At 30.6% G+C, this 244,541-nt stretch overlaps 12 protein-coding genes across 15 annotated transcripts; 6 read left to right on the top strand and 6 right to left on the bottom strand.

Moving 5' to 3' along the window:
- Positions 1 to 31,570: 31,570 nt before the first annotated feature.
- Positions 31,571 to 69,873, top strand: Nt5b (5' nucleotidase B). The gene is made up of 18 exons (XM_067270471.1): positions 31,571 to 31,694; positions 41,815 to 41,947; positions 43,992 to 44,065; positions 44,154 to 44,271; positions 47,547 to 47,642; positions 52,449 to 52,537; positions 52,663 to 52,720; positions 52,801 to 52,894; positions 52,981 to 53,060; positions 53,381 to 53,441; positions 53,576 to 53,623; positions 53,704 to 53,796; positions 53,872 to 53,938; positions 64,281 to 64,503; positions 64,579 to 64,639; positions 68,622 to 68,679; positions 68,753 to 68,871; positions 69,250 to 69,873. The coding sequence occupies exons 1-18, from the start codon at positions 31,619 to 31,621 to the stop codon at positions 69,469 to 69,471; spliced, it is 1,770 nt and encodes a 589-aa protein (XP_067126572.1). The 5' UTR covers positions 31,571 to 31,618; the 3' UTR covers positions 69,472 to 69,873.
- Positions 69,874 to 69,923: 50 nt separating this feature from the next.
- On the bottom strand, positions 69,924 to 72,907 carry LOC136975422 (myosin regulatory light chain 12B-like). Its single transcript, XM_067270476.1, has 8 exons — positions 72,753 to 72,907; positions 71,594 to 71,863; positions 71,078 to 71,153; positions 70,903 to 71,004; positions 70,669 to 70,747; positions 70,546 to 70,594; positions 70,380 to 70,482; positions 69,924 to 70,063 (listed from the first exon to the last, which is right to left on the bottom strand). Exons 1-7 carry the CDS (start codon positions 72,753 to 72,755, stop codon positions 70,381 to 70,383), a joined length of 681 nt encoding a protein of 226 aa, XP_067126577.1. The 5' UTR covers positions 72,756 to 72,907; the 3' UTR covers positions 69,924 to 70,063; position 70,380.
- Positions 72,908 to 74,750: 1,843 nt separating this feature from the next.
- Positions 74,751 to 76,478, top strand: LOC136975423 (uncharacterized protein PF3D7_1120000-like). The gene is made up of 5 exons (XM_067270477.1): positions 74,751 to 74,831; positions 75,199 to 75,270; positions 75,350 to 75,555; positions 75,794 to 75,996; positions 76,071 to 76,478. Exons 2-5 carry the CDS (start codon positions 75,231 to 75,233, stop codon positions 76,447 to 76,449), a joined length of 828 nt encoding a protein of 275 aa, XP_067126578.1. The 5' UTR covers positions 74,751 to 74,831; positions 75,199 to 75,230; the 3' UTR covers positions 76,450 to 76,478.
- A 523-nt stretch (positions 76,479 to 77,001) lies between these two features.
- Positions 77,002 to 78,618, bottom strand: LOC136975498 (uncharacterized). Its single transcript, XM_067270558.1, has 3 exons — positions 78,556 to 78,618; positions 77,198 to 77,403; positions 77,002 to 77,130 (listed from the first exon to the last, which is right to left on the bottom strand). The coding sequence occupies exons 1-3, from the start codon at positions 78,562 to 78,564 to the stop codon at positions 77,031 to 77,033; spliced, it is 315 nt and encodes a 104-aa protein (XP_067126659.1). The 5' UTR covers positions 78,565 to 78,618; the 3' UTR covers positions 77,002 to 77,030.
- A 2,826-nt stretch (positions 78,619 to 81,444) lies between these two features.
- Positions 81,445 to 116,258, bottom strand: Uba2 (Ubiquitin-like activating enzyme 2). 2 transcript variants are annotated; one of them, XM_067270469.1, is made up of 20 exons: positions 116,099 to 116,258; positions 107,967 to 108,050; positions 105,916 to 105,986; positions 103,823 to 103,887; positions 102,494 to 102,594; positions 99,594 to 99,715; positions 99,460 to 99,527; positions 98,852 to 98,935; positions 95,253 to 95,371; positions 94,817 to 94,916; positions 94,553 to 94,704; positions 92,022 to 92,115; positions 89,924 to 90,036; positions 89,723 to 89,824; positions 87,320 to 87,373; positions 86,074 to 86,131; positions 84,054 to 84,092; positions 83,858 to 83,963; positions 83,519 to 83,637; positions 81,445 to 81,976 (listed from the first exon to the last, which is right to left on the bottom strand). In XM_067270469.1, exons 1-20 carry the CDS (start codon positions 116,240 to 116,242, stop codon positions 81,864 to 81,866), a joined length of 1,908 nt encoding a protein of 635 aa, XP_067126570.1. In that variant the 5' UTR covers positions 116,243 to 116,258; the 3' UTR covers positions 81,445 to 81,863. The 2 variants fall into 2 exon arrangements, with proteins under 2 accessions (XP_067126570.1, XP_067126571.1); XM_067270470.1 differs by lacking the exon at positions 98,852 to 98,935.
- Positions 116,259 to 119,104: 2,846 nt separating this feature from the next.
- On the top strand, positions 119,105 to 133,715 carry LOC136975421 (putative histone-lysine N-methyltransferase PRDM6). The gene is made up of 4 exons (XM_067270475.1): positions 119,105 to 119,152; positions 126,224 to 126,684; positions 126,844 to 127,087; positions 133,140 to 133,715. The coding sequence occupies exons 2-4, from the start codon at positions 126,520 to 126,522 to the stop codon at positions 133,679 to 133,681; spliced, it is 951 nt and encodes a 316-aa protein (XP_067126576.1). The 5' UTR covers positions 119,105 to 119,152; positions 126,224 to 126,519; the 3' UTR covers positions 133,682 to 133,715.
- Positions 133,716 to 133,960: 245 nt separating this feature from the next.
- On the top strand, positions 133,961 to 134,986 carry LOC136975497 (cilia- and flagella-associated protein 251-like). The gene is made up of 3 exons (XM_067270556.1): positions 133,961 to 134,052; positions 134,113 to 134,303; positions 134,365 to 134,986. Exons 1-3 carry the CDS (start codon positions 134,020 to 134,022, stop codon positions 134,933 to 134,935), a joined length of 795 nt encoding a protein of 264 aa, XP_067126657.1. The 5' UTR covers positions 133,961 to 134,019; the 3' UTR covers positions 134,936 to 134,986.
- Positions 134,987 to 137,238: 2,252 nt separating this feature from the next.
- On the bottom strand, positions 137,239 to 142,334 carry LOC136975464 (uncharacterized). The gene is made up of 6 exons (XM_067270525.1): positions 142,145 to 142,334; positions 140,721 to 140,790; positions 140,483 to 140,563; positions 140,087 to 140,287; positions 139,401 to 139,514; positions 137,239 to 139,323 (listed from the first exon to the last, which is right to left on the bottom strand). Exons 1-6 carry the CDS (start codon positions 142,220 to 142,222, stop codon positions 137,276 to 137,278), a joined length of 2,592 nt encoding a protein of 863 aa, XP_067126626.1. The 5' UTR covers positions 142,223 to 142,334; the 3' UTR covers positions 137,239 to 137,275.
- A 4,197-nt stretch (positions 142,335 to 146,531) lies between these two features.
- LOC136975416 (uncharacterized) lies at positions 146,532 to 159,630 on the bottom strand. Its single transcript, XM_067270468.1, has 6 exons — positions 159,474 to 159,630; positions 154,620 to 154,689; positions 154,379 to 154,459; positions 154,096 to 154,290; positions 149,302 to 149,415; positions 146,532 to 149,224 (listed from the first exon to the last, which is right to left on the bottom strand). The coding sequence occupies exons 1-6, from the start codon at positions 159,615 to 159,617 to the stop codon at positions 147,168 to 147,170; spliced, it is 2,661 nt and encodes an 886-aa protein (XP_067126569.1). The 5' UTR covers positions 159,618 to 159,630; the 3' UTR covers positions 146,532 to 147,167.
- Positions 159,631 to 160,601: 971 nt separating this feature from the next.
- On the bottom strand, positions 160,602 to 180,450 carry LOC136975496 (uncharacterized). Of its 2 annotated transcripts, XM_067270555.1 has the most exons (16): positions 180,133 to 180,450; positions 179,459 to 179,715; positions 178,981 to 179,095; positions 177,835 to 177,922; positions 174,768 to 174,865; positions 174,378 to 174,551; positions 174,142 to 174,235; positions 172,933 to 173,019; positions 172,301 to 172,466; positions 171,935 to 172,014; positions 170,946 to 171,071; positions 170,737 to 170,860; positions 170,074 to 170,260; positions 169,842 to 169,984; positions 169,101 to 169,296; positions 160,602 to 160,675 (listed from the first exon to the last, which is right to left on the bottom strand). In XM_067270555.1, the coding sequence occupies exons 1-15, from the start codon at positions 180,404 to 180,406 to the stop codon at positions 169,105 to 169,107; spliced, it is 2,205 nt and encodes a 734-aa protein (XP_067126656.1). In that variant the 5' UTR covers positions 180,407 to 180,450; the 3' UTR covers positions 160,602 to 160,675; positions 169,101 to 169,104. The 2 variants fall into 2 exon arrangements, with proteins under 2 accessions (XP_067126656.1, XP_067126655.1); XM_067270554.1 differs by lacking the exon at positions 160,602 to 160,675 and having other exon boundaries at positions 168,882 to 169,296.
- A 1,798-nt stretch (positions 180,451 to 182,248) lies between these two features.
- Positions 182,249 to 214,534, top strand: Scgalpha (sarcoglycan alpha). Of its 2 annotated transcripts, XM_067270473.1 has the most exons (11): positions 182,250 to 182,575; positions 182,689 to 182,781; positions 187,504 to 187,643; positions 187,742 to 187,814; positions 187,910 to 188,117; positions 198,835 to 199,012; positions 199,098 to 199,312; positions 199,539 to 199,565; positions 205,896 to 206,063; positions 206,139 to 206,207; positions 213,547 to 214,534. In XM_067270473.1, the coding sequence occupies exons 1-11, from the start codon at positions 182,524 to 182,526 to the stop codon at positions 213,575 to 213,577; spliced, it is 1,254 nt and encodes a 417-aa protein (XP_067126574.1). In that variant the 5' UTR covers positions 182,250 to 182,523; the 3' UTR covers positions 213,578 to 214,534. The 2 variants fall into 2 exon arrangements, with proteins under 2 accessions (XP_067126575.1, XP_067126574.1); XM_067270474.1 differs by lacking the exon at positions 199,539 to 199,565 and having other exon boundaries at positions 182,249 to 182,575.
- Positions 214,535 to 229,575: 15,041 nt separating this feature from the next.
- On the top strand, positions 229,576 to 240,139 carry LOC136975415 (DNA polymerase kappa-like). Its single transcript, XM_067270467.1, is given in 11 exon segments — positions 229,576 to 230,674; positions 230,740 to 230,954; positions 231,038 to 231,190; positions 231,306 to 231,312; positions 231,315 to 231,677; positions 234,122 to 234,246; positions 234,321 to 234,487; positions 234,557 to 234,686; positions 236,402 to 236,573; positions 236,854 to 237,466; positions 240,000 to 240,139. Coding segments are annotated over 11 exon segments (2,106 nt in total). The 5' UTR covers positions 229,576 to 230,610; the 3' UTR covers positions 240,097 to 240,139.
- Positions 240,140 to 244,541: the final 4,402 nt, after the last annotated feature.

Genomic DNA, 244,541 nt, shown 5'->3' with positions numbered 1-244,541 from the left:
ATTTCTCTACATCTTTTCTAACTTGATACTTGATTTAATAGGTGAGTCATTGGTGTGTGAATATATTTTCGTTCGAATTAGTTCTTGTTTCCACCAGAATTCAATTAGGTTTGTATTAAGTAAATCTAAAACCTGGTTCCCGCCAATCGGGCGTATACCAGTACTGCACGTGCATCTTGTAAATTTCATTGGAATCAATTACGCCAGTCACGTGTCCGTTACAAAAGACACGTGTTTGGCTTTTAATAAATTTTGTTATGTGGCAAATAATTGGTTAATCGAATTTTGAGAGCTTTGTAAACGTTTCTCTATATTATTTATGCCCGTAGCGTAGATTTAATTTCTAAATAAATGTTATTTTAAGAGAAAATAAGTTTAATAGATGTGTATTGTACGTAAAATTGCTATATAGAATTAATGATAATTTAATTAAAGTTAAAGTAGAATAGTATTAAAATTAATTTATTACTGTAAATAATTAGATCTTCTTGTTTTATTAAATTAAGTTTTTCTATAAAGCATAATTTATAATTATAAAAAAATTAAGTAAATTATAATATAATTTTAAGTTTAAAAAAGACTTGTAAATTATGTAGCCTATATTTTTCTTAGTATATTAAAGATTGTTATTAAATGATAGGATTTATAAGGATAATCATCCGTACCATACATCTCAAGTTATCATGCTAAAAATGTTGTTATAATGAAAAATTATAAATTTCTTATCGTTTGATCTATGCTTTATTAAAACCAATAGTAAATTGTTATTATTATTTCATTATAACGTAAGTTAAGAAAATGTTAAGGCTTATTAAACTAGCTTTTAAAGTAAAGTTTGCTTAAGTTAGGAGAAGGCAGACCTACAGGTAGATTTGGATGAATAATTTTAAAAAATATTTGAACAAGTAAAAAGTCATCTTATTTAACGAAAAATTAATCATATAACTTGTTTTAAGAATTATACTTCGTACCAAACAGAAATAAAGTTTTAAACTTGTAGGTCCTAATACGACTTATCCGTTGATATGCTCCTTGATGGAGTGTTTTCGAGTTAAATTAGGCCAATATTCAATGGTCTAATTATGCCCTTACATTTAAATTCGAAATAAGGATAATAAACCGTTTGAATCTTTACTGTAGACCAATAAATTATGAATGAATATAGGCCTATGGAGCGTAACAATTTCATTATTAACATTTAGCTTAAGTATTAAATTTCTATGTTGCTCATTTATAACAGCTCAATGATTAAGAATGGAATAACAACTTGAAATGTAATACTTTTTAAGTAAACCTGAACTTGATAGATTAAGAAGGGGAACACAACAAATTGTTATTCCAATATGGGGTGTAGATAAAAATAAAGCGGACCCGGCCCAGTTCGAGTCTATCGGATGAAGAAGGACAGGCCTCAGCTGTTACATCCTGCAAACGGCCTTGCGGGATTACGTCGGACCAATTGGCCATTTGAACGCCGTACGGTTCGCCCTGGTGTAAAATAACGTCAATCCAGATGTCACTACATCCGCTAAACCCGTAATCCGACAATAAAACCGCCATTGACTCCCCCTTTCTGTCGCCCCTCTTGGTCCCCGAGCTCGAAGCAGCACAGAATAAGAATGCTTCTTTACGGCTTTCGACGGCAATACATCTAATAAACCCTTATATTTTTTCACCTAAATATTCAATTCTAACTTTTATTTAAATTTTATTTGGGTTGTACCGTGCTTAATATTTTAGTAATGCATCTAAGCCGCATCATTTTGATGAAAATTAGTGTGACAGATAAACCAGTTTATGATGTTATTGTAACGTTAATTCAAACGTATTTTCCTAGGCCTAGAGATTTTATTAATTATAATTATTAGACTACTTTTCTTAGAAAAGAAAATGGTTGCATTTAAATTAATCCTATTTATGATATGAAAAAGTGGAATGAAGCAGCAACTTGATGTATCATTTCACTTAAGAGATTATGTTGGTTTATTAATTGGTACTTCATGTAATGAAGGCCTCAATAATTGAGAAAATGTGTTGACTTTATTTAATTAAATCCTCAGAAAAGTATGTAACTCAGGCCTTTCTCTACTTTTGAATATTATACGATACTGCATGAACTCTCAGAGGTCGAATTCTCTTATGCTCTAAAGATATTTATCAGAAAAAATTCTTTATAAGTCCTATATAATCAATTTTTATTGTATATATTACTAAATTTTATATATCTTTATAGGTATTCTATCAAATAAAATTAATTCGATTTATATTAATTTAATCTAATTTTAATAGGCTATAATAACTGGAGATAGAAAAAGTTAAATATCAAATAAAATATACTTTATAAATTAAAAAATATAAATTTAAGTTAAAATAGATTTTAATTGCATTTTTGAGTAAACTATAGATTAAAAATCAAATCTAAGTAAGAAAAGAACAGGATTTAAAGTTGGATTTAATGATTAAGTAAGCTTTTAAGGCATGGTTTTAGAGCTAAAAAAAAAAATGATTTAAGGTTTTGGGTTTAAATAAGGTTTAAATAGGCTTTGAAGTCTATCTAAATTTTATTCTAAGTTTATATTTAGGTTAAACAATTTAAATGACGATTTAAAGCCAAGAAACACAATTAGATTCGTATTTATAAGCATGTATTTTAAATAAAATAAAAATTAAATAATTATCTACATTCTTATTAAATTAATAAGAAAGTTAAATAATAATAATGGAATTCTACCAAAATATAATTATAATACACAGTTTATATCTAAATTTTTTATAAAATGAAAGAGAAAATAGGCCTAACTGTTGTTAAAATTCATTTAGTTTAGATTCATTTATTAGCTTTTCAGTCATTTGAACAAATTAGATCTGTCGTTACGACAATAATCGAGTTTATCTGAATAGTTTCAACGTGAAGATTGTCTCGAATCAATCTATCACACTTAAATTTAACGTTTAGTCTTTAAGTTACGTGACGGTCTTACTAACAAAATGAAAATTACGTCTTACACAAATTAATACTCTCGCCTTTGAATGACTTACTCAATTTAATCAATAAGATCTAAATATTTATCAGGGAGGGTATAATTCTTATGGGTAGCCACCCATAAGAATTATGGACTCACTAATAAATTTTGATCCCGAACGCTTATATCCTCTTGAAATGATTCTGCAAAGCCTTATATCTCATCCTCTAATTAACAAAATTGAGCATAGAACAAAAATTTTAGGATATGGAAACCAAATAAATGCAATAAAACATACCGGTAACGTATTAATCAGAAATTCGACTAGTTAGCATTAATATTTTTTATAGTTTTCCCAGAACCCCTTTATTGTAAGTCCGTACTCAAAACCCCTTTAGATTATGGGTGCTTCAACACATATCCCTTCCCTCTTTGAGTAGTATGAACCTAAACAGCATGCACTAATCAGTATTAGTACTAGGCTGTTAGTAGTTCCCTCAGCATCCCTCCACTATGAACCTTTATTAAGGGCCTCCCGAGATCACGGGCCTTTCTATACGTGTCTCCTGCTCTCTGTAGGTGGCCATGAACTATCTCATTTGTTTAATTTGTTTCAAGTGCATAATGTTTAAGATAAAAATTGTTCAGATTAAGACAATTATAAATTAATGAACTGTTTAAAAAATAAATAAATTATATTAAAAACGATTTAGTTTGATGTTTATACATTAAACTAAACCGTTTTTAATATACTGTAATTTATTTATTAGATAAGCGTTTTAGATAAAAGGGCATAAAAATGTATTTAATTTGAGTTATAATTTTAAAATCATACAGCTTATCGGATGCAAAATAGAGCAAAACTTGAAATTAATATCGAAAGACTAACTATTCTATCGGCCGTAAAGGCTCCTTATTGATAACCTCAAACCTATAAATGGTTTTGGACAGCTATAAAACCCACTAATAGAATGAGGATGGGAGAAACCGCAACGTAACCACCTTAAAGCTAGAAGATAACCGAGAGCATTAAGGAGTACGGTTAATAAAAAAGAGTAGAATTCATATTTTGACAAATGGTAGTTGGTTAGAATGGAACAATGTCCAGAGGAGAGGACAAGGCTCCTTTGAGCCTTTTAATTAAGAGCCGAACTGGGCACAAAGCGACCCCAATCGGTGACCGGTTGATGGATTGGTGCTCAATGACATCCCTTTAATTAAACTATTAGGGCGCCACTCCATTCACAAATCAATGAGCTAGTGGGGTGCACAAAAGCTAAACCTTTTCTCACATCCGAATTGACTGGAGAAAGATCTACATCAAATCTTCTGCTGTCGTCCGAACAATCGGATAGAACGAGATTTATTGGCCCAAAGTCCTTTCACATTGCCTGACGTCCGATTTTCCACTCGGAACCCGAAAAAAGTGAATTGGATAGAATTTTCCGTTTTAAAACGTTGCAAAATCCTCCCCAAAACTTAAACTTTGATCACGTTTCTTCCTCATTTCTATACTTTTCCTAATCCCTCATTATTTTTAAATTTAGTCACGAAACTCGTAACATTTACACAATATTTTACATAATACCCGTTTCATTCCCTAACATTTACTTTCCTCTTGAATTTCCTTATAAAATATATCATTCTATTGATGATTTTCTTCCGAAACAAGTCAACTTGCTGGCTGTTAAACTTGACAGTTTGCTTATCATTAAACCATACTACAGTACCTGTACTTAATAAAAATAAAGAATTTATATCTTAATTTTAGTAATTTTGGTCATTCTGTAACAGTTGAATATATTTAAACTGCAAATTAGGCTATGAAAATTCTATTCAAAGTATCATTTTCTGTTTAAAATTCATGAATAAACAATACGGATAACGTGTTTATGTACGATAAACACCTTAACAAAGTTGGTTTTTTCTTTAAAATTTAAAGAATTTAAGTCACAAATCGTTAATAAGTTAATTATAAATTAAATATAATTTAATTTTTTCTAATAATTTCTTATTTTGAAAGGAATTATTACTCATTTTCTTAGTTTAATATAAGCCAAATCTAATCTTAATCACCCTTATCCTTAATTAGATTTAGCATAAAATAAGCCAATATTTACTATTCAAAATAGTTTAAAAATGCAAAATATTTATTTTGCTATCAATTTATAAACGAACATTTAAGAAAACTTGAATTTATTTATTTATTTTTGAGGTTTTTTTCCGTTTAAATGGAGATGTGTTAAGGCAGAACAGATTATATATAGATCGTTGAAGCGTCGTCAAAAGTTCACCATAAAAACGAAAGAGTTTATGATTTTAATTTAACCCTCATAAAAATATCGTGTTTTACGACTCTTTACTATCAATATGGCGTCATTTGGTTCCATCTCCATTGGGTAGACTAAAAGTAATTGGATGAAGTTCTACCCTCCGTCTCTCTCTCTCTCTCTTCGAGAGAAGCTTTGCTTTCATGCTAACCCAATTAAAGTGTTACAAGTCACACCGTTTAACTGCTTCGCCCTAATTAAATGAAGAATTTTTCCCCCTCCCTTTAATAAAGATTGATCATCGGACGATTCTTCCCCATCGATTAATCGATTATGCCGATCGAATGTCGAATTTTGTGTTCTTGTTAAAAGCGTTTTTCGTTACTATCCCTCACATTTTTTTCTTCATAAAGTGTCACCTGATCGATGTTTTATCCCCGTGACGTGCCACTTTTTCTTTCCCCTCTCCGCATCAATTGCCTAAAAACGTTATTATTCACACTTTTAAATTCAAAAACTAAACGATCATATCAACGATTTTTCGACATTTCATTCGAATCGATTCATTCAATTTAATGACCTTTAGACTAAATTAATCGCGTGATTTTACATTAATTCTCATAGTCTCCTTAATGGTTTTCTGGTTAAGATATATTAAGAAAACCTGAACGAACCGAAACTAAATTAAAATGTTCAACAAACCAAATCATACGATTAGATTAAATTTTACCATATCAATTTAGAAAATTATCTCTTTTTAACATTATGTTTTTCTCGAATTTTACCTTACTTTGATAAATAGAAGGCTTGTAAATATTATAAAATTTAAGTTAAACTGTAATTTTTAATTATTATTTAAACTATTATCTAAAGATAATATTCTTACTCTCTCTTATTTAGTTAATGCGGGCATTACAAGTGGTAACAGGTTAAATACTTGTTTCAGTTAGTGCAGATATTACAAGAGATATAAATGTGCAAGTATCGAAACTATGTGAAGTACAAGAAAATTTTAAACCAAGCTTCGATAATTTTCTAAGTTTTTTCGATAGTAAAATTCGTCACTTTTCAAAAGAACCACCAAAAGTAGAAGTGAAGAAGAAGAAGAAGAAGAAGAAGAAGAAGAAGAAAATACCAAAACAGAATCGAATTCGTAGAAAATTGAAGAAAAAAATTCCATTTTTTTCGTTAAATTCTTTCATCAGAGTTGATGATCTTTTATTGATTGCAAGTCATTTGCTTAATGGACATCTTTTCACACCCTATGTCGAATCATTTTTTCTTTGAAAGCGCCCTTATCCTTAACTTCTGTTTCCCCCCCTTTAACACAGACTAAGAAAATACTTTTAAAAATTGATTTTTGTGGTAAAAATCGACACGAACGTGACAACTAAGACCACTTCCCCAGAACCTCTCCGGAGGTCGAAATAGGCCCTATTCGGTTACCTTTTATGACTTTTGTTTTCTTAACGCACAAAAAAGTGTAACGAAATGAATAATTTGTAACGAGAGTTTTTGAGGTCCTCCGAAAATAAAAGACTCGAGTCGAATGATCTGCTGATTCTGTCTGTATGTTTTATAGATAAGTGCAAGTCCTATCATAAATAAGGCCTGCATACTATGATAAGCACTCTTACAAGTGCTTTTGAGACTAGTTCAGAGGCTTCACCTGTCTAGGGTGTTTGTCTTACGAGTTACAGCACTTGCACTGTTCTAAGTTAGAGAACTTAAACCGTAAAATCTCTCTAACTCTAAGGTTAGAGCCTATGTAAATTCGTTTAATATACATTTTTCTCTCATATTTTTACTAAATTTTTCATCACATCAAGTAAAATAAAGTATAGTTATTAATTAAAAACTGTAGAAAGAATAATAATTTTCGAAAAAAGGCTTTTATAAGAGATCCATTTTTATACTTATGTTTTGAATTTTAGACCAGAGACGAAAGATTTTATATTTTGAACTGAAACCCGAATCACGTGTTTTTCGACAGGATGGGAAGCCATCAGAAAAGTGGAATGTGTTGATCCGCCCGAAATTACATTCGGAACATCCACGTGCCGAGAAAACAATGAGAGCGTTGGGAGACATAGGAACAGTGTCGACAAAATGATCGCGTGCGACATCTGCTTCCCACTGTTTAAGAAACAAGAAGTCTTCCCTTTCCTTTATTTTTTCCTCAAAGGAAAAAAAAAAAAACCAACGGGTCGATTATATTCGAATTCGAAACCCGAACGGAATCGATTCCTATTTGCAGGATATAAACCCTCACGTGACAGGATTGTTAGGACAATCTCCGTTAAACTTAAAGTTTTAGAATAAAAGATCATCCCGAAAGCGTAGTGAAAGAGTTAATTGAGAAAACTCTATTCAGGGATTGGGATGCAACTTGGTTGTCGCTATGGTAACGGGAGATGCGGCACATCTGGCGTCCACAAACACGACACAGCAGCCAATCAGGGGGCGAAATGGCAATTTGTAGCTTTTAGGAGCGAGCGTGATTGATGGAAAGCGTCCCTTTTTCTCTCAGCGCCAGCACGGCCATTATTATATCGTTACAAGAATAAAACAGCTTCTTCTCTCCATTTCCACTTTTTTCCTCGCTTGAAAAATCGCGTTGCAATTTCCAGATGTTTATAGACCCAAATTTATGGTATAAAAGCTTTCATAGTGACAGATTTTTACGAATTTCCGACGTTTCCTTTTCCCCTCTCAAATATACAACCTTTCATTGGTTCGTTACTAACGCACTGTATAATGAAGTGGTAAAGACGTGCCACTTCCAAAGAAACCGAGAGTTCGGACTCGAAAAGGAACGAGTTTTACGTGTTAAAAGACGGTTGAACTAATTGATCCATTTTGATTTATGGTTTCGAACCTTTCATTTAGGATCCCTCTCCCCGTCGGTGACGTCACGGAACCCCAAAGTTTCGGATGGCTAATTAGACTTTCGTATATTAATATTCTTCATTTAGCTTAATATTCCTTTAAGTAACATTGCCTGTGATTAATGGAGGTTTAAAACGTTAAAATTATCCCGGAGATCATTAAATTTCGGTCCAAATGGAAAAGAGCAATTAAAAAGCACGAGCGCAAAAAATTCTCTCTCATTTTTTTTAATTCGCTACGTCTAAAGTGGCTGGCGTTTATAAATAGCTGCTCCATTTTCGACCCTTCTGAGCGATCCTTTAAATACTCTCTACAGTGAAAACTGTCAGAGAGAAGGGGGAGGAAAAAAGTGTGATTTCGAGTTCGAGAACAAATATTAAGAACTTTCCTGTGATAATTGGGAATCTAATGTTAATTAAATTCGAAAATTCTATTAACTGATAGTCGTAGTCGCATCGTTAGAAATTTTTTAATTATAGAGAGATTACTTGGTTTACTTTATTTGCAAGTGGGTCCTACCGAAATTCTAAAGATTCAGAGACAAATATTACAGATCTCGCTAGCCTCTTCTCTTGCTTAAAGGAGTTCTTGTGACCGAATTAAAGACTGAAAGGGCCGCTTAACTCTTTAAGGCCTTAATTGTATTTTAAACATAATAAAACATAGGAGGCCTCAAAAATATGTTATGTTTAAATTGAGATCCGCACCAAATCCTCTGTTGGTTCCGTACGATAGGACCTGCTTGTAACTAATAGAATAATTTTACATAAGTTTAATAGAAATTTTTACTAAATCACTTAATTAAGTTCAATATACATTCTAATTTAATTATTTTTAAATCATATTTTTTAAAAATATGTCTATGAAAAGCTAATTTTCATAGTACAGGTATTTATCTTAAATTTCTAATTTATCTCATTAATTTGAATATAATAAGCATTAATAGAGATGTTTTCGCCTTGAAAATAACGTTAAAAATAATGTTTTATGTACCAAAACAACCACTTTTTATCTAGAATTTTGATAGAAGACCCAGAAGATGTATAAAATTAAGAGATTTATCTGTAATTCTAGTAAATAATTTTCTCATAGGAAGATAGAGTGGATGATAAACCTGTATCGGGTCTATCAACAATCCATCTATCAATACAATTAAGGAATATATATATAAAAGACTTAACAGTAATTAATTGTTATATTTTGAAATTGTTTACAGTAATTTTGAATTTAATCTTAAAGATAACTTAATTTTCACTCCGTTTTACAGCTGTGAAAACGTAAGCTGTAACTAGTGAAGTGACCTCCTCCTAACACGAATAAAGAAGTGAGAATTTATGAGGTAAACACATCGCCGATCCCTTATACGTGTTAGATGTAAAGCAAACATAATTGCTAGGATCTCTTCACGCTTCACTCGCTCCATCCTTTTTGAATAGGATTACAAAGGCTAGTAGGGTGCTATTAACTTTTTAAATACAGCCGAACCTCTTAAAAGATAGATGCTACTAAACTCAAGAGATTAAAAGCAATAGCAAGACGATAAGGTGAGGATCTCAATATGAAAGAATTATTTTAGATTTAAAAAAAAAAAACTATATGAGCCTCTCATTTTTGAATGTTAGAAGGCCTTATATATATTAGGCAGACAGTAAAATGCCATCCCAGTTTCTAGTCACGTGACAAAATGAAGGATCCTCTCGGCGGGGGATCCAGTGCGTCACCTTGCTGTGTGCCATCTGTCGTCTCCCTCGTCACGTCTCGTCCTAATGTCCGCACTCGGACTTAACAAGGTGGTGGAGTATAACCTTCGACTAATGCGCGTCGTCTACGACAACAATTATTAAAGCTCATATTGAGAGTTTTTGTCGCGCGATTCAATTAGAGTGACGGATCGTCCCCACTGCCAACAATGCGGCCATTACGTGCTATGTGTCGTCCATTAAGAGAAGTAAAGCGACTGCAATCTCTGCTATTGGATCCTAATTCGATTACTTAGGGAGATTTCCGGGACTGATCGATAGCTCGTGCTTGGCTTCGATCGCAACGTGCCAATTAGAATCGGAATATTTCAATGCCACGCGATTCTTGTCAAACGTCATATTGACATTTAGCTTTAGTGGGATACCGAAAGGTCGATGGGGAATCTATCTGTAAAAGGGGTTATCGAAAACTATTGATAAAGCTCTATGTAAACCGTCCATTCTGGGAATTACCGTGTAGGCCATACACGTCATTTAGACGGAATAATTTTCGCCTAGAGACTCTTTTAAAATAGTTAGGCGGGTCTTTTATGGTCACGTGATGAAGGAAGAGTAAGAGTGAAAAAAGAGAATAGGATCAGGTTGGTTTGTAGAAGAAAAAGGAATTCCCAAACTGTGAACCTGCGGGGATGCATTGACAGGAATATTACACGTATACTTCTATAAGTAGAGGAATAACAAGACCAACAAGCGTTTTATTGTCGGATAAGACCCCCAGAGGAATGAATAGAAAAAGAAAAGGCCCAGACCCACCTGGGACCCGGGGTAGCTGTAAACGACACACACAATAGTCGTTTTGGTGGCTAAAAGTCACGGGACAACAAAGGATAAGCGAAGCAGATAAAGGGCCTCTCGACAAAGGACAAGTGACATCCAGGTGTAGACGGACCATTGACACCTCCAGTAAATTCGCAGTCGATGATTGAGCGTGAAATACAGTCAATGGAAGAAAGGGGAGCTGTTGTGGCATTCTCAGCTTCCGTGCCGCAGCAGATGTTCCCGCATATATCGGTTTATGAAAAAATAAGCTTCTCCAAACAGATGACGCTTTGATGATGCTCCACTAGTGTGTTCGCACCCGATTTACATGCGGAAGAAAGACTTCTTCGGGTCCGATTCCCGGTCCGACACACGTGACTTCGGAATAAACAAATAGTGAAATGGAGTTGTCACGTGACGCGAGTTAGTAGCCGCCGGCTAAGGATGCGAATATAGCGACGTCGCTATCTTATCGGCCGAATAATTGAGCGCTTCTTAAACTGTATTAAATTTTGTCAGAAGGAAGGCGGTCGGCGGGCGATTCTTATCGCCAGTTTTTTGGTAGACGCCATTATCCCATCTGATGTATGGCCGAGAGGCGGCCTCATTGAATTGCTAATTGGACGGACGAAATTCGGGGGACGTTCAAAAATCGCAGATAATGACGCTTTAAACTCGACCGCACATTTTACAAACTTTCCTTATCTTAACCTCGACTCCGTTCAGGCCGTAAATCATCCGAATACGCTCGAACCCCCGAGAGATCGCTTCCGGATTTATGCCTAAAAGTCTACGAATTTAATTCGGCCTCTCCAATAACCTTCGAAAACACGTGATCCCGCAAATTGCATTATTACACAGTACCTAGCGATAACGAGAATCGCTATCAAAGATATTTCCACCACTCTATGCTTCATTTTGTCATTGTTAACCTAGTTAAATTTGCGAGCTTGATCGTCTCCGACTCAGGCGATCGCAGCAGTTATATTATTAGATAATACCTAGAAATAAGTAGGTCCTTCTAAGAAAGATACACATTATTATTTGCTAATGTTATAAGTGATTAGGCTATGTTAAGTTTGCGAATTTAACTTCGTCCTTCCTGAATATCCTCTGAACCACCTGACCATTACTGTGTTGGAAAGTGCAGCCGAACCGCCAACAAACGGCGGCATTTCACAGAAACGTTTCTTTTCGAAATGCATACAAAATAACCTCCAAATAACAGCAATTTTTAAAAATTTTCTCATTGTCCAGGGGGGTTTGACTGTAACTAGCGACAACGAGAAACACTACGAAAGATACGTCACTCTACGCGATTTTTTTAAAAAAATATTTTGTTCTTGTTAATCTGGTATAAGTGGCAGTTGGTCCCGGGACCATTAATTCTGTTTATTTTGGTTAAAGCTACTAGCGAGTCGTATATATAATTCTGTCGGGTTATTAGAAATAATCTGTCACGGGCCTCGTTTTATTTGACAGCCGAGCCCAGATGGATTTGCGACTCCAAATGACAATATTTCTGCCGTGTTAGCCTCACCTAACGGTCTTCTACCACACACGGAAAAAAAATTATATATATATATATATATTCCTGCCGTTCTGATTAATTACCGTCGAGTGGGTTTCCGCTGTCACGTGACTGACGCGTGACGAGTGTAGAGATACGTCTAAGAAAAGATTTAAAATTGCCGTTTTAATTATCGATCGGGCGAATGTCGAAATTTTAGCGAATTATAAATTGTGTAATCGCTCTTCGCAACTATCAATCAGCATTTCCTGCGTTTTGTAGATATTTGTTGGAAGTTTTCCAACAGAAAACCATAAGTACGAGAATTACTTTTAAGTTCTAATCAAATCTTTCGATCGTTTCACTTAAGTGTTCCCGATCGAAAGGTGTTAAATTCGAATTACTATACCGTTGTCAATTCATCGGTCTTCAATCAGAAACACATATTACTTACATTTATTCTATCTTCGGATATTACCTTTTGCTTATGGAACTTAGTTAAAGGTGTGTGATTAGATTGGTGCATGGAGTTTCGAAGTAGAGGGGTGCATAATTTTAAAGCGTAGAATGGTGCATAAAGTATACAATGCCTTAAAGTTTCAGAATAATTGAGTTTCGATAAGCGTATTAAATCACACATTTCGTGATTTAATCGATCAAAACTCAAACGATAAACTTTACAACGGAGTGATACCGCAATATATTCTTTAGAAATGGTTAGAAAATTTATATTAAAAAATCGTAGTAATATAATTAAAAAATATATACAAATAATAAACAATTAAAATGTTATTAACTGTAGTTATAAGCATTAATAATGAATGTAACTAAAGGCAATCGTAAAACGAAAGAGATAGGGATTCAGATTTTTTTTCTAAATTTAATAAAATATTACTTTACTTTATAAAAAATATATTCTATTTTATTCGAAGTTTTTAAACGATTAAGAATTCGAATAATATTTAAAGCCACTTCAAAATATTCTTACAACTTCTAAAGAATTTGATCCTATCCTAATTCGTATTTGGATTAAGCAATGTATCAGGAGTACGTAAGCACGTATGAACTCTTCAAAACATCCATAACACTCGAAAGTGACAGATAATATCGTCAAGGTTTGCTTTCCTCCATATTTCTTCTTCTCCCAAATAAGAAGGAATGGACAAGTTTAACTACTATTTGGAGGCCTTTCGCATGGAGTCAAGTGCCATTTAGCATCTAGAAGGCCTCTGATTACTAGTATCTGCCTTTATTTAATTTGAGAATTAAACGCTTTGATGTGCAAATTGATTTCTGTAACGAATTTCAATGTTATAAAAATTATTTATGAGTGTTAACTGTTCAAATAACAGTAATTTTTTTTAGGTATTTATGCATAAAACGTTTTCTTATTTTTTAAGCTATTTTTTAATATTAATATTGAATAAAAATAGATTTAAAATTTGGTAATTTTATTTAAAAAATGAATTTTTATTATTATAAAAGAGTTTATTATAATAGAAAACAAAACTTTGTTCTTTTTCAAACGGTAGATGGCAGGATTATCTTTACTTAAAAATAAATTATTTAAATATTTCATAAAATAATATATATTACTTCTTATAAAAATTTTAATAATTAAATAAATTTTATTTTATTAAATAAGACTAAATTTAATAATTTAAGGAAAATTTTATTGGAAAAAAGTTTTTATATGTTAAAGATAATCCCGCCATCTACCGATTATAAAAACAACTAAATTTTTTGCTATTATAAATAAAGAATTTTTTCTTATTTTGTGTACGAGAAGGAACATGTCTTCTTTACAGAAACATACAATAGACGGATGAAAAGCAATTTTCTGCAACGACACAAAAGAGAAGTCGACACGTCTTGATTTCGATAACATATTTTATAAAAAAAATCAACTTTCTTTCATACACGTCTTTATATATTGGCTTAAATAATAATAACAACTTTTATTATTTAACAAATATAAATTTAGAACTATAAAAGTATATTTAAACGTATAAAAAGTTTAGAAAAAATAAATATTTTTTTAAAAAAATTCAGTCGCCTTATGGCTTATTATATTCTTATATTTATATACGTAATAAAATCCAAAAATACCATAAAATGTTATTGTTTTTTGTTAAAATAATTATATTATATTTTTAAAAATATTATATATTTAACAGAGTTATAAAATAAAATAAGAATTATCATTATAATTGTCGACTTTTATGGAATTTTTCTTTGGCGTGGCGCCATCTGGTATCTGTTATCTCGTTTACTCGAATATTATTAACATTTTAAACATTTTTTATATGATTTAATCTTAATATTAATTATTTTATCACTTATAAGATTATTTATTTCTCTTAATAAATAAGATCACTTATTTATTAAGAGAATATTCACTTATAAAATAAATATATTTTTTTTTTATTTAACAGAGATTTATGCAAATATATATTAGCCTATATATATTAACTGACTTTTGGATCACTCTGTGTGTGTATATATACATATATTAATATAGTCTAGCATTTATCAAACACAGAAATCAAGTTGACATTGAAGTTTAAGGAAACGCCCAATCATATAATTTACATAAATTAGAAATTGCCCTTAATAATTTCATTAGATTTTTTCCCCTTAAAGAATATTAATACTTATACATCTGTTCATCAAATTATTTAAAATTAATTGAGATAATAATAATAAATTATTTCTAATGAATTATTATTATTTAATTTTAATTCTGTTAATAATTTTAATTGCCAAAATGTAAACTTCACTTCTGTTAGATACTTTTTCCTCTTTTAAATACATGAAAGAAGCGTTCTTCTCCAATAAAATAGATTAAAAATGTAAAATTATTTAATTCTTTCGACTACTTTCAAGAATAATTTTTTAATTGATAATTTAATTACCATCTATTTCGTTTATTATTATGTTATCATGTTTTTTTCGAAAATATATTATGAAGATTACTTGGAAATTTCTGTAGTTCTTAAATTGCTAATTATTTGGCCTTAATACATACAAACACAAGTTTGTACTAATATATGCATACATACAAATACATATAGCAATATAGCAATATAGGCTAGACGTTGGACGATCATACATTAGGAACACCTGCCTAATAATGGGTTGGTCCATCTTTCTGGCTGATCACGTCTTGCAAACATCGGGAATAGACTATACAAGATGCGAACATCATCTATTATTAACTCGACCTACCAGGTAAGCCTGTTCGAGCAGTTTCGTCAGTTGATCGCGGATGAGTGGAGTGACAACTTCACCACACGTTTCAGCATATCCCACCCAGTCACGTTCAATAGGGCTGCACTCTGGTGGAATTCATTGTCGTGTTCCTCCAACCATTTCCATGTGAGTCTCGCCTAATGACTTGTGCGTTATCATGTTGAAGTATGGCATTTTTACGAGAAAACATAGCCCGCAGATACGGGTGCGGATGATCACCTAACAGGTCGCTGTATCGTTCACCATTTAAGGATTTTGAGATGATGAGCAATGGCTCTAAGCATTATCAAGAGAACGCTCCCCAACCATGATATCAACATCATCAGCTTGTGGAATTGGAATTCCACAAGCTGGTGATCTGTGCAATCAGGGAATGCGACTTCATGCTGTTTAAGTCAGATTCAAACACGGCCATTAGCGTGGTTCAGCATGAAACAGGACTCATCCACCTTCTTCCACATGTCTAAAGTCCAATGACGGCTTTCCTTCGCCCACGCAAGGAGTTGTTTGCAATGACACGTGGAACCCGTGCAGATCGATGGCTATTGAACTCCAGCCGATGCAAGGTAATTCGCATGGTTATTGTCGAAACACATATGCCTTATCATTGTTGTACTGGTGAGTAGGCTGTTCCACTGCGGCACGTCTTTGTTCAGATGTCAGTCTTGACATGCGACACTCACCCCCCCCGGAATCAAACACGTGGCTGGTCACTATGTGATCTTCTGGAGAATGTTTGTGCATGATCCATTTACTCATGGCACACTCTGGGCACCGTGGTACGAGAACAACCAACTAATGCAGCTGTTTCAAAAATACTGGTACCCACCCTGCACCCCAACGATCTGTTTGTGATCAAAGTCGCTCAAGCCGTCCCGTTTGTCCTTGAGTGGCGACTATTGCCTCCTGCTATGTAAATAACAGGTTAAACGTCACAACTGCCAGGAATTGTGACATGACAATCACAGATACCACTTCCGAGATAGTGCTGACATGATGCTCCAATGCAGTGACTATTCAGTGTGTATAGGCCTATATAACTTGTACTAAATAGTGGTGTAGATAACAGGCCCTTTAAGATGTGCGGGCAGGCGGGTCTCCAACGTTAAATGCAACAAAATTCATGCGGGCCGACTTCCTAGACTACTTCTTAATTACACCACTGATATACATAAACATATACAAAATGTACAGTACATGTATACACTAACTTGTATATGCGGTAACAAAATCCCACTTCTTTCTAAGCATTTCTGTGAAAATCGCATCATCTTACTGTAAATAGTTTGTGAGTTATTAATTTTTAAAAATTTCTGTCTTTTGAATCACCCTGTACTACTTACTCATATTGAAATTTTGAATAGCATAGCAAGCTGATATGATTAGGATGATTTCTTATTACAGTATTAAGTATATAAATATGAGCGTGTTGCTCACTATAAACATATCAATTGCAATTCTATATACACTATATACAATAATGCAATACAAACGAGCAATTATTTATTGTGACATCGTCGCAGTGCCGGGCTGCAATTTTTAATCACATTTTAAATTTTTTTCCGTTTAAACTATATTCTCTCCACCTCAAATTAGTAGTGGCTTGCCCCATCATACTTTTCCTTTAATAATAGAGTCGTGCCGATCATCTATCTAACATCTTTCAGGGGAAAATCTTTGAATTGAAGCAACACGAGTTCCGGTTTTCATTGGACGTTCCTATACAGTTACTCAGGGTCTCCTGCTCCTAAGGTTTTCACATCTGGTCTCGTATTTAATCTATTTATTCTCAAGATTAAGGATAGAAAGACAGACAGACAACAGCGGAAATTTATAGGTCTACAATTTTTTCCAATTGCAAAAAATGACAGATGATTCCGATTTTGATATTTTAGGTAAGTTGCAAATATATAGACCTATGTGAAGATAATACAGTATCTATTTAAATTTGTTTAACTTCAAATATATAAATTATAAATTACGATTCATCGAAAATAATTCTGCCTTAATTCTAATGATTTCAATTTTATCAATCTTCATGCTGAAGGACGCAAAGTATTGTGGTCTACCAACAGAGATTAATGTAAAACATCTGTCGACTCTTCTCTCTAAACAAAAGAAAACGGAACTATGTCGCTAATAATGCGAGAAGTATTGTGCACTAAATGTATTTAGTGTCGTTATCTCTTTTCTTTTCCTTTCTCGCGAAGTATGAACAGGACCTTAATCATATACTGCACACAGTTTGTTTCGGTTAGCAGTCGGGTAGCGAGGAACAAGATACGACATATCTGATCTGCTTTCATAAAAACTCTAGGTGGAAGGACTCTAGTTTCGGTCACCCCTCGGAGGCATTGCTGTATCCTCCATCCAGCTTGTAAAATTAAAATATTTCTATATGTGTGGAGAAAGATAATAAAAGCATGAAAAGTTTGTTGTATCAGGGGAAACCAGGAGATCAAATTTGAATATTTACTACATTATTTACTTGTTCTATACGAGTTATAGAAATAATGTTACATTTTATTATTTGATTGTTTTTTACATGCAAAATAATATATATTTTAAATCAATTTAATGCAATTATTTCATAATTTACGAATACTGTATACAGTAAATTGCACTTTCAAACTTTTCATTGGAACCCTCGTTTAGCGTATCAAACGAAAATATCAAATGCGGATGAGGCAACTATCTGCATGGGATTATGCGTTGCGTGGAAGCTACTTAAGTCGATTGAAGAAATGCGACTGCCCGTGTGTATCCTTAGGTGGGTGGGATGCCGGACATGTCCACCTATTGCTCTGAACTGCTTGTCTACCAGGGCACAATAGGGTTTTCAGGCGTCATTGTCGAATGACTTCATCATAATCCTGAATTCTATTTAAATTTCTTCCGCGTTGACACGAAAAGAAATCGGGAAGGCAGAAATCTTTCGAGAGCATGAGCATGTCGTAAACTCGGATTTTTCTAAAAGCAATGAGACACGCTATTCGCATTTACTATACTATATATCTATAGCATTTATCTATCTATACTATACTATATATCTATACTATATATCTTTATATATCTATAGCATTTACTCAACTACGCCAGTTTAGACAATTTAAATTTTAATTAAATAGACCTGAAATGAAAGAAAAGAAACAAAACTTCAACGCGCATTACATAAAAATCCAGAAGGCTTCGGAAACAGATTCATCACCTTCCTGACCAGCCACCTCATTGCTCGCTTAGTCAAACCTCAGTGCAGAAAGAATTTTAAAAATTTACAAAATAAAATGTATGTATATATATAAATTAGCTGGTAAGCTGGGAGTTGCTCGGGCAAAAAATACAACCAAACGTTAAGGTTATTTCGTTTGTTTGTTTGATTAAATTACGGCAATCTGTCTAAAGGGATGCCTTCCGGGAGGTCTTTTATAAGGATAACTGGCCCCTATTCTGGAGTCACAGGCGTCGAGAAAACCCGGAAAACTTCACGTGGTCAGCCCGTCCTAGGGAGGCGCCAACACACTCTAACACATTTTAAAAATTCTTTAAATTGTGTACAGTAGAAGAAAATTTTTAAAATGTGTTAGATTGGTCATTCGGTGTGATAAACCCTTACATAAGATAACATGTATGGTTATATATATATATTATAATATATATGTATATATATATATATATATATATATATTTTAAAACTCTTTCCGCCCCGTGGGCACTAAGAATGCCTCTTTTTGGAAGCCCATCATGGGTTCGGCCACATCCACAATGGGGCGACCGGGTGATGAGGGATGAGGCCCGACATATTCGAACGGACCACCGCCCGGTAGGTCAACCTACGCCTTCGTGCCTCAAGTTGGCCTTACCCCAGTGAGTTATTGCAGGATGACAAGCAAATATTGACCGGACACGGGAGGTTTCCCTATTTCAAGTCCAAGTTCGGACAAGGAGATGGTTGCTGCTCCTGTGGATGTCCTCGCGGCGACGCGAGACACTATGTACTTAACTGTCCTCTAACAGAGGATTTTCGCCAAGGGGCTGGCCATGTCGACTGGTCCAAGCCGCCAGAACAAGTACTTAGAACGCTAGCAGCAAGTAAAGGAAACCTAATGAAACTAAAGAAATTGATGGCACGGGTCATAGATCTTCTTGATCTTTAGACCCTGACTTGGTGGACGCACTAAATGGGACTGCAAGCGGGGTCCCCTTCTTGTAGGAAAGGGGATCCCGCTGACCGATTATCTTATTGATAATGTTAGAGCTACAGTGAGCTGAAAAAGGGAACGAAGCTGTTATTAGTGCAGAACAGGTTGCACATTAAACAAAAGTTATGCCAAGTTAGTGAGGTGGGGCTAAGAGGACGGATGGGAGCCCAGGAGATATTCTCGGTGCCCCAACTAAAAGAAGAAAAGATTCAATGACTACCTTCGGGTGAGAGACCAAGGCTCATGATTAAGGCAGTCTCTACAACCCTGTAGTGCCTTGTGGCGGGACAGGGGAAAGAGTTACCTTATGAGGACCACCGCCCGAAAAATTCCTGGAGATTATTTGACCCGTCCGGATTCGATCCCGGATATAAAGAGTTTTATATAAAGCAAATACTATAATATATCAAACATTAAAATGAAAATCATATAAAGAGTTTGGTTATTTCAGCCTACAAATGTCACGTTTATCGCGATACTCGGATGGTACAAAATGGCCGAATTTCATTGGCCAAGTAAGTAGACACCAATTGAAAATATATTTTAAACTTATTAAGATATCATATTTTTTCCTAATGTTTTTTCTTAAGAAATTGTGCCATTCTCAGCCGAATACCAAATGGTAATCTGCCAACCAATCAAATTTCTCAAAAATACAGACCAAATATTGAAACTCGACACCCTCAAAAACCACTTAAATTAAATCATTTTTTGTGCTGGCTGGTAACCTTATATTCGAATGCCAACATACTGCTGGTCCGATGAAAGAAAGAAGGGACTGTTGCAGAAGAGGGTTGAAGTAATTCGACCAAAAGTAGTTGTTGACCTCCTACCGGAAGAGAGGATAGTTAATGACTACTAATTAATACTGGTCTAGTAGTAATATTTGAAAAGTGATCCGTGTTGAACTTCCGATTTGTACCGCAAGTCGCGTTATTTCAACACAAAAATTTTCCCCTGAACGGAGTTAGATACATAATCGGCACGACTGTATTGCTAACAGGAAAAGTATGATGTACAGGGCCAGAACACTACTACACTCCACGCAGGCAAATGCCACGTGCAGGCAAATCCTGTCGCAAAAGTGGCGTAATTGCGCATCTATTTCGCGCTACATCATTGTCGCAGTAATTCGGTGAATGTAATGTATATTTTTTAAAATCATATCCTTTTTTGTCAAAATTATACTTAGTTAATTATTTTGTTAACTTTTTGCCAACAGATAGCGCTATGTGTAACTCAGAAAATCGACTAAATAAAAAGTAATTGATTTATAGAAGTGCAATCGATAATTTGGGGTGGGATTACGGCATGATCTAAATTAGAAGTATTTGAACGTAACTACCGAGTTTTATAGCAATTGGACGAACGGCCTAGGAGTGTATAGCAAACAAACAAACTAACATCCTCCTTTATATATGCAGAGGATAAGCTCTTAGGAATTATCATTTTATATTGCAGTCAATAGCAATTAAACGTGGTTCATACATATCTTAGTATTATATATTTAGAAAAATGTGATGCAGATAGTACTGTAGATGCGTTGAAAACTGAATTAGAGAAAAAAAAATTAAACATTAAAAATCTGTTGGCTATAGGAACAGACAATGCTGGTGTAATGGTAAGAGTATATAATGGAGTCTTCAAAAGTTTAAAAGAGGAAGTTCCTTCATTACTTCTATCCAGATGTGTTTGTCACTACAATTAGCAATATCTCATACTTGTGCTGAATGCCTGCCAAGAAATCTGGAATTTTTATATTCTGAAATCTTTAAGTGGTTTCCACTCTTCATTTAGACAAATGGTTTACAAGATATCTTAAAAGTAAAGCCGACAAAGAGGGGCAAATGCCCGAAACGCCTATCGGCCCACAAGATATTACAGAATAAAGAATGATGCCAAAATGCCCAGTGTCTATCAATGCACCTAGATGTGACACAAAAAATAAATAAAAGAAGACACGGTTTCAAAATAGGCAATAATAATATCCATTTGTTTAAATGGACAAACACTACTAATACTGAAGACTTCTGGTCAGAAGTATTAAATTACAAAGATGCCTCCACTGATGCTAATCTTTGTAGGGATGTTGCAGCATTTGCTATTAGCCTTAATATTGCCGAATTCAAATGCAGACGTAGAAAGATTGTTTAGCACTATGAACATAATTAAGGTGACCAACCGTCCTCCTTTAGGGAGGACAGTCCTCCTTTTGTAAGTTCTGTCCTCCCTCGACACCCGACTGTGAAAAAATAAGTCGCGAAATATACCTTGACAACGCGCTTTAACATTAAGTCATGGAAAGTTCGACCGACCCAACAACCCATGACTAAAAAAAAAAAAGGTCAACGGATTCACGCTAGTCAATATAAACCTATGTGATGATATCGCTTATTCGATAAAGCGTTCAAGTTTGCTCGAGTGCGGGCATATTACAATTCAATAATCCGATACTGTTTTATAAAACAGTTAAGAAGGGTAACACCCACGGTATGACTTGGGGTGACACCACGATATCCGTCCCGGGTGTCACCCATGCTAGCTACGCCACTGCGCATGCAGTAGAGATTATTATAGTGTATTATTATTGCAATGAATAAAATGTTTCTTTTATTTACAATATTTTTTCCTTCAATTTATGTGTCCTCCTTTTCATTACAAAAAAGTTGGTCACCTTAACATAATCAAATCCGTCGGCCGTCCGAGGGTGGACTTTCTACGCGAAACTGGTCCCAATTTAGATGTTACAAACGTGAAGAAAACCCGAAAGAGTCCAAAAGTCCACTTGGCCAATCTGTCGGCGAGGCGCTAAACCTACGACCAATCGCCAGTGTTCAATGGTTTTATTCACTCAATCACTGGTGGGTACATTCCCATAATCATACACGACGTAATTGTGTCCCGTCCGGATTTGAACCTGGATCCCCAAAGTGATAGATTGCACACCTTGACCGCTCGGCCATGCGGCCGACGTAAATAATGTATCAGAATGGTCCGACCAGATATGTCGGCCCAGTACCTCACCACCCAACCGCTCCATTGTGGGCTTGGCAGAACCCATTCGGGCCCACAGGGCAGAAAGAGTTTAAAAAAAGTCCTTCCTCGGCAGATCTACGTGTCGCGTTGCCGTATACAAATAAAAAAAAGCAAATTACAATGGAAATGATTATTTTGTAAATAGTGGATCTATATTTTTAAAAATCTTTCTTTCCTGTGGGCATTAAGAGGGCCTCTTTTATCAAGTTTAGCAGTGGCGTGCTGTGACATGTGATGATAGGGAAGCTGTTTCTGTAAAAAGCCGACTTCCAGGGGCAATCGGTTAATTGCGGGTCAGTAATGGTCTAGGGTCCATTCGTACAGTACGTGCGTGGTGGCGAAAGAGACAAAGACAACAAGTTTCTGACAAAAACCGTTTATTGTAACATAAATAAACATTCACTATGTACGAAATAGTTTGCTTTAGGACAATCAACTGTTCGGACGTCTTGGGCGTCGATGTGGTTCTTCGATGGTCGATCGAAGGTGGCCCCGGGACAGTGGCGTCGACAAGTCTGTAAGGCACGGGGAGACTTCGTCGTTAGAGTCGGGGACACGGTCTAAGTCCAAAGTGGCACGGGTTACAAGTTGGCACAATAGACGAGAATTTTTTTTTTTTTTTTTTGCGCATTTACACACGGCGTTTTGGTTATTCGGAACGTTAACCGAGTGCCAGGTGTCCTCGATTGTCGGAGAGTATATCAATCTCCGTTCTTTCTTTCATCCATTTCAATTGGACGTTCTCCCTGAATCACGCTTCCCGAGTGGTTGGTCCCGAGTGGTGTTTTTTTAAACTAATAAATTTTTCTCTAAATTAACCGTTTTTTCGCGTCTTTCGTGACGGGTCAGACCTGTCCGGAACCTCACATTTCCATAAAAGTTTTAAACAAATACTGGAAATGACAAAAATAAACAATTTATGTATTTTAGTTCTAAAATACAAATAATACCTACATAATACAAATTGATACGATGCAAACAATGATAGAAAAACTTGTTTTATTAATTTTTTATAAACTAACTCTATTCGGCGATTTTTTCCGCAAAGTCGTTAATTACTTTGTCATAAAAGTCGCTGGTCGTCGATTCCATCAACGTATTTCAAAACTCTTTTCCATCGAAAGCAACGCTAGCGACCACAATCTTCCTCCGACCAAGTGTTCCTGGCCAATGTATGAATTTGCTTCGTGGTCGAAAAACTGCGCTCAACAGAGGCACTGATAGATGGTATCATAAAAATTAATGACATTAAATCATATAACTCTTTTAGTACGTCTTTGCTCGGATCGTCATTAATTATGATACTTTTTATGTCCAAGAGTTACTTGTCAATATAGTCCGGATACGAATATAAAATATTGCGATTCGCTACGTAATTTAGATAAATCAAAAAATTTCCCATAAAATTTACTTAATTTATAGAATTAAAACACGCTTAGAAAAATTGCTGTTCATAATATTAAAATTATTAACATCTAAAAGTGATAAAAATTCTAAAGATTTCGTCTGAAAATCTGTCAATATAATTACAGTATAATTAAAAGAAAATTATAATTAAATATAACTTTGCAAAGAAACGTACATAAAAATAACATTGAATACTCTTTACTTTTTAAATCTTAAACAATTCACTTAGTCAGATAGCTCCCTGCCAGTGGCTAAGAGATAGAATCGTTGGAAGCATTAAGGTTGGTTCACATCTACAGACACCGTCAGGGCCGGATTTACCAATCCAGGGGCCCTGGGCACAAATTCGGTGGGGGTCCCCCTTTTAAGAGTAGGCAAATTTGATGATTTAGAAAATTTACACAAAATACTGTACTTTCAACTAGATTTCAACTAGGAAGTCGTAAATTTCATTTAAAAATAAGGTTATTGTAAACATACATATATTTTATTGTGTAAAACTAATTATTTTAATTTAATTGAAAAATACCTATGTAAAATTTTTTCCCGAAATTTTCCGATGTCTCATAGGTTTTTTCCGGGTTTGGTTTTCTTTGTATGTGGCCTTCATGATTAAGCCACACTAGGCTGTCGCAGTAATAGGGGAAAAATTATGTTTAAACATAGTTTTGTGGGGGTCCTGGGCACCGGCCCCAAATGTCCCTATGTAAATCCGGCCCTGGTCACCGTACGTGGCATACACGGCAGAGACAATAGTTTTACACTAGGAAGTGTAATCATAAAGAAATGTATATTCCCGAACTAATTCAATTAATTTCTCTTTATTCATCATTTTAACCAAGCACTGTCTGTGCGTGTCGACGATGGCGTTCATACTAACCGCGCCGACTCCCACAGAGTTGTACAGACACGGGCCGGCACAGACAAAACAGTCTCGCAGACAATGCTGGCCGGTGAGGGCCCGTGTCTGTGCGGACACGATCCGCTCATGCGCGGTATATGTAAATATGCCCATTGAAAATGTATGTAATAATATTTTTATGTCTGTGCTGTTACGTGTCTGCCACGTACTGTGTCTGTAGATGTGAACCAACCTTTACACGTGTGTAGCTTCCACCAGCTAAACCGGCTGAGGTTGGTGCTCTGTAAAGCGCATGCGCCAATGCCCTCTGGCTGCTTCACACCATTCAGTTAGTCTGGCCGTGAAAGCTGTCTCGTAAGCGCTTCCATTCCGCCACTGACATTCGAATATACAATAGCAATCTTTTTTTTTTTTTTTTCACATGTAGTATAGAAATTTGTAATAAGATAGATAATGCAGTTATAATAAAATATTAATTTTAATTAATTCAAAGTACGTTAAAATATGAAAATTTATATTTTAGAAAATACAAGGGAAGCGGCGCTTCCATCGCTTCCAATGACGGCACGCCGCTGAAGTTTAGTATGGCTTTGGTCAGGCTCATAATGGGGCGGCCAGGTGGTGAGGAGTGGGGCCCGACATGTCCGGACAGACCATTCCCGAAAAATTCTTGGGGATAAATATATTAAATGTATTATTGTTTCATTAGGTCCACCAATGGCCAAGCGGTTCCGTTCCCTAAACACTGAGAGTGAACAAAAAACAAAAACACCGTGAAGAAACCAGTCGAGAAGAACAGGCAGGGTTTCGTCCTGGTCGTGGTTGCTGCGATCAAATCTTTGCCCTGCGTCAGCTTATTGAGGAAAGGACCAGATGCGGCAAACGGACTATTGTCCTGTTCATCGATTTTAAATCTGCATTCGACTGTGTGCACAGGCCAGCGCTATGGAGAGCACTTGAGAATGAGCATGTCCCACAAAAAGTTATCACACTACTTAAGGAAGCCTACAAAGATTCCACCAGTCAGCTGCGAATCCGGGGGGAACTGTCTGAGGAGTTTATCATCCAGACAGGGGTTCGCCAGGGAGACGTAATCTCTCCACTATTGTTTAATATTGTGGTGGATTCAATTATGAGGAAGACATTTGATGGGAAACGTGGGGTCCAGTTTGGGGATGGCCACTTTCTAACTGATCTAATGTTTGCCGACGACAGTGCCGTCTTCGCTGACAACGATGCAGTGGCCACAGACACGCTTTATGATATAGCTACTACCGCTCAGTCATATGGCCTTAAAATAAATGTGGACAAAACCAAAGTGCTTACAACGGATGGATCGCGGGCAACTGTTTACCTTTATGGAGTCCAAATCGAGCAGGTACAAGAGTTCAAATACCTTGGGTCACTGATCCAGGAAAAGAAAGTGGCATCGTCAAAAGAAACTCATGCCCGTATTGGACAGGCAGCCCATGCATTTGCCTCACTTAAATGGGGTGTATGGAAAAAGAATAACATCTCTTTGATGACCAAGATCCGCCTGTTCCGTACACTAGTCATACCGATCCTTCTCTATGGGTCAGAAACTTGGACCCTGCTTAAAGACAGACTTGGACAAACTTGAGACCTTTCAACTGAAATGCTTGAGACAGATTCTTGGTATCTCCCTTTGGGATCGTATCACCAACAATGCCGTACGGGCCAGATGCCAACAACAGCCATCTGTTAAGACACAAATTCAACAGCGACGGCTGAGATGGTTTGGCCATGTGTGCCGAATGGATATTAACCGAATTCCCCACCAATTGCTCTTCCGTCAGCGACCTACTCTGTGGAAAATCCAACACTCCGCACCTAAGAAAACGTGGACCAAACACGTTGAGGAGGACCTCAAGAACCAACGGCTTGATTTGAACCAGGCAAAAGCGGCGGCCATGGATCGGGGGCATTGGAGGGGCATTGTGGATAAAGCTCGACTTCCTGCGGCACCCACAGCAGCATACTGGTTGCGCGGACACCCGCGACCAAATGCCAGCTAGGGATAAAAGAAGAAGAAGAAGAAACACTGAGAGTTCGGTCGTGGATTCGCGCTTCGCCAGGACGGGACTGGCCACGTGGAGTTTTCCAGATTTTCTCCACGCCTGTGTAAGGACCCAGATGAGGTCCGAAATCGCAAAAATGCAGAATTCTGTTGTGAAAAAAATAACGATAAATTATATAAGAGAGAGAGAGAGAGAAAAAAAACTCATGATCAAAACAACGTAATGAAAAATGTTAACAACGAGTCTCGGGATGACGTCAACGCGTGTTAAACGACCTGTTAATGTTCAATCCAAAGGTAGAACTCTGACACACGCACTCATAAAGAGGTATAAGTTTGACACAAGTATTCAAAGGAAAAATTTGAACTAAGGAAAAACAATTTCAGAAAAGGGGAAAAATTGGAGAGATAGAAAATATCGCGTGATCGTTAGAATTCCAAAATGACATCAATTGCAAACAACGGATTAAATTATGAGTGCAGGTGTTGTGGACAATCAACAATCTTGGAGCATAGTCGACAAAGGGTGTCAAATAGACACCTCGAATCGGACCTTTCCCGCGGCCCGACATGGTCTCGTTTTCCGCTTGAAAACAAAGGGGAGACCAATCGGGAAGCGAGGAAAGGGACGAGGGACCAATCCGCAAGGTGGATTGTACGCGAGAAAAACGTATAAAAACTGGGACTTCAAGGTCAAAAAGGAGTTTTTTCGGAATGACGGACATGCCTCTTGTGGATTAAGACAGTGCGTGTAGTGTCGTCGCCCTGAACATCTAAGTGTAGCACCGCTCGTCTCATCGTCTAACAGCCCTTCTCGTCCGCCCGGGACTGGATAGATCAACCAGCCGAACTCTCTCGTTACTGAAGATCGCTGAGATTTGGAACAATCAAACCGATGTAAGCATGAATTCGTCCAAATAAACGGTTTTCCGCATGTAAACACTTGTCATCATTTGCCTCCTTCGCAACCGCCCACATACACGGGTTCCCTTAAGCTCATCCTGACGCGGAGTTAATTGTATCCCCCTTTAAAGTCGGCGAATCTTACACTGGTGTCAGTGAAGTGGGATGTTTGAGCCCAGTCTACACCAGTCCAAATCTTACACCTGTAACGCTTGAATAGGGGCCAGTTACCCTTAAAAAGACCTCCCGAAAGGCGTCCCTCCTAGGTAGATCGCCCAAGTACTGCATTGCCACAAACATTTGGTCATTGTAGGACCAAAACATTTTCTTATATAGAGACTGCCGAACGATCAAGGTAGCAGCTTACTGCTCTGGGAACCTGGGATCGAATCTATACAGATCGAAAAACCCGTACGGACAGGGCCGGATTTAACAATCAGAGGCCCACGGGCACAAATAAGGTGGGGCCCCCTTTAACAGTAGGCAAATTTGATGATTTAGAAAATTTATAAACTTGCGCGAACGTGTATAAATAATCGCGCGATATTTCAAGTATTTTAAAAATTGCGACGTTAGGAAGTTGTAAATTTCATTTAAAATAAGGTTATTGTAAACAATTAGTTTTACACAATAAAATATATGTATTTTAATTTAATTGAAAATGCTTATGTAAAATTTTTTTTCTACAAGTTAACTATTGCATGTATATAAGTTTCACTGGTGTAAAGTTAAGTATATAGTAAAAAAAAAATGTTTAAACATAGTTTTGTGGGGGCCCTGGGCACCGGCACCAAATGCCCTTATCCGGCCCTGCGTACGGATTCGATCCCAGAAATTTTTCGGAGGTGGTTGGTCCGGATATGTCGAGCCCAGTCTTTTATTACCTGACCGTCCACATTACGGGCTTGTCTGAACCAAAGATAAGTATGATTGAAAAGATCCTTTAAAAAAATAATCCTGAATTGCTGATGGCAGAACTTACCTGCAAGTACTTGAAATTCGTGAAATGGAAGTTATTGAATTGCTTTGTCAGCTTTTCAAGCATCGTTCAAAACTCTGACAAAGCTGAACGGGTTGTTTGGCAATCAATTCAGATTAGATCCATAAGCTTATAGAAACGTCTGTCTTACTTAGGATATGTTTGAACGATAAATGCAATTATTTCTATCGCTTACTGACTATTCAGAAAAATTGTAATTCATCATAAGCGACACGGGAATATGGATTGGATTGGATTGATGGAATAAGGAAATGCAACAAGTGGACGATTTTCCAAGCATGGACTGACTCCCGAAACACTTGAAGAAAACCTGGTAAACTGTACGTAGCAAGCCTGAGAAGGGACGAATTCGCTATCAATGTTTAGTGGTTTTATCAGTGGCGTAGAGAGGGGGGTGCAAGGGGGTCTATCATGCACCGGGCGCCACTCGCAGAGGGGCGCTCAAATGGTCTCTAAGACAAACTGTGTGTTTCAGGAGGGGAGGGGCGCAATAAAGTGTCGTGCCCTGGACGCCAGTTATGATCGCTACGCCACTGGGTTTTATCCACTCGACCAATAATGGGCCCACGAGAATGTGAATAAAGAAATGAGATAAACGCAGGTCACAATGCCATATATGACAATATGGGACTAAATGAACTGTCCATTTATAGAGCTGTTTTCGATCAGTTGCATCGATGTGATACATCTTAGTGCATTGAAAAATGTTTCTGCTAATCACGGTCGTGAGGTGCAAGTGCTTTCTACGGAGTGATGTTAACACAACTAACTAAGCAAACTTCTACAATGGACAAGTTAGCCAACAAAAGTTTTAGTGTCTTAATAAAAATATACAGTCGAATCGATTTTAAGAACGCGTCGGAAAAGGCAGTTTTTGAATCGATTTGACTGCAAACTCCATACAAGGGAATTTACTGTGTCCTTTAAGAGAGGTTTCATTGTAAATATAATTATTTAAATAAGTGATCTAATAATTCTTGTCTTCACTCCAAGATTACCTAATTTAAATTCTATTCAATGTAACGAAGACATTATTAGACTTTTTATTGTCACTTGACAGCAGTTTATTGATATTAATTGCGAAATTAACAATTTTAATCAATCATAATCAGAATGTTTCACGTATTTTAATCAGAGTAACATGAGATTGCATATTTTTCAATATTAATAGTAATTATATACAATTTTTCTATTGTAAAAGCTTACTTAGGACATATGTCTTAAGTATAGATTTTATGTAACGTATGTGTTACATCATATAAGCCGTACGTTTCTTACGTAAATTTTAAAACAGTGGAAAATTTTCATAAAATTTCCATATAAATAAGAATTATTAACTGGAAACATTAAGTAATTAATTTTTTTACTAATGATAAATCATGCAAAGTATAATATCATAAAACTAAATAATTTTTAAGTTTACTTGCTTTGATTTAGAATTAAAGCATGATATATATAACTTTAATTGCCTTGATATATTAATGTTATTCCAGAATTATCATCACTATAAATAGAAATATATGTATTTATAATTATATGAAAGTTAAGATGACAATGCTAAACAAATAATTATATAATGAGTTAATCATTGAATTGATTTTTAAATGATTTACAATAGTCTATACATCATGGTTAAATAAATGGCATAATAACTCAATGATGTGTAAAAAAATTATGAAAGTGTTTCTTTTATTTTAATACAGGAGAACAGATTACAAAATTCATATTCTCTGAACGTTTAAATTTTCAAATCGATACATTCACAAGCTCAATCGATAATCGGAAGTGCCGCCTTTCTCCAATCCAACGAAGATAATGCCACTGAGCTAACATTTCTCAAGGTATGTTTCATCATTTACAGATTACTAAAACATTAGCCTGTAAGTTAGTGTAATTATTATAATTATCACAGAGTGTAAAACTAAATCTCGAGCCGCAAATTGCTTACGATGCATATGACCATGACCACGAACGGCTGTTGAAAAACATTGTGAACTGTATTCGAAACAAAGAATTCCTCTCGATGTTTCGTTAATATGATTTCTCTGATAAAATACATACTTTATTTAATTACTTATCATCATCATTTTTTTTTATTTTACATGATATATTTATACAATGACTGTATTATTGCAAATGTCGTACGCGAAAATTCCCGGAATTCTGTCAATCCCCGAATAAGTTTATTGGTAGATTCAAGATCCATGAATCATTTATGATGTAAATTTTATTTATTTTATATTGATTGCAAATTTTGTGTGAATTTTTCGAAAATACAGGATATTACCCTATGCAATTGCTTAATTTATTAAGTAATACCTATTTACAATAAAGAATAAATGCTGTATATTACAGTTCATTTTGAACAAGCGAAATTTAAAGTAATAAAGTTAATTAGAAAATTACTCATAGCTAAAGCAATAACAAAATTTTTTAATATAAGATAACACAGAGGGAAGATAGGGAAATAATAATAATAATAATTTTTAAATGTCGAAAATAATGATAATAATAATAATAATAATAATAATAATCTGGTAATAAAGATTGCGGAAGCCATTACTAAAGCATAGAAATGCGATTAAATACATAACAATCTATTTAAAATGAGAAAAATGCATTTAATATCATTGTATTTAAATTCATTCATTAATCAATTTTTGAATAAATGAAACGGATTAATTTTCTATTTACTACAGATAAGTTTGTAATGAGTGTAAGAAATTAACATTTTTCTCAAGCTTTTAGAGTGATGTCATCCATTCGGTGAATGGTTTACTGCAATCAGCTGATTATCAGAAATGGTGGAAAGAAACGTCACTTTAAAGGAATCCAGAACGAAATAGGTCGGTTTGTGGTTTAATTTTATTATAAATTGTAACTAATTCAACATATGTTTCTCAAATAATCATTCATCAGTTCTATTCAGTCTTTACATGAATCACTATTTTTAGATTTTGTTTTCATTAAAAAAATTCTGTTTTTTGCTTTTTTAACCCAAATTTAATATTAGAAAATTTTTGAATTTTCAGTTTATCTCTCATAGTATGTATGTATGAAATTTCATCCAAGTATCTAATAAAGCTCAAGTTATTTTTTGTTATTTAAAAAATAAAAAACAGTTTTATGTTGAGATCTTTTTCCTAATATAATTACAGAATAGAAATCATATTTATATTTTCAGAGTAAATTGAAGATTAAGAATGTTAATAGGATTGCATTAATGTATGAACATACCTGGAGGTCTCACCTTCTAATGGGCCTCATCTCACTGTTTTTTTTTTTTATTAATATTTTTGTCTTCTATCTGTATCTATATAATGTTAAAAAAAATTGAGCTGAGGATGTCAAAAAATGCTTAAAATATTCCAGGTTAATGAGATAAAGTTTAATAATGACGAAGCGAATATAACTTTTTTAATGTCAAAGAATATTTTCTGAAACTTTAGAATTTTTTATTTTAGATTTTAAGAACATAAGTTTTACAATTTATTTATGGTCTAAAATGTTCTTATGCTAAGAAAATTTATGTGTAAATTAAAATTTTCTCAAATGATTAATTTTTCCAGAAATTTGGAAGTTTTAAACATATATATCAGGCATGGGCAAATGTGGCTCTTTTTGAGTTATATGCTGCTCTTGCTGAAAGTGTTAATTTCTGTTTTTTATTATCATTTTTACAATTTTATTTTTATAATTTTGTGAAAATATGTTTATTAAAAAAATTCAATATTTGTTTTATATTATATTTATATTATATAATAAAATCGCGCACCTTACAATACTATCCGCCACGACAGTACAGAACTGCGGCTCCCATGCATTTTGCAAAACCTACATTTTGGCTCCCACTGAGCTCTTGCTTGCCCACTCCTGATATATATATATAGGTATATATAATAATTATTTGGTTACTGCTGTGAATTTTACATCTTAATGTCTCAAATTAAATACAAACTAATCAATTTATTATAATCATTAATTGGAAAGTGTATACTGCAGATAGATAGAAATGATTTAGAATTAAAAATTATAGTTTAAATAATTTAATACTTATCTTTATAAAAAATTTTATCAGTATTGAATAAATTAATATATACATCTGATAACATACCAACATTTATCTTGACCTATCTAAGAAATTTATCAGAAATGAATAAGAATATATATATTTATGATAACTGATTACTTTCAAAAACGACATTATTCTCGAGATAATATTACTTTGGTTGCATAATAATTTAAGTGATAAATTTATAAGTGTATTACATTAACTAATAAAATATAGTCATTTTTTTCATTTTTAAATACTTGAAGGAAATTTTAATATAATTTTTTTTTTAATCTGGATTTTAACATTATACTTCAAACTATATATTATGATAGTCTTATATAATATATTTACATAGTAACTTTATATATGGTAACATATAATACTGATACAGTTTTATTTATAGATTGCTGACTTGCTTTCTTCAGATCAAAATGTAAAAATAATTAGAAATAAAAAAATCAGCTTCTTAGTAAATAACATAAACCATTCTGGTAATAATATATTAACAGAATCAATAAACTGATCCCTAGTAACTACCAGATAATATATATCTGGATATTTGTAGTTTGAGTTATAAGAAAAAGTGTGTATATAAAGTTACAACAGTAATTTCAATGTCATAAAAGTCGATTATAATAATGTTCTTTTTAATTAGATTTATTTTGACGTAATTTAAAATCAGTAAATGCTGTATGAAGCTAGCTTTATGTGTATAAAATGCTACAGAATATTATCCAGGAGGCTTTGTTATTTTGTATTGATTATGATAATCAATAGAATTTTGTTTTAATATGATCAAAAATTGAAAGTAAATAAGTTAATAGCTACAAAAAAGTGTTATTTTTTATCTATTTCTGGAAATATGTTTAAAATATATAAAATATTATATTTGAATAATAATATCTATATTTTTAATTATATAATTATTAAAATTTCATTTGGAAAAATCTAATATACATTAAAAATTAATATAATTGATTTTTGCCTTTTTATCTGTGTGAGAGCAGCTTTACAAGTGAATAGAATATGTCCCTGAAAAAACTGATATACTGCAGATAGAATAACATGATTTATATGATAAATATTCCTAAAATATCAGTTTTATAATTAAACAAATTTAACAAATCATAAATTTCAATTATAAAAATAAAATTATTGTTATTTTATTTTTTATGCAAAATATTCTTAAGGAGATAGTTTATTATGAAAAATAAATTGCAAATACTGCATTTTTTACCCTAAATCTTGTTCTGATAATGCCAATAGACAGTATTGCAAATACTTTTAAATTCTAATATATATAATATATATATTAGAATATATTAGTTATATAGACATATTTAATAATCCATATTTGATAAATATCGTAGATTATATTAACAAAATATCACGAACAACAACTTGCTCCTGTTCTAAATCTTATCTCTTAATTGCTGTTATCATATCAAAGAGGTCATAGTTTTGATTATACAGTTCCATTAGAGAATGTAAGTTGAGAAAGAGTTAAAGAAATCTTACAGTAAGTAATAGCTGTTAAACATGGATGAGCACATTTCTGTTGCAAACAAAGAGTCTGTATTAAACACTTGCAGAGAAAGATCCTTTTCTGCTCCTGATGGCAAGTATTTTTAAATTATACCATTAAAAAATCTTTTATTTCAATTAAATATGTTATAACATTATAAATTAAATGTGTAATTAAAATTTAAATATAAAACTAGTAGTAGTTTTATGTTTAAATTTTCTATTTCTGGTTTTATATTTTTTCAGTTAATTAGTTAAAACTGTAAGCTATATTTTACTTAGTATGACTTTTATAAATTACTGTGTATTAATTTTTATATGCAATGTAATACATAATTATTAATGTATTATTGATATAAAAATATCAAATTTTATTTAATGTGTAATTATAATACTTTAGAAAACAACAATATGATTACTAATAATTTCATTAAAAATTGTTTTTAATACAAATTTCTACATATTTTAATTTTTCTTGTACCAAAAATAAACTTGCATATTACTTACAAAACTGTATTTTTAGTAATTTTTGTAAAAGTTAGCAAATAGTTTACTTTTACTTAGATTTTCTCTTAAGATAATAGTTTCTATTAAAAGTGTTTATAGAAAATTAAACCTTATCTTTTTAAAAATTTTACATGGTTTTAATGATAATTTTATACATGATATCTCTTTAAACACAACTTAGAATATAGTATAATGTTCAAGTAAAAATTTTGTTTATCCAACTGTGTCCTTTAAATGACCTAAAGGTTATCCACTCCTGATACAACAACATTTTGGCACTTTTACCAAGTAATAGTGCATTGTTATATGACTGTATTTGTTGTTTTGTTACTAAACAGTCAAGACAATTGTAGTTAAGTTCTCAGAACAAAACAGTTTTGATAGATTGAAAAAAAATTCTGAAATATGATGATATACTCTATAAAAAATGTTTATCAATAGACCCATTTTTTTATAACAAAAGATTATTTTATAAACTTCAGATTTTTTTTTCATTGGAGTTAAGATTTATGAAGAAATGATGGAAATGTCAAAGATAATTAATTAACATGATATCATTAAACTTCTTATTTATTATAATAAATAATAATAATTATTTAATTAAATGTAAATATTTAAGAAAAAATATATATTACAATAATCCGGTCTACAAATCCGGTCAATTTTTTTAAGCTTCTTTCCAAGAGTTAAAAAAATAAACTTCTTACCCTTATTTAGTACTTTTAAGGAGGAGGATTTTTCTCATTTCTAGAATCTCTTAACCAAAAAATATTTCATAGAATTTTGTTTTTCTTTCAGCATTGAATTTAATTTTTAAAGATTGAGTTTAAATTCCAGAGTTTTAAACTGTTAAAAAATGTTCTATTTTTGGATTTGAGATTCTGAGGATGAGAAAAAATATTTCCTGGAAAGTATTAAATAAATTAGTTTAGTCTTTCTAACTTCTAGAAGTAAATTTAACCTGAAGAAGGACACGGAAGGCGTCCAGAAAACGTTCGTTAACTTGAATTAATTAATTTCACACTGGTCACAGGCACAAGTGAGTTCTAATTATGTAAATCTATAAATTTAGAAGTAACTTCTAGTATAGATTTTAGCATAATATGCAAACATTTTGAATTTTATTATGACCCTATATTTTATTTCATCAGGCCCTATCATAGGAGGAGACTAGTAGGGTTATTTGATCTAGGGCAAGGTTGCCAGACATCCTTTAAAATAAAGGACAGTCTTTTTATTTTAGCTAAACTGTCCTTGTCCTTTATTGAAATGAGACAGGACACAATTTGTCTTTTAGTTTCATTTTTACAGTGTTTGTATTTTGTAAAATGGTAGTGGTTAATTTCTGCTCAGGCATATGCATAACTTTATATATTGGTGCATATCTTTTCCTAAGCTATGGTTTACTTGTTTAAATATTTTAATTTCTAAATTAAATTAAAATTTGCAAATATTTATAGTCAATATGAAAAGTGTATTGAGAGCATCAAGTAGGTAAGTTGTCTGAGCATCTCTTGACCTCTGAGAGGCCCTGCATTTCATGTAGTAGGTACTTGTAGGATAGAATTAATTCAGTGGTATATTGAGGAAAATGAAATCATTTTTTTTGTTTATTATAGATTTACAACTTAAAAATAATCATTGTAATTAATGATCTATTAAAATCTTCTGAATATTAATCATTACACAGTTGGACCTGTCTGTCTTGAATCTCAAGGGAACAAGAAAAAATTAGAGATGACAGGTTTTGAGAAATAGAGGTTCCTCCACAGTAAACAGTAATAGATTTGACTGGAGATATGGTATTTTATTAATGCAATAGCAAGTAATGTACAGTACAACCTGTATTAGGTATAAATAAAACATTTTTGACATACCTTAATAGAAATAGTTTGTCAATAGTTCCCAATGCCTGACTTTCTTTAACCAATACGATGCAAGTCAAACTTGTAGCCAATCAGAGAAAAGCAGCATTAATTGAACTATGTATTGTATTGCAAGAGGTGTTTCTCAACTACAATTTATGCTATCAAAATGTAGTCATTGAGCTTTGAATTGTAATAGATAGTTCAGTCTGTAATTTGAGATAGAGGTTTTAGTTAAACATGGAAAATGTATTGAATTTAGGCTGAAAATGCAAGGAGAAAAATACATTTTGAGGATAAAGAGGTTTTTGAGATAAAGATATTTCAGATAAACAGGTTCAACTGTATATAGAACAATGTGCTTTTTGCAAATGAATTAATTTGTTCCAATACAGAAATTCCATTCAAATAACATTTCTAGAATAAATATGAGGATAAACTTGAAGAAAAACAACTGGTTATAGCATAATGAAAATAAATAAACTTTTTAAATTAGCAGTTTTATTTTAAAAATGACTTTAATACTTTCAACTGCCTTTAAATCAGTTTATTTTAAATAAAATTGGCTGGTTTAAAAGACTTCATAATTATTTATTTTTGTTATAAAAATATGAGGAAATTTGACACACATAATTCATATGAATTTTGCAAAATCTAAATTTTAAATTTTATTGTATGGTTAAAAAATCCTTTCTTAAACATTTTTTTCTTTCAATATGTAGATTTATTGTGAATATTTTCTGTTTGTATTTTTAACTTTTTATTCTTTCAAGTAGAATTTTTATCTAACTATATTTTTATTATTATTACTTATTTTTTATTAGTTATTATAATATTTGAAAGACAAATTACACAAATTGTATCTTATGATACATATAAATTTATTTGGCAATTTTTATGACAATTTATGTAATAATTTTCTGTAAGTTGTCTGAAAAATCTATGAGACATTTTATATAAAAACATATTTAAGGCATCCATAACAGAAAATTAACCATTATGTAAGTGCTAAATTAATTGTTTTAAATGAAATCAAAAACTGTGCCACAAAATGGTTAATGTGAGCCTAGGTATACAAAATGGCGGCTCTTCCGGTCGCCATCTTGATTACGAGTCGCGGTGGCAAATATTTATGCAAATTAGGCTTCGCGGAATATTAGTTACTAAAACCCAATTTAAAATTTTTGATATTTAAATAAATGTGTTTTTTCAAAATAATAATTATTTACTTATATTAACATTTTTCCCTTTTTCCGACGCTTGTTTTCTGCAAAAGTCGATTGTTTGACTTGTCGTTTTTCTTACTGTTTTTATCGCTTTTCTCCGCAACATCGCATTTCTTGCCTGTTACTTTTTTCTTATTAGTAGAAACAGGAGCGGCAGGAACAGTCTCAGGTTCTTTCCATTCGGGATTTCTTCCAGATCCAGGAAATATCTTTCTTAAATGTTTTAATATATAAAATCTTTCGGCAGGTTTTTTGGATGGCCAATTTAAAAACTTCTTGTACATAAATGCATACATGTAAGAGTCGGAAAGATCTTCAGTATAATGTTTTGGTAAGTTTTTTTATTTTTTAATTAACTCCACAGTCTTTCAATACTTCGTGCGTGATCGCCAGTTATTGGATTGACAAAGTTTTCTGAATGGTTAACAGTCCTGTGTTCACTTTCGATTCCATGCAGGTCGTCTATGTTGGTATATCCTTTCCACTCATCGGTCAGAACTGTACTCCCAGAATTTACAAATTTAGATGTAATCCAATTTAAAGTGACTTCTGATCGATCATTCATTTGACAAATAAAGCAGTTCTTGTCTTCTCTACATATTCCGCCAACAACCCATTTGGTGCTTTTCAATTTACGTCCTTTTTCATATTTGCGTTTGCATATGACTGTTTCGTCTACTTCTATAGTTTTGTTCGGTCCGCCAATTTTAAATGTAGGTAGATTGTGCATAGCCACCATCATTACGAAACGAATGTGGTTCGACCAGTCTATTCCAGCACTATTAGATATTTCTGAAGCTAAAGCTACAGTGGTAGTAGAGCAGTCTAATCCAATATAATGCCACATAAACGAGAGTATTCGAGTCCATGAAATTTTGCCGCATTTACCTTTGAATGCTCCTGCAAATGCTGAAGTTTGCTTTTGCATGTTTGGCATCGCATAACACATGATTCTCTGTCAATTCGATAATTATTTTACATAAATTAGAACACTTTTTACACACATCCTGTACATGCTGTATTCCTAAAGTCACTGCTAATTTAAAACCTTTATCAATTCTGGTATCAATACCTAATTCGGAAAAGTCAGATTCAAACAATTGGAAAAATGAATGAGAAGTGCATTCAGCTCAAAAATCTTCGGAATTAGCATTAAAAGATTCCATTTTTAACGAAATATTAATAAATAACTATAATTTAAAGTTATGGTTTTTAAATAACTCAAATCTAGTATTAACACAAAATTTACTATACAGTAAGACCCCGCTTAACGCGGGGGATGCGTTCCTAGATGACAGAGCGCTAAACGAAACTGCGTTAAACGGGGTCAAACATGTAAATAAGGGGGATACGTGAAACAGAACAGAGAATAAGAAAATTTATCAGTTTTTTAATGTTTTATTTTGTAACATTTATTGTTAAATACTTTTTTAATACATTAATTAATTATAGACTTATTTATTGCTAATATCGAAATTTATTCATAAAACATTCATGAAAATAACTTCTTTACTCGAACTTTTTTTTTATGTTTGTGATGAGGAAGGTTCTTCCTCATTTGACAACTTTTGTTTCTTTGTGAAGAAGTCATCTAACGTCCTTTGCCTTTTCCTGTTTCGTTCAGCAAGCAATTGTATCCATGACACTTCGTCTTGCCTTTGAACTTCTATCAAAATTGAAATCATTTTGTATAAACTCATCCATTATTTCCGTTATACTGGCTAAACTTTTTTTTAAGAAAATCTGTTGAAAGTTTCTTTTTTTCCTCATCTTCAGAAACGCTAATTTCTTCATCTTCATGCACCTGTTGTTCTACTAATTCTTTAAGATCGTCGTTGGAAAAGCTTTCTCCAGTTGTAACTTGCAATAATTCTTCAATAACCTGCACATTTATATTATCCAACCCTGTTTCATTAGCTAGCTTGACAATTTCGTCGACATCAACAATGGATTCTCTTGTGTCAACATCCTTGCTTAGCTGCGGCCATACATTCTTCCGTACTCCTTTCAAAACATTTCTCGGTCACCTCATTCCAGGAAAGATTGATGTTGTCTACAGCATCCATGATATTATAGTTTTTCCAAAAATCTCTAATGGATTGTTTATCTGTTCCATCTGTTTTATCAATCAGTTGTCGGAATGTCCGCCGCAGATAATAAGCTTTAAAATTTGATGTTACGCCTTGATCCCAACACTGCGTGCGATCTCGGGTAATTCCAATACTACCATGTAATACCGAAACAGCGTTAAGCGGGGTCTTACTGTACTCCTACCGTGTCAATTCATGAGGGGCGTTGCTATTATTAATTTGCATAACACAACACGATACTTCGCAGCGCCCTCTACTTCTTACGTCATTTGATCGTTACGTTCGAGATTGTCGGAAGTGCCGCGATTTTGTATACCTAGGTTCACATTAACCAAATATTTTAATATCTTTTAGCAAAAAGGAATTGAATGCAAATAGCACTACTACAAGTAATCTAACTTTTAGAAAATCCAAACATTAGGTGGAAATCATTAAAGTTTATTTGATTTTCAAGCATTTTATTAAATAGAAAATTTATTTTTCTTAAGATTGAAAATGTCTGCATTATTTGCATTCCTAATTGGATATTGCTGATCAATAATTGCCAGTACAAACTTGGCATCTGGAGCAATATAACTGATTGATTTTACAATTAATATGATGAAACTAATAATATAATAAGGAGATTATATTTGTTTTTCTAAAACTAAAATTCTAGAAGTAAAAATTGGTTTGAAGATTTTAATAGGATAACTATGACCAATTTATTAAAATTCTGGATATTCTTATATACCACTACAGTAAGTTAATAGTTTGGCAAAACTGATTCCTTTTTTAAAAAAATGTATCAGAATAATGTTTGATAGTGTCTTGAAATTTGTTTTTCCAAATAAATAAAGTATTAAATTAGTTAATTTTTCCATGTATATGTAAACAAGGCATATTATATTTTTCAGATATTGTTGCAGTAAGATTATTCAATTTTTGCAAGAAGAATCATAACGTACATTACTGAAACATATTTCAATAAAAATTTTAATCATAAAGACTTATTTTCAGGATTAAATTTTCATAATTTATTTTTAAATAAAATTTGATCAGGTATCATAGAAAAAAACTATAAGAAAAAATTATATTCTAATTTATCTTGAGTATTACATGCTGAAAGTTAATATACTGTATAATTTCCTGTTAAGAAAAGAAATACTTTATCAAAATTTGAACCTTTTATATATTATAATAAATGAGAGTTCTCAGTTTAAATATATATCTCTCATTGATAATCTTAGTTTATTACTTCAAGGTTAAATTTTATTATTTTAAAATTATTTTAAAAGTTTAAATTATGAATTTCTAAACAGATAAAATTGAAAAACTTTTTGTATTTATTAATATGCTTTATTCAAGAAATTTAACCTTTTAAGATGTTAAGAACTGTATATAGAGCAAGGGCTATAACATGCAGAGAAAAATAGGCCAAATGTCAATTTTTACATCAATCGCGTATTAAAATGCTCAAGGATAAGTTTTCACTTATTTGTAATTAACGGTCTAGGTCACCATTTTTTTCCTGTTTATTATGCAAACGGTGTGTAAAAGTATTTAAAAAAACAATAATAATAAATCGTGTAATTGACAAGTTTGTTAAACATGTGACATTTGACACGTATTTGTCAACAATATTTAACAAAATATGACTTTTAACGTGTTCTCGACTTTCTTATTGTTAATTAATTAAAGTAGAATTTTCTTGTTTACAGTTGGTGAAGTAAAACTATCGGTAAAAATGGAATCACAGTTTGTAAAAGACGAAAGCGTGGAGACAGAGGAATCTTTCATTTCGCCTCTGCATGGAATAAGTAGCCGAAAATACTACAGATCGACTCATCACAGGTAAGGGTAAAACCTTGGCACTTTCGATATTAAGAGAGGAAATGTCAAATTACAGTCGTTAATCATGACGTGAGGGTGGACATAAGAACTTCCTGTGTAGGCATTAAAGGACAGGCTAGGGACCAATGAAAGTCGTCTAAACTATTGCGTATAGAGGTGCGAGAACACGACAACAAACATGTGATAACCTCGGATGTTTTTGCCAACTGCGACTTTAAAGTTGGCTATAAAGTTGACTTTATGCGGGACAGGAAAACACTATTCGCTTTTTTCTTCAAACATGAAGTTGGAAAATCAAGTTTCTTCGCGAAATATCCCCGAAAGGTATCATTTTAAATAATCACAATTACGTTGGGCACTTGTAAAACTAATCATTTCTAGACTAATTTGACCCAATCATGTCCAAAATTCGTATAATTTGTTGGAAATTAGTGATATAAAATATGCTATAAACAAAATATTGTCGGAATACTTTCGAGTGTACCCTTTCGAATACGCCATTACTTAAGCTTGTTTTCGTTGCCTGTTAATTTAAGAGAAAAAAAAACGTGTGTTTAGAATAGATAAATTCCGGAAGATATATAACTTTTTTCCTCCTTATTACAATATGTCAAATGATGTAATCGTCATATTTGATTACGTTAGTCACTTCAGTTGTTTGTGTGAGTTGTTATCACAAATAATAATCTTATCTTATAAAATCGGCCTAAGCCACTTCGACAGAATTTTTTCTTTTTAAATTATATATTTTAACATTATATAATTCGAAAATATTCACTTTTTTTCAATAAAATTTCTTGAATGAGAAGTTTTAATTACATATATTCTCCAGTTTAAATGCGTTTTGACATTAGAATCATTCACTTGTTTACATTAAGAATGTCATAAGATTGTTTTTTTCAATAAAATCTGTATAAGAGAGTTTAAAATTATTAATTAATATAATTTTAATAGTTTTCTTTAAATAAAATCAGTGTTGTTGATTTAAATAAATAAACTGTTTTTTAAAAGATGTTTTTATCAAATGTCATGTTATTTGGCACAACATATCTCAGAATCTCTTTGCAGCTGTTGAAAGTAAAAACGTTTATCTATCATGCATTTGTCATAAATTTCAATCTTTTATTTATTTATTTATTAAATATAAAATTTAAATTATTTTTTATTATAAATATTATTCAGATATCTAAAGACATCATAAATAAATTTAGTTTATATAAAAATTTGTTTATTAATATTTATGCTGCTTTTTTGATATTTGTATTTTTAACTTTTGAAAAATATTTTAAAATTTTTTAATCGAGAAAATTATGATATAAACTTGTTAATTCGTAGTGCCAATACAAATTTTTTACATGCTTTATCTTACGCATATTTGAAGCTAGTAGTTTGGCAAGCATGTTGTTTATTTCAAGATCAACAAGTTCTTTCTGTTCTTGGCAGAGTTTACTTATAAATAATAATAATCTGTATATTATATGCAAATTTAATAATTGATTTTAAGTGCAAGATTAATGATATAGTACCTCCTTAAATGAAAATCAATAAATAAGGGAGAAAAATTATAATTCTGATCTTGTTTTTATACATATAAATTTTCAACAATACTTATTAATTTTTTTTTTAATATATTGTTTACTTATAGTATGGAGTTTTTTCTAAGTTTTACAACTTATTAAATAATTATTGTCATTATTAATAAATATAAAAAATAAAATAAAATACTTGCAAATATACTAACAAGAATAAAATGTGATCTAATGATTAATGGGGTCAAGAGCTTTTCCAGACACTATTTTGTGTTTACATAAATTTAGGGAAAAGTAAGTATAATTTTAAAATTCAGAAGTAGTGCCCTAAACACTATCAACTTATTTCTTTCTAATAACTAGCTCAAAATTAGTTATTTTAACTATTTAATTTGATTAAATTTAAGATTTAATAGGTCTGAAATTTCTGTACAGGTTTTGTAAAAATACTCCAAATTATTTTAAAAATATTTTAATTTATAATAATTTTTTTACTTGCATCTATTTTGTTTTAGGGTGTTTGTTAATAGAAGTTTGCACCTTGATAAGATAAAGTTCTTCGGTTTTGATATGGACTATACATTGGCACGTAAGTTTATAAGAATTTTATTAAAATACTCATTTTATTAATTTCATAATATATATTTTAATATTATTATATTTATTTATTCTTCAAGATTATAACAGTCCTGAATATGAAGCAATGGAATTTCATATACTCTTAGATCGTTTGGTCTCAATTGGTTATCCTAAAGAATTAAAAGATTTTGAATATGATCCAACATTCCCTATTAGGTTTGTATTATATTTTTCTACTGAGTTTCATTAACTGATATCTATTAAATTTCATTCTTTTACATTAAAAAAAAATGAAATTTTTGTAATATGTTTTTTTAGCTTATCTAGAATCACTTTATTATTGAATTTCTGTAAATCAATATAAAATTTCAATATATGCAATACGATAGAGAGGGAGAATAATAATTTTAGATGAATATAAAAAATACAGAAGACATTACTACTAATATTTATTACTACTTTTTAAAAGTTAATTTCCTAACATTAAAGAGAGTTTTAACTTATATAAATAGGGTGTATGAGTCAAGAGAATCGATATACAGTATTTACATATTGGCACTCAATATATAAAAGAAAGTTAATATATAAATAAGAATTGTGTTTGATATGTACTCTATAGTATAAAATATAAATCAATCATGGCATTAGAATGGTGTTTTATGGTTACAAACTGAAAACTCATATTTTATTTGTCATAAGATTAATCAAATTAATATGACAAACAATAGATATTTCACTTGTGTAGGTGAAGTAATTAGATAAGAACTTGATAAAAATTTATTATAAGGATAAATCATAAATTAAATTTGTTTTTAACAATATCTTTAAATGATCAATATTTCTATTTAAATATGAACAACAACAATAAAATTGAGGTATAATTAATATTTTCAGTTTATTTTTATATTTAATTGGTGGTTTTTTATTAAAATCTTTTTATTTTTTAAAATTAGGTTGATCTCAAATTTAATTACCTATGTATTAATTTGTAATTATGAAACTTTACATAAGAAATATAAGTAATTTAATTTTAAATATTTTTGGCATAAATATGTTCTTATAGAATGAAAAGCAAAAAATAAAAACAATATTTCAAGTGTTTAAATAAGTAAAGAAAACAAATTTTTAAAATCAAATTTAACTTGTTTGATTTATTCCAATTTTTTAAAGCAGTATTTTTTTTTACAAATAGTTCTTCATATAAAGAAAATACAGATTAAAAAAGGTTCTGAAAAGGTTGTCTTTCTGCTTAAATAGTTTTTATATTTACTGACAATGAAATGATTAAAATTTTTTAGGATAATTATAATAAAAGATTTCTACAAAAAAAAAAAATAAGAACTGCTTTCTAAACCAATTAAACTTTACTCTTTTCAGAACTTTTTCCTAGTAGCTAATCTAAACATCAGTCTTCTTTCTTTTCTGTTATCATCAGTTATTATTATTATTTTTCTTATCTTCAGCTATTCTTTAAGGCAATATTAAGATCCTTTTGGACTAGTTTTTTATACATTTCCAATTTACAGTTGTGCCTTTTAAGCATAGTGTGTTTGGAAAATGTAACATTTTATGTATTTGCTCCACATCTGAATGGATCTGTATTTAAGTTTTTCATTCTAAATTGGAAAAGTTGTCTTTAAAAAAACTGTTTTTTAATTTGATTTTACTCTATCTAAACTTAAATTTGAAAAATCTGTTTCTTGTATTTTTAAATGTTTTAATGATATGAATGATTTTTTTTAAAAATCTATTATTACTCTGATGATTGTTTTGAAAGCATTTTAATTATTTAAATTTATTTTATTTTTATAAAAATATCTCAGTTTATTGTATGTAATCTTTAAGAACAAAACCAATTTTTTATCAAAATTACTATTGGAAGGCCCCATGATATTTCTCTGTAAAAACAGTTTAAAACAGTAAAAAGAAAACATAATAATATGATATCAGTTTGGTTATTGAATTTGCTAACAGTTTCAAATATAAAATTAAACAAAGAAAAATTTTAAATAGACACCCACAACTGCCGTAAGTGATCAGGCTAAATTTGGATATAATGATTATAAATTAGAAATGAATTTGGCACTAGAGTGAGGCATTAGGCGTCATCTCATATTAAAATTAATAATTATAATATTTAATTAATTAATTTAGATTAAACTGGAAGAAAAGAATCGGCCTGAAGCGGGACTCAAACCCGCTACTCCCGCTTACTATGCGGATGCGTTGCCAGTTATGCTACCCAGGGTCTTCAGTCCGATCTCCTCTTCCAGTATATATAAGTCTAACACATAACCATTGATGGTTATTATGGTGCCAACTGGGGATGCAATCGAGCCCTTGGCCAGAAACATCCACTCAAGGCACTCAGTCGGCCATAACAACTATGGCAAGGTATAGATATACAAATATACACATCAAATGAAACCCGATATTAAGCAAATATACACCCACAATTGCATAAATGATTGGGTTAAATTTGGATATAAATTATAATATATTATAATAATTATATCCAAATTCAGCCCGATCATTTATGGCAATTGTGGGTGTATATTTGCTTAATATCAGGTTTCTTTGATGTGTATATTTGAAAAATTTTAACTTTTTCTTTATTAAAAAGTATACTTCAATTAAACAATTTTAAAGTAATTAAGGTTTTTAATTTGTAACTGTTTCTTCATAAAAATATCTTCTTAATAACTCAAAAAATGAAACTTTATAGTGTAATAAACAACTTTTGTATTACTAAAATATTAAGGTAGTTTGATCAAGTTTTTCCATTACTGACCTAGGCTAACTTCTTTAGCTATCTTTTTTTGAACAAATGAAATACATAAAATGTTTATTTATTGATAAAAAGTAGTATTAAAGATTTTACTTTCTTTTAGTGAAGATAACATTAAATTTTATAGAGGCATGAACAAGCCTCTGAAAAATCCCCATCTTTCCTCCCTTTTGACAGCCCTGTACACAGGTTATATGTAAAGAAAACAATGCTTTTCATGTAAATGATATTAGAAATCTTATAAAAAGGCATAATGATCTTAGTGGAAATTTTTTGAAAAAATCATATTTAATATGTGGTTCTTCAGTATATTCTATTCATATTAATTTGTTGTTAGAATTAAGCATAATAAATTTTATGATTTCAAATTAATTTGTTAAAGATAATTTATCAATAAAATAAACCTACATTAACTAATTAAGAGAGAGAAACTGGGTTGGATTAAGTAGAATTCGGATTAATATACCTGAACATTATGAGATCAGAATGTAGTGACGAGTAAATTATTTTAACAATAATTTTAAATATATTTGAATATTTTTTAAAATTTTCAATTATTATGTGGAGCACATAAATTACAGTTTGTATGCTCCACATACTTAATAATTTTTGTCATATGTGTAATATTGTTTTTTAAATATTTAAATTTTAATTTCTTATATATACAAAAATTAGAATAATTATTGAATATTTTTTTTGTCAGAGGACTTTGGTTTGACACCAGATTTGGGAATTTACTAAAAGTTGATGCATATGGGAATATCCTAGTTTGTGTTCATGGATTTACATTCCTGAAAACGTGAGATTTTTATAATTTTATTTTATATTAATATTTATATTAAAACTTTGCTTAAATTTATAGAATTATTTCTAAAAATTTTGAAACTATATTGAAGAATTATTTTAATTTTTAGAATAAATCAAATACTAAGAACAGTATAGGAATGAAATCTATTTACTTGATTAAATATTTTTCAGGACTTAATGGAGACGTAAAAAACAAAATTGATGATGTCTGCTATTAAAAACATAAATCAAACAGGTTCTGTTGTAATTTTTGATCTATCCAGAATGCTCAACAGATAATTAAGGATGTTCTCATTCAAATTTATGATTCTAACTTTCTAGTTTGATGATTGGATGGAAAAGTCCCAAAAGACATTTTAATCAAATAAAGATTTCACTCATATACTCTTCTTAGTATTTGATTTATCCTGAATTCATATGGCCTACTCTGAAACTAGCCTTTTAATTATTAACTCTGTTTTCATGAATTATTTTGTTTGAAAATCATATATATAATTTTGTTACATAGGAACCTTCCTTCTAAACATGAATATTACATATATAATTACAGTTTTATAAAAATTAATATTTATAATCAATTACAAAAAATAATCTTTTATTAAAAACTATAGAAATCAAGTTGGTTTTGATTAGTTAATATTGATTACTTTTTATTATATTACTAAGTTACAATTTGCATATTATGATCATAGATATTGTTATCAGTCATTTAACATTACTTGAATTAGCATATTCTAAAACATTATAAATTAAAATATACCTATAAAAAATTGGTTATTTTAATAACAATTTTATTATAATTATCATTATTATTCTTCAGGTAATTAGTCATTTTTAAGCTTTATTTTTACACCATTAGCCTCAACATATGGTTAATAATTACAATGATTTAATTATTGCATATCAGTCTTAATAATTAAAATTTATTTTATTTTTCTCGAAATTCTTACATCCACTATACACTATCTGTTAAAGATGGTATTAAACAACAACAGGTAATAATAGTGAATGAATTACTATTAATTCATAATAAATTTAAGAGTTATTAAAACTATTAAAAAATAATTATGAATAATATGTCCTTTTAAATGTCAGTCAATAAAATTAGAATTTTTTTATAATTGTAATATTTTATACTTAATTATTACTCTTACTTACTTTATCCTGTTTAATGTAATCTGCAGTTTTTATCAGTGTAGTAAAGTGCCAAAATAATTACATAAATCAGTTCTTTTGTATTGATGTTTGAATCTTTTGTGAACATTTGTAAAATATTGATTGAATCTTTGGAGAGAATGCAATGAATTTCATTTAAACTAATTCTTTTGAATGAAATTAAATTTTGAATTTCTTTTGATGTTCTTGATATGATCAGATAGATTCTTTTAGCTGTGCTATTGTTGTGTAGTATATATTCTAAACCAATAGTGGCCAAACTGTGGCTTGTGAACTGCATGTGGCTCTTGTAGACCTTTACTGCAGTTTCCATATACTTATACAATTTCTTTTTTATTAATTTAGTACATACACATACGTAATAATTTTTTAAGTAATAAGCTTTCTGGCTATTACATAGTGTAATATATACAGAGATTGTAAATGTAACTTGCAATTTGCAACTTAACCTTGAACAGACAATTGAAAGCTTAACTGAAACTTAGGGTATATTAATAAGTTGAAGGAGTTAAATGATTATTTAGTGATTGAAGGAATAAAGGTACATCAATATCACTATAGAACAGTGATAACTATATTATATATGCTCAACATATTAGAACATATTATGATGCTTAACATATAAGAAAACAGGGTTTCAAGAATATTTAAATTATAAATTTTCGTTATAGAAACGGCAAATTCCTATATTATATATAGTTAAAATACTGTAAATAGTTAATGTGGCTCTCCAATAGACATTTTAATAAAGGATGCAGCTCTCATTTATTTCCAATAGACAGTATATGGCTCCTGTTGTGACAAAATCTTAAAAATTTTGCAAGCTGTTGAAAGATAAGGATACAATTCATTATCGAATTTCTGTAAAATATCAAACACAAATAAATAGAATATAAATAAATTTAAATTTATTTTTAATTTTGTTTTTTATTAAATTTATTATATTCTTAATAATTAAAGAAGTACAATGTTAAGGATGACATAAGGTATGAGTACATATTATATGAATAATGCATTACATAAATAAATTGGAGTGCTTATTATATTACAAGACTTAGTGGCAAAACTTTTATATTTCAGATAAGGATTTTTAAAATCCTGATTTCAAAACTTGAAATCATAACAAGTGAATTGAAATGAAATTTTTATTATTGAAGATTGTAAACATTTTCAATCATTAGCTACCAGGACTGTATATTTGATCTGGAAAATTGCCAACTTTGATTCCAGCTTTCATATTTTAAATCTTATTCCTTTTATAAAACTCTATAATGGTAAACTTCCTAGAATAGTAAATAGTAAATTCTTATATGACATCACTACCTGTAAATCATCAGATTACTTTTTAGATGTGTAACCTGTGTTTATGATATAAGTTTATATCAAGGTTGGATGCATCACTACAACTACATGCATCAACTACAACTCCACCCAAAATTGTTTCAACTCTTCAACCCTGTTAATCCCTTCTCAGTCACTGTCACATTCTGTATGGTATATTTGTGTACAGTGATCACTTCTTTTGGCTTTGATGTATGTCATGTTTGATGAGAAAAGTGTCTAGAAATTTTTATTTTAATGTCTTTGATGCTTTCACTGTTGTTGTTTGCTTCATGTTTGTATGTTGTATGTTTATTTCACTGTTTCTTCAAAAGATGTCAATATGTTACAGAAATTATTTAGCTGTTTTTGTGGGATAATTAAGTTTTATTTTGGAATCTGAAAGTGTCTCTGTAACTTATTTCTGATAGTTTTTTTTCTTTCAAACAAACTACAGGTTTGTGAGAAGTTTAATTTCGGAAATTGTTGATTGATATTGATGACAAATTGACTTTTTTAGTGATTCTGAAGAAAAGTGAAGTTCACTTATCCAAATCAGGTGGTAAATCAGATATACACTGTATGTGACAGCATATACAATGTAAATACAGGAACAGGGAAGCTCAAAAAATATTATTTTACTCTTAGAAAAATGTGTAGGGGCTAATTCTTTGTATATTTTTTATCAAAATTAATCATATATCAAATATCAATGATAAAAACGTTGACACTTTTTGGATGTTCAGTCTGAAAAAATGAGACCGAGAAGGGAATTAGACAAGTTTTAGATATAGCTGTTCCTACACAATATTTACTTTGTAGTAACCTTTATATCTCCTGTGTAGTAATAGGTTTGAACAGAGGTATGGTATTTTATTAATACAATAGCAAGTAAAGTACAACCTGTATTAGGTATAAATAAAACATTGTCAATAGTTTCTGATGCTTGACTTTCTTCAACCAGTAAGACACAAGCCAAACTTATAGCCAATCAGAAGAAAACAGTGTTAATTGTTACTATGTACTGTATTGCAAAAGATATTTCTAAACCAGAATTTATGCTATCAAAATATGGAGCTTTGAAATTGTAATTGACACTTCAGTTCATAATTCAAAATAGAGGTATTGGGAGAAAATTATTTGAGATAAATATGGAAAATATGTTGAATTTAGGCTGAAAATGCAGAGAAAAATAAATTTTAAGATAGACAGGTTCATCTCAAAAACCTCTATCTCAAACTTGTTTAACTGTATATCTAGGATTACATCTTAGACCTACTTATTTATAGCTGATTATGGTATTGATCAGTCCTACAACAGTGTTGGAGGACTTGACTTCAATTTTGCAATGATGGCCCTGATTGAGGGTCATCCATCATGCAGGCTGAGAATCATGCATGTATCTTCATAAAATATGAATTCAAAGTTGTTTGCCACACCTTTCTTTCCTTCTCCTTGAGAATTCCATAAAATCGTGTTAAGGTTTTATTTAAACACCTTAAAAGTCACTTTCTCTCATTCAGGATCCATTTCACAATACAGAATTTGACATTTGGATTCAATAATTTCTTTTTTTGATATTACTGACTGTTGTTTTTCTAATTTTATTCTTACACAAAATTTCACATTAAAATGTTGAAATAGTGTGTGAACAATAAACACTAGCGGGCCACACAATTTAACATGACGGGCCCATCATGCTAAATTGTGTGGCCCGTTAAGCAATATTACATATCTATTAAAACTTTTGTTTCCCGTTAGGTGTATACTAAAACAATTAAATAAATGAAAATGTGCATGTGTTCATCGTTATAATGCGCAAGTACAAGTACGAACTCTTGGTATAACAATAAAATCTTATTCATTATGTATTTGTTTTACTTTTTTAAAAGCATGTTTGCCTAAATTGTGGCCCACCATAATGTTACACGTGATCAAAGTGGCCCGTGAAACAATTTGGGTTGGCCAGGCCTGCACTAGAATAATAAACACAGTTTGGACTTACTATTACAGTTAAGTTTTTTCACACCATATGGTATTAAAGTTAAGTTACTAATAGTAACTTAACTTTAATACCATATGGTGTAAAAACATATTTTCATTTAGCAGTTGCAAAAAATATTGTGTACACTGTGGAAAATTTTTTGTGACTTTTTTGGAGAAAATTTGGAACCAGCATTATATGTTAATCAGCAAAAATCAGACTGGCATGAAATGAAGCAGGATGTATTTTTTTAAAAATTTAAAAGTAATATATAATATGAAGTAAAATATATATTTTACTATTGTTTTTCAATTGTAGCTCTGATATCTACAGTATGTATCCAAATAAATTTATTCAGCTTGATGAATCACGTATATTTATTCTTAATACATTGTTTAATTTACCAGGTAAGTAATTTAATTAATTTCACACTAATGAATCTAAATTAAAGTACAAAATAAACTTTAATCACCTAGATATTTTGATTTTCACATTTCTTTATTGTATTTGTTTTTTTGTTTTTTGTTTACAGAAGCTTATCTCTTAGCTTGTGTTGTAGATTTCTTTTCAAACTCTCCAAAATATACTCCGTAAGTTATATATTTAAATATTGCTGATTTAAAATTAAAATGTTTATATATAAATTTTATTTATATAATTATTTTTATAGATCTCAGACTGGTGTTAAAAGTGGAAATGTTTTTATGTCATATAAATCCATATTTCGAGATTTACGGGATGCAATGGATTGGTTACATACAAATGTAATTATCTATGATATTATTATTTATATAATATTTCTAATTATTGTGTATTGATTTTATTTCAACAAAATATACATTTTTATTAGGGAGCTTTAAAAGAAGAAACATTAAATAATTTAGATAAATATGTGCACAGGGATGAACGTCTTCCAATGCTGTTTCACAGGTTGGTACTTGTTAATTTAAAATAAATTGGTTTAAATAGAAATTTTACATTATTGATAATTCTTAAGAAATTTATTATTCATGATTTTAAAGAATATTTGAAATTTGTAAACAAATTGGAATGTACAATTTATTAGAAAAAAAACACTATTTAGGAAATTAGTTATTAAAAATATTAATAATGAATTAAGATAAAATAAATTTTGAAAGTATTAATCAGTTTGATTTGTATCTAATTTTCTCAGAATTTTTATTTTAATCCCATTTAATTCATGTTTTTAAATGGAACAAATTAAATTTAGAGTTTTTCTTAAATTTCAGAATGCATGAGCATGGAAAAATAACATTCCTCCTTACAAACAGTGATTATTCATATACAGAGGTAAAATTTTTTGACATTTAAATATATGTTGTAATATTTTATATTAATTGTAAGTATAAAATATTACAACATAAAGGTAAATTTTAAGTATATAATATTTAAAACTTTTTATGATTAAAAATTTATATTTTCAGAAAATAATGTCATATTTATTTGATTTTCCTCATTTGAAAAGAGCAAATGTAAGTAATTTTTAAAGAAATGTATTTAATTTACTAAGTTTACAAATTTCTTTTTGTTAATGTTAAAAAAAAAATTACAGAAAGATTGGAAAACCTATTTTGATTACATTTTGGTGGATGCAAAGAAACCTTTATTTTTTGGTGAGGGAACAACACTTAGAGAAGTTGATATAGTGAGTAATTAAATTGATTTTGATGCTTTATTTTTTTCTGAGTTGATTAGTACTTATGGTTATTTTATTCTAAAGAGCACAGGAACTCTTCAAATTGGCACACATATGGGACCTTTACAACCTGGTCAAGTATATTCAGGAGGTAATTTTAGAATTTTGACTTTGAAGATTATTCTTGAATATCTATTTAATATATTATTAAAAATTATATATTAATTTTTAAAGACTTCAAAAATTAAAATTTAATAGCTTTTAATATGTAATTTTTGAAAGTTTTTTTTCATTTTTCAATTAAGAATATATGAGAAATTTATTAAAAGTTTTAATAAAATAGAAAGAGTAATAATTAAACTATTTAAATATAGAAAAATCAGAATTACTATATAAAATTTTTATAGATTTATTGAAGTAAAATAATATATAACTTTAAAATACATCTTATATAATACATCTAATATATAACTTACATGTAAATCAAGGATTATTTTTAGATTGTTGTGTAGAATCAAATTCATGTAAATTGAAACTAGCATTTTAAGACAAATGGAAGCAAAGGTTTCAAAGTTCCATTTTTCATTAACAATTATAAGATGAGCAAACATTAAAAATTGTTCTGTATCTTTCATTTGTTGATAGAGAAACATTTTTTCTCTTGTTTTTTAGTTGAAAATTTTACTTCTACTACTAATAGCTTCCTAGTGGCCAAGTGGATAAATCCACTGAACACTATAGCTGGTTGCATGTTTGTGTCTGACCAACAAACTAGCTGTGTGGCATTTTGATATGTCTAACACCTAAATATGTGTCAGTTTCCCCGCAGACAATCCTCCTGGGAGGCATCTCTCTGACAGATTGCCCATGTGTTTCTTTGCCTTGTCCTATCAATCCTTATTAACTTCTTTAATACTGTTTTTTCTAATTAATCTGTTGAGAATATTGATGGTTTTGTTTCAATAAAATCTGTTTTCTAGAATCTTATTTCTATTTAAATTTTTGATATCTAGCTATATTTAATGTATATGATGTAAAGCTATGACTGACTTGTTAGTACAAAATGTAGGATTCTATCCCTCTGAATGTGTATGTTGAAAGTAGTTGCAACATGATTTCAACATCACAATTGTTAGAGTAGACTTAACAATTAATTTTGTTAATAAAAATGCTTAATTTTAAAATAAATTGCCGAAGAATATTTCTAAATACTATGTTAAACTGAATTATCAAACAATCTACCAAATTTTTTGATTGGTCTTAGAATAGCCCGATAAAAAATTTGGTAGATATTGTTTAGTAATTCTAATATATTGATTAATGGATATTATTATTAAGTTTCATTGTTAATATATTATTTTTCTATATTAAACTGAAACATGAAAATTGAGTACTATGTTAATTAAGGGTTAATTATATTATTCACATATTTTATAAATCATTAAAACAATTTATATATGTTGTTTAATGATTTCAAAAAATACATAAAGTTAAACAAACAATTTAGTGTTTTTATAATGTCTCTTATGTTTTTTGACTACTTGTTAATCATTTTTTATTAAATTCACTTAAAAAAAAATTCATATACTTTATAAACAAAAATTTGTTGTTTTTATATACTTTAAACAGATGTCTTTTAATTGAATCTTTTATGCTTAGTCTTGTAGCTCTTATAAAATTAGTACGGATATCTTCAACCTATTGTAGCCTTGCACTTATTCTAATTTTCTAATAAATATTGCATCACTTGCTGTCTTACTCCATATATTTATAAAATGCATGAATAGTTTATTGCAAAGATGAGAAAACTTTTTCAGTGTGCATGCCAAAATTGCCAAGTTTATGATGCAAAATTTTTTCACATGCCAACCAAAATTTACGAGAACATAATTATTTGGAATCTTTTTAAGTATTGAGAAAACTTTTTCAAATAATCAAAAATCCACATATTTATATACTTTAGAAACCTGACAAATTCTTTACAAAACATGAAAAATATTTAAAAAGATGTATAATTTATTTTGTATGCTAGAAATGTCATTGGCATGTCAAGAATTGCTTATCCCTGGTTTAGTGAATCATTAAAGATGAAACAGAATGATTATGAATTCTTTACCCTCTCCCATATATAAATATAGCATATTATCTAGCTTGAAATATTAATGCCAACAATTTAAGTCAAAATGACAATTTTTTTTCAAGTTGCAATAAAAAACAAATATTTGTTTATAGCAAAAAAAATTGAATATCTTTTATTTGTATACTAATTGTAAATTTTAATTCTGAAAGTGTGTGAGAAGTTTTTCACTCATTATTTCACATTACTAGAAAACATATGCCACCAACATAACAATAGATAATGTTTTGATAATGTGCCATTGTTTATACTATTCTTATAGTAACAGAGCATTCAACATATTTTTAAATATATTCAGTAAGTAACATGCATATATTACTAGAGACATTTATCCGGTCTTCTGATGGGATGCAATTTTATTTCAGAAGCTATTTTTGTCATGTTTTATGTTTGAATAATAAATGAGAGGTGAATGTGTTTTTGTCTAGTTTTAGTATTTTTCTATCAGTGGAGATGAGTGGAATAATACAGTAGAATTTATATTTTGAATGTTGTTTGTTAAATATTTACAAAACCAATAAATGAATTTCATAATTTACTAATATGTACAGTTAACAAAAAATTAAAGGATAATTTAATTTATTTTATTCAATTTACAATGAATGAAACAAATTAATTATCAATCAATCAATCAATCACTTTATTGTAGTAAGGTTACCTTGTTACAGGGGGATCTAGTAGTTAATATTACAATTTAATTTTAAATTTGCTGAAGATTAGTTACATAGTTCTTGGATATACAAAGAATCTTTGAACGTTATCGCTTTAGTTACAGTTTGAACATCTTTTTATACGTAAACAACTTAAGTTATACAATACTTCTTATGATGCTATAATTGATTTTACAACATTTTATTTATATAGGAGAAAAAATTGTAGATCTTATACATACTAATTATCGATAAATTGTCAAGACAGGATCTAAAATTTCGTTCGTGAGTAGATGCAAAAATTTCTTTTATTTGAAATTTACGTTGAGCATCTTCAATAGCTATGCACGCTGTTAGTAAGTGATATAGAGAAAAAGGCCGAGATTTACACCAATAACATTCCCTAGCGAAGTCAATGTATACGTTGTCTATCAATATTGAACTATAATTAAGCCGCATCTGAAGTAGCGTACGCTTTACATTTAGGTTAGAATTTACCGTAGCAATGCACGATTGAGATGGAATATGTAACATATTCAGATACCAGTGGTGATAAGTTGAATTTAATATAGCGACTTGATCTTTAGCAATAGATTGTGACAAAGCATTGTTCATCATTAAGGAGTAAGCATATCTACAGTTGATTTCGTTTGAGTTAAGCAACAAGTATGAAATACCATAAGACTGAATTATCTCGTTGAATCTTTGATACCATGTACGATAATTATTGACTGAAATTTTACTTTGATTTGCCATTTCGAGAAACAGAAATTTTATATTATCATCTTCAGTGTTTAGTATCCGGAAGTAAAATTTTAGTAACCGATTAAGAAATAGAGGAAAAAGTTGATATCGGTTTATTTCTGATCTAATTGCATATCCAGGAACCGTCTGCTCAATATGAAGGAGTTTGCGTAAAAATATAATATGATATTTCTCCAAGTCTGAATAAAAATCCAAAGCCCAAATGGGACTAGCATAATAGAGTGCTGGAACTACAAATGAATGGAACATCTTCAAGTGAATTTTTAAATTCGAAATCCTTAATCTTGATGCTAGATATATAACATTATTAATGAGTTGGTTAATTTTGATATTGAGTTGGTCTAGATGTGGGTGGAATCCACCGTCCCAGTTGAAAGTAATTCCTAAGTATTTGATTTGGTTAACCACATCAATCGGTTGATTATTTAAATAGAAACTTTTTTCTTGGTTTGATATTTTTACATTTTTTCTAATTATGAGAATTTTAGATTTTTCAGTGTTAATAGTTAAACAGATGGTACTTAAGTAATCATTGACTAAATTGATTTTACGTTGCAAAGTAGATCGGGTTGGAGCTAGTAACACAAGATCGTCAGCATATAGGATGTAATGATAAGTGCGGCCATTAATGTAAATTCCTTCATTGTCGTTGGAAAATAGATGGTCAATTTCACTGATATATAAGTTAAATAAATAAGGTGACAGAGGTTCGCCTTGGAGTAATCCCCGGTGAATTTTTATATCCGGATAAATTTGATTATTATGAACTATATTAATAGTATAAGATGAAAATAAACAGTTAATTACATTACAGAATTTGGTACCGGCCCCTAACCTTCTTAGCCTATCAATCAGGATGGAAATATGCACAGAGTCATATGCTTTGGAAATGTCAATAAAGGCAGTAAAAATCTTTCTGCGCTTACGCTGGAGATAATTTTGAATTATTAACAATAATAGAAAAATAGCTGACTCGGTTCCTTTTGATTTAGTAAAAGCATACTGATATTGTGAATTTAAACCTAGTTTTATAGACCAGCTTTGAAATCGAGAGGCTAATATTGAAGTGAAACATTTTCTTAAAACGGATAATAAAGCAATAGGGCGGTAATTTTTGGGATCTGTTCGGGTTCCTTTTTTATAAATCATTAGAATTTTTGCTGTACTCCAAGACTTTGGGTATTTTGAGTGGTTATAAAAATGATTAAATAGGTCAAGAAGGACCTGCTTGCCAGATGGCGGAAGTAATTTAATGAATTTATTTGTGATTTGATCCGGTCCGGGGGATGATTTCGGTTTTAGCTTCCGGATCGACACTTCAATCTCCTCGGCAGTAACCTGTAAATCGAATATTTCGTTTACTGAATTTGTCAATTCGATCATTGGAGAAGTACTTTTTTCTGTAAATCTATTATAAAAAGTGATCCAGTCAGAAAATTCAATATGAACTGATTGTTCTATATTCGGCCGTCTAAATTTCTGTATCGTTGACCAGAATATGTCATTATTTTTATTTTCTATTATTTTTTGTTGTAACTTTTTGAAGTAATTTAGTTTTTTGGTTTTTAATAGGTTGAAATAAGTAATTTTAAATTGCCGGTATTGTTTAAAGGAATCGGTTGTAGATAGTCTTCTAAACTGGTGTAATGCTTTAGTTTTTTTATTTTTTAACTTGATACAATCAATGTCGTACCATGGGTTTTTTGGACCACGAATTTTCGGATTTTTGATCTTCCGAACTTGAATAAATTCTTTTAGAATGCCTTCGAATTTAGAATAATACTCTTCACCGTCTAGCAATCCTTTAGATATTAAAGTATTCATTTTACTGCTAATTTGAGCTTGAAAACATTCGTAATTATAAACAGTTGTCTGGTAGTATGTATTTACTTGCCTACTGTTGAAGTTGGCTTTTAGCTCGAATATAGATCTGACTGGAAAATGGTCCGATGAATCAGAGTTTAGAACTTGGAGTTCGGAACATAAGTCCACAAGCAGTTCTGAGCAGATTATTAGATCAATAGTTGACGTACCGGTAGTAGTAACACAAGTATATTCTGAGGGGAAATCCTTTTCAATTCTTCCATTGAGTATGAATAATTGTGTTTAAACAAATTAATTATTAAAATTTAATTATATGTAATTAAAAAACTATCAACCAAAGAAGAACATAAAAATATTTGCTCTTTAATTTTTTCAATTTTATATATATATTGATATAAGAAGAAAGCTCAGAAACTAAGATATTATTCATTTTATTTTAAATGTAATTAAGTTACAATGTGGGAACATAGACATACATTTAGTATTTTTTTCAATATATTTATCTATGCATTTATCATAGTGGTAGATCAAAGAATAAAAGGTTTGGTGCTAAAAACATATATTGCTTGCATTGTAAATATTGATTTCTTCTAAGAATTGATCTTGAAGACACTCTATTGTCTTTTCAATTTGGAGAATAGATGGAAGTCCAATAGTACCAAATCAGGATTACAGATAGACAACAGAAGAATTTTCCAGTGTCACATGTTCAAGAGATTTCCTATGACAACAATCTAGGTCTCTTAGATGAAATTTAAGCTAACATCAAATATTAGTAAATGTCTGTAGGCTATAACTAACATATCTAAAGATTCCAAACATTGTATAAAAAGATTCCAAACATATCTAAAGTTTGACTGGGGCTTTGATTTTTTGAGCACTCATTATGATAAGTGCTTCAACAGATAATGAAATTTTTGCACATTAGTAAATTATATTGGCTCTGAATCTTCCCATGCAATAAGGATATCATCTGCATAATGCAACTATTGTGAAGGATACCTATATATAACCTTAGGGACCATAAAAATTTTTTTCTAAATTTCTCATAAGAATCTTACCTAATATAGATGAGAAATAATCAAACAATGCTAACAATTCCAAAGCATTGGTTTTATTTAAAAAGAATACTTAAATTAATTTGCTAATTGTCACATCTTATTACAATATTTTCATTTTCAAAAATTTTTAAAATAAATTGTTATTAGTACTGTTGCAGCATTTAATTCCAACCATTATCATAGAAATTGTGTGCTTAATTATTTTTATATTCTTAATTTATGTTTTATTCTTTATTTATACAAGGAGCATCCAGAAAATAAATAAATTTGCACATAGCACTGCACAGGTAAATTACTGCCATCAATTCAAGGTCAGTTTGTTCTCTGATGTGTTAGCTTAGCATGTGTAGAGTTTTGATAACAGCAGGCTTATTGTTATTGTTTTGTCAATGGTTAAAATGTGTACAAAAATTGAAAACCCTGCCAAGTGCAAAGTATTATTTGTTTTCTAAATGTGAAGAAACTTTGTCATGTAGAAATTCATAAACAAATCTGGGAAGTGTATGGTGATCATACATTTGAAATATACAAGTTTCTACTTTGAATGTTTGTTTATCCATTGATATCACACCTGAAAAACTGGTTTCTGTTTACTGATATAAATCTAGTGTACACCTTTTTACAAAATCAATGCTTTACATCTATTCTTCATTATAACTTGTTTACATTCAAAATAAAGAATAGAAGACCTTGTTTCACAACTTTTCTGTGTATTAAAATAAAAAAAAGAACAAAGTTGTGTAATGTACTTAAGAATGCAAGCAGTTAACTTTACTTTTTACATTTTCATTTGTAGATTCCAACCATTTTTAATTCCAACCATTTTTAATTCCAACCATTATCATAGAAATTGTGTGCTTAATTATTTTTATATTCTTAATTGATGTTTTATTCTTTATTTATACAAGGAGCATCCAGAAAATAAATAAATTTGCACATAGCACTTATTGAAATAGATTAGTTAATTATTATTAAGCTATTTCTAGGGTTTTAAAAAATCATTTTGGAAATGTCAACTAACATTTTAAATAAAATTTAATAGATTTAAAAATTAAGATATATTATTTATTTATTAATAATACTTAAGTAAAAAGGTTTTTAATTAAAATAGACGAGTGAGAATGACTTTATTATTTGAATAATGCCTTCTAATTATTTTAAAATATATATTTTGTAGTACATATATTTTATTTTAAATACTAATTTATACTTGTATAAATCAGTCAAGAAATGATTATATGTAGTTTTTTTATATATTTAGTATTGTTTTATTTTTAAAAATATTTATCTGTTTTTTCTTCCCTGATAGTTTAATTATTATTATGTATATGAAAGTCATTTTGTGTGTTTGTTTAAAGTGAAATCTTTAATGATATGATTGTGTGAGTCAAGATGGGAAATTGGGAATTTTTGAGGGCTCATGTATAAAATTTGTTGTTTAGGTCATTGGACCATGATTCGGCAAGGAAGTGAAAAGTCAGAAGTAAGATTTATGTATCAAGAATTATCTGTAACTTCTATAAACCCATTATTACATTTTGTTAGAATAAAAAGTATCAATCTTGTCATATATTATGGATGAAGTTCAGATACAAAAAAGAGGGCACTGGGTTTTCAAACACACACACACACAGAGAGAGAGAGGGGAGAGCTGCTAGATGTCAGAAATTTTTACAACTATATACAAACTATATGCAGGATGACCAAAAAATCATTTAACCAAGACATTAATCAAAATCATCTTACATGATGGTGATGATTTAAGAGTAGTTAAAACTCATTTGGAACAACTGCATGTTGACATTTATGACAGCCAGTGAAGTGACTATCACAATAACAGCATTCAGCTGTTCAAAACTAGTTTTAACTGTTCATAAAATATATCTTGGTGAACTGACTTTGGGCCACACTATATATTTTTTTTTAACAAAATTCTTTAATTTTTAAATCAAAAATATATTTAATCTCAACTTTTTTACTTTTGTCCATAATATATGTATATTTATACACAAAACTAGCAATCAAAGAATAATTAACACATTTGTGTTGCTGTGTTACTAACAGTTATTTGAAATATTTCACATATAAACGCAAGTACTTTCAACATCTTATGGTTGTCATCTTCAGGCAAAATCGAATACTGTGATTTTCAAACAAATTAGCTTTTTTAACGGACTATTTAAATTACGTAAAGCATGTGCGTGCGTGGAATTCATTAAACATATTGAGATTTAATAGAATGTTATGGATGTAAAAACATGCTGTTATAATGTACTACTCCTAATATAAAATAAAGATAGAAGTGCCGTATTTGTGGTGTACCTAATGGAGACAATTTATAATCTAGATTGTTTAAATAATGTTACCCATAATTGCAGAATTTCTAATGTTGGTGCATTGCACGGTGTTAAAGTGGCTATGTAAAGGCTCTCGATCATTACAAGGTTTAAGCATTTTTGTATGTGCCCAAAGTGGAAGATAATCTTGATTTAGTACTTTTTTAGCTAACTCTGTTGTTGGCCTATTGTTTCTGATATCTTCTCGGTGTTCGAGAATGCGGGCATGTAGCATTCTTGTGGTTGCTCCTATGTAAGAAATTTCTTCCCCTGATAATGTGTGCTTTAGTAAGATTTCGTACACTCCCGATTTCTCATCTAACGTGAGAAAATCTCTATTGTTGCACAACATACGTCTTAAAATTGGTTGTGGGACTATGGGCAATAGAAAACCCTGTTTTTTTAAATATACATGCTATTTTTAGGGATAAATGGCCGAAAAACGGTATTGGAGGCTGTACTAGAGTGAGTTGTTCTTTGTTGCAGAGGAAGGATTTTGGAAATAATTTATTCTTGACCCGGTTAAGAAGATAAAGAAATCTGGAGGTAGAATACCCAGCATTACGTACCGCCTTGTTGATAAGTTGTAATTCTTTATCTATTAATGTTTGGGTGGATGGTAAGAGTAGCGCTCTCCGAATGAGAGAACAACAAAGAACCTTCCTCTGCAACAAAGAACAACTCACTCTAGTACAGCTTCCAATACCGTTTTTCGGCCATTTATCCCTAAAAATAGCATGTATATTTAAAAAAACAGGGTTTTCTATTGCCCATAGTCCCACAACCAATTTTAAGACGTATGTTGTGCAACAATAGAGATTTTCTCACGTTAGATGAGAAATCGGGAGTGTACGAAATCTTACTAAAGCACACATTATCAGGGGAAGAAATTTCTTACATAGGAGCAACCACAAGAATGCTACATGCCCGCATTCTCGAACACCGAGAAGATATCAGAAACAATAGGCCAACAACAGAGTTAGCTAAAAAAGTACTAAATCAAGATTATCTTCCACTTTGGGCACATACAAAAATGCTTAAACCTTGTAATGATCGAGAGCCTTTACATAGCCACTTTAACACCGTGCAATGCACCAACATTAGAAATTCTGCAATTATGGGTAACATTATTTAAACAATCTAGATTATAAATTGTCTCCATTAGGTACACCACAAATACGGCACTTCTATCTTTATTTTATATTAGGAGTAGTACATTATAACAGCATGTTTTTACATCCATAACATTCTATTACATCTCAATATGTTTAATGAATTCCACACACGCACATGCTTTATGTAATTTAAATAGTCCGTTAAAAAAGCTAATTTGTTTGAAAATCACAGTATTCGATTTTGCCTGAAGATGACAACCATAAGATGTTGAAAGTACTTGCGTTTATATGTGAAATATTTCAAATAACTGTTAGTAACGCAGCAACACAAATGTGTTAATTATTCTTTACTTTACCTTGGCTTGAAGTGTGTTAATATTATTTTATTATAAACTAGCAATCATCTGAACAAAATAATAATTCATTTATGATACAAACTGTTTAATAAAATAACTGTTAACATAAAGGAAATTCAATATTATAATGCCTTTAAATTAAATTCTTTTTTGTAAATGGTAATAAAAATTATAATTTATTAAATTATTTTTAAGTTTGTTTTGCATTACTTATAACTATAGTATTTTTTACATTCTTATTTATTTTAGGGAGCTGTGATGTTTTTACACAGTTGATAGGTGCCAAAGGAAGAGATGTACTGTATGTGGGTGATCACATTTATGGTGACATATTGAAGTCGAAGAAAACTCGTGGCTGGAGGACTTTTCTTATTGTACCTGAATTACAACGAGAACTCAATGTTTGGGTTAAGAAACAAGAATTATTCAATAGATTACAGGATTTAGATGTCCAACTCGGTGATACATATCGGTATTATTATTTTTGATTACAACTAGGACATATGTAGATTAAGTTTACTTAAATATTTGTGTATATTTTATATAGTGATTTGGATAGCAGCTGCAAAGAAGTACCAGATATTAGTGATATAAGATCCAAAATCAGAGTGAGTACATTTAATAAGTAAAAATTTTTTATTTTAATAAATTTTTGATAAAATATATCAAAGTCTCAAAAAGAAAACATTCTAAAAAAAGATGCTTTAGTAGAATTAAGATAAAATAATACAAAAACACTTGAAGAATGGTTTATTGAAAAACCCAACATTAGGAGTACAAGTCATATTCAGTTACTAAATAACCTGTTATATGGAACTCCATTCTCAAAGTTACAATATACTTCTATTTATAATTGCTAACTCCATGAAAGCATTTTTTTATGGCCTGGATGGCTAAGGTAGTTAAGGTGCCAGCTTACTGCTCTGGTCCTAGGTTCCAGAGCAGACCTGAGATCAAATCTATATGGTTAAAAAACACTAGAAATTTTATTTCTCCAGCTGTTATAGGAAATAACATAGGATTGGTGATCAGTCAAATTTTGATTCCCCCATGATTTTACATTTCTTGATGTTTTAACACTTAAGGACTTCAAAAATATATAAAAATTCCTTACAAAAATTGTGTGTATTTTGGCATCTATTTTGCATTATATCTCAGGACTGAATGAATCAAAAATGTATCTTTTTAAACTTGAATATTCTTTTAAATAGAGAAATTTCTCATTATTCAAAAAATTATTGCTTTTAAGCTTTTGTTGTTGTTTACATTTTATATCATATTATATTTGAAAGTTATTGTTCTTCCTTCCTGGTCCCTTAACTTCCTGTTTGAGTGTCAAGAAAGTTAAGCAAAAGCCCTTATCTGCTTTTTTATGGGCAATCCATCCTCCTACACTACTTGGTTGTCCTCATTGTAGGTGTGGCCAAACGCAAGATAGACCTTGAAAGAAAGGCCCTCTCAGTGTCCACAGGATGAAGAGAATTAAAAAAGACATTTAATTTATTGTAACAAAAAAAATTTTTTTTTTAATAGGATTGCTTTCACAATACAATACTTCAATTTATATTTATTTTCTTTATAAATATAAATTGAAGACATTTTTAAAAATTTTGTAACTTTCAATATTTTATAAGTGACATTTTAATGGAAAAATTATTCATAAAAACATGAAATGAAGCATTAATATTCATTATTCAAAATTACAATTCATTCGTAATTTATAATAATATAAAATAAGTTACATAATATTTTTCTACATATATTAATGTGGTAAAACAATGTTAAGTATAGTTTTTTTTGAGACAGGAAAGATAACAGCTCTCCACTGAGAACTGATTTGAGTCAGGTTAGTTTAGTAATTTCATGGTTTAACCCAAATATGTGACTTATCTTTTAGCACCTGACTAGACCTGCTTGAAAACCCATAATGGAAATGATATCTAGTTTTTTACAGGGAATACCATCTCTATCTTAAGAAATTTAATAATTATTGTTTTTGTTAACTCTCTTGGAATGAAACTCTTTAATACAAAATGAGACAAGCCTATTATAATGTACAGTAGCTTCAATTAATAAGCAGATTGGCACTGAAATTTATACATATACTATTCAAGGAATGAGAAAGATTTTTCAAAAGAAAATTTGTACCAAAATTTGCTAATGGAAGAAAATGTGGTGCTGTAAGGAAATACATGGAAAAGAGATAAGACAAAACTAAAATAAAAATTTTTATTTTTATCCTTTTGCAAAAATTGAGAAAGAAAGGTGATTGTCCCCAGCTGCCACCATGATTAACCATGCAAGGTTATTTCTAAATTCAAGTACATCTGGAAGTGAAGGCTTGCTCAGGGTCGTGGAGGTTGCAGGTTCAAGCTCTGCCCTGGGCCAGTTCTTTTCTTCCAGATGATTCTAAAATTATTTAATAAATTGTTAAAATTATATTTATTAATTTAGATAAGAGATGGTGCCTAATGTCTGCCTCTAGTAACAAATTACTTAATATATAATTATTAAATAGCAGATTTAGAGCCTAGATTCATTTGTCATTTATTTGCAATTTTTGACAATGTTGCTGACATTGAAGTTGAGTTGCAAGTGCTTGCTGTTATTTTGAGCCAAAAGTTGTGACTATGGAATGCAACAGCTCTGGAGAAATGTTCTGCATATGCTGTATTATGATGTCTTTTATAAAACAGCCTAGTTAAGGGCACTTCAACAACAGACATTGGCTTTGATTTATGGTGATCATGCCATGGGTGATCATGCCACTGAAAATACAAAGTAATTAGTTGCTTAAAGCAACTAATTACTTTGTATTTTCAGTGAAAAGCTGTTGTTAAAGCTGTTCACCTGACAAGAGACAGGTTTCTTTATCCTTCCAGCCTTAACAAGAAATGATCCAGTCTCCTCAAAATATTTAATCTGATTCCAGATATAGTCTGTATGAATATTATTAAAGCACAATCAAGTCAAGTGACATGTATTTTTTACAAAAATTTAAATACACGTGATAATCACTTTTATAGCTCTTCTTTGCTCTGACAAATGATGATTTTTTGGAATTTTTCTCTATGCTCTTGAAAGTCTATTTTTAAAATAGGATATGTAGAAATTTTGGTGTCATTTTGCATATTAGTTACAACTACAGAGTTATAAGCAAGGAAACTTTTTAATTATAACCATCTTGAATATAGCAAAATCTTTGAAACTAAATCATTTATTATATAGTATTGTCTATTGAGAATTCACTATATTAAAAATCCATTGTGAATTTAAAAATAGATTAAGAAGAAAGGGAAATGATAAAGAAATAAAAAGTATTATGAATTATTGAAATTTTCTTTTATAGAAAAATATTTTAATCAATACAGCAAATAGAAATACATTACATGCGTTGTGTTTGAGAAAAATTTACAAATTTTTTTGTTAGTCAATTTAAACAAATAGCTACAGTGCATTCTTGCAGATCAAAACTGGTTCTAAATTCTGAACTAGTTTTGTTGATTCAGAAGCAAAGTATCAAACCAGTCATTTTTTTTCTGCTAAATTTTTCAACTAAAGAAAATCATAAATTATTTTTAAAAATGTGATTAAATTTGTAAAATTAGCATGCACTACACATTTTAACATAAATATATTTACCAAATACAATATAAAAGTTTTTTAAATACAGTGAACACTCAATTTAATTGCCTAATTGAGGAAAAGATGTTTGCAATTGCCAAAAGGCCATTAAATGGAATGTTTTAAAAACATACACATTTTAAGTTCTTTTGTAATATGAGATGAGCTAAGATGATGATGATATAATGTATAAAGTTTAAATAAAATGATAATGTAGTGTACAGTACATTGAATAATTTATACTCATTGACTCATTGTTCCAACCTTTTCACATGCTCTATTCATGAACAAAAAAGTTTTGAAGTTTTTCTTGTAGGACAAATTTTTTTAGAGCTGAAGCCTGTTAAATCAAGGGTTTACTCTACAAGTATTTGTCTGTAGTCTTGATTTTCTTTTCTTTACATATGACTTGGGGATGTATAGTACTAACCTTCAGAATCATGTTTGAGGTAATTGAGTTTAAATGTTTGAAAAAAATCTTAAAATGATGAGATGACAGCTACATCTACAGGCAATATTTGGAGAGCAAAAATATTAACACACCCATATTCATACGATTTTAGAATGTTTTTCAAACATTCAAACTTAATTACCTCAGAAACGTGATTCTGAGGGTTAGTGCTATACGTTTCCAATGGCTTCATATAATCCAGCTAATCTGAACTTTTCACTAATTACAGGTTAGGAGGATTACAGTCAAAAATAAAATGTTTTATAACTTCCAATTGTAAAGCTTTAAATTTTTAATATATAAATTTGTATATCTTTAATGTACTGAGTATTGTTTAAAAAAAAACAATAAATCTTATTCTTTGTCAATTTGTGAACAACTTAGTCTATAACAATATAATAACAACTTCATGTTTTGAAATAAAAATGTTTACCATTATACTATATTATTTAAATATCAGATATAGAAACATGAATATTAAATTAAACTAATAATTTAACTACTTTTAACTTTAGGAAGTAGTACATGAATTAGATATGTCATATGGTATGCTTGGAAGTATATTTAGAAGTGGTAAGTTTTTATTTATTATTATAGGTGAATTATTATGGATTTTCCTTACACTAAAATATGATTATTTATTTAGGTTCAAGGCAGACATTTTTTGCAAATCAAATTTGTCACTATGCTGATATTTACTCAAGTAGTTTCATGAATTTGATATATTATCCTTTTAGTTACATGTTCAGGGCACCTCCTATGTTGGTATGTATAATAAAAATTTATGACATTTATTGTTACTAATATTAGATAATCTGACATCCCCATATTAGATAGCTCCCGGCTATCTAATATGGGGATGGTGTTGCAGGAATGCAAATATCTTAATAGAATTGCTTTGATTTCATGTTTTGATAAAACATTAATTTTAATCATGATAAATTATATAAATTATTATATATGTAATAAAAGTCTAGACATTTTTTGAGTTTAATTTTTCTTTGGGATTCTGTAGTGTTTATCCTGAGCTGCTGCTAGTTACTAAAAAGTTATCCTATATTTTTACATTAGTATATGCTTCCTTAATTTGGCATTAAAATCAGATTATGCTTTTTTTTTTTTTTTTTTTTTTGTGGTTTTTAGATGCCACACGAATCAACTGTAACACATCAAGGAACCAGTCTCACAAATGGTGAAGTGGAGGAACTGGAGGCTGAGCAAGTGGTACAATCCATCCAGAGACGCTCTAAAACAGAATGCGTGGAGAGTTTGGTGCCACATCTTTACGCAGAACCTCCCGAAGTCATCACTCATCACCATGACACAGATGAAGAAGAGGAATCTGACAAATCTGCAGAACAGTAGATGATGTGCAAAATTTAATTTATATACAAAGCATTCTCATTAAAAGGGGACTTAAAAGAATGCGAAAAGGGAGATCCTATTTTGACCAAATGTAAAAAAAAAAACTCTGCACAAAACAACAAACTTTGTAGATGTATAAAAAAAAACAAAATGAAGGAGATACCTTGTCTCAAATCAAGGCATTTACTAAAAACTTCTTTAATAATATCACTTATTTAAGATTTATAAAAATTCACTTTTTGGTAGTATTTAATATATTGATTAAAAAAGAGGCCAGTACCTTTTTAATGTCTCCAGCTATAGAGTAGATAAGTATTATTTCTGTGCACTTTTCATGTTTTAATTGCTGTTTATACTACTTTTGACAGATGTTAATACTTAATAAAAGTTCTATGTGATGCATGTGTGCAGTGTGGAATTTTAATTAAAAATTTACATTATATATGAAAACATCAATGTTAAAATATTTTATTTATTATTATTATTATAATTTGAATTTTTACAATTTTGTTTTCAATTTGCATTGATTTCTAAGTCTGTCAAGCTTACACATCCATTACCATTCCATGACAATTCAAATTGCTAACCAAAGCTGAAAGAAAAAAAAGTACTTATTATAAATTCTACAATATAATTTAATTTCTTAAAGAAAGAATAATGAACTGCCTATTAGGCTATAAGTCTAGCTCATTCACGTATAAATTCAAGATAAGAAAATTTCAATTTGCTGGCAGGTTATAAATCTCATTAATTTTTTTTTTACTTTCCACAGTTATATTTAATTAAAGGGTGTAGGCTACATTATTTATTATATACAACAGCGAAGGAGAGGTAAAGTGTGTCAAAAACTGGACAACCCCCTATTTAAAACTACAAATTTAATTTTCTATATTTTTAAGTATGCTCACCTTAACTTTCGTCATCTTCCCCTTTTGTGATGACTTTTGTAAACTTAATAATATCGATATATCCATCGTAATCGATAGGAGCTTCCCGAAGTACTTCGTCGGCCTTAAAATAATTATAAAATTACATTTAATCGTAATTATGATTTTATAGAAGAAGAAAACTTACTTCTTCTTCGTTAAATATCTCGCCCCACGACATTAATGCACGTCTTAAACTACAAAAAATGTTAGAAGAAAATAAATATTAGGCGATAATTATCGACGACAAATAGTTAGGATACATTCTTACATGGATTCTTTAATTTTTCCGATTTCTTCTTGATCCCATTTTCTGAATGCATTAACAATTATGTGTTCATCGTCGGTTCCTGAAAGTTTTTTTTTAAACATCAAAGCTAATTAGGTTCTGCGAATAGATTAATATAATCAAACCTCGATATAGCGACCCCCTATATAGCACACCCTCATAGAGAGGCAATAATGACAACGCTATACCGAAATTTTTAAGATTTACAACAATTACCTGCTATTCTTTCTCCAAATATAGTTAAAAACATGGTAAAATTAATGGGCCCTGGCGCTTCTTCTACCATCGAAATTAGATCGCTATCTTCTACTTGTTTCCCTAATTAAAATCATATTATATTAGCTGATAATTTCTAGTTATTATTTATAAAATATATTAAAATTTTATATACCTAAAGATTCGAAAGTCGCCTTCAGATCACTCTTAGAAATGAAGCCATCTTTATCTTGATCGATCAATTGGAAGGCCTAAAAATATATTAAATAAATTTAACATTATAAAAATAATTATTCGTACTTATTGTATATGTCTATAAATTCGTTCCTTTCGCATAAAAATGTGCTTTATTCTTATTAATGTGGAGAGCAACGTTCTACATTATGTAAATATAGAACGTTATGTTAGCATTTCTGTACAAGGTACCAGTGCATCCTTCTACAGACGTGCTAATTATTATTATGTATTACTTAAATATTTGCAATAGTTTGTGTATAAATCAATCCTCCTCTAAACTGCAGGCAATTTTTCAGGAACGTTTCTTTTTGAGATGCTTATAAAACCTCCAAACAACGGCCATTTTTTTGTTTAAGGATTTAACCGTATTTATGTATTTACGAGAAAAATACATTTGTATGCTGTAATTTAGTTAAAATTGGCATTTTATGGGGGAGGGAATTAAGTCTTTTACCTCTTTAAACTCTTGTACTTTATTTTGAGTAAACATGGCGAATATGTTGGATGTGGTTCTCTGTGCTCTTCTTTTAGTAGAAGTCGACTTATAAACGGAAGATTGAGGACTAGTTTCGGTCGGAGCTGGTGCTGGTGCGGGCGCGGGTGCTGATTCCTCCGCAGGTGGTGCAGGTTCTGCCGGAGCGGGAGCGGGTTCTGCAGCTGGTGGAGGAGCTTCCTCTTGTTTCTTCTTACTCTTCTTCTTCTTTTCCTTCTTTTCTTCGTCACCCTTGAATTATAGCAAAAAAAAAACATTAAATTAAAATACAGTATAAGTGACGTTCCAAATTCAATAGGGCCATCCCCCGATAGATTCGAAAATCATCTAAAACACTAATAAAACATTATTTAGCGCCACTATTTGTTCGCCTTTGAAACTGATACTAAAACTGATACTAAATGTAGCGCTATATCGAAGTTTGACATTACTTATCGGAAAGACGATCTTTATTCAATTTCCGTAGTAAAAGACAGGGAAAAATGACTTTTTAATGGATGATAATTATGAATGGAAGAAGAAAAAAAGGGAGGAGGATCTTGCCAATTTTGAAAGCTCAAAAGCGAAATCGTCTCCATCCCTTTCACAGTACATTAACTTGTCTTTTAGGGTGACGAATACGTTCGATCTAATCCAAAAACGGCAGCTTTGTAAGATAATATAGGAAGATGATGAAGCTATATTTACTTTCCGCTGCCGACATGTTCCTTATGATTGATGCTTTCAAGACATTTGCCAGAATATAGCTGAACCCCCCCCCCCAATAATATACAGAAAATTCTCCTTTAAAATATTAAAAGACCGTAATTTTTAAACGTTTTAATTAATAAATAACCCGATAAATAACTTTACATTTAAAATGTTTAATATATTATTTATTATAACAAAAGTTAAAAATGTTATACTGTTTTATTTAAATTACATTCTTCATAATTTAATATAAATGCGCTTTGAAATTTAACGGTTTTATATTGTAATTATAATATTATTAAGCGCTGTTAAAAAGTATAAATTAATTTTAAAGCAAAATATCTAATTAAAATGAAAATTAATTATGATAAAAGGACACATTTTGCAATTAAATAAGGAAACGTGAAAATACAGAGAAAAAGGCACTCACCATGGCTTCTTGTCTCACCGCAAGCTTGACTGACAGGAGAGCTCAGGTAAAAGTGGAATAATTAACTTTGATGGTGTGGATGACGTCAATTTCAGCGACCAGTCGTATCTTAGAAACTAATTTAGGATACTTTTACTTTGCCAGAGAATAAATGCGGCATTTTTGGAGCAGAAACCCGATTAAATGTGGAACACAACTATATAAGGTCCATTAAGCGATTTTTACAAGGAATTTTGGATATTTTGACGGAGCCAAACAGTACGAAAACTTCGAAATTCTGCTTTTTAATACTGTTTCTACTAACCTTCTTCTTCTCAAATGTATTTAAAGTCAGCAAAAAACAAAAAAAGAGCGCGATCAAGAACTTGATAAAGAATTGATTACATTTTTATGAAATTTTCGTAAAGATTTTTGAGTTTTTGCCAAATATTTTGCAGTTTCTTTATATCTTTTTTGATAGATTTAACGAATAAAAGATCATTCTTTAATCATTTTAACAAATGCTAATTGTTCTCGGAAGATAAAAGCTCAAACATCCTCCCCCATTTTTTTTTTTAACTTACAAGGCAATTAAAACTTATTTTTATTAGAATAAATAAGAGAAAAAAATGTATAAAATTAGATTCAGAGATAAACTAATTTTTAATATTTATTCATATAATAATTGCAAGTGTGATAATTAAAATTCAATATTTCCAATATCAAAGTGAGCTTTAAATTTAGTTCCTGACAGCGCTTGATACTTTCGTATCGTATTTAGGACTATATATATAAAGGACTAAATTTTGAAGACTCTTCTATATCGAAGCAATTTAGGTACAATGACCCCATAAAAATGAGTCTATTCATTTAAAAAAGCCTTTTTTTTAACCCTTCATATAAGCACAAAATGGAGCTTCCAAATGATAAGGGCTAAGTCAAGCTCTTCGGATCCACGAAAATCTTTAAATTTACGAGAAAAATTATATAAAAAAACAAATTATTTTCTTAAAAACGTTAACATAGTAGCAAAATTATCCAAAAAGTTATTTTTGAAGCCAATATTTAAGAATTTGATACTCTTCTAGTAGTGTTTTTTTTTTTTTTTGGTGAGAAGTAAATTTAATTTCTTTCTAACTGAGAATATTTTGTTATTGTAGATGTTGGCTACACTAATTTAACGTTTTTTTCGCAACGTTTATCGTCCGTAGAGCGAATAAAGAAATCTTTTATACAGATTAGTCATTTGGCCAAAATGTTTTTCATCCGTAAAAGTTAATTAATCATAAAGATATTTCTACTTCTTTAAATAAGTAAAAAAAAAATTTACATACGTAACCGTTAAGTCCAAAATTTAAACCTTGGTATATTCTAGCTTTTCCCGTAACTAAAAATAGCCGTTAATACGAATTTTTAACAGATTTTCTGTCAAAGAAAATACCATTTTGTGAAGGAAAGATGAAAAAGTTAAAGTTGGAAGAGCGACGTTTAAGAGAAACGAAGCGTAGCAACCCCCCGAAACTTGTGTTTTAAAACGGTGCAAGTGGGAGTTTATTCCTTTTTGAAAAGGTTCAATTAAAAAAAATCGATTTAAAGCTTGAAAAAATCAATTATTTTGTCATAAGCTCCTCTACATAGCGCTTGATCACATTTTTTTTTTTTTTTTAAATATAAAAACCTAAATTTTGAAGGCTCTTCTAAGTCATGGATGAATCAAATGCAAAACCATTAAGCATCCCTCTATACAGCATTGTTTAAATATAAAAAATAATAATTATTTTTTTTTTTCAAAATTTAAATATATCTTCTGTTACTCGAACCTATTAAAAGTGAATAAATTGAGAAGAAACTATCTTCACCACAAGAATTGAAACGAACAATAATAATGACGATCTTCTATTGTTTTTCTTAAAACGAATGGCAGAGGTAAGGAAATGTTTCTATTTATCCTACAGAAAAAAAAAATGTCTAAATAATAATGATGATGAATTTATTTTTTCAAATTCATATCTAGATTTTGGCAAAATATTAATAAATTTTTGAAAGATAATTTGGATAAAGAACAAAGAAAACATTTTCCAAAATTCCAATCTCACTTCCGTGAGTTAATAGCTTCTAGATTAAGAATAATTGGTGTTGTTCATAAAAAAAACCCCTTTAATAGTTGTTGGGAGGGGATTATAGTGACGTTTCTTTTCTATTTTTATCTTCTAAACTTCTAAGATTGCATTTTTGGCTCTAGATCGCCGCGATTTAGATAAACCCGAAGCTTTTAGTGCAATATTTTCGAAAAATGCACCATCGAAACTTTAAGTTATTCTCGAAAAACGATATTTTAAAGTTACATAACAATTTTTAAAATATTAGTTTACTGTATATTAATAAATAACTATTTTAAGATTTTATTATTGAATATCTTTTTTATAAAATTCTATAAAAATATCTTTTTGCCAAATAATATCTACAGTCTTATTGGATTTGCAAATTAAAAAGCGGACAATGATCGCAACTGACGATTACATTTTTGAGAATTTAAAAGGTAAAATATATACTTAATATCTTAAAATTGTTTATAATTTAGTTGCGTACTTAAAATGAATAATTTTACGCTCATTTAGCCGATACAGGAGCAAAACTTCTATGCGAAGCATTATTAACTTGGGATGCCGAAGCTCGACAAATTGTAGTGGATGCCATTAATGCTGCCATTCAGGAAGCCCTTGAAGGAATCAAAGTTGCCATTCGAGAAGCTTTAAAAAATGCCTCCGATGAAAATAATAAAGAAATTAATAACGTTGCCAAAAGGCATGATTACGAATTGCAGGTTTGAAATTTTGATAAATCCTTCCAATAGTTTTTAATGATATTCCTGGCTAAATTATTGTCGTTCTGAAAGGACTTGACCTCAATAGATTCAGCCATTATTATTGAAGAATAGGGAACAATATTCCTTTCCAAACTCATTACTCACGATAAATTTTGAAGTTCTGAATAGGGTCCCTCATCTTAGTAGGCACGATGCATAAACTTTCAAATCTCTCATTAAAAAAAATTAATTTTAGGAAAATTTGAAAAATGCCGAAGATCGTATTCGAAGAGAATTAGAAAGAGAAATAGAAGAAGAAAAGCAAAATTCTGAAGAAAGAGTTAAAGAAGCTGTTCAAGATGGATTGGAGCAATTCAAAGAACATCTTAAAATGGCCATCGAAGAGGCTCAAGCACAAGAAAAGAAGAATTCCAAAGACAAATGCAAAAGACTCAAACAGTAAGAAAGAAGTATATCGAGAAAATAAGATTCGTTATGAACATATTAATAAATATTTTACCGTATTTGAACAGTGAATATGACGAGAAATTAAGAGAAGCAAAACGAATTGCAATAGAAGATAAAGAGAAGTGTTTGATCGAAACTGAAAAGAAAATGCTAGACGACAAGCAGAAGACGATAGAAGAAATAAAAAAGGAAGGAATTGCCACAAGAAAAGAAAATTTGAAATTAGATAAAGAAAAATTCGAAGAAATATTAGAAAATCTAAAAATTAAATTGAGACAATACGAAGAGGAACGAGAAAAATTACAGCAGCAATTAATGGATATTTGTAAGAGCAAATCTGAAGCAGAGGAACAATTGTCGAATTTGAAACGACTTCTAAAACAATTTATCGAATTGGGAGGTAAAACCGAAGACACCACCTCTTTACGTTTTCGAAAATATTAAAATTCTTTTACATTTACACAATTTTTCTTGCTTGTAAATGAAATTTTCTCGTTACTTATTCATTCTAACAGCGATTAACCCCATCTAACTTCTATCAGTCCCCGTTACAGACAACTCTTTCTAAGATTTGCTATTTTCTTTTCTGTTAATCAAAGAAAGTAAGTAATAAACCCCATTAAATCTCGTATTTCATCGGTCGATTGTTCTCATTATTCTATTTTTAGTATTCGTAGAGAGAGCATCATGATCCTACCGACCACGATAAGTACTTTTTACAATGGATAGAATAGAAAAATAATAACGGACAACACGTATTAGAACTAATTGCTTTTGAGGAGCAATTAGCCTAATACGTGGAGAGAGACCCTCAAGTTGTAGTGTTGTACCTTGTTTAATTTATGTATAAATCAGGCCCTATCTTGAAATCGAACAAAGATACCTTCAGTTTAATTATTGGCGAATGTCAATTTTTATTTTTTCCTTAACATAAAATTTTATAAGCTTCCTCATCTTGCTGAGAGACTCAAATAATTTTTGTTAAAACATTCATCCAAAAATTGACAATTTCTTCTTCAAAAATTTCAATTTTGGCGAGTTCTTTGTAGATATTTAGAATATTCTTTAATTGTCTTCTTCGTATTGGCTCTATGGCATTTCTCTGATAATCTCAGCTCGTATTCTCTAACGTCAGAGGAAAAATATAAATTAGAAATTTGTTAAAAGACAAAATTGAAGAAAGAAAGAGAACCTTTGCAAGTCCATCAGTCTCATTTCTACATTTTTCGACTCGTTTAACCAATCAGTATCGACATTCTTGATTAGTTTGTTACGAAGGAAATTCTGTACTTCCTTCAGTGTAAATTTGATTCTTTCTTCGGTTTTCCGAAATTCATCCAATATCTTATCTTCTACTTCTTCTACCAATATTCCGGTTGCAGCAGCCACAGCCTTCTCCTACAAAAATTTAAGATCGTTACTTCAACCCGATTGTATCCACAATATTGAAGACGAACATGACCAAAAACTTCATCCATTGGTTCCGATTCCTCACAGTATTGGAATTAAGTTACGTTCGACACGTTACGTTTCGTCAAAGTCACGTCTCTCCCTTCCGGTTATAACCGGCGCGTTACAGTTAGCCAATCAAGTATAATCCTTTCCCTAAGATGGTATAAGATGGGCTATTTTTCTACTTCAATTATTACATTTTCCTATTTGCTCCCTCCGCTTTTCCCTCCTGTCATACACTAAATGATAGGATAGTTTTGATTGGCTGAATATAAGAGTTCTTCCTTTAAAATCGATCCAACCTAACCAGGTTGTTGCTCCTGAAATGGCTTCCTGGCATATAACAACGCCACGTTACGTTACTTGCATTGCGTTATGCTTGTCTGTCCGAACTTCAGGGCAAGTGGGTCACACATTTTTTCGCATTTCACAATATAACCTACTGTATTTTGATGAAGACGGATGACGTGAGAATCTCCCGCGAATTTATTGCGGTTGTTTAGAGTCTGTGTTACAATTACGGAATTATTTATTTTGTTGCGATCGATAATCCATCTTAACATCGAGACTTTGTTCTAAAACACTAAGAAAATCATGTTAAGACCATTTATATGATAATATCAGTAAATTTCAACGACTTCAATTTTTAAATGTTTATGTATCTGTAAATATATGGGGTACAAGAGATATTTGGGGAACGACGGACTTCGTCTATACGTTATTCGAAAACTTATATCATTTATATTGCATAAATGACTAGGATTAGGGAGCATAAGCCACTCGTAGCTACGGATCTGTACATAACTCATTGTGTATGAAGATACCTTTTCTCTCCTAAATAATGATACGTGTAAGAATGTGATGCCCTAATCTGCAGTTTGTTTAGCTCATGTGCAAATCCAGAACTGTATATCGTGACTATAGAACGTATGCTATATACGAATGCGACGTTATTTGGCATTGATGCAGGAGGAAACTTTTGGGATACGTTAGCTAAAGTCAGAGGAATAAAATTCATTCGAGTGTTCCCTAGAATTGGAAACTCGAGGCTATCTTTCACATTATCATAATAGCAAGAACTATATTTTTAGATATTACCTGGGCCATTTTGACTGATGGAAATCTTTAGCTGCAATCTTTAAGACTAACTTCCCATTATAAGTTAACAATAATAGCAATTGAAATAACGTTATTACGTATTAAAAAATGAAGAGTTTTGTTTCTTCGTTTGGCATTAAATTTTACGAAAAATCGATATTTAAATTCAGAAAATTTTATTTTATAAACAAACGGATCCTAGGAATAGATTTACATTTTCGCAACATCTTTTACTGGTAGATATTCTACTATATTTTACATTTATTATTTATTTATTCAATAATATTTTTTATAGAGGTAACTAGTTATAAATGGTAGCGCTTAAAGGATCTGCAAACAGGCAAAATAGGCTGGCTTTATCCCGAACCCCCATACAAGTTCTCGACGACCCTAGTTTAAGGAAAGAAAGGGTGAAGGATATTAAAGTTATTCTTCTCCAGAAGAGTGCTTTGTTGCATGAATTAGAAGATATAAAACTCGAGAACACTACCGATGATGTATATAATACACATTTGTTACTTATTATTCTTGACTTTTCTGTCTGTTTTTTGAGTTGATGTAACATAATCGTGTAATTTTTGGAGGCTTATCACTAAGCTATAGAAATCAACCAAACAACTTATTGAAATCATTGAATGCATTTTTTCTTATTATTATAATATCAAGAGTGAATAAATATTTAGAGAGACTTGCATATTAATTCAGATAATCCATTGAAATCTTTCTCTGGTTTCAATGATGCTAACAAAGAAAAATAAGAGAAAGCAGACTGAAAATATGTGCTATGTATATATTAATGTTAATGTGTGTATATAGAATTTTTTGTCAAGTTATATAATTCAGTTATATTAAATCATTCAATCAAGATGATAAAATTGTTATATTTTGTTAGAAACTTTAGTGTTTTCTTATACTTGTTGATAATGAAATTAATACACTACAATCAAACCTCTGTATTTCAGAAAGCTTCTTTGTAAAGTTTTTTTTTTATTTTATAGATAAAGATTCAGTCAATATTGAAGTGAAACATTAAAATATCTTAAAACAGATGCCTTAATTCGTTTTGTATAGTAAATGTCATTCTGCAAGATAGTAAATATATGTTATTTTTACAATCTCTACATCCACTTTTATAACAATTAATAGTACATTACTTCTACAGTTGTCAATTAGTTTCAATTGATTTACTGTTTCTACTGCCATGCAATAAACACATGGCACCCTTCATCAGACTCTGCATTAAGATCAAATAACATGAGTCTAAAACTTTAGTACAGATTTGTATATGTATATAATTATTACCAATAGCTATATTGCATGCTTTCTACAGTATATGCTTATCAAATTGTCTATTATTGAAATTATGATTTACTCAAGGCTCCAAAAATTTTTTCCTGCCTGATTTTCTGACAATACATAAGAATTTAGCATTTTAGCATCAATATGTATGCCTGAAAACTTTTGTATTATTATTTAGGCCATATTTTTAAATCTTCTATCTTCTTTACACCTATACAATTACCCCACTTAAGATAATGATTTTCCAATGTCCAGAATCCTATAAAAATTTAGAAAAAAGGTTTGTATATTTCTGTTTGTCATATATTTGGTATTTGTCAAAATACAGAAAATATTTTGTAATAACCTATTTTAATTTTTATATTAAATACAAACAGAAGTAATTTCTTAATCATATTAACTTCATAAACGAGTCTATAATTCCAAAATTAAAAGAACCAATTAATCCTGATGATGATGATGATAAAATTTATGTTGAAGTTCACATAATTATTGAAAACATTTTTAACATGTTTTGCCAAAAAATCTAGTTGCAGCTGTAAATTTACACTCCAAAATGATGCTATAAGTGGTAGATGAATCAGTCAACATAAATACATGAAGGTAATAATTCTTATCATTTTTCTCTTCTGTTAAAATGTAGTAAAATTTTGGAATAGAATGTATATATAAATATTTATTCTAAGTTTTCAATTAATGTTTTTAAAATACTTTATTAGGAATTTATATGGATTAAATTTTGTTATATTAATTATATTATTCTTATCTATAAGATCACTTTTCTCTTTACTGAAACTTATAGTTTTTGACATTTATCCAAGTTTTATTTTTATCAAATTTATAAAAAAATATTTGCGTTAACTTCAAAAAAATGAGGAAGTGAAAATAAATAATTTGATATGAAATACAAGACACTTTGAAACTTTAAGTTCTATATTATAAAATTTTCTAATTTAAGAACTTAAAATCATTAAAATAAATCACTGTAAACTACATTAAATACACATATACTGAATGGGTTTATGATGATTCTTCATCTACATTAATTTCTCTATATTTTATTGTTAAAAAAATAATACAAAAAATAAATTTTAATTAATTTTCATACACAAATCATTGTTTTCTTATAACCTTCTGAGGAAAATTATTGCATAGACATGGATCATTTCTATCTGATAGTTTGCATTAAATTACACACATTATAGTAAACAAAATATATCAATACATAAAGTGCCATCAGTTTATATGATAGGATTGCAAATGTAAAATATTTGTAATCTTAAATATTCTGATGTAAAGGAAAATTGTGTAAAATTCATCAGTTGAGTTTAAAAAATAAAGCTTATTTTTCTTTAAAATTTATTTAGAAATATACCCTAAACAATTTAAATCAATATTTATATGTATATAAATCAAAATTATAATTTTAAATGGTTACAATATATGCTTCCTAACAGGGCAGTAGGAAAGTTTCTATGGTTGTTCAATTTATCACTTTTTAATTTTCAAATTTTAATAATTATATGCATTTTAATGATAATGTATCATCATGTTATCTATAATAATTACAATTAAAGGACTATATTAAAGTACTTTCATTCTTACATACATTTCATTTTAATTTTCAAGTTTTTAAAGAGAAATTACATAAATTGGCACAATCATCATTAGTATCAGTTACTATTATAAATACAGTAAATATTTGGACTAAACAATTTCATGATTACAAAAAAAGTCACGAGGAGGTTCTTCAATAATGAGGTGCATTTATGTATTCGATTGTTCAAATCGGCACTTATAATCCAATACGACACTGACCGAATTGAGTGGGTGCTATAACAAAAGTCACGAATTTATCTTTGCATGGAAAGAATGCCACATCCACCATAAGTTAGAGCTACTCTTACAATTTTAAAAATATTTTTCTGTAATGATGATGTGATAAATACAAGATGTGTCTAGATGAAACAATAAAGGCACAAAATTTGAACACTTTCTTTAAAATCCATTCATGTTGGCTCCAAGAAAGGTTTCTTTGAATGGAACGAATCATCGATGTCGGTTGAAGCTTTTCTCTTCCCATTGTACTCAAAATTTTCAACTATCACCACTTCATCCATGTCTAAAAAGAATGAACAGAAAATGTTTATAATTAATCAATATAGCTTTGTAAACAAGAAATACACAAACAGCAAAAAATTATAATTTCTTACCATAATTCATAACAAAATTTTAAACAAATTTTCATTAATTTGTAAATAATTACGAGAATTTATTTACTGTGAGAGAAGTGATTGTGAATATATTTGTAAGAGCATTAGAGTACAGTTTTAAGAGTACTTGTTTAGAATATTGATGCACTTTTCAAAACAAAAAGTTTTGGTAAATAAACAAAGAGAAGTAATGTAAAAATTCTTTGTAGTTCAATTATTTTTCCATATGGTAAAAAATGTCTTTCCTGCTTTTATAATCTAACTAGTTTCTGAAAAACTATTGTCGAATAAGCTATCATATTTCCCCAAAAAGTCAGTATCATATATTGAAGGAAAAAGAGCAGGAACAATTGTTATTATATATTATATTCCAGGAAAAATAGTTTAAACTACATAATACGACACCAAGATAGTCATAAATAAATAAATGCCATGCTTAAATATGCAATAATGAGAGAAAATTCATGTGTCATAAAAACAGGACTGTAAAGCATATTATCATAAAGAAGTAATTTATTCTATTTTACCAAATATTTTATGTAAAATCTAAACCAAAAGATTAATAGGTGTTAACAAAAATTGGAAATATAAATAATAATTTCTATTTATCATCTTGAGAATGATTTAAGTCATTAATAAATAAATTGTTCTAACTGTCATAAAAAAATTATATTAATTATTATAATGTAATAAAATAGAGTTACACAAGAGTTATTTGAAAGCTTAATCAATTCATAATATTAAGCTACACAGTCAAAGCAGTCAAGGCATTGGCACAAAAGAGATCTTTCCAGCATAATCAAGCATAATTGACGATAATCGAAGTCAACGAAAACCGAAGTATTACTGTATTTAGTCTTTTCATTAGAATCCTTATTCATAATCAATTCAGAATTAATAAATTCAATTATTATTTCTGAATTGTTAATAACAGAAATAAAATAAATTTTTCATTCTTATTCTTTTCAAGTTGTTATACAAACAATATATATTTCATAATATAAGCATGTACAAGCATTATATTACATATTATATGCTGCTACAATAATCTGCTATTGAAATAATAACTAAATACATTTTCATTATTTGTTCTGGAAATAAGTAAGCACATTTAAAACTTCTAAAATAACTCATTAGTACAGTTAGCAGCAGTAAAACAGTATTCACAGACTGTAATTCAACAGATAAATACATATAAAGTTCAGAGTTAGGAAAACACTTCTATTTTATAAATAATTACTTATGTATATATTTACAATATTAAAAAAATTAAATAAAGCAAATCATATTAGAATTTACAAATGGAAATTTTTCTCATTTTAGAAGCACTGGATTATACAAAAACTGAATTGTGAACATGGATGTAGACCTGAATGTTGCTAACTGTACATTAATTATGATAATATCTGAAAAATTAGATTTATTTTTAGGAATTAAATAGTAATGCTTACCATCCACTTCAAAATGATTTTCTACACTTGTTTCATTTGTTTCCATTGAATCATTTTTAGGTTTTATGTCTGATATTTCTCCATGTAATTCAAATTCTTTATCATCATCTAATCTGTCACTTAAAACAATTTTAAGAGCACATCAGTTTATTTTATTCAAAAAATTAAATGTGCCAAAATTAATTAATAAAAAATGTATTTCTTATATAACAAATAATGTATACAGTATTATTTAAATTAATTTATAATGTAATATTCTTAATTATAAACATGAAGTGCTATGATTTTATTCTAGTTAATCAATAATACATAATATATTAATAATAAAAATTTACTTACACATGTAAAATGTTAAGCACAATTTCAAAATTTTGGAGAAAATCATCACATTTTAATCGAGTACCATGTCGAATGCCAAAATCACTAAGAACTTTTTCTTTGTTATCTAAATTTGGTTGAAATTTTAAAATCAGATATAATAAATAAAAATGAAATGCATTAAAATAGAAATACAAATTTTTAAATGAAGCTTTACCTTCAGTTTCCCCTTCTTCACTTGATATAAGAATAGTTCCTTAAAATATAAATATTATTATTTCATGTATTTAAACACACACTAAATAAATTTAAAATATAAATTTCTTATAACAAAATTATGATTAAAACTTTATACTTTGTAAAAATTTTATCCAAAGGAAAAATCAATTGTTTTTGTTTTTGTATATATAGATTTAATTTATAAAACAGTAAAAAATATTTTGTCATTGCATCAGTCATCTACATATACAAGTAATAAAAGCCATAAAGTGGCAATAAGCATCTACAGCAATTCAATTAGTACAATAACTAAAATTTTATTCATTGTAGTCATTAATGCAAATTTACTCAGTAATGATTTTACATTTAATAAATTTATACAGAAATAAAATCATATTCAAAAACTGCCAGCATAGTTTATGGAGTTGGTTACTTTCAAATGCAAATATTATTCATCAATATTTCACATACTTTCATACTCCAGTGAGAATACAAAAAGAATGGCAGAATACAAACAAAATATCAGAAATTAATTTTTTCTACAAGGTGTGTCTGAAAAGTTTGGTGAATGGTCCAATAAAATAAAGGAAACAAGAGATACAAACAAAATACCTTTACTGGCATTCAAAGTAATCGCCATTAGTGACAACACACATTTGACATCGGTTGTTCAGCTGCTGGAAGCTGTGAGCAAATGCTTCTTTCAGTATCGCACAAAGCACCGTTGTCACATATTGTTGGATCTGCGCAATGTCAGAAAAACGTAGGCCTTTCAGGACTCCTTTGAGGCAGGGAAACAAGAAGAAATCTGCAGGTGCCAGATCTGGAGAATATGGAGTGTGTTGAAGAACTGTCACCTGGCATTTAGCGAGGAAGTGCCGTATGTGGCTCGCAGTGTGCGGATGGGTGTTGTTGTGGAGCAGAGTCCACTGTCCACTCTGGTACAACTGTGGCCGAAGTCGCCAGATGCGTTTCAGCAGCCGTTTCAAAACTCCATCGTAGAATTCTGTGTTGATAGTTGTATCGTCAGGTAAAAATTCATGATGGATCAAGCCCTTACTGTCGAAAAAGGCAATCAACATTGTCTTAATCCTGGATTTGGTGAGACGACATTTTTCAAAAGGGGGACGACCATGAACACCATTCCATGAAACTGTCGCTTGGTCTCCGGATCGTACTGGTAGCACCACAACTCATCCCCTGTAATGATTGTTTCCAAGAACTGTGGATTCCGGTCACATGCGTCAATGAAATCTCCAGAGGTTTCCATCCGGTGTTGCTTTTCCTCATCTGACAGCGTGTGCGGTACAAACTGGGCACAAATCTTACGCTTTTGCAAATGTTTGTGAACAATGGTGCTCACACTGTCCTCGCTTATCTTCAAATCTTCTACTATCATTCTCAAAGACAGGCACCAATCATCTGCAAGCATCCGTCGCACTCGTTCAATGTTGTCTGGAGTTCTGCTTGCTGACAGTCAACCAGAACACGGCTCATCATCAACATCTTCCTTTCCATCTCTGAAGCATTTAAACCATTCAAAAAGACACTTTTTACTCACTGCTTCCACACCATACACTTTTACTAACATTTCATATGTCTCCGTCACCATTTTGCCTAATTTGAAGCAAAACTTGATGTTCACGCGTTGCTCCATTTTGCAGTGACACTCCTTCTCACACTGACTGCGTTGCATCTTTTGTTGCGCACACTTCTGTTTGACTGTTATGATTTCGACACTAGGGGGCACTAGTTGGCAAGTCTCTCACTAAGTCTGCGTGAGCGCAACATCCTAACTGGCATGATTATTCAACTATGGGACCATTCACTGAACTTTTCAGATGCACCTTGTATAATGATATAATGATAGTGTTAACAATATTCAATATAAATCAACAATTTTGTTTGTCTGTAAATGAAATTTCTTTTTACCAACTTCTCTTTCATTACCAATGCAACAATTTGTACTGACAAATATAATTGGTGAAAAATTTTTATTATTAAAAGTTTCAATTTACCTTTCCCATCGTCAATTTCAACATCTGGAGCTACCATGTGAAGTTGGCCTTTCAATATCTACAAACATTTTAAAATTTTATTTAATAATTTTTAAAAATAAAAGTTTTATCATTGTTGCAATTTAAGAAAGCTCATCAAATTTTACAAGAAAAAATTTTAATGTCTTTAAATAAATATTTAAAAAAATTAAGTTTCTAATACATTACATAAATCAAAAATATAATGCAACAAAATACATTTCTTAATTTAAATTTATTAAAGAAAATTTTTTATATGAATAACTCCTATCCTAAATTATTAAAAAAATCCTAAGTTTACTTTTGCTCAACATTTTTGGTTTTAATTTCTATTTTTGGAATAGTTAATACATATTACATTAAGTTTTACTTTATAAAATTAACAAAACTTTTCTTGAAAATTGTTAATTTATAATAGTAGTAAAATACAGATTTTATTTATATATTTAAAAAAGCTCACATTCACACATTCCAATACTATTAATAGTTTAAGTCAAGAGTTAATTTCAAGAAAAGTTTAGATTTAAATAAAGTCAAAAATTAAAAAATTCTTTATCAAAAGAAAACTGTCTTCTTAAATCATTATTTTGACTTTTCATTAGTCTTGTTCTATTAAATATTTTATTCACATAGTGCTGGCATTTTCTTTGTAATAATTGTAGATAAAAGCTTAATAGATTATTTATTTTTGAAATCAGTAAATTTTTTTTTTGTAAAATTTCCAACTTAACTTTCATTCAATCTTGCTTTGTATGAAAATAAATTGTCATTACATTTATGTAAAATTTCTGCTTAAAACACTGAATTAATATTACTAATATATGACAACAGTGCCTACATCATCCCAAAATATGCATAATAAATACTTATCATTTCATTCATAAAAAAATGCTACAAACAAATAAAAATATTGAAAAATAAGAAATTTTTCAAAAATTAAATATAATATTGTAAATTTCCCTTTCAAATTCAGCATTCAAAGATTTCAGAAATAGGAGAAAATGGTTTATCGACATAGTAATTGTAGGGCTTATTTTCCATAAATTATGACAACTGATGATTAAAAAAACAAATGCATTTTGTATGCAGAAATTATTTTTTGATAAGATTCATTTGCCGCGATTACAGGTATAAAAGTGTTGAAAACAATAATATTTATATTTTATATATCTATAGAATAAATGAAAACTTCAGATTTAATAAAACTTTTATATAACACAAAACTTACCTTCTCTTCCAAACTTTTCACTGATGTAGTTTTTATATTTAAGCTGACAGAGATCTAATAAAAAAATTAATAATTAATATTTTAAGAAATAAATAGTTTTTAATGTAAATTCTGCCAGAAAAATTAAAAAAAATATATATATATTAAAAATTAAAAAATATATTTTTTCAAAAGAGAAAAAAATTATTTTTTTCAGGTAAGTTTTATATTTTGATATAATTTAAAATATTCATTTAGCAATGTTTTAAAATATTCATTTAACAATGCAAATTTTACACTGCTTCAGCTGCAAATTTAAAACAATTTCATTATTAAATTTCCTAATATCAGTTATTATAAACATATATTTATACATTGATTATTTTTTAATTGACATTTTGAAAATATTACATTTTCATCTAAATCTTGTTTTGTTTGCCTTAAACTTTAATCAGTACACAATTTCACGCCCATACCAACAATTACAATTATCTGAGCTGGTTAGCAAATTATAATCACTCTCCTGTTGACAATCATAATTCAAGACAAGCATTTTTTTTTTAGTTGTAGAATGCTGATGTGTCAACTTAATGATAGTAGTTAGTGTAACTGATATCAAACCATACTGTAAAACATATGAGACATGTTTTTTAAGTAAGTACCATTTTGATATTAAAAAAACACAAGTGCAATTTTTTTAATAATTTTGTTCTTACATGAAAGACTGTACCTTAATCTACTTTTCAACATAATTTCCTCCAATATTAAGGCACTTATCATATTGTACAACCAGCTTTCAACCATCCTCATAGAAACCTGGTGCCTGATTTGCCAACCACTGTGGCATGGCAGTTTTGACATCTTCATCGTCATAGTGTTGACTGCCTAGATGCTTTTTCAAGTGGAGAAAGAAGTGGTAGTCACTAGGTGCTAGATCAGGGCTATACAGAGGGTGATTAAGTTGTTCCTACCCATATGATGTGATAAGGTCTTGGGTTTCTTGAGCCATGTGTGGACTGACATTGCCATGAAGCAAAACAATTCCCTTACTGAGCTTGCCAAGCTTTTTGTTTTGAATGACAAAATTGTAAAGCATCTGTTTTTTCAAACTTTTGCATCAACTTTCTGCACCAAGTCTTCAATAATGACAGACGGTCACCCATTATGCTCCTCATCAAGGACATTAGAATGGGCATCTTTAAATGCTCTAATCCATTTTCTTACCATTCCATCACTCATAATGTTTTTCCATACACCTCACTGATCTGCCGATGAATGTCATCTGCTTTCACATCTTTTGCATTAAAAAACGAATCACTGTGTTACTTCACAATCAGCAGGATTTTCAATTGTCTGAGGCATTTTAAACACATACAAACAACTGCTTCCATAATGGCATCGGTGGCTAGCCAACAGATGTAGGTACTCAGCACCCACCGATGATGCTGCAGTGCTGCAGTGGAACACCAGCAGTGGCCCTATTTTAAAACGGTACTTACTTAAAAAACATGTGTCATATGTTAATATCAAACATAGTTTTCATTTTTATTGGAAAAACTTAAATTATTGATTCCTGACATCGATTTTATAAATTGATTCTCAATTCACCAAGATTTTAGCTACAATTAGTGCTAATTTCTCTCTCTCTCTCTCTTTTTCTTAAACTTAAATATTAAAACTCTTGCTTTTGTCATAATTATTAATTTTTGAAAGTGAAACATTTTTTCACAATTAATGAACAATAATTGTTGCTGATTTTTCCGTCCAATGGTGAGATTATTATTAATCAAATTGAAGACAAGTCTGCCAAAGGGGACCACCATTTATTTTGCGTTCTAGACTAAAAACATACACATTCATGACGACAGGCCTTCCTTTTTAGGCTTCATGTCGCCAGAGGTAAAAAAGTCCTTCAGAAAAACAAAACAAAAAGAAATTTTAAAGTACCGTCGCCAGGGTGCAGCTTCAAAATTTGCATTTTCCAGCACCTGTTCCAGCAAATAAAAAGCGGAAACACCTTCACTGGCCGGATGGTTGAAGAGTAAGACATCTGTGTGTCACCGACTCCTTTTAGTTTTAATTGGATGTTTGTTTTGTTTTTCTGAAGGACTTTTTTACCTCTGGCAACATGAAGCCTAAAAAGGAAGGCCTGCCGCCATGAATGTGTATGTTGTTAGTCTGGAACGCAAAATAAATGGTGGTCTCCTTTGGGCAGACTTGTCTTCAATTTGATTAATAATTGTTGCTGTAATGTAAATAATTACTATCTTCATTTCATGTGAAGCAAACTATAAACATATTTGACAGGATGATCAATCAACAAACAAAAAGATTGCAGTGCAAGGACTGCTGGAAGTTTAACTGAAAAATGTAGCATAAAATATCATTTTTAAGGTTTACATGATAATAAAAACAACAACATACCTCAGGCTTTTCTGAACAAACATAACACTTTGGATTTGGTTTGTCCAAAATACAAGGAACTAATAATTTCTTTCTTTGATTTGGTTGTTTGTTTAAATAAATCTGAAATATTATTTAAAAACTGGAAATAAATATTTGATAACGCTTGAAAAATTACAAATGTCAATAAATGATTACTATTTTTCAAAGAGAATAACTTACTGTTCTGCATTCTTCTAATTTTCCAATTAATACTTTAAGTAATTGTAATACTATTAATCCAGCAATAATTGCATTTGTGGTGGCAATTGCAGGTATAATATTACCAGCCATAGCTATATAAAAATTAGTTGCTTTTAATAGTTTTACATATTATATTTTAACAATTATTTTATAACAATTTCAAGAAAAGATTTTATCTAATAATTTATATACAAGTAAAAACTTCAGATAAGGAACTGTTAAAGAAACTAAAAAATATTTTATTTCTGCAAATGCTTTTACGTAATTAATCAGACAGGCCTTTTTACTACCTTTGACACAACATCTTATCAACACTGAGCTAGAGGCCATTTGCACAGCGGTACACACGGCATCCTGCCAAATACAACCATGTCAAAAACAGCGTTAAACAGTCCCTCTTCACTGCTACCACTTACGCAAACCTTCACGCTACCACTGGACAACACTCTATCCTTCCCTCCCATTCTGCAGCAACCTTACAGCCTGGATTTTTAGGCAAAATGACTTTCGCTTACCCATAGCCCCACATCCAAGTCTGAGATGACTCTTATGTAATGATAGGAATGCCGTTTCCACCCTGGAAAAATCTGGTGTAAATTCCATTCCCCTGCAAAACCCAATATCAGGACTATACACCTATTATATAAGTGCAACCACCAGAACGATGGCCATTCGCATGTCTGAACACCAACCTTCGATTGCGGTAGGCAAGTGTGATACCAAACTATCCAAATTGGTGGTTCCGCATCACCACACAGCACTTTGGAATCAGATGGTGATACTCAGACATTGTGAAGAAGGAAACTTGATGTACATTTGGGAGGGCCTCCTCATTACGCTGCTCACCCCATGCAACTCCCCAACCCTCGAACTGCCCAATATTTGAATTAATTTATAAAAACGTTTAAAAAAAAGCATCAACAATAATTCTGCATTTATCTTCTGCACCTTTAATGTGAATTAAGACACATGTGTGCCAGTCTTTTACGTATATTTTAATATATGTTACATGTGTTTTACATGCGTTTTAAATTATGTTATGTGTATTTTATATCTATGTTTCAACTTAATATGCACTTAAAGTTGCTCTTCCAATCGACTTTTACCGTGTCATGTGTATGTTAAGGTGCATGTGCATCAATTTTATGTGTTTGTAAATTAATATTTTAAATTTACTTATTCTCAAAAGTTATGTTCCAAAATGGCTATGTCGTCACTGTTTAAATTTAAATATTCTATTCGAATTCTCTTTGTTATTCAAACTGCCTGAGGACAACGTGCATAATTACGTTGAAAGCACTTGCAGAAATAAAATATATTTTTTAGTTTCTTTAACACCTCCTTATCTAAAGTTCTTATTTGAGTTAATACAACTGTTAGCGTGACGTCCAATCTAAGTATTTAGTATACTTTATATACATGTAAACATCTGTAGAAATGTGAATTTACTACATGAGATAAAATACCTTATGCTTAGACTTTCATCTATTATTATTATACATTACAAATTATTGTTATGATATTTAAATTCAAAATGTATTAATAAAAAATCAATAATATTTCTAAAATTAATTTTACCAATATTTGAGAGTTTTATATATTGAACAATTTCATTTACATACTAAATTTAAAATATTAAAAATACTAAACATCAACCAAATGCCAAAATTCTATCGGGCTAGTTTAAGGCTAATAACTAAATAAATTACCTAAGCAATTTGGCTCTAAAGGCACCAATTTGCTTAGACACCATCTCATATTAACATTAATAATTATAATTTTTAATTAATTAATTTAAATAATTTAGAACCGCTGAGAGAAAAAAATCAGCCCGGAGTGGGGCTCGAACCCACAACTCCTGCTTGCTATGCAGCTGCGTTGCCAGTTACGCTATCCAAACCTCCAGTCTGATCTGCTCTTCCAGCATATATAAGCTAACGTTATAGCCATCAAATTTCAGCATTTGGTTGATGTTTAGCTTTAATATATCAGATCTAGAGATGTTTATATTAAAAATACTTTTTTGTATAGTATATAATCATTTCAAAAAATATTTGTTGATTATTAGTATACCTACATTTAACATCAAATCTATTTTTTTGGGGAATATTGAAACAGTATGCTCTTATATTTGCACAGGATGTAACAAAATCCATGCAATCATCATCATCCTATAATTAAAAAATTATTACATCATTAATAACTAATTAACTAACTAAATAAGAAATTTATGAACTAATTTATTAGAGGAATTTAAACTTTGATAAAACATTTACATACATACATACAAACACACACACACACACAGTTATAAAATTTTAATAAAGTATGAACAAAAATTTCTAGACAGGCTATATGTTGTATGTTAAGGAGTATTGACATTGTCAGTTTGACCCCACTGTACCTAAAAACAAATTCATGGACCCCATTTTTATTATATTTTTGAATTTCTCATCGCAATTAATGAAAAATGGCTAAATTTAATCAAAATGGATTGATCAAATTTTCAGAATGAATACAGTTCTGTAAGTGCACAGAAAAAGCTTTGCTAATGCTCCTCCTCTGTTGGCATACTAGTAATTTATGACTTATGTTAAAACCTAAAAATATAATTTTTTATTAGATCTCAATTCAAGAAATTGCTAAAAAAGAGTCAAAATTTTAATTTTATGCTTGAATATTTTAACTGAATGATAGTAGTTAGTGTAACTGATATCAAACCATACTGTAAAACATACGAGGCATGTTTTTTGTTTTGTACGTACCGTTTTGATATTAAAAAAAAACAAGTGCAATTTTTTAAAATAATTTTATTCTTACACGAAAGCCTGTACCTTAATCTCTTTTTCAACATAATTTCCTCCAATATTACGGCACACAATATTAATTTGGAGATCAGCAGTAGATTTGTTCTTTGTATAGTGACATTGTCCCAACAGTAAACTTATAAGGAAATTCTGTAAGATAAGAGTGTGTAAACAAAAAAATCTACACAACAATAAAGTTTCTTTATTTTTACAATATCCAGAAAAAATTGACAGAATTTGTTTGTCTCTAAATTTTGGAATCTGCTCAATAGTAAGTGGCTTTTCAAAATTTAATCTTGACGAATTAACCTATAGAGTTCAGACTTGATGTGTTGGTTCGGTTCTGCTTCATTTTTAGTAAACCCATTTTTATAACTTTCTGTTTCAGCTCAGAATTATTTCAGAATCATTCAATTGGGTACAGCTGAGGAACATTTGAAATGTTCTCTTTGTTGATGTAATAGCCTCCATATTCTGTTAGCACAGAAATTGTATCTGTTACATAATGAATTAAGCCAGAAGATATACACAGGCCATCTGAGAGGTGTTTAAAGAGGAGGATCCTCTTTAAACACCTCTTCTTAATATCCTCCTTTATGCACACTCTACTGATGCAGAGATAAAAGAGTGCTATGAATGCTTGAGATTTCCCTTTTAGACTGAATGCTATCCAAATCATTTTGAAGAACACTTCAAAGAACTTTTGCATGGCATTTAAATTTTACCTATGGATCAATATCAATCCAGTCCTAATAATAGTACATGTTGTTCCAGAGCATTCACTTCCATCAAAGGTAAAATACAACATATTGTCCATAACTGTTCAATGTCTAGTTTATTTAAAGCTTTGAAATCACCTTTGTGCATTTCTTTGCAGTGTGTCCTTTGCAATTTGAATTTTTTTTTGTTGTATATTTTGGAGCTCTTTCATTTCTGAAGGAAAACATTTTGCTCATCTAATATGTTATTTACATACTGATGAGATATTTGAACTTTCATACAAGTTTTCTTAGTGACTGTCCAACTTTTCTGACTGCCTTTCTTTTGATATCTGTCATTTCAATTCTCTTTTGCCCATTCCCTGGATATCTAGCAACAGTGTTACCACTTTCCAGATTTTCTATGGCTACAAAATGTATAACTGTGAAGCTTCTTCTTTCTTCATGTTGTCTGTAAAATTTGTCAACTATAATTCTTCTTTGTTCTTCATTAAGCTGCTACACTTTGTTTACTTTTAGAATACTGTTGGAATTGGAATAGATTGTTGCTCAGACTCCATGAATTTAAATTTGTGGAGTCTGAGCCACAATCTACACTAGCACATTTTCAAATTTATTTTAAAAAATACTACATATGCCTGCCAAACTGGTGCAGATTTTTAGTTTAAACATATATATTATTAGATATGAAAATTTTTAAAAAAATGTTTGTAAAAATTTTGCAAACTGTAACTCTCTTAAAGTAATGACATTGTTTTGAAATCATAAAATGTTGAAAAATGATGTCATTGCTGTATAAGATAATTGGAGAAAACTAAAATAACAAAGAATTAATATCTTTTATCTCATTATCAAAATTAAAAATAACATTAAAATGAAAAAATTTCAGGATAAATTATATCAGATAAATATATGAAAATATACAACACTTAAAAAATATTAATGCAGTTATTAGTAGTAATTAAATTAAGAGAAACAATGCTGAATAAATGTCATTATTTTTGTAATTTTTTCATTTTTCAGTACAGGAAAATTTTTTATCATACATGTTCAAATTGTATTTCAATAAAGAAAAAACTGACCTTGTCCCAAACTAAATTATCAGATGCATCTAAACTTTGCAATTTATTTTTTAATTTTGATAATGATTGTTGAAAAACACTTGCACAATCCTTAATGCTCCATAGCTGCTGATCTTTAATTCCTGCTTTTATTTGATTACTTGTTCCTGCAACTATTTGAAAAAAATCTTAAAAAATACTTCAAAGTAGTTTCTGATTTATAGTAACATATATGTATTACGATAAAAATAAATTCTTTAATACAAGATGGTAAAATATACAAACCTGCATCAGGTAAATTATTCCAATCTAAAGGTTTTGGAGGTGTTCTTTTTTGCCACAATTTATCCATAGATAGTAAATAAAGAATATCTTCATGGAAAAGCTATTATTTAGAAAGTAAACAAAATTGCAAATTAATTCAAAACAATTTTTTCCTTCCTGTGGAATCATGTAATTATAATCAATTTCTTTATAACAAATTATCCAACTATGTTTAAAAGATTAATTTTAAAATATAACAACTATATGAATAAATTAACTTGATAAAATTAATAAGTTTTATTTAAACAATTTATTAGAAATACTACATTTCATTTAGGAAATGAACTTTAAATTTCGTTATATATTTTATGTTAATGTAAAAATTTTGTTGACTTATTATTATTATTATTTAAAAAGCTGTACTAATACAAAATAACTTTGTATATATAGAAATTACTTTGTTAAATAACTTTAAAGGATCATAACCACATTTCATTGCCCAACTTCTAGTAGAAACTCTATTAACATCTCCCTTTTCAGAAACAATGTGGAATGCATTTTCACCAGCAGTCACACCTGAAAAATTTAAATTTATAACTTAAAAAAATCAAATTTTAAAAACAGTAAATAAAGTAATTAATGTTATTTTAAAATTTAACCATTCAACACAAAAATAATAATAATAATTACTACAGTAGTGCATCAATTATCCAACTTAATTGGGGACTGGGGTTGGTCAGATAACTGAAAAGTACGAAAAAATACATTATTAGTATAGTGTATTAGGCCTGGTTTAAATACTAGCCTCCCTTTCATGGTTGAGCCAGTGCTGCCAGCTAAAACATGCAAAAATTTAACAAAAATAATATTAAAGTAGCCAAGACATAACCAAATATTGTAGCGCCACATCACTAGCGGACATTTGAATTTGCCGACTAGAACGTGGTCAGTTAACCGATAAGTCAGTTAATCGATGCTCTACTGTATTATTATTTTGGGTTATACTCAGTTGACACTGGTTACTTTGTACTATGCCGGACCAGAGTCAAGGCATAGCAACCAAAATAAAACAAAAATTAAGTAAATGTGTCAGTGTGTGTCTGTATTCAGGAATTTCCTAACAATATGACATATATTCAATATAGTGACCTTCTGTAGTATGATGTATGTGTTTCTATTCAACTGTAATGTTCCCAGACTTTTGTGTAGTGTGTGTGGTAGTATGCTGTAGAGGAGAGACTGACAAGTACAATAAGCACCCTATCCATCCTCCACAGATGCCTTATTTCCTAAGCGAGTTCTGTGAACTTGCTGATTTTTTTAGTGCATGTATTTTGTGTATTGTGAGTGTTTGGAATGGATATGTCTATAATGTATGTGATTTTATTGTGTTTGTCAATAAGTGTGATGTCTGGTCTGGTCTGTTGTGGTAAATTATTTTATCTGTGATTATGGTTCTGTCATAGTACATTTTGTGCATGTGGTTCTCCAATACTGTCTGTGGAATGTATCTGTAGTATGGTTCATGGATGTCTAATAATTTGTGTTTGTTTGCCATCTCATGGTGTATTATATTTGCTACTTGATTATGTCTATGTAAATAATTTGTCTGTGCCAAGGGCTTGCAACCAGAAGTGATATGTTGTATAGTTTCTGGCATGATGTGACATTTTCTGCATGTGTCATTTGTGAGTGTTGTATCTCTGAGTATGTGTTTTCTGTAGTTTTTAGTATTTATGACTTGATCCTGTATGAAATCATGAACCCTTCTGTCTCCCCAAGAAGGAATCCTTGAGCTAACCAGCTGTTGATGCAGTTTTGTCAACAAAATCCTGGGCCAGGTTGTGGGGATGCCTGCCATGGAGTGCCTTTTGTATTGGTTATGTTGAATCCACTATAGAGTTACCTCAAAGAGAATCATTGAGTCCTATCCTTTTTATTTTGTTTTTGAATGATCTTCCTGATCTTCTAAGAGGTCACGGCTCTATGATAGCACTAGCACACTTCATGTTGAAATTAACAGTCTTCTTTAAGCTGATGATGTCTTTCTCTTGCCTAATTCAGCTTCTGCACTTAGGGAAAGATCAATCTTATTTGGAGAGATTGTCAAGACAATCAATTGACAATTAATTTGGAAAAGATAAAGCTTATGATATTTTGTAGAGGTGGTAAACTTAAAAAACAGACAGTTTCAGTTTAAAAAATTAGAAGCTAGAAATTCTGCCAAATTTTAAATATCTAAGTATTTATTTTTATTCACAGGACACTTTCGTACCACTTAAATAAAGGTTTACTTGATGCAAGAGCTAAAATCTTTCATCTTATCAAATTATTTATTAAAATTAAAGCATCTTCATTAAGTAATTATTTTAGAATATTTGATTCCTTGATTGGATCAAGTATTTTTTATGCTTTTCTGGTTTGGGGTGGTCTGTTAGTGGGCAGATTTGAGAGAATACAGTTGTTCTATTTTAAGCAGGTGTTCCATATTAATAGATCTCTCAGAACCTGCACATTAGAATGGAATTGGGAAGACCTCCACTCATTATTAATTTATCAATAAATTTATTTCAGTTTTAGGGAAACTTATTGACCTAATGGAAGACAATTATTGAAAGTTGATATATACAAGACTTTCAAAAATAAATAGTAATTCTTTTTTGAAGCCATGACCTATTATAGTTAGAGGACTATTAAATAATATTGGACTGTCCTCTAGTTATATACAGGTAACCCCCGTATAATATGGGAGTTATGTTCTAAAAAATTGCCATTGTGCGAATCCATGTTATACGAAACAAAGAACTAGTACGAAAAGGGGGATTAGGTTCCATAAATTAAAAAACATGCTATTATATTTTCATAATTAAAATAAATATCTTTATTAAAATTTTCTTAAGAAGTGATACATATTAATATAAATTAAACAATGTTTTCGTCGTCATCACTAAGCACTATTAACTGAAAACTTAATCTACATAGCCAAATAAGAGACAATTAAAGTCTTAAAGTATACTTGTAAAGGTGTGGATTGTCCCAATGGTTGGAGGTGAGATTCAATGCCTAAGAACCAGTGATAGAATAAAGCAAGTATGGAATAAGGGAAAAACATCTGGCAACACAAAACGAGATCTGGCAACACTGAAACAAGTTTCGAGAAGGACCATGTGTATCAACAGAAGGCTGGAACATTTACATACTGTATTTAAATACTAATAGTTCACAAAAATTATGCATGAAAATCTGATAGTATGTACGCACTCAAATGAAAAATATCAAATGAGGTATCTTTTGCACTTAAAAGCTTTATCGCATTTATTGAACTGTTGTACGGGGATTTCTCTAATTTCAAATTAGATAAAGTTCGTTTTTAATGGTTTTTATTACATTTCATGTGGTACAAGGGTTTAACCAATTCTTGAACCATGTTAGAGTGAATCCGTGCTATAGAAGTGCCATGTTATACGAGGGTTACCTGTATTTTTTAAGTGAAAGTTTGTTCCTTCTGAATTGTAAACAACAACTAATAGATTTCTATTAGTCACACGATGTTCATTATTTGAGTGAAAGGGGTTGAGACTCTGGAACTTTTCTTAATGGAATGTGAACTCCAGTGCTATATTTATTATCTAATTTGAGTTAGAAAATAAAGTCATTTGCTGCACAATTTAAATTAAATAAATTTTCGATAAACTTAAACAGATAAATAATTAATGTCTTGTGTGACAATGAGTGTTCTTTTTGTGGAATGACAATGATGAATATGAGAAAACACCTTCTTGGTTCTTGCAATATTCTTTCGCATATCCAAGCTGCTACCCTCACATCTGATGTTTGTTATCAAACTTTATTTGGTGACAGTTTCGTCATGTTAACATTATATAAATTATATAAACTTTTTGTTCATATATTAATTTTAAAAAAATAATGTTGTTATTAAAATGTTATTTTATGTTATTATTATTTGATTTTTGTGTATTTACTAAAATGCATCATTCTATTAAATATATTACAAAAAAAAAAAAAACAGAATTAATAACAAGAGACAGAATTTACAATTTCTAGCTGATAAATTTGAAATGTTGGCTTTTGGGAGACCAAATAAATGCTCTATCATCTGATGCAATTTAAAAGCAGTTTCTAATGAATTTGGTAATTTTAATTAATTTCATCAGCACAGTAATAGTACAATCAGTCTGATGCCTTTTTACAAAAGCACCTTATTTTATAGTTTTAATACAAAATTTTAAATTTTGAATGTGGGTTAGAAAGAACAATCCATAAGACATTTGGTAAAAATAATCTATATCACTTTAACTGTTATTATTTCATATTTATAATAGTTCTAAGGTTTCATTAATACAAGAAAATCCCAAATTAATTTCATAAACAAATTAATCTAGTGATATTTGAAAATTTTTGAATTTGGGCATTATTTAATTGATACAAAATTTTAAAATTTTAACAATACAGCCTGAAATTTTCATGTTTTTACTAGTAATTAACAATAATAATACAAGAACATTTATTCATAGTTTAATATTTAAATTATTAAAAAATATACTTTCCTAATAGTTGATTAAATATCTCATGTTTATATGAATATTGTTATTCACATGTGTTACAATGTATTCAATTTATAGAAAGCAATAAATTCTACTTACCTCCAAGTTCAGGATCTGCCATGTCTGGAGAGACATCTTCATCTATATCAGCTTCACCAAATAACTGACTACAAAATATTTAAATATATGTAAAATGTGACTTAATTTTCTTAATTTAAAATTTTTATACTTACTTGAAAAGGTGTTTTGCCCATATGATGCAGTGAATTGGTTCTGATGGAGTATTTCTTATTGTACATCCTGGATATGTTTTCTGTGTTGGTTTTGGTTGACATTCATAACATTCAGTTATATTCTTAGAAAAATATAAATAATAAAATGAAAAAGCTAACTACTAACTATTTTTTTTTAATATAATTAATTAACAATAATTTTATAAACAAAACAGGTCTAAATACTGAGTAAATAAATTAATTTAAAAAATACTGCAATATTTAAATAATTGGTTATTTACAAAGATATTATTTTATTTCATAGTAAAATATTAAAAAATTATAATTATAAATAAATTTTAAAAAATCTACATCAGATTTTTAATGATAATTTTTAATCTTCAAGAGTTTTTGGTCATTTTTTATTGACCTCCTTCAGGAAAATGATAACGATTGAAGGACTGCATTTTAAGGTTCTTCATGTTGTGGTTAGTTAATGCAAGTGCAGTAACAAAAAAGTAAAAGAATTACATCTTTAATAAATAATGTGATATAGAATATGAATGAAAGTAATATTCATTCATATATTATTTTCTTGAAATTGGCTCTTACTTTGATAAAGTAAAAACATTGATAATAGAGAAATTAAAACTTTATGCATAATAAAATAAGGTTTGACTAAATAAACACACTGTAAATCTTCAATATCCCTTTTCAATGATATCACGAAAATGAAAAGCAGGAATAGAACAATTACTTAGTTTCTAGGAATGATCCATTACTCTAATATTTCAAAGTATAAAATGATGTCTAACAATAAGTTCATTAATCTAGTTTTCCATATATTGAATTGTTGTGAGCATAAGTTTCTAAAATTAGATGCAAGTAAGGGCCTCTTCATGAATTAGCTTAAACATCTTAAATAATGAGTTCTTATTCTTCAAACTCTAGAAGGCTCATTACACTGTATTGTCTAAATGACACATTGTCACATACATGTCACATTTTATTATGGCAATTTTATTATTATTTAATTAAAAATTAATTTAATATTATATCATATTTTTATTTGAATTTTTCTAGAAGTAATTAACAATAGTAATTATTATAACAAACTGAAAAATATTTGAAAATGTTTTTACAGTCAGTGATAAAATGATAAGCTCATTTGATTTTTCCAAGTTTTTGTTTTATACAGTCATTTCACTTATATGACAAAGTATTATATGAGTACATTAATGTTAGCACAAAATATACATGAATGTAAAATTTTCAGACTTCTAATGTAAAGATATTTATTTTTCTTAAAAAAACTAAAAAGTAGCATGTGACAAAAAGATAAACTCATTTTCATATCTCTAAAATTCATGTAGTATAATTTGTCCCAACATTACCGAAGATATATTATTGATGACTATCTGCAATTTACAAAACAAGTTTTTGACAGTGTATATGGTCAGAAGAAAATATTTGTCAAAATTTGAAAAAGGACACATTATGGCTTTTAAATCCAAAGAAAAGTCAAATAGAAAAATTGTGCATTTAATTCATCATAGTCCTTGAGTAATTAATAGATTTTTGCAAGATCCTATAAATTATGGCCTAAAGAAAAATACAGAAAGGCCACATGCAATTAGTGATAGAAGTACATGTGCCATTTTTTCAATGTGCATCTAACTTCTAAAGATCTGCAAGGCAAATAACTGCTAAAGTAGGTATGGAAAACAATGTTAGAAATGTCCAAAGTCTATTGAGGTACAATTACTTTTGAGGTACAAAGGATTTTGCCATGTCATAAGGATGCATTTTTGGAATTTGCCAGACAACATGTCATGAGCCACTCAGTGGCAAATTATATTTAGTAATGAAAAAAAATTTAACCTAGATGGGCTAGATGGTTTTGCTTATTATTTTCATAACTTAAAGAAGGAAGAAAAAACTTAGAAGATAAATGGGAGGAAGATCAGTGATGATATGGGGAGCAATAGGATACAAGCAGTGTGATCTATAAATTATTGGTGGACAGTAGAATGCTTGAAGATACATTCAACTATTAAATAAGAATTAATAATGGTTTGGATGATTAATGGTAGGCCTAAATGGCAGTTTCAACATGAGAATGCTGCAAAACACACAGCAAAAATCATATTTGAGTGGTTCAATAAAAAGAAAATTAATTTTTTTTAGACTCCTGCATTGTCCTGATTTACATCCCACAGAAAATTTGTGCAAATTGTTTTCTTATAAAGTGTACAAGAGAAGGCAATTTACAACAACACAAGAACTACAATGGAAATTACAAATGCCTGGAAAAAAATACCTCAGGATTATATTAAAAAATTATATATAATTTAATGCCAATTTGCATCTTTGAATTAATTTGTGCATGAGACTCTTACACAAAATATTAAACTGACTTTTTTATTTGAATTTATAGTATAAGCTTATCTTTTTGTTGCATACTATTTTTTACTTTTGTTAAGAAAAAAAAATCTTTACGTTTGAGATCTGAAAATTTTAGTCTTGTATATTTTGTGATGATAATTATGTATCATACTTGTCATGTAAATGAAATGATTTTAAAAAACAAAAACTTGAAAAAATCATGCGAGCTTATCATTTTGTCATTGACAGTATGAAAGCTATTTTATTTTTTCATATTTTAATGAGTAATCATCAGTAATTTCATTTTAAGATTGAGTTAATTATCTTAACCAATAATTGTGTTTTAATATAATGGAATTTTACTATATATACAACTGTATATTTAATAAATTTGACTTTTTCTTTTCCTTTTGAAGTTAGAGACCAAGTTAATGGAGAAAAAATTAAACAACATGCATTGATGGTAAGCATTGTTCATCAGGATTGACTGTTTTTTTTCTATAAATAGTAAACTGTTATAATATATTAATGCATACCTTCTTAATAACTGTCACTTGTCCCAGGTAACCAGCAGTACCACTTTCAACTATTGGTACATTTGAGGCAAGACACAATCTATTTACATGACTTCGTGCAGCTAAAAAATTTTTTGTTTAAAATTTATAACAATTTATATAACATTTGATTATTATTTACAAAGAAGTGAATAGGATATATAAGTGATTTTTATTTAAATTTCTAACTGAAGATCAAATGAATTAAATAGCATCACTGTATTACAATATAAAAAATTTTAAATGTAATTATAATTGTATTTAAAATAATTTATTTACATTTTAATTGTAACATCAGATCAATGAAATTTTATGATTATTCTTTCATAAATAAATGTAATAAAAGATTTATACTATAAAATTTAATAAAAATGTATTATTGTTAATTACTTTCTAAATGCTCTGATTCTCAAAATTCGTGATAATTGATAATTTATTTATTTGTATACAAAATAAAAATTATTCTGAACAAACATTTTGGTATATGATCAGGTAAAAATAAACTTGATCATATATGTAAACAATATGTTCAAGTTTAATGATAATCAGAATCTTAACAAGTCTGAATTCTATACATGTTAGTCAGTTAAAAATACATGTAATACATAACATTTATATATCAACAAGTATTTAATTTATAAATAATATAGATTGTATTTCCAAACTTTATCAGTTATCTTTTTTATGTTACACCAATAAAAAATAATTTTAACTTTATTCAAACATTTTTGATTTTACATTGTAAATCAGACATAAAAATAACAATTATTATTTGTAACAATAATAATTTTAATTATGTTCAATAATTCTTATTAATTCATTGTGCAATATTAAATAATTATGTATTTTAATATTCACAAAAAATATTTTTTATGGATTTGTGTTAACTTTTCCTGAAAATATGGACTTTTATTGAGAATCATTAAAAAAGGGAACTTTTTTCAATTTTGGGAAGCCACTGTAAACCCTATATATGTAATTAAAGTTTAATAAATTTTGATTATAACATTAAAAAATTTTATAACAGTAACTGTAAAAAATCCAATGTCATGGATTCTCTTTTTTAGATCAAATGTCTAATAATCTACACTTGTCCTGTAATCATTTCATTTCATAAATGGTCATAAAACAGCCATAAAGAAAAAGCTAAAAATTAAATGTATAAAAATTTAATGAGAATTTCAAAATGCAAACAGTGATAGGAGAGATGAACAAATTAAATATCATCTTAATTTTTGAATCAGAAAAATGTAAACATAATTAACATTTTCAATATTTTAATATTAATATTCCATTATAAACAGAACTAACCTCTGTTGTCTAGAGCATTTAATACTGCAGAAAACTGTTTGAAAAATTCTATTCCATAATCTACACTGAAAGAAAAGAATGCATTAAACTTATGTCCTATATAAAATAAATAAAATATTTATTTCTATATTTCAATAATATTTAATAATTCTAATTTTTATGCATATTTACATATACACACACATATCTAATTAGCATGAAAAGGTCAGATAATTATCATATTCCCATGCATACAAGAGAATGCTCTTATCATCAAGCATAAGAATATGCTCTTATAACCAAAACAGAACATGTTTCCAAAATGTGAAAACAAGTCATTTTCACACATAAGAGCAAGCTCTTATTTGCAATTTTTTAAAATTCTCCATAATCTTACTTTTTATAAATTTGCTAGAAAAAGGAAAAATGATGAAAATAATAATAGTAACAACATAAATAATAAATAACACTAAATCTCTCTTATGGCAACACAGTACACAAGAAAAGCCCTTCCATCCATACATATCTACATTTTATTGGTTATGTACTACTGTGACCAAAACTATTGGGAATGGTTCATTTAAAACTGCATGCCTGCAAGAGGGTGTTTTCTTTATTTGGTACAACTTTCATTGACATCTAGCAGCAATCTGTATGTCATCATCTGCCTTCATTTGAAAATAAATACTTGTTTAGTGTGTAAAATTTTTTGCATTTCTGCAATTTTTCAAAACATCAAGTGTAATTGAGCAAAGAAAGTATATTAAATTTTGTTTTCACAATGGAATTACTGCTACAAAAATGTTGAAATGTTGCAAAAAGCATTTTGTGATGACAGTCTATCAAAAGCAAGAGTATTTGAATGGTACATATTCAAGAAGGCAAAGAATGCATCAAAGATAAACCACACTCTGGTAAACCATCCACTTCAACTGATGAATAACACATCACTCAAGTCAGAGATTTGGTGCTTAATGATTGTCATTTAACAACTAGAGACATTATTAAACATGTTCCAGTATCATTTGGTTCTTGTTGAACAATTTTAAAAAATCATTTGGCTTGTGGCATGTTGCTTCTCAAGTCATCCCAAAAAACATTAAACATTTTCCAAAAACAATGCATTCAAGTGGCTAAAAAAATGGTTTCTTGAAGCAAATCATTCTTAAAACACATCATTACAGGTAATGAAACATGAATCTACTTTTTGACAACAATCAAATGAATGGCACTCAAATGGCAAAGCAAGACCAAAAAGATCATGTCAAAGTCAGTCAAAAATCAAGGTCACATTGACTGTTTTTTCAATTGTCATTGTGTTGTGCATCACAAATTCCTTCTGATTGCCCAAATTGTCAACAAAGAATATTAATTGAGAGTTTTACATCATTTGCATGAAGCAATTCATAGAAAATAATCTGATTTGTGGTGTTTCTCACCATAAATACTCACCAATCTCACCATTCTATTTTTTTGTCATTTCATTTTCATTTGTAACAAAAAAAACCATTTGAGTTAATTTGTCTGATTAATATAATATAATATGGATATAATATACATAACCACTGTTTATGTAGTGTCAAAAAAGTTTCATACTCTGTGTTGTTCATGAAAAAACGTACCTAACTTCACCTAACACCTCACAAAATTAGAATATTCACCTAACTTTCAGTTAGGTGAATATTCTAATTTTTTGTCTAGGAGTTGTATATCAATTATTATATTATTAATATCAACTATTTTTTACTATATGATAAGTGCTCATTGTTAATGAAAAAGTATTAAAAATTTATGATAATTCAATTTTTGTGGGCCCTTGACACCTGAGGGCCCAGGGCTTAAGCCATATTAGTCCCTATGTAGATCTGCCCCTGCTTATGCCAATGAAGGATACAATACATGAATGCCTTTTTCAGATGACACCTTAACTCAATGTTACAGGAACAATAAATAGTCTATTCTGTTCTTGGAATTTGCATTATCCAAGTTATGCAGTCCTTAGAGAGGGTATTGTTATAGTCACACATTAAATTCTGTTATTTTTTTAAATGTTCTTTATGTTATTATCTATATTATTTATAAAACATTATCTATATATTTATAAACACACTTACTTTGTTACACTATCATGATGTGCTTCAATTTTGGCTTCTGGATTAAATTTTTGAACACTTTCTTTGGCAACCTTAAAAATAAAACTTAGTTTAATTTTTCAGATAGTTTTTTATTTTTAAATTTTATTATATTATAAATTTATTATAAACACATGTTTGTTTCCATATATACATTTTTTTTTATGAGTGTGTCGCTTTTATTTAATATTCTCTTTAAATAATTATGAGCTCTTTAGATCAATAAATAATGATGTCATCATTTATTAATTGTACACATCAAGAATCAAAAATATATATAAGAGAAACAGGAAAAAAAAAAAAAAAAGGAAAAAAGAATTAAAGAACATTTAACAGGAATTATTATAGTTTGAAGTATGTAAGTATGTAAATTTGCTATGGTTGAAATGTGTAAACGAGAAAAATTGTAATATAGATACTTCAGAAACTAAAATACAGGTATACCTCGTCTTACGTCGGTAATTGGTTCCAGGAGAGGCGACGTAAGTCGAATTTACTTGTGTAGTTACGACATAAGTCATAGTTTCGACTTACGTCGTAACTAAACGCCAATAATGGAGGAAACGCCAATAATGAGCACTTAAAGACCGCTAAATAAGCCGACAACACAGAAACACAGATGTTTTCATGGTTCGTTCCCTAGAATTTATGACGATTATAGTAACATTTACTGTAAATGTACATATTTTAATATGATTTTGTGCGCTTTCAACGCTTTTCTAGTGATATTACGACTTCAATATTTATGGCAGACGGATTTAAAGTTGAATAAACTGACTTAAACTTGATTTTTATTTTTCCATATACTTTTTTGACAAACGACGTATAATCGGGAACGACATAACTCGAGGTATACCTGTATTTAGAGAGAAAATAGATAAGAAAAAAAATATTTATAAAAGAAAATTTAAAGAATTTAATAATCATTAATACTAAAAATATATTGAATGTAAATGACAGTAGGCAAATTTTCACTGGTTGGTATGATATTATAAAAATGGCCACCAGCGCATGACTAAACTGTATCTCGGTACTCTTGTATACAAGAATTCATTGTGTTTTTATTATTATTGTGTATTTCTACTACTGAAGAGGAAATGTTAATTGATACAGTTCGAAATGCATATGGTGTAAGTACATCTCTTCAATAATGAAAAAAACTGTTGAAGGACTGTTCTAAACTAATGAAAAGGACTGTTGAAAAGATCAGAGTAATTTTTATTATATTCATTATTTTAAAGTGACTTCCCTTTTCACAAGTTTTTTTTAAAATTATATATATAAATATACCTTTTTAAATATATTTTAATTAATCTCCTGAATTTACAAATTAACTTTTTTTAACAAAAAGAAAATAAAAATTGGAATAAAATGTTATTATTTAAAAAACGAATTTCAGGTAATTTGGAAACAGCATTTTCAACTATATAACAATAATGGTCACATTAATTCTTGTTACAGAACTTTAGGGAAAAGTCATAGATTTAAAAATCAAATATTTTCAAATATTATATTAAAAGTTTTGAAAAGGCAAAGAAAAACCATGTATGAAAAATTTTACATATAAACAATTTTAAATAATTTCAATAGAAATGTACTTTAAAACAAAATTATAATAAAAATGCTGTAAACACTGTCTTTAAATGTGTAAAGTATTTTTAAATGAAAGCAAAAACTAAAAATAAAATTACAAAATAAACTTTTATTGTCAGCAATCACTTTCCTTTCAACAAAACTTCATCCTCATCAGGCAATCAAACAGAACAAAGAATTAAAAAATTTTTAAATCCTTTGTTCTGCTAATTGCCTAATGAATCTGTTTTATGAAATTCTGTAATTTTGAACAGTAATTTTAAAATAAATCTATTTACTTTTAATTAGTATAATTTTAAATATTAAATTTTCTACTAAACTTAATTTAAATTCTTTAAATACAAAAATTCAACTAGAGTAATCTTAATTAATTATCAACTTTTAATAATTATTAAAAATCATTGCTAACTTAATTCTTATATTAAAAAATTAATAATTACCATAGCCTTAGATTTTCCCACATGTTCCTTCCTGAATAAGAATTGCCTATTCAGATTGCTGACATCTATTGTGTCCAAATCAATCTATAAAAAATTTGAAATGTAAGAATGATAATAGAAAAACATTTTAGTAGTAAAATTCTTTTATTAAATAAAATCTAATAAGCACAAAATAAAATGTAACAAATTAATTTACAAGTTTTTTAAAATTTATATCAAAAATAAATGTAAGATAAAATTATCATCAATGATATATTAGGAAAAAAAAAATTTATTTATAGTTCTAGAAGTGTCATATAAAATTATTACTTGATTAAATGTTTTTGGTGTTATTCTATGTCATCTTATCTAAACAGAAATTAGAAAAATGTAAATATGCATAAAGTTCTAAAGAATACAAAATCTTTTAAATAAATATAAAATAAACAAATTTGACTTCTAAAAATATAAGTAAATTTTGCTCCTTTCTAATTTATTCATGATAGAGTTGAGGATTTCTGAAGAAATCTTCCATGATGTTTATCAAACAGAATTTTTTCAATTTATAAAAACTATAATTTTTATCATTATCCTTAAATTTACAAACAAATCTTTACTGGGCAGCAATTTAAAAAATTGTAGACCTGTAAATTCCCACTATCGTCCATCCGTCTTTCCTTATTCTCAAAATAGCGTTAGACGGATGTAAGACGAGACCAGATATGGTAACCTCAAGGACAGGAGGCCCTAATTAACTATATACAAACTTCCAATGCAAACTGGAAATCATGTTATTTCATTTAAAAAATTTTTCTCTGAAAAATGTTAGATAGATGACTAGCACAACTCTGTTGCTAACAGGAAAAGTATGATATACAGGGGCAAGACACTACAGTACTAATTTGAGGTGGAGAGAACATATTTTAAATTTAAAAATGATTTAAAATATAGTTAAAAATTGCAGTTCAACATTGTGACAATGTCACTATAAATAACTGTTCATATATAATATATATACATACCTATTTATATTCTAAATAACAAAATTTGACAATGAGTGTGGTGTTCCATCAAAATGATATTACTTATTTAAGTTTGTACAGTACATGCAATCATATACATTAAATAACATATTTGACAGTTTATTTGAGTCTTAGAACAAAAAAACTGTCTAATTACACAACTGATAAGTAACAGTTTATTTATTTTGAATTTACTTCAAATTTAATAAATATTACATTAAGTTTGTAGAAAATTGCACAAAATTTCATATATTCTTTTTAAAAAGATATATTAAATAACATTATCATGAAAACAATAAAGATTCAATGCTGTCTGAAATTTCTAAGAAAATGTGCCTAATTTCTTTAATTCTTTATGACAAGTAAAAAGTTAATAATTCATTTTTATTGTCACGACTAGGTGCATAGATAGACATTGGGCATTTCTGACATCATTTTTATTCAGAATATCCTATAGACCAGGGGTGGCCAACAAGTCGATTGCGAAGCCAATTTTGGTCGACCGCTCGCGATGTCTTTACTTTATGTGTTACACTTGTAACTGAACGCAACGCCTGAACGTAACAAGCAAACGCAACAGTATGCATGCAGTTATGACTCGACTCATAGAAAAACACAGCCATTTAGCTTGAATATTTGGTACTGTCATACGGTAGCTTCTTTTCTTTAGTACATGTATTAACAATGTTATTACTATTTCTCCCATTATTATTAAGGTAATAAAATAGATTCCAAATCTGTCTTTATCTGTAGCTAATTCGAATTAATAAATATTTTTTTTATAAAATGAAAAGACAGTCGCCTCCAAAAAAAACCAAATTTTAAAACCAAATTTTAAAATTAATAAATATTGTTAATAATTACTCATGTTGTTTTTTGTTTTTGTATAGTTGTTTTATTTAGATGTATGTATTTGTTTCTAGTTTTTGTGTGTGTGTTTGTGGGTGTCGTATGCTCTGTTTCAACTCTAATATTGGAATAGGGTATGTCGCTTCACCCGCTGTCCCTTCTTTGTACCATCATTTTATTCTCTTGTGTGTAACTATGCCTAAGCTTCCCTGGGCCTCTTAGTGCTCTCTGAGCGGAAAGAGGCCTTTTCTGCATTTAAAGAAAAAAAAAAACTCGTTTTAATTCCCCGGGATGTGAGTTTTTCGGCCCGTTAAATAATTATGTTATTTTTTACGTAGGTAGATATACAGAGTGTTTCAGTACGACGTGCACTCCCGCGATCGATAGATTAACAAAGAATAAATCTAAAAATCTTATATCATTCTTCCATGATAATCTTCATGATAATTATCATCCATACTGTACTTTTTCATATTTACGAACAAATAGTACCACAACTTATACATTGCAATTGATTTAAAAAAAATTAAATTATATTGTAAGTTACTTAAAATCTATCTTGAAAGATTTTTTTTAGGTACCGCCTGTATGGAATGAACTGGTAGCTGCAAATATCAAAAGTTGGGTCTGAAAATTTATTTTTTTATGAGCCTTATATCTCGAAAACTTAATAAGTAATTTAAAAAATAGAAAAATAGTTTTGAATATATTTTGCTTATCTACCCATAGCTCGCGGGAGTGTACCTCATACTGAAATACAGTGTATAAACATAGTATGTATTACACACCTCCCCCCTCTCCACTTAGACTATGCCTATGACAACAAGTCGATCGCAACACATTTTTAAGATAAAAAGTAGATCTTATGTACACAAAAGTTGGCCACCCCTGCTATAGACCAATACACGTTTTAGGCATAAGCCCCTCTTCTGTCGGCTACATAACAAAACATATCATGAATTTCTATATCTGTGCACCTGGTCATGATAATAAAAACAGATAAAAGAAGACATGGTTTCAGAATACACAAAGTTAATAATTCATTATTTTAGATATAATTATTTTTAAAATTATTTTCACGTTGACCATATTCCATCTAAAGTCTAAATGTCAGTACTAGACATGGGACAGTTAATCTAAAAGATAATTTACTATTTTATAAATGTGAACTCTTTTAGATAGAAGGAGTTTATTCTGAAATATGTTTTCTATTAGTATGTGAGTATGTGAATAGCTGTCCCAAGTTTTAGCTCAGAAATTTATAATTCTGTGTAATGATTTATGTCATTTCTAGATAAACATATAATCTTTAATCTGATGTGTAATTATATTGTAATACACAGAAAAAAAAAATTTTAAATAACAGAATAGAGGAGAGGCATGAGAAGAAATCTGAATCAGTGTCATAAATTCTTTCCTGCCATGTTCTCTAAACATAGAAGATTGAGTAGTTTGCAAAGAACAAAGATTAACCATAAGAAAGTTCTTTATTCACTGGTCAAATAAACTCTTCTCAGAATATCCATTAACAACTTATTGAAATCAAGATAAAATATGATTTCTGAATTAATATAAAATTCAAGCTTTTTTCACTTTCTATAAATGCTTTTAATTGAATTGCATTTCTATATAACCACATTCTTTCTTATTATCAATATTCACAAAAAAAAAAAAAAAAAAAAAAAAGACTAATTTTGTGAAAAAGTTAAGTCATAATTAGTTTCCATAGGATTTTGAAAGAGCTACAAACAAGAACAAAAAATTTAATTCTAGAATGGAATTCCAAAACAACATTTATGTAGAATATTTAAAATACTGTAAATTAGGAGTGGCAACCTTTTTAAAAGTTGGCCAAATAAAATGCAAAAAATTACATACATCTTTGAATTTTATTTGGTATGTATGGAGGCTAAATTTTATAGGTTTTTGTGACTTTCTAGCTCATCTGGTCAACAAGTTGATTGAAAAAAATGACTTATACAGAAAATAATACATTGGACAACACATGAAGAATTAGTGTATAATTAGAAGTTACAATAAACCTAATTATATGTTATTCTAAAGACTATTTACTATATATACTTTGAAAATGACAATAGGCCAGATTACATACACTTGGGTTGCTGGAGTTGGCCCATGAGCCATTTGCTCACTGCCCTGCAATATATGTTGTTATTTGTGATTCAGTCATTTCAACAGTTCAACATACACCTATTTCAAATCAGCTTTAACTGTTCTTAAAATCTTAAAATTATATCTTGGTTAACTGACTTTTAGGTTTGCATAGAAGTCATTGACTTTTTAACATTTGACTTACAAACAACTCACTCTTTCATATCTTTGTGTCCACAAGTCACTTTTTATAAACCAAATTCCTATTTTAGTACATTTTCTGCTGACAAAAAAATTTCATTATTATGCTAGGACACTTTAGTTTCAATAACAAAATTATTTCTGTTTAGTATTTAATTAATCTATGGTTTTAACATGTTAATTGTTTTATGTATTGTAATATATTCACTTTTCAGTGTAACAAACTAAAAATTCCCTCTTGATAAGATTTTATAATTTTCATTTCATTTTTCTGGAAACTGACATCACTTTATAACATGCAACTTTATTGTTCATAGATTTTTCAGAACACATTACATCTGAAAGTCAGAATTTTTCATAGTATGTAAATAAATTACTATTTAATTATGTGTATTTTCCAGTATTTTTGCTTTAAATACATTAACATTCTTCAAATCTGTCATTCTATTTCTCCAAGCTTACCTTATTTTCAATATTTGTTTTGCATAAAGATTATATTATTTATTTATTCCATAAGTTTTAAATGAATTATTAATTCTATAATTGATTTTGATGTGTTTAAGTTGTAACAGAATAAAAGATGAGAGAACAGTTTACTAAATCCTGCACAATCCAAAATCTTTTGATATACTTAAAAATTGATACAGAATAAAGTATTGCAATTGAAAATAACATATTATCTCTCTTAAAACTGACAGGTCTACTGATATGTAATCAAAATAACCATTTTAATCAATAAGTAATGATTCCATAATATGCTAATTGTATAAAGCATACTTAATTAAAAGACCAATACTTTTTATTACTAGAAATATTTTCAAACTATTCTGGTCATTATTAACTGATTTCAGAATAACAGCTTCCATTTCATATAAATTAAATGCAAGTTGTTACTATATTTTATTATATTAAAGCCAGCAAACAATGAATTGGGATGATCTGAAAAAGATTTCTGATGATAATACATATTGATTTTTATATATGAAGCTGAATATTGTCAATTTTAATCAAAATTATGTAACACATAGTACTGTTTATGACTTTTGTATACTGTAGGTGTCTAATGAATATCCTGATGAATGTCCTGTTTTTAACTAAGTAATAAATTTTAATACTTTATTTTCAGAAACATAGATCTCATAGGATAGGTCTAAAATGTTACTCATTCTTGTAAAATACAATTAAAACCTTTTGAAATCAAACATTTTTCTGTTAATTATAAATGGCTGAATGAATATTTAAGTATACTATCTGAAAAAAATAGAAATTTTCTAAGAAAGTGTTATCATTGAACTCCTATAAATGTGGAGTTTCAACTGTGTGCATATAATTAAATATAAACAATATGTATCCAAATTATGTTAATTTTATAACTTTAAAACATAATTATTTATTTAATCTTGTTAATAATCATTATAGATAAGAAAATAAATAAATACACTTAACAGATTTGGATAAGTTAAGATCAGATAAACATAAATTTATATTTCAGAGAATGCAATTCATAAATACATAGTCATCAACATAATTTATTTAAACAAAATAATTTAAGAAATTTTTTATAAATAAAATAATATAAAATTATACCTGAATTATAAGCTTCTCTTATAATCCAAGTAATAGTTTAAAATTGAATTATTACTTGTATTACATGTAAATAGAATGTGATCTCATTTTGTTTATTTCAAAATCAAGCAAAATAAAATCTTGTAAAGAACAATAATATAATATTCTTTGTAATAACAAACTTTATCATAGAAAATGTTAGTAGTTATACAACTCTCTCCAATTTCCATTTTATTTATTTTATATACAATAACCATAATAAACAAACCATATATAATAACCACAATAACCAATGACCAAACCATAATAACCAGCTTAATATATACATATAAATGTTTTACTTATAAATGAAAATGTAGTATTGGCTGATTCAACACTATACTATTTATAAAAGTTACATTTCTCATACATATAAAAAGTGTAGGTATACATGAAAGATATACTATTATCATGCTTGTCATTAAATCTGTATAAATTTCAATAAAATCAGTATTTTAATCAGTTTATTAAAATCTAAAAACTCAATTCAAATAGTAAAGTTTGCTTGAGTAACTGGCATCTAATTCAAATGGTTGAATTTGAAAAACAATCTAGTATTCAAATTTAGTATTACATCAAATCTGAGGAAGTCCTGGAGAACTTTGTGTATTCTATTTTATGTTCCACAAGAACTGTAGGCAATCTGGCTTTTTCCAGTATACTGTAGGATTAGTATTATAAACTTTTTAATGCTTTCAATACCTGATGACTGAAAGGCCTAAGAACAGTTGACAAAAAATCAAGGAAAATAGTCTAAAATGTCTCCAATAAAAGTAAACTTACTATGAGTGGGTTCAGTTAAAGTGATAATACATCCTGAATCAGTCAGTTTTTGATTCTTTATCTCAGCTTAGAAAAATGTCCCGGATTATCCCATTTTTATTTATAAGTTAATAGTTCCTGTTTTTATTTTCACCTGTTTAAACAAACTATCTTTATTTTTATCTGAAAATATTTTGTTTTGACTCTTCACTAAGACTTCCTCTCTTTGCTAGTCAGAAACTATACCAGTATAATAAGTCCTATTTATAAACAAGGTCTAAGTAAACAATATAGAAAGAAAAAAAGCCATAAAGCTCTAACTGCAACATCTATGAAACAATACCCCTTTTCAGATAACCCACTGTGTTGCATAATATATTGTCAAGATGTTCACAGAACAATTGTAAAGTTGTCAACAGCTAAGTGTACAGTTTTTAAACATTTTGATGGTTTTATAATTTTATCATTTTGTAAGTGTGAATCTTGTAATATATTAGATTTTATCCATTTGGAAGCACGATTCAATTTATGTTTCAGCTTCCTTAGTTTTACAGCTGAAACATAACTTGTAATATATTCTTTAGGATAATTTTTGCCTTATATTTAAAAGATGTTCACCTAACTGATGGTGGCAATTAACACCATGGACCGAAATGCACTTTAAGATATGTATTAACATCTAGTTTTAGTCATGTTTCTGAGTTTTTTTGTCATTATACAGGCGTAACTTTACTTTTAGTACTAAACGACATTTGGATAACTAAAATTATCTATTCTAAAACTACCATAGTTTTAGTTATGCTAGTATGTACTTTTAAATTTTATAATAATGAATTATTCATTATAAGCACATGTAAATGCAATTTTTGGATCTACACAATTTAGGAACCAGTCTTGCAAAAGTTTATGTCAGATCAGTCTATTAGAATAGACTTTAATCAAGTTGTTGCAGAAAGTGTATATTAAATGTTGTATTTATTTAATTTTCTCACAGAATTATTATTGTATACAGACAAAAACACTTGCTGGATGCACATGTATTAGTACAACCTGGTGGAAGCCCAAGCTCATTACTTAAATAAATAAATGAAAGAGACCAAACAAGTACAGTAAAAAGATTTAAACGTGATAAACGCACTTACACATATGTAAATACAATATCTAAGTTTACTCTTTATTCACAACGCTAGTGGCTGCATCTACAGGGATGAATGTAGGATTGCATGTTTCAATTAGACCATCCCCCTACAATCGTTTCTATTACTCTACCGTGCACGTGTTACATGTAAAAGTTCGTGTTTGGTTTCTATTTGCAGCGATTTTAAGAAAAGTCTTTCTTGGTATTTGTCTTGAAATTATATAGTTTATATATTTACAAAATCTGACGTTTATTAGCGTAAAAATATATTGCTAATATGTAAATGTCAACCTAAGTTACAGGATTTCTCTGTAATTTAACTGGGCTTTAAAAAATACTTCTATACAATAACAATTGTCAGAGTATACATCTATAGAATGTCACGATGCAGCAGTCTTTCTTCGGCTGAATGGCAATAGTTAGCTTTTGAATGAAAAGTAATAGCTTTATTAAAATTTACCTACCACGTCTATATTACTGAAGCCCGTTAAAACTAAATTTTTCAATAGTTCGCATCCAATGCCTCCAGCACCAACGACAAGAATTCGCGAATTGAGAACAGCTTTCCTTTCCTCTTCATCCAATATTCCGCTAATAGAAGCCGCCATTTTGTTATTCAGAAACGTTTTCCATCCAACAACAGATGGCGGTGTTGCAAATTTTCAAAAAAACTTTCCTTTTTTTTGAAAATTACGTTATTTTAGAAATATTTGAAATTTTTAAAAAATTTATTTTAAGGAATGAAATATTAAAATATAGCTAGGGAATTTAGTAAATATTCTACACATTTTCTGTTGACACTCTTGTGGGCAATAACGAGTAAGAGCAGGGCCTAATTTAGACCTTCGCGGGCCCCAGGCAAAATAATATTTACAGGCCCTTCTACATATTTTGTATTACTACAAATATAAATAAAATTGTAATATTTAAAATTAAAGTATTTTTATTTCAAAACAATTACAAACATAAAATAATCAATATATTAATACAAAAAATAACGATTCATGCATTAAAAAAAAAAGAAAAAATAAATCATACAATTCTTTCTGATTTTCTATTTTGTCAAAATATCAATCAAAGAATTTTAAAAAAAATCATATAATTCTTTTTCTGATTTTCGATTCTACAAAAATATTAATTTAGTTGTAATGCGTATTTTTATTTTTCCATTTGAATATCTTACTTGCATTGTATTTTTGGGGCTACAATAAAATTATGCAGCAATAAACATTATATTTTTCTCAACGAACACTGCTTTATTCTGAACTTCACCGAACAGATCTAATGCGCATATTCAAACATTATTTAATTCTCAGTGATGTTGTTAGATGTCGGAGCAGTAGGTAATGTCATTCTTAATTATTAACCCTTGAATATGGCACTAATAATATAGTAATTCGCAATACTAATACGCATGTTTAGAACCTATTACGGGCCCCAATTAATTACGGGCCCCGGGCAAGTGCCTTGCCTGCCTTGTGCCAAATTAGGCCCTGAGTAAGAGGGTCGTTTTATCAGACTCATCAGTGATTCGGGTAAATAGAACTCCCTGATTTTGTTTATTTTTAATATTTGGCTGTAGAATCAATCGTTAAATAGAGCAATTTTGTTAACACGCCATTATAATATCATCAATTTATAGATCAATAAATAAATAAATTTTAACAAATAATCAATTTTAGACCCCATTTTCACTAATTTTTTAACTTGTTCCCGGATGGATTGTAAAGGTTATGGTCAGCTTAGCCTGGATTCACAATGGAAAGGCCGACAGGGACAGACCACCCTAAAAAATTCCTGGGGTTATTTGACTCTCCTGGATTTGATTTCGGTCTCCCAGAGCAGTAGGCTGACGCCTTAATCACCTCGGTTATCTCTCCGGCTAATTTTCTGCATCTATCTATAGACGGTTGGATGGCTAAGACGGTTTGGGAATCCGGTATCTAATCCAAGCGAGCAATTGTAGACATTTTTCTGAAACATGTAGGCTGTGCATTTCTAATGAACACATTACAAGTTGCATATCCGAAGAAACTAAAAATTCAATTATTCTGAGTTTTGTCCAACACGAACGGCACTCTGTCCTACTGAATGGCTTCAAGAGTTGTACTGCTTGGGTTTCATGAGTGCTGGCGGTCTCAAGGATTCAACTACAGATGATGAGGCTAGTTCGTTAGAATCTGAATTTTGTGACGGCTATTGGACAAGCTACGATAGATTAGATTGGAGCTGAGAGTACTTCCATGAATTATCAAGTGGGTTGAAATATATTCGTTCTCTCTTCCACTTAACTCTATAGAATTGATTTTTCAGTCTTCCGTGCTAGGTGACTAATAGTTGGATGACCAGGGCAAAGCACCAACCTGTTGCTCTGAAGTCCGAGAGTGAGTATGAATAAGATGACTAACTTTTTTTATAATGAAAAGGAGGACACATAAATTGAAGGAAAAAATATTGTAAATAAAAGAAACATTTTATTCATTGCAATAATAATACACTATAATAATTTCTACTGCATGCGCAGTGGCGTAGCTAGCATGGGTGACACCCGGGACGGATATCGTGGTGTCATCCCAAGTCATACCGTGGGTGTCACCCTTCTTAACTGTTTTATAAAACAGTATCGGATTATTGAATTGTAATATTCCCGCACTCGAGCAAACTTGAACGCTATATCGAATAAGCGATATCATCACAGGTTTATATTGACTAGTGTGAATCCGTTGATCCTTTCCATTTTTTAGTCATGGGTTGTTGAGTCGGTCGAACTTTCCATGACTTAATTGTTAAAGCGCGTTGTCAAGGTTCATTTCGCGACTTATTTTTTCACAGTCGGGTGTCGAGGGAGGACAGAACTTACAAAAGGAGGACGGTTGGTCACCTTAAGTATGAACCATCTCGAGAATTTTCATGAGTTGATTGGGGTTGTCGGGCGTTGTACAGTACCTTACCATCCAATCATTGCACACCTGATCGAATACTTGATCAATAGCATTTAATCGAGAAAGTACGTTAATTTATGCTTTAGGATTATTTAAGAAATAGACCGCTGCTATCTTTAAAACATAACTAAATTTTCTAACTGACTGACTGACTGATCGACCTGCAAAAGTTCATGGAAGTATCATTAAAAATTTTCCGACTGAAATCACTATATTCGACTTTAAGAGGGGTGACCCACCCCTTCATAATCCTATATAACGGCGGCCTTGCCCTACTGGGCAATGGAAAAGACCTTAGGGACTACAAGACGAAAAGAGTAAAAAAAAAAAAAAAAATAGATATATATATATATAGAATATTTACAAGATAAAAATAATTACCGGTATTTAAAAACATCTTTAAAGAATATTATTCATTAGACTGGAAAAAATTTAAAGATGTTCAAAATTCTTTTGAAATATTTTGAAATTTATACTTCTTCAAAATTCAAAAATTCGAAAAGAATATAAATAAATGTTTTTTCATCTCACAATATGAAATTATCAAGAAATAATCACGACATTGATTATTCAGAAGTGAGTAATTAAAATTTTAAAATATTAATTTAATTAAATCATAAATATTCATAATTATATATTTATTTATTATATTTGTTAACCTGAATATCTAAACTAATTTGTATTGTGATGGAATTCTGGCCACCTATTAAACGTTTTTGACTGATTAATTAACGCGAATATATCAGCATAACTTACAGGCTACAGTGTGCTGGTATCTGGAGGGTTATAATAAACATACACTCTTGAACGTTACAACTTGCAACAGCATATAAATATATTACTATATATATCATTTTACATAAATTTGTTTGCATATATGTATTTACTGTACAAGAATATCAATATATTTTTAAATTTATAGAAATTAAATATATATTGTAACAAATTTTCAGACAAGATCTCGGCAATCTAAATCCAGATATAAGGAAGAAGACATAAAACAAGAGGCAAATAAGTTTTCACAGATTTGTAAAGAATCTTCAAATTTATATAATAATGAGAATCATCCAAAAAGATTTCAAGAAAGCAAGAGAGATGCTAAAAACAGAAAGATTCATTATACAGTAAGAAAAGTCCTTGCTGATATACTATTTAAGGAAGAATTAACAGAAACAGAGAGCCAATCAGACATGGAGAAACTAAACATAGAAACTAGAAAAAAACCACTTCCTTATTTAAATAAATCAATTATTGAAGATAGGACAAATGAGAATGAAATCAATTTTATAACTTCCAGTCATTCGTCAAGTGTTAAAAACGATCATTCAATTATTATTGATGAAGAAGAAGATATCAATAAATATGGATTTCCGAAAGAGTTTCAAAAAGTCATACAAGTAGAAACTGTAAATTTAGATGTTGGAGCTAAAAAGAAAAAAGGGCATCGAAAGCTTTCAAAAAAACCGAAAACAAGATCAAAACCAAAAATAAGCTCATTCTTTACGAGAAAAAAGGCAAGTAAGAAAAAAAAGATTAGAAAAGATGAAGCGGTCGTAAATTTCGGCACCTCTCACGACGAAACAAAGCTGATGCCATCTTACGCCGAAGACAAAAGAAATTGTGTCTCAATTACTATCGAAGAAGATCCTGTGAATGTTAATATAAAATCGGTTCAAGTATCCGTACCAGAATCTCATAAACTGAAAGGACCAGTTACAAAAACTAAATCCAGACATGCACCGGTACATCCAAAAAGAGTGGAATCAAATATAGAAATAAGCACTTCAGGAGGAAGTGTTGGAATCGCTGTTAAGAGAGTGGTGAAAAACGGTAAACTAAAGAAAAAAGTGGAGAAACCTTATATAGTAGTTCAGGCTCCAATAGCTGAAGAAGATGCAGATGAGGATGAAAGGAATAATCGATGTAAAGATCCAATCAATGATAATCTATGTGATTTAGAACAAGGCATGGTCGATACAATACTGGTTGGTATAGGAGAAAAGAAAGATTTTCTGAAACATTTTTACTGATTATTTACATGTACAGCTTATCAAATAAAATACTTTGATCTTATCATTCCTTGCTTGACTAATTCTGCAATAATTTTTATTGCATTATTGTAGTGTGTATAAAATTGCAATTGATATGTTTATAGTGAGCAACACGCTCATATTTATATACTTAATAATATGAAATCATCCTAAATAAGATCATCCTAATCATATCAGCTTGCTATGCTATTCAAAATTTCGATATGAGCAAGTAGTACTCACTAGTGTTGTTAAATTTAATCATTAGAAATAAATTAATTTAGAATACGATTAACGTTTATATTTGAATTTATACAACAATTTAATAAAATTTTATGGAATGTTTTTAGATATTTCTAAATGTATAATTTTATTTTATTGGATTTTTTAAACGCCACTCTGCGGGTGCTGAAAAAGAACTGTGGAAAACTAGAGTCAATTATTAGTTTTTTAAATTAAAATATATTAAGAAATATTTATATAATAGGTTTGTTATTTGATTTGTTTCTGTATTAAAAAAATGCATTTAAAGTATAAGAAAAACAGGTTAATGTGAGCCTAGGTATACAAAATGGCGGCGCTTCCGGTCGTCATCTTGTTTGCACACGCAAATGTGCAAACAAGATGGCGACCGTCGACAATAACATAAACGCGCCTATATTTAATCTTTTTTAAAACTAAAACATTTTTAAAACGTAAATTTGCTACTTACTTTTTCCCCTGCTTTTGGTTACTTTTCCTACTCTTGGACCAGAAACGAAAAATAAAAAAGTCATCATACTACCTATAAATTCAATCGATGCATGGACGAAGTGAATTACGAGATTCTATACATCAGTGGTTCGAACAAAATTTGCCTGTATTGTACATAAATTTTACTCCTCTTAAGAACTGCAGTCTTACGATTCACATCTCTCGACTTTTCATCTACGATAGGCAGTGTCTCCATAGAGGTTAGCACCTGCGATCCACGGCCACCTAGCCTTCCATGTGTCGTTCACGTTGTCTTTCGGAAATCACTATTACATATCCTTGGTTATGACAAATTTAACACGTTTAACACACATTTGCACACTATAAACGCACATTTAAACTAGGTTTAAACACATTTAACTCACACTTGCACATTTTTAAACACATTAAATTCACATTTGCACACTTTAATTAAAACACTTTTAACACACATTTACACACTATAAACGCACATTTAAACCACGTTTAAATGTGCGTTTAAACACATTTAGCTCACATTTGAGCACTTTAAACGCAAATTTGAACCACATATAAACCCTTTACAAAATTTTTACCTCACTTACACAATGTTAACACACCTTTAATACACTTTTATGACATTTAACACGCATTAAACACATTAAGGACACGTTTATCATGTTAATTACCATTGACAAACTTTCCTCCTCGATAACTTTAGACTTCGAGTAAATTGTACAAACTTTGAAAAAAACACAGACTTTTAAAAAATTAACAACGTACTGTACATAATCCGTCTACATCGTGACCAAAATTCGAAATTCACATTATTCCTCATGTTTCCCGATCGGAATTTTTTGATGGATATTTGCATACGAAGGCATCATTACTATCAGCGTCATCTACATTTCTTTTCTAAAAACACTTGCCATCGAGGTTACCGGAAGCGCCGCCATTTTGTATACCTAGGCTCACATTAACCGAAAAACAGCACTTTTAGTCTAACGATATCAAGAGAAACCGAAAGTTTATAGAGATTTATCGACCTAAATGTTATGAAAATAGCAAAATTAATAAAAGCATTGTTTTAAAGAATGTCTTCAGAACAAAATAAGAAAATGCTCAAAATCAGCGAGAGAGGGATAGAGAGGAACGTACGTCACAGTGATGCGCTCCTCTGTCTTCTCCCTCGCTATGACTCTAAAGGCCCTATAAACTTTCCTAATGGTAAATTGTTAAAAAACTGTCAACGAAAAGTTAGATGTTATGCTGTTGTTAATGTGAAAATGCTGAAAGAATCTTATTTTATTTATCATTATACATACTGTAAAAAAAATGCACAGCTTTACTATATATATAAATGCTGCCTCCGAACGACACAAATCTACGTTAAATCTCTAATAAAACTACTAATTAAACCAACAAAATAACCAATAAAATTGCAAAATAATCTGAAAATTATCTGATTAATGTAAAAGAGTTAGCTTTTCGAAAACAGAAAGCAACAAATTTATGTAGATAGCTATCATCCAGATACCTAAAAACACAAAGTGTGCATTAAAAGCATAAAAAATAAAATAAAATATAGCTCTAGTAAAATAATATGAGTGTTCGAGGAATAAATATTAATTAATTTATATATATATATATATAAAGTAGTCTTATATTTAAAAAATTCCTAAATAAATCGCTATTGAAAATGAAAACGATTCAAATGAATAAAGGATCCTGAAGTATAGACTTTCAAAGACTAAACAAAGGTAATTAAGTACACATTTTTTATGTAATAATTTATTGCACTTTATATTATTATTATTGGATTTATAATATAATTTACTTGAAATACAGTTTATTTATATATCAAATGAAGTTTTTAATCAATATACAAGATCAAAAATAATTTTAATTTTAAAATTTTTATGGATCTATTATGTAAGAGGTTTTAAAACTGAAATTCTGCTGAAATTATTCATTATATCTATATTAGAAGAAAATTAAAATAAAAATTTAAAATAGAATACGTGCTAGAAAAAAAAAGGAACAAAATATCCACTAATTCATAAATTATAACAGTTTTCATTTACGATTAATGTATTTGTTCAAGGACAATTGTTTTTGATGTAAGAGTTAAAATATATCGGTTTAAGAAAGCGCTAAATACCAGTAACTAACCACGGAGGGGCCCAGAGACCCGAGTCTACTTACCTTTCGTAAATAAATAAATTAAGAAAAAAGTCAGATAAGTACAGGGAAAAATAATCTAAGTATATATACACGTGTATACAATATATAAAACTATTCATCCAGAGGTGCAAAGCTACTGTACATTTCTTCCTGTAAGAAATAAATGTATGTTTTCACGTTATAACTAGAACCCCCTCCTAATATCGTTTATAGTTACACTAATGATATATGCATGATTCATTCTTGAAAAAAAAAAAGCGATTTTCAAGTAGTAATGAAATGTCTACTCAAAATAACACTATACCCTATGATAAAGTAAAGAAGCATGGAGAAAAATATGAAAAATTTAATTTAGTAGGAAACTGTTTTGATTTTAGTTTGGTTTAAAATGTGTAGAAAATGTTGAAAGAAGAGGTGAACTCTTCTTTTAACATTTTCTACATAAAATCAATCTGGAACCAGACATCTAAACAATAATAATAATTACAATTTACTTTTTATTTACGTATTTAATAACAACTATTTTATAGAATCTTATCCTCTGGCTAGGGCTAGGATTACAGAGTAACTCTATAAAAAACTTTTTATAGAGCTACTATATTATATAGAGAACTCAATTAGATACGTCCTTTTAATCTTAAACAGGTTGTTTAACCTCGGATATAGAATTAATTGTAGAAGCTTATGTATTGTACAGTACGTTTGGTTGTCAATACAATTTTATACTAGAGAACTTGTAGCAGTATTTTAGAATGTTTCGTAAACTTTGTCAGGAGAAATCTGATTTATAATAATATTTATAATTGTAGCATGCAGTAGGCTGTAAATAATTTTCTTTAATCTCAACATATTTATGTTTGTTGTCTTCTATAGCTAAATTTTAGCTTTGTACGTATTTGAAGTTAATATTTATATATTATTTCCTATAGTTTTGTATGAATATACTATAGTTTGTATGTAACTCTTGTCAAAAGATAAAGCTTTGTGTAGAAAATTATAGAGGATAAGGCGTTGTTATTATTAAATAAATAAAAAATTTAATATTAATTTATTATAAATTAATAGATTTTTTATTGGATTAATGAAAATAATTGACGTCTGTAGAGAATTATAATCCCATTATAAGAAAATAAACGTATAAGTTATTCGAACGACAGATTTGGACAGAAGTATTCCATTGAAAGGCTCCATGACATCACTTCCGTATCGGATATGATGTCATTGTGTATCGTTTCTCCCGTTCCCGAATCCAAACAATTTCTCCCTCGTTATCAATCCATTAATACGTTATGTTAGAGATTTAGAAGTCAACAACTCGTCAGCCAGAAACATCTGCATGATTCTCAGAAGGATCCTTTGTTCGCAATTTGGTAATCGGACACGCGTTGACGTCATCGACTTCTCTTTGCTTCAGTTAAATTCTTTTCGATGAATGGTTAAGGAAGTAACTTCTATCTGAGAAATGAATTTCATACTCAAATTACGTATATATATTTTAATATAATTACAAATTACAAAGTAAAATGTGATGTTATTTACAGTAGAAAACACAAGAAACCTTGTTTGCTGGAACTCCGACCTACGTTCAAGAAAGCAAAGCCGGATTTAAACCTTATTATGCTTTAAACTAAACAATATAAGTTCTAATATTAACATTCAACATTAAAACTATCAATTTGATCTGTTAATATTAATTTAATCAAATTGAAGCTTTTAGTTGAAGTAAACGTCTGTAAAATCGAAAAAATATATAGGAAGCTTCCACATTCGAAGAGCGCTTCGTATAATTTTACATTAATTCGCTGTAAAATTGTAGAATTATTCACCGAAAGAATAGAAAAAAGAAGGGAAATTAACAAATGAAAATTTTAATTCGATCAATTTAAGAAAGTAAAATTTGAAGCGACCGGTTCGGTAATTAGCGAGTATTAACTCTGATATCACCAGATTACGTCACTGAAAGCCGCAAAAGCCACTTTGCATCTTTTTAACATCTCGTTTAGTGACACCTGCGACAATGTGCGACACCCGCTGTCGAGACAGGTCCTCCCGACTACTATTGTGTTCTGTTGGTCTCCACGCTAATCCGACTCACGTGAAAAACCGCAGCTGAGAGGCTCGTGATCGCCCTTTATGAATCAGTGGTAACAAGTGGCACAAAAGCCACCATGAGGCACTAATTAAAAGTTTAAATTCCGTTTAAGATGCAGTTACGCTACTCTAACTTCAAATATATCATTTAAAAAAATTAGAAATTCCATTAAATTGTAAGAATTTACTATTGGAGTTAAATGTACTTCTACATATATAATCCTAGGACTAAATTTAGGATTAGGATTACGTTCTAGAATTATATACATGCAGTGCATTATATATATACGAGATTATCTTATAGTTGATTTTTTATTCTAGAATTTCTCTGTAAATTCTAGAATTTTTCTTTCTGATGAGAAAATTTAAAATACAACTATTTTATCAAAATAAGGAATTCTGTTCATTTTAATTAATAAAAAATTGTTTATATGTTGCTATAAATATAATTTTCTATTTTAATTGGTTAGATATAGTATAATTATTTTTATAATTATAGTATCTTGAATATACTTATTAGTTTCATTTAAAAGATATAATAGATCGACCAAGAGAAAGTAGAGATATTTAACAGTTATAATATTGAATCTGTAAGAAAAAAATAATTATAAAATAACCTTATTTATGATAGTAGCAAAGACATAAGTTAACTAAGTACAGTCAATAGACGTTAAAACAGAAAGCGCGTCAAAGTCACCTGTAGGCACCACGTTATATCATCAATTAAGAGTGTGGGGTACCACCAACCCTTGACCATCCTCCCATGCGAACCACAACAGATGTCGACAGATCACAGATGCCCATCTTCTCGTTGGTTCCTTCTCCTTCCGGTTTTAAAACTCCTCCCAATTTTGCTCACTTTTATTCGTTGTTAGACTCCAACTTTTCATTTACGGGTTTTAGCAACCGCTTAACGAGTGAACCTGGATGAGAAGTATCATTTACAGGGGTTTGAATTTGTATAAGAATATGGAAGCTACTTCAGTAGTAGCTGCTTGTAATATTTCTGCTGGGACGTGGTCTCCTGCAGGAGTTGGTACATTAGAACTGAAGAAATTATTAATGCCTTCCACTCCTAAGCATATTTGTAAGGTGGGTGTAATGTTTATTATTATTATTATTATTTCTTATTTTTATTTTATAGCTAAAGTAAGTACATATTTATATTAAAGTATAAATCCAGATTTATGTAAGAAAGCTTATCTTTATTTTAATAAATGAGTTAATAGATGAAATACATTCACGTTCTAGTTACTGGTTAAAGGAGGAATGTTGTACGTGTGCGAAGATTATTTTGTTTTGAATTGGGCAAGACTGTTTAGACTTTCCAGAGATTGCACTGAACAGAATATAGAACTTACTAGGAACAGCGAAGGAGGAATTTGTTTAAGAACAACATGTGAAATTTCAGTTGGAATGGAATTATTTGTTTGGTACGGATCCGATTTATTATCAGAATTAGAAGTGCCTTTCTTAACACCAGCTAATATTAAAGGTATGTAGCTTGTAAGTTAATGAATATCCTAATTGGAGTGGAGATATTCTAATAATTTTATAAAAATTTATTTAAAAAACTAAATATTTAATTGCTATTATATATTTACAATAGATATCGTACTAAATTCTCTAAAATCTTTGCGTTTTGTAGACTAAAGTATCGATTTTATAAAAATAATTAAGGATATAATAGAAAGTTTAATGTTAAAAATTTTTTATAATTTATTTCTCTTTTATTTGATATAATAATTTTCTTCTGATGAATTAAAAAAAAAAAAAACTAAATTTGGAAATATCTTTCTGTGCCTGGCGCCATAACAAATGACTATTCTCTATTTGAGTCTGTGGAAATTTGTTAAAATGAATAAACTGCATTTAAAATTGCAAGTAATACACAGAAAATATATTCTTACGGTCGCCACTTTCTTCGCTTTCACACGACAGAAACAACAGCCCAACAAGTTTACATAGCAAATTGTTCCGTTCCGAGATTTATTTTCTGTTTAGTCATTTTCAGTTTTGTGGAGGGTTCGTTTTAGACAGGTTTTATTACATATATGTTTCATAATTTAAATTTATTTTTATAAAATCGATATTTATAATTTTTAATTCATCTATCTGACTAAACAAAACATTATAATAATATACGGCATATTAATTAATTTTTTTTGATTACTCAAATATTTTAAACTAAATTATTACTTGTCTTGAAGTTCCTATAAGATCTGACAAACTATTACTTTAAACACATTATAGGAATGAACTAATAGCTTGTCCTCTTAATTTTTATAGACTTAGGTATTAAGTAATTTACCCTTGTATCTGGAGGCAGAACTGATCTTAGACTTATTTTGCCCTCAAGCTATAATGTGTAATAGACCATTTCCCTCTGCCAAATAATAATGTGAGGCCCTTAGCTATAGACCCGTAATACGAAGCCCTAAATTGCAGCCTAGAAATTTCAGTAATCAAACTCCTCCCTCAATTTCTAGTAATTTATTTAATACGAAAAAAACATAAATAATTTCTTTAAAAATCTCTTCGTTACATAATTATTGATCAGAAAATATATCGCATAACCTTTGCTTTCTTTTTATATAAAAAGTGTAGAGTATCTACTCTAAATAGTTATGCAAGTAATTTGCATAGTAGTCACTTATGAGTTAATAAATATTTATTTTGCGTTAATGATTGTTTTCTTGTATCAATAATGCTAGCATATTATATATTAACATAAATTTTTGTCATGACATACCAAGTTGTTTAGAACAACGTTAAAATGCACGTTACTAACTTACAATACGAAAAATTATTTAACAGTAGCTACAGGATAGTAAGAGGGTCTAGACAGAAGAAAAACTACCCACGTTATTTAGCTTGGCCCCTGATATAGACTAAGAACTTTGTCTATAAAATATTAATTCTAATATAAGAAAATATTAGAACTGCTTTCAGTAATGGGATGTTAAACTGTTAGTTATGCTTAGCTAATTTCTTTTGTAGTGATAAGTAATTCAGTGAAGAAGAAATAGGTTCAGTTCGGTTGACAAGAAACTGATAATGTAATTGGCTAAAGCTACTGTTACTTAATGTTTCGTTAATGAATGTGGACTTGATTTAATTAACCTGTAATAATTTGCACCGAATTACTTTAGAAAAATCCAGCTACTAATAGCTTTTTTATTATATTTAAATTACAAGAAAAGTAATAAATGTAGATTACAAATTAAAATTAAAACTCTATTAATGTAAGGAAAATCTTTAAAATAAGTTATAAATCAAATTAATTTAATTCTGATGTAAAAATTCTTAATCTTTTTACTCTCAACTTAATGTTTACACTACCTGACATACTAAAAATTTTTAGGGAGACATTTCGTTCTTTTCTTGTATTAATTATTTTTGGATTTTTTCTGTATAAAAAGTTAGAAACACACCATAGATTAAAAATAATTTGTTGACCATTCGTATATTTTCATGCACTTTCTGACCCTGTATCAAGAAAAGAAGCCCAAAACGAAAAAGGAACAGAATCATCATTTTAGTAGTCTGTGATAATGAATTACAAAATAATGTGTTTTTATACCCGATAAAATACACACGGCTGTTGAGAGGAAAGAGCAGGAAATTTTTCTCCGGGTCCGGAGAAAACTTAAAGGGTTCTTTTATAGTGGTTCTTCCTTTTGTAAATTAACTTTATTTTTACCAATTAAAAAGTAAAATCTTTAAGATTGTTTTTTATTGATAAAGCAACATCCTACGTATTTCATTTGATGGTAAAACGACCTGCTCTATTCCCGACCCGATATACGTTCTCGACAGCCTTGCAAACAACATACACGTTACTATCCATATACCTGTAGCCTATATAAAAACAGTTGAATCCATTGAAATCACGATATTGTTCTCAATAGTGCAATATTATAAGAATTAGCAATCTCAAAGCATAAAGAAAAAATACTTATAAAAAACTTGGCTTTAAATAATTACAGTTTAGGCTATAATTATCTTTATTAAATAGACAGTTTTAAGCTGTCTTTTCATGCCCTCAATCTTAACACGTGGCTGATAACAGGCAAGCATTATCAGTTTTAATCAAAGCCTTAAACGAAATGATAATCGTTTTAATCATTATCTCAGAGTCAAAAAGCCAGAATTTCGACTAATTGTAATCTTATTCACTTATCCTGTTTAGGTGTATCAATATAAGAGAATCCAAGAGATTACGACAAGCAGATTTTACTGCATGTATATAAATATGAATGTTTTAATGGCAATGGATGATGAGTAAAATGGGTAAACTGCTTATTTTTTAAAATAGGATAGCCACTATTCAAGAAATTCACCAGTGGCTGAGTTGGTAAAACCACTGAACACTGCTCGTTAGTCACGGGTTCTCTCCTAATCAACGGGCTGGCCACGTGCAGTTTGCCTGGTTTTCTTCACATTTATAATACATAAATAGGAATAAATTTTTATAGAAAGTCTCCCAAGACAGTCAGATGTGTCTTGTTGCAGTATACAAAAAAACACTATTAAAAAAAATATGAATATTTAATAACCACATTTTATTCACTTTTTGAAAATATTTTAATTCAGTCCAATTTAGAAATTCTTTTCATTCACTGATCGGCACGATTCTCTTGTTAACGGGAAAGGAGGATGTACTGTACAGGGGCAAGACACTACTAAAATCAAAAGCGTTGTGCATCGAAATGTAATAAATTTCAGCCTGGTATTGTGAGAATGTCATAATAAATAATTTCTTGTTTCGATTTTAGCATTTCAGAGATTGATTAATATGATATTCATCATCATCATCATTATTGTTATCAACAACAACAAACATTAGAAACAGCAGTTGTTGGTGTCTGATGACCTTTTTATTATTTTTATTCATATCTCTCTGCTCCATTTCAGTTATAATCAGGGCTGTGGAGTCGGAGTCGTGGGGTCTTGGTATTTTAGCCGGAGTCGGAGTCGGGGGGGATTTTTGACGACTCCGACTCCTTTTTACTTTCCCAACTTGTTATGTATATAAAAAACGAAAAAGTATTTCAATCGTATCACATTTGACTCTCCGAGTTTTTTGCAAATCTATACGTTTGGAGATCTCTGGAACCCAAAAAATGTCAAATAAAGGGAAAAATTCGCGCGTCCACGCGCGTATGTTGGCGTCTAATTTGTTTAATTTCTTTATTCTGTTCCGAACTATTAAACAATATCTCAGAATGAATAAAGATTAAGAAACAAAATTTGGCACAATAGCTTGTGTATAAAGGGCATTAATGCTATTAAATTTTGGTTCTTTATTAAAGGTCGACAGGGTAGAGGCATAGAAAGGCTCATGTGTCATATCTCCAGTGTGGTCGGACTTAATGAATATTTTACTCGTTATTAGCATTCACAATCTTATAATATAATCGAGATGGGTTAATAATAATAGTAATACTGTAATAGTAAATAATGATAAGCTCAGAGTTCAAACGGTTAAGAGTTGAAATTTGGTACACAGTTAGGATACATCACAAGAATGTACACTAAGAAGGGATTTTTCGAAATTCCTCTCGCGGGGGGAAGAGGGAGAGGGTTAAGGATTACCCCGAAGAACTCCGTTTCTACCGTACTATTTTAGATGCAGTATTTTGTGTTTTTGTGAAAAATCGAACATACTCTTAGACCCAGCTAAAAATTCTCTAATTAGTCTCGGAAGAGAGAGGACCTAATTCTTGCACCCAGTGGAAACGGGTAAAATCGACTATAATCTAAATATCTTAATCTTCGTTATTGTTACTTTTTGCGTGAGCAACGTCTGGCTCATTGCTAGTTTTTATTTTTTTAATTTTTCTATAAAACTCGTCCCTACTTTCAAAATTAAGCCTGAGTTCTAATATGAGAACAGACAGAAAAGGAAATCTTACAAAATTTGAAGATGATATTTATTATGCACTGCAAAAAATAAATCACATTGACCAATCTTTAAGTTTGGATGTTAAAACGGCAATACTGCACTATTCAGACACTATCCAAAATACAACATTGATTCTCACAGCATTGTTACCAATCATGTTTCAGTAGAGCGTTTATTTTCCGTTCTTAAAATTATTAAATATGATTTAAGAGTTTCAGTGAATGCTGACTTAATAGAAGTGATTTTGTTTTTGTAAAGAGTAATTCAGTTTATAACAGAGATGAAAAATAATAAATTAATCAACGTGGCAAAATAAGCAACCTCTTTTTTACCAGTCTAAATGTTATATTTCTCATTCTAGACTTAGTTTCATGTATCTGTATACTTATATATTACCCAATATACTCATATATTATGTACTGTACAACATTTTTATTAAACTAATTTGTTTGTATAAGAATGTATTTACTGTTTTTATTCATACACGCTTACCAAATACCAATGTCATCACGAAACAAGTCAATAAATGTGAACTTATATTCAGTAGATGTGTCAAATTTTAATGTTTAATTAATTTTTAAAAATCGTTTTATTTTGTATTTTTTAAAAAAATAATCAGAATCGTCGTCATTATTACTTTTCCGGCTGTTATTCAGTATAGGCTTATAACAAAGGAAAAGAATGACGATCGGTCAAAAAATGACTTTCTCAGATTTTTACGCTTTTGGACTCGGGAAGCCTCGAAACGTAGAGAAGTGCAAATGGATGTTAGAATGTGTACCAACCGATTTAGTTCAATCATTTTCAATCTTAATAATTCCTGTGTTAAACCATCCGACTCCGATTCAAAACCGTGCCTCCCATACAGTCTAACATTCGTACATACAGGAAAAAAAACCCAATCTTTTGCAAATCTCGACATTTCGAGGTGCCCTGAGTCCAAAAATGCAAAAATTTGGGGTGGGATCATTTTTTGAACGATCGCTACACTTTTCCTCTGTTATATATAACAACATAAAAGTAAAAATTATCGCATTGACTCATTACTTTGAAACATATTTTAGCTTTGAAATAAAAAAGTTTCTACGTTCTATCTTTATTAGAACTATATTTATTGATGCTAATATTCCGAGGTCACGTGATGACGTCAGAATTTTCGTGCCTACTTTGTTAACAAGTCCGCCCCTGGTCGGAGTCAAAGTCGAAGTCTGAGTCGAATCTTAAGAAAAGGTCGGAGTCGGAGTCGTGTAAAAATCTACCGACTCCACAGCCCTGGTTATAACTTGATTGTGTATCGTTTTCCGTTGTTTAAGCACACACCAGAGATCTTCCATTTATTTATTTTCTTTGGTTGTATCATTTATAATGCTAAATTTTGGGGTCTTAGTTTTTACTAATCATTCTCTCGACAGATATAGACGATCGATAGAGATATTATCTCAAAACAGTTATAATTGTTTTCTATAATCATTCTGTATCACCTGTTCTTTAATGATATTATTTTATATTAATAGTGTAGAGAAAAATGTAATTTAACAATTTTTAATCATAGTTTTTAATCATAGAAACTGTAATTGGTTGCACAATTTATTTAAATACAAACACACATATATAATATTTTTATTTTTATTTTTGCTAGGAGGTCAGTCTTATATGTGCCATCTCTGCCAAGCTACTTTTCTTCATCCAAATCCACTGAAAGCGCATCTTTTAATAGAGTGTCCCGGATATAAATCTGAAAGATATTCACAAACGGAAGACATGCAAAATCGTTCCGTATCACCGCCTCATATCAATTTGAGATTAAGAAATTATTATTTAGGACAGACAGAAGAATCTGTGTCTCTACCAGGACCCTCCGATTCTAAGAAAAATGGCCACGTATGTGTTTATTGTGGAAAGATCTATTCTAGAAGATACGGTTTAAAAATACATGTAAGAACTCATACCGGTTATAAACCATTGAAGTGTCAAGTTTGTTTGAGGCCTTTCAGCGATCCTAGTAACTTAAATAAGCACGTACGTCTTCATGGAGATTCGGATACGCCTTACAGATGCCATTTTTGCGGGAAAGTTTTGGTAAGAAGGAGAGATTTGCAGAGACATCTTAAATCTAGACACGCTGTAAATGAAGTTACTTCTTCGAATGAAGAAGCAAGAAGTTCTGTCGAAACTCTATGAGTTCGTGTTAAAAACTTTAGTATAAAATTAAACAAAATTAAGTATCCGGAAGATATATAAAACTGTAGGTAAAACGACTGAAAATAAAGTAAACCCCTACAAATTATATTCTTATAAGAATTTTGTAAAATTATATATTTTTTAATCTTGTTCCTACTCAGAGAATGCTTCAAAAATGAAATTTGTAAATCTCTACTCACATTTAAATTATGAAATAAAATGTAAATGTTTAATAAAATTATTGTATTATTATTTTTATGTAATAATAAATTAATAATAAAAAAACGAAATAATAATAGCTAATCTGAGCATCCAGTTTGTAAAGAATACTTCTAAGCATGTCTCTTAATAGCATCGATGTTGACGAATTGGTAAGAGATAATTATGATTTAAATAATTAAAAAAAAAGTTTTATATTTGTATATATTTAGACAGATCCGATCGACACTGCAGCTCAGATTTTAAAGAAGATGGAAGACATGATCATGGACGAAATCAAATTATTGATTCCTCGAGTGCATTCTGTAATTAACGAATGTCAAAACAGGTTTCACGTAAATTATAATCGAATTAGAAGAGAAAGAAGTCGTGAAAGCGAGAAAAAATTCATTATTCTGCAAAGGTTTCTGAATATTTTATTTGTAATTAAATTTTTTGTAATTTTAATAATCTTCCTTTCGTAGATCATTCGAACAGAAATTAAAGAATGCAAAATATGTTCATTCTAATAACATCGCAAGCTATATTGCTAGTTTGAGACGTGAAAAAGATGAGATTCTCAAATCCATTTCTGAAGAGATAGAAGAAGAAGAAAAACAAATTGATGAAGAAGGAAAAGATGAGGAAGATGAAAATGAAGAAGGAAAAGATGAGGAAAATGAAAATAAAAAAGGAAAAGATGAGGAAGATGAAAATAAAGAAGGAAAAGATGAGGAAGATGAAAATAAAGAAGGAAAAGATGAGGAAGATGAAAATAAAGAAGGAAAAGACGAGGAAGATGAAAATAAAGAAGGAAAAGATGAGGAAGATGAAAATAAAGAAGGAAAGGATGAGGAAGATGAAAATAAAGAAGGAAAAGATGAGGAAGATGAAAATAAAGAAGGAAAAGATGAGGAAGATGAAGGGGAAACATTAGTTGAGAATATCTTTGAAGAAGTAGCAGAAGAAATATCCCATAATGCTGAAATGGGAGATTATCAGGAAGAACTAGGAGAAGAGCAAATAGCAGAAATTTTAGAATATTTTGACGAATAAAGGGCCATAATATATTTTATGAATTAAAATTTTATTGAATTAGAAATTTAATATAATTAATTTCGAAACTACTGTCGAATTAAATTTATGTATATTTTAAGTATAAATACATAATTTAAATTTTTAAATAAGCCCGATTGACTCCATATACTCTGTCAATTCTTCCGATACTGCTACATTAATTAACATAATTTGGCAATAGTATTAAGTGTCAATTTAATACAGTAGTCCTTTGTTATATCCCGCTTGTCGGGAGACAAAGAAAAAGCGCGATATAACCGAGTACTAAAAATATATTAAACAGATTACGCATGATATGGAATCTCTATTCTGTATTCTTTCATCAGCAAGTGTTTATGATATAAAATAAGCTTAGGTTTGCAATACTGAATTTTATTTGCTGCGTAGCACCAAAATCGTCACTTGGCGATATTTTTATGAAAGTGGCGATAAAAATAGTGACGATAGCAAGGAGCGATAAAAATCCTAGTCTGCTTATTTACACATTCGTATTTCCACATTACAATTTAATTTCTTCTTTTATAAGCTTTAAACGTGAAGAATAATAATAGTAACGAACGATTATTTATTGTCACATTGTAACAATTTCGGGTTGCAATTTTTAATAATCTTTTTAATTTATTTAATTCAAAATATATGCTCTCCATCTCAAATTAGTAGTGTCTTGCTCCTGTACATCATACTTTTCCTGCTAGTAATAGAGTCGTGTCGGCCATCTATCAGATAGATAGATTAACTCCTTTCAGGGGAAAATTTGTGAATTGAAATAACGTGACTTCCAGTGAAAACAAGAAATTCGTATATATTTAATCTGGATTTCTTGCTCCTAAGCTTTAATCTATCTAATTCCGTTCTCGAGGTTAAGAAAGAACAGACAGCCGGCAGCTGGAATTTATAGGTATACATTTTTTTCAAATTGCAGCCCAATGGTCTGGTATTTAATTAAAATCGCAATCACTGCGAGTTAAGCAGCAATATTATCAAATATGGTTGTAGATTTCCTAAGCAGAATGCTTCGGCCGAATGACGACGGTAAAGACATTAACAAGTCTTGAGTGCTTACAAGATTTTATATATTAATCTTCGTGGAACTATATAATAAATTATATAATAAAGATTATTTACATTACAACGTTTACTTGAAGTAATTCAAGGTCTCTCAGTGATGATTCTATTATATAATTTTTACTATATTTCTGTATTCAGGAGCTATGTAAGAGAAATATACTGTAGTAAAATTCAACAGTGTAAATGTTTAATAAATTAAACCGCTGTTTTGAATTCAAAGATTGGTCAAAAATAATTTTAATGATAAGCCCATTTTCATTCGAAAACTTGGCCATTCTTGCATAAGCCACGTAATACGTTAATTTCTCCATACACATCCTGGAAAGCGATGTGGACAGTCATTATTTTTCCGGCTGTTATATATAACAGAAGGAAAGTATGGCGATCGATCAAAAAATGATCCCCAAGAGTTTTACATTTTTGAACTCAGGATCCCTTAAAACGTCGAGAAATGAAAAGAATGGATTTTTTTCTGTATGTGTAAATGCTAGTGTGTGTGTATGGGGAGGGTATGATTTTGTTCACCGACTTAAATTAAATAATTCCTGTGTCTTCTGTCGAAAATTTCTGAAATTTTGTATTAGGGGATTGATGCTATTAAATTTTCGTAGTAAAAAGTCAAGGGGTGAAAGATAGAGAAGGTCACGTGCCATATCTCGAGTGGGATGTACCTTAAAACTTAATCTTTTTACCATTTTATAATAATATACTGTATAATATAAAAACGTTTTAAAACCAACAAATGCTAATATCTTTAGACCTATTATTTTTCATTATCAGATTTGACATAAGCTACTCTCTCTATAGTAACAATACAATACACGTGTCTATTGATCACGTAGTATCAATGCTATGTGGTTCCTTTATTACTTGGACAAACTATGCGTCAATTCCTCATTAATAACTAAACAGATAACATCACTTACAAGTTAGACGTAAACGTGCCCTCCGATTCTAACAAACAAATTTGCGAATTGCAGTAGTGCACGTTTAAAATAACATTGAAAATGATTTAATGCATTAAAAAAAAACAATTTATGTAATTTCTGTGTGCATATTCATTAGTAATATAAATCTAGTCTGGCCAAATAGCTGAACAAATTTTGTTTTAAAACGTACAAAAGTATTTTAAATTAACAATTCATTTGTACTTATAACTTCAATTAATACTCAGATTACACGTATTTACTTCAATAATTCATTTCTAAATAACATTTGAAGTAAAAAAAAAAATTTATTTTAAAATAAAATTTACAAAATTGATACAATTCCACTATCATCACTTTGCAGTGTGTAATGTCTAGGCGGAAGAATATTCCAATAACAAGTGTTCATTAATAAATCCTCCCACAGTTTTATTTGATTATCAGATACGAAAAAAATAATTTCTCTTTCCTTTTCTAATTCGATTTTTGTTTTAAACTGCAATGTAATTTTATTAAATTTTAACGTAAATGGAGGATAGTTTATTTCATCTAAGGGAAAATAAACTAAACTAACAATTTTTTCTTCTCTATAAATATCTTCGGACAAAAAACTGCTGCTTATTTTTTTAAAATATTTAAACTTATTTACTATTCTTATCACAATAATCGATTCGATATTTATTGCAAAAATTGCAGCTTCTAATAAATTTCGCAAATCTATAAAAATGCGATTATATTCGTTGATGTAACAAGGACACGAATTTAATAGAAAACAAACATGTTTAAATGAGAGATTTGAATGTAGTAACAATTCAACATCCCTTTGTACTCTCTTCCACTTATTTTTATTAACAGGAATAATAATTGACAGAGCATCAAATTCATTTTGATTTAAAATTGTTCTTAGAGTTCTTAGAGTGGATACGGAAACCCAGTTTATATTATAAGTGATATCCGTTTGTGTCGTAAGGATTTTTGCAAGTCTCTCTTTTGAAATCTTATCTCTACATATCTGAAATATCTCCAAGTCTTGAACAGATTGAAACATATTAGAGTTTAACGTAATGAGTAGTTCTTTTGTATCTCTTAAACTTCCTTCCAACCAGTCAAAGTTCCAGAAGGCATGCATACCGTAAATAAATATGTAACGTAAAAAATTTAAAAAATATTTTTCCATTGCAGTAATTTCAAATTTATGTAAACTACACTTATTGCTTTTATATTCTAAATTGAATACATAGAAGGCCGCAAGAAATTCGATCAGCATCTGATGAAAAGTAGAAATTGCTATATCGTCTCCAAAATTTGTGACAGGAACGATATTTAACTGTGAAATAATTTCAAATTCCTGTTCGTTGGAAAATTCTTTTTTTAAATCTTTCTCGAGAACAAAATGTTTACCATTAATTAGATTTTCGAAGATTATTTTTCCCAACCGCAATAACAGTTTCTCGCCTTCTATGAATGATGATTTCTTCAGCAAGTAATTATAACCGTATTTTGACCAATATCCACGAATTAACATTTTAATTATTTTGATATATAAAGTCGTTATTGTTACATTAAATTCATCTTCATATTTATGAATACTGCATATAATATTCATCATTTGCGGGCATATTTTTAAATCTTCAAGAAAGACCAAGTTCTCTAAATATATTTCTTTCATTCTCTTCCCTTTCTTCACATCGTCAGCAAACACTTGTTCTACGTAACTTATCTGATCTTCTTGCATCAAGCCAGTCAAAGAAAAATGCCAATCGAATTTAATTCTGATTGCTTTTGAAACCTTTTCGTTGCTTGTTAAGATGACCGTCATTTTCGGTGAAGGATTATTTATTGATGACCGTAGAAAATCTAAGAAAAGTTGCTTTTTGACCATGTTATCATATCCATCTAACAGAATGAGAAAGTTTAATTTCGATTTCATGAAGGCGTTAATTGAGTTTTCATCTCTAGTTCCTAAAATGGTTTCTGTAATCGCTTCAGTAATCGTTCTGTTCCCTAATTCTCGTAACTGAATGACAATTAACATGTCGTATCGTGACAGATAATGAGGACTCTTTCTTGTAGACCAATCGTATGCCAGTCTTCTAACCAATGTTGTTTTACCAAAAAATGGTTTTCCAGTTACCAGTATAAATTGGTTTTTACTTAAGGAAATTCTTTTAATAGTAAATATGTCTTCTAATAGAAATATTTCATTTCTTAAAGAATTTTCTACCATTTTATCTTCGACTACTTTTAAATTAATAACATAGTTTTCGAAAGGAATATCGCAAGAACTGTCATACCAAAGATTATGATACTCAAACGAATTGATTTCTGCATATTTCTTTTTCAGCTTGCTTGTTTTTTTCAGAAGATCCCCATCTAAATAATAATATAAAAATAGAGTAATAAAAGTGAAAATAATGTATGTGTTAATATAGAAATTTTGGAATTCTTACCACTTATATATCCATTATAATAAATAAAAAATCCAAAACAAGAAGCGATAGCAATCGCTAGTAGTAGCAGGATGTCAATTGTATTTAGGCTGAAGGAAAATTGCCCAATTGTTTCTGAAATATTTGATATATTTATAAGACTAATTTAATTTTATTTACAATTACATAAATCCTAAACATTTCTACATTTCACTGTTTATATTTTATCAAAAGCATGGAATTAGTCGGGATTAAACCGAAAAAAAATAAAGACATACTTTGCAAGTATCGCGTACAACGACCTAATATGCGGAATAGAAGAACGAGTAAAGAAGATAAGACCAAATAGTACTGTTAGAAAGAATTGTGTCAAAGAGATTTTAAAAAACAGTACAATGTCAAATCTCCGCAGAAGTGAAGATAAAAGCACAACAGAGAAAGAATTGCAAAAGATTATTTCGAATCTAACTTATAATCTATCACTAATCTAACTTATTATTGATTTAGTAACTTATAAAAATGCATATGTTAAACATTATTTTTCATTTATTAACCTCTCATTATTGAAAAGTTTAGAACTTATCATAAAAATAATTATCAATTAATAATCAAAATAACAATATCTTATAACATCTCTATTACTTCTAGGCTATTTCTGTACTGTATAGTACATTCACATGACTATGTCTTTAGTAAATGTTTTATACCTTCATTATATAATCTTGTTTGAAATATCTTATTTATTATATTGTATATAACAGCAAATAAAGCTGATACAATAATAATAATAATATTATTATTATTATTTCTAGAAATAGATGGCTTAAATGGTGTAATTGAAATAGCTCGCTTTGAAATCTTTTCTTGCTTTCCGTCCTCTTCATTTTCACTATCAAGTTGTTTTCTCACTAATATTAATAGAAAACACTTAAAATTATGAATAATATGATTTAATTAGTAATTAGTATATAATAAATAAATAATTAATAATTAATACATAATAATATATTAATAATTATTATTTAATTATTAATTATACGGAATCGAGCTGTTAATAAGTTTCTTCTTTATTTGTTCTTCTAGAAGAAGACAATTACATTTACATTTTCTGGATTTTATCTTCTCTTCATCACTGAATATATAATATTGGTTTCCTATTTGTCCTTGTAAGTTTTTAACGACAACTAAATTCAAAAGAAATTTTTAATAAATTATTATTGAAATAAGTACAGTATATATAATTTCATTTATTAAAATATTATAAAACCAGAAAATAAATAGAAATCGAAATATATTTTGCATTAATAATAATTAAGTGTTTCATAAGTTTACAAAATTTACCTGGTTTTGAAAGATTTTCATTCGTTAAATCTAAGCTTTGACAAGGAGTAGACTTTAATATATTTTCCATCTGTTCGAGTTCATAAAAATAAATAAATTGAAATTATCTATAAAAATCTGAAAATGGACAACATAAAGAGACATATATATACATTATTTTTGTTTTGAAGCCAATGAAAACATAAGATACATACAGGGACAGATGTAGGTACAATCAAAGCAATCGTATTTACTTTCCCGTCTGTTATGTATACATAACAAGGGAAAGTAATGGAATAGTGTCAAATTTGACCCATTTTGAGACCCACGAACCCAAAAAAGTCAAAAAACGACAAAAAAAAAAATCCGTGGATATGTATGTATATGTGTGTTGGCGTATATTTCGCTTAATATCTCAGGACGGGGTGAAGATAAGGAAACGAAATTAGGCATTGTGGCTTGTATATGAGGGGGCATTAATGCTATTAAATTTTGGTGGTGAACAGTCGAGAGAGTGAGGAGATAGAGGGAAAGGTCATGTGTCTCGAGAGGGGTCGGACTTATTGAAGATGTTATTCATTATTAGCATTTACAATATTCTATAAAACTCATCCCTACCTTCAGAATTTAGCTCTTTGTCATTCGATAATAATTAAAAAAATAAAAAATATTTTTTTATAACAAAATCTCATAACAGATGCGCCACACACAATTTTATTAATTGTATTAATAATATAAAAGTTATTTTAAAATAGAACCGGGAGAGTTACGTAACTCGTTGCCTGATTTTTTTTTGTTTCTGAAAGTTAGTTTTTTTAAAACTGGCAAACGAAACCAATAAAAAATTTATTTTTGTTTTATTAACCCAATATAGAGTATAAAACAGCATTTTTAGATAAATTAGTGTAACACAGATCAGTTTATATCTATTAAATAATGCACAGTATCATAAAGGGTCAGCACTTATCTAACTTGTTACGCTAAAAAGTTCGTTTTATTTCACAAGATGCTTTCTAATTGCTGCTCGTATAAATATGTCAGATGCAAATAAGTATAATCGTGAATTAACGGTACGATTATTGGCGACTTACTGTATATGCACACTAATTATATCAAAACTAAATAATATTTTACAATAAAACTCGTTGTAATTCTATTAGCACATTTTTTTTTAAAGGAAAATAGACACATATTTCTAGATATTTCCTAAAAATTTCATAAATATTGTGGAATTAGTCTGTAGTTCTCTATAAGTCCCCGCACTCTACGTTCAAAAACTCTATCAGTTGATTTATCGAACACTATCATTAATTATCCCTTCAGCCTAGAACCAAGTTAAGGTTTTCTAACTCATTTGGGAATGATACCTTCAAACAAGTTTTTAAACAAAATGTCTATTTTTAATAATAGTAATAATAAAATTTGTTTAGAATAACCGTTCTTACCAAATTTGTTTTGAAATCATTTGCGACTGTTTCCATTTCCGTTGCAGAAATTTCCATTTCAGATGTGGAAGCTTCCATTTGTATCACGAAGTCTTCTGTTTCCAGTATATTTTCTTTTGTTTACAATTTATCAACTTCCATCTTTCTAAAACTTTACTCTGTTACAGTATTAATTTTCAGTACAAACTTAATTATACAGTATTATCTTCTTACTTTCTAAACGAAACAAAATTTTTGATTTGTATTATCTAAGAACTTAGTTTATTTATCTATTAATCTATTTTAGTTAAAATTTTTAAACAGAATACTATATCAAATAATTTGCAATTTTTCTAATGATCTTTAGTATAAGTTTTTAAATAAAAAATTGTATAGGTAATAGATTAAATATAAGCGACACTATTGAAAAATATATCAAAGATTAATAAATAAAATATACTGTATATTGTTATTAATGTTGGACAACATACAGTGTGCTCAGCAGAAAATAATACGAAAAACAAAACAAGCACCTGATCATTCGCTGAGAGATATTTATTCTTAACACAAACGTTTTCAATCCAATCAATGGATCATCATCAGGCGAAATTCGAACATTACAAAAATAGAACAACATGATTGATTGGATTGAAAACGTTTGTGTTAAGAATAAATATCTCTCAGCGAATGATCAGGTGCTTGTTTTGTTTTTCGTAATGTTGGACTAAATATTCGGCATAATTCTGAAATAAATCGTGTATAATTTTTGAGTTATTTTTGTTTTTAAAATAATTTTTCTGAATTTTAAATAAAAGAATAATTTTAAAAAATGGAAAACAGTTTGAATTTATAAAATTCAATTTTTAAGAAATGAAATTTTTATTAAATAATAAAATTTTATTTTATTTTTTATGTTTTATATTTAATAAATATCCTATAATAGATTTTTGATAATAAACGAAATATAATTTATTTATATATTATTTTATTTGTTACTTTCGGGTAAAGCAGGAAGCTGATCTAATCTAGTATCAGTTGGGCAAACCCTTCTTATCATATATTTTGTTCGTTAAATATGTTGACATCATCTACGAAGTAATTGAATGGCTGAATGTCTTCCAATTATAGCATGAAAAATTACGTTAATATTTAACACATCGCGCTGTTGACAATTAAATATCACAAGACTTAAAATCATTATACTTCAATCAATAGTTCTTAGTATTGTTAAAAAATAAAGTATTGTCAAAAGCACACTTAAAATAACTCGTTTCGCCTATTGCAATTTTATTTATGTTGAGAGAGAAAAATTTTTAAATGAAATTATAGCAATCTGTTTGTTAATATCTATAAGTCTACAGTATTTACATATCAATCTGATTCAATAATATTAAATTTATAAGTAGATGCTTATATTTTTACTGTTATATAAATTTTAAATTTATAATTCATAAATAATTATTTAATATGGTTTATTACTTACCTGTTTTATGAAACCATTAACTCTCACACCTCATTTTAAATGACAGAGAGGCAACTTTCATTCTAACTTCTCTCTATATCAGCTGTAATGAGTAATTTTTAACCTTGAACCGTGGTTTCAACACGTGTTGCAACCACGTGTTGTTGGCTTCGTGCCAACTTTCATTTGCTTCTGTCATGTGACGTGAAACGAATTATCTTTATATAATATATCATTATGAAATTACATTATCTTATATATATATATTATTATTATAGGAAACCTTTCATTAATTATATATACAGTTTAAGAGGGGGTTAAAGTATTGTATATCATTGTACACGATGAAGATGAGGGCCAATGCATTTTCTACGTGAACTATGTTAGTGATATTAATGGAAAACGAATTTATTCTTATACTTACTCGAAAATATTTGCAGAACTTGTTTAGGTCATTTACTTAATGTCAGAGGTCATTTTCCTAATGTCCCTAATTAACACATAATTAGATACACGTAATTAAAAGGGAAGGATTTGCCGAAAATACATAATTGATATACAATGAAAGTGAGCTGCCAGATTGGGAGAAAAACAGCCAATTGGGTTTTTTTGATGGCACTTTGGCGACCAGAAAAGATGCTTTGCCCAATTGATGACCATTCCTGATCGTGCGATTTTTAGTTTATGAGTTGTAACAGTCACTATTTAGTTGTTATTTTATAGGCCAATTAAAATAGATTTTGTTTAAATATATTTTTAAATTTTTTATTTTTATCAAAATTTATTACTGGGAGTATTTTGTTATAAATATATATATTTTTTTAATTTAAAAAATTGAAGAAACTAAGTCATCTGTATTTCGATCTTGTCCAATCACCATTAACAAAACAGTCTTTCTTCTCAGACAAAACAGTTTATTAGAGGCTATGCTTCTGCAAAATTATATAAAACAGTCGAAACGTACACTGATAACAAGCCAATTAAAAAATGTATACTTAATTTCAGTTAAAATGATACACAGTATTTTTTAAGAAACGAACATGACTTAAACGGAACTAATGAGACTTAGTTCTTCAATTTTTCTAATTTAAAAAAAAAAAAAATACTATCTGCCATTTTAATTGAAATAAAATTTTTACTTAATAAACACTCTTTATGTAATAAAGCATTTTTGTTTATTTCTAATAATTACAAAATCTGTGAATATTAAATTAGGCAGCTTTCGGTATTTCAGTGCCAAGTTTTGGTGATCATACATTACTTTTATCGACAAAAACTAAAAATAATAAACGTTTTCTATTTCTGACAGTTAATTTTTCTCATTTAAAACCTTAATAATGTTAAATAAACAATAGTAAAACAATAACTAATGCGTAAACAATAATTTACTTACAAAATGTATGTTTAATTATAACGAATAAAATAATCTTATATGAGAAAAAACACACGAAGGCATGGTTCTCATCAGACCGATTGCAGCCAAAGACTCAGAAGACAATTTTTTAAAAACTATTCTTATTAATTATGCATTTATCTGACTCCTCTTCGGACTACAAAATTTCTTTTATACAAATAACTTATAATTTAAAAATACATTACAATTATTATTATATAACTTACTTTGATATATTTGTTATTTGCTTGCACGAACAAAACATTATAATTGTTATCCATATTCAGCTTTTTTGGACTTTAGTTTAAAAATAAAATTATTACCTTAATTTTTTTTTTCATTTCCGTCGGATGAATAAATATTTTTTTTATACAATTAAAAGACACAGTCGCTCTAAAAATCAGACGATCACCATTTTTTATTTTCTTTGTGTTCCAGAACGAATCAGACACCAGACCTTTCCTTTTAGGTAAATTGTATTTAATCGTTATATTTATTCATCCAACGGAAATGAAAACATATTTGTCAAAATTCGTCACCAGAGGGACGTCCAGGCTTAATCTACATTCGTTAGCTCAATTCCCCAGTAGATAAAAGGAGCCGAAACCGCGAACGGATAAGGATGAACCATTAAAGACGTCGTAAGATTTACCATACCGATTTTAAAAAATTTTTTAATTTTTATTGGTTTATCTGTGTTTTAAGGAACTTTTTTTTTTTTTTTAAATGGGCAGCTAAGTAGCTTAAAAGGAAAGGTCTGGCTGTCTGATTTGTTCTGGTACACTAAAAGAAAATAAAAAATGGTGATCGTCTGATTTTTAGAGCGACTGTGTCTTTTAATTGTATATTACCTTAATATTAAATTATGACAATTTTTATCGCAATTTAATATTAATTATACAAACGTATCTACATAAGTAAAAACAGATAAACTATTAATTTGTTGATTTTTTAATACACACATTCGGAAAACTTATAATATATCGGACTATCGGCTTTACCGCTCCCTCGAATTAATCCGTAAAATGAGGTTCTACCAGTGGCGTAGCGTAGTGGGGGCAGCAGGGGCGGCAAAATTTCACAATAAATAATAATACCTAAATAAGGGAGCGGCAAAATTTTCCTCCGCCCCGGGCGGCTGACACCCACGCTACGCCACTGGGTTCTACTGTATATTTTTGTGATAAAAAAAATAAACATATCGATTCTAGACACGAAATATCGCAATTTAAAAAAAAAACCCTACTAAACACTTAGGAGCGAACGGATCAAATATGCAAGAAAGGATTTCTCGACAGCTTATTTATACATTCGGTTAAGCGTTTTCGAGTTTCTGGACAACCAGAGGTTTACACCGACACAGCGATTCTACGCAATAATGGGTTTACGCAATTTATTATGGGTTATACCAATAAACCAATGCACAAAATCTTGATTTTGAACTGAATCTTCATAACTCGAAGTCTAGATTTTTTACACAATAGATTCAAGTTAATCAAGTTCCACTGTATTATTTAATGTTTACTTTGAAATACTGTAGAGTAAATAAAAAATTTCTGAACATGAAAACGTGATTTTATTTTCTAATTATATTTTTTCTTTCAATTCGTAAACTTACATTTAAAAGTAATTTTTATTTAGTAAACGCAGTTTCCATATTTGCGCGGCAGTTTTGCAGAATTAATTTTATCCTGCGAATATAGAGCTTCTACTCAATTTCATTTTCTGAGATTTGTCATTAGTTAGACACGTCTATTGTTGTAGAAAGTAATATTAATCACGAGCTTACAATTCTATCGGGTTCCTTTATCGTCAATTTGAAATTTCTTCATTGTTAAACTGAACAGATCGACATAAAAGCGTGCACTCTACTGTCCTAAACGAAATGTCAACGAATTGCAGTAGAACACATTTAACATAAACATTGCAAATCATTTCGTGAATAAAAGAAAAACGATTTACGTAATTTCCGTTTTTATATTAGTGATATAAATATAATTTCACTAAATATCTGAACATAAACTTAAGAGTATTTTAAAAATTACAAAAGTACATTTGAATTAACACTTCATCTATGTTTAAAATTTCCAATTAATACTTAAAATATGCGTTTTTACTTCAAAAAATTACAAATGTTTTATTTTTAAATTAACATTTTTAGTAAAAACAATTGCATTTTAAAATAAAATTTACAGAATTGATATAATTTCATGATCATCAATTTGCAGAGTGTAATGCCTAGGTTGATGTTCCACCCAATTAAGAGTGTTCATTAACAAATCCTGCCACCAAGAATATTTAGAATAAGTTTCAATTTGTTTTTTAGATACGAAAAGAATCATTTCTCTTGCCATTTCTAATTCAATGTTTTGTCTAAATTGCAAATGAATTTTGCCAAGTTTTAGAGAAAACGGAGGTTGGTTAATTTGGTTTAAGGCAAAATAAACTAAACTAACAATTTCTTCTTCTCTATAAAAATCTTCAGATCGAAAATTTCTGCTTATTCTTTTAAAGTCTCTAAACTTATGTTCTACTTCTACAACAACAGTTGATTCAATATCTATTGCAGAAATTGAAGCTTCTAGTAAACTTCGCAAATCTACAAAAACATGTTTATGTTCGTCGATGTAACAAGGACACGAATTTAATTGAAAACAAACGTATCTAATTGAGGGATTTGACTTTAGCAACAAGACAACATCCCTTTGTACTCTCTTCCACTTTTCTTTGTTTGTTGGAAGAAAAATTGTTATAAGCTCAACTTGATTACGACATAGAACTTCCCTTAGAGTAGATACTGAATCCCACTCTATGTTATAAGTGAAATCTGCTTTTATCATACAGAATTTTGCAAATCTCTCTTCTGAAATCTTATCTCTGCATACCTGAAATATTTCCAAGTCTCCAGGAAACTGAATTACTCGAGTTCTTTTCATATTGTATAAGTTTTCTCCTTCTGTTAAGTCTCTTTCCAATCTATCGAAGTCCCAGAAGGTTTGCATGCCATAAAGAAATACGAAACGTAAAAAATTTAAAAAATATCCTTTTATCGCCGTAATTCCGTATACTTCTACAGAATATTTATTGATTTTATATTCTAAATTGAATACATAGAAGGCCGCAAGAAATTCGATCAGCATCTGATGAAAAGTAGAAATTGCTATATCGTCTCCAAAATTTGTGACAGGAACGATATTTAACTGTGAAATAATTTCAAATTCCTGTTCGTTAGAAAATTCTTTTTTTAAATCTTTCTCGAGAACAAAATGTTTACCATTAATTAGATTTTCGAAGATTATTTTCCCCAACCGCAATAACAGTTTCTCGCCTTCTATGAATGATGATTTCTTCAGCAAATAATTATAACCGTATTTTGACCAATATCCACGAATTAACATTTTAATTATTTTGATATATAAAGTCGTTATTGTTACATTAAATTCATCTTCATATTTATGAATACTGCATATAATATTCATCATTTGCGGGCATATTGTTAAATCTTCAAGAAAGACCAAGTTCTCTAAATATATTTCTTTCATTCTCTTCCCTTTCTTCACATCGTCAGCAAACACTTGTTCTACGTAACTTATCTGATCTTCTTGCATCAAGCCAGTCAAAGAAAAATGCCAATCGAATTTAATTCTGATTGCTTTTGAAACCTTTTCGTTGCTTGTTAAGATGACCGTCATTTTCGGTGAAGGATTATTTATTGATGACCGTAGAAAATCTAAGAAAAGTTGCTTCTTGACCATGTTATCATATCCATCTAACAGAATGAGAAAGTTTAATTTCGATTTCATGAAGGCGTTAATTGAGTTTTCATCTCTAGTTCCTAAAATGGTTTCTATAATCGCTTCAGTAATCGTTCTGTTCCCTAATTCTCGTAACTGAATGACAATTAACATGTCGTATCGTGACAGATAATGAGGACTGTTTCTTGTAGACCAATCGTACGCCAGTCTTCTAACCAATGTTGTTTTACCAAAAAATGGTTTTCCAGTTACCAGTATAAATTGGTTTTTACTTAAGGAAATTCTTTTAATGGTAAATATGTCTTCTAATAGAAATATTTCATTTCTTAAAGAATTTTCTACCATTTTATCTTCGACTACTTTTAAATTAATAACATAGTTTTCGAAAGGAATATCGCAAGAACTGTCATACCAAAGATTATGATACTCAAACGAATTGATTTCTGCATATTTCTTTTTCAGCTTGCTTGTTTTTTTCAGAAGATCCCCATCTAAATAATAATATAAAAATAGAGTAATAAAAGTGAAAATAATGTATGTGTTAATATAGAAATTTTGGAATTCTTACCACTTATATATCCATTATAATAAATAAAAAATCCAAAACAAGAAGCGATAGTGATCACTAGTAGTAGCAGGATGTCAATTATATTTAGGGTGAAGGAAGATTGTCCAATTGTTTCTGAAATATTTGATATATTTATAAGAATAATTCAATTTTAATTATAATTGTATAAATCCTAAACATTTCACTGTTTATATTCTATCAAAAGCACAAAGTTAGTGAGGACAAACTGAAAAAGACAATTATTTTGTTTTTCATGAAATTGATAAAAAATAAGGTATAGTACACAACTATCTGATATGCATAATACAGATAAAATTAAAGCAAGAAAACCATAAAGCAGAGCTAGTAAGAACTATATTAGAATGTAATGTGAAATTATACCAAATAATGAAGATGAAAGCACAAGACAGAGTAAATTACAAAAGATCGTTACTAATCTACTAGTAATCCATTATGGATTCGGTATTTACAAAATGTGATAAACATTTTTTTTTTATAAATGAAAAATAATTATAATAATTGTATTTACCATTACAAGAAAATTTTTGTTTTGTGTTTTATTACAGGAATTCATTTATTTTTTAAATCATTGTTTATTGTAAAGTGACAATTTTCTTTTTTAATGTAAAGAATTGATTTCATTATTGTTTTAAATTTTCTTGTAGTTATATTAAAAATAATTCAATAATCTGAAATATTATTGATAATAAATGAAATTTGTGATGTTTAAACAAACAAAGAGAAATTTTTCAAGTGTTAAGAGAAGAATTTTTCAAATTCTATGTGCGCCATCCTTGTAATCCAAAAATTGATTCTGGTAGATGATCATACAGCAATAGCTAGGGAAATTTTTGTTTATTTAATCAAATGCATTTCGGATTGGTTTATCTCCCAACCCCTCTTCAGTGCTGTCAAAGAATACAAAATATGGTAAGGTTTCCGACAACATTAAACATCACGTAAATTGGAATACAACAACACAAAACTTACATATCATATGTTGGTACATTTTTAAAAATCCCCGTCAATGATTTAACCACAAACATGATTGCCAATATTGATAAAAGCGTCCAAGATTTAACAATTAAAAAAGAAGAAAAAGGAAATTTAATCGCAACGATCATTCAAATGCTAAAACGCGTTAAACAAAATAATAAACATAAAATCAACAAATATAAAACTATTTTTAAAAATACAATAAATTTCCTTAAAACAAATAATCTTACAATAATTAAAGCTGACAAAACCGACCAACTGATCATAATAGATATTAATAATTTAAAAAAGAAAACTATAGAACAGATTAACAATATAAATTATATTAAATTAAATAATAACCCATACGAAGAAATTAAAAAGGAATTAACTAACAAAATCAAACACATTTACCTAAATAATAAAATAAACAAATACAACAAATATTATATTTTTAATTTCAAAAATAATAGAACCCCCAAACTAAATATAAGATTAAAAACCCACAAAAATGAAGAGAAATATAGACCTTTAGTTCATTTTAAATTTTCTATTCTTTACAACTTAGAACAATATATCAAGCAACAATTAACAGACATAGATTATTCTCGTTGCAGCGTAAAATATGCAGATGAAGTTATAAACAGAATACAGAAAATGAAAAAAGAAAACACCAACAAATTAATAAGTCTAGATGTAATAAATATGTACCCAAATATAAAACGGAAATTAATAGAAGAAAGCCTAATTATGCAAAATGTGGATAATACTTTAATTAACCTAATACAATTTGCATACAAGAAAAACTATTTTGAAGTTAATGGTGACTTTTATAGACAAATAGATGGCATCAGTATGGGATCAAAGATGGGGCCAAAATTAGCTGAATTAGTCATGAAAAACATAGATGAAAAAATAAATAATATTCCAGGCATAAAACTAGTAATGAGGTATGCAGATGATTACTTACTAATATACAATAACAAAATAACAAACGATAATATTATCCTCAACATCGCAAACAATATTAACGAAAACATTCAATTTGACATAGAAAAAGAAAACAATAACAAAATTAATTACCTTGACATAACAATCACAAACACACCTAATAAATTTTCCTTCATAACATAAAAAAAATCCTGTAATGTTAACAAAACCATCAACTACTACTCATATCTTCCGGAAAATATAAAAAAGAATATTTTTGTCATGGAACTAAAAAACATTTACACAAGAACATCAGATGATAATTGCTGGAAAATTAAATTAAGAGAGTTAGAAACTAAATTTTTACTTAATGACTATCCCAAATCAAAATTAAACGCTTGGCAAAAACAATACTGGAAACACAGATATAATATGAAATACAAACCAGACAAAATATATAAGCCCTTCCCATATATAAAAAACATCTTTGAAAACCAATAAAATCCTTAAAAAAGACAACATCAGTTTGGCACCGTCTTTGACCAACAAAATATCCAACTCTATCCATAATAACATTAATAAACAATACAACAATAGAACAAACATCCTTAAAAGTGTTGGAACTGTTTACAGACTAGAATGCAAATGTCATAACCTGAAAATTTACATTGATGAAACTGGCTATATATTAGAAACTAGAATTAAAGAACATGAAGCCGCTATCTGCCTTAAACATAACACTTCCCCTTGGTACACCCACACAATAGAAAATAATTGTAAAATTAATAAAAACAATATCAAAATTTTACATTCTGAGAAAGATCCATACAAACGAAAATTTAAAGAACACATTGAAATTAGAAAACACCCTAAAGAGCATCTTATTAATATTTCCGATGGAATGACAATAAATCCCCAATGGTACAAGTTAATAGAGGACACCTCCATATGCTAAACATCGTTTAAAACACACCCCTATTTTCGGAATGCCTTGTATGTATTGGATAACATTACAGCACTTGTCAATAAACTGTAACAAGGTCAAGACTGGATAAGGCCTGCCTTTTTAGTTGTTACTCATCTTCACCCTCATTAGGAACAATGCACTTTCACTGCAAATGTAAGTTTTTATATAATAACCTAAATTGAATAACTATATATTTTTTATCAATTTGTATTAAACCAAAATTTTTATGTTATAGAGAATGTAATACACCTTTGTGTTAAAATATAGAAAAATATTTTTAAAAATGTACCAACATATGATATGTAAGTTTTGTGTTGTTGTATTCCAATTTACGTGATGTTTAATATTGTCGGAAACCTTACCATATTTTGTATTCTTTGACAGCACTGAAGAGGGGTTGGGAGATAAACCAATCCGAAATGCATTTGATTAAATAAACGAAAATTTCCCTAACCATTGCTGTATGATCGTCTGCCAGAATCAATTTTTGAATTACAAGGACGGCACACACAGAATTAGAATACACAGCAACCATACTTACTACGTTAATAATTTTTTCATTTTACAACCTCAAACTTTTAGAACTCATTAAATGTACATGGGTGACCTAAAAGTAACAGGATAGTTAAAGATTTCACATTTTAGTATAGAAATTTTATTAGCAGAACATAATGTGTGCAGATAGAAGGTATGTATATATAGAACACATTATTTATATGCATAAATCAAAAGACAACAATTGTACAAAATACTTCATTTAAGCCAATACATTCTACACAAAAAAATCTATGTTTGTCACCACAGAATTATTAAGGAAAAGTAGTGTAATTACGGGAAATCCCGCTCACTCAGGTATCTCAAAACAGAATAGAATCATAAATGCATAATTGGTATGGCTACCTATCAAAATTACGTCTCCAGTGAAAAAATTGGCTGCTTTTAGAATATTAGAATAATGTTCGTATTTCGCTGTAGTGTTATTTTTACGTTAATTTTTTAAAATGAAATTCTACAATATTTCAACTGAAAACAAGTACACCGTTATTTTTAAATTGTTAATTCTAATAATTATATATATATAATTATTATTGCAGTTTATATAATTGCAGTTTATATATATATATATATATATATATATAAATATAAACTGCATATATTTAGCTTTGCATTCATATTTTTGCTTATTGTTATGCCAAACATGAATCATCTGAATTTAGTATGGCAAAGAAGCATTTAACGTTTAAACTTGCACAAATGTGATCATCAAACTCACAAAAAAATGTAATGTGACAACAAAGAAGTTATTTAATTAATAGCAGGTCAAAAGACTGATAAGTTGCAGTTATGTGATGATGAAGATGATTTAGATGATTTGCTTCCTTGGAAGGAGTTATGGAAGAAGAAATATGTTGTAACCGTATTTGTAGAGAATTTTGAAGTAACAATGAAATTTGTTTCTGCTGCATAATGTGTAGAGATTGATTACATAATAATTTTAGTGGTGTGCACAGCCCAAATAGCTACAAATGTGGGTACTGTTGTACTAAAATCTTGAGATGAAACAATGAGCGCCATTACCTTACCATGATATTGCCGGATATTATATCATTAAATACGTAATATTCTAAATTAAATAATAAAGTATTTTGTTATTTATAGCATTGGAGCAAATTGTTCACAATATTTTAATGTTATGTTTTTTCAATAAATGTTTCTTTAAATTTAAGTATGTTCTATCAGTTTTCCCTTAAGTGAGTGGCATTACCCCGCTTTCCCGTACATCTTTCTACAGTTCTAATCTCTCGTTATTTCGAATTTTGAAATATGTCATCAAAATAATAACATATTATAACTTTTCCCTATTACTTCTAGGCCAGAACATATATTCAGATTATGAATACATCTTTAATAAATGTTTATACCTTCATGATAGATCGTTTTTGAAAATATTTTTATTGCTGTTATTATGCAAATAACAACAAACAAGACTGATAAAATAATAATATCATTAACTCCAGAAATGTGTGGTTTGGATAATATACTCAAAGATCGCCCATCCTTCAAAAGCTTTTCCTTCTTTTCTTCCTCTTCATCTTCACTGTCAGTTTGTTTCCTCACTAATATTAAAATATAATACTTAAAATTACCAACAAATATAACTATAATAAATAAATTTCTTTTTAACTTTTCAATAATTAAATTTACATTTTCTGAATTTTAACTTCTGTTCATCAGTAAACACATAATATTGATTTCCTATTTGACCTTGTAAGTTTTTAACTACAACTGTATTTAAAAGAAAATTTCAAGAAATTATTATTGAAATAAGTATATATAATTTCATTTAATAAAATATTATAATTACAGCAATATAATATACATAAAGATATATTTTGCATAGGTGATAATGAATCTAACACATCATTAATACGATTATAAAGTTTACCTGGCTTTGGAAGATTTTCATTCGTTAAATCTAAGCTTTGACAAGAGACAGACTTCAATATATTCTCCATCTGTTCGAGTTAATTCATAAAAATAAATAAATTAAAATTACCTGAACAAATCTAAGGAGACAAACAAAATATATTTTAAACAAACCAGAACATAAGACACATACAGGGCTAGATTTAAGCACTAATAAGCTAGCGTATACTTGGAAAGGTATTTACGTCAACAAAAAAGTATATAAGAAGTAGTCTTATGACTAAAGATAGGATTTTACAGTGCTAAAAAAGGTTATAAAAGAGGGTGCAGAGTACTTCTTTTTAGCTCTTCATTTTTAAAATTTTGTTAACATTTTGCTAAAAAGAAACAAAAATGGAACAAAGAAATAAATATCTAATGTGATTTTAGCATTATCTTCAATAAAACGTTTTATTTAAATTGCAAAATACAGTATATTTTCCACAGATCTTTCATTTGACTTTCTCTGCTGTCATGTACACATTCTTTCAGGGAAAGATATTACAATACTTTCCCTGTTATGTACCAAGGAAAAGTATCTTTTATAACATTTGTGGAGTATCAGAAGGATTACATTGTCATCAGCATACATTAATACATGTAACTCAACTTGATCAGAAAGAAAAATCTCAGGTCAGATTTAGCAAGTTGCACTATCAAACCATTAACATATAAATTAAAAAGTAATGGGCTCAGAATCTCATCCTGTAAAACTCCAATGTCAATACTAAATGAATCAATCGTTTCGGCTAAATCTTTACTCTTGCAGTAGAGCTTTGGAGATATGTCAATTATAAGACTAAGAAACTGTTTATTCATACCCATTCTTTCTAATAGAGACCATAAAACTTTATGATTAACAATATCAAAAGCAGATCGTAAGTCTATAAAGTTTTCCTCTCTTTTTTTTTGCAATTTCAATTGCTCCAATGCATTTAACACAAATATTTGATCCTGGCAAGATCAACCAGATCAAAAACGTATTTGCTCCTGACAAAATATCATACTTAATAAACCAATCTTCTAATCTTTTATTTAATAAAGACGTAAATAGTTTACCAATTACAGGAACCAAACATATAGGCCGATAATTTTTGGGGTCATACACATCGTCCTTTTTATATATTGGAATAATCAAAGAGGCAATCAATTTTTCCGGGAAAGTAGGATTTCTTTTAATAGAGTTAAAAACTTCCAATGTTGTAAGAAGAAAATTTTCTGAAAAACACTTTAAATATTCTGTTCTAATAAAATCAATTCCAGGTGCCAGATTTAAAATGGTTAATAGCTCCTTTTAGCTTCTCCAATGTAAAATCTGTAAAATATTCCATTTCTATTAGAAACACTTTATACACATCCCTCGACAATTGTTTATCATTAATAAGTAAAGAATGTTCTTTAGAGAATTTAGTAGCATAATAGAAAAAAAAAAAAAAAAAATTGGTGCCAAGGATTTTAGAACTGATTTTAGCTATATTTGGGTTGCTGAATCCAAATATGAAATCAGTTTTTCTTTATCAGCTCTACTTTTGTAGATCAGTGTTTTTTTAATGTACAGTGCTACACAAAATGTGTTGCTCTAATTCCAGTTTGTACAGTTCTAAATCACATATGCAAGGATTGATTCCTCTATATTTTCCCCATTGTCGGTCTGCCGTCCAGTTAGTTCCAGGTAAATCCACCAGATGAAGTAAGTATCTGGTAACGAATTGACGTTCAATGCTTCAACTAGAGTTGAGGTAAGTTTGTAAGTTCTAGCTGTACAGTGTATAGATCGAAGTTGGCCTCTTGTGATATTTGTGTTAAGGCAAGAGTTGTTATAAAGTTAACCTAAAACGTACTGTGTTCTAGATGCTTTTATTCGTGTTGTTGAATAGAAATAAAATGAGTTCAAATAGAAGAAGTTATGTTAATCATTCTGATGTGTTTTGCTACATATGCAGAGAATATATGTTAAAAGAAAACAGAAAAACTATTAGTGACTTTGTAAAGAGAGCTTATCTTGGATACTTTGGTGTTAGGCTTGGTGATCAGGATAAAAGCTGGGCACTGCATCAGGTGCTACCAGAGCTCTGTGAGGACGAGTATCCTTCTGATCCTAATGAAGGTGACTGTGATTATGAGAGAATGTCATCAATTTCTCAACGTTTCAACCAGGATGAGTTAAATGACCTCACCAGAGATCTCAACTTGCCAAAAGAAGCTTCTGAATTATTGGCTTCCAAGGTTGAATGAGAAAAATTTACTGGAGCAAGGAACCAAAATTATCTTTTACCGTACAAGAGAAAAGGGTCTAATAAGGATTTAACAATTTGGAGGGCTTATCACACCAAGGCCATCAGAAAGAAGGACCAGATCTTTTACGAAAAAGTTAGTCTTTAATCACATTTCAAACTTAGGTAAAGATGCATTTCGGGTACAAGGACTCCTCATCAGCTTACAAACACATAGCATAAACATAATAATTATAACACTAATAGTGAACCAATACAAAGGAATAACTAATATATACCGTGCACTGTATTTACAATTTTTAATGTATCCTATATACTAAAGAACTAAAACTATCCAGGCTTTTTGCTAAGCCTGTACTTCATTTGTTGCAGTTGTCAGAAATTTTCTAGGCAAATGCAAAGCTGAAAACTATGTTGAACTGGTAAATGAGATGCTTAACAGTTTCAAATCCCTTGGGTGTAATATGAGTATTAAGGAGCACTATTTACATAGTCACTTAGACTGTTTTCCTGAAAATTTAGGAGACCAGTGAAGAACAAGGTGAAAGATTTCACCGGGATATTAAAACTATGGAGGACCGCTACCAACGAAGATGGGATACGTATATGATGGCAGATTACTGCTGAAGTTTAAAAAGGGACTGTTCCAAAATACATTCACGAAAGTCATGGAAAAGAAGCTTCCTTAATATAACTATTTAGTTTTATCGACAACTTTTTCCTCTATCTTTGTATAGAATAATACTTGCATAATACAATAATAAAAATTCCATGTTTAGTTTTTTTATTCGATTCATAGATTTAACTCAAGATATTGAAATGTATATTTCACTATATCTTAAAAATTAGAGCTCCTAGGAAAAAACTAATGCCATACTTGAATTCAGGGCATCAAATTCATATGAAATCAGCTCAAAATATCCCAGCACCAAAACCACTGTTGACCTGTGTAATAATTGAACCATCTTTCCAAAGGAATTCATCAATTACCCAATGAACTTTTACATTTAAAACTAATTATTTGCCAAAACATTTTAGTTATTGCATGTCACCAATCTGCTATTTAAGTTTCCAAAAATAAGACTGTTTTTTTCTTTTGACATAATAATTTATATTCTTTTAAATAATTTTTATACGAAACATAACATCCATCCGTATTTATTTTTTTTACTTTCTTAAACAATTTCCATAGATTTTTTTCTCATGGAGTAACACTCGCTATCATACCATGAATTTGTTGTATGCCTTTTAGAAGTTACAGTTTTAACGTCATAAGTAATTATTGTTAGGCAGAATATATGACACTATTAACTAGATATTGGTTGTCTTCAGTATCTAGTTGTAAAATCAGCACTAAAATATCAGTTTTACCTCAGAGACTGAGTCTAATCTAAGACCGACAATTAATCCGCCACTGGGTCTTCCAGGACCCTCACAGCTATATGCTACCTGATGATAAATTTCATATTCATTAGAAAACATTGAATCAATTGCGAGAGATGTATGCCATGTTTCTACCAGACAGAACACATCCATTCTATATATCAGATTCCAGAAGTTAGGAAAGCAATATTTATTATTTAAACCTGCAATTTATAAAAAAGAAGTTTCATATTATCATTATTATCCAAGTACAGAACTTTATATTCGTCATCCTTGTTCTTTATATCACCGTACTGTTTATCATTGTAAACTATATTGCTAAAAAAGATTGTTCTCCATCTGTCTGGATAATTTCACCTTTGTAATTACACCCAAATGTCTTATCGTCTATGATCAATCTGTTATATCGCAATTTAACATTCCTAACTGCATTTCTTTACCATAGAGCCTTAATTTATTTCTAACAGTTCTTGTATTCGTCGAGTGTTCGTTGTTAATGAATATATTTAAACCTTTTAAATTACTAACATTTTTATATACTTCTCATTTATCTTTAAAACTGATCAACTCACAAATAATTAGTCCCTTTTCCATTTGGTTTAAATATTAAAATTTCAGAAGCACGCTCAATATTCACTTTACAAACCTTTCATAAACTATCACCCATTTTATTGTTATCTTCTATACCTGAGATTACAATATTATTTCTTCTTTCTTTATCTTCTAATGTCATTAACTTTTCTTGCAAATTATTACATATTGCGTCAATTTCTGTAATTGATTTAACATTGTTAACATAACCTTTTTCTCTATCAGTTTCAAGGGCAGACAGCCTGAATTCAAGATCTACCAGAGCAGTAAATAAATAAATATTATTATTATTGTACTGTACAGTACATGCTGCTTTCCATTAGATGAACAGGTAATTATTCATATGCAAATAAGTGTAAACATAAATTAGCGGCACGCTTGAATGCGGCTTGTATGCATATCAGTCATATCAAAAATAAGTAATATTCTTTAATAAAACTCGCTGTGATGCTGTCATGGGATGCAATTTGAAAAAACTGTAGTCCTATAATTTCCCACTGTCTGTCTGTCTTTCCTTAAGATTCTCTAAGACTTCTTCAGAAATGATACCCTCAAAGACGTTTTAACAAAATCTATATTTCTAATAATAATAGTAATAATAAAAAATTTGTTGAAAATAACCTTACCAAATTGGTTTTGAAATCATTTGCGACTGTTTCCATTTGCGTTGCAGAAATTTCCATTTGAGATGTAGAAGCTTCCATTTGTACCATGGAATCTTCTGTTTCCAGTACATTTTCCTTGTTTACGAATTTTTCAACTTCTGTCATTCTAAAACTTTACTCTGTTCCAAACTACGTTACAAACTTCTTTTATTATCTTTTTACTTTCTAAGTGAAAGAAAATATTTCGATTTGTACTATTTAAAAACTATTTATTTATCTTATATACTATTTACTATTTATAAGTATTTGAGTATTTATTTATCTTATTAATTTAATTATTTAAAATTTTTAAGCAGATTATTATAGAATCATAATAATGTTTTTAAAATTCTTTTAATATACAGTAAGTATATAATTGTTTTGTAAGTTTTTTCAACGATTTAGAGTATTAATTACATACTTTTTTGAAATTTACGATTAATAACACAAGAGTGTAACAATTGCTGCGACGAGTACTTTTATATTCAATCAAAAATACAAATTAAAAGGCATTTTATAGTCTATTAAAGGCATTTTCAGTCTATTAAGTAAAGGCATAAACAAATAGCAGATAGACTATCCACTTGTATGGGAAAAACCCTTGTTATCACGCGCGTGTTTATTAAATATGTTGACATCATCTACGAAGTCACTGATTGGCTGAACGTCTTCCAATCACAGTATTAACATATTTAACATGCTGTTAGCAGTTGGATACCACGAGATTAAAAATAACTTATTACACTTTAACTAATACATTTTAATAATTAAAAAATTAAATTAAATTAAATATCGTCAAAAGAAAATCTAAAATAATTCCAACCGTAAGAATTTTATCTTGAAAGATAAAAAGATTTTTTAAATGTGTACAGTATTTATACATCAAATCCCATTTAATAAAATCGAAGTTAAATCTTATAAATACTTTTCTACTGAATGAATTACTGTTAAAAAATTTTTAAATCTAATATTCATAAAACAATCATTACTTACCTGTTTAATGAAACAAGTTATTCTCACATCTTTTAGTAAATGACAGAGAGACGACAATTTTTATTCTAACTTCTCTTTACACCAGTTGTAAAGAATAAGTTTTTACTGAACTTCTCCCTATCATTACGTATGAAAACCACGTGTTTACTGTTGGCATGGAGCCAATTTTTGTTTCCAAGGGACAGTTACTTCTGTCACGCGGCCTGTGGAATAAATAATCATGTAAAATTATATTATCTTATTGAATTATTTTAAATTTTGTATGATTGGTTTTAAATCTCATTTTAATAATTATATTAAAAACCAGTGTCTAGATTTGATACAACAGAATTAAAATATTCTATAAACATTCTGCCACTTCGAGACATTTTCATATATAATTACTGCAATATATACCAAACGGGTTTTGTTTATTTAAAAAAATATTCTTTCATGATAATAATATGAATATACGAATCGATTTGCTAAATTATTACACAAGATATATTATACATTAATAAATTTAAAAGTATTAGTCAAACAGTTGTCTACAAAACATTAATATAGATTTTATATATCAGTCTATTTTGATTTCATTTATTGAATTAATGATAAATTGATAAATAATTTTTCTGGAAATTCATAATTCTAAAGTTATTTTAATAAATAATAAAAACATTTATTTACTGTATCAACAAATGTGAGTTAATCTGAAATTTTAACTATTTAATACTGAAAAGATTACATTATTACTAAGAAACACAAATTTATCAAATACATTAATTATAAAACAAAACAATCAGTACAATCACATAATATAACAATCAATACAATACAGTAATTTATATGGTAATCAGCATTCTGAGACAGGAAGATACCCTTTCCTTCTTAACTCAGAAAGTATTCTCGGGAATGTATTCTCGGGCAAGCAAGAGTTCAGTGGGAGCCGAAATGTAGGTTTTGCAAAATGCATGGGAGCCGCAGTTCTGTACTGTCGTGGCGGATAGTATGGTAAGGCTGGGAAGGATAGCACTTTCAGCAAGAGCCACATGTAACTCAAAAAGAGCCGCATGCGGCTCTCGGAGTCGCATTTGCCCATGCCTGCTATAAGGGTTAATGAAATTATATAAATTTAATTACGGAAATGTGTAGAAATGGAATTGTTATTTATATTATTTGAAATATAAAATGGAGATAGTTTCAACCACAAACATTCTCAGCTGTAGAGATTAGTTCATTGATTTATGATCATAAGCAATTTCATCCATAACATTCTTACAAATTGATCCTCAGTAGGATTAGTGTATAGCAGTTTTTTTTAATCTTCGCTTCTTCCCGTCCTGTGGAAGTGAACCTTTTTCCCCATTCATTGCGGGTTTAATCAAACCTACAACGAGGAAGACCAAGTGATAAAAGACGAGGACCCAACATAACCGGGAATAACTGCTCATGAAAATTTCTAAGATTTCGGTCCCAGACATGAACCAGAGTCCCACCGAATTTTATAATTATTCTACAAGAAAATTTAATTACTTTATGCTAATAATACATAGTGTTAGTGTCAAGTGTAAATTAATCTGTTCTTCAGTTTTGGTACCGAAAGAGCTCTCAACTGTACGAAATTAATGTTAGTTCATAAATATTAAAAACTGTCTCGCTCTACCTCAATTGTTTAGTGCGTTTTCCAGTCATTAACAGGGTGACCTGTTAATACACTATGCGAATAAATAAATAAATAAATAAATTCTTAAATAGTTTTAAAATTAAATTTAATTTTTAAAACATTATAATTTTATTGTAAATTATAATGTACAGTCAAACCTGTTTTTATGCGGGGGATAGGGACCGCATAAAAGAAAATGCATTAAAAAAAATCGCGCGAAACTTCACGAGTGGCTATAAAAAATAGTTTTCGCAACACAATTAAAAAAATATTTTTTTATGCGGTGAATAGGGACCGCATAAAAAAAGTCTCACGTAGAAAATAACTCGAAACCGTACGAAATAACTAGGAATTGCTTTTTTAACTCCTTGGGCCTTTTTCTGCAACACCTAATGGGGAAAAAATCCTCTAAGAATTTTAATTTTTATATTAATTAATTATTTCCACTTAAATACGAATCTAACATTAAAAAGTTAAAAATAATCGTTAAATAATGATTTTATTTGATAAATATAGCTGCAGGAAGTGTTATTTCATTTAACAAGGCGTGAAATTTCACACCTGCAGTCTAAAGCCGGAGGGAAGCTAACTTACCGCATCTGTTCAAATATAACATAATATTTATGGTTTTTATGCTATTAAAATAAGAGGGGACCGAAATAAACGTATGAGAAAAAAATTTTACTGAATAAAAAATGAAAAAACCTGCTGATGTCATAGAAAACAACCAATAGAGTTTTTAAAAATTTTACAGGAGTCAATTATGTTCCAATTTGATTGAAATTTTCATATACCGCACAAAAAAATCGCACAAATAAAAATCGCACAGAAAAAGACCGCACAAAAACAGGTTTGACTGTATTTCGTTAGCAATTGCTATTAACATATAAAATTTCGTTGCAGATTTTAAATTTTATGAAATGTTTTGTGAGAAATCTCTTATTAGAATATCCGTAAAAGGATTTTTTATTTGCAGAATAATTTTTATATTGGACAAGAAAATATCGATAAAAAATTTTCATTTTTACATTGTAATGAATAATCAGCAGTTTTTCTTATTATTCTGAGGTAACAAATGCTTTATATACGGTATTGTCTTCATTAATTCAATTGGGATTAAGAGTGAATAGAATGTTTTTAATGTCATTTCTGTACAATTCACTCTCTCTTAGTTATAATAAAATCGATAAATTTATTTCACACGAAGTGATTTCTTTTTGATTCGATATTCTTTCAAAGTTACTAACAATTATTACTGTTACCTGGGTGAATGTTAGTCTGCGTGCTACAGGCATTTGGCGGCTCCTTTCAATGCTGATCGCCAGTAAATTCATAACTTAACCCAATCCATAAGAGCTACTAATATGTTTTACGACAGTTTCATACAGTTGACAGAGACAAAAAAAAAAAAAAAAAAAAAAAATCTAATGTTATTTAAATCAAGCAGCCCCGTAGATATCAAGCACTATCAGGTTCAAGGTTATATTTTAGCGCCGCCATAAAATAGAATTTTCAAATTATAATGAAATTAATTTAAAGAAATTTTTGTTATTTAGTATATAAATATAATATATACGTATGTGTATGTTACAGTAAAAACCCGTTTTTAGCGAAAACGCGTTTTAACTAGTTGAAACTAGTTTTTACTGGATGTCATTGTTATAACCCATTTTGTCTAGTTAAAGCTAGAATTTACTGCTGTACATGTTTTGATTTTAGATAAAACTAAAATCAAACATTAACTTTTTAACTTTTAACATTAGTTAAAACTAATTTTGCTACATAAATGTTTGGGGGAAATAAATAAAGTGATGATTGGGATTAAAACATTTGTATTATTTAATACGATATTTATTGAAAATATTGGTCACACATCTGTGTTATTAACATTAATTAACCCTTTGTCCCTGAAGGCACCGATAGATCGGTACCCTGTCTTTTTAAGTAAAACTTTGAGGGTACCGATTCATTGTTACTTTGGTAAATATCGATTTTTGTAAAATTTATTAACAACAGATATAATCCCGTTCGATATGAAGTGAATAAAGTATAATAATTCATTATATTAATTGATAGCAGTATAAAATTTTGATTTCAAACAAATGTTTGATATAATGTGCGATAATTTCACAACGAATAAACATACATGCATAAGTGTTATATCGAATTGAATTGTACAAAACAATATTCTACGTCTTTCTGGCTCAGTGCCAGCAAACAACTATGTAACTAGACAATGTTAATTTTCACAAAATGTTACAAATTATCAAGTTCGTGTGTCAGTTCTGATATATATTATTTTTTTTTTCTTATAAATTTTTCTAATAAAATGCATTGGAAATATCGTATTTAAAACTAAAGATATTAATAAATGTGATTTTTTTCATATAGATATAATGATAATTTCATTTTTGGTGAACTTTTAAAATAATATCGCCTGACTGACCTATATTGCCCTAGGAGGAATCGCAAAATAAACGTAAACAAGATGTCGGGGGAAAAGGGTTAAACCTTGTGGTCCCTGCTAACAACAATGAAATCAAAGTAGTCCCTGGTCGAAAATAAATACAGCTTACGGTCCGTATTTAAGCTAAAATGTCTTCTCTAATAGTCTAAAGCAGGGATGTCAAAGATACGGCCCACGAGGTAATTAGTTGCGGCCCGCGACATCAATTCAATAATGCTATTTATGTTATTATTATTTTGATACCAAAGAAAATGTGATATTTTGTACTTAAACAAATAATACTTAATAAACAAAATTGTTGATCTCAATTATTGTTTTTATTTATTCATATTACTTAAAGATGTTTATTTTATTTATTTTTGTGCTTAATTTCTTGTTTACATTATGTTTTCTCTATTTCATCTTTTGAATTTCAAATTAAAGTACGTTCTTGGCAAGATCATTTATTGCATAATTCTCACTATTTTGTATAAAAAAAATGCATGTTTTCGACATATTAGTAAATTACAGTTTATGCTTGTATTTTAAGTATTGCCATCCTTATTTCCAAATTATTTTACACACCTCTTCAGGCTTGTAAATTGACCAAAAATGTGTTCTGTGATTAAAGTTATTTCTGGAAAACTAGAAATGGTGTTTTTTTATTTTATTGTGAAATCTCGGGTTATTAGAAAGGAATTTTTGAGTCGGCTTCTTTTGGGCTACATTTTAGAAAAATTTTGGCTACAAAGGCTAAAAACATCTGGCCCGCTGTCATACTCGAAACAAAAAAATGGCACTTAGGCAATTTGAGTTTGACACCCCTGGTCTAAAGTCTACGTTATGTTCATTTGTTTTATTAAATACAAGTGTTAAAATATATTCCTATGTTCATACTATTTATTTAAATTAAAAATAGAAACTCACACCACATTGCCTTGTTCATTGGGCTGAAATTTGAAAAAAATTGTAGACCTATAAATTCTCACTGTCGTCCGCTTGTCTGCCGTCTGTCCTTCCTCAATATTGAGAAGAGAGTTAGATATACGAAATCTGATACTAGATATGAAAAACGTACGGGCAGGAGACCCCGATTAACTACATACGTGGGGGGACCAAAAAGACCGGATTTTTTGTATAAGAACTTTATTAACTTTTTTACAAAATTTCTTCAGTCACCTTCAAAGCATTCTCTATTAGATGCGATGCACTTGTCAAGTCTTTTCACCCACTGTTTGAAGCATCTCTGGAACTCTTTAACCTTGATATCGTCCAGTGCCCTTAGCGAAGCTGTTTTTATCACGTCCACATCTTCAAAACACTTCCCTTTTAGATTTTTCTTCATTCTCGGAAACAGAAAATAGTCGCACGGGGCTAGGTCTGGTGAATACGGAGGGTGGGGAACGTCAGGCCATCCCCGAGAGGCCAAATAGTGGGTCACTCGTAAGGCCGTGTGTGCGGGGGCGTTGTCATGAAGAAGGAACCAGTCACCTGATCGCCAATGTTCCGGGTGTTTCCTTCGCACATCCTCTCGCAGACGTCTTAAAAGTTCCAAATAAAAGTGCTGGTTAATATCTGGCCAGGAGGAACAAATTCCCGATGCACAATTCCACGAACATCAAAAAAGACAATGATCATCGTTTTCACATTCGACCTCACTTGTCTTGCTTTTTTTGGTCTGGGAGAGTTGGAAGTCTTCCACTGGCTCGATGTTTGCTTAGTTTCTGGGTCATACCCGTAACACCAACTCTCATCACCTGTAATGACTGATCAAAAAGTTTGGATCACTTTCAATTTCTTTTTTTAAGTTTCGACTTCTCAGGCGGAACAAAATAACAGTAAGAGAAACACAACACTACGCTCAAACGTAAACCTACAAACCGTCTGCACAGCTGTTTCGTGACAAGGTCTATATAAGACGGTCAGGACACGCGTACTAGAGCCGTCATTTTGGGACTTTTTGAATCGCATGTTTAAAACAAACTTGTACGAGCACTCAGCATAAATTAGTTTAATTAAACTAAATTTATGCAATTTTAGTTAAATTAATGTCGTATAAAACTGACTGCTCGTACAGGTTTGTTTTAAACATGCGACTCAAAAAGTCTCAAAACGGCGGCTCCAGTACTCGTGTCAGTGTTGCGGCAATGAAATTTCAAAACGTACTAATCTCCTTCCAAAAATGTATTATTGTCTTTCAAAATGTACTATTTCTATGGTTGGTAGCTTTTGATATTAATATACCATCATACTAAGTTTTTGTGCTTATACCAAATTCATATTCATAAATACTTTGATTACGTGCCAATACATATAGGGGAGATTGGGGCAACTTCGTCAATTAAATTTTCTTTTAAACAAAATAAAAGGAGACTCTCTTTAGAAGCTAGACAGTTGAGTTTTAATGACGGCTTGTTTAGTGTGGTGTCTGTGTTGTTCTCCGACAAGAGTAGTTGAAATATCAAATAAGTTGTCTGTTTCATTCAATTTCATATAATATTTTGCTTCCATTTATATAGAATTGGCATGTTTTGTTATAATTCCATAATAACGAAAGTTATTTTTCCTGTTAGAAGGATAAAACATTAACTTATTCACGTGACCAGATCATGGCTTAGTACCCTATTCTCAGGGTTCCACTTAATGTTCCTAAATCGTGGCTATTGGGGCATCTTCGGCAAGTGTTGCCGATCTTGTTCCCGATCGTGTTTTGCTATGGTTTGATTTGGCCGCAGCTAACAACTAGCAGAAGAAATAACTAGATTCCCATACATAGCCACACTAGAAGCCAAGGCTAAAGATAAAAAAATCAGGAACTCGCATAATAAGTTCATAATTTAAGAATTAAATTATGGTGGTAAAAATTATGGCGGTAAAAAAGTATTTATATTATTTATACTCGTACAATTTTAGAACTATTTTCTGTAATAATTCGACTCTGAATTAACCGATATTTTGATATTATTGACGACAAAAGTTTAAAATCGTTGATTTCCTTACCTGTCCATTATTTTTGTTTGACGGATTTGAATTGTTTGGACCACGTGGCGTGAAAAATTTTGTCAAGGTTCTGATGAGAATGTGCAGACGACTGAAACGTGTGACACACGTGTGAAAGAGAACCATGAGTCAAGACATTTGCACGTGAAACTATCTATGTCTTTGATGTCTACCGACATACGCCATGTGCATGTTGTGATTGGGTAATTCAAATTAACAAGTAGTGACACTAGTGAGACTTTATTGAACTAATTTTTCGCATTTTTTTGTTAATTAAGGCATGAAATATTATTTTGTACCATAAATGGTATTGAAATATTATAATGTACTCAAAATGTACTAAAAAACTAAGTGTACATTCAATTTACTCGAAAAAGCAAAATATACCCGAAAAGTACAAATGTACTAGGAACGGCAACACTGACGCGTGTCCTGACCTTCTTATATAGACCTTGTTTCGTGAATGTCTCTACTAACCATTTGACCCATTGGGCGGCCAGATGGAGCCTCTCCTTCTCTGCAACAAAAAACGCTGTCATGGACCTGTCACCCAAACATAACCGTCCGCCAGTGGCGCTGACCCTGCCTTCGGGGAGAATTCCGCAACGCACCACCATACGTGTCCTGGGCATGCACTTTTCTCATACGTTCACGTGGACGGCCCACGAGACCTTCACACGCACAAAACTGACCAGAGCGGGATTTTTCCTGAAATTCTTCGCATCCCGCCGTAACGGCGCTCGTACGGCGGAGCTCCTCAGGCTTCTCTTTACGGTTCTCAGTCCTATGGCGGAGTTCGGAGCGCCGCTTCTGGATGGCGCCCCGCCCACTGCCATAAATCGCATTGAGTGACCGCTCCACGCTGCATTACGAACGGCGTTGGGCGTGCCCAGGACGATCCCTCTCTTATCCCTTTACACAGAGACTGGTTATGTGCCGTTACGCACGAGGCTACGCCTCAGAACACTCTCCCATGCGGCGGCTCAAATTTCGAGGGGCAGCTTCAGCCCACTACATGACCTCTACCAAAACGCCTACTCTACTAACCCCATCTAGCGGGAGAACTCTCTACTACGTCTACGAATGGCAGCGCGCTCTCAGTTCGGTTTTTTTGGGCCCCCCTCGTACAAACTTCTTATACAAACCGAAAATCACGTTACTTCAATTCAAAAATATGAATCTGTCTTTAACATAAACCGGTAATTGTGGTAAATAATTACGACTAAATATGTTATATGAAGTTGAATAATTTTCGAAATGGCTCATTCTCCAATATTCTGAGATTAGTGTATTCAATTAATAAAAACACTTCGTTAAAATATCTTTTATTTTAATTATATTAATTAATAAAATTATTTAAAACACTTGAAAGTTTTAGTTGCAATCAAAACTATTTTACTATTACTATTTTATGATAGTAATAGTAGTAATATTTGTTAGTGATTACTATTTTAGTAGTCACTTAGCACAAAAATTGTAAGACTAATTAATTATTGAAAGGGCATATTAAATTTAAAAGATTATTTACTTCATTAAAGATGCGTTATGTTACTAGTTATAGTCTGAATTACTGGATTATCATTTTTTGTAGATGATTCTTTTCTAGATAATGTGCATAATGTCATCACACTAAAGACGATTTTTTCAACAACTGGCTGCAGGAAAATGTAGAACAATAACGATAAGACGATACTTAAAACCAATACAAACGTATAGAACATCCACTAAAAAATTAAAAATTTGATTAGGTTAATATTCGATATTATAAATTATTTTATTTTAGTTATATTTATTGTTAGTAAAAGAAAGTCAATTTATTGTTTTATACAAAGAAAACTAATCATTTTTATTCAAACACATTCACTCGCTGCGTTTCAATTATATTGCTACATAATAATTCCATAAAATTTTTATTATACAGTAATTTTAAATGAAAAATTAAGCAAATCTTTAATGTAATATATATATATAAAATTAATTTTGTAAGATTATTAAGTTTAAGTCTGCTTGGTATTGTCGAATTAGAAATATATTTGTAGCCTGAATTGTGGTCATCTTCAGCCTACTTTCAGTGAGGATAGCCTAGCTATCCTCACTGAAAGTATATCTTCAGTGAGGTTAACCTCACTGAAGAAAAGTTTATCTTCTTTCAGTCATTAAGATAAATTTAAATGTTTAGGATCCCTAAAGAATTTTATATTGCCATCTAAAAATCTTTTTGGCAATCCTCTAAAGTATTAACCATTTATAGATTATCCCAGATACTTACCATATTGACGCCATTCACAGGAATAGGATTTCTAGTTTTTCCTAATACATATTGGATAACTTCATAATGAAGTAGATAAACCCAGACATTTATTCGATCCAAAATAACAAAGACATTATATGAAAAAAATCGCTTAAAAATTCCTATAGAAAAATTTTAAATTCAATTAGCTTTTATTAAATAAAATAAAAATATATTTTATATTTTTCGTTAAAGCATTAAAGTTGTTTACCTGCATATCCGTAAAAGCAACAGATGCAAAACAATGATAAAGCAACACAAGTAATTAATCGATACAGTGAATGATACACTATAATTACACTATCATTAGTTGGTATATCATTCATATAATAATATAATCCGAAATAAGAATACCACATCATTGCTATGATTCCTATCCACCATAGGCATAAAGTTCTCTGAAAAGTTGAAGCAAATACTTTAGCAAATTCTAAAAAAATAAAGAAAGTTCATACAGATAAGAAAACATGAGATAATTTTCGTATACTGTATTATTTTAAAATAAAATATCATAATATAGAAATAGACATACAGTGTAACATTTACATCATTATCAACCGGACCCGCAACTCTAATACGATTAATAGTAAATGCAGAACTTGGATATACAATACACTACGAGTAATTAATTCATATAAGCTATGATTTTGTGTAAAGGTAAAAAAAATCATCAAAGAATTAAGAGAGAACGGGAGAAAAAATATTGAGGACAGGAAGGAAAGGAACACATTGCATTTACTGCCTAAAGCCTTAAAGGCTGAAGAAAAAGAAGACAATAAAATTGATAGTTTGCTTATAAACCTAAGATATTCCAGTTAGAAATAGTCAGAAATTTTAAAAATTTTTTGAAATACCTTGGTCATTCAGCTCTTACCTTTCTAAATATTAATGTTTCATGTTTAGCCAGAAAGTAACCTGTCAATAGTCCCAATGAGTACGAACTCAAATGAGAATAATATGGAAGAACATAATTATCCAGTATGAAACTCTTTATTTTTCTGAAATAAGAATTATAGTTTCCGTATTATATACAATTAAAATTAATTATTATAACGATAAATAAATTAATAAGAAATATTTTACCGATATTCATTCAGTTTGGGAAATCCAGGAATATAGTAATTTTTTGATAATATAAAATACATGGCATTGGAAGCTGTTCCAACAAAAATTAATAACAAAAGAAGGATTATCCCTAATTTTGGCCATCTGTTCGTACAAAATAAAATTTGTTTTTATATAAATTTTTAAATTAAATGTTTAATAACTGGATAAATCTATTAAAAACATTCATCTATAAACTCGAAAATATATAATTAAATCTTGTATTATACGATTACAATTTATATTACAGAGTATTTTAAATTAATTAATTAATACATGGCACTAATACACTGTATGCTATATGGGTCGGGTCGCCCATTTTTAGCGAGTTCGATCCATATCCCATTAGTCTGCTCACCCGTGCCTATGGGTGGTGTGTTTATTATGAATGAACATGGATGAGGGATGAGTAACGACAGGATTGAATTGATTGGTTATTTACCAAGGAGTGGTGCATCTCGTATGAAAACTAACCCCTATTTATTTTCACCTACCCTTCACATAGATGTCAAACACATGAAGAAAATACGGAAAACTCCATGCGACCATCCCTTTGGTCATAGACAAACCTACTACCAATGTTTAATTCTAACCACAACTTTGTTTTCTTAGTGTTTTGTCTCAGTTTTTTTATTGTGCGTCAACCCTTATCCCTTGCATTATCTGATAATATAAACTTATTTTAACAAACTAAATTAATAATAATCACCCATAGTAATCTTGGAAAAAAGGAAAATTAAAATGATAAAGTTTAAGATGTTCATGTAGGCAATCGTATAAATACCGTTTATAGGCCTATAAATCTTGTTCCTCATTTATTAATCTGACCCCAAAGGTATATTCCTGGCTAAGAAACTGATTTACCTCTCCAAACTTAGTGGGCCATAATATCTTCTTACCTTATATTATGTATATTAATGTATATTATGATATAAATTATTATTATAAAATAAATTTTAATTATTTACCTAATCAATATGACTATTATTATCATTGAAACGAGGCTTAGTTGCATAAGAACAGCGATGAACCACAAATGAGGAAGACACTATAATAAGAGATAATATATTTTTTTAAAAGTTATTTATATTTGTGCGTTTCCTAATTTATAACAAAGTAGCATTTAACCTTCCAAATTTAAAATCAAACCCTTATGAAATTTAATATTACAAGCTCTACATAGTAATGGTTCCAACAATCTCATTTGGCAATGAGCTCCGGATAAAGAGCTCTCAAAATTTAATCTTTCATGTTAAAAAATTATATAAAATTTCATTTATAAATATTAAAATAAAAATTAAAAAGCTATCGAAATTACCTTAAGATCAACTCACCGTTCTCTCTTTCATAAAAACATTGTTAATATGAATTAGAAATTGCCACCATTCATTTTCGCATTTGCGACTCGTTTCTTCTATTATTTCTTTCCAATGAGGACCTTCCCCAAAAAGTGGCATAATTATTTGAAAGCTCATTGTTACAAGTACAGGAATTGTCAACCTAAAAAATTATTAATGAATAAATATAAAATTAAAAAGTTCATTCCTAATAAGAATGTGATTAAGCTATAATTTGGTTTAAAAATAATTATTTAGTAGTTTTATTTTAGGATTTATATAGCCAGGAGTGAGGAATCTTTGAATTTTTGTGGCTTCTAGTACAGCCTGATAAAATATGAAATGATGAAAATAGTTAATTTTGACTTATGAAAGTATGTTTTGTATTTTTTCCTCTAATAACGACATCTATTAGTCTATATATACATATAATTGCAAGTTGATCTTAATCACGTCTCATAAGGTCAAATTATCACAAAAAGATTCTCCTTCATAAGGTTCTCTTTATGAGAACTTGGCTTATCTTACGAGTCTCTTCTCTTATATTATCATTCTAAAATATGATTTGCATTCTGATTAAAAAGATTCTTCACCCCTTTGATAAAGCATTTATATAGAAATAGTTTTACCTAAAATATGTTTTAAAGAAGAATAAAAGATAATCGACTTTCATTTTCTTTCCATGTATGAATTTTTGCCAGTAATTTACAAATGCGCTGAAAATATTTTTGGAATTATTATAAATTAATATAATTAAAGCTTATAATTATGGATACGAAATAATAATCTAATAATTATCAATGAGATTTTTACTCATTTATCCGAAAACACAAAAAGTTTATTCGAATAAGTTATTCTTTTAACATTCATACAAACTGCAAAATTTATAAACAAAATTTAATTTCTGTCAAAATCATGTAATAAATATAAGTTGACTTTCTTTTCTTAAACGGAGTAAAGGTAAAAATAAAATTTGATACATATTAATAACACGTAAGTTAATAATACAAAGAAGTCTGTACGAAGAGAGAGATATAAGAAAATAATATGTAATCACTGGTAGGAAATCGAAAATACGTAAAAAAATATTATGCAATATATTTTATATACAGTATCTTTGTGCGCCTAAATATGGAGCGTTTAGGATGCATGGAAGAATGGAATTTTTTCCATTCTTGAAAATATCCGCCAGTAAGCAATAATTGTACATGAAGAAATTAGTCTCTAGTGACCTAGTTAAGCCAGGACACTGCAAACTAGTTCCTTCATTCAACCAATTATTACTTACGACTTTCCGAAAGGATTCTTCCCTATAAAAAGCATTAAATTTTTAACGCCATCAGCTGAAGATCTCATGCATAACCAAAGAGGTTACAATCAGCCTTAAAGATAACTTTCTTCATTCTTTCTTAGTTATAAATTAAGGAAATTTTTCTAGAACCATTAAGCAATTTAAAAATATAATTATTCATTCACAGATTTATTTTACAATCTCGAAATAGCAAAATAAAGTAAAAATGCTTAAATAAATAAATAAATTAATGTGAAAAATAACATATTTATTCACTTTTATTGTTAAAACTATTTGTATTTTCAAAATTAATACAGCAGAATCCGTTTATTGTAATTACTTTCGGATTCTTTCCTAGACTATTGATAACAAACCAACCAACAACAAAATAACCAACTGATAACATTAAGCGGGGTAAGCAAATAAAATTAATAGAAATTGCAGTTAACTACTATATTAAATTAGTAAATATATTTATCAATTTTATTATAGAATTTAAACGGTATAAGATTTTTAATTGAAATCCGTATTTGAAGGAAAGACTCACCTAATGAATAAGAAGTATTCTATAGAAATTGGAATACTGGATATTGTGTAATAGAAAATCTGACGAAACATTGTTGGAAAATTCATTAAATTGCCTATATAATAATTCATTAAAATTAATTAATTATTTTTAAATTAAATTATTAAATTATTTTATTCTTTAGAATGTATTATTTAATAGTAATTATATAATAAATTATTTGAGAATTACAGTAAATTAAATTATAGAATACTTACTAAATGCAGTGGGATATATGAAACAACAATAAAAACAATGTCCAAATACAATTCCATAGAGAAGAGAAACTTTCATTCCACACAACCAATGTAATTTGTTTCCTTGTTTTATATTTAAAAGCTTTTCTAAGCTTTCAAAAATAGAGATACTTGAAAATTTTCTCAACATTTTTACTGAAAAATAACAATTATATGTTTTATTTTAAATTTGAATAGAATTCGTGATACGATAGAAATAAATAATGTTTTCACGAATATTCAGAATGCTTTATACTCAAATTTTACTCTACGATATTAGCTAACTGACTTTTGGGTTACGCTGTATTTATCTTTTATTTACGCATTCCGTTCAATTTCTTAAAAATTAAGTTATATGTAGAATAGACTAACCTTTCTTCACAAGCCTTAATTTTTCAGGAAGTAAAGAGAATATCACGTGAAGAGCAGTTGATAACAGTACACAAGTGATGCAGAATCCGAAAAAGATCCTTTATTATAGAATATTTATACTGTATATTCAAAATTATTAAGAAACCGATTTTATTCATTAATATAAAAACTATTTTATATAGAACTTTAAAGAAAATTATATAAGTAAGAAATTATAAATTTTAATAAAAAAAAAAAAAAAAAAAAAAAATCGGTGAATGTTACCTATGGTTCCAAAATGGCAGATCGTCTCTGATTCCAGCAAATAGAAGAAATAAAACAATGGGGACGAACGTTCTAACCTATTCTAATAATTTTGTTGGTAATAATTATAGTAATTTATTAGAATAGGTTAGGTTAGGTTATAACGTGCGTCCCCATTGTTTCCTTTCTTTTATTTGCTGGAATCAGAGACGAGTTGCCATTTTGGAACCATAGGTAACATTAACCAAAAAATCTATAAAGGATTAGTTTAAATGTTCATTAAAATAATATTATATAATTTTAATAAACTATTGAATAAAATTTGAAAATAAAATATTTTTCTCTCAATAGTTCTGATTTTTACTCTTAATTAAAAATTTATTTAATAATATTGTTTATTTTCCCTGGAATAACCAATACTTCGACTTGTATCTTATAGATTTATTACTTTAATTTTTGTGACATATAAAAGATATTTTTTCCAGTTAAAAACTTAGCTATAGCTTAAACTTGTAACAATTTTATATTAAAATTATATTTATTTAACCGTGCTAATGAAAACTATAAACATATTTTAAAATAAAAGATTCAATAGCATCTGTCACGCCTTTGAAAGCATGGCAATCGGAATAATTGAGAACACGAAGTTTAATTTTACTCAAGTCCTGATCACACCATACGATTTCCAGCCGCGCAGGCGACCGCGACTGCAACACGCGCGAGTCGCGCGCGTCTTCTCGTGGTCATACATTTTCGCTGGCGTTGCAACTCGAAAACACGTGACCCAAGTGATAAACCAATAAAATTACAGTAGCTTGTTTTTGATTACTTTCGTGAGTTTACCGACATTTTACAGTTTACCGAGTTTCACTTAAGATTATTTACGGAATTTTAGCCACTTTTCTTATTAAAATGGCAAGCAGTTCCTTTTCTGGAATGAATAAAAGAAAAAAGGCGATAATTTTGTTAGAGTTGGCGAGAATATACGAAGAGAAAAATAAGAGAAAACGATCATGTTGGGTTAAAACTTGTCCAAATGAAAATCAACGGGCTAAACAATCTTGCTTTCACCAGCTGATGAATAAATTAAGGCTTTCGGATGTTGAAGATTATAGGGGATATATCCGTATGGATACGAATACTTTCCAAAGTATTTTAAGAAGACAACACCCATAATAGCTAAAGAAAATATACATCTTCGAAGTTCTATTTCACCCGGAGAACGACTTTTGTTGACACTCCGTTATTTAACCACCTGTAAGAATAATACATATTTTGTATTTAATTTATATTTTATGCAATCTTAAAGTATAAAATGGTCATATATAATTTAGGCGAAACGTTTCGTAGTTTGGAATACCAATTTAGAGTGGCCGATAATTCGATATCAGTCATTATCCCAGAAGTTTTGGATGCTATTTATCAATCTTATAAAAGTGAATATTTGAGGGTAAGTGTTGTTTAGAGGAAAGCTTGAATGATTTAATTCATTTTTAATCGATATATTTTTTCTTAATATAAGCATTTATTTTATTCAATTGTATATTATTAAAAGTAATCAAAATAAATTTAACAATAACGTTTATAAATTCAGATTTGATTTATATCGAATATAGCATTTAAATGTACTGAAACTAAGTTAATACAAACGTTATAATCAAGATATTTTGACAAATATACAACACAAAGTATGACGTGCACAAAGACGTTTTCTGATTGGATGCGCGTTTGCAATCGTCGCGAGTTTGTTTCTAGTTGCGGTTGCAGTCACGTTGGTTTTCGAAGGGGTTTACTAGTTAACGGGAACCAAGGTCCTAGAATATAGTCGCCTGCGCGGCTGGAAATCGCATGGTATGACCAAGGCTTTAGTATTATTTATCCATTTCTTTAACATTCAAGTCTAAATTTCCATTCTATAATTAATAAATTTTAATCATAATTTAATCATACTTTGAAACTCCACATTAATTAAAATTTCTTCCTTCAAATTTAGACATAAAGAGCAAGAAAGAAGGCAAGTAGGCCGTTTTGGTTCAGATACCGGACACAAAAGATCCAAAAATTTGTCTTTTACGTAAAACGCATGTAAAAACGTGATATAAATTAATGTTTCTTTTCATAAAAGGGATGAATAACTTGTTCTTAGTTCTTTTATTGATTTTATTTATATTCTGATTTTACCTATCTCAGTCAGGATTATAGACTGATCTTAAAATCTGATCCACGTAAGCGCGATTTAAATACTTTCGACACTGTCCATCCACTGAGTTCATTTCTACAAAATGATTCAGTGAATGGACACATTAAATGAGAAATTATTACAACAAATTCCTAATTTTCCAGAAAGTTTTGATAAAAGAAACGGAAAAATAATAAATCGATGCTTTGTTTTCATTTTATCCTCAAGAACAGGTAAGTCGCTAGAGATGGATCCAGAAGTATAATTTTCCGGGTTCTCTTTATTTGTCTATCACCTAAATAGCAGCGAGTTTTCTACGAAAGTCCTCCCGGTTAATATCTCCTTATTGGCACATCGCCCGTATCAATCCAATCCAATTCTTTACTTTCTTTTTATTTAATAGTACTTAAAATAAATCATCTTATTTCGTTTTATAAATATTTAATTTGCAACAATAAAATAAAAATTGAAAATTTATTAAAATAAGTATGAAAATTATACAGGGCCGTAGAAGAGCATGACATTTTTCAATGAGTTTATTAGTTTGCCCTGGAATTTTGATATCCTTCATTTCGGCGCTCTAGACTCATGTTCTCTCTGTCCCTGTCTTTCCAGAGCCCTTACATTACATAAAAGTATACTTACAAGCAAATTACTTGTCTTGAAGTATATTCAAACACTTCAGTTTTCACTGTACAGTAGTCCACATACCATTGTACTTTATCCTGAATTACTGAATAAAATTAATTATTAGATAAAACTTTGATAATTTTTATTATTTTTAATGAAATTCTCGAATAGAAGAGATTCCAGTTTTATGCCCGTTATAATTTTTCTATAAGAAATATTATATTAAATCTACCTCTAATTAGTATCTTATAGTTAAATCATTCTCAAGTATTTTATCTGTATTTATGACACTGAAACTAACGGTTTGTTTTATGACTCGTCTGTTAACATTTTTTCAAAAAACAATTAGGTTGCAACGAGCAATTATTTATTGTGACAATTTACCGGGCTGCAATTTTTTAATCATATTTTAAATTTATTTTATTTAAAATATATGCTCTCCATCTCAAATTAATAGTGTCTTGCCCCTGTATATCATATTTTCCTGCTGGCAATAGAGTCGTGCCGGACTACATAACTCCTGTCAGGGGAAAATTTTTGAATTGAAATAACGTGACTTTCGGTACAAACCGAAAGTTCATATATAGTTAATCGGGACTTTTTGCCTGTAAGCTTTCCATATCTGGTCTCGAATTTCATCTATCTAGTTTCCTTTCTCCTTTCTCTCGGTTAAGGAAGGACAACGGATGGGCGACAGCGAAAATTTAAAGATCTAGAATTTTTTTCAAATTACAGCCTAAAAAGGAGAGTCTACTATATTGTATTAACAATTTACAAATAATTTGAAATGCAATATATATATTATACCCGAGATAATTAGTATAAGCATACAATCCGGAGATTATTGACTAATAGACAGTACTTTTATTAAATTCATAATTCTTTAAACTTACATAATTTTAAAATAAATTGTTTTGAAAACAGTGTGCTAATACAGTGTTTAAATATTGTTTTTAAAACAGTGAATAATAAATAAATAAGCACAGTATGTAACAATAATATACATTATGCGTGTGCCAGTTTCTCACAAGTTTTTGTCTATTATTATATAAATAATAATAATAATAACGTATAGGTAGAATATATAAATAACACACATTTTTATATATAGATTTATTATTAATAATATTATTGATAAATTAAACATAAATAAGTACTCACTCCATTGAATAATGCTTGTGAGATCATTTTGACTACATGTACTCGGAATGCAAAGATCCATTCGAAATTCAAAATTTTTCTGAAAATACTTCAAATCTGGCGTCGTAAATATAAACTGTAATAACATTTATTTAATTAATAATATTTTTAAAAAATTTTCTACGCGATTTATTTAGCGAAGTTTACAATACTATCGTCGAAATAAATCGCCTTAATAGATTTTTAATATTTTCTAAAACATGAATTTTAAAATTTAAAGGATTCAAGACTCAGGAAAATCCTTACATCCTCTACAACTTTTAAACTATTTATCGTAGTGCCACGAAAGTAATTAGCACCTGTAGGAAATTGATTACGCTCAATCCATTGAAAATGGTTTTAGCGCCCTTACTAGACGCCCCTAGTCTGGTCTCTTATACTAACTTTTCTCTAATTTTTATTCTTATAAATAAATTTTAAAATATAGAAATATCCTTACTTTAAATTCCTGTTCAATTTCTCCGACAGAATTAGCAAACTCTTGATTTTTCTTTGGTTTTTTAGAATAAATCATAATTAAAGGAATACCTTCTACTTTCAAAACGCAATACTTTCCTCGAAACAATTCGTTTTTTACTGTAATAGGCATTTCTTCGTTTTTAGGTACAACCAAATTTAGACATTGATCATAGTTTCCATACTGCCAAAGTGATAAATACTCCAAAGCTGGAACTGGTTTACTCATTGCGTCAAACACTATAGCAAATAATTGATTATAATATGAAATGTAGAATAACAATAGTAAATACTTAAACGTAATACAAATTCACTAAACTTATTATATAATAGTATCAATTGATAACGACGGCCAGATGTCCGAGCGGTCTAGGTGACAGCCTACTACTCTTGGGGACCCGGGATTCGAACCCGGTCCCCCAGACATTGTATGAAAGAAACGAGGTGAGAAAACACATTTTAAAGTATTTTCAATCTGAAAAATTTATACTAATTTTCCCTGCAATTTTTAATCAAAATTACATTTCTGTACTATTTTTACATTTTAAAACTTTATTTTATGTTTAATAAATAAAATTATAATTTAATTTCTCAATTAGTAAATTAAATTTTAACATTATACAAGTAAAAACAATTAAAAATAAAAGTTTTCCTTACTTTTAAACGTCCAATTTTTTGAGAATTTAAATCCTGCGAATAATTTAATTCCAGTAATTCTACATAATGATGTTATATTCACTTCATTATATATTCTAATCAAATAAGGATAAATGAATTTCGTGATTTGATCTTTTGAATTCTTGAAAAAATCTTCTAATTCCTTAAATTTCCAGCTGTTTTCTTCATTAAATGAAATATTTCTCGGAGCAAAAGATGTACAGAATTTAAATACATTTACAATTAATATCAAATATATAATTATGTTTCTCATTGTATTGTATTAAAAACTCAGAATCTTATTGAAGAAGCTTTCAACTAGACTACAGACTTATTATATTTGAACGAGGAAACTTGTATTTATTATTTTTGTCTTACTTTTTAAAGATAGATGTAATAAAAAGAAAAGGAGGTGATGTTAACTATTTTACACTTTAACTCAAATACGCATAAAATATTATTTTATAGGGTGATAAATAGATAAATATATTTATTCATTTCGTGGTATTAAATGTATCCAAAATTTATATACAAGTTATATACTCGTATAATTAATACAGAGTAATTGTACTTTTATTTTTAGTATGAATAATAAACAGAAAATTTCTCATTCTGGATAACTTTAAATGTGACTTGATCTATACTGTTCAGAAAGAAAATTAATCTTTGTTTAAGTAGATCTAACCTAGATTTATAAATAACCTATTTGAAAATTAAGGATTTATAACAGAAAACCTGTATAATTACACATTTATATTTCATATCGTTTACATTTTTTTTTTTTTTTTTTTATCAATATCTTATTTTAAAAAGATTTAATTCTTAATGAAAAAGCTGGTAAATATATTTAGGAAGTTCAAAGAAAAAATTTATCCATAAGAAATGGCATCTCATAAGTAACGAGGAAAGATGCCTCGTATTCTCCTAGTGATGCATACATCTGAGGTTAAGAGTCAATTCTAGATATTCACTGTGTATTTTCTAATTTTCATGTATACTTGTGACAACGAATCGCATGAACTTGATATAAAATCGATACCAATTTTGATAGCAACTTAGTTTTTACAATGATTAACTAACTTCTGGATCACCTTGCACTACATAGAAATTCTGAGAGATGATGGGATCCAGAACTGTTATAAATGTAGAGTCTGAACTCTTATAAAATCATAAAATTCGAGAATAAAATCAATAAAACAAAGACTTTTATCACTTTTTTTATTATATCAAATTCTAGGAACTTTTCTGTGCTTGTGCCTGGATCTAAGGGTCTGGCAGACACATGGCATCGCGTGATATATGTGTGCCTGGATTGGTATTTCATATGAGTCTCTTTCATATAAAATAACTTGAATAAACTTATTATTATCAGCTGATAAGAATTCATAAAATATAAAATAAATATTATTAAGTAAAAGAGAAAAAAATAATAGCATTTAATAATTTAACATTAATTTAACAATTTTATCTCATGTAAATTATTAAAAATTTATTTTAGAGATAACTTAATTCATATTATTGTTATTTTTTAGTAATGCGAAGAAATAATAAAATATTACGAAATAACAACTAAGGAAAACATTATAAACGTGTTAAATGTAAGGAAAAATAGTAAAAATAATGCTTTATGCAAAATAAATTGGTCGTTAGTAGGTGTTTTTTTTTTTTTAGAAATTTTAGTATTCAATAGAAAATAATGGAATCTAAAATTTCACCAATAATAGGGGGAAAATACTGATCACATAATATGAAATTGATAACATTACGGATTAGAACAGAACAAAGATGACGACTTCCAATTATAGTTATTTGAAGATTGTTGAAATTTTAAAAATTTTGAAGGAAACATATAATGCGTATTTTACGTGGAGTTCAAACGTCAAACATGTACTTCTGTTTGCCGTACAAGTTTAACGTTTGAACTTCGACCGCAACCTCGCTTATGTCTACAGTTTTTTCAAATTGCAGTTCAATTATTAAATTAATTTTAATTATTATTCTCAATTTCCAAATTAAAAAAAATTAAGTTAAATTAACTCGAAATAATTTTATATACATATATATATATATATCGTATTGAATAAGCAGGTTTAATTCTTAGAGGTCGCTGTAATCATTTTTATTCCTGCGAATGTGCTAGTTGATGTGTTGTACTCTCAAAGTTGTACATTGTTTATATTATGTAATAACAATCTATTAATTGCGAATGGAACTTTCCTGTTTTTACACATGATTTATCCAAACGAATGAAGTTATTATAATACTTAATTGAAATCCTCATAAATATTGATTATTTATTATGTAACGATTATACATTTGTAAATATGAATTCGTAATATATGTACTTTTATTTATTAAATGCATATATAAACATTATAACTGAAGATCATAATGAAGTATCTTACATATCTTCTATGTATTTTCATTTTGTCTCAATTTTCTGGTGAGCAGCTTTTATTATATATAAATAATATATAATATGTAAATGCATTTACATAAATACACAAAAGTAATTTTAAACAGAAATTTAATATTGTTTTTATTCTTTCCTTTTAGTTAACGGAATGACTGAACCTCTTACACTATATACGACGGAAGCCTTTTTCCTTCCGATCAGTAAAAGTTGGTTTGAACCTTTAAATTCTGCCAGTAAGTTGATGTTTTAATTAGCTTATAAATAACATGTTTAGGAGTATTAAGTTTTAAAATTTTAAATCTAAAAGAATGAAATAAATAGGTGTGTAAATTTGTAGCTTATATCCTATTTTATCTGATATTTCACAATATTTACATCAATTCCTGAATGTTTTTGAGCCTTTCATCTTTTGTCAGGAGAAGAAACTTCATAAATATAAGTTGGAATACAATAGACTTAAATTCAAATTGTTTCTAATAAACGTTGTCACTGTTAGAAGTAATTTTAATTTAAAAGTTTATCGTGTTCTATTTATAAAGTTTATTCTTTATATTTTCCCTTCAATGATGAGTCAAAAGGATTGAAAATATTTGGGAAACGATGTAAAATTTCAAATAAAGTAGAAAATGGTACTTTGATTTTTGAGGAAGTGAGTTTTGATTTAAATTTTTATTAGTTTCTCTAATATATATATATATATATATTTGAAAAGGACATGTAAATAGTATGGAATAAATTACTTTTGAAAATTTTTTCTTTTTTGAATCATATGCCTCTCATTTTTTATGGTTTAATTTTTATTAAAAACTTATTTTTGAATTGAGACAAGAGCAATACAATATTTTAAAAATCAACTGAAACTTTTAAAATATTTCTTTTATATAAAACAGCTTAAAGTTTGTCTTAAAAATTTTGTTAAACTATTTACATATGGGAGAGTAAAATAGGAAATAGAATTTTTAAATTCTATCTGTCATTTTGTAATTCTTTATAAATAGTTATTTAACATTTACATTTCTCCATACAATTAAAGAATAAAATGTTTTTCCCATTAAAAAATTTTTTAATGTTTTATATGGAATAAATTTATTTGTATCTACATGGTGTACCAAAAACATCAGATGTTTTTAAAATTAAAGAACATTTCATATAATTCTTGTGTGTAATAATAAATATTTATTATTACACATAAGATATATGCCTTTTCATAAAAAATTAACATAAAACACTAATTCTTGAAAATGACATTAGATAAGTGTTCACCTTTGAAATTATTACACTCATTTAGCCTGGCTGGAAAAGATTATACAACCTCTTGCAACATAACTCTTAGAATTGCTTGGATACATTCACAAATTTGTTATTCATAGTTCATTCATAACAATCAGATGTTTCTCATAAACAATGTTTCACATAACCCCACAAAAGTAATCTGGTGTAGTCACATTGAAGAATGGACAACCAGTTGATGTTCCCAAAGCAAGAAATAACCCCTGTTTGGAAACATTTTTTGAGAACTGCCATAGAAGCACAGGAATGAGCAGTTGCTCCATCTTGCTAGAGGATCACAGTGACAAAGATTAACCTTATGTTTCAGAAATGTGTCTAGCATGGCTATGCAGTGTTCAGAATTTACTGTTACAACATGACTCTTCTCATCTTCAAAAAATACAGACTCATAATGCTGTTGGATGAAATGGTGCACCACAGTGTCATTTTAGCACTAGGTAAAGGCTGCTGCTGAAATTCATGCAAATTATTTTCAACCTAGAATTGAAGTTCTGTTGAACATGAACCCAGACGTTTGTAAGTGGACCTCATCTGACATCAGTAACAAGGTTTTTGTCTACTTTCAATAATGCCAAAAACTTATTAAACTAAAGTTGCAATCTCTTGTCCTGTTTTCTCAGCTTCTGGATAAATTAGATCTTGTATGGGTTGTAATTAAGGTCTCTGTGTTAGAGTCTGCAAATTCTGTAATATACTATACTATAGAATGACAGCCTACCTCTGAGCTCACTTGTGTTGACTACATAAGGCACTAGTTGGCACTTCTTACATGATTTATATTGTCTGGTGTACATATTGAATGATGATATTCTGAAGGTTTCTACCCTTTATACTTTCTTCTTGAAACCATTTTGATATTCAGAATAACAAGAGTGGAATAACTAGGAGAATCACATTGCCAAACTGAAGTTGGAAACTGTATTGTACAGATGTGATAGACTCTGTTTTTATAAGTATTTCTGGTGCTGCAAAGATCAATGGTCCGTCTCAGCTAAACTTTCAATTTTCTAAGTTGTTCGATAGAGATAGCACATTTTATCATGGAGGCATGATCTAATTTTGCTATAATATTGTTGTCCAACACATATATGGATAGGGCTATGGATCTCTTCTTTTGAGCTATGTCATATCTGTGTTCTGTCATCTGTTTTTTTAGCATCCTTTTCATACACCCTATATAAACTAGGTCAATTTTAATTTTTCATCCACATGTGTCGGACAATGATATTATAATAAAATTAGATCAGGCCTCCATTATAAGATGTGCTGTCTTACCAAATAACTTAGAGAATTGGAAGCACACAAGATTTTTAAAGCTGACCAACATGCATTAATTATAAAGAAAAGAAATGCATTTCTCGTGTTTGGCAAGCACGTTTTGATAAATATTTATGATATAATTATGTCAACTGTGTATATGCATCTGATTGACAGTTTCAAATTTGAAGTACATCTTGTTCTTTAGACTGCTCCATTTTTGAATAATACCTGAAGATCTTTGGAGAAGATAGAAAACTTTAGTTTTTCCAGAGAAGGTACTGTACTGTGGTAATATATTCCTTGTCCAGTTTTAGTAAGGTAATTGCTTATAATTCTCAATGGAAGCATCACCAAACGATTGCTTAAATAATCGGGCTATATATGTTTGTTATACTTAATTCTCAATGGTTTTCTCAGATACTTGATCTCACAATATTGCCAAAAGATTTAGTGCATCAAGTAGGAGAATTCTTTTAGCAACAGAAATTATATTAGTTAATTATATCTAGGTGAAAACCTAGTTTTTTAAAATTCTTGCAAACATTTCACTTTTTAGTATGCATTTAAGTTAGATGTGATTCCTTGGCATATGGCTAAATTAGTGATTACAGGAAGGAATATTATTGTATTTTTTTTAATAATACATTGTTAGCAAATGGATGTTCTGTACAGTTGTCTACTAACAAAACAATCTTTTGTTTCAAGTTTATATATCTCATTTAACTAACCAATTAATCATGATAATTTTATGAATTAGAAAGTGTTTTTTGATATTTAACATATTGTTTGGTCTAATTATTTAATATTGCCTTTGTTATTTGTGCACATTTGAAAGTATATATGTTACAGTCAAAACCCATTTTTAGTTAGAACGTGTTTTAACTAGTTCAAACTAGTTTATACTGGATGTACTGTTAAAACCCGTTTTGTCTAGTTAAAACTAGTTTTAACTCATATTTATTTTTGACTAGCAGTAAATTCTAGTTATAACAAAGACATCCAGTATAAACTAGTTTCAACTAGTTAAAATGCATTTTAACTAAAAACTGGTTTTGACTGCAACATATAGAGTGATTTGGGGTAAGATGGTAAGCGGGGGAAGATGCTTACTTTTTGATATTTTCAAACGGTGACGTCAGACATTGTCATGTGTTTGTATGATGAATCGTTGGGCCAATATTGAGTGCGGAAAGCTGTAGTTACCTCATTTTCTACATCTGAGAAGAATGAAAGCAATACAAGAATGAAGTTTTTGTTGTGAAATGTTTCTAGAATCATTTTAAAGCTAAAAGTTAAAATAGAATTTATTAAAAAATAACAATTAATGTGGGATGTAGTTAAGGTTCTAAAGTTTCCATTGTGAGCTACCGCTGATCCCGATTGGACACACTAGAACACGTGACTCTGCTAGGCATCTTACCCCGAAAAATGGGAAAGATGCCACATTTTTCTTGGGGTAACATGCCTATTATTTGTTAATTGAATTCCAATATGCCTATTTTTAATAAATTTTTGTTTTCTCATTTTATTGCAGCATAGAAATTATATAAAGACTTCTCAAAAAGGTTTTTGGACTGAAAAGAGCTTTCAGCTAGCTATAGAGCACGTTAGAACTGGCGGAAACTTAACAATACTTATACTGCGCTGTTATACTTACTATGAAGTACTTTGTGCTACATATGCAATAAATTAAATTTGGTTAAGATATTCGAAAATTAATTTTATGCAATTATATTTGTTATCTTACCCTAATGGCATTTGGCATCTCACCTGGATAATTGGGGTGAGGTGCCTAAAATGCCAGACAGTAAAAAAGTCATCATTGCAAACACAATATACAATTATTTTTCATATACTCCAAAGTTTTATTTGAAAAACATGCTCAAAAATATGATATTTTTGTTAGAGGCCTCCAAAACCAAAATTATCGTTATAATTTCCTTCATAAGCAAAATGTTAGGCATCTTCCCCCGAATCACTATACATAACTTTATTTATTTCCTCCAAACATATTTATGTAGCTAAAATTAGTTTTAAATAATGTTAAAAGTTAAAACTAGTTTTATCTAAAATCAAAACATATACAGCAGTAAATTAACTAGACAAAACTGGTTTTAACAAAGACATCCAGTATAAACTAGTTTCAAGTAGTTAAAACGCGTTCTAACTGAAAACGAGTTTTGACTGTAACATATACAATACATAGGATACTTTACTTAATAAACTGGAATATTCAGAATTTAATTTAAAATATAATAAAATGATATCAAACTATTATTTGAAGGTTAACAAAAGATATACCTAAATTTCTCAAATAATAATTTTTATTTTTGTTATATAATAAGTACTATAATAATGATAAATGCTTAAATAGTAATAATTTTAAATCTTATTTATAATGAAAGCTGATGCAGATATAGAATACCAAGCATCTCTTCTTGATATGCCGGATTTACCAAAGTGGATGCATTGTCGTCATCCAAATGGATCTGATATTGCATTTTTATATGGTGCACCAGAAGAAGCAGGAGGGGTTCAAATTGAAGTATTTATCTGAATAATAATTATATATTCTAGTATTTATTATATTGTTATTATTAATTGTAATTTTTATCAGTTTAACAAGCAATTATATTTAAATAGATTATTGCATTGAATAGAAACAAGTATGAAACATATCGTAAAGTGATCAGCTTTATAGTAGAAAAAAAGAAAAGTAAGAATTATTATTAATCTAAAAATTTTTTTTTATATGATAACAAAACATTTGTGAATTAAAAAAGAGTACATTATTATTATTTTTTTTAACAGAAGAGGCTCGACATGAAGTAGAATTAAAATTTTCAAATTTAAATGTTGAAGATATGTTCGAAGGTGAGAGGCTACAACAATTAATTAAAATCTTTGAAAACAGCTTATGGAGAAAATCTCATCAAAGTGATGTAATATATGTGACAATGATTGCTTCGGCCATTGATGTTGGTGGGAGATTTCCTGTAAATCCTAGAGAGAAAGAAGGGTAATTAAGATTGAACTTACTTTAAACAATAATAATAAAATAAATATTTTGATTTTTCAAATAAGCATTATGACTACGTAAAGAAGCAGTTTTGTTGTAGTTTATTATTATTCTACTATTTATTATTTTCAATTATTGTGAAAAATAGTGTCAAGATTTATGCAATTTGATAATATTGAATTTAATTGTTTGGGAAAATACAAAAAATTATTGCAGTTATTTCTTGCTGAAAGGTATATTCAATAGCTTTTTGATTAACTAAGACCCATTTAACTGAAGTTATATGTTATTTGAAGTAAAAAAACATACTACTTTGTCAACAAAGATGAGAACACAGTAGAGTTTGGTTTATAAATTTTGTCCAGGTGATATGCAGTGTATAAAAGAGGCTCTGGGTGTTTCAAAAGAATTTACTCTGATGACTTTTCATAAGAATATGAATTTTTAAAAAAAAGAAATTTTAATTGTAATCAACTTTAACTTTGATTTTATTGCAATATTCTTGTATTTTTTCAATCACTTAGTATCAAACATTTCATATCATCTGAGTTCTGCTGTAATCATTAGTTTATATATTTAATCTAAAACTTGCATTTAGAAAAGCATATAATGAGTTTAATATCAGTGATGAATTCGTACACAATTCTTCATTTTTTTAATAAAATATAAAATATGAGAAATAAAATAAAACACGGCCTCTTCTGATTTCAGAGGTGATTAAAACATTCAAACAACACTTAAATTAAGAAAGAATTATTTAAATTCATACATTTCTTCATATGATTATAAGTTACTTATCAAATACATTTCACCAAATGACAATGCTTTAGCCTCCTCACTGTTAATACAATTCAATCTGCATGCATCAACATTAATGCCATTATTTAAATTAACATTATTTATATTATCCTTATTATTGAAAAATGTCCTTTGATTGTTTTTTAATAGTATTCTTTTCTTTAAATAAAATTTTTATATTATCAGTATTGATGTTACAGTTTGTTTCATTACAATGTAAATATCATAGTGATGTCATAATAGCTAATCTGACAGCTTCTTGATGCTCTTTTACTCTTTTTTTGAATAATCTTTTCATTTCTCCTATATAATATTTAGTTTGATTTTCACAAGTAAAAATATATTGTAATCTATTCCAGCTGTTTTAAGGTTTTTTACTTCTTTTTCTTTTCCACGTAATAATCTTGATATTCTATTATTTTGAGAAGGAGCCAATGCTATGGAAAATTATTAAATTCACTCTAATATTTTTCAAATACAGTGGAACCTCGGTATACGTCTGCTTTAGAATACGTCCAATTCGGAATATGTCCTGTTTGGACAAAACAAATTTCGCTCGGTATACAACTTAATTTAATTATATGTGCAATCTATGAACAAGTACACTATCGGTGTACTAGATCAGACTAAATGTTCGTGGTGCCACGGTTTATAACTTTGTTAAATTTCTTCTGATTTTAATTTTTAAGTAAAACTTTTTATTAATCATGAATTGCAAAAAGGCAAATGAAAAGCAACAGAAAACTAAAAAAATGACTAGAATCACAATGGAACTGAAAAAAGAGATTGTTGAGAAATATGAAGGTGGCATGCGTGTTCGAGATTTAACTGTGGCATACCGTATTCTGAGAATGACGATATCCACAATCGTGAAAAATAAAGACATTATTAAATCTGCTAACATTTTAACATCTGCTAAAGGGGTTAAAAACATATGAAATTTCTGTCGGGTGTTCTTAGTCTGTGGAAAATATTATCTTTAGAACTTGGATAAAATTTTCACACATTAAGCCACAAAGCCACGTCAAGGCGACACCCATTTTGTGGTAGTTTTTTGATTTCCAGAAACTGACCCCAATTGCTTGACAGAATAACAATCAGGGAATAAAACTGGATATTTGTTGCTATTTGATTTATTCTGTAAACCAAAATAAACTACTAAAATTTAATTTTTATGTCATTTTCTTTAAACTTTCCGATTGAAGAATGCAAATTTTCAATACAAATTTTTCATTTAAAAGTAAACATAGTGTTGCGCCGGCTCCAAAAAAGACAAGCGCCATGGTGTGGAGACTTGCAAAACAAAAAAGAACGATTTTAAAAAGAAAAAAGAAGGATTCGAAAAAAAGAAAAAAACGTTTTTGGAATGAAAGAGAAGAATGATTCGGGGAAAAAAGAACGATGGAGAATTTTGTTTTTGTTTCTTTTAACGAGATATTTAAAGTTTAATTTGTTGTTAGTGTATCTAAGAAGTGTAAGTTTCAGTAAACTGTGCTGTCAATTTATATCCCGAGCCCCACAGCTTGTAACAAATTGGTGTCAGGAGTGCGATATGAATCAAGCCGGTTATGCCGAAAGGAAACACTGAAGGGATTCATATACAAAGCCAACAGCGACAGCAGGCGATGGATCAGCGGCGTTTTAGTGAATCTACTGATCGGACATTAGATGATCAGCAAACAACTGACTCTGTTGCCAGCACCTCTGGCGCCACTCCAGCACCAGCTATGCTGGACCTATCTGTATTATTGGTGGCATTACAAGAGCAGACCAGTCAGTTGAAAAACATGCAAGAAGAGCAGGCATGTCAAATGAAAGAAGAGCTCCAGAGAGGCCAAGAAGAACAGGCATGTCAACTGAAGGAACTGCACGCCACAATTAGCAATGATTTAAAGGAAATCAAGGAGCAGGTCCAGCGGCATGAGGTTCGAATTGCCAAAGCTGAAGTGAAGATCACGGACGTTGAGAAAGCTTTGGTCGAGCTCATATCTGAGATTGGGAATGCCACTCCTGTTATAGCTACGCCAGCAGTACGTGGATTTAAAGTACCGCCTTTCGATGGGACATCTTCATTGTCAGCTTATAAAATTCAGTTTGAAGCCGTGGCGAGGATGAACGAATGGACTAATGCACAAGCCATGATAGCACTCATGTTGGCCCTCCGTGATCAGGCCTTGGCTGTACTAGAGGCCCTGGTTAAGGACGTCACTTACGACCAACTGGTGGAAGCATTGGAGTCCAGATATGGAGACAAGCATCTTGACGCGTGTATCAGGCCCAGCCTAAGGAATGTGTGCAATGTAATGCCAAGACTCTACAGTGCTGGGCACTGGAAGTTGAGAAACTGATCCGAAAAGCATATCAGTCTTCACCTGCATTGGTTGAAGGACTACTTGTACAAGCATTCATAGATGGAATACGCGATCTAGAAATTCGAGCCGCTGTGAGATTGGGACATCATGAAACTCTGAAGGACGCTTTGGCCCATGCTTTGGAGGTAGAGACAGTAAGACACAATGATCGATCCTATCGTATTAGAGAGGTCATAATGACACCAGTGTTACTACTACAGATGAATTGCCCAAAGCGAGGGCACCTTGGAAGAGACCGAAAGGAGGATGGACTTCAGAAGGTAGAGGTGGCTGATACCACCACCCAGCCGCAGTGGCAGCAGGGAAACAAGTAAACACCAGGACTGCGGGGCGGGTGCTCACTGGTTCTGAGGGAGCCCTAGGAATCTCTATCTCCCAAGCCCACGATGGGAATAGCCTAATTATCCAAGGCGAAATTAAAGGGAAAACGTATGATAACGCTGACGCCTTGTCGAGAAGACCTTGTGCTGATGACTGTACGCACTGTGTCAGACAAGAAGCTAAAGAAATCGTTCCTGTGCAAATGCTGAAAATGGAAATCAGTAACGAGTGGAAGGAAACCTTACAACAGGCTCAGGAAAAGGACGCACACCTTAAGCCGATCTTCAAGTGGTTGAAGGCTGATGCTCCTAGGCCCAACTGGAGTGATGTTGCAGCTATGAGTTCAGTTACAAAGAGTTACTGGGCACAATGGGACAGCTTGACCATACAGGATGGGGTATTGTGCCGTAAATGGGAAAATACCTGAGGGGACAGCTACCACCTGCAAATGGTTGTTCCCAAGGAAAGTTCCAGAGATCCAAAAACTGTACCACGACGGCTGCTCTGGAGGCCATATGGGGGTGAAGAGGACCTTACTGAAGATCCGCGAAAGATTTTATTGGATCCACTGTCGTGATGATGTGGAGAAATGGTGTCACAGATGTACGAGTTGCACGACCGTGAAGGACCCTCAAACTCGCAGTAGAGGTGTGTTAAGGGTGTACAATGTTGGAGCCCATGGGAACGAATAGTGTTAGATGTTGCGGGACTGTTTTCTGAAAGCGAAAATAGAAACTGGTACTTCTTGGTTGTCATGGACTACTTTACTAAGTGGCCAGAGGTCTTCGCCATTCCCAACCAAGAAGCGGAAACTGTGGCCAATAAATTAGTCCATGAAGTCTTCTGTCGGTTTGGAGTACCCTTAGAGATTCACAGTGATCAAGGCAGGAATTTCGAGTCCCAAGTTTTTCGGGAAACATGCCATGTGATGGGTGTCCACAAAACCAGAACCACCCCCTATCATCCACAGTCTGACGGGATGGTGGAACGATTTAATCAGACGTTGGAAAGGTACTTGGCAAAAGTCATAGAGACTCGGCAAAGAGACTGGGACAAGCACATTCGACCATTTTTGTTGGCATACCGAAGCGCGGTCCATGAAAGTACTGTACGTCTGTGACACCAGCCTTTGCAAACTTTGGAAGAGAATTACAATTGCCTGCAGATTTAATCACCGACACTCCACCTGATAGGCCACGTAGCATGACCAACTATGCGGGCAATTTACGTCATAAGATGAATGACTTATATGACCACATCCGACAGTCAGGCCAACAAATGTCTGAAAAGATGAAGACCCGATATGACTGGAAGGCGAACAATTGAGGCTTTGAAGAGGGTTCCTAGTGTGGTTACATAACCATGTGCACAGCAAGGGGAAGTCTCCTAGGGTGTACTATAGATTACCACCTATGAAATTTCAGGACTTTGATTATATATTTGAACTCAGGACAGAGACGAGTTCAACGGTACCCTATTTTTGGACTGGAGACGAAAAATAAAAAAGTTATCATACTTTTTAAGTTACCATACTTTTTTAATGCTCTCATGCAGACGGCACCATAGTTGCTAGTACTGCCATCTTGCGGTAAAGTCTGCAAACCATAATGTCGGACTACGGTCATCTCCCGGAGGGTTAAACACGCGATACGAGAGTGGAGAGAGCGACGCGACTTCCAATCATCGCGCGATCGCCGGAAGAAAGTATGATAACTTTTTTATTTTTTGTCTCTGGTCCAAAAGTAGGATATCGTTGAACTCGTCTCGGTCCCCTGACCTGAAATTCCATAGGTAGTAATCTATAGTATTCCCCGTCTCCTAAATTACAGCCAAAGTGGGACGGGCCATATCGTGTCGTGACTAGAATCAACGATGTCACCTACCGAATACAGAAGGGGTCAAGAACCGCATCAAAGATTGTTCATGTGGATCGTTTGGCGCAGTACTATGGGTCTAACGATGCTCAGGATGAGCATGCCTTAAGAGGAGGGCAGTGTTGCGCCGGCTCCAAAAAAGATGAGCGCCATGGTGTGGAGACTTGTGTGGGTGCCGGGAGGCGGACGGAGTCTCGTTCCTCCTTTTTTCGGCTTACAGGTCCGTGAGACCTGCCCACGTCAAGATGGCGGTTCTGAAGTGTCACGCGTTGCGCGTTTTTAGGCGAGTGGAGGAAGTGGATGGGTCTGACGATAGAGTGGCAGTGACGATACCCGAATAAAAGACATAGCCGACGGATAATAACAACAACAAAAATTTATTTAAGCTAACGATATAATTACAGAAGAGGCGCGCGACGGTTGCCACGGTCTTTTCGGATCCACGGAGGGAGAGTTTACATAAATTCGGGTCATACCTCGTGATCTGGGTCGGTCCTCCTGGTCAACGTATTCCGTGGATTTCGGGCGGTTCCCCTCGATTTTGCACACACACACAGTCAAAGTGACAGAATGTAACAGCCCCCCTTTCTTCCCTCGTCACCCTTTTATCGTCTCGGTCATGTTTTCCCGTTTCTCCAACCAGCGTTTTTCGATTCTTGTTCCTCCTGATTCATATTTTCTCCGTGGGAACCAAGCAATAAAATATTTTATTATTAACGGCTTGGTTCCGGCGGGTTCGAATTTTCACACCTGCAAAACGAAAAAGAACGATTTTAAAAAGAAAAAAGAAGGATTTGAAAAAAAGAAAAGAACGTTTTTGGAATGAAAGAGAAGAACGATTCGGGGAAAAAAGAACGGTGGAGAATTTTGTTTTTGTTTCTTTTAACGAGATATTTAAAGTTTAATTTGTTGTTAGTGTATCTAAGAAGTGTAAGTTTCAGTAAACTGTGCTGTCAATTTATATCCCGAGCCTCACAACTTGTAACAATAGCAACGAATAATAGATTATCTTTAAAACATAAATAACCATAAATTATAAATATTACAAATGTACCCTGGAAATGCTATATAAAATTAAAACGGAAAACATTGCAATGTTCATTGTGTGTCTAACGTGTAGAATAAGAATTTTAGAAATATCCTATCCCATACGTTAAGATATTTTTAAAAGAATTTTAAACAAGTGTTCCGTGGAAATGCTATATGTAATTAAAACGGAAAACATTGCAATGTTTATTATGTATCAAATGCGTAGAAAAAGATACTTTTAAAAAAATTTTGAAAAAGTTTATCGTGGAAATGTTGTATAAAATTAAAACTGAAAATATTACTAAAATATAAGCTTATACACTAATTGGAATTGGAAAAAATCCGATTATTCCTATTTAAAATTTCTAAATTAAATATTACGATATTAAATGAAAAGAATGTGTTGAAATTATGCTACTTATCCTGGCTACTTGTCCTGATTCTTTTATCTGGCGTCAGGAAGAGAAATTTTTAAGTAAAATTTCAAGTTGAAGGTCGTCAACCTGAAAGTAATATTCTTGTAAAAATTTGAAAAAAGTTCTATAAGACAAAAGAATATAACTTGCACAATTCATGTTGCTTAAATTATAAATCTCTTGACGACACTGACTCTGGCGATATTGTTCCTTTCACTGTTTTATTTCACTTCGATACTGAAGTTAGACTTAACTGAATAAAACGTTTCTTATTTTATCTATATTTGGCAGAATTTCGCTTTATTTATCTATTATATAATCAAGACATTGCGTATTTATTGTTACATAAGACGCTTTGTTTTATTTTCTGTACTTTGTATTGTTAATCAAACACGAAATATAGCTTAGAAATCTCGGAATTAAACTACTTTGCATAGAAAATTATAATTTACATAAAATATGTTAAGAGAACTAACATTCAGTGGCGTAGCGTGGGAGTCAGCCGCCCGGGGCGGAGGAAAATTTTGCTGCCTCCTTATTTAGGTATCTCAATTTAAAAGACTAAAATATACAGTAATTCTAAAGAACTTTTCGGTAAGAACAATCATCATTATTGTGTATTGTACAGTACATGTTACAAATAAAAAAGTCATGTATATATGTTTTGCAATTCAATAATCACATTTATTACAAAAATTTTTACAAGATATTATTATTATTTATTGTGAAATTTGCGATTGTTTGCCCCCTAAAAGTGCCGCCCGGGGCGGGCCGCCCCTGCCGCCCCCACTACGCTACGCCACTGCTAACATTATTTGTCAACTGATTTCTGTCTAAACTATTGCACATTTACGCACCTTCATTTTAATAATTTGAGAATAATTATTGTGTAAATATCTCAATTTGAAGACATAAATATGTTTCGGGTCAATGCTCTATTAAAATTGTTTATAAATCGATCTCGCTAGTTTAATTCAACAAAAATTTGTGTAAATATCTCAATTTGAAGACATAAATATGTTTCGGGTCAATGCTCTATTAGAATTTATACTCAATATTAATTACATAAACAAAAACAAAGGATTTCTTACTTCCTTGAGACTTACCGAAACCGAATTTTGCTGAAAACTTTCTAAGGAGAAACAACAATAAAAATCATGTTTATTTCTTCCACAAACAATATGGAAAACAACAATTGTAAAGTATTGTTAGTTGAGTATTACGTCGCATCAATCGCATCACTTATAACTCGAAATTTCTACGATAAACTATTTAAGTCATTACTACAAATATTCAATAAGCTTTTAATTTCGTATAATTCAGATACCAGGGATTATCTCTGTGTGACATTTCAATTATGTTTACAGTTTGTAACGTCGTAAGGAATAGCGTAACGATAATTTTACGTTTGTTTCTGTTAAAAACTTGTAGGCACCGGTCAAAGGCAGTAAAAGCGTAATTTTGTTTCAGAATGTTACCGAAAACGAAAAAAAAAAATTGTTGTCGTCAGACTGTTCGGAGTTCGAAAGTTTTCGGGAAATACATCACACTGTGGCTAAGGTTTCGGAATAGCAGTGTGACCGAATGTCGTTCTGCAACACACGTCGTGGTATACATATTGTCCGATAGAAAGCATAAAGAGATTGTAGTTGGAAGATGGTAATAAATTTGCGAAAAAATGTCAGTGTGAGTGGTGAATTCGTGGAAAATCGTCTGCATTATAGAAAATTACAAAAATATGAAATTTTGTTTCAAATATAAGTTACATAGTTATATTATTGGTCAAAATTGTAAAAAGCAAGGCCGTCATAATTTTGCCTCGCAATCCAGGGGAGAAGCAATTTTTCAGATCCACAATCAGCAGACATTTTTATGTTCGTTGCACTTGAATAACTCATATTTATAAGAAGAAATTGCATAGGTTACATAAAAGTTAACGAACCAAATTCACTACATTGATTCAGAGCAGCAGTTCCCATACTTTTTTTATATGCATGCCCGGTGGCAGCCATTTTCTTAAGTATTTTTCCATTTCGCATTTTTGCTAGTTCCATTTCGTATTATCGACAAACGGAAGTGTCTTGGTCAATTATATAGCAGCGTTCAATTAAATCAATTTCTAAACAGATTATTAGTATTAAGGAGACTGATTTGGTTTGATTTTGATTTAATGATTTAAATAATATAATACAATATACTGTAATAACTTTAAAAATCTATAATAAAATTTATTTTTTTATTAATGTGTTCAAACAGTGTTTAAATTATTTTACAAGCCCATTAATATACCATATCAAGAGGGCTGTTTTTTTTTTTTTACATGAGAATGGATTAATCATTTTTACATTACTTCTTATGGGAAAGGTTGGTTTGGTATATGTCCTATTCGGTATAAGTCCAAACATCAGGAACGGATTAAGGTCATGTACCGAGGTTCCACTGTAAACTTTTTATAGATGGAAGTTTGAAATATTGTGGTTTTATTTTAACATAAATCTATGTAAAATATATTTATCATACCATGTTTCCTACTTGTTATATATAACAGAGGGAAAGTATGGAGATCGGTCAAAAAATGATCTGCTCCAGATTTTTACATTTTTAGACTCTGGACCTTGAAATATTAAGAAATTCAAAAAAAATTTGGGGGTTTTTTCTGTATGTATGGATGTTAGTGTCTGGGAGGGCACAATTTTGTTCACCTTGTTTGAAGCTTAATAACTCATGTGCTTTTTGTTGAAAATTTCTGAAATTTTGCAGGGAGATTTGTTTATTAGACAAATTGATTATTAAATTTCGGTGATTAAAGGTCGAGGGGTTGGGGAAATAAGGGGATCATGTGTATCTAAGACTTAATGACAATTTTACTTATTAGCATTTACTATTATTTATAAAACTCATCCCTACTCTCAAAATTAAGCTTTTTGCCATTTTATAATAATTAAAAATATAAAAAATATGGTAACAGATGGTACCACCAAATGTTGCTGGGAATGTTAAGTAACTTGTTGCTGGATTTAAAAAAAAATATTCTTAGGATGTCTATTTAACAAATATTTATTAAGTATTTGTTCTGTTTCATTCTCTATATATTTTTTTAACATAGTTCTTGATAATATTTTCTTTACTTCCATTATAAACACATTTCCTTAATTGTTAGTAGACAATATGATTTATAATTAATAGATTTTTTATATTACATAACTTTTCATACTTATGAAATTGATATTTTTCATCTATTCTTCTAATTGTTAAATTTAAATAAATAATTTCTTTATTGTTTTCAGATTTTATTTCAAACTGAATTTTTTCATGTAGTTTCTTAGTTTATTTATTTATTTTTTCTGCTGAAATTATGCTTGTATCATAAACTTAGAAAATATGATCAACATATTAGACATAAATTTACACACCTGTAAAAATAGTAATTTTACTATCAATCTGGGACATATACATTACTGGTAATTTGATCCCAAACCTGACCCCATTAATATTCAAGCTACTTGCCTATAAAATGTATTTAAAACACTAAAAAAGTTATTTGTAAATGTAAACTCAATTAAAGGTTTTATATAATCATGAACTTCATACCTGTTTAATGCTTTGTAATCATATTAAGTTTAACAGTGTTTGAATGTTTTAATCACCTCTGAAGTCAGAAGAGGCTGAGAATTTTTTTCATAATTTATGTTTTTAAATTAATTAAAGTAATTTCCAACCCCCATTGAACACTTTTTAAACTTTATCATTTTCATTATAATTCTTCATCTTTAAAATTAGTAATAAAATAATAAGTAAAGCACATTATAAAATATTATTGAGCAAAAGAATAAATTAAGTTAATTTATCTTATTAATAGTTATAATATATAAATTAAAACTAAATTTTACTAAAAATCCTATTTTAGTGTGGTTGTGAGAGTTGGTGGCACTGATAACTTTTCTAGAGACTTACTTGATCTTGAAAGAGAAATTCAACCACTTAGAGTATTAAAAGTACCTTGTCCCAGAGATTATAAACGCACATCTGCTGAACATCTTTTTCGAAGAGAAGATTTCATATCTGATTGGTGCAGTTTTCGTTTGGTAAAAATCATATAATAATTTATTGTAATGAAAAATTAAGTATATTAAATATTTATTAAAATATTTAATTATTTATCTTATAAAGGTTAAAGAAGAAAAACAGCAGTCAGGATATGGTAAACCTAGTCCATCTTATTCTTCAATTCCTTTAACTAGTGATGATTTTAGGCCACAAACCATTAGTCTTCCTAGACGTGATTTCATGCTGGATTTCATTGTATCTATAGTTGTCCCTGCTGTGGTTGTTGTTATCTTACTTACATCATTAGTTTGTGTTATGTGTTGTGGAAGAGAAGGGCTGTAAGTGAAATATAGAAGTAATTAGTCTAAATATACGTGTATATATTTATATTTTAAATATATACTATTTATAGTATAGATTTTAAAACTATTATTTCTGTTCTAATATATCAAAGAAATTGCTTTTTTTTCTTTTGTTTTTTTTTGCAATGTAAGTTTTAATTTTATTTCTATTTATTTTTTTAATCATTAATTGATATTGGCTGATGTTTTCATTTTGCAATAGGGAGAAAAGAAACAGAAATACGTCCAGGTAATAATTCTTATCATCATTATGCTGTTTCTAAGCTATACTAATTTTGCATTTATTTATTTATTTATGTTGTTTTAATTATTTATTATTTAGTTATTTTATAAATCAGTTATCATTTTTCCTTTTTTTTTCTTTTGTATATTCCTTTAAATATCAAGGAAATACCCATATAAGTTTTTAATAATATAGTAATATTTGTTGAAAAATAATAATATATTATTGTACAGTATTTATTATATCAGAATACAGAATGTGTTATGAAAGATGCCGATATATTTTCAGGATTGATTTGGACTTAGATTTTAATAATAAGTTTAAAATAACAATTTTTTCATAAACAAAGAAATAAATTTGATTAGGTTAAAAGTTTAAAAATCACAAAAAAATTATGATAAAAATATAATCTGAACTAGTCTTATTACTAGCAAGTTTTTATTTAAATATTATAATCTTCATTTAAAAAGACTTTTTGAAGAATGAAGTCAGTTTAAAAAACTTATAATCTGTAAAGTTTTGAGCTACAGAAGCTCATCATCAGTAGCCAAAACTAAACAGTCAGTCCCAGTAGTAGATACAAACAGAGCACTAAACAGACTTAAGCCCTTCTTCTTGACACAAAATTTATTTGTTCAAACTTCAAAAACATTGTTTTTAAAAATATTTATGATGGCAAAAATGCTTTATCAGACCAACTGCAACAATTGTCATGCATATGTTGATAAAATTTGCTGTTGAGCACAGTAATAGCATCTTTTACTTTGGACACACAACAGATGGTGTTTACAGTGAGTGCATTTTTTTCACTGCACGCCAACTCAAATGCTGAAGCATAGTTTGAACTTCAGGCCAAATTTCTCTTTGATTTAGCATTTGAACTGTGGAACATTTAAAGTATGAGATAATGCTGTATTAATATACTGAAAGCAATTACAACTTTTATTAATTAATTATTACACCTTAAAATTCAATATTATTCTATCATTTTAAAGAATTTTTATTAAATATAATTTTCACTTTTTGTCTAAGTGTTTTATAAACATTTCTTATATGTTATTTGTGCAATCAGTAGTTTCCTGAATAAAGCAATCAGCTCTGATTGTTTTAATTCCAAATTTTAGCTTTTATTTTCATTAACTACAGTAGAGAGTCGAAAATCGGCATCAATTGGGGACTGGGGTTGTTCAGATTAGGGATTTGTTCCGATTATGGTCTATGTACGAAAAAATATATTAACCTGTCCGATGTTCAAATTTTTCTCTGTTGCGTGTTGCTTCGCGTTGAATTTTCGTCGATGTTAAGCCTAACGTAAATTTTTAAAAATAATAATCGTTAAAAATTATTTCTTTATTCTGTACAAACAAAATATATTGAAAATACTGTAATAATAATACTGTAATATTTTGGAATTTAATCTAATATTAAAAACGTTCAAATGCAGAAATGAGTTACATACTGTAAAGTAGGCCTACAGTTTAAGAAAAAAAGTCCAAAATTGTCTTTTGCTTCACAGCTGAGAGTTGCTTTTTTGCCGCTAAATCACGCACACGTTTTAAAGACAGCAATTGGATAGCATCACATTCTTCTTGCTGTTCTAACCATTTCAGAGCCGTCTCAAGGCAATGAAAAGCTTCCTCACTGGATGGTCCTTTTTCAGCATGGTCAGCGTCATTACGCTCTTCCTCATCATCGCAAGAGTCTTTGTTGTCGATGACACTGGCAATAATTTCATCGTCCGACAATATTTGATAGCCAGGGTCATTGACATCACACTTGAGCCAGTCTTGAATGTTTTCCTTGTTGCATTCTTCAAATCCAGGGCATTCTTTAATCAGGTCAAACAGTTGCGATACAAATTGGCTCTTTGGTGACTCTTCAGGTGCAGTGATAGACTCATCTGATGGTAGGAGCTTATTCCAAGCAGTTGCTAGTGTAGTTTGCTTGACAGTAGCCCAAGCTTCTGCTGCCATGTACATAGCATCCTTTAAGTTTATTTCAGCGTACACTTGCTGAATTGGTTTCCCATACTTTTCCCCGATTATTACCATATGCAGCAATGCCTTTCTGTAATATCGTTTGAAGCTTTCAATGACCCCTTGGTCCATTGGTTGGAGAATTGAAGTAACGTTGGGAGGCAAGTAAACAACTTTAAACTTTCTGTTTTCTCTTTCAAGAGAAATGTTTGAGAAATGACTTGGAGCGTTATCAATTAACAACAACACATTTCCAGAATTTCCAGTTTTAAAATGATGCTTTTTGACTTCAGGGATAAATACAGTGTCGTACCATTCTATAAAAATGGTTGTATCCATCCATGAATTCTTTTGATTTTTATAGGTCACTGGCAATTTTTTTATTCCTTTAAAACACCGCGGATTTTTAGATTTTCCGACGATTAGCAAAGGTAGCCTGTGCGTTCCGGTAACATTTCCGCATACCATGACAGTGATGCGTGATTTGCTTACCTTAAAACCAGGTGCTGACATTTCATTCTTAGAAACTAGGGTTTTTGTTGGCATTTTCTTCCAATACAAACCAGTTTTGTCTGCATTGTAGACATTGGTTTTTGGTAGTCCTCCTTATCAATCATGTTCTTAAAAGACTCTTTCAAACATTCAACTGATTCAGTATCAGCCGATAGTTTTTCACCATGGATGTTCAATTCCCTAATTCCATGCCTAGATTTGAAATGCTTAAGCCAGCCGGCAGTCGCTTTAAAATCAGCGTCAGCCCCTAGTTTCTTGTTCATTTCAAGAGCTTTTTCGTAAACCAAAGTGCCACTTATTGGTTGTCCTCGGCTATGTACCTGCATGAACCACGTGTAAACTGCAATGTCCAAATCTTGGTTTTCTGCCATTCTCATCGTTTTTCTGTGCAAGCTTCTACTTCACTGTCAAATACACTAGCAAATTTTTTAATGTCATCACTGGTCTTTTTAATCCTCGATATTGTGCTCTTTCCAACTCCATATTCCCGAGCTAAGGTTGCTCCACTACCACCACATTTCAACTGATCTATTATTTTAAGTTTATCAGAAATACTGAGAAAAACGTGTTTACGTTTAGTTGCCATTTCGAACTCACCAACAACTACAGAATGATCTGTTACAAATAAAAAATTCACGGATCCAAAATTAATGTACCCGATGAAAACGTATTTCGATTAACCACGATACACGTCCCGAAACAGAGTCTTCCAAAAAAAAACTACACAAAAATGCCAGTGCTGCCAGCTAAAACAGACACACAAACAAAAAAAGTATTGGAGTAGCCCAAAACATAGCCAAAGATTGCAGCGCCACAGCACTAGGAAAAATTTAAATTTGCCGACTGAAAATCGTGCCGATTACCGACCATTCCAATTACCGGGGTGCTGATTTTCGACTCTCTACTGTATATCTAAGATAAAATATTAATATTCTTTACATTCATAATGGTCATCAAACTTTATTTAAATATCCATATGATCTTCACAGTCTACCAGCTTATCATTTCTTTTGATTTTTCCAAAAATATTGTATTTCCTTGATTCTAAGATATGAGTTTCAAATCAAATTTTATGTTTATTTTTATGAAAGAAAAAAATTATTAAATGATTTTGTTTTTAAGTAACAATAAATAAGAATGAGCAGTTATTTATTGTGACATCTTGCAATGCAACTGCAATTTTTAATCATATTTTAAATTTATTTAATTTAAAATATATGCTCTCCACCTCAAATTAGTAGTGTGTTGCCCTGTACAACATACTTTTCCTGTTAGCAATAGAGTTATACTAGTTCAAACTCCTTTTGGGGAGAATTTTTTAATTGAAATAACATGACTTCCAGCACAAACCGGAATTTCATATATAGTTGTAATTGTGGCCTCCTGTCATAGCTTTCCATATCTGTTCTCAGCTTTCATCTATTGAAAAGACAGACACGGATGGATGTACCGGCACAACAATGGGGAATTTATTGGTTTACAATTTTTTCAAATTGCAGCCTAAAAACAAAATACAAATAATGAAATAGATAGTGCTCAGAAACTCTATTTCCATGTTCTTCTTTATATACAGGGTGGGCCAGCGAAAACGAAACGGCAGAGTGTTCGTGTTCGTCCAAGCAAAGCGCTCGGACAGGTCGATCTTTTGCTCGAGGGGACATCTTTTGCAATAAAGTTTTTGCGATTCTGAATACAAAGACAACAAAAATTTTAAAAACTCATTTATTTTGTATTAACTAAACAAACATTTATTTCGAAAAAAATGTTTGTTTAGTTAATATTCAGAATCGCAAAAACTTTATTGCAAAAGATGTCCCCTCGAGAGTAAAATCGACCTGTCGAGCGCTTTGCTTGGACGAACACGAACACTCTGCCGTTTCGTTTTCGCTGGCCCACCCTGTATAATAATTTTCTATTTTACATCTGTTACATAATGAAGGTTGAAAGCATTTTAAATGTTAAAAAGGAGTTATATGCTTGTGATTAACAAACTTATTTGAACTAATGTGACTTATAATGAGCAGTATATTGAAATACATCTATTACTGTTATTTAATAATTACTTAGCATCTTCTTCTGGTATGTTATTAGTCATCATATTATCTGACTAATGATTGTTGTTTTAGTCTGAAAATGGAAGTCATCCTTATTTCAGACTAGTAAAATAGTTAACAAATTGTGGAAATTCAGTATTATTTTCTCTAAGAAACGACTCTATCAGCTCCACTACTTATAGATTCATAGATATGTAAAGGTTTACAACTAGCAATGTCATCTGTTAAGTGCTCTTTTGAACATCTTAGAGATAAATGGAAAATTTTGTTTGTTTATTTATAGCAGCATTGTAGTTAGATGAGATCATTGTAAACATGTTTTTATTTGGATTTATAGTGTTGTTGAATTTCAATCTCTTTTCTCTCTACTGTTTCTTTGGGAAATTTGTCTTTGTTATTTACGTGCTTTCCTACAAACCTGTTCCATTTTATTTTGTAGAAAAGTTTGAGAAAGCTCACAAATTTTTTCAAATGACCATAAAACTTTATTTAACCAAAGGAATCTGTGATGTCAGTGTCTGCAGACCAATAATCTACATAATTTTTTCATTTATATCTTGTTTCATTTTCTAAAATTTTTTGACAGTTTATATAAACAATGTATGATAATTATTGCAATCAAATAATACTTAATTTTATTTATTTCATTATTTGCATAATTTTATACTAAAAATAATAAATAAATATCTAGTTTCAATTATGATGGTTTTTGAATTTAAAAAAATAGTTAGTAGAAGTATAAAAAAGTAAGATGTTTTTATATATTTTGTTGATTATCTTACTAATTGTTATTCATGTAACTATAACAGTTGACTTATTCAGCTTATCTCCCTCCAAGACAATTATGTTTGATCCAATATATTTTGGTTTGAATTGTTATTTGATAATCTCAAAAGCACTAATATGTCTTTCTCTTTCTTCATTTTAATATTTATTTTTTTCTGTTAAAGCATTGTTTTTGGAGTTTAGCTTGCTTGCAGAGTAATTTTTTGTCTGACTAGGATACATTTACATTTAATAATAATATTTTATGTAAATTTCAGTTATAATAAATTATAATCTTGATAATTTATTACTATTACTGATTTCATAATAATAGACGTTTTGAAAAATTTTTAAACTATATTTATCAAATTATTAAATTCCTAATTCAGTTAATTCTGGTAAATGAATTACATTGATAGGAATTACTTTCTATTTCATTTTAGTCAAATTAGTATTTTAAAGAAAACATATTTGTGTAATGTGTTTTTTATATTTTATTGAAAAGCCAGATATAATATTTTATGGCAATGTAAGACGCATTCCCATTTCTTCACAGAATATTTAGGGAAAAGATATTCAGTGTGTTTAAGCTATCTCACATCTTTTTTGGGCACTTGGCCAATAAAGTTTATTTTACAGGATTCTGATTTTAAAAAGTAAAATTAGAATGCACACTTTTACTTATTAGAGAAAAAAGAAGTTATAAAAAGTCATTTACCATTAAAATACTTAACAAGACTACATGCAAAAGCTGCTTAGTTATTACAAAATATAATAATATTTTATTCAAGAGTTGGCCTCTAGTAGATGTTACCAGTAGTGTTCTAAAGGCTATTTGAGGAATTCTTTAGCTGTGGAGATTGCAACTTTACATATATAAGATTTAGGGCAATTTGTGTCAGCCTTTTTTTGGATAAAAGTGGCATCTTATTTGCCACAAAATATAGTATCTTGTTAAGTATAACTTAAAGTATTCATATTACATATACATAAAAAGATATATATATTTGTGCTTTTTGCTTTTACAGTGTGCAAATGAATCAATATAATTCAATTCAGAGAGCAAGCAATCAATTATGTCATTTATCAAATAAAAGGGACAGTTTTCCTCAGTCTAGTTCAACTCCAGGATCTTCTCTTCCCCGTTCTAGAACAGGAAGTCCATCTTCAACTTTGCCAAAATCTAATACGTTAAGGTACAATTTTAATTTATAATTAATAATTTTATTTACTTTATTGAAATATGTACTAATTTCTTCGAATTGTTTCAGGTCAACTAGTCGAACTGGAACACTTCGAGGAACTGGTCCTCCACCCCCACCTCCATATACTCCACTTAAGTATGGGAACTTTTTACTCATAAATATTTTTGTTGCTTTTTGTTGACAGTACTGTCAGTAAAATATCTGTTTTGCATTTATATTATATAATACTTTGCATTTGTGCACTAAATTTGCTTTCTGAATCTGTCTTATTGATATCTGATATGTTAATGCAATTGGTTGATGTCTGTTGCTGAGGAAAATTGACTCTGCAAATTGAACTATTTGAGTAAAATCTAAATGTATTTTACAGTGAACATTCATCTTTACTCTGTTTTTTAGTGTATAAATTGACACACTAACCAGCATGATAAATCTAACAAGGGGGACCTGGCAATTTGTCGTTCGATGAAATTTTATGGTAGTATTTACTTGTAGTTAAACTCTCCCAAAGCTGCAAGACCCACTGTTTAGGCATTATTAAAAAAATTAGGATAAGTTTTCTTCAATCATTAATACCAATATGGAATACCAATTCACAAAGTAGTGGTATGGTGTGGTTAGTTAAATTGTCACATGTGGAGGCTTTATTTTTTGGTTTTCAAGACAAGAAGCTCTTTTATAATTATTCCATCTTGCCAATTAAAAATTATTTTGCCATCTTTGTCAGCCTTACAGTGTTTATTTTAATAGACAGATTAAAAATTTTATCAAAAAATTACAAAACTGTAGTTATCTTGTTAAAGTCAATAGCAAAAGTGTTATTAAAATATAATTTCTAATTCACAATCAGTTGGGTGCACCAGTTTATTTGTGAAATGTTAAAATATGCATGGTTTGAGTCTATTTGAGACTTAAACCATGCACATGAAAGAAATAGTTTCAAAAACATTAATGAAGTTATTTTTTACCCTCTGTTATTAAAACAAAATATGAAGACTGTGTGAATAAAGTAGTAATGATTGTATGTACTGTACATGGTGTAAGGCACCATTTTGTTTTAACTGTTTTTTATGATTTGATTGATGTTATGATGTTTTTATAATAATTTGAAAATACTATTCAAATTACTGTCATATTATTGTGAATGACGTAATTTTTATTGGATTTACTTATGTAATCTTTTTTGGGAAGGCAAATATGACTTTACATTGTAGAAGAATAATGTAAATTCCTTAATAATTTATAATGAATAATAAATTTTACTTTCAATAATTAAAAATGGCATAAAAATAGTACAAAAATTTTAAAATGATAAGATTAAATTATAAATGTAAAAAAAACTTACATATGGGGATTGAACCCAAAAACAAAGTCTTCACACATGACAACTTAACTAACCATTCCACCCAATACTTCATGAATCAGTCTTTCATATTGGTATTAATAGTTGCAAAAATTTTATCTAAATTTTCTTGAGATTGCCAGAATAACTTTTATCCTAATTTTCTCTAGATTGCCAGAATGGCTTTGGTATAGTTTAAATACAAGTAAATATTGCATAGCCAAAAAATTTTATCAAAGTTGGTGACAACACATTGCCTGGTTTCCCCTGTAAGAACAAATATTTCAGTCTTACATACTGTCCTATCCTGGTCAATTCCTACAATCTCAGTTGATTTTAGCTTAAAGCAATATCTTAATTCTTTCACATATTGCATTTAAAAGCAGCGCTTTGCAGCAATCATTGTAACAATGAGTTTATTCTAATATATATATATACTGATGTATATATTGAATATTGAATATTGAATTGCAGGCCTGGGAGTCGCTCACTTTTCTCACTTGTACTCACTTTTCTGAAGTACTCCTTTCTACTTTCATTTCTCACTTTTCAGGTCATTTTCTCACTTTTCTCACTTTTTTGGTCATTTTCACGTGCTTAATTAAGATGTGGGGCAAACCAAAAATAATTTTAAAGCCAAACGAATTGCCGAATTATCGGACTATCAGAATAGAATTTTTTAGAAGAAAATACGCGGCCCTGAGCAGACTCAAAATTGCAACTGCCACTCAGTGTCGTTAGGATAGAAAACAAAAATTATTTACTGATTTGTGAAACCGTGTTGATTACTTCAGTATCAAACCAAATCCGTGTAATAGCCCATGGCTTTCACTTTGATTTAGTTGAGTCATAATAAGTGAAAACAAGAATTTATTCAGTGTGTTATACTCGTTATTTAACGTATTTAAAAAAATCTTTTATGCACTTAAAAAAACCCTCTCATTACAAATTCAGAAGCCAGTGTTGAGTAAAGTTATGTACTCATGCCATATTTTCATTATTCGCCAAAATCTACCTTATCCGAATTGCATTTCCTTCTACAGAGTTTAAAAATAAGTATTCTAAGCATCCCTGCAGTTTTGGCTGTTTTCTAAGAAAATCACTAAAGTCCTTTTGCAGGGGAAAGCACATTACGCAGAGGGATTAATCTCTCAAGCTGACAACACTGCTGCCGCTTTTAAATTCAAAATATATAATTATTAAAATTAACACGAGATAGTAGCGTAACCTCCTACCACTAAAAAAGATTTCGTTTCTGACCATTTAGTTATCCTGGTTATAGCCCAATAATTTGGCAGATTATTTGGTTTTAATTAACAATCGGGTTATGGAGTTGTCGTTTACAAAAATATTTTTTTACTTGATTTATCTTTAAATAATTTCATAAACTTGAGTTTAATAAAATTACTTTAATGATTTCATAGCATATTGTTAACGTTAAATCACATCTACATCTTCCCATAAATGTATGTTTAAATTGACTACAAGTATAATTATTCCATATAGTAAGTGTTATTTTCATAAAATGTGTGATTACTTTGCTTGTGAAATATCCATTTTTTAATCTTCTCTTATGCCGATTATAATTGTGCATTAATTGAGAGACTAAAAAAGTAAACGAAAATGTAAATTCATATTTACATATAAAATTTACCAAATAAATTAAAATATTCGAAGTGTTGTAAAAAGTACAACACGTAATTGCTTGTGAGAAAGATTTTCACAGGCTTCCCAAAGGTTAACAACTTTGCAACGATGTTGGTTTTTATTCATCTGCAGGAAAAAGTTTTTTGTTATTTATGAAATCATTAATAAAATATTATTTTACTTATATTATTTGGAGTATATTTATTTCAGATTTATTATTTTATTTGGAAATCAATATTTACACATCTCGAAGCATTAAAAAATAAACAGTTTCTGATAATGATAAATATCCGAGAATAGCCAAATTAGTGAAATCAGCATCGAAAATCCCGTTCCCATGAATGAGAGGATCAATTTTATGCCGGGCACTTTCTCCTGATAGAGCATCAGTGTTGGAAAGAATGCTTAATTCACTTTTGATTGTTAAGGAGGGACTAAACATGTATGACCAAAGCCCACACCTTGTACCTATTGCAAAGGACGACTGAAATTAGCTTCCTCGGTGCATAGAAATTATCAAGAACGATTGGAAAATGAAAAGAAGTTAAAAGAATAAGAGAAACGGAAAAAAGAGCACAGAAATGTTTTGAAGAACAACAAAAGAAAGCTGTTCGTAACATGAAGATTATGGAACGGCAACTGAGTTTAAACCAGAAAAATGTAGAAGAAAATGAAATACATGCGACAGTCTAAGTTTTGTTAGAAGCAGCAAACAAAAAAACTGGAGAAGGCTATTAACAGCAAGAACATGAATGAAGTACAAGCAGCACGTGTGATGCTTATTAGTGTTAAGTGTTCAAAAGCAAGAGGAAGCGAAATAGAAGGAAGTTGATAACATGCAGAATAATCTTAATAAAAGAACATCATCTTTCATGACTGATTATTTACAGAAGCCAAAGACTTTTCAAGTATTCATGGTTTACTGGAAATACAGAAGCCACTGGTTATCGGGAAACAGAAAAAAAAAAAACGCGATATAACCGAGTAATAAAAATTCTGGGCTTTTACTAAACAGATTATACATGCTATGGAATCTCTGTTCTTTCATCAGCAAGTGTTTCTGATATAAAATAAGCTTAGTTTTTCAATCCTGAATTTTATTCGTAGGTTATATCGAATTAATTGACGTTTACGTAAACATCGAAACCATGAACGCCCATTTAGCATTGTTTCTTTAACAATGACATTGAAAGACAAATACTGTCGATATAAAAACATCAATTGCGATTTTATTATACAGTACTATATAAATCGCTTATTAGAAATTCGTGTAGTTTATATTTTTCAATAAAAATTATAAATGCTGTAATTGAAAATTTAAAAAAAATGAATATTGAATATATAATAGAACATCAAAACTTATAAAATTACAGAGTAAAAATTCTCTAAAAAGCAAAATGAAGTTACTACTGTATAAAAATTTTAGAAGTTTTCGTTCAGAATTAGAGAGATCTTTTCCTTACACGTTATGCGGTGAATTCGAAATTTCACACCTTTATGTGAATTGACGCAATACCGTTAATTCACATAAATGTATGAAATTTCGAATTCACAGAAACTTGTAAATGAGGAGACTGTACTTAAAACTAATAAATAAACAACTTTTATATCAAAAGGAAACAAATGACAATCGATCTATCCACCTGTTCTGCATATTTAGCTCTTTCTCGTATTTCGTTGCAAATAGAAATTCAGTGGTAATTGGTAATTTAAAATTAATTGACTCAAATGCTTTTAAAATTTAGGGGACCAAAAAAACGCGATATAACGAGTGGCTACTATATTACAGTATATACAGAAATTTTTAAAATGTGTTTAACCATAACAGAATAAAAAGAAATAACAATTTTTACTGCTGTTTTGCTGAGTTTTCCTTCTGTGTTTTCACTTTGTTTTGTCACTATTGCACTCACTTTTTATTCACTTTTTCTGTATTTCAACTCACTTTTCACACTTTTTCAAAGGGGAAATAGCACTCCTAGGCCTGGAATTGATGAATTGAATATTATACAGATGGATCTAATTCTGTGAATTACACTGGATCAGCCATGGTTTACTGTGATGAATTTAAGGTTAATTAGATTTCTCACTTGATTTCCATCTTCACTGCTAAGTTGCATGCTACCCGTTTAGCTTAAAAGCAAATTCCGAGGAATGGTTGCTGTCACTATATATTTGTTTTGATTCATTCTGTACTTTGATCTTGTATAAATATTTTTCACATTATGTTCTTGTCAAAATTTATAAACTGATTTGCCATCTTTCTGCAATGAATTTATTTCTAAGATGATTAGATTCCAGACCTTGTTAGTATAAGAGGAAATAATGTAACTGACATTGTTGTTAGGCCAGCTTCTCTTTCTAGGCATCCAATGCCTGTTGAAAATGCTGACTTGAAACTAGTAATTAAGATAAGACTATTAGATACATGGTAAAATGTGTGGAATGATCAAATCTATAATAAACTACATAAGATTAAACCAGTTATAGAAAATTGAAGACCAGAGAAATTTATGACTGGATCCAATTAACAGCAAATATTTTGCTTGGTACAATTACTGCCTAAAGTATTTTAGTCAAATTGTATAATAAATCTGAATATAACAATGTTGTGATCTAGGAAAATAAATTGCACTACAAACCTATTGTCTGGTGTCAGTAATATGTACACTGCATGAACGTTTTTGGACTCCTCCTCCGTTTTTGGACTCCTCAGTCCTGCTTCAGGTGAATCTCATTTCATTGATAGAACACGTGTAGTGTATGCTTTTGAAAGACAGGAGATTAGATAGGAACCTCATGTAAATAGGCTCCACAAAAAGATTAGTGGAAAAGCAGCTGCAAGAGCACACCAGCAACATATGACAATCAAGGCTCTATGGCCCAGTATCAAGAACACTGTTCATGCTATGGCTATCAGCCTTTGGCAGAGGGAATGGGAGAATAGTAACACTGGAAAGATAACATTATCCTTCATTCCCAACATAGAAACAAGACTTAAACTGAAGCTTCTTTCCATCACATATATAAATACACAAATTTTTACCGGACATGGCAACCTTGAGGCCTGCCTACACCAATTTGGTCACAGAGACACTCCCTTATGCGGCTGTAACAGCACCTCAATACAAGATATTCATCATTACATATTTGAATGTGATAACTTCACACATGAACAAGAAACACTTGTAAGGACTGCACTCTCCCAAGGATTCAACTGGCCATGCAAAATGGACAACAGATCAAAAACTTTTTAAAAGTCTCATGGACTTCCTGCTTCAACTGGAGTGTTGGAATCTGCCTATCGATCATCACATAGTGCATTTGTGTATTATAAACTTTACTTCAACAATTGATCACAAATGTGTATAGTATAAATGCTATGTGTCTCACAAAGTGTAGTGGGTGTGTGTTTGGTACATTTTCAATGTTACTATTGTATTGTTTGTTATTTAATCTCTGTATTTGTTGTTTTTTTTTTTTTTTTACTTTGGTTTAATAAATCCGGCAAAGATGCCCTGTGCCTCCCTTTTTCCGCCCCTATCCTATTTTCTGTATTTTTACCTTCGCCTTCACATTCTGCCTTCTTTTCTTTATTTTCAAGCAAGGTAATACCACTGAGTGCACCTGATCTGCCCCTGTCAGCTACAAGTGTACAAGTGGTAGACTTTTTCCCAGAATAAACATTTGAATCACCTTATATTTTTATTTAAATATTATAAATTTATATACAGTCAAACCTGTTTTTGTGCGGTCTTTTTCTGTGCGAATTTTATTTGTGCGATTTTTTTGTGCGGTATATGAAAATTTCAATCAAATTGGAACATAATTGACTCCTGTAAAATTTTTAAAAACTCTATTGGTTGTTTTCTATGACATCAGCAGGTTTTTTCATTTTTTATTCAGTAAAATTTTTTTCTCATACGTTTATTTCGGTCCCCTCTTATTTTAATAGCATAAAAACCATAAATATTATGTTATATTTGAACAGATGCGGTAAGTTAGCTTCCCTCCGGCTTTAGACTGCAGGTGTGAAATTTCACGCCTTGTTAAATGAAATAACACTTCCTGCAGCAATATTTATCAAATAAAATCATTATTTAACGATTATTTTTAACTTTTTAATGTTAGATTCGTATTTAAGTGGAAATAATTAATTAATATAAAAATTAAAATTCTTAGAGGATTTTTTCTCCATTAGGTGTTGCAGAAAACGGCCCAAGGAGTTAAAAAAGCAATTCCTAGTTATTTCGTACGGTTTCGAGTTATTTTCTACGTGAGACTTTTTTATGCGGTCCCTATTCACCGCATAAAAAAAAATATTTTTTTAATTGTGTTGCGAAAACTATTTTTTATAGCCACTCGTAAAGTTTCGCTCGATTTTTTTTATGCATTTTTTTTATGTGGTCCCTATCCCCCGCATAAAAACAGGTTTGACTGTATAACAGTTTTTAATTTTTTAATATAAACATTTGATTTTTTCAGAACATGTGGAATAAGCCAAACTTTGCAATAGAAGATTGTTTAGTCAATATATTTGATTGTCATACCAGTATTATTCTGAAATCATTCTTGTAATTTGATATTGTTATAGCTGTTGTAGCTTTATTACTATCAAAATAGCTAATATTCTACATGTAATTCAAGATATAATAACTTTGTAAATGATATACATATAGAATATATCAATTATCTCTGACTGATTTAATCTATATCTGTAAGTTAAATTATAAAATCCATCTTAGAATTATTTTAAATAAGTTCATGTAGACATGATATTTATTAACTTTGGTAAAAATTATTAGTTAAAAATATGAAATAATAAATATTTGTTGTTCTTATATAATAAATTAACTAATTAGCTCTTTCGTATGTAAAGCATTTTAAATAAAATTATTAACTAATATTAAAACTAATATTTCCGAATGATAAAATTACAAGTATTATTTATTTATTTTTTCCTTAAATCTTTCCACTTTGTGGGCACTAAGAGTGTCTTTTAATACCCACTGTGTTCAGCCAGGCCCATAAATAGAGTGGCCAGATGGTAAGGAATGGAGACCAACATAACTGGATCACCTTGTGAAAATTTGAATTGAAATTTAAGACTCACAGATCCCACAAAGCAGCAAGTTGGAATCTTTACTATCTTGGCCATCCTGCCAGCTAGAAATATTTTAAAGTTCGTTGTCATTATTTAATTGTTATTAGTTGTATTACTATCTTCAGAAGATATCAGAAAATTTTGTAATATAAATAAATGATTAGAGTTGTCTTAAGAACATTTTCTTGATTGTATCTAATATTGTCTCTTATGAATATTTATACCATAAATAAAACCAGAATTGTGAATTTCTGGCTTTACTTCAAGTCTAGTTTATGAAGTCCCTACTTTATAAGCCAAAATAATAATAATATAATACAGTTAAATTGTGATGTTAATGCAATAATCAATAAAATATTGTGATATTAATATTTTGAAAAGTTTTCTCTTAATTTTTTTATATATAAGTAAATGGAAAAATTTCCCATATGGCCAGGAAATAAAATTGCACCGTTATAAAAAAAAAGAGATATTTTTATAGTTTTTATTACAATAATTTTATTTCCCGAAATTTTCTTCACGCAAAATTATCAAACACACTGTCGAAATTACCTTCATAAAACATTTCAGATTCTATTGATAAAATACTTAAATATGTCAGACGTTCTTGACTCATTTTTGATTTGAAATGATTGGGCTGCAATTTGAAAAAATTGTAACCTATAAATTCACACTGTCTGTCCTTCCTTAATCTCAGGATTTTCTTTAATCACTCTCTTTTCCTTCAGTTAGATGAATGCCGAACCAGATGTGGAGCGCATTGGGCACCAGGCCCCGATTAATTATATAAGAAATTCCAATTTATAACGGGCTTTCACGTTATTTTGATTAAAAGCTTTTCCCCCGAAAGGAGTTAGATAGATAACAGGCACTGCTCTATTGCTAACATGAAAGTATGATATACAGGGGCAAGACACTTAATGTGAAATAGAGATCATATATTTTAAATAAATTAAAAATACGATTAAAAATTGCAGCCCGGCATTGTGACGATATCACAGTAAAAGAATTGTTTGTTCTTTATAATTTTTAATTTACTAAAACTCCTTTCTCCTGAAGCAATTGTTACCGATATAATAAATATTAAAATTAGTATGCAAAATAATTATATCGATTGCTTAAAAATATAACTGATTTAGTTCTTGTTCAGCGGTAATAATCATATTCGAATTACTTGATTCACCTGACAACAATTTTAACTTCTTTTTTCCGTTTTTCAATTATTTTACATTCAATATTTTCACACTTGCTGATACTCCATGCTAATCGCTTAAAAACCATTGTTTCTGAAATCTTTAAATTAATCCGTTCAAAAGAACAAATGTTTGACAAATATCTTAGTCTCTTGGATGCAGTCGTAAATTTACTGTATTTCTCATTATCAATGTTTTTTCCCATACAAACAGCATAAAAAAAATTTATAATACTTCAGATGAAACAAAAGTTCTTTCGCACCACAACAATATCTGTACCAAAAAACATATCAGTGAAAATATTTAATACTTTCTTTATAGCCTGTTTTTAGTGTAGATAGACAATTTAATATAGTGATTCTTTTAACTGACAACTCATTACTTACAAAATTTGAGATACATTATACACCTACACATGTTAAATTTCATTTTTACATAATTTATTTTTCGTTATAATAACTATTGAAATTAAATCGCACTAATATTTTATGTAGATTAATAGATATAATACTTTTTCAATATAATAGAAAATCAATTATATAAAGTTCGTGTATTTGTAAAACTTTTATTAGTGAAATGAACTTAAAATTATAAAATATTTCTAAAATACACATTGCTTTCATAAACTAAATAAAAAAAATAATGTAGTACTTAATACAAACCCTATAAAAAATATTTTAAACTATTTTAAATAATAGATAAGTATCTATGTAAACGAGACATTCGTTTATAAAATATAAATTACGTTTTAAAAATTTTATGAAGTAAAAAAGCCCTTTCCGAAGTCGGTTTGAAGATTTCAAAATTAATATTTCTACTTTACAGCACAAACACTCATATACTCATTTGTAAAAAAGTGGATAACATACATCATTTACTTCAGTCATATAAAATAAGTACAGTCACACAGGTAAGGGCAAAGAAAAAATAATCTACTAACAATTGAAAGAAAAATATCTCCATTTAGAACGATGGTATGTTTCCACGTGAATACTTACAAAAAGCGATTCTAGCAAGATATTTAGAATACAAGCGTGTGTCACGGACGCATCTGAACATCGATGTTTGGCTGGGTATATTCGGCGCTTTCTCCTGAGATGACTGCGCTAATGACCAAACATCCCGCTATCAAATGGCCCGCAATATCGCTTCCGTTACTCTCCAGTTGGGTCACATTTAAATCAATGCCTCGCTACAACGCAGTGGCAGAAAATAATCGCGAGCGAAAGTCTCCGAGAACATGGCTTTGCTAGCGGGATATTCAGAAAGCAAGCGTGTGTCACGGACGCATCTGAACATCGATGTTTGGCTGGGTATATTCGGCGCTTTCTCCTGAGATGACTGCGCTAATGACCAAACATCCCGCTATCAAATGGCCCGCAATATCGCTTCCGTTACTCTCCAGTTGGGTCACATTTAAATCAATGCCTCGCTACAACGCAGTGGCAGAAAATAATCGCGAGCGAAAGTCTCCGAGAACATGGCTTTGCTAGCGGGATATTCAGAAAGCAAGCGTGTGTCACGGACGCATCTGAACATCGATGTTTGGCTGGGTATATTCGGCGCTTTCTCCTGAGATGACTGCGCTAATGACCAAACATCCCGCTATCAAATTGCCCGCAATATCGCTTCCGTTACTCTCCAGTTGGGTCACATTTAAATTAATGCCTCGCTACAACGCAGTGGCAGAAAATAATCGCGAGCGAAAGTCTCCGAGAACATGGCTTTGCTAGCGGGATATTCAGAAAGCAAGCGTGTGTCACGGACGCATCTGAACATCGATGTTTGGCTGGGTATATTCGGCGCTTTCTCCTGAGATGACTGCGCTAATGACCAAACATCCCGCTATCAAATTGCCCGCAATATCGCTTCCGTTACTCTCCAGTTGGGTCACATTTAAATTAATGCCTCGCTACAACGCAGTGGCAGAAAATAATCGCGAGCGAAAGTCTCCGAGAACATGGCTTTGCTAGCGGGATATTCAGAAAGCAAGCGTGTGTCACGGACGCATCTGAACATCGATGTTTGGCTGGGTATATTCGGCGCTTTCTCCTGAGATGACTGCGCTAATGACCAAACATCCCGCTATCAAATTGCCCGCAATATCGCTTCCGTTACTCTCCAGTTGGGTCACATTTAAATTAATGCCTCGCTACAACGCAGTGGCAGAAAATAATCGCGAGCGAAAGTCTCCGAGAACATGGCTTTGCTAGCGGGATATTCAGAAAGCAAGCGTGTGTCACGGACGCATCTGAACATCGATGTTTGGCTGGGTATATTCGGCGCTTTCTCCTGAGATGACTGCGCTAATGACCAAACATCCCGCTATCAAATGGCCCGCAATATCGCTTCCGTTACTCTCCAGTTGGGTCACATTTAAATTAATGCCTCGCTACAACGCAGTGGCAGAAAATAATCGCGAGCGAAAGTCTCCGAGAACATGGCTTTGCTAGCGGGATATTCAGAAAGCAAGCGTGTGTCACGGACGCATCTGAACATCGATGTTTGGCTGGGTATATTCGGCGCTTTCTCCTGAGATGACTGCGCTAATGACCAAACATCCCGCTATCAAATTGCCCGCAATATCGCTTCCGTTACTCTCCAGTTGGGTCACATTTAAATTAATGCCTCGCTACAACGCAGTGGCAGAAAATAATCGCGAGCGAAAGTCTCCGAGAACATGGCTTTGCTAGCGGGATATTCAGAAAGCAAGCGTGTGTCACGGACGCATCTGAACATCGATGTTTGGCTGGGTATATTCGGCGCTTTCTCCTGAGATGACTGCGCTAATGACCAAACATCCCGCTATCAAATTGCCCGCAATATCGCTTCCGTTACTCTCCAGTTGGGTCACATTTAAATTAATGCCTCGCTACAACGCAGTGGCAGAAAATAATCGCGAGCGAAAGTCTCCGAGAACATGGCTTTGCTAGCGGGATATTCAGAAAGCAAGCGTGTGTCACGGACGCATCTGAACATCGATGTTTGGCTGGGTATATTCGGCGCTTTCTCCTGAGATGACTGCGCTAATGACCAAACATCCCGCTATCAAATTGCCCGCAATATCGCTTCCGTTACTCTCCAGTTGGGTCACATTTAAATTAATGCCTCGCTACAACGCAGTGGCAGAAAATAATCGCGAGCGAAAGTCTCCGAGAACATGGCTTTGCTAGCGGGATATTCAGAAAGCAAGCGTGTGTCACGGACGCATCTGAACATCGATGTTTGGCTGGGTATATTCGGCGCTTTCTCCTGAGATGACTGCGCTAATGACCAAACATCCCGCTATCAAATGGCCCGCAATATCGCTTCCGTTACTCTCCAGTTGGGTCACATTTAAATTAATGCCTCGCTACAACGCAGTGGCAGAAAATAATCGCGAGCGAAAGTCTCCGAGAACATGGCTTTGCTAGCGGGATATTCAGAAAGCAAGCGTGTGTCACGGACGCATCTGAACATCGATGTTTGGCTGGGTATATTCGGCGCTTTCTCCTGAGATGACTGCGCTAATGACCAAACATCCCGCTATCAAATTGCCCGCAATATCGCTTCCGTTACTCTCCAGTTGGGTCACATTTAAATTAATGCCTCGCTACAACGCAGTGGCAGAAAATAATCGCGAGCGAAAGTCTCCGAGAACATGGCTTTGCTAGCGGGATATTCAGAAAGCAAGCGTGTGTCACGGACGCATCTGAACATCGATGTTTGGCTGGGTATATTCGGCGCTTTCTCCTGAGATGACTGCGCTAATGACCAAACATCCCGCTATCAAATGGCCCGCAATATCGCTTCCGTTACTCTCCAGTTGGGTCACATTTAAATTAATGCCTCGCTACAACGCAGTGGCAGAAAATAATCGCGAGCGAAAGTCTCCGAGAACATGGCTTTGCTAGCGGGATATTCAGAAAGCAAGCGTGTGTCACGGACGCATCTGAACATCGATGTTTGGCTGGGTATATTCGGCGCTTTCTCCTGAGATGACTGCGCTAATGACCAAACATCCCGCTATCAAATTGCCCGCAATATCGCTTCCGTTACTCTCCAGTTGGGTCACATTTAAATTAATGCCTCGCTACAACGCAGTGGCAGAAAATAATCGCGAGCGAAAGTCTCCGAGAACATGGCTTTGCTAGCGGGATATTCAGAAAGCAAGCGTGTGTCACGGACGCATCTGAACATCGATGTTTGGCTGGGTATATTCGGCGCTTTCTCCTGAGATGACTGCGCTAATGACCAAACATCCCGCTATCAAATGGCCCGCAATATCGCTTCCGTTACTCTCCAGTTGGGTCACATTTAAATTAATGCCTCGCTACAACGCAGTGGCAGAAAATAATCGCGAGCGAAAGTCTCCGAGAACATGGCTTTGCTAGCGGGATATTCAGAAAGCAAGCGTGTGTCACGGACGCATCTGAACATCGATGTTTGGCTGGGTATATTCGGCGCTTTCTCCTGAGATGACTGCGCTAATGACCAAACATCCCGCTATCAAATGGCCCGCAATATCGCTTCCGTTACTCTCCAGTTGGGTCACATTTAAATTAATGCCTCGCTACAACGCAGTGGCAGAAAATAATCGCGAGCGAAAGTCTCCGAGAACATGGCTTTGCTAGCGGGATATTCAGAAAGCAAGCGTGTGTCACGGACGCATCTGAACATCGATGTTTGGCTGGGTATATTCGGCGCTTTCTCCTGAGATGACTGCGCTAATGACCAAACATCCCGCTATCAAATTGCCCGCAATATCGCTTCCGTTACTCTCCAGTTGGGTCACATTTAAATTAATGCCTCGCTACAACGCAGTGGCAGAAAATAATCGCGAGCGAAAGTCTCCGAGAACATGGCTTTGCTAGCGGGATATTCAGAAAGCAAGCGTGTGTCACGGACGCATCTGAACATCGATGTTTGGCTGGGTATATTCGGCGCTTTCTCCTGAGATGACTGCGCTAATGACCAAACATCCCGCTATCAAATTGCCCGCAATATCGCTTCCGTTACTCTCCAGTTGGGTCACATTTAAATTAATGCCTCGCTACAACGCAGTGGCAGAAAATAATCGCGAGCGAAAGTCTCCGAGAACATGGCTTTGCTAGCGGGATATTCAGAAAGCAAGCGTGTGTCACGGACGCATCTGAACATCGATGTTTGGCTGGGTATATTCGGCGCTTTCTCCTGAGATGACTGCGCTAATGACCAAACATCCCGCTATCAAATTGCCCGCAATATCGCTTCCGTTACTCTCCAGTTGGGTCACATTTAAATTAATGCCTCGCTACAACGCAGTGGCAGAAAATAATCGCGAGCGAAAGTCTCCGAGAACATGGCTTTGCTAGCGGGATATTCAGAAAGCAAGCGTGTGTCACGGACGCATCTGAACATCGATGTTTGGCTGGGTATATTCGGCGCTTTCTCCTGAGATGACTGCGCTAATGACCAAACATCCCGCTATCAAATTGCCCGCAATATCGCTTCCGTTACTCTCCAGTTGGGTCACATTTAAATTAATGCCTCGCTACAACGCAGTGGCAGAAAATAATCGCGAGCGAAAGTCTCCGAGAACATGGCTTTGCTAGCGGGATATTCAGAAAGCAAGCGTGTGTCACGGACGCATCTGAACATCGATGTTTGGCTGGGTATATTCGGCGCTTTCTCCTGAGATGACTGCGCTAATGACCAAACATCCCGCTATCAAATGGCCCGCAATATCGCTTCCGTTACTCTCCAGTTGGGTCACATTTAAATCAATGCCTCGCTACAACGCAGTGGCAGAAAATAATCGCGAGCGAAAGTCTCCGAGAACATGGCTTTGCTAGCGGGATATTCAGAAAGCAAGCGTGTGTCACGGACGCATCTGAACATCGATGTTTGGCTGGGTATATTCGGCGCTTTCTCCTGAGATGACTGCGCTAATGACCAAACATCCCGCTATCAAATGGCCCGCAATATCGCTTCCGTTACTCTCCAGTTGGGTCACATTTAAATTAATGCCTCGCTACAACGCAGTGGCAGAAAATAATCGCGAGCGAAAGTCTCCGAGAACATGGCTTTGCTAGCGGGATATTCAGAAAGCAAGCGTGTGTCACGGACGCATCTGAACATCGATGTTTGGCTGGGTATATTCGGCGCTTTCTCCTGAGATGACTGCGCTAATGACCAAACATCCCGCTATCAAATGGCCCGCAATATCGCTTCCGTTACTCTCCAGTTGGGTCACATTTAAATTAATGCCTCGCTACAACGCAGTGGCAGAAAATAATCGCGAGCGAAAGTCTCCGAGAACATGGCTTTGCTAGCGGGATATTCAGAAAGCAAGCGTGTGTCACGGACGCATCTGAACATCGATGTTTGGCTGGGTATATTCGGCGCTTTCTCCTGAGATGACTGCGCTAATGACCAAACATCCCGCTATCAAATTGCCCGCAATATCGCTTCCGTTACTCTCCAGTTGGGTCACATTTAAATTAATGCCTCGCTACAACGCAGTGGCAGAAAATAATCGCGAGCGAAAGTCTCCGAGAACATGGCTTTGCTAGCGGGATATTCAGAAAGCAAGCGTGTGTCACGGACGCATCTGAACATCGATGTTTGGCTGGGTATATTCGGCGCTTTCTCCTGAGATGACTGCGCTAATGACCAAACATCCCGCTATCAAATGGCCCGCAATATCGCTTCCGTTACTCTCCAGTTGGGTCACATTTAAATCAATGCCTCGCTACAACGCAGTGGCAGAAAATAATCGCGAGCGAAAGTCTCCGAGAACATGGCTTTGCTAGCGGGATATTCAGAAAGCAAGCGTGTGTCACGGACGCATCTGAACATCGATGTTTGGCTGGGTATATTCGGCGCTTTCTCCTGAGATGACTGCGCTAATGACCAAACATCCCGCTATCAAATGGCCCGCAATATCGCTTCCGTTACTCTCCAGTTGGGTCACATTTAAATTAATGCCTCGCTACAACGCAGTGGCAGAAAATAATCGCGAGCGAAAGTCTCCGAGAACATGGCTTTGCTAGCGGGATATTCAGAAAGCAAGCGTGTGTCACGGACGCATCTGAACATCGATGTTTGGCTGGGTATATTCGGCGCTTTCTCCTGAGATGACTGCGCTAATGACCAAACATCCCGCTATCAAATGGCCCGCAATATCGCTTCCGTTACTCTCCAGTTGGGTCACATTTAAATCAATGCCTCGCTACAACGCAGTGGCAGAAAATAATCGCGAGCGAAAGTCTCCGAGAACATGGCTTTGCTAGCGGGATATTCAGAAAGCAAGCGTGTGTCACGGACGCATCTGAACATCGATGTTTGGCTGGGTATATTCGGCGCTTTCTCCTGAGATGACTGCGCTAATGACCAAACATCCCGCTATCAAATGGCCCGCAATATCGCTTCCGTTACTCTCCAGTTGGGTCACATTTAAATCAATGCCTCGCTACAACGCAGTGGCAGAAAATAATCGCGAGCGAAAGTCTCCGAGAACATGGCTTTGCTAGCGGGATATTCAGAAAGCAAGCGTGTGTCACGGACGCATCTGAACATCGATGTTTGGCTGGGTATATTCGGCGCTTTCTCCTGAGATGACTGCGCTAATGACCAAACATCCCGCTATCAAATGGCCCGCAATATCGCTTCCGTTACTCTCCAGTTGGGTCACATTTAAATCAATGCCTCGCTACAACGCAGTGGCAGAAAATAATCGCGAGCGAAAGTCTCCGAGAACATGGCTTTGCTAGCGGGATATTCAGAAAGCAAGCGTGTGTCACGGACGCATCTGAACATCGATGTTTGGCTGGGTATATTCGGCGCTTTCTCCTGAGATGACTGCGCTAATGACCAAACATCCCGCTATCAAATGGCCCGCAATATCGCTTCCGTTACTCTCCAGTTGGGTCACATTTAAATTAATGCCTCGCTACAACGCAGTGGCAGAAAATAATCGCGAGCGAAAGTCTCCGAGAACATGGCTTTGCTAGCGGGATATTCAGAAAGCAAGCGTGTGTCACGGACGCATCTGAACATCGATGTTTGGCTGGGTATATTCGGCGCTTTCTCCTGAGATGACTGCGCTAATGACCAAACATCCCGCTATCAAATGGCCCGCAATATCGCTTCCGTTACTCTCCAGTTGGGTCACATTTAAATCAATGCCTCGCTACAACGCAGTGGCAGAAAATAATCGCGAGCGAAAGTCTCCGAGAACATGGCTTTGCTAGCGGGATATTCAGAAAGCAAGCGTGTGTCACGGACGCATCTGAACATCGATGTTTGGCTGGGTATATTCGGCGCTTTCTCCTGAGATGACTGCGCTAATGACCAAACATCCCGCTATCAAATTGCCCGCAATATCGCTTCCGTTACTCTCCAGTTGGGTCACATTTAAATTAATGCCTCGCTACAACGCAGTGGCAGAAAATAATCGCGAGCGAAAGTCTCCGAGAACATGGCTTTGCTAGCGGGATATTCAGAAAGCAAGCGTGTGTCACGGACGCATCTGAACATCGATGTTTGGCTGGGTATATTCGGCGCTTTCTCCTGAGATGACTGCGCTAATGACCAAACATCCCGCTATCAAATTGCCCGCAATATCGCTTCCGTTACTCTCCAGTTGGGTCACATTTAAATTAATGCCTCGCTACAACGCAGTGGCAGAAAATAATCGCGAGCGAAAGTCTCCGAGAACATGGCTTTGCTAGCGGGATATTCAGAAAGCAAGCGTGTGTCACGGACGCATCTGAACATCGATGTTTGGCTGGGTATATTCGGCGCTTTCTCCTGAGATGACTGCGCTAATGACCAAACATCCCGCTATCAAATTGCCCGCAATATCGCTTCCGTTACTCTCCAGTTGGGTCACATTTAAATTAATGCCTCGCTACAACGCAGTGGCAGAAAATAATCGCGAGCGAAAGTCTCCGAGAACATGGCTTTGCTAGCGGGATATTCAGAAAGCAAGCGTGTGTCACGGACGCATCTGAACATCGATGTTTGGCTGGGTATATTCGGCGCTTTCTCCTGAGATGACTGCGCTAATGACCAAACATCCCGCTATCAAATTGCCCGCAATATCGCTTCCGTTACTCTCCAGTTGGGTCACATTTAAATTAATGCCTCGCTACAACGCAGTGGCAGAAAATAATCGCGAGCGAAAGTCTCCGAGAACATGGCTTTGCTAGCGGGATATTCAGAAAGCAAGCGTGTGTCACGGACGCATCTGAACATCGATGTTTGGCTGGGTATATTCGGCGCTTTCTCCTGAGATGACTGCGCTAATGACCAAACATCCCGCTATCAAATTGCCCGCAATATCGCTTCCGTTACTCTCCAGTTGGGTCACATTTAAATTAATGCCTCGCTACAACGCAGTGGCAGAAAATAATCGCGAGCGAAAGTCTCCGAGAACATGGCTTTGCTAGCGGGATATTCAGAAAGCAAGCGTGTGTCACGGACGCATCTGAACATCGATGTTTGGCTGGGTATATTCGGCGCTTTCTCCTGAGATGACTGCGCTAATGACCAAACATCCCGCTATCAAATTGCCCGCAATATCGCTTCCGTTACTCTCCAGTTGGGTCACATTTAAATTAATGCCTCGCTACAACGCAGTGGCAGAAAATAATCGCGAGCGAAAGTCTCCGAGAACATGGCTTTGCTAGCGGGATATTCAGAAAGCAAGCGTGTGTCACGGACGCATCTGAACATCGATGTTTGGCTGGGTATATTCGGCGCTTTCTCCTGAGATGACTGCGCTAATGACCAAACATCCCGCTATCAAATTGCCCGCAATATCGCTTCCGTTACTCTCCAGTTGGGTCACATTTAAATTAATGCCTCGCTACAACGCAGTGGCAGAAAATAATCGCGAGCGAAAGTCTCCGAGAACATGGCTTTGCTAGCGGGATATTCAGAAAGCAAGCGTGTGTCACGGACGCATCTGAACATCGATGTTTGGCTGGGTATATTCGGCGCTTTCTCCTGAGATGACTGCGCTAATGACCAAACATCCCGCTATCAAATTGCCCGCAATATCGCTTCCGTTACTCTCCAGTTGGGTCACATTTAAATTAATGCCTCGCTACAACGCAGTGGCAGAAAATAATCGCGAGCGAAAGTCTCCGAGAACATGGCTTTGCTAGCGGGATATTCAGAAAGCAAGCGTGTGTCACGGACGCATCTGAACATCGATGTTTGGCTGGGTATATTCGGCGCTTTCTCCTGAGATGACTGCGCTAATGACCAAACATCCCGCTATCAAATTGCCCGCAATATCGCTTCCGTTACTCTCCAGTTGGGTCACATTTAAATTAATGCCTCGCTACAACGCAGTGGCAGAAAATAATCGCGAGCGAAAGTCTCCGAGAACATGGCTTTGCTAGCGGGATATTCAGAAAGCAAGCGTGTGTCACGGACGCATCTGAACATCGATGTTTGGCTGGGTATATTCGGCGCTTTCTCCTGAGATGACTGCGCTAATGACCAAACATCCCGCTATCAAATTGCCCGCAATATCGCTTCCGTTACTCTCCAGTTGGGTCACATTTAAATTAATGCCTCGCTACAACGCAGTGGCAGAAAATAATCGCGAGCGAAAGTCTCCGAGAACATGGCTTTGCTAGCGGGATATTCAGAAAGCAAGCGTGTGTCACGGACGCATCTGAACATCGATGTTTGGCTGGGTATATTCGGCGCTTTCTCCTGAGATGACTGCGCTAATGACCAAACATCCCGCTATCAAATTGCCCGCAATATCGCTTCCGTTACTCTCCAGTTGGGTCACATTTAAATTAATGCCTCGCTACAACGCAGTGGCAGAAAATAATCGCGAGCGAAAGTCTCCGAGAACATGGCTTTGCTAGCGGGATATTCAGAAAGCAAGCGTGTGTCACGGACGCATCTGAACATCGATGTTTGGCTGGGTATATTCGGCGCTTTCTCCTGAGATGACTGCGCTAATGACCAAACATCCCGCTATCAAATTGCCCGCAATATCGCTTCCGTTACTCTCCAGTTGGGTCACATTTAAATTAATGCCTCGCTACAACGCAGTGGCAGAAAATAATCGCGAGCGAAAGTCTCCGAGAACATGGCTTTGCTAGCGGGATATTCAGAAAGCAAGCGTGTGTCACGGACGCATCTGAACATCGATGTTTGGCTGGGTATATTCGGCGCTTTCTCCTGAGATGACTGCGCTAATGACCAAACATCCCGCTATCAAATTGCCCGCAATATCGCTTCTGTTACTCTCCAGTTGGGTCACATTTAAATTAATGCCTCGCTACAACGCAGTGGCAGAAAATAATCGCGAGCGAAAGTCTCCGAGAACATGGCTTTGCTAGCGGGATATTCAGAAAGCAAGCGTGTGTCACGGACGCATCTGAACATCGATGTTTGGCTGGGTATATTCGGCGCTTTCTCCTGAGATGACTGCGCTAATGACCAAACATCCCGCTATCAAATTGCCCGCAATATCGCTTCTGTTACTCTCCAGTTGGGTCACATTTAAATTAATGCCTCGCTACAACGCAGTGGCAGAAAATAATCGCGAGCGAAAGTCTCCGAGAACATGGCTTTGCTAGCGTGATATTCAGAAAGCAAGCGTGTGTCACGGACGCATCTGAACATCGATGTTTGGCTGGGTATATTCGGCGCTTTCTCCTGAGATGACTGCGCTAATGACCAAACATCCCACTAGCAAATGATTAGAAATCTCACCTCGATTAATTTTCTATTTCTGAATCGAACGTTTTCAACAATGGAACATTAACAATAAAATTCAACAATGTTATTTTTTGTTGCGTTCTATCAATTAAAAAAAATAAAAATTTATGTATTTTTTGTGAATAAAAAATATTTTATTATTATTTTTAGAATATATTAATCTAACTGAAATTAATATTAATGTTAATTTCATATTAATATAATAAAAGTAATATTAATATTAATATTAAATTTTATTATAAAATAATTAAGGTGATTAACCATTCATTTTTAGGGAGGACTGTCCTCCTTTTGTAAGTTCTGTCCTTTCTCAAAAAGTGTCCTTTTACATGTCCTCCTTATTGATATTTGAAGACTAATTTGTAAATCTCCATGTTTGATTGATGCCGGGCCGATTTGTTGTGTGATGTGTTTGTATTTGTGTATTTATAATGTGATGTGTTTGTATTTGACATGACGGTTCATCAAGGCTCGGTACAGTGCAGGAAAATGCGATTATGAAACGCATGTGCTCTGCACAGGAGACCTTGAGAGAGTGCGCTGCATGCAATTATCTTTGTTTACTTTTTACATCAACACAACATGGCACATGCGCATGCAGTAGAGATTATTATAGTGTATTATTGTTACAATGAATAAAATGTTTTTTTTTATGTACAATATTTTTTAAATTTATTTGTGTCCTCCTTTTCATTGTAAAAAAGTTGTTTATTTTAAAATAATAGAAATCAAATGAACGATGCCACTAGTTGAATGTGTTTAGTAAGATTTAATCGGTTATTTATTCCTCGTTCAAGATTCGCTTCACGGCGAACACTCGAAACCCTTTCTGAATAGAGCGAAACGTTTTTTCTTGCATAAATATTAATTGAAATTAAATCAATGGGATCGGTATTAATTTTTAAAAAAATGTAAAATCTAATAATAAAACATTTTTTTTGTATTAACGAATAATATTATACACTTTATGTCCGATTACGAGCACTTTTTCAAGGCAAAGAAACGAAATAACAAGAAATTGTAGACCTTTATTTTAACTTTTTCTATAAATTCCATTTTCAAAAGTCCATTGATGAGGCCATAAAAATAATTAAAAATATTAATTTAAATGTTATAAATAAAATAATTAATTCGGAACATCATCGTTTGTCACTTTGACTATAAATCTCAATGTTCATGCCTATGTCAAATTAACGCCTGTAGTCTGTGTGATAGACCAAGACGAAAGATTTCTAAAACACAGAAAAATACATTAAAAATATACATTAATTTTTTCATTGAAAACTGTAAAAGTATAAACAAATAATATTGCAAATTAATGTAGAATCAGTTTTTAAAAAGGAATAAATTTAAAATATGTTCTTTTCATAAATAATTTTATTTTCGTCATAAGAGGGCGCTGTTTATTGTTTTGCAGAATTTTGCGGGAAGGTTATTTCGTGTGCATTATCGAACTGTTTATGATATGGTAGGATTGGTCAATTTAAATTATTGGTCTTTGATCAAAAACAATTTGATCACTTTTCATGCAGAGTGGCTACACTTACCACATGTGCTAATTAGAAGTTACCTCCATTGTCTGTACTAATTTTAATTTTTTCGTGTTTTATACACCATATTCATGTTGATAACTAAAAATATTTAAAGTAATCTGTGATAATTGTTTTTAGGTCTTCTTTTACAATGTTTTAAACAAATTGTCATGTTAAATCTGGACTTCAAGGCGGCCCATTCCATATTGGGGCCATGCTCAGTAATGTAGAATTCTAGCTAATGTGCTAAGTAAAAATAGTTAAGCCCTGGTCACAGTATGCGATTTCCAGCCGCGCGGGCGACTGCAACTGCGACGGCTGTTCTCATTAACTAGTAATCCCCCTCAAAAACTGGTGCGACTGCAACTACAACTAGAAACAAACAGTTTGTTCTACTTGTGCCAATTGCAAACGCGCATCCAATCAGCAAACGCCTTTGTGCCATGTCATATGGTGACAACATTGAAAATAGTTCATCCTCATGGTGGTTAGTTAGAGGATTTATACTTTTACAGAATCGAGATTGATTGAGCTTATTCGGACTCACGAATACCTGTGGGATTTTAATTCTTCATTTTATCACTTGCGCGGCTGGAAATCACATAGTGTGACCAGGGCTTTAGTGACATTTTTTCTTTTATATTATTACTGTCAATGCTACTCACATGTAAGATGACTGCATTGTGCTGAATTAAAATTATGGTTGCAATGAATGAATAGTTATATTTATGCTTACCATTTTAAATGCAATTAGTCTGACTGCACTGAATCAGAATATTACTCAAAGATGTTTGGAACAATTCCTTACTCTCTGTGTTAACCCTAGAACACAAAGCGTTGTCATTTTTATGACACGAGTTTGTCGATTCTTATTTTTCTCTTTGTTTTGCACTATCTTGCTGTCATTTTTGGTCCTTTCTTACACTGTTGCTGGGATTGTCACAACAAGTGCAGATTTTTGGAATTGTTTGTAGAATATTGAAACTATTGTCGTCAATTTTATGAAGCTTTGTGACAATGTGATGCCTAGAATAAGAATGGTTATATTTATATTTTGTTTGTATATGAATTTTTTCTTTATGTGGCATAATTCATGTAAATTCTTTTTTTATTCTTTAATTTGTTTTCTCTGTCTGCTTCAGAAAATCCATATATACAAATTTCTCCAAAATAATTATTAGAGAAAAAATAATAATTGCTGCTCTGTGCAACCTGCTAGTCAATCATCTTGTTTCATTCCAAGCAGAAATATTATTCATTTTATTCAGTTACTGTTGGACAGCAAAAGAAATGAAGAGAAATGACCTTATAGACACGATTGCACCTCTTCATAGAAAATGTTTTACAGAAAAATCTTGCCATTCCCAGAGAGAATCCAACGTCTGAGAATGAAACGACAATTTGTCACATCTACCATATGAAAAACAATTTTACTGCTAGATATTGCGTCCAATGCAATCACATATACAGCAAGGAACATCATTCTAATCAGTGTGTTAATTCCTGCAAATAAATTTTATAATTTTAATTCAGTGTCTGAAATTGTATCAAATCTAGTATATTACATTATATATTCATTATATAGCTGTCAGTCAGTATTCTGACATGAAACTAATCACTAAAAATTAACAACTGTAAAATTCACAAAGCTTTGTATTCTTATACTAATGATTTATTCTTTGTGATCTAAGGTTAATTCAGCTACCTTTCTTAGCATTATATGTTACTGAACATGATCTAGTTCTATACCCATCTCTCAGGAAAATTTAGCATCTAAATATTCTCTAACTGGAAGACTTGGACACATGAAATTGTATCCTAGAGTTTTAAGGCCATTCTCTGCATCAAATAAGGATTTCATAGTCACTCTATACATCAAATAATGTTTCTTGACTATTATTGTTACTTCTATATGAGAAAAGATCCTATCTGTAATAATTTATCTTTAATTCATATTTCTTTTATAACTCTTTTTTAGATTATTGGAAGTAGAAAATAAATAAAAATGCAAGAACAAACTGAAACATCAGAAAAGTCTTTAAATTTGAGCCATTCAATAGCTGCTCCAGGTAATAAATTTTCATTTATTACACCAAATTAAATATATTTTTGATTAATAAAATAATTTTGTTAGTAGGTTTAAAAACAATAGAATTAAATGATTATAAAGCTGGAATGTCTGGCTTAGATAAGGAACAAATTAATAGGATAATTTATAATGCTTCAAAAGGATCACCATATTTTCTGTATCAAGAGAAACGTCAACAAAGAATTGACAAAAAAGTGCAAGAGATGAAATCATACTTAAATACGGTAACAGAGATTCAGAAAAAAACTGCAAAATACAAAGCAAGTTGATTTAAATTTAAAACTAATATTTTAAAAATTAATAATAAATTTAATTATGTTTTTATCAATATATATGATTTCAGATGGATATATTAGCAAAGAAATTAGAAAAAGAATGTGATTTGAGTCATGTTATAGTTCATTTTGATATGGATGCATTTTATGCTGCCGTAGAAATGCGAGATAATCCAGAATTCAGAGATAAACCAATAGCTGTTGGATCAAATTATATGCTGGTATTATTAAATTATATATATATATATATATATATATATATATATATATATATTAAATTTGCCCCATTTTAAGATTTTTAATGTTAGAATTTTATTTTATTTATTTCTTTTATAGTCCACTTCTAATATATTGCCAGGAAATTTGGTGTTAGAGCTGCAATGCCTGGTTTTATTGCCAAGAAACTTTGTCATGATTTAATCATTATCCCTCCAAATTTTGAAAAATATAACAAAGTTAGTCAAGATGTATTTACAATCTTAAAATTGTATGACCCAGATTTTCTTCCAATGAGTTTAGACGAAGCTTATGTTGATATAACTGATTATCTATATAAACATTATAAGTCATCACTTAATCAGAAAATTAGAGAAGAATGGTGTTGGAATGATGCTGAAGAATCAGTTTGTATTGCTGAAACTGTGGATAAAATTATTAACGAAATAAGACAGAAAATATTTGAAAGTACACAGCTAACAGTAAGTGCAGGTAAGCAATAATTTTACTTACTTCCCTGGATGTTTTGTATGACACAAGAAAAGTATGGTTCTCAGTCAAAAAAAAACCCTCCAAGATTTTTACATTTTTGGACTTGACAAAAATAAACATTTGTAACAGATGGTGCCCCACACACAATTTTAACTTTATTGATGGGAAAGTTATGCATTTCGTTGCTGGAATTTTTTATCTTTGATATACTCTCCATCAATAAGGGTGTATTAGGCAATGAATTCTAATAAAGACACAGTTTAATTAAATTAAATAAATACATAATTTGTTAGAGGTCTGATATAATTTTCTATTTAAATAAAGAACTAGTAATTTACATTGAATGACTGTAATGGGTCACATGAAGAATATAATAAGAAATGAAGCAATTAAAACATTTTCACAGTTTATTTGCAATTTAATTAACTTAAAAATTAATAATTAAATCAGTCAGATGATACAATAAGTCATCAAGTTTATACTTCATGACATACTTGATTCTTTTTCAGTCTTATCATGTTTCATTCAGCACCATATTAAATAAGTAATTGAGATGATACTAAAAAATAAAGATTGATATAACATAAGACTAGACAAATCATCTTTTTAATGTCATTAATATCTGAATTTACAAATCTGTATTGATGACATTTCACTCCTATGTCTGTAGAAAGATCTTTATTTTTATAGACTAATTTATTTTTTATGTATGAATGTTATTTAGGTTATGTATAAAAACATACTAAAAAATATTTTTAATTCATTCAATTTTCTTTTACCTGATCTGGGTAAGTGCCCAGATGGTTAGATACATGCCCATAGGATGTTTTCAGACAACAAGCAGATTTCATCTGGAAACTATCTGGGTGTTTCCCTATATTGAGAATTATCTCCTTTCCCAGCTGAAAGTGAACATTCTTTGGAGTCCAGTGCAATAGATAACATGTGGAGAAAAATTATTGTCCTTTGTTTATTGTGACATAAATGGAATAGGCAAATGTGAGTCAACTATTTGGTGGAAAAAGGATTGCTTCTTGGAGCTTTTTATATACTTTTTGAGGAACTTAAAACAGATGAATAACTACTCAGGTGTATTATATTGTTTGTCATTGGACAGCATGAAAAAATAGCAACTGTTTTGGTTTAATAAAGCATTTTGTATATGTTTTTATTAATTTTTTTATTATAAAAATTTTTAAATGAAAAACTTGTTTGACAATTTTAAACAACTTAGACCAATATAAAACGTATTGAAAATGCTCTTAACAAAGATAACACTGAAAAATGCTAATTTAGGAATGGGAGTCAGCTCAAAATTAGTTTTATGACTTGAACTTATACAATAACTTTCATAAATCAGCAAACTTGGTTTTTTGCTAATTTAATGAAAAGGTTATTGTATGAGTTCATGTCAGTGTTTTAATAGTTTTATACCATCTTAATTCATATGATGTCCTTCAAAAGTGTAATAATTTTTTATGGATAAAATAATTTTAAAATATTACAAATTGAAGACTAAATATAAGTAAAAATTTGATAAAATATTAATTTATATAAATGAAACTCTTCATTTATACATTGTACATGTAGTGAAGACAGAATTGAAAGAATGTTTTAAATAAGAATTTTTATTCTCTGAATACTATTTATATAAAAAGTAATTACAATTTTTACAATGCTTAATTACAATAATTAAAATGTTGGTATCATGGAACTTATGGTGGGACACTTGTGACAAAACAGTGCTGTGGAGCATTCACATACACTAATCACAAGAGTCTAGACAACTAATTACATGGATCATGTAAATACACTCATTTTCTCCAGTATTCCATGAGTTTTTGACAAGGACAAATGTCCCTGCTGGGCCCACAAGCTGGTAGCAGAGAGATTGAGGTAGTTTTGTCATCTAGACAGATTTTACAATGCTTAATTACAATAATTAAAATGTCCATGTCGTATGAAAAGTCTCATGCTTTGCAATACATTGCTACTCTTCAGGCAACATCCAGTCCAGTTGCTTGCCTATCCAAGCAAACACCCAGATTATGTGAAAAGGTCCTCAGATTGTTTAAATATGATTCATTTTAATTAATAAATCACTACCAAAGATGATGGCAATAAGCTGTTAATTCATAATGAATTTATCTATGAATCTAAAGTTATATGTATTCTATGTATACACATGTATGGGATGATTGAAAAGTTGCACACACAAAAATATTAGCTTGTGTAAAATTATGTTAATTTTATTGTCTTCCATTACAAGCTTGCACACATTTTTACTATCGTCTGTATTTTCATACATTAACTTCACGAAATAAAATTGATTCCTAATACACACATTACTTTCAATCTCCCTGTATATATGTATAAATACTGTATATATAATTTGTATTTTTTATAAAATGTGTTAACACTTATACTTTAATGATGTAAATTAGGAATAGCACCAAATATGATGTTGGCTAAGATTTGCTCAGATAGAAACAAACCAAATGGTCAATATAGAATTCCTCCTAACAAAGAAGAAAGGAAAAAGTTTATATCAAAACTCCCAATAAGAAAAGTATGTAATATTTTATTATTATTAATAATTTAATTAATTAATTAAAGGAATTTAAACATTGAAATATATTTAAGATATCTGGAATTGGTCCAGTTCAAGAACAGATGCTTAGTTCACTTGGAATTAAGACTTGCCAGGATCTGTGGGAAAATAAGGATATTATATCACTTCTGTTTACACCTACTTCTGTTCATTTTTATTTGAGGGTAGCCTTAGGACTAGGACATACTCATCTGAAATGGTGTGTACTATATTTTTGATATTTTTGTAAACTAAATTATTTTAAATTGTTTCTTTCTTTTTTTTCTAGTGATAGTCAAAGAAAAAGTTTGGGAGTTGAAGAAACATTTTCATCTATAAGTGATCCAGAAGATCTTTATCAAAAATGTCACGAATTATGTAAAGAATTATGTAGTGACATAACCAGCCGAAATATCAAGGTATGCTCTTAATATACTAGACTCTTGAATTTATGACCTATTTATAAATACTGCCATTAAAGGAGTTATTTATTTCCCAAAAGTTTGATATAAATTGGGCTTACCAGGAATGGTCTTGTACTGTAATTCAAAATTTTGAAACCAGACTGATTCTATTTAATAGAAGATTGAATGCTGGTTTCAAAAATGTTCTGTTTACCTCAAAACCTTCTCCATAGTTTTCAAGATGTTGGCAACTAAAATTGATGATTCATGCAAGAAAACACTAAAAACTGCCTTCCTATAATATGTCCTCTGTAGCCAAGTGGCTAACCACTCTGCTACAGAGGATAAGCTGTGGGGAAGCAATATTTTGGTCTTTTCTTACATGCATTGTCAATTCTAAATGCCAATATTTTGAAAATGATGGGAATATTGAAGTAATTAGGCAATTTTGGAATCAGTATTCAATTCTCTGTTAAATAGAACTGGTCCAGTTTCAAAGTTTTTTGTTGTGTTACAAAACCTTTTCTTGTTAGATTCCTGGAAATAGTTTTAAGTGTATAATAATATACAGAATTGATCAATATAAATATCAATTCTATAGATAAATGTGGTATTTCATGATATCATAATAGAAACTTTATGACACTAGATGAACAAGTAGTTAATATTAATTATTATGCCTTTGTGTCCTTTTTTAACTTAATTTAAAATTTATTTTGTATACTAGTACTTTCTATATATTAACAGGACTTATTATACTGGAAAATATGGATGCAGATATTTAGTCTTACAGATCAAAAATAATGTTCTTTATTTAGTTCACCTGAACACATACACTTTAAACTTGTGTTTCGGACTTGTTCGTCCCTCCTCAGCAGGCCTTTAAACGACACTTTCTACAATTAACAATAAAAAACATTTCTTGGTACAATTATAACTAAAATTAGTTAAAAACACAAAACATTTCCTGACAATAAATTAAAAATTCTTACAAATTCTGTATTTCTGAACTTCTTTACATTTCCAATTAAACTCACAATCCACAGCAACCATACAATTTGACACATTTATGGCAATTTGACATGTATGGTTGCTGTGGATCGTGAGTTTAATTGGAAATGTAAAGAACTTCAGAAATACAGAATTTGTAAGAATTTTTAATTTATTGTCAGGAAATGTTTTGTGTTTTTAACTAATTTTAGTTATAATTGTACCAAGAAATGTTTTTTATTGTTAATTGTAGAAAGTGTCGTTTAAAGGCCTGCTGAAGAGGGACGAACAAGTCCGAAACACAAGTTTAAAGTGTATGTGTTCAGGTGAACTAAATAAAGAACATTATTTTTGACCTGTAAGACTAAATATCTGCATCCATATTTTCCAGTATAATAAGTCCTGTTAATATATAGAAAGTACTAGTATACAAAATAAATTTTAAATTAAGTAGTTAATATGTCTGTGATCTGAGTTCAAGTTTTGATCAGATCTTTAGAAATTTTATTATTATACCAGATACATTGGGCTCCATTCCTCATCACTCTGTTGTCATATTAGGATCCAAATTGTGATGAGCATGAAAATAATCTCTTAAGTACAGAACCTTTAGGACAAAGTTAAAAAACTTGTCATGAAAATGAAGATCTTTTGCATATTAAGATTACTGAGATAATACATTATTTCTTCCAGAATTAAAGAAAACATTTTAATTTTAAGTGTAAATTTTTAAATTTTAGGGCAAAATAATTGTGCTAAAAATCAAAACTGTAAATTTCGATGTACGTACCAGGAATATGACTTTAAATACTTATACTTCAGATTTTAATACTATATATTCATCAGTTAAGAAGTTATTACAATTAGAAATAGCAGCTTATCATCCAAAACCATTGAAATTAAGGTTAATGGGTAAGCCATTTTATGAAATTTTTTTTAGTGAAATAATAAATTAAATAATAATTATTTTGTGTTGATTTCAAATTGAAGAATAAACAACATAAGGTCTCTCTTTTTTTTGTCAAAAATTAGTCAATAAAAAGATTTAAAAAATAGGTCTTAAATTACTTAATCTTCAAGTTGAAAACAATACAATTTAGAATAAAGTGCAACACAGTTCTATGCTATCAATAATTCTTTTATAAATAGAATTTTAGTTGATGGATTCTTATTAAAACTTTTTTATTGACAGGTGTAAGAGTATGTAATGTAATCAATGAGAAATCAGATGATAAAGGTAGCCATTTGCAGCAGACAATTGTAAACACACTGAAAAATTTACAGAAAAAAACACACGAAATTAATTCAACTGTCCCATGTCCCATTTGCAACCAACTTCTGTCAACAGATAAAATTAATTTTCATTTAGATCAATGTTTACAAGATGAAAATGAATTTAATTTTAAAGATAGTTTTTCTCAATCAAAATTTGAAACACAGAAATGCAATGAAGAAATTACTGATAATGACAAACAGCTGATAAGGAACTTGAATGATAATATACACATTGAAAGTAATGATGAGGATATAGAAGGAGATTCTTCAGAAAATTTAGATGAAGTGATTAAAAATGAAGAACAGAACAATTATTCAAATCAGTTAAATAAGACCAATAATTGCAATACTGAAATATTTAAGGACAATGAGGATATAAATGAAATTGATAACCTGATGACTTGTCCAATTTGTGGATTTTACAAAGGTACAGGCTTTCAACAGTTAAATCAACATATAGATTTATGCTTGAATAAATCAACAGTGAGGGAATTAGTATCACAAACGATTTCTCAGTCAAGTGAAAAAAGGTAATTATTATTTTATTTAATTTTTCTTTATTGGCAACACAAAAATAGTTTTACAAAACATATATAGGAGATCCTCGTTAATTCAAACTCTGATAGTTCTAAATCCTATTAGTTCATAACTGTACTAATTGTTCCAGCCAGGGGTATAGAGATTTACATATTAAGGAATTAGGTTATTTTAAAATATGGCTACTTTGAAATCTGAGGTAAAAATTCTGTCCAAACTGTGATATGCAAATGCTAACTCATTCATTTAGGTTGAAAACTATAAAAGAACACTAGACTAAGAACGACTTTAATCTGGTCAACATGGCTTTGCTTTTTCATTAACACATTTTTGGGTGTCTCCTTGCCCATGGAATATCCTTTTTTCTCTTATCTCAATATAGCTGGGTTGAGGTTGCAAAATTGGGCTACAAGTAGCAGATTGATATATTTGGCTCTAGATTTGGACAACTTCTACTTTTTGGGCCACTTAAAAAATAATTTGGGCTATGTTTTAACAAATTCTACTTTGCTTTTGATAAAACCTATAAAACCCATCTCGCAACTTGTGAAGTTCTCAATGGACATGTACTGTTTACTGCAGTTTATTTATATTATTATTATTTAATGAAAATATCTTTCTGTATATTTAGCTTCCAGTTGCTTAGTAAATTACATCAGTTACATGGCATTTGGCATATTTTGCAGAAATATGTAAATCTTGGATAATTTAAAGTCATGATCGTTTTGTCCCTTGAATTTCAAGCTAACAAGGATTTCCTGTATTGGAAATGCATTTTGGACTCGTAATCCAAACAGCAAGAATAGATTACTAAAGTATTAATATTACAAAAATTATTTTTTTACTTGTTTTTAAATGGTATTTTAAAATATACATAGGCTGTTTTTTTCAAGCTCTGATGATCCATAAAAAAAGACAAGTGTAAATAACAAAATGAATTTATTACCAAAAGTAGGTACAAACATGGTTAATTTTCGACATAATCACTGTGAAGATTGAGACATTTGTCATACCTGTGGATGAGCATTTCCATCCCCTTGTCATAGAATGTTGCCACCAATGACTTGAGATGGGTCCTAATGTTTTATTGAAGATCGTCATTAGTCACGAACCTCTGCCATCCTAGCCATTTTTCCTGTTCGAGGCAGAGGTGAAAGTCACTCAGCACTAAATCGAGACTATATGCTGGATGTTTAAAGATGGTGGAGACTTTCACCCAGCTTAAAACTTATTAATATGTGAAAACTTCCACCTATTTCCTGGACTGAAAACATGGCTAGCAGGGCAGAGGTTTGAGACTAATGAACTAATGACGATCTTCAAAACAACTATGTTAAGGCCATCTCAATTCACTGACGGCAACATTCTATGACAAGGGGATGAAAAAGCTTGTCCACAGATATGACAAATTCCTCAATCTTCACAGTGATTATGCCGAAAAGTAACCATGTTTGTACCTAACTTTTGGTAATAAATTCATTTTTTTATTTACACTTGTCTTTGTTTTATGGACCATTGGAGCTTGAAAAAAAACTGCCCTCGTGCCCTCATACCTATAAGTGGATTTTCCAGCATATATACATTACATAACTTGATAATCTTGCTCTCAACAGAATCATTAATCAAAGACTGCACAGTTACCTATTTAATTTTAAATATATACTAGCAGATAAGCCCGGATTGCTCGGGCAAAAAGTAATGATAGTGAAGATTAAGATTATTACATTATAGCCGTTTTCACAGAATGCAAGAATTAGGTCCCACTCTTTCCAGACTAATTAGAGAATTTTTAGAGAGAGTCTAAAAATATATTCGATTTCCCGCAAAAAACTGCATCTGTTCCTGTAAATCTTGCACACTGTTTTCTCTTAACACTTCCATTGTTAAGGAATACACTTCTTTCATCCCCATGTGGTACCCTACTAAAATGCAGTTAAAAACAAAAAATTGCATCTAAAATAATATTGTAGAAGCTGAGTTTTTTAGGATAAGCCTTCGTTCTTTCCCTCACCCCGCGGGGGGAATTACCAAAAATCCCTTCTTAGTATGCATTCTTGTGGCATATCCTATTAAACACAGTCAAAAACACAAAAAACCGCCTCTAAAATAATACAATAGAAGTCGAGTTCTTCAGGGTAAGCCTTAATCATCTCCCTCGCCCTGTGGGGGAAAATTTCAAAAAATCCCTTCTTAGTGTATGTTCTTGTGATATACCCTAACTGTGTACCAAATTTCAACTTTCAACTCCTAACAGTTTGGGCTCTGCACTTATTATTATTATTATTATCAACTCGATTATATATAGATATAGTTTATTTATATTCCTTTCAGCAGTAGTTACTATTATGTTCTCTGCATACATAATAATGTCACAATGTAGTTATAGGAGCATATCATTGATATAGATAATTAGATAGAATTGAAGCCAATATCGACCCTTGCAGGATTCCTTATTGTACTTGTATTTAAAAATTGATTAATATATTAGAATAAAGAATTAAAATATTCAAATTTTATTCATTCCAGAAAGAAAATATCATCATCTCAAACATCACAATCACAAAAAAAGTTGAAAACAAATAACAATTGTAGAAAAATTAATGAATTTTTCTACAGTCAGTAAAATTGAATATGTAAGTAACAGTAGCAGATAGATACTAAAACTGTAAAAATATGTTTTAAAATTTTCTTTCTAAAAATAAAAAGTTCCAATATGATGTAAAAAATGTTGTATAAATATGACTTGCTGAATAATAAAAATATTTTAAATAATTGTTTAAATTTCTTTTTATAAAGCAAATTGTAAATACATTTCCTTAATAATAATTTCAATTACTGGATTCAGTATTTTATATTACTAATAGCTAATAATAATAAGTTTTTTGCCAAATTTGATTTGTTGGCAGATTACCGTTTATTACTCGGCTGTGAATGGCACAATTTCTTAGCGTTAACATTAGGAAAATACATGATATCTTAAAAAATTTAAAACATATTTTCAATTAGTATCTACTTTATCTATGAAATTGTGACATTTCGTATTCCGGGTATCGCGATAAACGTGACAATGGTCGGCTGAAATAACCGAACTATATGGTGTTCGTTTTAATGTTTTTATTATAGGTTCGACTTGTGTACTGGTGCAATCGAATAATTCACACTCAACAACCTTTTAAAAAACCAGTAATAGTAATTGAAAACAAACGTTTTCGACCGTTAACTCGGTCTTCCTCAGGTTCTAACTATTGAGAAAGACCGACTTAACGGTCGAAAACGTTTGTTTTCAATTACTATTACTGGTTTTTTAAAAGGTTGAGTGTGAATTATGTTTTTATTATATTATAGTATTTGATATAACTACAAAGGTTATCTTACATAAGGGTTTATCACATCAAGTGCCCACTCTAGCATTTAAAAGTTTTTTAAATTGTATACAGTAGAGCAGTGTTTCCCAAAGTGTGGTACGCGTACCCCCAGGGATACGGGAAGAGTTTAGTGGGGGTACACGCTGCACCGTGCTTCGGCTGTTCCTGGTGCAACAAGCAGTTTACTTTTTTCGATTGCAAACAGAAAAGTAATTAAAAAAACTTTGTTACTTAGCGATTTCGCCGGGTGCTGTGATTCTGTGTATTCCTCCACTCTATGGCCAAGACAACAGTGTCATACAAAAACCTCCAGTATTTACACATTGAATTGTTACAATGTGCGCGTGTGTATTTTTAGCTTTTGTGCGATTTTTCTAACAGGAAAGGTTTGTTATGTGCTTTAGTATTAATAAAAAGCTAAAATTGCCGAATAAACCAATTTTTCTGTAGCTAGTTACTACAACTAACAATTCTTAGCAGAGACTTACTTTGACAGTGCTTCTAGAAAGACGAAAATGAGACCTAAAGTCCATATCGCTATATCTAGGAACAATATTTTCCACATAGTCTTCTATTTTGGCTTTTTCGATTTTTCAATTGCAGCAGCACATAGAAATGGAATATCCTCGTTATCTTTGGTTTTTGATTTAAAGTATATGCAATTTTTTGACGAGGGGTACTCAGCATTAAGAAAATTATACAAAGGATACACAGATGTCAAAAGTTTGGGAAACACTGCAGTAGAGGAATAAAGAATTTTTAAAAGTGTTGGCATTTGGTGTGATACAAAGGTTATCTTACGTAAGAGTTTAAGTATAAATCAATACTATAATATAATATAGAAAGGTTAGAGGTACGAAATAACCTTAACGTTTGTTTTTATTTTTTGCCCGGGTAACACCGGACTTGCCTGCTGGTTATTTTATATATTCACTTTCGGTTTTTATTCGTAGTTGTGTACATGCTTTGTTTATATTGTCTTGATCGTTCGTATCTTATAATAATACACTTATGTTATCAGATACTTATAACTATAAAGGAGCGAATTTACTTCTCTTATATGAAACTGAACTTTTTTTAAGTAGGTAAATGGTGCTACCGTAAATGTAAATGGTACTACGCCATTATTTTTAAATAATGTGTACGGTAGGATTAATACGGTACCATTATTTAAAAATATGAATTAATCTTATTTTACTATCCACATAAATTGAGTACTTTTGGTTACTTTTCAAGTGTATACATGTGCGAGTGATCCTTATAGCCGATAAAATGCCTAAAAGAAAGTCGCAATTGTCACGAAATACATCCGTGTCAAGGGATCGTTGAAACGCTTATTACTTTCTGATGTACAGTACAATCTACCTTAAAATTCAGACCTTCACTCCTTCCTGCTGATTTCTTCTTCCTACAAACTCAATAGTTACTATCTGGTACCCTCTACGGAAAACATGGACTGCCATAAACTCCTTCCCCTGATTTCATTCCCACAAATTACTAAACCCTCTGCGAGAAGTATACACTACCCTACAGCGGCACCCGCAGATTATGGACACAAGCTATAAAAAAAGGGCATCGTACTTACACAAGAGGCTTCAAAATGATTCAACGTCGGATTTCTTGTTTTCAAGGCCAAGTTTTGGTCAACATACGACGAAGTTGCGTGGGACAATGAAATCAATGAACGATATTCGTCCTTTTATATTTGTGAAATAGGCTAGAAGTCATGAATTTTCTGTTGTATGTCGATAATGCAAATTGGGTCTCCCTTGGAAATTAGGAAAAGGGCACGTGCCCCAAATGTCCCATTATACGTACGTCCCAGCTACCCTATAACGAGGACGACTCAGCTTCCTCCGAGTTTTCGGAGACAACGCTGAGCGTTCTTTGCTAGTATATGTATATAAATTTATCTTAATTCAATAAAGTTAGTTTTGTTATACAGTTTAAATAATAAAAGCTTATCATAATATATTTGAAAATTACCGGACTTCAATGTTTGTTCCCTTAGTCTCCTGTTCGAGTGCCGGGAAAATCGAAACAAAGCTCTTGACAGTTGTTACTTTCCCGACTCTGTTATATGTAACGAAATATATGGCGAATGACAACATTTGTATATTTTTGGACTCGGAACCTTGAAACGCGTCGAGAAATGCAAAAAAATTCGGGAGTTTTTCTGTATATAGAGTGTGGGGGGAGCACGATTTTGTTCACCCTGTTTGACGCTTAATAACTCCTGTGCTTTTTGTCGAAAATTTCAGAAATTTTGCAGAGGGTTTGTGTATTACGGATTGATGCTGTTAAGTTTGGTGGTTAAAGGTCGACGGGATGGGAAGATACACGGGGTCGGACTTAATGACGATTTTACTCGTTATTAGCACTTACAAGTTTTTTAATATATAAAAATCTGTCCCTACCCCAAAATTAATCTTTTTGCCATTTTATAATAATTAAAAATATAAAACAATTATCACCATATATATTAATATCAAAACAGATGGCACCGTACGTAGGAAAGTTGCTTAACTTTCCCGGAAACATATTTTTAAGTTTCTAGCGCAAAATAGCGATTTTCTGTGCGGTATGAGTGTATACAGGATAATAAACTATGAACATTCGCACAGTATCTGATGAGAAACACGTAATCCGTCGCGGTCGATTTTTTTTGTTTTTTTTAAAATCCTATACATGTGGGCAAAATCATATATTTGTGATTTTCTAACGAAAAATCACAAATTTTCTGTCAACTAATGTAGGGGAGAGCGGGGCTACAAGTTCCGTTTTTTAATCAACCTTATATTTTGTTAAGGAAACATAATTCTAGCATAAGTATTAAGAGATTAAAATTTAGTAATATATCTAACTTTGCTATAAATACAGTTTTTGGGGTTGATTTTTTGTAAGTTTTTTTATAATTAATAATACAATACCTAAAGTCGGAAAGTAACAACTTACCCCGGTTCGGGGCTAGTTGTTAACAGGGTGGGGCAAGTTGTTACAAGATCTATGGAAGGTGTAATATGTAAAAAAAACAATAATTTATTTAACTAAGTATGTATTTAAAGACTAATCAATAATATCTTATCAATAATTAGTTGTTTTTCTTAAATTTATTATAAAGAAAACATTTTTACGTTTCAACATTTATAACTTTTACTTAAAGAAAAGGGGAGAAAGGAACATCCTTTCCAAGTTCTTGTATAACACCAGAAGTTGCAGGCAAATTTACAACTCCTGATGACCCTGGCTGATCCAAGATTTGTCTTTCGTCAGTAAAGCTTACATTTAACAAATACTCTGCTAACTTGTTTTCCTGTTCTTCAATAAAGACCAATTTTACTTTTTTGTAGCCAATCGCAGCGTTTTCTACTCCAGATTTCAACTTCTTTACAAATCTATATAACGTCATATGACAAATATCTAATTCTCTGGCAACAGTTTTTATTTTTTAACCATCTTTAATAACTGCATCTGCAGCTCTTTGCATCAACTCCTGAGATACAGAACCCCGTGTTGTTTTTCGAATATAAGTCCGCATACTGCAAAAGGAAAAAAAAACATTATTTTTACTGCATTACCGGTACAGATGAACTGGGGCAAGTTGTTCCAAGGTCACAACATGCCCCCAAAGAAGGGAACATCTAGCCCCGATAGCACATGGGTTCAAAACAGCAGCTACTAGATTAGGTTACGAGACATATAC

This window comes from Centruroides vittatus, unplaced genomic scaffold (assembly GCF_030686945.1).
Source record: "Centruroides vittatus isolate TY-2023 unplaced genomic scaffold, ASM3068694v2 contig_371, whole genome shotgun sequence".
Taxonomy (NCBI): Eukaryota; Metazoa; Arthropoda; class Arachnida; order Scorpiones; family Buthidae; genus Centruroides; species Centruroides vittatus.
The sequence above is the reverse complement of the archived record's forward strand: the minus strand, read 5'-3'. Positions and strand labels throughout refer to the sequence as shown.

Bases quoted from the DNA above. Each gene is read 5' to 3' on its own strand.
- Nt5b (XM_067270471.1), top strand. From the start codon at position 31,619: ATGGTTTACTGCAATCAGCTGATTATCAGAAATGGTGGAAAGAAACGT. The intron at 52,721-52,800 runs GTAAGTTATATA...TTATTTTTATAG, and splicing joins AACTCTCCAAAATATACTCC to ATCTCAGACTGGTGTTAAAA. The intron at 53,442-53,575 runs GTAAAATTTTTT...TTATATTTTCAG, and splicing joins GTGATTATTCATATACAGAG to AAAATAATGTCATATTTATT.
- LOC136975422 (XM_067270476.1), bottom strand. The intron at 71,154-71,593 runs GTAAAAGACTTA...ATATATTTTTAG, and splicing joins AAGTACAAGAGTTTAAAGAG to GCCTTCCAATTGATCGATCA. The intron at 70,595-70,668 runs GTAAGAATGTAT...CATTTTTTGTAG, and splicing joins GGAAAAATTAAAGAATCCAT to TTTAAGACGTGCATTAATGT.
- LOC136975423 (XM_067270477.1), top strand. From the start codon at position 75,231: ATGATCGCAACTGACGATTACATTTTTGAGAATTTAAAAG. The intron at 75,271-75,349 runs GTAAAATATATA...ACGCTCATTTAG, and splicing joins CATTTTTGAGAATTTAAAAG to CCGATACAGGAGCAAAACTT. The intron at 75,997-76,070 runs GTAAGAAAGAAG...GTATTTGAACAG, and splicing joins AAATGCAAAAGACTCAAACA to TGAATATGACGAGAAATTAA.
- LOC136975498 (XM_067270558.1), bottom strand. The intron at 77,131-77,197 runs GTTCTCTTTCTT...CTCTGACGTTAG, and splicing joins AGACTGATGGACTTGCAAAG to AGAATACGAGCTGAGATTAT.
- Uba2 (XM_067270469.1), bottom strand. From the start codon at position 116,242: ATGGCGGCTTCTATTAGCGGAATATTGGATGAAGAGGAAAGGAAAGCT. The intron at 95,372-98,851 runs GTAAATTCTGTC...TAAATTTTTCAG, and splicing joins AAATTTATCAGCTAGAAATT to GTGTGACTGCTGGTGAAAAT. The intron at 94,705-94,816 runs GTTTGTATATTT...TTTTTCAAATAG, and splicing joins GAATAATTTACCTGATGCAG to TTGCAGGAACAAGTAATCAA.
- LOC136975421 (XM_067270475.1), top strand. From the start codon at position 126,520: ATGAGAAGTATCATTTACAGGGGTTTGAATTTGTATAAGAATATGGAA. The intron at 126,685-126,843 runs GTGGGTGTAATG...TTCACGTTCTAG, and splicing joins CTCCTAAGCATATTTGTAAG to TTACTGGTTAAAGGAGGAAT. The intron at 127,088-133,139 runs GTATGTAGCTTG...TATTTTTGCTAG, and splicing joins AACACCAGCTAATATTAAAG to GAGGTCAGTCTTATATGTGC.
- LOC136975497 (XM_067270556.1), top strand. From the start codon at position 134,020: ATGTCTCTTAATAGCATCGATGTTGACGAATTG. The intron at 134,053-134,112 runs GTAAGAGATAAT...GTATATATTTAG, and splicing joins GCATCGATGTTGACGAATTG to ACAGATCCGATCGACACTGC. The intron at 134,304-134,364 runs GTTTCTGAATAT...TTCCTTTCGTAG, and splicing joins AAATTCATTATTCTGCAAAG to ATCATTCGAACAGAAATTAA.
- LOC136975464 (XM_067270525.1), bottom strand. From the start codon at position 142,222: ATGGAAGCTTCCACATCTGAAATGGAAATTTCTGCAACGGAAATGGAA. The intron at 140,288-140,482 runs GTAAATGTAATT...TATTAATATTAG, and splicing joins GAAGATAAAATCCAGAAAAT to TGAGAAAACAACTTGATAGT. The intron at 139,515-140,086 runs GTATAAAACATT...CAAATATTTCAG, and splicing joins AACAAGATTATATAATGAAG to AAACAATTGGGCAATTTTCC.
- LOC136975416 (XM_067270468.1), bottom strand. From the start codon at position 159,617: ATGACAGAAGTTGAAAAATTCGTAAACAAGGAAAATGTACTGGAAACA. The intron at 154,460-154,619 runs GTAAACTTTATA...TTTTAAATACAG, and splicing joins TGAAAATCTTCCAAAGCCAG to TTGTAGTTAAAAACTTACAA. The intron at 154,291-154,378 runs GTAAATTTAATT...TTTTAATATTAG, and splicing joins GAAGTTAAAATTCAGAAAAT to TGAGGAAACAAACTGACAGT.
- LOC136975496 (XM_067270555.1), bottom strand. From the start codon at position 180,406: ATGAGAAACATAATTATATATTTGATATTAATTGTAAATGTATTTAAA. The intron at 174,866-177,834 runs GTAAGTATACTT...TCTATAATAAAG, and splicing joins TCAAGACAAGTAATTTGCTT to GATCTTTTTCGGATTCTGCA. The intron at 174,236-174,377 runs GTAAGTATTCTA...ATTATTATATAG, and splicing joins CATATATCCCACTGCATTTA to GCAATTTAATGAATTTTCCA.
- Scgalpha (XM_067270473.1), top strand. From the start codon at position 182,524: ATGAAGTATCTTACATATCTTCTATGTATTTTCATTTTGTCTCAATTT. The intron at 182,782-187,503 runs GTAAGTTGATGT...TTATAATGAAAG, and splicing joins TGAACCTTTAAATTCTGCCA to CTGATGCAGATATAGAATAC. The intron at 199,313-199,538 runs GTAAGTGAAATA...ATTTTGCAATAG, and splicing joins TGTTGTGGAAGAGAAGGGCT to GGAGAAAAGAAACAGAAATA.